This window comes from Lacerta agilis, chromosome 3, assembly GCF_009819535.1.
Source record: "Lacerta agilis isolate rLacAgi1 chromosome 3, rLacAgi1.pri, whole genome shotgun sequence".
NCBI lineage: Eukaryota > Metazoa > Chordata > Lepidosauria > Squamata > Lacertidae > Lacerta > Lacerta agilis.
The window spans coordinates 70,104,506-70,392,863 of NC_046314.1; the positions used below are offsets into that span (position 1 = coordinate 70,104,506).

The following is a 288,358-nucleotide window of genomic DNA, read 5'->3' on the forward strand; positions in this document are numbered from 1 at the left end:
AGCAACTGGACTGGCAGCTGAATCTTACTTCAATGCTGGCAACTTAAGGCAATTGCCTCATTTGACCTAATGGTAGGGCTGGCCCTGCAAAGCTGTTTTAGGTGAGAAGTGTGTTCCTTAGCTTCTCAGGTGAGCCAGATGTCTCCCTCCCTAGATAAGGAGGAGACCATCTTCAAAGAAGTATCAGGGATAACAGAAAAGCCAAACCTTTCGTGTCTAGTAGGCAGGATTTGATGGGCTGTTTTGCTTCTCTTCCCTCCCCCCACTTTTTTTTTTAACCTCTTCCTCTTCTCCATTAAAGTATCTGGCAAACCAACAGTATGTGCTCTTTCTGCCAGTTCTTTTGAATAAAGAGAGTCAGCTTGCATTTCGGTAAAGAATATTACAACTATAGAGATATATTATTTCCCATTGTGCTGCAATCCCCCTCCTGCATGTGTACCTTGGCATTCACTTCCCTCTTATTGTAACAGCCAGGGCCAAATGTATTTGAAGAGAAATTAAAAGTTAGAGAAAATGAAATAGGTAAAGCACCATAGTTATTTTCCCTAATGAGAGACAAAGGCAGCTGCAGCTTTATTTGTGCATCTTACATGAAATTATCAGCTCCAAATGCAGGTGCATATCCCCATTCACACCAGTAGATAACATCCATCAAGTTCAGTGGCGCTCAGAATAGGTATCACATGGCAAACAAACGTCTGCTGCCTGTATATTTCCCTTCTTGGGTCTTGGCAAGTGTCCCAAGAAAACTGCAGATGTTACACTGACTGTGGTGATGGCTACAACTTACCGGTAGGTCCATGGAGAGTAAGGCTTTCAATGCCTACTAGTTTATGATGGCTATAGGTTACCTTCAGAATCAGAGGCAGCATGCCTCAGTGGAGAAACAGCATAGAATCATAGAGTTGGAAGAGACCACAAGGGCCATCCAGTCCAACCCCCTGCCAAGCAGGAAACACCATCAAAGCATTCCTGACAGATGGCTGTCAAGCTTCCGCTTAAAGACCTCCAAAGAAGGAGACTCCACCACACTCCTTGGCAGCAAATTCCACTGTTGAACAGCTCTTACTGTCAGGAAGTTCTTCCTAATGTTTAGGTGGAACAGTTATGGGGAACAACGGTTGGAGAGGGTCATTGCCCTAATGTCCTGCTTGCGAGCTTCCAATAACCTGGTTCAGCACTGTGGAAAACAGGATGCTGGATTAAACTGGTCAGATCCAGCAGTGCAGAGTGTTTGTCATGGGCCAAGAGCCAGCTTCACCTGCTGAACAGCAGCCTGAAGGGGGAAAGGGGGAATGACTCCACCTGCAGCTGATCAGCCTTCAAGGAGACAGAGGAGAAGGTGCTGATGAGAACCAGCTGGCTTCAGCCTTCTTAAGCAGAGCTTCCAGCAACAGTCAAATGATTGACTGCCATCTGTCAGGAATGCTTTGATGGTGTTTTCTGCTTGGCAGGGGGTTGGACTGGATGGCCTTTGTGGTCTCTTCCAACTCTATGATTCTATGATTGAAACAATGCTTGTAGTTTCTGGCCCTACTTTGCTGTTGCCTGGTCATCTTGACACTTGATCATTGGATTCCCTGACCCCTAGACTGTCTGACCATGTGGATTGCTGTATGCCCACCCTTAGAACTGGACCTGACTTGGGACACCAAGCCTGCCTCCAGGCAAGTACAACTCAGAGGCTCTTCTGGTTGGCTGGTCTCTCACTCTGTTGAGCTCTGTGCTTTGCTGCTTAGCAATGAGACGACGACAGTGTTGGACTTTGTGACTCTCGGGGTCCCTTCCAACTCTACAGTTATCTTTTTACTTTCTTATGCTGTGTTCGTATGTTCTTAACTCAAAATGGGAAGGTAAACCCTGTTTACTTCCAATGAAATCTATATTCCACCATACTTGTACCTGCAAATTGGTTCTCAAGCTTCAGTATTAGAATTTGGGATTTGGTTGGTGTGTGTGTGTGTGTGGAATTTAAGGCTCGGCTTTTGTTGATTTCCCCAAATGTTTCTTTGAATGATGTTCATTTCCATGCTCCCATTAAAAATACAGCACAGAATGACAAACGCTATTTATGTTGCAAATGACTAAGAGCCTAGGTTGGCATTAGCTTCTTGGGCTCCTAGTTTATAGATCCTGCTTGACAAGAACCACCTAACCAGCATGAAAAAGAGAAACAGGTATTTTCTGCATGCCAAATATTGTCCAGACTACCCCAATGTTTACAGATGAGAATACAAAGGCTTGGCTCAAAAGAGCAGGAAGCTGAGAAGGAAGTCAAGACCTGCAGATATCAACAGATGGGAATGAGATCACTATTTCTAGGAAGATTGGACTGAATAGACTTCACATGAAAATAATCTATCTGAATAACACCCTCAGAATGTTCTGATATGCAGGGAAACAGAATGAAATGGTGCATTCAAAAATGGCATCAAAGTCTAAGAATGTTTTTCTAGCAGCAGGAGACTCCAAATCAAATTCATTTGTTGACTCTTTGCTAACATCCTTTGGCATGGTGGCCAAAATGGACACTGCTGCACAGAGTACATTTTTGGGCAGATAATGTATTGGATATTAGAAAACTTGGGCAAACATTTAAGGCACAGCTTGAATTCAGTTCAGATATATGCTTCCATTCAGAGTTTGAAAAAGGATTACTGGACCTAAACAGGATTCATTTGAGTAACACAGATGGTTCAAATATTGGCCTTGGATATATGGACTGCAGATTTGAATTCCACCCAGTACTGCCTGGGCTACTGTATTTTCCAGGGAAATACGGATTTCAGAATTTGAAACCAAATTTCAAAAATTTTAGTTGTGGAGTTCCACCCAAATAAAAAGTGTGTAGAATACTAGAATCTAGTCTTGGGTTCCAGTGAGTCACATTTTTTATCCTTTTACTGTGATAGTTGAAAGATGAATACTTTCCTAATGTGCAGTAGCACATGTATTGCTTCTTTTGGGGGTTTCTGTGTTTGCTAATATTGTATGCAATATTTTCCACTGAAAATGGTTCAAAGAGACTTGTGGCAACCTATCAGCTTTCATGAAACATAGGTCAAGGCTGCATTCAGTGTTCCTACCTGCTGTTTTTTTCTTCTTCTAAACATCAAATTATTCTGCTACAATAAATTAATGCAATGTGATGTTTGTATTTTTGTTAACCTAGGGATGGGGAAGTCTGTGGCCCTCCAGATGTTTTTGGACTAAGGGCAGAAGTGCTGCTTCCCCTCCCCATCCCTAGGTTAACAAAATTACAAACATGGCCGTGCATTAATTTATTGTACTTGTATAATGTGATGTTCAGTAAAAGGAGCAGGTAGGAACACTAAAGTACGATGATTCATGGTTCACAGAATAGCGTAACAAGAAGGCTTGGGCATGATGGGTTTGTGGGGAATTCAGTGCAATCCGTATGAGACAAAGGGCACTTTCATCGCACCCAATTTCTCCGACACACCCAGAGTGGCAAGATGAGCCAGTCTTTGGTTTAAGGAACACCCACCAACACTCCCCACTGTAATAGGATACAAAAACAACTTTGCCTGTGTTCACTTACTCTGCATACACATCATACATTTAAACCATGGCTTTCCTCCAAAAAAGTATTCTGGGAACTGTAGTTTACATCTCAGAGAACTACCATTCCATTCCAGGCACCCTTCACAAATTACAGTTCCCAGTAATGGGGTGGGGTGGGGGCTGCTTTAAATGTGTGTGGTGTGTATACAGCTTTAGAGCATTTCCTTCCACATAAACCAGCCAATAGGACAGAAGAGAATTATGTGTTCAACATTGGTGATTTCGGTAGAAGTGAATTAATATTTTGCATGCACTTAAAATTTGGGAAATCATGTGAATTCAAATGGGACATGCTACCCTGAGTTTTACTTCAATTCTGCTTACAATAGTGAGCATTAACTAGAAATAAACACCATAATTTCTCATATACCTTGTTCCCCATTAAGATCAATGACTCAAAATATTTCATGGGAATATTTCCCAAAGCTATTTTTTTAATGCAATCTAGACATTACTGCACAAGCACACACACAGAGCTAAAATCCACACAAATTATGAAAATTCCAGTCAAAATGTAAAAATGAAGTATTCATATCAAAACCCATCCCATTCCAGGGCCTGTGCTACCTTGAGGCACAGAAACAGTCTGCAGAAAACTTCTGGCAGAAACTAACCCCTTCTTCTTTGGCGATCACTCGTTGCCAAGTAAGATTGTCTTCCATAAACACAGTTGCGTGTAGAGGTCCCCAAACCACCCCTCAAGTAAAACACACTTCACACCAGATATAAGGTTTAGGTTTTTGGCATTAATTTGGCCACAACTTTATTGAATACAAATTAAGTGAGTGGTTGCTTAGGCATTGCTTAAGACTATCTGTCCCTCTGGGGACAGAACTGACATCCACCCGCCTGTGGAGTCAGTATAGGGGAAAACACTTTGGGGAGAGAATGTGCGCCCGTTCTCCCCAAATGCTCCCAGGGGCTCTTGCGTGGGCCCTGTCCCCCTACCGGGGGAAACGGACAAGCATGGTGAGCCCCTGGATTCCTTTAACGGAATTCCCCTCGCAGCAGCAGCAGCTTTGAAGGGGCAACCACAGCCAACCTGCCCCTTCGCAGCATAGGAGGGGCAACCACAGCCAACTCTGCCCCTCCTAAACCAATTTATAACCAATGCCTAACCGCCAACCTTACAAGTTGTGACTAATTGCTACGCAGTAGGCGAAAAACCAAATGGCAACAGCCAATCAGCCAAGTGGCAAAAATTCCTACCAGGCCCCTGCTCAACGCAGACAACCCCATGACAGGCATAGCAAGGTCAACACAGAGGCCTAATAACAGGGTGGGAGGGCGGGCGATCCGATGCACGAAGCCAGGAGGGCTCCGACGCTGAGTGCAGGGTCATTTATAGGCTCTGGGCTGTCCATCAACAAATTGCAACATATAAATCTCCCCAACGACAGCCAGAGCCCAATCGCAGTAGTGGCCATCCAAACAAACCCGCCCAGCAGCAGAGGGGTGACTTGTTAGCCCCCACCGCAACACGTGCTTTCCATGAAGGAGAACACGCTTTTTAATAATGAGTCCATAAGTGACTGTGGAGGCCAATTCTGGACCCACACGTCCTTCCACAGTGGGGACATTGGTTCTTGGGCAGGAGTTGATCACTGTGTGGATGTGCCAAGCATGCCTTCCTCTTAGCACATTTCTCCCTTGCATTCTGAGTTTGAGTGTCTTCAAAGTCCATGACACCTTTGGTAAAGGCTGTTCTCAAACTAGAGTGCTCGGCTCGCAGGCCAGTGATTTACAATATCCTGAAGAAATAGGGGAAGCCAAACTTCCTGAGATGAGTAGTTTTTGATGGACCTAGTTGTCTTCCAAAGTGGTGAAGGGTTTTTTGGGGTTTTTTTTTTTAACTGAAGGCTTTCATTTAATACGCTTCCAGTAGCCAGGAATAGGGTGAGGTGGAATTAAGCCAATATTTGGGAGTTTTGTAGTTTACAACCTACGCTGAGCTCTTGGGACAGGGTGAGATGTGAACTAAAGAAATACAGATTTAGAATATCAGCATTTCCTCTACTTTCCATGGTCAGAGGCAGTTATTTCTGATAAATAAATACTTGCTAGATACTACAAGACCATGAGAGTGCTTTTGTGTCAAGTTCTGCTTGTGGGCTTCCCAGAGGCATCTGATTCGCTTCTGTGGGAACAGGATGCAGGATCAGATGGGCCATTGGCCTCATCCAGCAGGCTCTTATTGTGTTCTTAATTATATGTTGTTGTTGTTCAGTCGTGTCCGACTCTTCATGACCCCATGGACCAGAGCACGCCAGGCACGCCTATCCTTCACTGCCTCCCGCAGTTTGGCCACACTCATGTTAGTAGCTTCGAGAACACTGTCCAACCACCTCATCCTCTGTCATCCCCTTCTCCTTGTGCCCTCCATCTTTCCCAACATCAGGGTCTTTTCCAGGGAGTCTTCTCTTCTCATGAGGTGGCCAAAGTACTGGAGCCTCAACTTCAGGATCTGTCCTTTCAGTGAGCACTCAGGGCCGATTTCCTTGAGAATGGATAGGTTTGATCTTCTTGCAGTCCATGGGACTCTTAATCATATAAGACCTGTTAAAAACAGCATCAGAAAATTACAAAGGAACAGAAACATGGTACAGTCGTAACTTGGAAGTCAAATGGAATCCGTTCCGGAAGTCTGTTCGACTTCCAAAACATTCGGAAACCAAAGTGCGGCTTCTGATTGGCTGCAGGAAGCTCTTGTAGCCAACAGGAAGCCGTGGAAGCCCTGTCGGACATTCAGTTTCCAAAAATAGTTTGCAGACCGGAAAAGTCACTTCCGGGTTTGCGGTGTTCGGGAGCCAAAACGTTCAAGAACTAAGGTGTTTGAAAACCAAGGTATGGCTGTACTAGTACAGTTTTGGAAAGCCTCACTAACTCTTGGCCATATTTAACTTGTTTATTATTTACCTTTATTGGTTGCCTCATGACATAAACTCTCTAGGTGGCATGAAAACATTAGATATAAAACAGGATTGAAAACTCCAACAAAACTACACTCAGTTCTGTTCCACAAAGCAACAAAGAAAACACTAAAACCGAGTGCCAGCTGCAGGTGAGCAGAATAATTTAATACATAGGAAGGGAGGAGGCACACATAAGAATAGTTAAAAAGCCAACTGGATTCAAAAAGAATTCGGGTTCACGGATGAGTAAGGTTTGTTTGATGTTTATTTTTCTGCATTTTGGAGCACTAAAGTATAACTCTGCTTCAGTTCATAGACCATTAACAATGACTGTATTTATTGTCATAGGAGTCTCTTGACAGCTCTCCTAATGATGCCAGAAAGTGATGTGCCTGTACATCATGAGGATTTTAGCTTACTGCCTTCACTCATAACCCTCTGTGTCAGGAAACTTTTCAGATTTGGCAGTCAGCTCCTCTGTTCAACTCTGCCTTTCATACATACAGAATGAGAACAGGTCAGACTTGATTTCTGGGAGACACTTAACTCCAAAACATAACACTGCTATCTTCCCCCTGGGAGTCTACCAGCAGAACAAAAATGTGAATAAAATTACTGGGTTGCAGTTATCCCTCCCCCCAATCTCTTTCCTGCCTGCTCAGAGAATGGATTTTATGTAGTTTGACTCCTTGGAATAGTTTTAATCAGAGTCTGTTATTGCGTGCAGTGACATGTGTAATTTGGGGTCACAGCCACGCCATACATTTAAAGCACTCTTATATCATTTTAATGATCATGTCTTCCCACCCCCACAAGAATCATGGGAACCAGTTTATTAAGGGTGCTGATCTACAATTCCCAGCACCCTTAACAAACTACAGGTCCCAGGATTCTTTGTGGGGAAGATGTGAGTGCTAAAGTAGAGTAAGAGTGCTTTGAATGTATGGTGTGGATGGGCTCCAAGTGATTTTCCTGATTCCCAGAACCACCACCAGTTGGGCTGGCTATTGGTGGTTCAGATAGGTTCAGCTCAAAATGGCAGCCAATGAATTAATTTGGACCTTGCACTCTTGAGTGAACATGTTCCTCAGTTAGAAGGTGTTAAGTTGTGGGTGGACACAGCAGACGACACAGTGATTTCCAAACAGCTCTTGTTTATTCTCAGGCTGGAACAGAAGTGAGTTGAAGGCCTCAGCAGCCTGCTTATATAGAACTCAGCTACAAAGCAACAGCAACAACTTTCTGTAGTTAACCAATCCCTGAACGTCACTTTACAATCCCTCTTTTGCATATGTGGACCTGAGTGAAAACTGCAGCAGAATGAACTATATACACACACCCCTAGTGGCCTAGGGTGAGAACTTCAATACATAACAGAAGGCATAAGGGAAAACAAAACTGTGTGTTCCAACTTAGTCATCTGACTCATCCCTGAACAAACTTCCATGATTCAAGGTGAATGAGCTAATTCATTCATTCATTCATTCATTCATTCAAGAAAGGGGCATTGCATTACATCTGCTGACTCCCCCCACCCCCGTATCAGAGGTGATTCATATTACACATGGGGTCTGATTCATAACAACCTGTGTGATAACTGATCACACAGTATGACCGTCACATCAACATTAGCTTTGCACAGGAACATTTTCCTTTTTCTCGGTTCTCATCTTGTGTTCAAATAAGCCACATAGGTAGCCTGGCGCTTCCCAGAAAATCTCATTGCTGTAATTTAATTGGTTAAAGGAGCATAGCCAGCCTATTCTTTGCAAGCTGCATTGACCAACCAATTACCTTCTGGGCCCAAATCAAGATACAGTACTGTGTTTGAAATGCAACGTCCACCATAGTCTAGGCCTGGCATATCTTCTGCATGAGCATAAACATTATTTTTCTCAGTTAAATCACCTTATCTGGTAGCTGCTTACAGCTGTTAGCCAATTGTTAGTTATTTAATTTACTATTGTATTTTTTTTTTTGCCAGGGAGAGGTGATTGTGGGATTTTCTGACTTGAGCCAGAATGACTTGGCTGACCCATATGCTTTGACATGGGCGGGGGGCATTTCTGCTCCACCTCAGGCGGCGAAATGTCTTGGGCTGTGCCTATGCAGCACTAGCACAAAGATCCATGCAAATTGGCCTCAGCGTTTGGAGAAAAACCACATACCTAGATTCATCAATCAATCCTTAACCCACTTTCATTAAGTCTCATTCATAATCAAGAGAGCAAAGATAACATGGCATCTGTGTTTGATGAAACCACTAAGAACTATGTTTATAAGAGGTTATGACAAATCTTTAGAAGACTTGTGGTAAATAAATGACTGTCCTACAGAGCTGTTGGCTCTTGCTTTCTCGTGCTCAGTTTCATTCTGGGTTGTTGTTTTTCCAGTCAATGCCTAATAATTACCTTCAGAATGATGATAAAATGTAAGTTACTATTTTAATTCCTTCATGGCAACACTTGTTATTTTTATCTAGTTTCACATGTACTGCAAACATCTTTCACAACTCTCAACCCAAATGTGTGACTTTGACTGACATTGCCAAAATATAGCAGAGAACATTTCTCCACAGAAAGCTGTCTAGGAAATTCTATTTCATTTATCAAAATGGTTCTCCTTTCCAGTTCTTATCACTCTTCTTTTGAAGGTGATGCCGTATTTCTCTTAGAAAAACTGAATTAAGAAGTGCAATTAAGATAAGCTAATTGGCTGTCCTATGGAACGAAGAGGCACACATATAAAAATACAGGCGTCCTCAGGGAGAAAATACTATTGCTTATGTAGGCACACACACCCTGCAAGAGGGAGATATCAGCAGGCTTTGGGGGACCTGGAGATTTGCAGAAGTACCAAAGCATCTTTAGAACCTCCCTCCCTGCAAATAAACGGACCAATGAGGGCTGTTTGCTCAGCAGCCTTGCCTATTGGGAATGGGATAGAAAACTGTCACCAGGGCAATGCAGTGGAGAGGTTGGAATCCCAAACAGGGAGCATGTGACACAGCAACATTTTGTTGTTGGTCCCACTTATACAGTTGGCGGTTGTGCAGATAACGTACGCAGAAATTGCAATTAAACTATCAACTAGCATTTGTAATGCACATCGAAAAAGGGCAGGCTTCCTTGAGCAGGTACCATGGTTTCTTTTCTATTGAAATCGCATCCCCCAAGGATGAACATGATGGATTTTACCGGCTGATCTATCCTGTCAGGAGCAGATTTTCTTTCCTCGGGCTTCTGCCTAATACTGTTCAGAATGATATGCTGCATGTGATGCCTTGTGGGACACCATATTGCCAAGTAATATTCCCTTACGAACTGATGCATATGAATGTGAAAATTAGCCCACAACCTTTAGGCTTACTAATGCATTTGCAAGTTATGGCAAAGTGACTAAGTAATGGATGCAAATAAGATCAGAGCCTTAATTTCCCATTGAACGCCAACCTTCCAACCCTTTTAGGTGGCCCACAGGCTTTTCATTATAAGCTTAAGAGCCTCACTTTAATAAATGATTGTGCGCCTCAAGCCTTAATGTTTTATGATGACCCAAGCCTTCATGCCTGGTCTGAAGAGAAATGAAGTCAGAAATCAAATTTAAGGATGCAAGAGCATCCCAAACATATGCTACCCACCCTGTCCTAAACAAATAGGATCAGGTTGCAGCATACTGTATATTCTTCATCTCTCTATAGGTCTGTAAGCAGTACTGTAGCTCGGGTGTGTGTATGTCCTACAGAACTCTAGCCCCCTCCAGGGATGATCTAGCCTTCTCCTTCCCAGAACTTTGAGCTTTCATCTCAAAAAGTGCCAGTTCTCCGTCACTTTGCCTACACTAGGGTTGGGAAACCTGTGGCTCTTCCAGCTGTTCCAGGACTACAACTCCCACCACCCCTGACCATTGGCCATGTTGACTGGGACTGATTGGTGCTGGAGCCCAGCATCATTTGGAGGGCGGCAGGTTCCCCACCCCTGACCTACAGAGAAACAATGGAAAACCATGCAAGCAGTATTCGACTCCTATAACTCAATAACCACTAACCTGTTCTCCCATTCCAAGATGATGAACAAGCACTTTTTTTAAAAAAAGGTGCTTAAATTGGACTTGCATGTATTAACATTATGTGTTTGTTTGTTTGTTTGTTTGGTGTGTGTATAACGTCTGACTCATTAACAAGGTTCTTTTTTTATTGGCTTCAAACAGATCAGGCTTCTTATACATAGGCATTTGCTGTTTCACATTGACATCCAATGGGCTTGCTTTGTATTATTTATCTTATTTTTCACTGTTGGGTCACCCACCTTAAAATGCTACCCTATGAGATAGGTTAGAGTGTTAATCTAAGAGATATTATTACTATTACTATTATTATCTCAATGAATGTTTCAGAAGCAAGAAACAGACTGAGTGGATGAATGGGAGCTAGAGGCAAGGAAGTGGTCTAGGCTAGCTAAGGTTAGGGAGAAAGGCCAACTCCTGCCATCTATAGGGGTGGGCTACCTGAAAAATTAGCACAGAGGAGCCTTCTGGGATGATTGCAAAAAACCTAACAAAACTAGGATCTGAGGTGCCCTTTTATGGGAAATCTTACCATACAACCTCACCCTCAAAAAAGCTTTCAATGAGAGTCTCCTATACTCTAAATCGCTGTATTTTCTTTCACATATTAATGGATGCAATGTGGTTGTTTTGCTGTTTTGACTGAGTTGCCAACTCAGCCACTTTTAGAAAAATACAGTTTTCCTTCATATTCCAATTCTGGTAAGTTTATGATTTGTGAAGGACGCCAGTATCCAGTTTCAGGTTTGAAAAGAAGAGCTTGGCAATGGTTCAAAATAGGACACACTCACCAGAGATTATAGGAGAGAATAAATCTTAGTTCCATTTCATCTCTCCCTCTTTCTGGGACAAGCATCACAACAATCCTCGAGGCCAAATTTCCCATAACATGTTGCCTGTGGTTTCTCCTACCTGGATCTGCTTCAAAGGAGACTCCTCCTACTTCTTCTTCAAAAAGGCATGAGCAAGTGACAACAAATGTTTATGATGAAATGCACCTTGCAACTTTAAATGGAAGTGCTGGTGTGCTGACAGCGGCGTTATTGTTGAATGCTTCTGAGATTTATAATAGAAACAAACTATTGCATGAATGTGAGTCACTGAATTTCAGCGCCAATCTCGGTACAGTTCATAGAAGGTTAAAAATACATACTGCTGAAGAGACCAGTGGGTCCTGACTCAGTGCTTTGTGAATCAGCGCTGTTGCTGTCAGAGGAATAGCCGGGTCAGCAACTAGTTGCTCAGACTGAGAGAGGGGCTGCAGTGGCTCTGGGAGCTTTATGGGAGACAACGCAACTGGAATCGCCTAATTCACAAGACCAGGAGGATTCTGAGCTGTTATGCTATCTCCCAAGCAGCCCTCATAAGAAATCATAGAATCATCTAGTCCATACCCCCTGCAGGAATCAGTGGCTAATCCACGTGGCTGATTTACCAAAGTGGCTAGGCCAAAGTCTGCGGTGTCTGATGCTGCTCTAGGTCATGGGTGGGGAACCTGTTGCCTTTCACATGTTGTTGGACTCCAACTCCCATCAACCCTAGCTGGTAAAAAAGGTAAAAAAGCTGAAGGACCCCTGGACAGTTCAGTCAAAGGCGACTATGGGGTTGCAGCACTCATCTCGCTTTCAGGCTGAGGGAGCTGGCGTTTGTCCAGAGTCAGCTTTCCGGGTCATGTGGCCAGCAGGACTAAACTGCTTCTGACACACCGGAACACTGTGATTGGAACCAGAGCGCACGGAAACGCTGTTTACCTTCCCGCTGCAGCGGTGCCTATTTATCTACTGCTAGGTTGGCAGGAGGTGGGACAGAGCAACGGGAGCTCACACCGTTGTGGGGATTTGAACCGCCGACATTTAGATCACAGCGCCACCTGTGGCCATTAGTCAGTGATGATGGAGTCCAATGACAAATGGAGAGAGACAGGTTCCCCACCTCTGCTCTAGGAAATCTTCAGTGTGGCATTTTAAGCCAGATTGTTTGTGGACCATTGATGGCTTTCTGGCTATTCCTCTCTCAGGCTCCATTCCTACTTGAAGAGTGAGATTATTAGACATTTGCTTCAAATGACTGTTGTAAGAAGGAATACTACAAGAGAATGTTGACACAGTGTGTGTGTTTGTGGGGGGGGGCGTTTCTGTGTAATATATGAAGCAGCAAAACTTTTTCTCATGAATGAGGCATGACAAGACCGTAAAACAAGCCTGACTCTATGGAACTCTGCCTTTCCTCTTTGAAAGCTTCCTTTGTGTTTTGTGCAGGAAATCACAAGAGTTCTTTGTTAGTACTGCCTGCAAAGTTTTCATAGGTGTGTCTTCTTGTCTCTCTTGGCAGCACAGTTTTAAACCTGCGCCACACTGGCTGTCTAATTCAGAAGAGTATTCTCTACAGAATTACTCGTCACTGTTCTGCGGCCTTGTCATGGAGGTTAGGCTGTTTTCACTGCTACCAGGAAGCAGCATGGTGTTAGGAACAGAATCCTTATCTTATAAGACTGTTTCATGCGGCAAGTGGTTCTTATGAACTAGCTCATCACACATCACTTCCGTCTTGCTGCATATTTGTATTGTTGCATGCTACCCTCAATCTGAGTGGTGTAGTATTCCCGGGGTTCTATGCGCTTACCCAGGGTGCAGATTTCTTGGAATGAGGGGCGGCGGAGACTGGTGTCTTTAAGATACATGGTTTATTTGCACATACATACAACCTGAGACTCCAGTGGAGGGCCTCCCCAAAAGATCTTGCTCCTCCCTTAGTCACAGCCTTGGATTCAAGCAGAAAGCAAACATGACTTCCACTCTCTGCCTCTTACCTGCTTCCAGCCCAGTTCAGAAACACAACTCTGTGGCTATTGTCCTCACTACCAGCCAGATGGAGGTGCCCCATCCATTTGCCCTCTGGTACAGAGCAGCTTTCTGTCTTACACTAACAACCTATGTTTAGGGGCCATTATGGCCCCTGCCTGGCTAAGTCAACAATGGTACCTTCTACTAGATTTTAATCCTTGCTAGATCTAGGACTTAGAAGTGGCTCACGCATCATACATCCTAACCTGCCTCCCAAACTCATTTATTCATTTATGAAATTGTTTATAGGCCACTCATTTGGGGCTCCTAAAAAAACAAATTAAAACAATCCTAAAGTGACAAAGGCTGAGCAATATTGACAGCTGTCTGAAAACAGATCAGTTCAAACAAATAATAAAAGACTTAACCAACTAGCAGAACAATGTTCTCTAATACAGCTCCTTGGAAACACTCTTATTTTTTTAAAAGGTATTGTGTGTGTGTGTGTGTGTGTAACACTTTAAAAATAGCTCCAGCAAATATGATACAAATATCAGGGACTGGGAATACTCTCCCTGGTGTGAGTCATTCCTTGTATGAACTTGGGTGTCATATGAAACTGCCTTGTACTGAGTCACGACTATTGGTCCATCCAGCAGAGTATTGGTTGCACTGACAACAGTGGCTCACCCAGATTTTATGCTGGAGTCTCTCTCAGCCTAGGTGGAGCTCTGGCAGCGTCGCAGAATTTGGGCTCTCAAATTTCAGCGGCGCTCTGCATAATGCTAAAATTCGGCATCACTCCACCTCTTGTGCTCCGTCCTACAGCATTGTTGTGGTGGTCCCTGCAACATGGCGTCCAGTGTGGCCGCACTGCTTGTACTACCCTAAAATCACCTCTGGCTCTGACCCTTGAATGAGTACGCTCCGCTCTCCCTTTGCCACATCTGTAATTTGAATTCTCTGTTGAGGTTGTCTGTGGAACATGTACAACCCTTTTTAAGATCTCTCTCCTGAGGGGGTTCTCTCATGTACCAACAGAGTTGCACTCCAAAATCTTTTACTCCCAGGCTTGTTTCCCTCCTCTTTTGAGGTTTATCAAGGGACAGTGAAAACGGCCGGAGAAGGCCGGTTCACACATACAGTGCAATGTAAGGGCCAGCTTCTCCATGTCTTCATTTCAAGCCACAAAAGACTGCTGTTTTGTAACATGTTTACGCCATGTACATGAATAAGGTTTCAGAGTATGAACTCTTAGAGGCTAATACTGGGTGGTTATACTTCTAAAAGACTAAGGCTTCTGTCATATTAAGACAGGGATGACTAACCTTTCGACTCCCAACTCTCATCATCCCTGATCACTGGCCACTCTGGCCGGAGCTGATAGTTAAGATTAACCACAGTATGTCCATGGTGTTCTGACATAATGAAAAGCTGCAGTCAGTCAAAGACAGGAGAAGTTGTTTCTGATCTCTTCCACATGGCCACGCCAGGCTCACTTAGATTAATTCCTGTAATGACAAACCATAGAAGCATGTGTATAGTGTTACTACCTTGACATTATCCCTTTAGGGTTTTTTTTTTAAAAAAAGTTTCATTTGATTGTTTCCAGCAACTGGTAATTAACATGTATATCTTTGATTGTTTGTCAGTCATGCTCTCTCCCCAGACTGTAGCCACTACAGTCTTTGGTATGGACAATCCAGGGCTGGCACAATGTTATGACTTAAACCACGTTCACAGTTCGATTGAAGTCCATAATGCTCTTTGAGGAAAATGACTCTTTTAGCTGGCCACTAGAATTTCTGAGCAGTAGGGCAGTTCTGTGCTGCTGCTCACGTTGCTACAAAAATGTTCATGGGAGCTCTGTGTAAATAAAAGTGAGGCATTCAGCCTGTGGCACACCTTGCACTCTTGAATACATTGCAAATCATTCCAAAGTTTGGAAGACATGCTTAGCCAGCTTCTCTGCTTTTACCGCTTGGTGTGAGATGCTAGCTAATTACGCCTAGATTATGATGTCGATGCATAAGTTAGATAAGAGAATAATTTGCTGCTACTTCCCCACCCAAGCCAGTATCCCAGACATTTCCCTTCAAGTTATGGCCTATTAAGCAGGCTTTATATCGAAATGTTAGCATTGGTTAATTCAGTGAGACAATGAAGAAGGGCTATTTGCATTTTGCTCTTTAAAAGATAGGAATGCATCTCTTTTGAGAAAAAGTTGTCTGGTTGGAATAGTGCCCGGGCTTTTCCTGCAGTAATGCTGGTGTACCTGCAGCAAACATGATTGTAAAGTGTTTATTGGAGTCGCTGACAGACATGTGCCCAAAAGCAGTGTCTGTCTCCATCTTGAAAGGGCAGGTGGAGGTCTGGTTTAATGAAAATGCAAGTCAGTCAGATTTTTGTTAGCTCCGATCAATATTTCCAATAAGTTGTGGGACTTCTCATCTCTAGCCAAGTGGCATACACTCAAGCAGGTGAGAAATTCTATCTCAGTGTGTAAACGCCCCCAAATAATTGCTGTGAAATATTTTCTCAGACTCCGTAGCTCTCCACAGAATAACACTGTAGTTCCAGAATATCCCTTCTAGGATACTAAATCAGTCATGGCTATGCTCACATTGTACCACACAAGTCACCAGTAACTTATAAAGTAACAAAGCAAGGGTTCCATTTGTGGCGCTAATGCTGCAATCCTATGAACTTTCTGGAAAGTAAGCCCCAATGAACAGAGACAGACTTTCTTCTGAGTACACATGCATAGGATCACGCTGTAAATTAAACCCAGAGAGTGATCATGAAAGTGGACTTTAGAAACAGGTGCTTGTACTGGGAGGGAATAAGTGCAGATGAGAAAATGACTGCATTTCATTAATAGGCAGGGATAACAACCTGTTCTCCTCCTTCTCCTCCAAGTTGGGGTGTGTTTCAAAAATAACTCATCACATCATCCATCAACATATTGGTGAAAGGTTTCATACCATTCCTCCCACATTATGACAGTGAAGAAAATGGAAAAGATGATATGACTACATGATTTGCAAGTTACACCCGAAGCTGTTCCAAGGTAAGTATGCTCTTTGGTTAATTATAGGAAGCCAATGAACAAGGCCCAGTGTCTAATGCCAGGACAGAAAGATGTTCCAACCACTTTATGAACACTGCTAACTTGTAGATCCCTTCCAGCATGTAACTGTGTCTGAGGAGGGAGGAAAAAAAGTAAAGATGAAAGCAAATACCAGTGAATCTCAGTTTTGGATACATTGATCCAATCTATCAAAAGAAATAAGTGGGCATCTTCACATTTCACCATCAAGCCTCTCTTGTACTCTGTGAATACTGTTAATGTGCAGAATACAGCTAATTTTATACTGAATGAAGAGCTTTTGCACTCAAATTGCAGAAGCAGAAAATGCAAAGAAAGTTGATTTAAGGGTCACTTAATGGGCCAAATTAAGCCTCTCTGACACAGAATGGAAACCCCCTGAACGATCGTATGATTAACTCAGAAGTTAACTCAGAGTTAACTCAGAAGAATGAAACATTTGCACAATCACAAGCAGTAATAAGGAATGTGGTGATGAGCGCTGAACAATGCTAAAATCATCCTGCAGACTACAGTACAGTAATCTAGCAGTTCTTTAATGAATAAAAAGTGGGAATGGCAAATGTTTTTAATTAATGAAAAGTCTGACTCTATTCTCTTTCAGGCAATGTGGTTGCTCATCGATCTGTTCCCATCCATTTTCTTAAAAGAATCACCCCCTCTTCCTTCTCATTTAATAATATTGATGAGACGACTGATAAATGTTGATTGGGGTGTGCCTGAATCTCAAGATTTCTCTTGTATCAGTTTTGGTTTTTGCTATTAAAAAATTTGGATCTATTTCTGAGTCACAGCTGTTTCTTGATCTAATCTTATATTTCCCCATTCCATTCAAGTGCATATTAAATCAGTGCATATTTCCAATGGAAAGAGATCGTTCTGGCAATTTTCTTGAAAAAAGACACATTCCCTTTTGAGAAATGCATTCTTGGCTCTAGTTTCTGGAAAGTTTATTAAGAGGCTTTATATATATATGATCTCCTCAATTTCTGACTTATCATCCCTAGTTTATTGCATACGTTGGTGAAAGAAGGGCACTTCTTTATGTGCATGTGAAAGGAATATATTACATGTGAGGAAATATAAAGCCTGACCTTTTAAAGGTCTTCAGTGAATCCATAAAACTGAAGAAAATGCATCCGAAGCCTAAGAGATCCAATTTGCACTCCCCATGCAAAGCTCAAATAAACATGGATTCTATATATATTGTAATAGGTCACTAGGTAAAGCCATTACTCTTTGCCCTCATCTGCTGCTTTATATAGGCCACACTGCTAGACAGAAAATAAAATTGTACCAAGAAGATCCAAACCTGCAGGACTAGGGTAGGGAATCCTATTAGGAAGCTACAGGAGTAAAAAAGAAAATAAAAACCCACAAGTGAAGGCCTCTCCTATATATCTTTCCTGAAAGTGAGGTGTCAGTGATGTTCTGATTCGCATAGGGTCATAATAATCTCTTGCCACAAATTACACTACAGTTTTAAGAATGAAAAGCTTAAGCCCCACCCCCACCCCCCTTCTGTCTTGTGTCTACAATAATAATAGAGTTTTATGTTTGGTGCCTTTTCAGAGCGGCAGATAATCACAAACAATAAGCAGGTTTTCGCTCGTTTAAGTAAACAGTAACAGAAAGCCAAACCTGAAGATTACACAAAGGCTGGAGGATAATAACGGGTTCTCTGATCTCAGCTAGACCATGGAAATCAAGCAGTTGGCAACAAGGCAGAAGGTAAATCTATTTAGCAAATAAGACTATGATCCCCCCCATTTACCTAGGTGCATTATTTTATAGCTGAGATCTCAGGTTTTGTTTCACTCATGTATGTGAAAGCAAACCCCACCTCCGAATCTTAGAAACTGTAGTTTTACGCTCACAGAGGTAAAATTCCCAGCACCCTTAACAAACTACAGTTCCCAGGATACTTTGGTGGTGGGCGGATGTGCTTTAAATGTACAGTGGTACCTTGACTTACGAGCAACTCGACTTCTGTATTTTTTGACTTCCGAATGACCTCCGGAAGCGAAAAAATGGCTGCTGCTTCCGAAATTTCCGATTTGCGAAGGGAAAGCGGCGGCACGATACCTCGACTTATGAAAATTTGAATGCGCTTTTTTCGACATCTGAATTCCCCCCCCCCCCCGTTCCGAGATGGCACCTTCGATTTACGAAGATTTCGACTTACGTGCGTGCCTTCGGAATGGATTAATTTCGTAAGTCGAGGTACCGCTGTACAGAGGTACCTTGGTTCTCAAAAGTTTTGGTACTCAAACAACATGGAACCCAAACCCGGCCAACCTGGAAGTGTTCCGGTTGCCAACTTTTTTTGGAAGCCAAACGTGTTCCGTTTTGATTGCCACACTTCCATTTTGAGTGTTATGCTGAGGTCTGTCTGTTTTTGCTATTTATCTTGTGTTTTTGTTTTTGTGGCTTTTTGTTTTTGTGACTGTGTGGAACTCAGTTCAGCTACTGATTGATTGATTGTGTGACTGCAGTACATTGTTTATTGCTTTCATTTTATGGATCAATAGTCTCGTTGGATACAGTCATACCTCTAGATACGATCGCTGCGGGTTGCATTCGTCACGGGATACGAACGCGCCGAACCTGGAAGTACCAGAACGGGTTACTTCTGGGTTCGGCGCTTTGCACATGCACAGAAGCGCCGAATCGCGTCGCGCACATGCGCAGACGCGGCACTTCAGGTTGCACGCTGCTCATGTTGTGAAAGGGGCTCTGGAATGGATCCCGTTCACAACCAGAGGGATGACTGTAGTAAAATTCATGTAAAATTCCTGTTTTAGGGGTTGGTTTTAAAAGTCTGGAACGGACAAATCCATTTTGCATTACTTTCTATGGGAAAGGGCGCCTTGGTTTTGGAACGCTTTGCTTTTAGAATGGACTTCTGGAACGGATTAAGTTTGAGAACCAAGGTACCACTGTATGGGGGTGTACACAGCCAAGATGCCAGTCTTATCTGGATATGGAAACAGTTCTACAAAATCTGTTGAAGGTAATTACACAGCAGGTAGGGGACACTTCACAAAGAGTGGAACGGTGTAGTGTTGGGAGGAAATTGGGTGGAGAGAGCACCACAGAAAGTAAAACTATAGATCAAAGAAGTAGAAAGCTCCAGAGCCTCATGGCATTCCTATTGGCCGCTTCAGCTTGGCAGGTCACAAGTTGTGCAGGCACGTGATAGATTATATATATCACCTAGGTTTTGAATATATCAAAATATGTTATAGCCTTTCTATCTGACGCACTAACACCAATATAAATACCAGTATCTTTCTCCAGATGTAAAAAAAATCCACATAACTTTAATAACCCTCCTCAATGTAATGGCTTATTCCAACAGTTATTGTAATATTGATCAAGAACAGTAATCCTTCTGGGTGTTTTCTGATTGTCCTTATTCAACTGATTGCCTTTTTTAAAAAAGCTGCTTTCCAGTGTTTTTTACTAATCGTCTCTGGCCCAAATAGCTTATTTGCCATGATTTCTTAACTAAAGCATATTATGGAAATATTTGTTTGAGTGAAACAGATTTGCAGTACATGTATGTTTACAAAATAGCTTGGCAGGGAAGGATCACACTTGCTCCTTCCATGTGGAAGGAATAGAGCTTGTCACCAGAATGTTCTAAGCACAGCTAACTGGAGGTTGTGCCATGCAGCAAAATTACACTTCATGGCTGGAGCAGCCCAAGGCTGCTTACAGATGGCCAGGTGTGGGTGGAACAGGAGATGTGAAGCAATGGCGGAACAGTCGGGTCATTTAGTATCCAGGATTAGACCTCCTCAAAGCTGAAGGTGCTTTTCTTGAACATCCCCCCCCCCCAGTTTCATTGTCCAGTCTAGTCCTTTCTGCCTGCTAGTCTGCCCTTCCCTCCTGCTTGCTGTCGGAAGGGCATGAAAATGCCTGCATATTCAGAGTGAGGGCAGGCAGCCTGAATTGGCTTTATTTGTCTTCAGTGATGCCTGTAGCTGTACCTAGCCAAATCTGGCTATGTTGCATCACTATGTGATCTCCAGTGAGCTCAATTAATCAAGGAAGAAGACAATGCATAATCACAAGGAAAAATGGTGCCAAATCAGCAGAAGAGAAGGAAAATAAGGACAGAAAAAAGGACTGGTTTAAAAAAAAAAAAATTACAGTCAGTCCTGAAATATTTCAGCTGCCCTGAAAGCACTATTTTTGACAGGAACATCCACAGAGAAAAATATTTGGAATCCTTTTTAAAATGAGGGAGAAAAATGTGCATGAAAACCACTGCACTCTATCAAATGCACATTGCTTGAAAACAAGCTGCCCCTAACTAGTTGTGAAATGTCAACAGGCAGCAACTTGTTGGTTATATACCATACATTTAATGCATATCTCCCTCCCCCCCCCAATCCTAGGTTCTATGGTTTACCTCTCACAGAGCTACAATTCCCAGTGCTCTTAATCCTCATTGGAGGACAGGATATGGACAAATGCAGTAGCCAATCGTAACAAGGCAACCAGGAATAAAGCTGTCAACCCCAATATAATGTAAGGTGCCAGAGGGCTCAGTTGGAGGCTAATGGTAAGGAAGGACTCAGCTGCCTTCCTTGCTGCATTGCCAAAGTAGGTTGCTGCTAGCCTGCTTTTCCTCTGCGCTTCAGATGACCAGAGGATGTCATTCCAGCTAGGGAGCCTACATTTCCTTATAAATTCTAACTCTGGCATGGTTATTCAGTATCAACTGTGTTCAAGCTGTCCATCATTGCTTGCCAGCTTGAGGGCATGATAGCCTCCCATTTTGGTTACCTTCGATGACAAGTTGCTCGCTGACACCCAGATTTCAACCTATGACATTCAGGAGCGTTCACAGCCAGGCAACAGGCTCATTCTAAAAGAAATGTAATAATGAAGTTCACATTTCAAGTCTTTGGTAATAGATGTGAACGTGCTAGAGATGCATTTAATTAAAGGAACATGAGAGATTTGAGGTGGAATCCTGCAGAGTTTGCAGTGGCAGAACATAATGTCCTCTTTAGCACTCTTTCTGCCCTAAAATGTCAGACAGTAAAGTCAAAATTGGATCCAATAATAATATAGTGGCTGGTACAAAATCTGATACATTTGAAATTCAGCTCCTTTAAGTGACATTCATTGACTCTGCACAAAGAGATTGCATAGGCTGTCAAACATCTTCAAGTAGGTCATCTTTTGGGGATTAGACTAAGTTGCTATCTGTTGACATTTCACAACTGACATCATAAGCTTCTTATAAATTGAATGAATTCTGCTTCTCTTTTCTTGGGGGCTAAAAGCAGATGATAGCTGGAATTTTGCCATGTAAAAGGGTGATTTGGTTTCTTTCTCAAAAGTAACTACTGTAGCAGTTTGGGGGAGCATCTCCCCACACAAATTTGCCACCCAGTAGGTATGAAGATCTACTTTGGAAATAGGATACACATTTCTTAAACAGAGAGGTGCTGCTGGCTTCTCACATGGTGATGTGTGGTTTGAAGTCCTGACCATTGACCTGTAAACCTTCCCCCCTAATCCCAGACTCATGGGGATCGTCTGGCCATGATTACACAGTAGCAAGGGAAAGGCATTCCTTTCTTATTACATCATTTTTCATGTCTGAGCCCTGAGATGAAAATAGGACGTGAATCCTGGGGAGCTATGGCTTAAAATATGCCCTAGGTCCTGATAGTCTCAAACACTACCTGTGACACCAACAAGCCACTCATAAACTTCAACCAAAGAGGTATAAGCGTGGAGTTTCAAAGGTGTTTAATTTTGACCTAAATCTGCTCATATGGCAACCTTTTGAAGGCAAAACGTGTACTCTGCCACTGAATTACAGGCCATAGTTCTTGGGTGTTTCAAATAAAAGGCAAATGTCTGGTTGTCCTTAATTTGGAAATCTTAAGAGTTCCAATCTGGTCTCTTACTATAGGCAGGGATCAAATGTAATCTTTTTTTTTTCTAAGGGCCATAACTACAACTTAAGTGTGGTTAGGGCAAACTGGATAATAGGTGGCAGGTGCAGAAATTAAGCAGATGGAAAAAGAGAGAGAGAAACAGACAGAAAGATGTCAGCAAAGTCAATAGATTTTGTTTATTAAGAGGATTTGTATCCCGCCCTTCCAGTTGCCCAGGACAGCTTACATAAAATAAAATAAAATAAAATAAAATAAGAACAACAGTATGGAACATATAACATTAAACAATATTTCTAGGTCACCCTATAGCACTGGGCTCAAAGAGGCTTACAAATATAAACCAATGAAGCAAATATAGGTGCAGCGAAAAATGACAAATTTTTGGTTGCTTGGTGCCAGTTCTCCTATGTGAACTGGCCCTATCTGAACATAATGGGTTACACATTCTGTTGATTTTGTGGATTATAACCATAGATGTCCAATTTATGTAATGGAAAACTTTCAGGCTTCTTTCGTGTATGCATGCCAACCGTATGCCAACTTTCTCATTGGTTATCCTATTTTGTCAAATAAGCAATAGCAACGATATATGGATGATGAATCTCAGGACTTCCGGCGGCGACGCCATTGCGGGAGGTCGTGGGCTGCCTCGGCTGCGAGGCGACCCAGTCCGTCCCGGGGGTTGGAGCCCCGCTACCGCAAAGCGGGGCTCCGGTGGGGTGCGGGAAGAGCGTCCCGCACCCTGGGATCCCCGGCTGTGCCCATTGTGGCTCCGAACCCTTCCCTCGCTCCCCCTGTAAAGGGGGAGTGGGGGTGAAGGGACGACGGAGCCGGGCTATAGGAGACATGCCCCAACCGGGATGCAAATGCGGCGACAAATCCTGTGATGTGCATCTAAGTTCTACCTGTCTTTAACGATCTGAAAGAACCCGGTGGTTGTGAGTATTTGATTGACTTTTATATCCTTGGAACGATCCGGGGGGAAGAGGAAAGGGAGCCTGCCTCCCTCCCTTTGGGAGAGAAAGAAAATAACCAGTTTAAGTGACTGCTGCTACAATAATGGATACAAAGTGTTTGAAATTTGAAGACTGAGACTGCTGAGATTTCCCTCTGGGGATTGAGTGGGCAGAAAATATCTCCGTTTAAAGTTTTGGTCTTTACGCTCTGGCTTCAGAAAAATGGCGTTGGAAAATTTGGACTGACGTGGGAAACAATTGAAACAAAGGAAGGAAGAGACAGGAACTGAAATTTGACACTCACCCTCTCCCCCAACATGCTGGACTTTATCTTTGAACTTGTTTTGAACTCTGGACTAACGGACGAAGAAATGCTTACTGTCTTGAGGCTGGAACTGCTTAATCGGAAATTGCAAGTCTTGAGTGGGATCATAAATAAAAAAAATTTACTTCCCACAGAGGAGGCTTTCCAAAAGTTTTATACAATGGAAGAAATCCTTGGCAGAGAGTTGGAAGGGATGCTTGAAGGATGGGCTGAAATGGCTGGGCGACTCCGGGAAAAAGAACCGTTCTTTGGGGGTGGCAGACCCGGAACGGTAAAATTTGCAATATCCAGACCCCGAGGTGGGAGCTCGGGGGCAAGGGACATGGAATTAAGATATCTACAAGAAGAAGAAGTATGGTACAAAGAAGCGGAGGAGCCCGGAAAAGAGGTGATGTGTATCCTGAAGCTCGATGCAAGGTTTGTTGCGAATGCAGCCTGGATCTGTGGACATTTGGGAAAAGAAGATAACTGGAAGATTGGTTCCGGCGAAAGACAGAGAAAGACAATGGACAGAGGGGGTGTGGGGTGAAGTATTAAATGTAAAATTTAAATGGTCTGCTATGGTATCTGAAATCGGAGGGTGAAGGTTGGTTAATTGTAAGTTTATCCTGAATAAGTAAGGAGATATTGAGATTTTAAGTTAAAAGCAGCATGATAAAGGACAGAAGAAATAAGTTTAGATTTTATAAGAATATTTTGTTAAGATTTATGATAGAATATGATGGTTAAGATAATTGCGTTATCTTTAATTGAAGTTAAATCCTTTTTTTTTAGAGAAAAGCTGTTAAGAAAGTAAAATATGGATCTAAAACCGAAGGTGAAAAGGCAGGGGAAGTCAAACGTCAAGATTTGGAAATAGAAATTTTTTCGTTAGGTATATAAACAAGAAGAAGAATCCTGGCAATATTTGTATTTGTAGTTGTTTTATGTTTGTAGGTGTGGGTTTGGGTGTGTATTGTGTTATGAAAATGCTAATAAATTCTTCATAAAAAAAAAAGCAACGATATATGGATGATGAATCTCCAATGAGATTATGAGAGCTGAACATATTTGTAACATCAGTGTAGCATTCTGATCTCCACTACATTTCAATCACATGTTTAGATTCCTCTAAATGAGGTACAGTGGTACCTCGTGTTAAGAACTTTATTCGTTGTGGAGATCCGTTCTTAACCCAAAACAGTTATTAACCTGAGGTACCACTTTAGCTAATGGGGCCTCCCACTGCTGCCACGTGATTTCTGTTCTCATCCTGAAGCAAAGTTCTTAACCTGAGGTACTATTTCTGGGTTAGCGGAGTCTGTAACCTGAAGCGTCTGTAACCTGAAGTGTCTGTAACTTGAGGTACCACTGTACTAACTAGTTTTCAAATCCTGCCTTTCATGATTATAGAGCATCCATAAGGGCAGAAATCCTTTAAATGCCATGCATATTTTTTCACCTTTAAAATATGTTCATAAGAACTGTCTTCACTGCTGTCACAACTTCAAAAAAAGAATAATCACAAAAATTCTTAAATCATAAAACATTTTAGTGCGCTGGCCTGTTAGAGCTAATGAGATGACCTTCAAGTCTCCCTCCTCCTGGAATACTTTAACTATTTGCCTCATTGTATGCAATTCTTCAAACACTCTCCTCCTTCTGAGAGGCTGCTAAGATCAGGTGCAGAATACTTGCCCACTGTTAATACTGTTCACTCTTATACCTAGCTCTTCATTGGTATTGATCAACTGAACATTCACTCTTACCATTTTTAACAGATGGTCTCCTCTCTGCCTTTAATTGATTGTTAATCCATCACCATTTACCTGTTGTCTCGTGCCATTTGCTGACTGTAATTAATTGCCTTTTCTACATTGCCATTAATTGTCATTTATCTACAGTGTATCTCTTTTTTATATTCAGCAGCAGGAAAAGTGAAAAAGATTGCCTATCTCTAACAGCACCTGCCCCTTCTGTTTTTGCTCATTGCAGCCTCTAGGACTGCTTCCTGTATTAGATTTAGGAGCATGGAAATGCCCCCATGTTTCACTCCTTTTTGAAATCTAGTTCACGCATGTGTAGTTTCACACTAGTCCTTTATTGTAGCAATTTCTATAACATAACCACTGCCCTTGTTTTCCAGAGGGTGCCATCATCTGCGGTACTGTCCATAAAGAATCATTTGCAATTGCAGATCCATGATTAGCAGTCTTCCCGGAACATATGGCTGAGTTTCATAAAATTCCTTCATAGTCAAATTGAAGGACATATTTTGTGTGAAATGGCCCTCCATCGGGTGCTCAAGTAGCTATGTAGCAAGAGGAAGGATGTTACAATCACATGCTGTTAAGGTTACCATTTTATGTCTTTGGGGGCCAAAAACAATTCTATGATTCCAGGTGCAGTTTTCTCTAACATTCGGAATGTTTAGTTTTGGCCTGTAAGTCTGCTATTAATGGTGAAAACCCTGCATGAAAAGGGGCTGCAATACTACAGGCTAAACCCAAACATCATCTACTGGGATTTGACAATCTTTAATCATTTAACAATGTGTATTTGGATGATGCAAGGGCAAGAAGATAAACATGTTTGGAAAAAGAGCAAAATGTTTAAAGAAAAACATTGGAAGAACAGTTCCAGGTAGGTAGCTGTGTTGGTCTGCCACAGTCAAAACAAAATAAAATAAAAAATTCCTTCCAGTATTGAAGTGAATTGTTTTCCTTTACTGCCATTATAAAGCCAATCAGGAGGATTATAGTACTTTGAAAATTCAGGATAAAATCCTATACTGTACACACGTACTTTGCAATAAATCCCACTGAACTCAACAGGATTTACTACTGAGTAAACATCCTGCCAACCTAGCAGTTCGAAAGCACGTCAAAGTGCAAGTAGATAAATAGGTACCGCTCCGTTCGGAAGGTAAACGCCGTTTCCGTGTGCTGCTCTGGTTCTCCAGAAGCAGCTTAGTCATGCTGGCCACATGACCCAGAAGCTGTACGCCGGCTCCCTCGGCCAGTAAAGCGAGATGAGTGCCCCAACCCCAGAGTCATCCACGATTGGACCTAATGGTCAGGGGTCCCTTTACCTTTACCATTAAACATGTATTGGATTGCATCATGAGCATGTTACCTATGTAAGTCTTATTTTATAACATTTGGGAAAATACAGGCCCCTATCCCAAGAAGCTTGCTATCTACAATTCAACACAGTGGAGACAAGAGAAAAATAAGAGAGATGGAGTCACAGAAGAAGGACACATTTATTTCATGCATCCACATTTTGTTGTTTAGTCGTGTCCGACTATTTGTGACCCCATGGACCAGAGCACGCCAGGCACTCCTGTCTTCCACTGCCTCCCGCAGTTTGGTCAGACTCATGCTGGTAGCTTCGAGAACACTGTCCAACCATCTCGTCCTCTGTCATCCCCTTCTCCTTCTGCCCTTCTCCTTCATCCACATACTTAGCCTTATTTACAGCAGGCACATGGTAGCCAATGTGGTGGTCTACAGATGTTGCTGATCTAATCTTTTTGTCATCCCTGGCAAATGATCATGCTGACTGAGGCTGATGGGAGTTATAGTCAAACAACATCTGGAGGGCACCAGGTACCCCTGCAGTACCATATGACTAAGGGGCTGGGCCAAAGGACTGTATCCAACACTGCTCTTCCACTTGTAGAGCAAACTCCAATTTACACAAGCGAACTTCTCCCTCACCTCCCCTGCATTCCCCCTTGCATCTTCAAAATCTGCTCCAGAAGGTTGGGGAACCCTCTGCATCAGATAGTGGGAGGTGGGGGTCTGAAGGAAGAAGAGAGGAAGGGGAACTCCCTATAGTGCGAAGGGAACTCTGCTTACACAGCTTTGGATGCAACCCATAGAGAAGAACTGGAAGGAAGATTTGAGGGAACATTCTTCTGAATATAATGTCTCTATCCCATATAATTTATCAATAAGACATGAAGCCACATAATTTTAAATGGTTAAGATGTAATACTCCAAAGGAGTCTATTTTTTGGCAGGAACACTATTTTGCACACATTGAGGCCACATGCTGCTTGAGCCTTAACCTTGCACCTGTTGTTTAAGAGCTAAACAACAGTTGAGCCATAACACAATGCTTTAAAGCACTTGTAGATATGATGCAAAAGGCCACAATGCTTCGGAAAAGTACTGAGATTGGGGTCAGGTGTCAAAATGCATCCAACATGAAAGTGCACCTGCAGCAATGTTGTGTGGACAGAAATGCCTCTGAGATTATGGCACTGCAGGAACTGATGCCAAAAAACCCAGTACATTATAAAAACAGGGAGGAATTAATTGTAAGCAGCAGGGACCCATTGGGTGGTGGTCCCATATTTATAGAACTCTTTCGCTAGTGAGAAAGATATGGGCTAGCTACTATTGGTGTAAAGGACTGCAGACTGAAATGGGTAAGGAATCAAAAACAAACCATAGCATTTACACTTTGGGAAACTGGGTTTTGAAAGCTGGAGCAATGTAATCCTAGTTTGGACATAGTTTTGTTGATTGTGGGTAAGACATGAGCCTAGAGTCACATGAAACATCATATCCCATTGTTATTGGATAAATCCATCCTTCCGTCTGCAAACATCTTTCTAAAAGTGTAAGTTGTCCAGCCGCCATGAAGGACACCTGTAAGTTACATAAATAGATTAAACAATATCTGTTGTTAGGAGTTAATTCTGGCCATAAAGTGCTCCAGGTGAACTGGAAGGGGGATATTGTAAATAGGTTTTGTGATGGCTACATTACACTTAAAGTACAAAATATCCAGGCAAATCCTGAATGATTTAGGTTACAATCCTATAAGCACATTTACCAGAAAAGTAAATCCTATTGAATGCAGTGAAATGTATTTCCATGTAACTATGTTTGAGATTGGTCTGTAAATCTGGATTAATACGGTGCAAGAGTGTTCTAAGAACAAGGTTAGATTGAGTGTGACCAAAAATTATGGCATTTTGGTTACACTAAGCAGAGTTTTCTGCAGGGAGTTTCATATATCCCATCTCTTAACTAAACTGAAGCTTTTTCTTTAGCAAATTGCCTGTCAGAAAGATAGGCTTTAGGTTCCCCAGTCCTGTAGTTATGAATAGCTGTCTATGCTACACACAGAGTGAATTGCAGTTTTGTGGGGTTCGCCAGCAATTCTGTGCTTACTTAATTAGTTTATGTCAGTGCATACTGTAGGTGAACAGCCTCCAAGCCTATTTCCCACCTGCTCCTTTTGCTAATTTCTTCATTAACAAAACTGTGAGAATTTATTTATTTATTTTAATTTGTATACCCGAGTTTTAATTTGTTATCTGAAGATCACAGGGTGGTTCACAACATAAAAATATAAAACGAGAACACAAAATACATAATAAAACAAAAGCAAACCAATAACTTAATGCACGCTATTGAATTAAGAACATTAAAAATTAAGAACATAAAAAAGTAAATATGATAGTTAAAAAACAAAGAGGTTTCGCATGTAACAAAAATTCAATAAAAAGTTGGGGGGACTCATAAGTAATAATCCACAAGACGTTTTTGTCTGGAACCTCTTGCTTTCTCACAAACGAGTAATGGGGCAAAAAGCTCTACACTGCAATATTAACCCACTGCAGTAGACAGGAAAGTGAAACTTCAGTTGGTTATTATCGTTTCCTGCTGTGGCTTTCACTTGTGCATTGATTTATTCTTGTCTGCAAATTTCGAAGGCAATCTGGATTGCTTACTTGACATTATCATTTACCTCTTCTTTTCGGTTGATTCAAAAGTGCTATAAACTAAATGGTTTTAATGGCAAATGGAAACAGAGACGATGTCATTCTCATTTAGTTATTCCTTATACACATGTGCACATATTACAATTCATAAACTTATTCTAATGGCATGATTGGGTAACCTTGCATTCCTTACTGTCAGAATTGCTGAAGACAGTAGTGGGCAAAGCTAAATTATTCTGCACTAAGAAAATAAATTTCTAAATCCACTTAATCTGCATTCTGACTCCTGTATAAACTGCAAATCTGCATGTATTTCCATATTTTGCATAATTTATACTCTGCCTATGAGAACACTTGAGTTATGCAGGTTACTGAAGCGCCACTTCTGAACACTCCATAACTTGCTCAACTTCCCATGCAAGGTTCAGAGATTCCATTGCCCATACACTCTCCCTCCAACCCTATGGGCTTGAAACAGATCTTTATAAAATGAAAGTGGATCTTTTTGGATGTTCAGTCCTGTGCCTGGAACCAAATTGTGTGATTGTGCTTACATTGAATACATGGCATCTTAATGGCAGAAGTTCCTGGGTGCTGAGGGCTCAGAGATTCTGCTACATCTGTGTAATTTTGTCCCATGTATCCAATACTCAAAGCAGAATGTGAAGATTTGGAGAAGTTCTTAAAATGCATGATTCATTAATCATGTTCATTTAGAATTTGGTTATTAAATAATTTTACATTGAAATTAGAAAGTTGATTTAAAATCCAAGAGCACATTTCTTAAGATTATCAATAATCTGTTTTAATACTGAAGGAACTGACTATACAAGAGATTCGTCAGCCACATATATTTGTATCTCATGCTAGCTTTATAGTCTGTCACGTTAATCCAGATGGCTAAATTCTGCTTCCTCAATGGTTCCTAGCAGATTTCAACACATTGTGAACTATTGGTTTTAGATATTTCAGATTTAGAAGAAAGTGGGAAGGAGGAACACATCTAGGGTGTCCTTATCAGGCTGCTGCTATTGCTACTGTGAAGCAAGCCTTGCAAAAGGAAGTCCACTAGATGCTAGGAAACTTGGGAATACAGTGGTACCTCGGGTTACAGATGCTTCAGGTTACAGACTCCACTAACCCAGAAATAGTACCTCGGGTTAAGAACTTTGCTTCAGGATGAGAACAGAAATCATGCGGCGGCAGCGGGAGGCCCCATTAGCTAAAGTGGTACCTCAGGTTAAGAACAGTTTGAGGTTAAGAACAAACTTCCAGAACGAATTAAGTTCTTAACCCGAGGTACCACTGTATATGTTTATTAGCACATAATCAAATAACTGCAGTCTATTCTGAAAGACAATCTATCCTTCTCGCATGACTTGAATATCCTTACTTAAAGACAATTGCCCAAACTGAAGAAACTATGGGTGGGTAGCCGTGTTGGTCTGCCATAGTCGAAACAAAATAGAAAATTCTTTCCAGTAGCACCTTAGAGACCAACTGAGTTTGTTCTTGGTATGAGCTTTCGTGTGCATGCACACTTCTTCAGATATCTGAAGAAGTGTGCATGCACACGAAAGCTCATACCAAGAACAAACTCAGTTGGTCTCTAAGGTGCTACTGGAAAGAATTTTCTATTTTGTTTTGAAGAAACTATGTACCAGCAACAATGGCCCACACAACAGGGATGCATATCTAGGCCCAGCAATTGCTCCTGTAATAAGGAGGTGGCGGCAGCGGGGGTAAGGATTGGGGATGGACAATTCTCTGTTCAGCCTCAAGTGCCAAAAACATCCTGGGCCAGCCCTGTATATGCCCACTTGAAGCTATCAGATTTAGGATCAGTAGAGACTAGGAGGAGCAAACTCAATATGGAAAGTAACTGTCCCTTGTTATTGTTTATATGTTAATCTGGGCTACCAGTTCAATACCAGTACTGAGTGATCAACTCTTCACATGTTCTGATCAGCGGCGGAGCATATGCCCTCACTGCCCAGGGTGGGCGCGCTTCCGAGGGGGGGTGGGGTGCTGAGGGTGTCCTCCCAGACGTAGGATAGCCGCTCAGGTGCATGGAGCGGTGCGCGTGCCTTGCAGCCATGGTGGAGCCAGCCACTGATTGCGGACACTCAGTGTGCCGCCCTCCCGTGACTCCCAAGCCTCCCCCAGCTGTCAAAATGAAGGGGGAGGAATGCCACCAGCAAAGCGGCACAGCTCCCCCCTTCCCCCAATAGCTTGGGGTAGGTTTGGGAGTTGCGGGCAGGCGGTGTGCCGAATGCCAACCCCCCCTTAGGGATGACACCCGGGGTGGACAACCCCCACCACACCCCCTTCCTCCACCACTGGCTCTGATTGGATCTTTTGCCTCCTGGCAGTCCTCCTCTGCCCAGTCTTCTGTCTAGACATGTATGCGTAAAATTTGCCAATTGACAACAGGCACGAAAGCTGATGCTGGAAATATATTTCTTTTAAAGGTTCCATTAAGCTCTTTACTGTATTAGTAAATAAACAAGAGTTATGGTTTTTAGCAACTAAAAAGGTCAACATTTAAACTGAATGTACACACATCCCCCCTTCAAAACTTTACAAATAAGCACATTAAAAAAATAACCGAACCTTATACATTGCATGTGCTTGAGACAAACAGCCTGGCTCCAAATTTCTAGATTTCAAAAAGGTGTACTTACAGGTCAGACTGCACAATGTGGTGAAGCATGATTTTATTTTATGCTGACATGGCAGGGACATCATAAAAGAATCACAACAGGATATGCTGAGGCAAAAGTCGGGAATTGAGATGCCACGGATTAATCCTGACATCAGCTTTTTTCAGGTGTTGTAAGCACTATGGTAGGTGATCGTCTCGCAAACTGATTTAGACTAGTGAACACCAACAAACCAAGCATTCAAGGGGAGAGATGGGGTTGATCTGTTTCAATGTGGACTACTAACAGGGTAACATAGGGCAGAGGGAATTAGGAGAGCAACTGCATCTAAACAGAAATGAACAGGGACTTGTTCAGTATTTTCTGTTTTAGACACTACTAGCTACTGCTGCTCCTAGTAGAAACGTTTGGAAGCTCCAGTGTCAAAAATTCTGTTCTATAACTTTGTTCCAGTGATGAACAATCTCAGCTGGCATTAGAATAGAGGTGCAAGAGTTAAGTACACTGATTTTAAGTGGCACTGTGATTCCCAGATTAAATGGTGGACTGCAAATTAATAGTGCCTGTGAAAGCCTTCTCACGAGTTGAATGTGTCATGCTGCCAGCAGGATACTGGCAACTTTGCAGCATAATGTGCTAAAGAGGTTTCACTTCTGGTCACAGGTTTGAACTGGCAGGTATGTTAGGATCATCCAAAAATCTACATCATGCCAAGATACTGGTGAGGTGCAAAATGAGGCCTTTAATGAACATGGCTACCAGATGTTTTACAAATGGGAGAAATCAAACAGAAAAACATATAGCTCTTTAGTTATGTCAATTCTTCATCTAGCTAACAATTTAACTTTGTTTTTTTAAAAAACCTTTTCTTTTAAAAGGAATTGCTTTTAACTGCAGAAACACATATTTCATGAACTACTCTGAAACTGATATTTTAAACAGCAAAAATCAATAAAACTTGGAAGCATGCACTAGCAACAAAATACTTTCTGGCTGTTTGCACTAATTGCCTAGTAAGGCATCCACACACTCTCATGGCTTGTCACCAGAAATAGACCTTACTATGCCTCAGTTGCTTTATAAAGGGGAGTGCAGGAAGAAGCAACATTTACATTTATCTGTCTCAGAGGGCTGCTGAGCCATAATTAATTAATCTTGGTGGGGGCTTTTCTTTCAAAAACCAGGTGCCTTACATATGCCTGCATATTTTGAAGACTTTCATATCAGCTAATTAGAACAGTGGGACGCATACTCTGCTACTGGTTCTAAATATCAACTTTTGATCATACATTACTGTCATTAAACTAAATGTTTAGCTTGAATCAATTTATAAATTATCCTACATTTGGTGAAATAAAATTACTTTGGGTAGAGTATTTACTTTTCTAATATCAGTATCATAGAAATCCCAAATGCTTATCTGCTTCTTTTGCAGGGTGCTTTATTTTTCAGCAGTTAATATACTTTTGAGTGAAGTGAAATGAGCTATTCACATATATCTGGGGTTGGTTCAACTAAATTGTTGCATGAGCAGAACAAGGTCCACTCACAAAACTGGCCTTTTTGTCCTGTCCTTCCCCCACGCCCCCTAAATCTGCTCTGGTGGGTTGAGGGAAAACCCAGAATAGGCGGGGTGGTGGTGTGGAGTCCTGCTGCATGAGCAGACCTATTTGCTCCTGTATACTCCATTGAACATTATGCTGAGTTCACCCCAGGAATATGCACAAGTAGCTTGATGAACTGAGGCCAAGGCTTGTGGGGAACATTTTGAAACCATAAAAACAGCATCTATGGCTGTGTACATATAACAGTGCTGTCTTAAAATGCAGCAAAGTTGTTCGTTTTTCTCAAAACACAGTATTTAATAAGAAAGAACAGGATACGGGGTAGATATGAATTGCGACTAACGTCATGGGTTCACCATTTCCCAAAGCAGTCATGGAAATACACTGGAGGCAAAGTAGTGTGTATTTTGAATCCCAGTTCACTTTTTTGGGGGGCGGGGGGGGGGCACTGGAAACTGACCTATACTGAGTCAGACTATTGGTCTGTCATCTTCAATTGCTATGTTATAATTTACCGTAGCTTTTTGCAGTTGGTAAATAAGTCTACTTGAATTAGGCTGGAATCCTAACTCCACTTAACTCAGAGTAAACTCCACTGGATGCAAAAGGACTTAATTCTGAGTATACAGTACATGGTTAGGATTGTGTTGTAAGTTGTGATTCTTTTGGCATACTATTATATAATTGTTTGCAACTCATGGGAATGGGAGTGAAATGAGAAATAACTAAATTTAAAACCCCAGGGCTTTATGATAGTTGGTCCATTAATTTCAACAGGCTTAGCCTGCAATCCCATACTCACTTAAGTGGGAGGATGCTCTCCTCAACTCAATGGCCCTTCTGATTATTCGTCAGTGACTGCCCTTTAGGCATCTAACTTTGCATAGGATTGATATGGCTCTTTTAAGCACATATATAGGGTCTCAATGCAACTGATATGAATTACATGTGTAGAGTTGGGAAGCTGAAGGCCATCAACTATGTTAATCATATAATTCTCATTGGTGTAATAAAGTCCACCCCCCTCATATTGGAAAACTGCATGTTAAATCAAATTAGCTGGCTTAAAGGATACTTTGATGCATGTAATCTACACAACAAATGAGGATGAGTTAATTTTGCAAGGGCAAGATTTTATTTCCTAGTTTGTGTTTATACTGTCCAAACATGTCATTCTAGTTCGGGAAAAGTATTTCACTTCAACAGGTGTTTTGCCACAGTACAGAGAGCAACAGCAGAATTAAATGTATTTTTCTCCCTTTCCTGAAAGATCTCTTTTAAACTGATTGAGGGGATGGAAAGGGGAAAGTTGACAGAAGCTGAGGAGTATCTGGTTAGGAACAAACTATCCCCCAGGTATGAGGATATTTTTTATGATTGACCAAATGAGGGAAGCAAAGACATTGGCACCAAAAGTGCAGGAGCACACCATAACAATTCCAAGTGGACAAAGCACTGAGGGTAAAAAATGACAGAGACATATGGAGAGAAATACAGTGGTACCTCGGGTTACATTCGCTTCAGGTTACAGACTCCGCTAACCCAGAAATAGTAGCTCGGGTTAAGAACTTTGCTTCAGGGTGAGAACAGAAATTGTGCGGTAGTGGCGCAGCGGCAGTGGGAGGCCCCATTAGCTAAAGTGGTATCTCAGGTTAAGAACAGTTTCAGGTTAAGAACAGACCTTTGGAATGAATTAAGTTCTTAACCCGAGGTACCACTGTACTGTACATAGATGTATATATGCTAGTATAGCAACATCTGAAGCAAGATAGACAACTGTTCTTAAAAAAAGTATATAGCAGGTACAACAGAAAACTGGTATAATTGAGAGAACTGTTATTTCTAGATACAAATGCTATGGGAAAAACAGGGAAGTTGTTGCTTCTTCATCCCAGAATCATTTCTGGAGGGATTTACTCAGTCTGCAATCTCCTTCTTGGAACTGTGTCTACAAGTTGACCTCATCAATACTGTATTTATGTAATACTGTTTTATGTAATATTTTGTCTGACGAGTTATGGAGAACTCAAAAGCTTGCCACGCTTTTGGTTGGTTCTAATAAAGATTATGTGGATTTTGGAGTTTTCTTCTTCTCGTGAACCAACATGACAACATTTGCTTTTTAGGTGCAGTGAGGACTATAGACATAGTGCCCCATCTTACCCATGTACTATGCTCCTAACTGCAAGGGAGATCACAGGAAATTGGCACAAAGCAAAACAGTAAGAGAGTTTGTAAGTTATTTCAGGTGTACTGCTGAATCTAATTCCAGAAAACCTGTTGAGTGAGTATCTATCTATCTATCTTTGAAAGGTACTTTCTGGCCTTTAAATTCAGTGACCCAGAAATCTGATCCTGATCCGAGTTCTGAAGTAATTTCATTGTACATGTTAACATTACAAATGTGCAACAATTATTCTGGTTGTAAGATTACTGAGAAATTATGCAGGCACTGAATAGCAGAGGGAAATTAGTTGTGACGACCAATAAGAGCCAGTATAAGTTGAAGCTCTATTACAGAATTATGGAAATGATTGGAAGTAGCTGACACATCCTCCAAGCGAGAGTAGGGTATGAGAAAATAGTTGAGGAGCAAAATTACTGAGAATGCTGCAGACCTAGTCACGTGTCTACTGAAGCTGTTAAGTTTCTGGATAAGTAGACAATAATTTTTTCAAGCTTATCTCTACAACAATGAGGACTAGGGTCTGACCTTTATATTTTGCACAAGATATTCTGTCACCACACCATGTACTAGAAAACAAGTTCCCGTACTGTATAGTGTTGGCAAAGGAATTCAATAAATTTTAGTTATGAGCCTACCTCAGCGAAGCTTAAGTGGATCCTTTTAGAGCACTGTGGCAGTTGTCTAAATGCATATATAAATAGTAAAAAAACTAAAAGGTCAGGCCCTCAACCCATCCTTTCCTTGATTTTATATTGGCTTTCAGATACTTCTGATTATTTGAACTATCCCTTCCAGCCATTATGGATTTTATGGTAATTTCTGCATATTTTAGAAATGAAATTCCTTAAAAAGAAAACAAGGTATAATTTTACAGATTATAATAGTGCAATAAAATCTACATAAGCCTTAGAGCAGTGGTGGGAACCTGTGGCCCTTCAGATGTTGCTGGACATCTTGTTATCCCTGGCCAATGGCCATACTGGCTGGGGATGAAATCCAGCAACATCTGCAGGGCTACAGGTTTTCCTACCATTGGCTTAGAGGTATCCTACAAACATGCAACTTCCTTGCATAAAAGTTAAAGAGAAGCTTTGGATCAGATTACAATTATCTCTTATAGGACTTCAGCAAGTAAGTGTAGGCTTTGGACTTTCTAACTACAGATGAATGCACATGGAACAGTGAATATAATAGGCTTTGTGCATGGCTTTAAGAATGCTAAGGGCTTTGTTTCTTTTTTTGCTGTTACCACATTTGCAAAGCTGTGATCTGAGTACACTTTCCCCACCTTATTTTAAAAAAGTAAATGAGAGAAAAATGTAACCAGAAAAGTACAAAGATAAGGTCCACCCAACTGTTCAGATAGCTCACAGCTGGAACAAGTAACTTGTACCAATGACAGTGTAGGTATCGTAGGAGGAAAATATAAAGCCCTGTGGACCACGTGTGGGGTAAATAACAAAAGAATCGGCTGGGCACCTGGATTCAAAACGTGGGGCTAAACAGTCTCCAGCAGGAGAGAACCCTTAGTAACAGAGTTTAAATTCACATAAGTCAAGCAGCAGTATAGTGTGGAAATGTAGGCTGTTAAATCTTTTTGTCCTGTTTAGTTCACTTGCAAAGTATTCCCCTCTTTCTATCCCTCTTGCAATGAACAGACTGAACACTTTTAAGTAAATTTAAAATGCTTTACAAAACGTTCAAAAGGTCAGATTCATGCATTTATCCAAGCAGCAGCAAGGAGAACACAGGCAAAATACCCTTGGCTAGAAAATACAAAAAGTTAGCTTTAAACATATGCTCTGAAGTTGCTGTTTGCTTAGATACGTCTTCCTTAATCAGTTACATGGCACGGAGAGAGATGGAAAAGGAAGAGAATACTTCACTTCCTCCCTCATCCGAGAAGGGGGCTGAGTCTAGAAATCCAGCTCTATTATCTTAACCCCTTCATGCACTAACTAGCACTCATGCATGGTTATGCTTGACTGCAATTTCCCAAAGGTATTACATGAGCTTGATACATTTGTGGTTTCTGATTCTTGACAAGCATATGAGAATGCTAGCTAAATACCTTCTTGTGGCCTCTTCAGAGGCACATGACCATATCCAAAGCTTTTGTGCAAAACTCTCATGGAAAGGGAGGCCTCCAACAACTGAATTATAAAGTTTATTAAAATAATTCTATTACGCCTTTTACATTGGCTGATGATACACATTTTAAAAATATTAAAACCCCATATTTCAACTAAAGCACTCAAGTAAACAAACAGAAATCCAATCATAACATGTACTGAATTATTAACTTTTGGATTTTCCTACCCCCCAAAAAAGAATGAATGGGTTATCTGCGGAAAAGGCCTGAATTTTCATTGTGCAAAGATATCCCTATAACAGAAACACAGCTTTAATAGAATACAAGAGAATAATGACCAAGAAAAGGAAGTAAAATTTATGTATTTTTACAGTTCAGTGATTGTTTAATAAAGCTACAAGAAACAGAATAAAAATAGTATTAGTGTTCCTGAAGAGTCAGTATTATTTTCCCCATTTTTAAAAACAAGGCTTTTCAAAGAGTTTCCTGGAATAACTACTTCATGTACCTGCAAAGAATGTACAACTAAAAGGGTTGGCATTGCAAGATAGATGAACAGAGAAAAACTAAGTGGCATAAAAAACCCACATATACCCCATCCCCTGACCCCCGCATTAAGAGGAGCACCAGTCACTAGAGGAAATTGGGTAAGCCTGGCTGCATGGAAGACAATGTTGGGGAACACACAGAGCTCACTGGATCCTGACCAGGGTTTTTTTTTAGGGACAGAAAACCCTCCTATACCCACAGCAGTTCTCTGCTAATCTTGACACTGGGGTCAAATAAAGCAATAGCTTTAAAAATGTCAAATTACTTGAGACATAAATGAGAGATAGTATGGATTGAACCCAAGAGGTTATGCACATGCTCTATTATGGAGTCCTTGATTAATGGAGGAATTTAAGTGACTAGAACTACAATCCTGTGGGAATACTCTTAGGGAAAGACCCACCATTAACAAACTGAGGGATACCTCTTATGTGAGTTGACAATCAATTATTTAATTTACTAATTCCCTCCTACCACTTTTATTATGCTTTATTTCCTAGGGCTCAGAGCAGCTCAACACTTAGAAACATGTTATCCAAACACTTAAATATACATGGACTAAAAGTTATCCTAAAAAAATCCTCTAATACCCAGCCACAAAATGCTTGCCCTGAACACTGAAGGCTTATGGTACTCCCTGAAAATTGGCAAGCTTAGCATTTTTCTGGTATCTGGGAAAGCAAGTTCCAAAACTGGAGAGCTTTATTATGAAACAAATGAGAATGGAGAGAATGTGTATGAAAACATTGCCTAAGGACAGATGAATATTGTACAATGAGCAGAGATCTATTCTCCCCCCTACTTTTATCTACTTCCCTTGCTCCAAGAGATGACTCATTCCCCAAACCGGTCTGATGGGCATGGCCTCTCTTGCTTTTTCTCCATATCAATCACAGGCTCTCAGCTGCTCTGTAAAGTCTCTACATGTTTATCTTGTTTGCATGCATGTGCCCATGTACACCTCCACTCAGTTCCCTGCTCCAAGACACCTGCTATTTCTCCCAGCCTCTCACCACCAGACTAGTGTAAGCCTAAAAGAGTAGTCCATGCCTCTGGATAAACTAATTTATTTCAGTCAGCTTAAAACATTTTTAGCTGTCCTCTGGGGAAATGGTAAAATCTTCAATTTTAGACAGAAGCCAGGCTTATTCATTCTCACAAGCACATAATGTGAACAGGAAACTGCATTTTACAATATCCTGATGCCAACCCTCCCACTTGTGTCACTCAACAGAGATTCTTACTGTGCAGTTTTTCATCCTAAGTGCTGTTGGCCGATTCTGCAAGGAAGCAACAACTTTGGCAGGGCCTACTTTGCCAGGGCTATGCCAGGTCCCTGGGCTAGAAGTACTATCATTCCTTGGGAAGTATTTCCTGTGGCACTTCCAGTCCTAGTGCAAGAGCTGCTGGAGGAAATTATGCAGCACAACCCACCTGTGATCAACGGGCCTTACGCCTAATAAGTGATCTTGAACACGGCAATACTCTGCCCATGTACGGAGAAGGCAGCCACGCCGATTTTCCATGGGACCAACTCCCAGATAAGCATGTACAGGATGACCTATTTCAACACTACCTTCTCAAACCTTACCTAGTCAAAACAAAACAAAACAAAACAAAATCCTTCCAGTAGCACCTTAGAGACCAACTAAGTTTGTTCTTGGTATGAGCTTTCATGTGGCAGACCAACATGGCTACCTACCTGTAACTTACCTAGTTAAATACTGTGGGTAACCCTACTCTCAAACTGCTGTCCTAAACACAATTTCTGGGGAGAAACCTCCCGTGCTTATTATAGTGGGGCTTACTTCCCGGCAAAAACTTACATAGCAATTCGCTGTGCATAGATTTTCCTATTATTCCCATTTTAAACATGAAGCATTGCAGGTGGGTGACCCGGACTTGCCAAAACTCTCGCAGGCAGAGAAGACAGGGTTTATTTCAGCAAGTCCCACCCTGCTTTTCTTTATTTACATTTTTTTTTTGTTGCAAAAAAAAAATGTAATTATATACATGCACACGCCTAGGAAAGCTGCAATCTTCCCTTCCGAGTCCCCAGAGAGCACCGTGGCTAAACAACAATTAATCCCTTCACGCGATTGCCATCCTCCCCAGCGCCTGCCTCCGCAGCCCGCCGCCGTCACGCACAAACCCAGCCCCCTTCAGCCGCCACCCTTCATTGTTCTTGCCGCCACGGCAGGCTACCGCGCGGCTCTCTACCCGTCGTCGCTTAGTTCAAACCAAAACGCCCTCAACTGCTAATTTCCCCCTCACACGGGGGGAGAGACAGAGAGAGAAGCGGGAGGAGGAGGAGGCGCGAGCACCGTGCGCTCGGCCCTCTTTCGGCGCGCGCGCTCGCCGGGCTGTTGACCTGACACCCGAGCATTAGAAGCACAGAGGAGGCACGCACGCGCACGCAAGGATGGGCGGGGGGAGGAAGAGAGCGGCGTTTGTGACGCGCTCGCGAAAGAACGGCTGAGCGGCCGCGCGCACGGAACGGTGTCTCTCCCTCTCTGTGTGTGTGAGAGAGAGAGAAAAGGCGGGGAGGGAGGAAAGGAGACAACCGGGGCGGGGAAGGAGGCGGCGGCGGCGGCTTTCCGCGAGGCGGAGGACTGAGAGACGCTACCGAACAGGAAGCGCTGCCACCGAGCCAGGAGCCGCTCCGCGCTTCCCTCAGCAAGCGAGAAGAGGGCAAAGTCTGGGCTGGTGAGAGCGAGGAGGGGCGGCACCAGCGACCGGATTCCTCCCTTCGGACCCCTCCGCCCCCTTACAAATCCGCCGGGAACTCCGCGCGGCCCTCCCGCCGTGTAGCTCCTGGCTCCGGGAGCCCCGGAGGGCTGCTGAGGAGGATGTCGGGCGGCGGCAGCGGCAGCCGGGAAGAGGAGCGGCGCAAGCTGGCCGACATCATCAACCACTGGAACGCGAACCGGCTGGACCTGTTCGAGATCAGCCCCCCCACCGAGGTGAGCGCCCGGCCGGTCGGCATTCTCCCCTTTCTCCCTCCCCGGAGCCGAAAGCGATCAACGTCTCCACACGCAGCCCCGCTTTCCTCCACACGGACACATCTCCCGGCCAGCTACTGCCGCCCCCCCCTTCCCTTCCTTTCCTTACGGAGGTGAGGCCGGCGGTGGCGGCGCTTCCTACAGACGCCTCCATCCTCGCGGAGGGGAGGCTCCGCCCCCTCCCGAGGTGAGGGACCCGGCAGCCCCCCGCTCGCCCCCCCCTCCGGGAAAAGCGATCCTTCACTACAGTATTGCCTTCCGACCTTACTCGTGCCCACTTCACTGGCATGATCACATGGAGGGAGATTATGTCCAGCGCCCCCTAAAATCCCCTTTGGATGCGGAGCTGGGAGGCAGGCAGGCAGGCAGGCCGACCTGCACGGGCCCTCATTTGCTCTGGGCGACGAGATAAGCCTCCCGTACCTGCACCCGCCGTGTCTCCTTTCTTTTGTAAAGACCGTATCCCTCCCCCCGCCCCAATCTGACTATATTTACACCCTGCGAGGAGGAGGCGCTGCTCTCGTTTTTCTCTTTGATATGAGCTCCCCCCCCCCCCGCTATGTCTTGCAGCTCCTACGATTGCACCCCCAGCCCGGCAAGGTACGGGGCTCGCCCACCCCGCCCCCTTCAGGACTTGGCTAAGCCTTTCTTTCTAGCGATTGCTAGTGTTTGCTGAACCCTCCCCGTCATCCTCTCTATCACTACTGGTCGTCGATTCCCCCCCCCCCTAAAGTACTCCTTTGATTCCAAGTGGTCTAAACAGGCTGCCCCATTTGCCGTGCCCTGAAACATCGTGGCTTAGTTTAGGAGGAAATGTCGCAGGGGATCGTTTGTTTGTTTCTCTGTGTGTGTGTGTTTGGCGGGGAAAACATTGGCGTGTATCGAATAAGAATAGGCTTGTTGTGTAGGAATCCAGGGTGAAAGGGGAGGGAGGGTTATCAGGGAATTACTCTTAATTGAAAGGGATGGTGTAGTGTAGAGATCAAGACATGGAAAAGAGATGTAATTATTATCATCTAACCGAATTAAAGGAGTACAAAAATCGTTAATTTATCCGAACCCGTTTTGGAAACTAACCTGTAAAGAGTGTTGCATATGTCCACAAATAATTTTCTTAAAATGAGCTGCTGAGCTTTAAAAAGGGGAGGGGACCTTTCCTTTGCTATGATATTAGCAGAATGGTTTTGAAAATGCTCATAAAACTAGTATTATGAGCAAGTTTCACAATTATGGGAACAAGTTCTACAGGAAAAACTTAGATTTCCTACTAAAACTTTTTTTTTAATGAAAAAGATTGGATACTTTTAAAAAATTTAATAAGTTAAAGCCACACCCCATCAGGTTGTTGTCAACATTCCTTTTGGCTGGTCAGTCTGTATGCTTGAGTTAAGTATGAAAGGTGCTGTGGGGGGAAGTTTTGATAGGTAGATTGTTCTCTGCTGGCAAAACAAGACTGTGCTCTCAGCTTATTGGGTGGAGGCTGATCATGTGCCTGTTCCCAAGGAAAAGGAAATTTACACTTCTTTTGGCTCCGGTTAGTCTTTAGTTGTTAACAAAAGCCCAGTGATGAATAATTGATTTATTTTCTTTTGTGTTAAATAGTTAACATCTAGAGAGAATGATTTCAGATTTATTTTATAAGATCTTGAACTCATTTTAGCTTTAAAGGAAATACCCTTATGTTCCCTTACACATTTGTGCAGTGTTTAAATTTACATTTTATGTAATATTGAGCCTTCCATGGTCTTCTGCTGAAATAAAAATGTGTGTGATCTATCTCCATTTTAAAAAGTGTTAGCATTAATATAGTTGGGAGTGGTTTGTTATTAGAGTTCTTTTTATACCTGATCATTTGGCTCTCCTCATTTTATGACAGCTTAGAGTTGTGCAGTCCCGTTGTTGATAGCTGCCAACATAGGAGCTTGAAGATCCAGTTGCCTTAGATCAGCTATTCAAATCTATTGTGATATTCCTGTTCAAATCTGTTTTAGATAATGGGACTGGTACAACTAGAAAAATGACCTGTCAAATTGGCCAGGGCTCAGTCATTTGTAGACTTATTTTGATGCTTATCTTACTACACATAATGCTAAAACATCTATGCTTCTGACTGGAGCATTGAGACCTACATGTTCCTCTGATGGCTTCTTAGTCTAATTTCATTATTTATTATTATGGAGCTTGTTTTAAGCTTCATCTTTAATGCAATATAATGCCTTTTTATCAACCTTCCATGTTTGAATGAACACACACACACACACACACACAATTCCAGGTGCAGGCAGAACTTTGTTGTGGTTGTTGGGTGTGCCATTAGATGAGTTCTGGTGAACCTGACTGCCTTTGTGCATGTTTGAACTATTTTAAAAAAGCTTTGCTTTGGCAATACAGAAATGTTTCTTGGATGAGTGTGCCCAGTAAGGCTTTCTTCCACCTGAGCCATGTTCTGACTTTCTTCTCATTTCCTCAAAACTGCCATTTACACACAAGCCTTGCACTTCCTCACAGTGGTTCCACCATCTCCTCCTGTCTGACTGTGGTGCAGGAGTGTCTCCATCACTGTGGTAACTGGACTGCTCATTGTGTATCCCCTCTACCTCCTTCCCCACAGCTCTCATTTATTTATGCTCTAGTACACTTTGATATGTCATGGGTGGTATAATTGCCGGTCTGCTATGGGCAAACATCATGTATCCAGTTAATTGGGCATAAGTTGTGAAAATGGGCGTGTTGTGAAAGCATAGTTTAGCTGAAATATCCCAGATAGGTGTCGGAAAGGTGTTTCAGAGAAGACTCCACAATTACATTCAGTGCTGAATTATTTTACAGAAACAACTAAGTTATAAACTGAAGTAGTAACAATTTAGTGATTAATACTGCATGCCACACTAAGGTCAGCCATGGTGAATTGTTTACTTTGGTTGCACCTAAGAGGTCAATTTAAATTCTTCCCTCTCCCCCTACCCCCCAGTGCTGGAGGAAGCAAACCATAATCCCTGGATTTGTGTTATGTCCGAAACAGGATGTGATGGCCTGGGATTCAGACTCGGATGCTGAACCTGAGGAATCCCAGCCTGCACAGGATTCCCCGCCTCCAGAACCAGGTGAGCCAGGGACAGGGCTTGAGCCTGAAGGGTCCTCACCTGTGCTGGATCCTCAGGTGCAGGCATCAGCGGAGTCTGCTCTGGCTTCTGATGGGGTGGAGGACCCATTGCCTGCAGGTGCTCCACACCCAGCCTTGTCAGAGGAAGCTGAGGTGGCCCCTGGGTCCGGTAGCCCACTGGCCTCTCCTGAGCTCCAGAGATTCAGGGCAGAGAGGCGAAGGGTACTGAGTGCTTGCAGGAGGAGTACTCACCTCCAGGCCAGAAGGAGAGGCGAGTCTCCAAAGGATCGGGGTCACCCTAAGCGTCAGGGCAGATAAAAGCCTTCCAGCCGCAGCCCCAAGTTGCGTGAGCAACATAGTTGCTAACACGCTTCTGACTGCAACCCTGTTCCTGCTTCTGCCCTGTTCCTTGCCCTGCTCCCTGCCTTGCTCCCTGCCGGACTGACCCCGTTGGACTCCTGGACTTAGGATTGGACTAGACCTTGCTTTATGGACAAACCCCTGGGGCCAGCACACAGGAATTCACTCACAAGAAACAATGATATGTAGCCAAGGTTTGTTATTGGCGTACTGTTTGCAGCTTGTTGGCATGAAATAAATCATGATCCCAGGTACAGACATGGCATGAAGCCAGGGAATCATGCCCTGTTTTCTCTGTATACTAGTAAGGAGTGAAAGAATATTCTTAGGTGTCATCACTATAAACTATTAACTCTGATGTGCAATCTGGGGCAGTGCTCTTCAACTTTTCAAAGTGTTTTACAAATACTACCTCAGTAATTCTTGCAACAGTCTGAAAAGCATAATTATCTGTATATTGCAGATGGGCTGAGACTGAAAGTGGCTTCCCTAATGCCTCTTAGTAAGTTCACAGCTGATGTATGGTTTGATGCTATTAGGAAGTACATTTGACTCACAATAATGACTACATAATGTAGCTAGATTCCTTTTATGGGAATCACTTCTGTAATACAGTCATACCTCTGGTTGCGTTTGCTGCGGGTTGCGTTCGACATGGGATATGAACGCGCCGAACTTGGAAGTACCGGAACGGGTTACTTCTGGGTTCGGCGCTTCGCGCATGCGCAGAGCATCAAATCGCGTGGCACACATGCTCAGATTCGGCGCTTCAGGTTGTGCTCTTTTCATGTTGCGAACGGGCCTCCGGAACGGATCCTGTTCGCAACCAGAGGTACCACTATATATAGTTCATAAGGGCCCAAATTCTGCATTGCTTTTTATGCTATCTTTTCATACATTCAGTTACAGCAGGTAGCTGTGTTGGTCTGCTGTAGTCAAAACAAAATAAAAAAAAATTGCTTCCAGTAGCACCTTAGAGACCAACTAAGTTTGTCATTGGTATGAGCTTTCGTGTGCATGCACACTTCTTCAGATACACTGAAACAGAAGTCACCAGACCCTTATATATAGTGAGAGGTATATATACAGTGGTGCCCCGCTAGATGAATGCCTCGCTAGACGAAAAACTCGCTAGACGAAAGGCATTCGCTAGCGGAAGGCTGCCCCGCAAGATGAATTTGTCAATGGGGCTGCCTCGCAAGACGAATTTTTTTTTCCATCTAGCGAAAACCGCTATTTGCATTGGTGCTTCGCTAGATGAAAAAATCGCTAGACGAAAATACTCGCAGAACGAATTATTTTCGTCTAGCGAGGCACCACTGTATAAGGGTCTGGTGACTTCCATTTCGGTGTATCTGAAGAACTGTGCATGCACACGAGAGCTCATACCAATAACCAACTTAGCTGGTCTCTAAGGTACTACTGGAAGGATTTTTATTTTTATTTTTTCCCATACATTCAGTGATTGACTTTCTTGTGAGAGTTACGGTATTACTTGACTGGAAAATGAAGTGTGTGGATCTGTATAAGTCAGGAGCAGAAAAATGACAATCCAAATTCAGAATGAACAGGGGTTTTGCCCTCAGAAAACATGAGAGGCAAAATACCGTAAGTAGAATTCCTTGAACGAACCCCAACGAGTGTCATATGTTGCTACAGTTTGCAACCTGCCCTGCCCTGCTTCTACTTTAGTACCTTTTTTCTTTGGCCAGTCTTTTTTCTACCCCTGAGTGATCCCAGACAATCAGGAATAGTTTGGGAGTGTGATAATGTCGTAAAGCGAAACAGATCTAGGCATGTAGTGATGTGCTCCCAGACCCAAAAAGGTTGTGGAGCCTGATATAAGCAAATATTATATAATTGAATAAAGATGTCTTCTGGGAGAATGCTGTTGTGCTCAGGTCTTGCTTGTGTGCTTCTTAGGGCATGTTGTTGACCACTATGAGAACAGGATACTAGACAATAGGTGCCTTTGGTCTGATCCAGCAAGACTCTTGTGTTCTTATGATATGAATACTTCCTTTATATGCCATAGGTAAAGGTAAAGGGACCCCTGACTGTTAGGTCCAGTCGTGGACGACTCTGGGGTTGCGGCGCTCATCTCGCTTTACTGGCTGAGGGAGCCGGCATACAGCTTCTGGGTCATGTGGCCAGCATGACTAAGCTGCTTCTGGCGAACCAGAGCAGCGCATGGAGACACAATTTACCTTCCCGCTGAAGTGGTACCTATTTATCTACTTGTACTTTGACGTGGTTTCGAACTGCTAGGTAGGCAGGAGCTGGGACCGAGCAACGGGAGCTCACCCCATCGCAGGGATTCAAACCGCTGACCTTCTGATTGGCAAGCCCTAGGCTCTGTGGTCTAACCCACAGCGCCACCCGGGTCCCTTTTCCACCCATGTCCTATCCTGCCTTTCCCTTTCTCTCATTTATTCTTCTGGGAAAATGTGCATGGCCACTCAAGAAGAGAATCCTGGTAGTGCTATCTGATTGTGAGAATGAGGTCTATAGAATTTTCACTATTGTGCTACATTACATTTTTGATGTGGGTATGCTTGATCAAATAGTTCAAGCATATAAATTGAAATTTTTTTGGGAGAGGGGAAATCACAAGTATATAGTTGCCTAAGGAGAAACAGCTTGTATTTCATAAATGTTATTCATTCATTTTATAACATTTATGTACCACTTAATGGTAAAAAAATTCCACAGGGTGGTTTACAAAAAGAACAAAACAATAAAATTATTGATAAAAGCTGTTCAAACAACTATTTGAAACCTTCAAAAAAATAAAACTCGCAATAAACTAAATCACACCCTCCCTGCTGTATTTAGGTCTGGCTTCTAATTATTTGAAAGATTCTTCTATGTGTATTTGGTCATATGGGCTGTACAATTTATTTGTCCTTCACGTGAAGGTTAATAGCGGTGGGGCTACTTTTTGTATGACCATAAAACTTGCACCTAAGTATTTTCAGGAGTTGTTGGCGACCTTTGTTTACTGGAAACTTTTTCACATTCCCAGAGCTCTGTGTGTGATTTCACTTTGCTCTGAGCAGTGAAGCCATTGAGGAACGCCCCTATGGTTCAAGCCAGGGCTGATTTAAGATGTAACAGCCATAATCAAGAGGTTACAATTGCCATAATTAGTTGCAGAACCCCAAGTCTTATCTAATGCAAGCTACAAGGGTACATTTGTAAGTTAGCCATGAATCAAACCACCCCTTGTGAAGGAATGGTGTCAGCTGGTAAGCATACCCCACCATAATTGAACTCACTACTCTTTTTGCACATCCTGAAAAGTCCAAGCTCACCACTCTTTTATCAAGAGCAAGACCACCTTATTAAAATAAGGTTTGAGGAGTGGAAATGCTCCTATGACGGCTTTTGCTGTGTGGCATAGCATGTAATTGATGTCACTTGGGATGTCTCAGAAACACTACTACATAGGTAATGATACTCTGGCCCAAACCAGAGGAAAGGCTGTAGTTCCATGGTAGAACATCTGCTTTTTATGCAGAAGGTCACAGTTCCAGTCCCTGGCATCTCCAGGGAAACCCTGGAGAGCTGCTGCCAGTCAGTGTAGGCAGTACTGAGCTATATGTACCAACAGTGATTCTTTCTAAAAGGTGGCTGCTTTTTATGTTGGATTTCTGTGAAAAGGCCTTTTTGAGAGTGAGGTAATATGATAGGTTTTTCCTATAACTAAGGGTGCACCACATCCTCATTTGTTTAGCTTTTTGGAACCATCCCTGAAGTCTTCTTTGTGCCATTCTTTCAAACAGTCTACACTACAGGAGTTGGCTTTTCTCTCTCATCTTGGTTCTACCCCTTCCTTCCTTGTCTCCACATCCCCTCCCAAATTCTTTGCTTCTGAAATATGTTCCTTGTTTTGCATCAGGAGTAGGCAGGACACTCACCAATATCTTTCTAAAAGGGGAGAAAATGTCCATTCTTGTGCTGCCACCCTTTGGACCTCTTGTGATCATGATGATCACAGGGTCTGGGTTGATGATCTTTAATATGATTAGCACTGATTTTAAATATACTTTTATCTGTTGCACCTGAATTGTTTTATGTTTTTGCTATTTAATGGGTTTTTAAAATAAATAAATATATATTGTAAGCTAGCCTGAGCAATGCAAATACATAGAAATAAATTGAAAGAATGGGGTATACATTCTATAAATAATAATAAGGTAAAGGGACCCCTGACCATTAGGTCCAGTTGTGTCCCACTCTGGGGTTGCGGCGCTCATCTCGCGTTACTGGATGAGGGAGCCAGAGTACAGCTTCCAGGTCATGTGGCTAGCATGACTAAGCCACTTCTGGTGAACCAGAGCAGCGCACGGAAACACCGTTTACCTTCCCGCTGGAGCGGTCCCTATTTATCTACTTGCACTTTTTGGGGTGCTTTCGAACTGCTAGGTGGGCAGGAGCTGGGACTGAGCAACGGGAGCTCACCCCGTCGCGGGGATTCGAACCGCCGATCTTCTGATCAGGAAGCCCTAGGCTCTGTGGTTTAACCCACAGCGCCACCCGCGTCCCTTAAATAATAATAAAGTCATCTCTAAAAGTAAATACTTGAGATTGTCCATGGCATTTGCATCATGTAAGTGCCATACCAAAGATTGAAAGAGGAATACTTTTTATTGTATTCCATATAATAAGCAGTACATTATACAAAAGAGTCCATCATTTAACAGTCTGATTATTTGAATCTATGATCTGCTTTTGAATATTGCATATGAAGTAAGAGGATGTCTTGTATCCCTTGTGCTAGATCTGAAAGTGTGCTGCGATTTTCTTAAACACCACAGTCCTATTTTCTGCTTTTGCCTCTTTCTATTGTGTCATTGTATAGGCTCCTTGGCCAAAGAGATGGGCACAAGACTGTTCTCACTAAAACTAATAAGTTTTTGGAGAAATGGGTTGATCCCTGCACCCCTCTGACCTGTTTTTCAGACATTGCTTTGCTGTTTACCTGCAGTAGCACCAGCTCATTCATAATTGTGCTGCTACATATTATGCCCCAAGATAACATTTCACTGCAAATATTATTAGTAACTAAGAAGTAATAGTTTGGTGCATTTGTTGATGCTTTAGTGGTCTGTATTGGATATATCACTCAGTTAATTCTAATATAGGGCAGTGTTTTTCAACCACTGTTCCGCGGCACACTAGTGTGCCACGAGATGTTGCCTGGTGTGCCATGGGAAAAATTGAAAAATTACTTTATATATAGTCAATATAGGCACAGAGTTAATTTTTTTAACATTTTCTAATGGTGGTGTGCCTCGTGATTTTTTTCATGAAACAAGTGTGCCTTTGCCCAAAAAAGGTTGAAAAACACTGATATAGGGGATGGTACTTTGGCCTTTTAAACATGATGGGGGGTGGATATTGGTTTTTTGTGTTATGTATATTGTGCTCTCATTTTGTTTTTTTATGTTGTGAACTGCCCTGTGATCTTCATATGAATTAAAATAAACAAGTAAGTAAGTTCTACTGAGTTTGGTGGGATTTGTTCTCTGAAATATGTGTGTAGGATACATCTGTGCAAGATTGCAACGTTAATCAAGTAATCATTTTAAATGTGAATATGAAGGAAACTTTAGCTCCTCTGAAGTAAAAAAGCACATTTGTAGCAGTCACCACAGGCATGAATGTCTCTTTTACGATGGTACTTGTCATTCATAGTGTTTATATGTAAGTCTAATACAGTAACAGCTTTTTAAAACAGGCAGCAGATGTTTATACATTGGGACACCCCTGCATATCAATCAGATGTTGCTGTTTTTAAAACTAGGCTAATCTAACTGATTAACCACTGCATACAGGGATAATGTGTGATTCAGATACCTATTGTTACTGGCAAGCAGAAACTTCTACAATTGCCTGACACTCCTGAAATTGTTGGGCAGAACAATCCTAATGGAGTGGGGAGGGGAAACCTGTCGCCAAGCAACTGCCAAATCTGACTTGTATTTGCTGGGTGGATGATGAGGGAGAGTGGCTAAAGAGAAAATGAGGGTCCCGTCTCCAGGGCTGGCATATTTTTCCTTCTATGTCAAGTGAATAGGAGCCCTCAGGTCCAAAGCCTCCCTAGATCTACTCCTGACGTACCCTTTTAATGTTGAGGAGGCGTCTGGAGGTGGACCTCCCTCTCTCCCTGTGGACAGGTAGATCTGCAATATCCTTTGGCAGCTACAAAGGGTCATAGGATTGTGTCCCGACTGATTTTTAGTAATTATTCATTGGAAGGATCACACTTTGTAAGTATTTATGGATTGATGCTAACTGATGCTTCTTTTTAAGTGAATTGGTAATCTATGAAAGGTAACATATGTTTTAGTGGTTGGAATATTAAAATTTTGGGGCTTAGAAATCAAGGAACTATTGCACTTATTTGTTTACAGTTTTCAGTGTGGAGATTTTTGGAACTGTATCAGAATCATTTGACCAGTGTGCATACCTTTTAAGGTATGGTATACTTCACTGATTAACTAAGAAGAATAAAATGGGAAACCTTAAGAGATAGTAAGATGCCAGTGTATCTGAAATGTTGTATGTGCTTTGCTGTAGTTTATCTATCAGAATAACCTTCCGTGCCATAATTTTGTTCACAATTTTAGTTGAGATAACTTAGGAAAAGACAGGTATCAACTGATTAAAAAATGTTTACCCAACCTTAAATTTTTCACTAGATATGGTGATTGCTAAGCTTTTGGAACGGAAACATTATGCTCGATTCTTGGAATATATCTTTAGCATCTCTACATAGTGATTGAAATCTTGGCTGTATATTGTATTTATATCATAGCCTGTTCTGACACTAGATCTTAGAACACAAGTAACAGCAATGTGAACAAGACAAAAGGATCCCTCATACTTCAGCACTGTGAAAATTCTTCAGCAGGTAGTACCTGCTCCACCTACCTGAGCTTGCTCCCACTTTGTTTTTTCTCATGCTGCTGCTAAGATGCATAACAATCATCTTGAAAAATATGCATTGGTTTTTGTACTAGTTTATTATATCAGTTAGAAAAAGCTTTCACAATTCAGTCTAATATAAACATGTTAAATTTCAAATTTATTAAACAAAATCCATGGTCCTCCTGTCAAACACTTTGAGTAAGACAGCTTTCTATGTAAAATAATAAACAATGGGGGAAATATCTGACTTCAGGATCAAGCAAAGTTGATTTATTAGTTCAAGGATGTGATGTGAACCATGGGCTGTACATCATCAAAGGTATTAAATAAGATCAAGATATGTCATCTTGGATCTCATTAGGGTCATCTGCTGACACCCCGCCCCCTGGTAATCTTTTACTCCTATTTTATGGCATCCAACTACCTGAGTTCTGTAGTATGTTGATTTCTCAAATTATAAATAAATATGGGTTAGTCACGGTATAGTATTACTGACATTTTCAATTAGTAAATGATCTTACTGCAGGGGTAGGGAATTTGTTCCAGCTCAGGGGCAAACTTCTCGGGGCCACATGCCAGAGGTGCTGGTTTTGCCAGAAGCAAAATGGGTGAAGCAACAAATAACAGGTTTTTAAAATCTTTGTACAGTAGGCTAGTTTCTCTCTCTGTCTCTATAAGAGGTGGAAGGGATAATTGTGGGGCAGCTTCAAAGAACAGTACAGTCATACCTCTGGTTGCGTTCACTGCAGGATATGAACGCGCCAAACCCGGAAGTACTGGAATGGTTTACTTTTGGGTTTCAGTACTTGCACATGCGCAGAAGCGCTACATCACGCTTTGCACATGCGCATAAGTGGTGAATCGCAACCTGCGCATGCGCAGGTGCAGCGCTGCAGGTTACGGATGCTGCGGGTTGCGAATGCGCCTTCCGCACAGATCGCGTTCGTAACCCGAGTGTCCACTGTACTGTGAGAAACAGTTTACTTTGAATGGAAATTGCTTTCCCAGCAATTAGACTAAAAATATGTTTTAGCTTTTTCAATGCTTTTTTGTCTTTTTGCAGGGTGGGGGAGTGGTCTTCAACAGGAGTGCTGCTGGGACAGGAAGGGTTGGACAGTTCTGGATCTAGCCCTTGGACTCAAAATGGTATCCCACCCCTGTTCTTATGCATGAATATTTTCTTGTGGCAAAATGCATCATAGCTGTTACCTTATTTTTTTGTTGAATATTTATGAAAGAAGAAAAACTTTTGAGAAAGTAGTTTTGTCCTGAATAACTTAATAGTTAGCTTCTCATTTGGGTTGATAATTTCAAAGTTTGCATTCTGTTTTGCCACAATAAACTGGCTTAGCAAATTCCCTATAGAAGGTGGCTTCTGTGGTCTCTGATCTGAAGGAAAACATAGACCCATTGAGTGTTATCTGTTTTAAATCTGAGCAGCTGTTTTGATTGTATTATAAAAGGAGGTAAGGTGATGACTCATACGACCCAGAGAGGTGTTGTGAAAAATAGTTTCTGGTTTGGCCTGTATAACAGAAGGTGGGGTAGGAAACAGTGTAATGAAGTACGTAATAACTTTGAGACTGGTATGCTGTGATGCTGTAGATCTAGAGAACTGAGAGACTGATGTATGGAGATGGTGTTAACTAGTTTTCATTATGATAATTTTAAGATTTCTTAACAGTAAAGCATTTTATGAGTAATGCTCAAATACACACTCTCCTTGATTCTTGAAAGTTTAATGTTTGCTACTTTTTGATTCATTGCTACCACCTCTTTCAAAATAAATTGAAGTGTTATTAATAGCATGCTGAGGATATCCATTTCATCTGAATAAGGAGAGGCAGTGCAGGTGCTGAACCAGTGTTTGGAGACAGTATTGCGTTGGTTGCCATTGGCATTTTTGACCTGGCTTAAGGTGCTCATGATGACATATAAACCCTACATGATTTAGGTCACCAATACCTGAAAAAACACCGCCTTCCCCTGTGCTTGCTTGCCTGTTAAAATCTGCAGAGGAGGCACTCTTCATGTCCCAACCCCCCCCCCCCCCGCATTGCAGAGGTGTGGAGGAAGGCTTTCTATTTTGTAACCTCTTTACCATTTTCAAGGGCAGCCCCTGATAGAATATATTACTGTAGTCTAGATTATCCTTCCTATTCTTGGTGAAGAAGCAGCTTTTGTTGTTGTTTAGTCGGGTCCGACTCTTTGTGACCCCATGGACCAGAGCACGCCAGGCACTCCTATCTTCCACTGCCTCCTGCAGTTTGGTCAGACTCATGTTGGTAGCTTCGAGAACACTGTCCAACCATCTCTTCCTCTGTCGTCCCCTTCTCCTTGTGCCCTCCATCTTTCCCAACATCAGGGTCTTTTCTAGGCAGTCTTCTCTTCTCATGAGGTGGCCAAAGTATTGGAGCCTCAACTTCAGGATCTGTCTTTCCAGTGAGCACTCAGGGCTGATTTCCTTAAGAATGGATAGGTTTGATCTTCTTGCAGTCCATGGGACTCTCAAGATTCTCCTCCAGCACCATAATTCAAAAGCATCAATTCTTCGGAGATCAGCCTTCTTTATGGTCCAGAATCAGCCTTAGTTGCCCTAATTTCTTGATTGAGGGTGAGACATGGGGAATGTTACTGTTCTTGATTTTTCTGTGGCTTTTGATACCATTGACCATTGCATCTTCCCAGACCCACTCTGTGAGTTTGCTATTGGAGACACTGTACTGTAGTGCAGTGTTTTTCAACCTTTTTTGGGCAAGGGCACACTTGTTTTATGAAAAAAATCACGAGGCACACCACCATTAGAAAATGTTAAAAAATTTAACTCTGTGCCTATATTGACTATATATAAAGTAATTCTCTTGAATAGGAATCAAATAAACACAATTTTTCCCACGGCACACCAGGCAACATCTCGCGGCACACTAGTGTGCCGCGGAACAGTGGTTGAAAAACACTGCTGTAGTGGTTGAGATCCTCTCTGTAGGGGCAAGTCTAGAGAGTAGCATTGGGAGAGTGCTTATTGCTTATTGGCTACTGAAGCCATATTGACTTGTAAGTGACAAATATGGTTCATGCAGCACCCACAAGCTACACGCCTGCTTATTTAGGTGAATGCAACATTATCTAGATCAGGCTGTTCCTTCAAGCCCCAGAGAAAGAGTTGAGTGTCACCATTGTACTGACATCACCCCAGGTTCTCTGATAACTACTCCTGGTGGTTTCATATAGATATTATATGAAGACATGGGAGACAAAATCAAACTCTCTGGGACAACACATGCGCTCCCATGGGACATAATATGAACAGGATGCAACTTTAAATGTGCAGTAGTTGAAGTTGTTGTTTTTTAAATGGGGTTCAGTAGGTTAGAAAGAATCACTCTCAGCCAGGATTTAATCTTGTATGTGTCCAATAGTAAGTAAACTTTCATAATCCTTATGAGCATTCTGTGGTTTTGTGGCCTGCCTTTGTATACCACTGCACTTGAATTAATGGTTGAATAACCTGTTACATTCAGCAGATAGTTGTATTGCTACTCCATGGAATTGCAGACATGTTATAGAACACGTCCAACTCCCAAGAGACTGCGATCTACTCCCAGTATTAAAAAAAAACTGGCAGTGATCTACCCATTGTCATTGGTGGGAGGAGGAGCGTGTGTGGGGTGGGTGGGTGGAAGGGGAGAATTGCCCAGAGTTTCTGAGCTTTTTTTAAGGGGGCGGGGAGGACACGCCAGACTTGTTCAGCTTTCTTTAGGGAGGAAAGGCTTACCATTAACTGCGACATTAACAAGCAAAACATAACAATAAAGACAACTTACATCAGCAGCAGACTAAAAAATAATGCCCTTTTGACAATACGTTGGGACAAAGCGAGGGGGGCTGGGGGTGGAAACATTCATTATACAGTACATTGCTTTTAATCCCAAGATCAGTTGGATCCCACGATCAACCACAATCACAAATCACGATCACGGTCGACCGGTTGGACATTGCTGTTATAGAACAATAGACGTCTGTTCAAGGCTGTAGAAATAAATCTGTGGCAAGCTTCAAAATGATGCTATTTGTGCTGTTTGTGGCCTTCTGGTCTGGAGTGGAAACAGGTGTAAGAGAGGCTTGTGTGATTGCCCATTAAGAAGTGGCAGGTAAAGGGAAAGGAAGGGAGGCTCCTCTCGCTTTAGCAGTTATGGGCAGATTTGGCCTTTGGCTTTCAGTCAGAATACCCTGACCTAGTGATCTGAAAATGAGATTGAAATTCTTTCACTGCATATTATTAGAATGGATGAAACATATTTAAGATAACCTGCATTATTACTGATATGTCATGGTATTTCTGCCTGTGGAATGTGGTATGGTAGAATGTTGTTCATTCAAATTTTATTTAAGGCAATGTGCTGATTCATCTGAGGCAAGTGACAGCATTTCCTTCTGAGTATGTACCAGAGCTGACCAGAGTTGCCACACAGGTTTTCTTGTCATACACAGGATATGCATATATATTTATTCAGAGAAGTGTTGGTGAGTGTTGAGAGAAAATGGCTTTTTCACCCCCTCATCCCTTCCTGAACCCCTAAATAGGATGGGATATATCACAACAGGAGAAAGGGGGAGATGGTCAAAATTTGGGCAGAAACACCTTCCATGAACAGGCCATGGTGGTATTAATTATATGTACCGGTAACTTAATTAGGTGAATCTTAATGTGCTAGCCATAGTCATGAACAAGTGTTTCCTTGAGAAAATCTTACTTTGGTTCATTAGTACATTAAAAATCATATCCATGCAAATTATGACAAGTTTGTTAGCTTGTACAACTGAATTACTGTCTAAGCAATGAAGTGCTCAGGGTGGTTTATGTATGTAATTCTCTTTGTACAGTTGATTGCTTTTCTTTTTAGTTTTATTTATTTAAAACCTGCTGCCTTTCAGTTTAAATATTTTTCAGGCTAACTTAATAAAATAAAAATTAAACAAATATAACAAGATTAAATAGCGAACTATGAACTCCAAAATACCATTACAGCAGTGATTTTTAAAGTTGTATTGTGGTGGTTTGCTTGTTTTTTGCAAGCCGCAATACAAATGGAACATGTTGTAGCCTGCAAATAATAAGCAAACAAAGCAGTATAGTAAGCATGAATATAAATATACAAAGGTGTGTTGATTTGCTCGAGCTCTGTCAGATAATCAGCGTGCATAAGAAGTTGACTTTGAATTCATGGGCTTTACAAGCACAATCCTGTTGTCATTCCCGCTGGCATCAATGTTCAGGTTGTGAGCGCAGTGTCTTGTGTAACCAACTTGACATAAAGGTGGATCAAAAGACAGTTGGGCACAGTGGGCTCTTGTTTCTCTTTCCTCTTGACCAGGGTTTCCCTAACTTTGGTCTCCAGCTGTTTTTGGACTGCAACTTGCATCATCCCTAGCTAGCATGACCAGTGGTCAGGAATGGTGGGAATTGTAATTCAAAAACAGCTGGAGACTCAAGTTTTGGAAACCCTGCTCTAGAAATACCACAAACTGTAACCAATATTTGTTTTGTGGTTTGCAGCTCATGGTTTGTTTGGAGAAGACAAAGCACAAACCTGGGTTTGGATAACATGCTTGGCCAAACCATGGCTTAGCTTGCAGCAGTGCAGGAGGAGGATTGGGCCAGGAATGCAACAGCTGCAGTCTCTCTGGGATCCCTTACTGTCATATCAAGCTGTTTCTTTCTTGCTCTTTTTTGTAATCAGATGGCAGAAATGTGTGTTCAAAGCAAACATGGATAAGCTTAGATTCTTGTGATCCTTAACACATTTGTAGGGCTTTCATAGCAACCAAAGCACTGAATATATTATTGGTTTATGGAATATTTCATTGGCACAGTTTCTCAACAATACTGGTTTTTTGTCTCTCTGCAGACTATTGTTGCTTTCACTTGAAATTCATTTTCAAATATTTTAACATTTATTGCTGTTAGCCTTTCTGTAACTAAATCTGTACATACATTAAACTTTTGGCATTTAATATTATGAATTTTATGTATGTCCAATTTTAAAATCTTAATGTTATAAAGTAATGTAGCTCAACATGTCTTTGCTTTCAGTTTGATTAATGGGAAGAAATGTAAGTTCTCACACATAATTCTGTTCTGGGACATTTTCGTGGAGTTTCCCATGTTGTGTCCTGTAATGATAAGAAATGCTTTTGTAAGAGATACCCACAGTCCTTTGCTTCCCCCTTTGTCTGTTTTTGTCATATTTTCAGTAGCATATATGTTGTAATTGTTACTCCTGTGTTCTGTTGGGCATAATATTAATATATGTTATTGTTTGATAGCAAGAAGAAAACAGAAACATTACCTTCTAGATCATGGGTATGCAAACTAAGGCCTGGGGGCTGGATGCGGCCCAATCGCCTTCTCAATCCGGCCCACGGATGGTCCGGGAATATGCATGTTTTTAATGGGTAGAATGTGTCCTTTTATTTAAAATGCATCTCTAGGTTATTTGTGGGGCATAGGAATTCGTTCATTTTTTTTCTTCCCAAATTATAGTCTCGCCCCCCACAAGGTCTGAGGGATAGTGGACTGGCCCCCTGCTGAAGAATTTTGCTGACCCCTGTTCTAGATGCTAGCATTTAGCAGGGGGGAAAGGTGGTCCAGTGATAAAATGGGATATAGTTAACCCAAGTTCTGAAGAAGGGTTAGGCAACAAGAAGATAAGTATCCCAGGAGAACTGTAGGCTATTTCTCTATTTAAAAGGTAGTTTTTATATACAGTGGTACCCCGGGTTACGTACTTAATCCGTTCCGGGTTACAGTACGTAACCCGAAAAGGACGTAACCCGAACAATTCGTTCTGTGCATGCGCAGACTGAAAAAACCTGCGAAAAACGCTCTGCGCATGTGCAAATTGTGTGCGCGTCAGGTTGTGCTTCCGGGTTAGCGGAGTTCGTAACCCGAAAAGTACGCAACCCGGAGCGTACGTACGTAACCTGAGGTACGACTGTAAGCCTGAATGTGAGGGCTTGTGTATCCTTTCATAAGGAAATGGTAGACCTGCTGACTCTGACAATTCATTCTTGTCTTAAGTCTATGTCAGACTACTTTTTAATGTATCAATACACTTTTATAGGCATTGGTAATGATTGTACTACTCACATTGCAACTGAATTGCCAACCACACTGTCAGTACTCATCTTGAAATTTGTGTTGAACAGAGTCTAATGTTATATGGGAGCCACAAATCTGGAGAAGGTGGAGAAGGACTCTGAACTCCAGATGGGACCTGTGAAGTTAGGGCTTGGCTCAGTTCTGTTTGTATCCTGTTTAACTCTGCTTGGTGGTGGTGACGGGTAGTAATTCTGGTAGTGGTGGAACACAGTTGAGAAGGTGCAAAAAACAATCCTTACCCCAAATAATGGGATTGGAAGTGGGAGGTAACAGACTCATGAAGTTTTCAATGTGTGACACTGTAAAGCGGATGAATGTGTTGTGATTAACCCCTCACTCTACCTGAGATGCATTCTTTGCATTATAGGGGTCCTTGTACAGCCCAGCTATCACAGTGTTAAGTCATTTTGCTTGTCTGTGTTTAATGGGAGATTAGACAACTTTATTGAAGACTAGTACTCAGTTAGCCTGTTAAATTAACGGGTGCTAGAACATATGTGGTCAAACATTTGTAAAAACAGAAAAAAGTGGACAACCATCCAGTCGGGCTTATCTCGTTTTTTTTTCCTACCGTAATAACGCGAGAGCCGCATGACATAGCCAGCTCTGCGCATAGCGTCCCTGTTGCCCTAGCAACATTGGGAACACGCGCAGAGCTGACCAAGCAGCTCTCGCTTGACATCGCTCACCCGCCACCACTTGTAACGGCCGCTGCTGCTTAGAAGTAAGTCCACGCGAGCGCGCACCCGCCGCGTGCCCGCGCACACCCGCCGCTTCAACAGTTTCGCCTGGCCGCCCGAAGTCTCTGCGCTCCAAGTCCCAATGGCTGTCCGTGGGGCACATACGCAGTAGCGCAATCCCACGGACTGGACGCAGAGACACTTGCACTTTATTATATTTGATAAAGCTATCAGTGACTACTAGGAACAAGTGGGAGAGGAATGTTGCCTTCATGTTCTGCTTTTGAGCTTCCCATGTGCATTTGGTTGGTCGCCGAGAGCAAAAGGGTGTTAGAGCAGAGAGTCTTTTTATGATCTACCATGGCTCTTCTTTATGTCTATCTACCCAATCTAAAAAACCAGTTCCCAACATTTCATTGCACTCTAGCATTACAAAAAAAATAGAATTCAGAATAGTGCTGTCTAAATAGAAACAGCCATTTTTTATTTTTTTTGTTATTGCTGTCCTTGGTGACCACTTCAGGTTTAGCCTCATGTACCCTTTCCCTTGCATGTCAATTAATGGCCGTCATACAATTTTATGATAAAGCGTTGTATTTAGGACTGGAAAATTTTGTGGCGAGAGCCCCTTCTTCCCAAGATTGGGTACTCAGCCTTCATTGACAGAGATTCCACAGGGGATCTTTCTGCGGAGGGCCCGAGTAGCCTTTACAATATGCAGAAGTTCTTTGTGTGTGCATGCAACTTAGCTATTGAAACAACAGGCATTTTGGGTAGTTCTTAAGACATTCAGATTGGAACCTTTGCTCATAACTCTGTATTGTATATATAAACATAAAACTTTATAACAGTGCTTCAGACAATTCCTAATGCCAATGGAGAAAATAGAACCATAATTTATGTGGAACTCCCTGCCAAAGGAGGTTAGGTTATCTCCTCCTTTGCTGGTGTTTAGTCAACTAGAAAGTTCTTTTATAAAAAAAAAGCTTTTGACTTTTGTGGTTTTAGGGGGTTTTATAGTCTGGCTCTCTTGTGTTCAGTTCTTGGATGTTTTGTTGTGGTGGCGATTTTTAAAAAAATGAAACATCATTGCTATGTTGTTGGTGTATTGTTTTAGCTGTTTGGGGCATCTCTATTCATAGAGGAAATGTGAGTTATAAATTATAAATGTTCAGCTTTTGCCACACCTTTTCTGTTGTGGAATGCTCTCCCCTGAGACTCTTATGTGCCTAGATCTATTCTTGCCTTTTAGAAAGTAGATGAAGACTAGGGCAGAGAGCCAATAAGTCTTCCTGCATTTGCGTATCTGAATTTGGTTTAGTGAATTGCAGGGAGAGAGATCAAGAGAAAGTATGTGCTTAGTTTCTGAAGAGCTGCTCACATGCCACCTCCTTTTCTCTCTGGCCCATGAAAAAATGTTGGCATTCATAACTTGAATGGAGTGGTGAGGACTAGTGGGAGGGACTGCTGTTAGTACTGCACTGTAAAACAGCACAGTGTAAATGATGATTTCTCTCTTTACTCCTGGAAGTATGTGGGGTATGTGGTAAGCAAATGGGGTAAGTTATGGAGTGAGCAAATTGGATGAGTAGATAGGAAGGTTCATTTCTTGATTATTATTTTTGCAAGGCTAACCAGTCTGTTTTTACATACAATTTATGAGTGAATCCCTTATTTATTTATTTAGTTCTCACTTTGACCCTCCAAGTTTCACAAGTCTCAGGAGGACTTCTGCCCCCTCCCCTCTTCTGTGCTCCTTCCCCTGGCTAGGGTACTACTCCTCGGTGGAAGGGGGCATATATGTGATTTATGTCTTGTTGCTGAGCTGCTGAGTTAGCACTTATGCATTAGTTTTATACTGTGGAGAAAATGTGGAGGTTTCCAGTGTACCATAGCAAGTAAGACCTAGAGATTCCTGTCATGACTTTTAGTACGTTCCTTGTTGCTTAGTGTTTGGATGTTCACAAGATACTTGTGGATTTAAGTAGGATATCATTATCCTAGTTACGATAAACATTCCTGTGAAACAATGACAGTCCTATGTTGTGCATGTATATGAACTATCTCGCATTCCCTTTATCAGATAATTCCCTAGAATTTCACATGGCAACTACTTCGATAACTTGAATTTAGGGCTCTAAAGGTTAAAGCTAGCACTTTGAATTGAGCCCTGAAGTGGACTGGGAGCCAGTGCAGATGATGAAGCACTGCCGTAATGGGATGATATTTATCGATCATGCTCAAATAATATGTCCACCTTAGTTTGGTCCAACTGAAGAGATTCTTGACTGTTTTCAGAGGCAGACCCACACATTATAGTAATCGAACTGGGAGGTTACAAGAACTGGGTGAACTCCAGCAAGCCTTTATTTGTCCATGTAGAGTCACAGTTGTTACATCAGCCCAAGTTGATAAATGCATAGTGCATTAATTTAAGAATGTACCGTAGCTATTGCAGAGCATATACCTTGGCTGTCTGAAGAAGATAGACTGCTTTGTGAGGGTAATGCTCCTTTAAGAGATGAGCTAGAAAGAACCACCTGAAATATACTAGAAGTGAAAGGATGTTGCCAGTAGCAGTCTGAGTGTGTGAGAGAACAACCCAGAAAGTTAACTAAGATGGATTGCTATTGTACTAAAGCATGTAACGAGTTTCCAGCATTGCTGAATAATGCAAGGATCTATTTTCATAACTACAATTTTTTTGTGGACATTCTAAATATTTTAGGATACATAATTTTGAAAATATAAAAAATAACCCTGCTGAAGTTTTTTCTCCTTTCTGTACTTACTCATGGTTTATGAAGCTTAGGATGATCATCATACAATTAACCAATTGTAATAAAACCTGAAGCAGTGGTGCAGTTAATACACTGTGTTTAAACACAGTCTATAAAGTCTATACTGTATACACCTTGTGTATTGTTTTCAAATAATTCAGATTTCATTCGTGAAATTTTACAGCATTGACTCCAGTTGAGTCTCCCTTGGGGGGTGGGGGTGGATTCCATAAGTGGGGATCATCACCAAGAAGGCTCTTTCTCTGATTGCCATCAGCTCATGTCACATGGGGAAACCTGAAAAAAGAGCCTGTGATGAAAATCTCAAGGTAAAGGCAGATAGATAGATATGGCAGAAGACGTAATTTGGAACTATTATGATACAGATCATCCAATTGTGGAGTCTTAATGTGATGCATTCACCATTAAAAATGTTGTTTATCAGTGAACATGCTCTTCATGAAAAGTGCTAAAATTTAAAACATTGCAGTAGTCAAGTTTCAAATGCAGCTCACTTGGAGTTATTTGTTTAAACTGTTTCTGATATAGAACTAAGCATATTTAAAATCAAAGCACTCCAATTTATATAGGTGTTTGGGTATGGCAAGAGTTATCTGCTATTGCAGTTAACTTGCTATTTCTAGTTGTAGGAAAAGTAAACATAAGAGACTATTTCCTCCTCTCATACACTCCCCCCCCCCCCTTAGAGTGTGTTGAATATGTAAGAATAACTTGGTGTGTTGGAGAGGCAAAATCATTGATAAATGTATAGAAATAAATTATTACATTAAAAAGCAAGTGAATTGACAAAATGTAATTGATTCTATTTTATTTCATTACAGGATCTGGAATTCCATGGAGTTATGAGATTTTATTTTCAAGACAAAGCAGCTGGAAATTTTGCAACAAAATGTATCCGTGTGTCTAGCACTGCTACAACTCAGGATGTGATAGAAACACTTGCGGAGAAATTTCGGCCGGATATGCGGATGTTATCATCCCCTAAATACTCACTTTATGAAGTGCACGTCAGTGGAGGTTAGTGTATTAAGTTTGGGACTACTCACAACTTAAAACTATAGCTATATTAATTGCAGAGAGCGAGGGAGTAAAATTTGGCTTAGAAGATTAAGTAATTTCCAATCACTGCTTGGCAGTTATGTTGCTTGGCAGTTTCCCTTGGCAGTTACATTGATTAGATACAACAACATTGTCAGTTAAAATGACATATTGAAAACTTGCAACATAAAAACATAACAAAGTCACACACACTCACAAATTACAATACAAGAAAATTGAGATTCAAAATGTAAGACCTCAAGATGTGGCCTCAGGAAAAAAAATCTCCCAATGCCTTAATGAAGAGGAAGATCTTGCATTGGTTTTTGAAGGCTTGTTCTGAGATAATTATTCTTTAAAGAAGCATGTCCACAATGCTGGGTTTACAGTAGTGTAGAAGGATTTTTCATTAACTGATGCCAGCTTTAGTCCACACAGTAATGATAATATCCTCAAGGATTAATTAATAGAATGCTTTTGAACATGGATTGTAAATTTCAGCTGCCTCAGAATGTGGTACCTCACCTCTTAAAGAGAGTTGGTATTAAGCAATATACACAACTACTTTCTTTCATTTGCACTGGCTACTGATTTCTCTCTAGGGCCCTGCTTGCTAGAAACAATGTGTAATCTTAATATAGTCATGCAGGAAAATAATTTCTACAGAAAGCTCAGAATTGCACATCTGAACAGAATAACCAATCATTCTTAGAAACAACAGTAGAATGAATGTTAAGCCAAACTCTGAAATACTGTAGTCCTTAATGCTCTCTTCCATTGACATATTTTTCTTCAGGCTGTAATATACCAAACAGTGCATGCACGTAAAGCGTACAGACATTGCCTTTAATAATTATTTTAAAGTATTTTACTCATTTGTGTATTTTTCTTTTGGAAATTATCCAAATTTTCTAGAAAAGAAAAACTGAAGTTTTTCTTCAGACTTCATGTCGGGATTTGATGCTAACATTGTATACCAGCTGATAGTTAGGAACTTCATTAGGTTTTCTGGGACTGCTTGTAATAGTGTTTTTTTGTGTGCACATCTGCTTTTCTGTGGGTTCTACTTACAGTGGTGCCCCGCTAGACGAATGCCTTGCTAGACGAAAAACTCGCTAGACGAAGGCATTCGTCTAGCGGAAGGCTGCCCCGCTAGACGAAAAACCCGCTAGACGAAAATTTTCGCAGAACGAATTATTTTCGTCTAGCGGGGCACCACTGTATTCTTGACTGGTTGGTACTGTTAAGTGTCTAGTGTTTCAGCTTTTAAGAAGTAACGTTGACATAAAATGCTTTAGTACTGTTTTTAATTTTTTTTATAATCTGTTAGATGTTGATGTCTAGATATCTGGAATTTGGTATCATCACTGTGTTTATGGCACTCCATTTTCTTACATTCTTGACTGGTTTAGGAATGTGAATATTGACTATGAACTAGTTTGTGTTTTGATTTGGTAGTGGATTGGATATGCCTTGGAAAACTGAAGCTGAATTGAGAGTCAGTATGGTCTAGGGAAAGTGCTGTTTTGTTTTATTGGTTTTAAAAACTGTTTCAGGCTTACAAATTTATCTTAATCTCTTACCTTAAAATTTTAAACCACATTCCCCACTTCTTTTAGAGATGTTCAAAAGTGTCTTACAAAATCTAACAGAACAGCCAGAATTTTAAAAAGCTATATTACATGTTCTTGAATTTAAATTGGATATTTACTAAATAGGATGCTTTTGTAACTACATATTGAGGGGACATATTGAGAAGAGAAGAATCCCTAGAAAAGACCCTGATGTTGGGAAAGATGGAGGGCACAAGGAGAAGGGGACGACAGAGGATGAGATGGTTGGACAGTGTTCTTGAAGCTACTAACATGAGTTTGGCCAAACTGCGAGAGGCAGTGAAGGATAGGCGTGCCTGGCGTACTCTGGTCCATGGGGTCACGAAGAGTCGGACACGACTGAACGACTGAACAACAACAACAACAACATTGAGGGGCTGCTTATTTTAATGTATTTTAATATTTGTTGGTAGCTGCTCAGAGTGGCTGGGGAGACCAGCCAGATGGGCGGGGTACAAATAATAAATTATTATTAGCAGAAGGATGACTTTAAAAATGAAGTAATGGCTAACTTGTCAGTTTCTAGCTTTGGCTGTGTGAGCAATATTATCTGAAATGGTAGTGAGGAAACGGCTTTAATAACTGTGTCGTTTAAAAAATAAAAATTACCGTGTTTCTCATAAAATAAGACACCGTCTTATATTTTTTTCCCCTCAACAAAACACAGTATGGCTTATTTTCAGGGGATGTCTTATTTTAACCGCGTTGCATCGGTACGCTGCATAGCCACGCCTCTCCAGGCTGTTTTAATGGGAGGTACCACATCACTATGGCTTATTTTCAGGGTATGGCTTATTTTTGGGGAACGGCTTATATTTCGCAAATGCATAGAAATCCTGCCATGGCTTATTTTATGGCCATGTCTTATTTTAGGAGAAACACGGTATCTGTAGAAGATCCCCTCCTTTCACTTATGGAAGCAACTTTGAATTGATTAAATATTAGTATTGTGTGAGTAGCCTGCTGGCACAGCTTGCCAGTGGTTCATATTCTGCTCTGATTTTAAAACAGGGCATCTAACCAGGTATCCTCCAAATGTTAAGGACTGCAACTCCCATCAGCTCCAGCCAGCATGACCAATGAATAGGAATGATGGGAGCTGACATCCACAACATCTGGAAGGTACCATGTCAGCTGCCACTGCTTTGAAAGATCTGATATGGTCTTCTGCTTCAGAAGTGCAATAAATTATTCTTATTCTTTGGCTAATAAGTTAACAGTCAATGTGCTGCAATTGTTGATCTTGAAATAGTAAGTAACCACTAGTTATGCTTTATTTCATATTTTGAAGAAGAAAGAAGATTGGATATAGACGAGAAACCTTTAGTTGTACAATTAAATTGGAACAAAGATGATCGAGAAGGAAGATTTGTACTCAAGAATGAAAATGATGCACTTCCTCCAAAGGTAAAAGAAAACAATATTACTGTATATTTTTGACACTATTATAAATGCATTTGAGTTTTCATAAGTTGCCTTTGGGCTTGCAACAACAAATCTGGCAATGTATTGTGGGTACATATGACAGAATTTTGGATAATCCTTCCCCATTATATTCACATCCTACAGCCTATTAGTGTGTGTCATCAGACAGTCTGCTCTGCCTTTGTTTTATTGATTAGTTTAGAAATTGTTTATTGTAAATGTTGAGTGGATTTCTGTTTAACTTTTATATGCTGATATTATTTTGCATTACTCTAATAATTGTTGAATGTTACTTTTTGATGTAGGTTGCTTATTTTAAAGTTTTGATTTATTGTCACATTTTTGTATTGCATTAGATGGTTATAAGATGTACATTTTTTGTTCTGCTTGTAAACCGCCTTGAGTATCGTAAGATAGAAAGGCGGTATACAAATAAAAAATTATTATTATTATTATTATTATTATTATTATTATTATTATTGTCACTGCTGGACAGCCAGCAGGAATCACATCTCTGCTAGCTACTGGACTGACTGATGAGTTGATTGCGAAATGGTTCTGGGGTATCTTCCATGGTCAACAAATTAAGTTAAAATATCATAGTATTGCTCACAGTCAATGAATTTTCAACCGACACTTGCTGAGGTGGCCAGTTGGTCACATTACTCCAGAGGTCCTGGTTGATGCAAATGATTTTAGCCTACCCTTAAAATTATTTGCAAAGAAATTACAGTGAGCCACCATCAGTTCTACCTATTGCTTTGGGCCAGGTTGTAAAAGAACCATGCTACGTGGAAAAGCTCTGCTGGACAACACACTGAGGCTGCATTGGAGGCAGCTAAGTATGTCTTTGCTGCTTTCACTGCCACTCAGTGGGCTTGATACTGAGCATTCAGCATTCCCTCCTCTTGCATTGAAGCTTGTGTTTATTGCCTTAAGCTCTGGTGTACACCAAGGAGCCAAACTGGTGCTATCAAGCAGATAGGGCACTCAGGGACACACATCAACAGCCTGGGCTATTTGCATATTCCACACTTCAGTCAGGGCTTCAATGGGAACACTAGTCATATCAGCCAGAAGATCACCCAAGCCTCCAGGAGACCAATTGGATCAATTGCCTCCAAGGGCAGACTATCCTGATACATTGCCTGACTCTGCATCAAGTTTCAAATAAGATGAAATAAGTTTTTATTTGGAAATTAATGTGGTTAGAGTTGTAGTAGATCATAATACTAAACACTGTTTGTTTCAGAAGGCTCAAAGCAATGGCCCTGAAAAACAAGAGAAAGAAGGAGTGATTCAGAACTTCAAACGGACTTTATCAAAAAAAGAAAAGAAGGAAAAAAAGAGGCGGGATAAAGAAGCATCACGGCAAGCTTTAGATGGTGATGGGCTGTTTCATGGGGATGATATGTGAGTATCGGTGCATCAAATAGTACAGTGTCTAATCTGTACATAGATGAATACTTTAACTTGGGGAGACAAGTCTCTTAAAATATATGAATAGTTTTTGTATTGTACTTCCTTCAGGGTTGGTGTATACAAGTTCTCATTCAATACTGTCACATAACTTAAGGGTTATAAATTGCATCCAAAGGTAGTTTACATAATCAGAGAGAATGAGTTAACTGTTCTCTTCCAGAGCTAGTGTGTGAGGGAAACGCAGATTGGCAGGCTAATGTGACCATTAATGCTTTTTTAAAAAAAAATGTGGCCAAACTACACACTACATTAGACATGCACAGGTAAACAATCAGGCTTAACCTGGTCACGTCTATTTTTGGGGAAAGCAGGCATATGGTTCCAATCCAGAATGTGTTCCTGATCCTGGCAGTGCTTTTTACTGTAGACACCAGTAAAAGCAAAAGCAGTCAAGAGAAAGTGATTTTCAGCAGAAACTGGTGTGGACTCCCAATCCAGACCAGACCACCACACCAGGATAAGCATGCTTGTTTCACTACATATGAATGGGCCTGAATAACACAGTTTTCAGATTCTCAGGAATGTCTCTTTTCATTTTGACAAAATTCCTTTATCTGGTTCTATAAATTGCTCATTGAATGTATGCATTTCATCTGGTCAAATATGACTTCTCCCAAATGGGGAGTTGTAGTTTAGTGTTACTTTTCTTCTGTTTAAAGCCTATACTTACAGCAACAAAGAGAAGATGATTCTATGTAGGTTCTTTTTTCGAGGTAGTATATGTATATTTGTGTGTGTGCACACGCATGGGCAAAAATGGAATTTGGGACACTATGGGAAATCCATCTCAAGCTTTCTGAAGGAGGTTGGGAATATTAAATCTCCTTGATTATAATCAGCAGAGATTTTTCCCCCTCTGTAGATGACAGGTGCCTAACACTGTAAGCATGACATCAATCCTCTGCTGGATAAAAAGCCTTCCTAGGATGGAAATAGCCCTTTTGTTCATGGAAGACTTAAGTTTGGCTCTACCCCAACATGTAGATGTTTACTACAGGGTATAGAATCGTTGGAGGTTGTGTTTTATGTTTCTTGTTATGTACCTTTTAAGTGATGTGCACTTGTATTCTTCAAGAGCAGGTTCATTGTTTAGGGTTGCCCCTGGACCCATCTTTGTTACTGGAGGCTTAGTTAGCCTTAACTAGGAGTACCTTTTACCAGCTACAGCTGGTATACCAACTATAGCTGTTTTGTGACAGGAAAAGCCTGACCACAGTGATTCATGTACTGGTCACGTCAAGACTCAATTATTGCAGTGCACTCTGTAGAGCAGGCATAGGCAAACTCTGGCCCTCCAGATGTTTGGGACTACAATTCCCATCATCCCTAGCTAATGGGACCAGTAGTCAGGGATGATGGGAATAGTAGTGCCAAACATCTGCAGGGCCAGAGTTTGCCTATGCCTGCTGTAGAGGAAGTTGCAAGCCTGTTCTGGAAGCACCAGCTTGTGCAAACAAACTATAGCTAGACTTTTGGTTCATACTGACCATATGCTGGTAGGTCAGATTCAAGGCTCTTGTTTTAATTTACATGTTTTAACAGCTTGGATCTGGGAAACCTTAAGGAGTGCCTGACTCCCTATATCCCTGACCAGTCACTGAGGCCTCAAGGGGGTCACTGTTAGTGGTCCCCCGTGGCTTGTATCCACAAGGAGTGTGCCTTCAGAGTTGTGGGCCCAACTCTGTGGAACTCCCTCCTAGCTGAGATTAGAGAAACCACCCTCCCCCTTTTGTTGAACTTGCAGCTCTTTAGTAAAGACCTTTTTATTTCAGCAGTCATTTTAAGTATGTTAGATTTAACTGAATAATATTTTTTGTACAGTAAGGTTATAAGGATACAGCCTGTCTTAGACTATGGTGTTAGGTGATATAAAAATTGCTGGAACAAATAAGCTATTTCATTATTACCTTATATTACTCTTGGCAGTGAGAATTCTCGCCTTGCAGCAGAGGTCTACAAAGATATGCCTGAGACCAGTTTCACACGAACAATATCTAATCCAGAGGTGGTAATGAAACGACGGAGACAACAAAAGCTAGAAAAGAGAATGCAAGAGTTCCGCAGCTCTGATGGCAGACCAGATTCAGGTGGTAATTTAGAGTAAATAATAACAAATATTCATTGGATGGGTGGAACTTACAGAATGTGTGCTGACTTCCATTAGTCTTCCTGGGGACACTTCATGGGCTTTTGAAGTATAAATACGCAAATACTAAGTTCCTTCTTTTTGCTGTTTTAGTGGATACTGAAAATCAATTCAAATGCTTAGGTTGTGTGACTTACATTTCATTATATTTTTAATTTAAGTTACAAATTATGTATTTTTCAGGTGGTACATTGAGGATTTATGCAGACAGTTTGAAACCAAATATACCATACAAGACAATCCTGCTATCTACCACAGATACAGCAGACTTTGCAGTTATTGAAGCACTGGAGAAGTATGGTCTCGAAAAGGAAAACCCCAAGGACTACTGTATTGCTCGTGTGAGTATATTGATTAAAGAAAATAGTTCTTGAAATAATCCTGTTGCTTGAGTTTTTTAAATGATGATGTTGTGGTGGGGAGATTCCCCATTCAGCTTATTTATAATTTATTGTCTGTATCAACATGATAAGTTGGTTCCTCAGGCTTTTCAGATCTTAGGGTTGGTATGGTTGGGCAGTAGTCTTTGTTTCAGTGTCATATAACTTTATTATCCTGTCAAGTGATTTTATCTGTTGAGTTCTTGGCTGTCTTGGTTGGCATCTTGCCCTGAAGAAAGCAAAAATTAGTGAAAGCTAACAGTGCTGAATAGTATTCTCCATCTGTTTTTAAAGCAAACTAAGGTTTTGACTAAAAGGCGTAAAGTTCCAATCAGAGGCCCACACAGCCTAAGACAGCTGTTATTGTTAGCACATGCTGACATTCAGCTGTAGTACCACGAGCAAAAGTGGTATATTCCTGTTTACTGGCATGGATAGACGTCTCTGTGGGCTTTATTTTGACGGTTGATTAAAGTTGTTGTTACCTAACTCATCGCAGTGTGGGCAAAAGCTAAAATGGGTGGTCAAGAGGAACTCTGGTTACAATCTGAGACAATTCTAAGAGTGAATCCTTGAAGTACCTTACATACTATGAACATAATTTATCAGACTTCCGAAAACATAGTACAAAAATTCCCAAGTATGGATTGACTTTTTTCAACACATCATTGGCAGATATCTCTAAAGGTTTGTGTATGTAGCCAATTATTTTTTACTGTCAGTACCATTTTTTTCTGAAGTTTCTGGTTTTCCCATCTAGTAAATGCTCTGAATTGTAGTAGAAGAGTCCTCTCTGTTAAAAGTTGCAAGGGCTGTTTCTTTCCTATAAGAAGCCTGAATTTAGGCCTGTAGGTACTAGAGCTAGGGTTTTCCTTGATATCGATCTTGACTATGGCAGGAAAGAGGCAGGTTTGCTGTCCAGCAACATTAGTATTGCCTTTACTAAGTGAAGGTGGAAGGAAGACAGGGTGCCTTTCGTGTAGCAGAAAGAAAATGCACATGTAAAAGCTAATTTCATTACACCCTTGTATAATCTGAAGTGAGGTGACCAGTGTTAGGGTCTTCTATATTGTGGTCACTTGAGTGCTGATTTCCTTTCTGTGTTAGCTAGTAAGATCTTTTTATTTATGGTTCGGTTTATTACTTGGTAGTAGAATTCATATACCATATATCTAGCCAAATCTTAGATTTGTGGAAGCATATTATTGTATTTGTGTGCATCTTTTTCTGGCATATTGAAGCAGAAGTTATAATATAAAGTTATTTTTGTCATTCCTAAATTGTCAGCTATAGTCTCTTCCCCCCGCACCTTCTTGATCACAATATACAACTTGGCAGATATTTCAGAGTTTGGTCTTGTTTAAATGTAAACATGAAACCATGGGCATTCAGTCCTTCTTGTGATAGGGAGGAAGGCATTGAGAGCTTTTGCGTTTAAATAAGTCACCCTTCCCATTACACCTGAAATTGGCAAACGATGATTAGTTAACATCAGATTATGGTTTGATAATCCTGGTTTGTTAACTAGCCACATTTATAACTGACTGCAGTTGATCAAATTAAGATGCAATCGGGAATGGTAATAGGCTAAAAAAAGGAAAACTTTCCATCTTCTTCTGTTGTACAAACGATCATGTGAGCCCAAGGTTTCTGCAGGCTTGTTCCCACAACAGAAAAACCATGATTTCCCATTATGGCTGAACAGAGCCACTGTTATACTATCCTACCAGCTGTGATGCAGGCATAAAATTTCCCTACCTTCTTTGTAATATCAGAGTCATAAAACTTGAAAGCATGCATTCTTGCTACCTTTTGGTTGAGCAGTGGGCATAGGTAACACATTGGACCAAAGAATATGACATGGTGTACTTTGTAGCAACAAAATTATGTACTGCTTACACTTTGAGAAAGGAAAAGAGAGGGTGGTTTGGCCTTTGAGTGTTTATCCTTGGCTAACTGCTCTGTTCAAACTCATAGTTTTATCTTTTCTGTAGGTCATGCTTCCTCCTGGTGCTCAACATTCTGATGATAAAGGTGCTAAAGAATCTATTCTTGATGATGATGAGTGCCCACTTCAGATATTCAGGGAATGGCCAAGTGACAAAGGTAATTTTAGTTGTTCATAATATGTAATAAAACCCTGTGGTCACATAATGGCAAGGCACTGTGAACAAGCCAGGAGGTTTAGCCTAAAACCTAAAACCTAGGTGCTTTGTTCCTCCCCTTGGACATGGATGAGTCCCTGTTGTCTGATCCTGTTATGGTTTGTCTCAGTGTCTGAATGATCAGGCTATTGTTTGTATGATCTTGTTAATCAGGATTTGAAATAAGCATTTGTTGACAGGCAGTCATCATGCACGAGGGGAAAAAGGAGTCATGAGCTCAAGGCTCCTCTAGGTACATTCATGAAGCACCAAACAACGGCTAATGGAAAATCATAACACTTGGCTTACATTGCACAAGTTAATTGCTTCCACTTTGCTCCTTTCTGCTCACCTGGGAGGAAACAAACCATGATCTCTGGCTTAGCATTACATTTGAACCAGGAGTTCATGGTTTGTTTTGCTCCAACAATCCATTCTTTGTACCTAAGGCTTTGTATCCAGTAGTGTTGCTCAGTGAATGGTGAGGCTTCAGTCAGCAGGATGCAAAGGAAAGCAGGGGTTTTTTCTGTGATCCTCTTTCCTGCCCCTGGGCTGCAAACACTTGTTATTGGCTTACTGATTGTGGTTTGTTTAGTATGAAAAAGGCTATCCATTTAAATATAAAATATGTTCTAATGTACTCTAGAGCACTGGATTGTGGAGAACAGTAATAAATTATGTTGAATAGACAATATTTTAGTTCTCTAATCCTCACATTTAATCCTAATTTTCAATTCTATAATTACTATATAGGAGAGCACAGTCAAATCAGTATAGTTAATAATGTACAATTTAATATGAATTTAATTTATTTATACCTTGAGGACAGGACAGACCTCACATGTTCTGTTTTTTGTTTAGGGATACTGGTCTTTCAGTTGAAAAGGCGACCACCAGATTATGTTCCAAAGAAGTTGAAGAAACAATTTGATGGAAAGCCATTAAAGGGGAAGGAAAGAGTTGACGGGTCTGGTTATGGCTCTTCCCTTCCTCCAGAGAAGCTACCTTATCTGGTTGAACTAAGTCCCGGTAAGAATTTCTTTTACAATAATGTTCATCCATTTTTTGAATCACTTGTTTTCAGGTCAGCCGTGATGGACTCTAATACTTTTGAGTTCACTATCATCTATTTATTGTGCTTTATAGAATAGAATTGGTAGGGCTGGGTTATTTTGATTGCAGTTTCCAATTTTAAGATTTCTGGATCTTTAGTCAAGGGTAATTTTGGATAGTTTGGATAAAACAGCTTCATCAGATAGTTTTTAAAGCAAGAAAAGGCTTTGTTTGATATAGTTATCCATGAAATCACTGAGGTAAAAACACACCACATAATAGTAAAGAAAATAACTGAGACTTACATTTCAATATTCCATTAGAATAAAACTTTATAGATTTTCATTTTTGAAGTGTTTCAAATTGTATACATAGATACTGCATTAAAGATAAATGTATATGAAGATAGATTTGCACCGTGGAAAAAATGGTTTGCACAAGGGTTCACATGGTGCTGTAATAAGTAGCTTCTATGTTGGATCTCAGGCTTCTGCTTCCGTAACAATATCTTTTGGCATTTGTTTCACATTTCTTACACAACACTTTAGTGTGTGGTATAAGATTTCTGGGAGAGGTTGAGATTTTGACTCTCATGTTTTTATTGCCTGCTTAATATGTTGTTGATGCTGTGCTTTTATTAATGTGGTATTTTATTATATACCATTTGTATTTTTATGAGTTTTTATGAGACCAGATGATAAAGGGTGGGGCGAAAATAAGATGAATAAGTTAAACAGAATATTCCTTCCCAGAGTGAGGTGCACCTTTTACATTAATTTGTATCTAAACAGTTGTTGTTTTTAGTAATGGGAGCATAGGAAGCTGCCTTGTGCAGTCCTACCTCGATTTAAGAACAGTCCTGTTTACGAACGATTCGGTTTACGAACTCTGCAAAAACGAAAGTAGCATTCTGGTTTGAGAACTTTACCTCGGTCCAAGAATGGAATCCGAATGGTGGAAGGGCACCGGTGGCGGGAGGCCTCATTAGGGAAAGCGCGCCTCAGTTTAAGAACGGGATCAGTTTAAGAACGGACTACCGGAACGGATTATGTACTTAGTCTGTCCAGTGGTCAATATAGCTCAGAAATGTCTCCGCTGACCGGCAGCAGCTCTGCAAGGTTTCGGATCAGGAATTTCCCCCCAGTCCTACCTGGAAATGCCAGGGATTGAACCTGGGACCCTCTGCATGCAAAGCAGGTGCTCAACCACTGGTGCTACAGTGCTTCCTATATATTACAGCCCTTCTTATAAGCTACTGTCCTCCTTATTTGTCTGTCTTATTTCTACCAGCTGCTCACACTGTTCTCACAGATGCTAATATCAGTCTGTGAAAGAAAATCTTCTCTAACCAGTATTTGGAAAAATAGCTTTTAACAGCATTTATAGGCAAATGCTTCATATTAAGGAATGTTGCAAGTTTTCCCCAGGTTTTTTAGGAATATGTGCAGCAAAAGCCAAGCTCCCCCACCTTTGCACTCTCTCACCTTTGCACCCCCACAAGGCCAAAAGCCACAAGAAGCATGGGGTTCCTTATGATCAAGGTATGACCTTGGAAATATAAAATTGGAAACAAATAAGTACAGAGGGCAGAAAAGTATATCTTACAAAGCTGATACTATTTGATTTAAGGATTTCCAAATTTAAAATTGGAGGCACAAATGCACTCTTAGATTTGTAAAGGTTTACTTTACAATAAAAAAAAAATCCTTCCAGTAGCACCTTAAAGACCAACTAAGTTTGTTCTTTGGTATGAGCTTTCGTGTGCATGCACACTTCTTCAGATACACGGAAACAGAAGTCACCAGACCCTTATATATAGTGAGAGGGTGGGGTGGTGGGAACGGGTATTGGCTGATAGGTGAGGTAAACCTGTTGATGACTGTTAACGACTGCAATTGGCCTTGCAGGAAAAAGCAAGGGGTGAGATGGCTAAAAATAGCTTTGTCATGTATAATGACATAAGAATTCAATGTCTATTCAGACCAGGTCTCTCCATGGTTTTAAGTTTGGTGATAAATTACAGGTAGGTAGTGGCTACCTACCTATAACTTACTTTTACAATGTGTAAGATAACTATTTGCCCTCAGAGGAGCTCACCTCTTATATTTTGTATTAGTAATAATTGCTTCTTAGAACAAGCCTTATTAGAAGGAGGGAAGCCCAGTACAGTGATTCATTCACAGTGTTAATGGACAACTGCTTCTAAAGGCAGATAGTTCTGTTGATCCAGCTGCACCAAATACACAGATGTGGCAGAATGACTTGCTGTGGTGGAGGGTGAATTGCAAGGAGGTAAAGCCAAAACAATGAATCCTGCAGGCATAGTGTTGACATACTTTTCTGTGGGTGAGTAGTTTAGGTTCATGTAATTTAATTAATTCCTGGTGACACAACACAGTAGTTGTTCTCTTGTGATTCACTAGTGTACAGCTTAGGGCTTATTGTTGCCTGAGAACCAGTGTTGCATCATGAATAGTGTTGTTGTTCGATCTGGGTTCACATCATTGTTCAGGCATAAGTTTCATTGGGTAAACCTTAGGTAAAGGTAAAGGGACCCCTGACTGTTAGGTCCAGTCTCAAATGACTCTGGGGTTGCAGCGCTCATCTCGCTTTACCGGCCGAGGGAGCTGGTGTTTGTTCACAGTCAGGTTTCTGGGTCATGTGGCCAGCACGACTAAGCCGCTTCTGGTGAACCAGAGCAGCGCATGGAAACGCCGTTTACCTTCCCGCTGGAGCGGTACCTATTTATCTACTTGCACTTTGACGTGCTTTTGAACTGCTGGGTTGGCAGGAGCAGGGACCAAACAACGAGAGCTCACACCATCCGTGCTAAAACCTTAGGCAGTGACTAATTTTTAACGATGCATGTTAAGTTAAAATGGTGCTATGTATGCTGCCCCAAGCTTGTTAACTGAGATTTCACTAAAATTATATTCCTAAACCAAGACTTTATTCAAATAGCTTTCATTGAATATGCTGACATACAGAGCACATAAACTGTTTAGTATATCAGTTTTTACTGCATGCTTGATTTCTGTTCTTTTAAAATAACACAAAATTTGGTGTAGCAGGGAAGCACAAAAAGAAAGCTTTTTTTTAATGAAATGCCAAGTTGTGTTCTGAAACTGTAGCTGCATGGTTGCTAATTGCTGTCACACAATGGAAATGCATTGTGCCAATGCTACGCAAACAACTGAACTGGCTCCTGGTTTGTTTCCTGGGGCCTGTTTCTAAACCCCTAAATATCTTGGGCCTGGGTACTTAGAGGATTACCTTCTCTGACTGTAGCCTGGTCTATACTCTTGAGATCATGTTCTGATGCCCCTCTTAAGGGGAGGGAAGGGGAGGTGGGTCGGTGAGTGCTATTCACTGGTGTCAACCTGCATGTGGAATGCTCTCCCTAGGGAGACTTGCCTGGTTCCTATTCTGATAATTTTTCAGCACTAGGCAAATATTTTTATTTCATTTTTAATTCTCAATCTTATCTGTACCATTTTATGCTGCTTTTACCTGCTGCTTTTTGCTGTTTTATCATGTGATTTATTTGTAAGCCAACCTGAAAATATTATTATTGAGGGTGGCATATAAATAAGCATGCCACTATATATAAACCACAGATGGAAAATATATTCTGGGTTTACAGTGTGGAAAACAAAGCACACAGAAATGTCTGCAGTGATGTGTCATGGTTTTTCAGTGTAGTAATTGTGACTTTTGGAGTCTCACCACCTATCAGCCATGTATGCAAATGTTCCATTGCAGAACTGGATTCAGGTTATGCTGAAGGATGTAATCAGAAAATATTGAAACCTGCCTCTTCATTGTAAACAGTTATGGTTTGGGGTTATAGATTGTAGCTTGAATTTTATGATAATATGAAATGTGATCTTTTTACTTGGAGTTATTTGTTATGTGGCTTTTGTGTCTTAAGTAGAACATGGTAAATGCAACAAAAGTAATAAGATGTTGGCCAAGAACTGTACCACTGTTCTAATCCTTTAAGAGTATGTGTCAAGTGTATTCTGATTTTCATATAGTTTGCGGTCCGCTTGGGAACATAGGGAGCAGTTCTTTATCCTTTGAAAAAAAGTTTTGCTCATCCTCCTGTCAGTGAATCTTATTATGCATATAGACTTCTTCCTAAAAGAGGATATTTTTTTCTTGTGATTCTTTCACTGTTATTCACTTTCATTTGTCTGAAATTAAGGTATGGGAGAGGAGGGTTGAGGCAGTCATAGTGTTTCCAACAAGAACTCTTCTTACCAGAAGGAATATGCAGTTTTGAATGTGCAAGATACTGAGGGCTGCTGCTTCATTTGCACTATCTTTCAAATGGGGATAATATGTGTGGAGGTTTTGTACAGCAACCTGTTATCATGTGGGGTGCTCAGTTCATATACTGGCAACAAAATAAAACTTAACCTCCAGCATATGTGATAGTGCACATGATTGTATTTGCACACAGATTGTCTGGATGTAGGGAAAATATCTCACATGACAACATTTTGGGAGACTGCTACTCTGCCATTTAATTCCAGCTTTACTTAATATTTGAAAGCAGAGTTGTGAGTGGACGTACCTTGGCATCATATTCTGTGCGCTTGTAATGGATATGATGGTACCCCAGTACATTCACCCATAGACAGTGAATGAATGGAAGACACAATATTTTCTAAATTAAAATGGAGGTCTTATATGAATTAAGGTTTTAGTTTGTATACAGCTAATGATGGCCTTTCCACTTTGCTTGGTGATTTTTCTGTGCTTTCTTCTAGCAGCTTGCTGCCAACTACTTAACAATCGTATTAATCCATCCACAACACCAATGTCTCTATATTCTGTGCAGTATTTAAAGTTGAAAGCGTTAAAAGCACTTCATCCTTTTAAATTGAGTAAGTGTTGTTGGCTTACAGTTTCACTCTTTCCTATCTTTTCTTTTCTCTGCCCTCCTCCGCATGTTCTGCATGGTATCTGTTCTGCTGATGCTGCCTTCACCTGGGTCCTGTGCATGTGTTTTCTAATCCCAGGGAGAAGGAATCACTTTGCCTACTTCAACTATCACACTTACGAAGGTAATGCTGTTATTTAATACTGTTCTTTCTCACTAGTCACTAAAATCTGTGCTAGCAAAAAAGGCTTTTCTCAGTTTTGAAAACAGATCTTGCATTTTTCTTAATGAACAGAAGCTCAGCTCTAACCCTTTCTAGTCTTTAGCTTCAGGTGTAGAGGAAAGGAATAATTCAAAATTAAACTTTTTTTAAAAAAAATCTCTAGTATGCTCTAAACAATATCATCTGGAGGCCACGTATATAAATATTAGTACTTTTGTAAAATTTGGGTACTCGTATATCTAGTAGGGTCTTGTGAGGGTTTGGGATCACACATCTCAGTTCAATTTCTACATGCACAATGTACCATCCGCTGAGATAACTGACAGTTATAATCTGGGACTGGATAGCATGGTCTGGATTCAGCTTCCAGGAAGCTGCCTTCTCCCAAATAGATGGATGAGCATTGTTAAAAATCCTCTGATCAAGGTTATACACATGTAGCTGCATATTCATGCAGTTGGATTGTGGCCAATAACTTGAACAATATGCTTTACATTTCTAATTGCAATTAGAAACCTCTTTCACAAATCAGAAGATGACATTGTTTTTCTTTGACTACCTAGAGTTTTAGTTTGAACAAGAGGCAGTGTATGTGTGTCTGTAGAGAATGAACACGATTTCTTTTGTAACAGTTGTTAATGAAAAATGTTTATGAATCCTTTGTTTCCCAGTTATGTTGGTAGCTAATCTGTTTTTTTGTTTTTTTTTTGCAAAACAGAAACAATGGTAATATACTTAGTTAAACATGGTGTTTGAAATATAGTAGTGTTGCTTCTTCTTCTGAAATATCACCCATTTCTGTATGTTGGCTGCCAGATGCAGTGTTTTCATAAACTTGTTCTGTGGGCGGGGAGAGAATGTATTTGCGTACCAGCAGAAAATGTAAACTCTTAGGCTTAATCTCAGTTAAAGCAACAGACTGTTTTCTTGCTGCTACTAAGGTATTCAATCCACTATGAAGAATATTTAATGCCTGTTCTGTCAATTCTTGCTTTTTTAAACCACTTTTAAAATAATGCATGAATCCTTTTTGGTGGTACAGGAAAAGCCCTAAAGCTCTTGAGTTCTCTTAAGTAGGTCACATAATTTTATATGCATCTTTATAATGTGGAATTGTCAAGAGTTGTCTGTAGTTTCCAAGATGTCATTGCATTGGCAGTTCTATTAAGCTTTAATTCATGAGTGGGCAATTTACGCCTCCCACCCCATATCGTTGGGGTCCCAGATCACATTGGCTCCAACCAGCATGTCACAAGTTTCCCCAGCACTTATTTAGGTCATCTGTTCATAAGTAAAAATAAGAAAGCTACTGATAGTTCTCAGTTATTGTTGAGCTAGTAAGAGCTTGCAGTAGATAATTCCTCTTCAGGCGGATGTCAGGGCTATAACAGTTGTTACTTCTGGAGACAAGGTCATTCTGGCTCAGCTTTTGTCCAGGAAGCAAGGCACCTGCTATTCCTTAGCCTCTGTCTGGGATCACAGCCTACTTTTCAAATTTGTTATAACAAATTTGTAGCCATTATATAAAGCCCTCAGGGAGGCTTACAATAAATAAGCAATAAAAAATTAAATGAAAAATAAAAGGAACTTGAATATAAGAAAAAAGAAACTCATCAGAACCCATATATCAGGTTCACCATATTGCGGTGAAATGAGGTTGTTGTTGTTTTGCCGGGGGGGGGGGGGCGGACACCCTGAAATTTCGCTTGAAACAATTTCACTGATTTTAAATTGATGGCGAGCCAATTTAGCATGCTTAATTTAGTACAAATAACTTTAATAATTAAAAGCCAAGTTAATATTTTGTGTCATTACATATCTGAAGAGTTTTCCCAATAGTTAAGAGTACCGTATTTTCCGGAGTATAAGACGACTGGGTGTATAAGACAACCCCCAACTTTTCCAGTTAAAATATAGTTTGAGATATACTCGGCCGCAGATTCTCCACCCGGCGTATAAGACGACCCCCGACTTTTGAGAAGATTTTCCTGGATTAAAAAGTAGTCTTATACGCCAGAATATACAGTAGTTTAGCTGTTAAGTTTAAACAAATGCAAAGCTTTGGTTGAATGTTATTTGTACTTGAATACTAGTAAATAATTTAGGCCTTTCAGTTCATTAGCATACTCTTCCCTTATGTTATTTACCTTTTTAAGGAAAAAAATGGAGGTCCAGAAAGCTGTTAACATACTAATCTTAACATACCTGAAGAGTTGTGTGCACGAATATATGCACTTCTTATAGAAAAAAAACTTTTAAAAAAAAGTTAATTGCAACCTTTTTTTTGTATTTGCGTAGCACTGTGTCAATCCCAGTTGGCAATTTGACTTGTGTTGTAATCATTCATTATGTTTTAATTAATTTTGTGCAGCAGTGCATTTCTAAAATTGGAGCATTACTGTGGCAAAATATAGCACTTCGCTGTTAGAAGCTTTTCTCCAAGAGTGTTGTGTAACAACACATCATAGAAATGGCTTTGTTTTCCTTACAGCATAATCTGGGGTAACCAACATGGTGCCCACCAGATATTGTTGGACTATGGTTCTCATCAAACCCAAGTCAGCATGTACCAGTGGTCAGGTGGAGGACACAATGTTAGCTACCACCTTTTGTAATCTTATGCCTGTCTGATCTGAAGCAAGTCCTACTATTTTCTATGGGAGTAAATATGTATTTGTTTATTTTTTGTAATAAATTTATACTCCGCCTTTCACAAAAAATTCCTCCCAAGGTGGCAAGTATATATAGACTGAGCAACATACAACTGCAACATATAACACATAATTTAAAAAACATTTACTGGTAAGTTAAAAACAACAAATAACATCACAATAGCCAGCACACTGAAGCAGCGATCAGCCCAGTAAGACCCTGCAATGCAGTATACAGTGGTACCTTGGTACTCGAATGGCTTGGCTCCCGAACAAATCGGCTCCTGAACACTGCAAACCTGGGAGTAAGTGTTCCGGTTTGCGAACGTTTTTCGGAAGCCGAATGTCCGACGCGGCTTCCACGGCTTCCGATTGAGTGCAGGAAGCTCCTGCAGCCAATCGGAAGCTGCGCCTTGGTTTTCAAACAGTTTTGGGAGTCAAACGGACTCCTGGAACGGATTAAGTTCAAGAACCAAGGTGCCACTGTAATAAGAATAAACGACCCTCTCTGCAACAGCGCCCTGTCTCTGGAATGCCCTCCCGCTTGGAGGTATGTCCAACACCAGTACTGCTTGCTTTTTGTCGCTGGGTGAAAGTCGCAGCTCTTTGCCCAGACCTTTGTTTGAGGGGTGAGAACTGTAATGAGCCACATAATATGCAGCTCATTTCACCTGCTGCTGGTTGATATTCAGCATTATAAGGGTGTTTTATGATGAATGACTTATTTTGTATTTTTGGTTATTGTTTTTCTGATGTCTTCCATGTTGTGTTGGGAACCCTCTGTAACATTGTGGCATTTGGTGCTGGGGCTCCAGTGGGAAGGTGGAATGTGAAATGTGCAAAACAACAACAACCCACCCTTTCTCCACTTAAATACACAGCTGGAAGAATGATTCACACACCCGACCGACAACTAACTAGGAACTGCCTATTGAGGGATGATGAGGACCATGGCATGAACAAACCCTTCTTCCCACTTAGGCTGTTTCTTCAGTGTAAATTGGCCTTCCCTCTCATTTGCCCCAGGAAAGTTAGCATGAGCACAAATAGCAGTTATGGGTGAGAAGTATGGAGAAAGGAGAGATAAACCTCCCTTTTTTCCTGTCCTGTGTCTCCAACCAGATCAGGTTGTTGTTCACTGCTGTTTTTAAACAACATTTTCTTATTACATTCTCTCCTTTTTAAAAATTTCCTGCCACCAGCTGTCTCTGTTCCAGCTCAGTTTGTTGTCATTTGGTTTGCTCTTCCTTCAAACAATTGCATGGCACACCACAAGTTGACAGCAGATAAAAGCTTATTATAGCCCAGCTAAATGTTTTAAAAATAATTTTTCCCATCTCTCATTTTCCTTCCTGTTTCTGTCATCCCTTCACCACCAAGAGCTTGTGCAATACATTTTGAAAGCCTGGCACGTGACCCTTGGTCTGAAAATTATAGGTAGTAGTGAACTACGTTTTACTCAGAGTAGACCTGTTGAAAGTACCAGACAAACTTACTCATGGACATTGATTTCAATGGGTCAGTTCTGAGTAAAACTTGGTTTAATATCACCCTTATACAGTAAGGGAGCAGGGTAGGTCTGGCATGTGCTACATGATAGCACAGTTATATTTGAAGCCTTTTAAAAAAGGAATTGTCTCCTTTGGTTCCCGCCCCTCATTTTTTCTTGTACTTGTGCATACCTTGGAATTGATCCAAGCATGCTGTTATTTCCCTCTTATTGCTCAGTGAGCCTATTTTGGCTATGATGATGTTGGTGCACTGGGACTGAGTAATTCAGCATTAGAAGGAACAATGCTCCCTAGTCTTGCTTTTGCTCTTATAAGTAAAAATCCTCACACACACAGACACAATGCTCTTCCTCCAAGTACCTAAAGTGTGGTGCTACATAAAATGATATGAATACCTTTCATATAATCAGTTAAATGTGTTTGTTTCTCTTAAGGGAAATTCAGCATTTTTTTATATAAACGTTCTGCTTTAATGTAGTTTTATCTGGGCAGATCTTGTGATCTCTCCAACTGCCTCCTGTGACTGCTTAATTAGTACATATTGTTGCTTTGCTTATGTATTGAATGCAGTGAGAGCAGAACTCTGCTTAGTAACTGAAACAAAGTCTCATGTTGAGGCAGCAATTTGTGTAAGTGCTGCAGCAAGAATAGATCAACATAAGGGCATCTTAATATCGGTCATACCTCGGGTTACAGCCGCTTCAGGTTGTGTGTTTTCAGGTTGTGCACCGTGCCGAACCAGGAAGTACCGGAACAGAAGCGTCGAATCACAACCCACGTGTGCGCAGACGCGGCGCTGCGGGTTGCGAAAGCTGCGGGTTGCAAACGTGCCTCCCGTATGGATCACGTTCGCAACCTGAGCGTCCACTGTACTTCCCTAAACTTCAGTGGAAGCCAATGAATGCTCAGTTGGGGAAAATGATTTAACATGTATGGAAAAATGCTACATCAGGGGTGGGGAACCTCTGGCCCACAGTAGCATTTGGAATGCCATGCTGTTATCACCCAACCATCGGCTTGGATCAATGATGGTGCTAGGCAGTGGGTGGGAGGACAGGATTTAATCTTGTATTGGCTGCACAGCATAGAGAGAATTAAAGCTTTTTTGCACAGCATATTTACCCCTTTTCCAAGGGCTTTCAGACACTGCCCCCCACCAGTTTGAGCTTCAAATGGGCATAGAAGGTGTTAAAAGCAGTGCCATGTGCAAACAATGGCTACTTGCGCACAGGCAATGCCTTCAAAAGACAGCTTTCTTTTGAAATCATTGCCTGCACATGGGATTTTAACTTTCACAAAGGGCTCTTCCCCCCCCCCCATGCACGTGCGCGCGTGTGCACACACACACACAAACACACACACACAGAGCTGTTTGAGCTCTGTCAAACAGGAGCATGGGGGCTGTTAGAAAGCCACTTGCAAACAGCAGCAGGGCTTTCAAATCTTGCTGCGCTAGCTTTGAAGTCCCAACAATCCTGATTTCAAAGCCCAATGTCAGTTGATTGCCCACCTGTCAAATTTGACCTGCCAGGGGGGTAAGGAGATAAGGATCTGGCCTGGCCTGTCGCTAGAAGCACCCCTCTGCTACATTTCTTTTCACCTGTACCAATAGCCTCAAAGTACTTCTGACAGTCTCTCAGGATAATTGATCCATGAATTAGACTTTTAGATATATGTACAATTCTCCCCAGCAGCCAGGTTCGGAGGTATGGTGCATATCACCACTACTCATATGCAGTTAGTGTGAGAACTGAGAAACCACGAACAGTAATATATTAAAATGTGAAGAACATTTTTTTTTAAAAAAATCTGCTAAATGGAATATTTTATTTGTTTATTTATGATATTTCTAACTTGCCCTTTATCCATAGATCCTAAGGAAGGGAAATATGTACATCAGCAGCTACTGAAAGATAAAATCAGGGATAATTTAGTGCACAAACCCAATGTTTCTTTTTTGGGCAGTGGGAGGCAGCACTTCTTAAAACATTTTGTTTGTACTCTTTAAATTGTATGTATGTACATTCTATACTGCCCTTCATTCAAAGATCACAAGGCGGTTTACAATACAGTGGTACCTTGAGTTAAGAACTTAATTCATTCTGGAGGTCTGTTCTTAACCTGAAACTGTTCTTAACCTGTGGTACCACTTTAGCTAATGGGGCCTCCTGCTGCTGCTGTGCGACCGCCGCACAATTTCTGTTCTCATCCTGAAGCAAAGTTCTTAACCCAAGGTACTATTTCTGGGTTAGCGGAGTCTGTAACCTGAAGTGTCTGTAACCTGAAGCATCTGTAACCTGAGGTACCACTGTATATACAATATATTGTATATACAAATTGGAAATTGTGGTAAGGAAAACAATTGGATTCTATCATACCAACTTATACTTAGGGTGGACACGTTGAAACCAACTGAAGTCCATTGATTTAAATGGTATACTCCAAGTATCACTTAATTCGATACAACCAGGTAATGATATCTAGTTCAGAGTTGTTGTTGTTGTTCAGTCGTTCAGTCGTGTCCGACTCTTCGTGACCCCATGGACCAGAGCACGCCAGGCACGCCTATCCTTCACTGCCTCTCGCAGTTTGGCCAAACTCATGTTAGTAGCTTCAAGAACACTGTCCAACCATCTCATCCTCTGTCGTCCCCTTCTCCTTGTGCCCTCCATCTTTCCCAACATCAGGGTCTTTTCTAGGGATTCTTCTCTTCTCATGAGGTGGCCAAAGTACTGGAGCCTCAACTTCAGGATCTGTCCTTCTAGTGAGTACTCAGGGCTGATTTCTTTGAGAATGGATAGGTTTGATCTTCTTGCAGTCCACGGGACTCTCAAGAGTCTCCTCCATCACCATAATTCAAAAGCATCAATTCCGCGATCATCCTTCTTCTGGTCCATACCCCCCCCCAAAGAGCCCCCCCTCCCCCCCCCACCCCCCCCCAGCTCTCACTTCCGTACATTACTACTGGGAAAACCATAGCTTTAACTATACGGACTTTTGTCGGCAAGGTGATGTCTTTGCTTTTTAAGATGCTGTCTAGGTTTGTCATTGCTTTTCTCCCAAGAAGCAGGCGTCTTCTGATTTCGTGACTGCTGTCACCATCTGCAGTGATCATGGAACCCAAGAAAGTGAAATCTCTCACTGCCTCCATTTCTTCCCCTTCTATTTGCCAGGAGGTGATGGGACCAGTGGCCATGATCTTAGTTTTTTTGATGTTGAGCTTCAGACCATATTTTGCGCTCTCTTCTTTCACCCTCATTAAAAGGTTCTTCAATTCTTCCTCACTTTCTGCCATCAAGGTAGTATCATCAGCATATCTGAGGTTGTTGATATTTTTTCCGGCAATCTTAATTCCAGTTGGGGATTCATCCAGTCCAGCCTTTCGCATGATGTATTCTGCATATAAGTTAAATAAGCAGGGAGACAATATACAGCCTTGTCGTACTCCTTTCCCAATTTTGAACCAATCAGTTGTTCCATATCCAGTTCTAACTGTAGCTTCTTGTCCCACATAGAGATTTCTCAGGAGGCAAATGAGGTGATCCGGCACTCCCAGAGTAGACCAGTTGAAATAAAGGGATTTAACTAACTTAACTCGATTGATTTCAATGTGTCTACTTTAAGTGTGGTACTTTGGCCACCTCATGAGAAGAGAAGACTCCCTAGAAAAGACCCTGATGTTGGGAAAGATGGAGGGCACAAGGAGAAGGGGACGACAGAGGATGAGATGGTTGGACAGTGTTCTCGAAGCTACTAACATGAGTTTGGCCAAACTGCGAGAGGCAGTAAAGGATAGGCGTGCCTGGCGTGCTCTGGTCCATGGGGTCACGAAGAGTCGGACACGACTGAACGACTGAACAACAACAACTTTAAGTGTGACTTAGTTGGATGTCATCCAGTATATTTAATGTTTCTTCCTATATTATCTCAAATTTCCCAGTGCTAGTATGTCTTTATATGTTTATAGTGTTATTTGAAGACCTCCTGGATTTATGTATAATAACATAAACATAATTACTGAAATAAATACTATTTTAAAGCTTAATTGAAATATGCTTTGGAATTCCAGCAATGGTATTTTGTTATGCAATGTCCTTGTGTATATTCATTTCTTTAAAAATTTACATGCTTTAATTACTTTTGCAAACAAAACAACTTGTTCTTACTTGCAGATGGCTCTGACTCAAGAGATAAACCAAAGCTCTATCGTCTGCAGTTAAGTGTGACAGAAGTTGGTACAGAAAAATTTGATGACAACTCCATACAGGTAGGAAACGTTTATTGAGTCAAGAAAGAGAGTTTGGTTTGTACATGCTGCAGTCTCCCATATTTGCACCAGACCAAAAAAAAAATGGTTTATTATTAAGAGCAACTTTAAACACCCCCCCTCTACGGGGGAGTGGGGGCACAATCCTAAAGACATTGGAACAATGAGCATAGCAAAGGGGAGCAATAAAAATCAATAAAAATCAATAAAAATACATAGCAAACTGAGGTTCTGCTCCCTCCCAAACAAAAGGCCTGCACCCCCTAATAAAAATCCTGGCTTTTCCCATGAATTTTCAACATGTTATCATTGCAACAACCCATCATTTGTTTTGACATTGAATTGTGCTGAAACCTTTGTGTGACCATGGGAAGAGTAATGATATACTTTCCAGACTTTCAGAACCTAGACAGTTAGTTGATCTGGGTGGTTGATTGTATCCAGTTGCTTGTATTCATAGTCCCACTCAAATTACATATAGGCAATGACCAATTTATGTGTAACGACCTGGAAGTAGCCAGAAAAGGAGGTGGACCAGGGGCAGAACTGGGTGGAGAGGGCCTATGCTCATTCTTCCAAAGCGCGGGTGTCAGGAACGTAACCGCAATACAATTGGCCGTTGCCTGTGCTCCCATTTAAATTATTGGACATGACTACCTTAGATTAGGGACATGGGTGGCACTGTGGGTTAAACCACAGAGCCTAGGGCTTGCTGATAAGAAGGTCGGCGGTTCGAATCCCCGCGACAGGGTGAGCTCCCGTTGCTCGGTCCCAGCTCCTGCCCACCTAGCAGTTCGAAACACGTCAAAGTGCAGGTAGATAAATAGGTACCGCTAAGGCAGGAAGGTAAATGGCGTTTCTGTGTGCTGCTCTGGTTCACCAGAAGTGGTTTAATCATGCTGGCCACATGACCCAGAAGCTGTATGCCGGCTCCCTCGGCCAATAAAGCAGTATGAATGCTGCAACCCCAGAGTTGTCCGTGACTGGACCTAATGGTCAGGGCTCCCTTTACCTTTACTTTGTTGTTGTTGTTCAGTCGTGTCCGACTCTTTGTGACCACATGGACCAGGCGCGCCTATCTTTCACTGCCTCCGGCAGTTTGGCCAAACTCATGCTAGTCGCTTCGAGAACACTGTCCAACCATCTCATCCTCTGTCGTCCCCTTCTCCTTGTGCCCTCCATCTTTCCCAACATCAGGCTCTTTCCTTTCCTTTCCTTTTACCTTAGATTGATTAATTTCAATGGGAACTGTTCTGAGCATATGTTACTTTTGATACAGCCCAATATTTTAAAATGCTACTGGTCAACCCTTTCTATCATAACCACTTAGCTTCATGTTCAGTTGTGTACTGAAAAACATTAATAAAGTGGGAACCAGGAAAAATAAAATAAAAAAGGCTTCAGTTTTGAAAGTTGTAAACGTATATGTGTGGACTAGCACAGATGCTAGATGGTATTGTATTTTTTACAAGATAACATAGTTACTACATCAATTAATGTTGCTATTACCCAATCATTATACTCCTCACCTTACATGCATTCACAGATGGCAGCTTTCGGTGGTTTCTGAAAGATATCTGATCCCATCACTCATGGTACATTTTGAGGAAATTGATGCTGAACTAATGCAATTAATATTGAAAAAAAGTACTTTGCTTATTTAAACCAAAATATATATGTACATATTAGCATGGGTTTTATTTTATTTTTATTTTTTATATTAAAAAACCTGATATCAGTTTTGCTGCTTCTAAATTTTGGTTATTTATTTTCAGTTGTTTGGTCCAGGAATTCAGCCTCATCATTGTGACCTCACTAATATGGATGGAGTTGTTACAGTTACCCCAAGAAGCATTGATGCCGAGACTTATGTAGAAGGTCAGCGGATCTCAGAGACCACTATGCTGCAAAGTGGTATGAAGGTTCAGTTTGGGACCTCTCATGTATTTAAATTTGTGGATCCCATTCAAGATCACATTCCTAAAGGACGTCTAGATGCAGGACACATGGTGAAAAGTTCACGACTCAAAGCCGGGTAAATCACCATTTTCAAGCATTAATCCCAAACTCAGGAAATTATTTAAAATGGTGATGGCATAGCAATGTTTCATTTTTCAAGTGGCAACCCTGAAAACAATAATACAATTATCTTCTTACTAATGTTTAATACTCTTGCTCCATCTTGTGAAATCTTTTGGAATTTCCAGTTGCTTAATTCATACTTAAAGCTAATGTTGTGCTGTAGAGTTCCACTAATAAAAGAGCAAAGTCAACATAGCTAAAGGCATCATGCTATACTATAATGATTTTATAGATGTTATAATTTTATAAAACCAAGGATACTTGGAAGAAAATGCTGCACACCTTTCATATTATATGCATTTAATTGTATTTTTTTATGCCATGAGGTTAGGCATGATGAAAATCACATTGGTCCCTGAACTGTAGTAGCATGAAGAAACAAGTGACGGACTATCTTTGTATTTGCATGAGAGAGAGAGAGAGAGAGAGAGAGAAAGAGAGAGTTTTGTTTACAACATTTCTGCTCTGCCTTTACATAAAATGACTATGAGAGCCAACAATAAGTACAACAAATAAAATAATGACAAGAATATCAATGAGCAGAACAGATTAAAAAGTGGAAGTTTTGAAGTAACTTCCTAAATTACTTTTAGTGACCTTTCTATAGTGTCATTCTTTGAAAATGAGATAAAATCTTTCTGTGTGTAAACATAATGTATATTTGCAGCTAGTAACAAATTCCAGAAGCAATTGGTCTAAACATTGTTGTGTTATGTTTCTGGATATTGTATGTTGCTAATAATCTAGTTCTTGAATGCATGTTGTCTTTTTAGAGCTGTACAGGAAACTACATTTGACTTGGAAGGAGATGTCCATAGTGGAACAGGATTGCCTGCAAGCAAGGTAACAAATTGTCACCAAGCCTAGAAATGTGCTAAGTCATTTTACAACCTATAATTTAAATAGGTTTTAGTAATATATACTGAAAATCTGGCCATGAAGTCAGTCAGTAAGCTTTCTTTAAAGAGTAAGTAATAAGCCTCTACTCTTTAAAAGAAAGCTTACTCACTGACTTCATGGCCATATTTTTAGTATATATTACTAAAACGTATTTAAGGCTTCATGTGTTATCATATGCACAAGCCTCAGCCGTTCATATTTCCTCCTTTTTCTTTCCTCTTCGGATGTATATATACAAGAGAAGGAGATTGAAAGCTTCTGATGGGATATTATGACACTTCCCTGTGACATCCAAACTTGGAACTGTGGTCAGTTTAAACTATGGCTAGTCAGAACTAGGCAGGATCAGAACAAGATTTCATAACGTTATTAATCATAGCTTACCAAACCACAATTCCCTAGGTTTAGCCCTCATAGGGAGTTGTACTTAATTTAAAGTATGGTTTCTCATTATATATGAACTTCACTAGGTCTTGTAAAACAAAGCAAATCAACCTTTTTAGATAGTTTTATCAAGGAATGTCTTTATTGAATTTCTGGTGGCGCTGTGGGTTAAACCACAGAGCCTAGGGCTTGCTGATCAGAAGGTTGGCAGTTCGAATCCCCACGATGGGGTGAGCCCCCGTTGCTTGGTCCCAGCTCCTGCCCACCTAGCAGTTCAAAAGCAGGTCAAAAGTGCAAGTAGATAAATAGGTACCACTCCGGTGGGAAGGTAAACGGCGTTTCCGTGCACTGCTCTGGTTCGCCAGAAGCGGCTTTGTCATGCTGGCCACATGACCCAGAAGCTGTACACCGGCTCCCTCGGCCAGTAACGCAAGATGAGCGCCGCAACCCCAGAGTCGGACACGACTGGACCTAATGGTCAGGGGTCCCTTTACCTTTACCTTTCAAAGTAGTATTGGACCACTGTCCTGGAGTGCACTATTGGAACTCACTTCTCACATGAATAGAGCGTACACCCTAAAATGTGTCCAACATTAACTTATAGTTGCAAAGAAAGGGTGGGGAAGGTAGATCTCTGATATGTTTTGTGATAAATGCTTCTAATCTTGTGTGGAACAGAGTACCAACAGATTGGACAGTGACAGAATGTCAGCATCCAGCACAGCTGAACGAGGCATGGTCAAGCCAATGATCAGAATAGAACAGCAGGATTACCACAGGCAGGATGGCAGGTACTAAATAACGTTTTTCAATTGCTAAGGTTGATAGGATGTAGATGTAAGATTTAGAATTGTGTGATATATTTTTTAATTGGCAAAATATTTGATTTCAAAGGATTCCATGGGTGTTGTTGTTTTTGTATAAAGCAAGACATGGTTCATTTCATTTTTAGCAAAAGAGCATTAAAATATGTATAAATATCAGGCTGTCTGGCAAATCTTTAGATGCAGGTGTGGTAATAGGACAGTAAAACTTTTCAGAAACAAGTGGGCCTTTTGCATTATTTGGATTGGGGAAAGCCTTTGCACTTTCAGAACTACATTTGCCATAGATAGCATGACACGTTTTGAATACTGTACTGTATTAGGTTTCAAACCACTTCAGGAATTTCTCATGTAAAAGAAATAGCAAAACACGGATCACAATTTCATAGTCCTGCCAATAGTCATGATTCAGATTGTGTTCAAGTTTACTGTGAAATCTGTCTGAGCAGAGGCAGTCATTATATTGCTTTAAAAGTGGGGGGGGGGGGAATTGTGCACTCAGACATATATTTAAGTGTAACTGGCAGCAGAATAGCTGGGAAGCCATTGCCATATTAATTATGGTCAAAGGGGGAATGAAGGCCGATCTAATTAACTGTTCCCAAGTACAAATTTAACTGAGTTGAAAGAGGTTAGTGAGCAGAGACCATGATGATAAATGACTTGCTGCATCTATTTTCAAATGGGCATTTTCAGGTTGTCAGTTTCTTATGCAATGTCAAGAGAAATATATGCTTATTTCCGATTTAAACCTCAGTACACATTTGAAATGGCTGGCAATAGCCTTGTGTTACTGGAGAAAATGGGGAAACCTTTACTGGTAATGGAGAAGTGTGACCACATAAGGTTTCAAGTTGCAGGGTTGGATTGATTTTTTTTTTAATACTAGCCTAATTTTTATTAGTTTTCAATTACAATTCAATAATAGCCTCATTATAACAATGCCAGTTTATAGTACAATTATTAATGCCAATCATTGAATACCGAATTATATATTTAGATAAAGTGGCCTCCCATGTGCAAGGATTGATGGCTTGATTATTTGCTTTATTTCTGTGTTCCAAAATCTTATTCATTTCCATTACATTCCAGTCATCTTAATAATCCCTTATACAACAACTGCAATATTAATAACTTCTGTTCGTGTGGATCTGTTGGATTGGTTTGGGGGGGGAAATGGCTTGTCCTCCAGTCAGTAGGCCATAGTAAATGTCACTTTTGTAATAGACACATACTTCATCTTGTAACCAGAGACTCTCTGGTTTACACATTTGAAAGTGATAACGGGCAGTTTAAAGTCTAAAACCACAGTTAATTTTTCCTGTCACTTTATGTCACATTAGTTCACATATTAAGTTATGTCATTCATTAAGTGACCCTACATGGATACGACCCAGCCTTCCAGGTCTCATAAAAACATAGTTTTGAAATGGTTGTATCTATTACATTGTAGTAGCACCTGTGGATTTAGTGTAGTGCTAGTAAGCTAACCTCTCATTCTTCTTTTATGTAGCCTCATGCAGGGGTCTGTGTGTGTAACATGAGCTGTTTACAGCAGCTGACAGGCTGCTTTGTGCTGTGCACTGCAAATTCATTAAAATTTCATATTCATCTATAATGCAGACCTTCAGTTCATGATCTATCTTGTTAATGATCAAGTAAAACTTGAGAGTGAATCTAACAAGAAGAGGGGAGAATCAATATTTTTCCCCCAGTACTGTATTTTTCAGTTCATGTGAACAAAATGGTTATAAAGTCCCAGAAGCAAAGCCTTTGGAGAAGTCTGTATCTTTTGATAGTGGAATTAATTTCACTCTTTAAACTGGACTTTTAAAGATCTGCTTTCTGTCTTTAGACCTCAGGACGCACATGGACCTGAATTGATATTACCTGCAAGCATTGAATTCAGGGAAAGCTGTAAGTATTAACATTTCAAACAAAATCTGGTTAGGTGTGACAATTTTTTTTTAAACTGTTTTTATTTCATTCTATAGATAACTTCAAATATGCAAGCTGTTTGAAAAGTTGCAGTGGTCACATTTTCCCCCTCAGTCCCAGTCATACTCCTTGCAAAAGCCAGTGAAATGCTACAAAATGTATAGTTGTTAAAGGTTAAAGCTATCAATCTTATGCCTTTCCCATGGGACCACAAAGTAGAAGTAAGAGATGAAGGCAGAAATAAAAGCAGCTCTCGCACTAAATAAAGGCACTGGTTTATTCAAGAATTGTAAACTACTCAGAAGTTTAACTACTTAGGTTTTACTAAGTAAACTTGTAAACTACTTAGTTTTACTAAAATCAAACTGGTATATAAATTTGGTTGAAAATAAAATATCTTTTTTTAAGAGAAAAAAATCCTGAAGTTGCATATTTGCAGAGCCATTTGCCGGAAGGTTCCTTTATGTACCTTCAAAATATTTCTACACCCTCCCCCAAAGGTTACAAGAATCACTCCCAGCTATTTTTCTTAGTTCAGATAAGTCACACTTTCTTTGGCATAAAGATCTCAACCTATTAAAAAGTTAACCTCATATGCAAATCAATATACTGTAGTGGTCCATTTTCTTCAGTAGCCTGCTCTGCAAATTACAGCAACATCTGGCCACTCTACACTTTGCAGTAGGCCAGTGTGTTCTATATGGACTGCCCTGCAAGACAATTTAAGATATTCAACTGGTCCAAAATATAGCAGCCAGATTACTGGTTGGGGTTCACAGAACCGCTGTTTTAAAATAGCTGCACTAGTTGCCAGTTTGTTTCCAAACCCAATTCAAGGTGTTCACATTGCAATTTAAAGTAATAAACAACTTAGGCCCCAGGTATCTGCAAAACCATCTTCAGGGGTCTTTGGATATGCAGAGAGAGCTCTCAGAACTTCTGCTACCCTTAGAAATGCAGGGTATGATGTCCCAGCAAAGGGCTTTCTCTGTAGCAGCCCCTGAACTGTGGACCTTCCTCCCCACAGAAATGTGTCCAGCATCTTCCTTGTATGCCTTTTGCTGTATGTTGAAGATGCACCTCTTTACCTTGGCCTTTGACAGTTAAGGCTGGTACTGGGGTCCAACCTCTTACGCTGAATCTATATTGTTCTGTCCCACTTGGAACAGCTTTATGTGTTTTATAATTGAAATGATTTCATCTGTGTATATAATTGTATATTCTGTGACCCATCCTGGGGCTTGGTGCTGAAGTGCGTGGAATAAACCTTGCTTATAAATAGAACAAGTTACGAATTCTTCTAATCTTGGTTTATCTTGTTTTTGCAGCTGAAGATTCCTTTTTGTCTGCTATTATAAATTACACCAATAGCTCAACAGTTCATTTTAAGCTGTCTCCTACATATGTTTTGTATATGGCATGTCGGTATGTATTGTCGAACCAGTACAGACCTGACATCAGTCCTGCTGAACGTACTCACAAAGTCATTGCAATAGTCAACAAGATGGTGAGCATGATGGAAGGAGTTATACAGGTGAGCTGCAGTTTTAAGAGAATTTCTGTGAATACATTTTCATAGCTTAACTTCCCCCCCCCCCAAAAAATCTTCACTTTTAGCAGGATTGTTTTAACTTGATAGCTGTGGCTGCAATCACATGGCCAATATTATAATGGATATCACAGGGCAGATATCACATTGGCTACATCCTTTTTTATGTGTTGAATCCAGAATTCTCGTGAGTGGAGCTCTGTTGGAGGAAGACACTTTTTATGAAATCCTCCTTCCCCTTGCAGCCTTGTGTATGCCTTGTAAACTACTGTGAAGAGTTAAGAAAACCTCAGTGTGGGAAGTGGCATGTGGATTGCAGGGGAGGCTCCTCTGGTTCACAATTACTTTCAGGAACAGAAAGAGTTCTGAACATGGAGGGGGAACTGGATCCAACCCATTGTCTCCTATATATGCTCATTTATGCCTTCATATTAAAAACAGTTTTGTTTTCTTTGAATGATTGGAAGTAATTATATTTAATCAGGCTTTCAATTGCAAATAGCTTGCTCATCACTCAATTTTTATTTTTGGTACACGTGTCAAAGGCAGCAGCAGCAGCATCACTCGGGGTTTTTATTTTTTTGTTTTTTGTGTCCAAGATTTAATTTTTCAATTAAAACATAATTGTCTGTTAAAGCAGTTCATTTATTATGGCTCCACTTGTATTTTCCTTTAAATGGTCCTATTTCTGTCTTCACCTGTCTCCCTGTTATGTTAGTAGTGTTACAGATTTGGAACGCAGTCCTGCCTATCCTACACTCTCTGAATAATATGGAGATCTATCCCATCGAAGCCAGTAGAACCTTCCTGGCAGCAGAAGTGATTGAGGGTTGTATGGGGCGGTAGCAGCACCTCCCAATGGTGGTGGTCTTGTGCACTGCTATGTGGCAGGGCAGTGGTGAGGTCGGGGGAGCTCTGGGTTGATGTCATCAGCATCTCACAGGTGCATGTACCTGCAAGACACTGATGTCAATCTGGAATGCCCTCAGTCCACCCCCATTGTGAGTGCAGTGCTGCTGGGAGGCAGGAATCCCTCTTCCAAGCAACATGCTACTGTTGCCTCCTGGCACTAGGCTGTCACTCTTCCAGACAGTGTATTGTGCCACACCCTGCATTTTGAGACAGACAATTCCACACCTTCCTTTACAAGATTGTAGCATCTAGATTTTTGGAATGGCAGTCCCTACCATCATGTAGCAATTTTGAGTGGATGTCTGCAAATCTCACAATAGATTGTGGAAGAGTTTGTGATAGATTGAATGTTATCAGTTTTGCTTTGATTGCAAAAATCTGATCAGTCCTTTATATAACAGAAATGTAATACATAACATGATTATTTTTAAGTACAAAAATATACATCTATCATATTCCCTTTCGCCTCTGTTAAATTTAGGCTGTAATTCTATATTCCTACATGGGAGTAAGCTCCAATGAATACAGTAGTAATTATTTGTGAGTAAACATGCATAGGATTGCACTGTATAGTTTTCAACCTGATCTTTGCGTGCAAATTCTATAGCTTCCATGGAGCTTGAGCCAAACTTTTATTATAATTATGTTTATGCTTCCCTTCAATCATATTTCCAGGGTGGTAGGCAAGAAAGCCAAATGTAAATCCATTCTTAAATATGAAGTAAAATAGAAGGAAGAACTTCAGAATTTCAGTTAATCACTGGAGTTCTGTTTGCAGAGACCCTCCTAGATAGTAATTAGACTCAAAGCATTTTTAAAATACCAGTAAGCTGTTGTACAAGCGGTATCTATCCCAGTGAAAATCCAGAAAAGATAGCCAATTTTACAGGTTTTTGTGGGTGATGCAATCAAACACATATTGAGGGTGTACATCTGTCCAAACTTAGAAAGGAAATTCATGATACAACACTCTGAGAGTCCATTAAGAAGCACTGTAAGATTATTTAACAAATTTTGTTTTTTAAAAAAGTGTAGGTATCAGCTGGATTAATTGTCACTGCACAAATTCTAGTGGTGAAATTACTGGAGATAAAACAGTTACCAACCATAGAAGAGTGCTCTTAAACTGTGGCATTTCTACTAGTTGTGTTTAATATATGAAAACTGAACTGACCTGGCTACAGTGCTACATATCTGGCAGTCTGGTGTGAAGCTGCCTTCTCATGAAAGGAAAAGCTCTGTTGTCTTCTGTGGAGCAGATCTCCATGTTAGTCTTTGCAGGATTGTGCAAAGTTTTTTCAGTTGTATCACATCTGGTGGTGAAATATTTTAATGTGACTGAGCATAAGTCTTGTGCCTTCATATTTAGTGTTTGATTTCGAAAACTACCATGAATGTTCACAAGTTTCTTTCTTCTGTTTGATTTCCTTCGTTTTTCTCCAGGAGGTAGACCAGGTTGATCAGGTAGGACATATTGCTGGGAACTGATCCTAGCTGTGTTGGCTTAGCTCAGTTTCTCATGCTGCTTCCATGTAAAAATACAATATTTCTACAGCTGGATTGAACAGTTCATAACCCTCATTCAGCAGCTGGAACATGCAGTACTAAAATCCTTTTTGACTGCGCAGCCTATCAGCATTCCATAATTTCTGCTTAACGCACTTCAGTATGGAGACATAATGACAAAAGTTCTTTTTCTTCCCTTTTTTGTTTTGTCTGTGGTTCTGTTCTTTGGATCTCATCTGAGGTTGCCTGGCCTAGCATTTGTGGTCGGGAAATGGTGAGATAGATCAGTACTGGATACTGAGTTGCTTGGTGTCAAAGCCAGTGGCTAGCAGTATCTGGGTGACAATGGGCATTAGTCAACATGTGCTTGCGCACATACAGATTACCAGATAATGCATACATCTAAGCTTTCCGCATTTCATGACAACATGCTAACTCCATTTCACAAATGGCATTTGGAATATTTAATAATTTATCATTAAAATATCACTTGTAATTTGAAGCAATTGCAAGATGTCCAGCATATATTTCTTACAGTTTCATAGAAATTCTTTGCAAATATCTGGTAACTGAGTTATATTTGGTAAATGGAGGGGGTACTGGTCTATCTAAACAGAGCCTTTTGATAATGAATGCAAGCTGAATTGCCAGAGGAAGACTTCCTTTTGATGTTTACACAACTTTTTGAAAAATATTTTCAGAAACAAAAGAATATTGCAGGGTCACTTGCTTTCTGGATGGCAAATGCATCTGAGCTGCTAAACTTCATTAAGCAGGATCGAGAGCTTAGCCGAATCACCTTAGATGCGCAAGATGTTTTGGCACACCTAGTTCAAATGGCATTCAAGTAAGATAATTGGATTTCTGTATATACCTGTAGTACGTTCATCGAGTTTTTCCTTATTCAGGAAAAGTTATACATTATTATTTCCAAATGTCTTTCAAGGCAGATATTGAGTGTTATCCAATGCTAGTCATACCCAGAGAAGGCTCATTGAAATCAGTGAAATTAAGTGCACTTATTTCAGTGGGCCTACTCAGAGTATAATTAATTGGCTATCACCAGTGTGTTCATTTTTTAAAAAAATTGAAGTTGGTTAATTCATTTGTTTATTATATCTGCTAGTTGCTCAATCTACTGGTGCAGTGTGCATCTCCTTACGCTCTAAGGGAGGAGGAGTTCATCCTCACACTTGGGCACAGTAAAAATTCTGAAGATTCTTTATTAGAATTAATTTATATTAAGAATGAAATGTACAAGTGACCTGAGTAATTAGAAGTAAAAAAATAAACTCCTTTTGGTGTTATTTTTCCAGTTTCAAGCAATCTGCATTGTGTAATAGAGCTAGTAGATTATATGTTAGGATTCCACTGGAATGGGGGTGGGGAATGTGACACCCCCCATCAAAACACACACACAACCCCCCCCCCACCTTTTTCCTTAACAGTTTTGGGTTGAATCCAGAGGAAGTCACATTTTAGTCCCACTGAAATCTGTGGGACAAGTTAGTCACCACTAGCTTAAATCTCATTGTAACTATTTCCAGTGTCAGTTGCAACAAAAACAAGTGCCACAAGACTGTTGTTTATCTCGGTTATTCTCCTAACATCCCCTGGGTACAATCCCATAAAAATCATAGTCAGTTTCAAAATATAACAGGAATTGACTTGGCACAGTTTGGTATTTTTAATTCAGTATTAGTGCAGCAATATTTCTTGGGAAATTGCTCCGGAAACTTTGTGAATAATAGATACTGAGGATGCAGTCCTAAGCACACTGAGGAGTAAGGCCTGGTAAACTCAGTGGGACACTGAGATATGTGCAGGATTGTGCTGAGAGTTGAATTGTTGAACTTAGGTAAATTCATTTTTTCCATGGCTGCAGTTTTCATCAGCCTAATTTCTATGTTAATGAATCTAAATATTCTTTAAATGGGTGGAAGCCTTAATATTTATACAAAATTTTATTTTTTCAGATATTTGGTTCATTGTCTTCAGTCAGAGCTTAACAACTACATGCCTGCATTTCTTGATGATCCAGAAGAAAATAATCCTCAAAGGCCTAAAATAGGTTAGATCACTTTATGATATAATGTACTAAGCATAAGGCCTACTGTCATGAGAGGAGCACGGTGGGAGACCTTATATATTGCAGGGAACTGCAATGTGTTTTTGCGTGTACAATAAGACATTCTGTACTTTGTGAGGAGTTCCTCATTAGCATGTTTCAGGGCAGCCATTGACATCTAACCCATCTTTCCTGATATTGTATGTTAGAATATAACCATGTGTATGGGTTTGTGTGTAATACTATATTAATTGTGTGAAATAATGCATGGCCTTTCCCTTTCGTTGAGGACTTTAAGCCATGTTCTGTGGCAGTGCCGAACAATATAAATATAATACTTGTGCAAAGGACATTACCAATTATGCATATCTATTGGACCCATTAACCATTTACAGTGGTACCTTGGTTGTCAAACTTAATCTGTTCCGGGATTCCATTCGAAACGCAAGGTGTGGCTTCCGATTGACTTCAGAAGCTTCCTGCATTCGATCAGAAGCCGCGTCGGATGTTCAGCTTCCGAAAAATGTTCACAAACTGGAACACTCACTTCCGGGTTTGCGGCGTTTGGGAGCCGATTTGTTCAGGAGCCAAGCCGTTTGACAACCAAGGTACCACTGTATAAAAATTCTAGGGGAAAAAAGTGCAGACAGGTAACCTTGAATTTATTGTAAATTTTCTATGTGCAGTCATGCTGCAAATAGGAAGAATGCTGCTGCTTCTATGCTTAAAGACTGGCTTGTCTGGAAGGAATCTGTGAAATAGCTGACATTATATAATACACTAATTATTATACCCCTTCCTGAACCTAAAAACAAGTCTATCCATCCTCACATTCTCTTAATTTATTGATGAAAATTGACTTTACCTCTGTTTCTCCTTTTTCTTTGGTTTTCTTATGACAGTTGCTGCCTTTTACTCCATGCATTGGGAAATTTTAATTTTTTTAAAAAAGGAGCACAAGTATTACTTTATTATGCAGATAAATACATCATTGTTATTAATGTCTTCCAGTCATAATGTAATATTTAACACTGAGTAACTTAACAGAGTAGCATAGCTGAGTAAACTTTTGTATTTTTTCTTCTAGATGATGTCTTGCATACGCTGACTGGAGCCATGTCCCTGCTGCGGCGATGTAGAGTGAACGCCGCACTGACCATACAGCTCTTTTCGCAGCTGTTCCACTTTATCAACATGTGGCTTTTTAACCGATTGGTTACTGATCCAGATTCAGGATTGTGTTCGCATTACTGGGGAGCCATCATCCGGCAGCAGCTGGGGCACATTGAAGCCTGGGCAGAAAAACAGGGCTTGGAGCTGGCTGCTGATTGTCATCTCAGTAGGATAGTACAAGTAGGTATTAGGTAGTAGTAGGAAAAATAAGTGCTTGCTTGCATGAACTTGGAAGATTTTCCTCTACTAATTTAACAATGGAATTATGGAAATTCAGACTTAGCCACCTGTATGAGGTCATATGAAACCAGTGTCTGCAAAGTAGGGTTTGGGGTGTTCAGTTGCTTAATTGCTTCAACGTTTTCCTCAGAAAAGTCTGTTTTCTTGCCATACTGAGGAGAGCTGTTTTGTACCAACTGCCTTGTTTTTTTAAAATGTATTTTCTAGATTAACCTGTGCTAAGAGTTTCAAACAGAAAATGTGTATTCATTCAAGAGCAGGGTTCCACTCCCCAGTTTGGTGTGTAGGGTCCACTGTCATGTTTCTTAATAAAATAAAAATGATTCTAATAATTGTGCTTCTTTTTCAGGCAACTACTTTACTTACTATGGATAAGTATTCACGTGAAGACATTCCAAATATCAACAGTACCTGCTTTAAACTCAATTCTCTACAACTGCATGCATTGCTACAAAATTATCATTGTGCCCCAGATGAGCCATTTATTCCAACAGTAAGTTAACCTTGGCTTTTATTTATTTATTGTGGGGAGGTTCTTATTAAGGCTATTAAACTTAATTTCCCTATAAATGTTTATATAGTGAATGTTACGGGGTAGCGTATAAAAAAATAATGCTAACTTTATGTAATAATTAAAAGTTTGAGGCACCTGAATCCTATTTTTTAAACAGTGATAGTAATTCTTAGCTTGAGTAGCCTTTTCCGTCTCACATAGAGAAGGAAGAAAATACAGCCCCCCCCCCCCGTTTTTCATGGGGGTTGTGTTCCAGGTCATTGTGTATGACAGCGCTCTGCCCCATTACACCCCCTTTTCCATCCATTTCCTGGTCACCGCAATGCTCTCATGCGCAATCACATATCAATTGGACGCACGTAAATCTGCTTCATTGTTTTCAGTATCAACAGATAGCTTAATGATGCATTTTCAGTGTTTTTGGACTTATTTGTGTTTCCAATTTTGGGAAACATTGCAGTATTCTAGTTATGAAACTTTCTTATTTTTCTTAGGAATATATCTAGGGAGTAGCTTGCTACAAGTTCTTGAATTGTAGGTGGGAGGGTGGGGAGAGCAAAAAAACTATTAGTGCTAAATAGTCAAACTGAAGGTTAAAAACCTAATGTCTCCCTTCATTATTTTTCCTGCTCTTCAAAATACAGATTTAATCAAATATGTAACATCCAGTATAAATTAGTTTCTTCCTATTGTAAAAATGAATGCCTGCAATTCTTGTTTTGGTATCAGTATAATAATCCTCTTTGTATTACTCATTGATCACAAATGTTTAATATATTTCCAATAATTTGAAGAATTTCATTTAAAGGGCACCTGTGGGTGGGGTGGGATGAAACTAAAGTTAAAGCTCGCAACTGCAGTTGAACGAAAGCTTTTGCCTCTTGTATCTGCTTCAGACAACATCAACCTAAACATATCACATACATCTTTAGCATTTGCTAATTTGGGGTGGCTAAAGTATAAAATGATAACTCTATATTATTGGATTCTCATGTACAGCATTGTTTGCTTTCTCTCTCTCTCGCCCGCCAAACTAGGAGTTAATAGAAAATGTTGTAGCGGTGGCAGAAAATACTGCAGATGAGCTGGCTCGAAGTGATGGTAGAGAAGTACAGTTAGAAGAGGACCCTGATCTACAGCTACCCTTTCTTTTGCCAGAAGATGGTTACTCATGTGATGTTGTCAGAAATATCCCAAATGGGCTGCAAGAATTTTTAGATCCACTTTGCCAAAGAGGTAAGTCCTTTTAGTCTTGTACTGGGACAGAAAATGCTTCCTCTGCTGTAGTCCAGCTAAGTAAAATTAATTTTGTCTTTAGATGTTTGGAAATCTCTTGTCATTTTTAATGCAGGATTTCAGCAACTTTTGTTGTCATGGAGCATCCCTTTATTTGGGCATCCCTTAAATCAAGAAAGGAGGTGGGTGGCACTGTGGTCTAAACCACAGAGCCTAGGGCTTGCCGATCAGAAGGTCGGTGGTTCGAATCCCTAAGATGGGCTGAGCTCCTGTTGTTCGTTTCCACCTCCTGCCCACCTAGCAGTTCGAAAGCATGTCAAAGTGCAAGTAGATAAATAGGTACCGCTCCTGTGGGAAGGTAAACGGCATTTCTGTGCACTGCTCTGGTTTGCCAGAAGCAGCTTAGTCATGCTGGCCACATGACCTGGAAGCTGTCTGCGGACAAACGCCGGCTCCCTCGGCCTATAGAGCGAGATGAGCGCCACAACCCCAGAGTCATCCGCAACTGGACCTAATGGTCAGGGGTACCTTTACCTTTTAAATCAAGAAAAGGAGTGCTTTAGATAAGATTTCTTTATTGTCATTGTACAAGTACAAGTGCAATGTTGTACAAGTGCAACAAAATTGAATGCCATCCCATAAAAACAAGACAAAAAACACATTTTCAGCCACACATGCACATACATACACACCCATCACAACTCTCCAAGGTTATATTATCTGGTTACAGCATTTAAGATGGTTATAGCTCCGGGGTAGAAACTATTTTTTAATCTATTTGTTCTTGCTTTAATTGTTCTATATCTCTTGCCTGAAGGCAGTGGTGCAATAAGACTGTATCCCGGATGAGATGGATCCTGTAAAATATTGTTTACTTTTTTAAGGCAGTGGGAACTGTATAGTTCTTCCAAAGATGGGAGAGGGTGACTAATAATATTTTGGGCTTCTTTCCAGATTTGTATTATCATGTGATGCACATTCTGTGTTGCCTCCTTCGTCTTTTAAAAGCATTTGTCACATTGATGATCAGCACTGTTTTTAGTAATGAACCATTTGTATGCATGGTATTTGTTTTTTGTGGACTCTCAAATTACCTAATACGAGACCTGGGAGAATGCATTCAGTTATACATTGTCTCCCTCACCCTACGCCTTCTAGGTTTCTGCAGATTGACACCTCATCCACGTTCACCAGGAACTTGGACAATATATTTTGAAGGTGCAGATTATGAAAGTCATCTGTTGCAAGATAATGCTGACCTGGCAAGTACTTATCTTTTGGACATTATGGTAGAGGACATAAACTGCAGTTTAGCCGCATGCAGAAACTAACCTGTTATTTAGGGTGGCACTAGAGAGTTAAAATGCAGGTGATTGGATTTACTATGTTTTTCCTGCGGCATTGCATATTAGTGCTTTACTTAAGCTATTCAAAGTGCTTCATTTTGCAACATAGAAGTAAGTTGTGAGCAGATTTACCTGTAGCTGTATTTAAGTACCCAGAATGAATTCTTAATGCTGTCCTCAGTGTCGTGGAATACAGAGTTTAATCTGTGCTTTGTTTCTGTAGGCTCATCCCTTAAGGAAGGAACCTGAGATAATCACTGTGACACTAAAGAAACAAAATGGGATGGGTCTGAGCATTGTGGCTGCTAAGGTATGAATATATAAATATACTAGAAAGCTCTGTCCTCCAGCTTGCTCCACTCCCCCCCCCCCCCCCCGCCGGCAAGGCACATTATTTACTGAATTGTCTGCCCTATCAATATGTTTTGTAGCCCTTTTTTCACCTTCACCCCTATGCCCATGCCTTCCCTCTGTAACCCTCCTTGCACACAGAACGCCCTCATCTTCCATCACACGTTGCAACCACTAAGCACCCCTTTCACCTTCCACTCAATTTTGAAGTTACTATCTCCTGTTTTGCAGCCCCTTTCGTGCCTTCACTTTCATATTCACTCCTATTTTCGTACCTCCTCCCCCCTCCTACTTCTGAAGATAAATGTTACTGTACCATTAAGAATAGAATTTTGAAGACTGCCTACTGGTTCAGTTAGGGAGGGTTAAGTGATGGATGTTGTACAAATATGGTGTTTGCTTGTTAATAAAATACTTGTACTAAATTACTGCATTGAATCTGGACACACATGGTACCATTTATCTCATACACGAGGTAGCTGAGGAATGAAAGAGGGAGATGAACAATGGAGAGACATGGGGGGGGCGGGAGTGGCGATTTAAAACAAGCCTTAAGTACTGTAAGAAGGAAGTTGAGAAAGGCTTTGTTGTGTTAGCTTTTTCATGTTGGCCTCTGTGTTGTACCCATTTCCACTATTTCTCCTTGTTCGCCCCCCCCCAAAAAAATCCTCAGTGTTCCTCCCTTCAAATATCCCCCATTGTCTTAAACCATCCCTTTCCCCCCTCCCAGTGTCCCTCTCTTCTCACTCACATGCCACTACTGTGGTGTAATATGCGTTGTCTTTTGGTCCCCCACGCCATCCTGTTTTCATGCAGATCTAGCGTTCTGATGAGGCACTCCAAAACCTTCAATGGGGGGGGGGGGTTGCACAGTGACAGAATAGTGAAAATATAGTATATAGAGATATATTTTCATGATCTCACGGCAAGAGCAAATCTAGACACTCAAGTTTTTCTTTTTGGAATATTAAGTGAATAATTGAAACAAAAACATTTATGCAATGTGTGATACATATTCTTTATATATGAGAATGACCTTGCTTACATTTTGCACACTTTACAAACCAGCATTTCCTCTTAATAAGTTGAATGTGACTCATTTTAAGAAGTTAGATTTGGGAGGGAGGGCATGCAGGGAAGATTTTCTCAAATGTTGAGGACAAAATGCAGGGGAGAGAATAATTTTGACTAAAAACACAGCAACTTCTCTAGTTATGAAAAGCTATAGATTATATTTACACCCATTAGTTTCCTCTTTGAAAGGAGTGATATATAAAGTGTGTGTGTGTTTGTGTGCGCACACGCACACACACACACACACACACACACACTCTTTGATTTTGTCCACAATAGCCATAAAGTGAGTAACTTAAGTGCACCTCATCCTATTGACTGAGGTATGGGGAGTGAACAGGCAGGAGAGAGGCTCACCCTGATTACTTTTCTGAAATGTTTAACGACCATAATACATTCTAATGTGAATTGTTGTGCCACCAGTCTCCAACCACCAGATGGTGCACTGTACCAGTATTGTAAAGCTGCCACATGTTTAACAAATTTAAAGAGCTAGTCAGTAGGTGGCAGTGTTCTAAAACAGCATTTATATTTCAGGGGAGAAATTTTTTAAGATCTGTACTGCTGAATTCAATAATGATCTTGCATCATTTAAGCCAGAAGCAAGTCATTCACTTTTGTGTTCTGCTATTAAGATACAAATGAACAGCTTGCTATGTCAGCACTGACCACTGTCTTACCTGTAAGTGACATTGCCTGGTTTGAAAGAGTCTCCAGTAGGAATACAGGTGTAGTAGCCTTCTCTGCCCCCTTCTGAAGTCATAATTCATCTTGAAAAGAACTAAACCTATTCAAGCTAGGTGGTTGCAAGAGGGAAATGACAGTTTTTAATGGGACTAATCTGTGACCTCAGTGACAGTGTTTTAAAGTCTCTTTAAATGTATAGTAGTGCATAGTTGCTCAATGATCATTTTTGACTATTAAGGACATGGTGGTTCTTGTTTCCAAAGTATTGTATCTTTGATTGGTTGCAGAAGGGAAGAAAGAACTGGCTCTTCTGAGTGGTTTATATGTATTGGGTGTAAAGGAATGAGAGTGATCTTCATAGCTTTATTATTAATCGTATTTTAGAAAATATGCAAATATCTGGCAATTTTTAATTGGTGACTACACAACTAAATGACTGAACAACAACAGCACTTCAGACTATTCTTATGCACATTTAGGGACATGGTTAGTTGCCCCAGAGTATGGGCAGGGCTGTTTCTGGCAGGTGCAGGGCACAGGGCAAATTTGCACACTAGGAATCTCTAGAGGGGAGACCTTCAACTTTTTAAGGGCTCTGGGCACATTTAGATTTTTGAGCAAGTGCTGTGGACATCACACCCTCTGACCACTTCTTTTCTACCTTCCCTGAATCAGGGAATCACACAGTCCACAATCTCTCTCTCTCCGGGGAGAGAGAGAGAGAGAGAGAGAGAGAGAGAGAGAGAGAGAGTGTGTGTGTGCATGCACACATTTCACTTTTTCAATGAATCTCTGCAAAAGTCATATTCAGTAGAATTAAGTCAGTAGAAAAACACTTAGAGCAGAAAGAGGAAGTGAGAAAATACACATTTTTTCTAACTTTCTCCTTCAGCTCTGTATACTTTTCAAGGGAGACAAAGAAAACCTACCTCATGGTGAAAGAGTTACTGAATGGGAGGAAGAGCTCAGAGGCTTGGTGAGCCCTAAGGGAAGACCTCAAGGGCACCACTGTGCCCATGGTCACAATTTTGGCTCCACTCAAGTGTTCCCTCTGGATGGTCATGGTTGCTACCACTGCCACTCCCATGCCTCTTCCTCACCTCAACTCCCAAATTGCTTTGCCATTTTAACACTGCAGCAGTGCTGGTGCACTTTCCTCCCCTTTATCTGAAGAAAGGGTTGCTTCCTCAGAAGCTAAGCAATTAGGGTAAGGTGGCCCAGGAAAGGGACTGTGTTGGTCATGTGTGCAGCCTCCCAAAGGATTGAGTTCCAGAGCAATTTGCTAGGGAGGTCCTGATTCCTATGCATGTCCAAATTACACTCACAAATTATCCCAGTAGGGATGCATTCTTAAGCCTGCTTCCACATAAAGCTTGCATTCTCTGGATCCAGGCAAATAGAAAAGTTCTGGTTACAGGTGGGTAGCCGTGTTGGTCTGCCATAGTCAAAACAAAATCGAAAATTCTTTCTAGTAGCACCTTAGAGACCAACTGAGTTTGTTCCTGGTATGAGCTTTCGTGTGCATGCACACTTCTTCAGATAGGTATCTGAAGAAGTGTGCATGCACACGAAAGCTCATACCAGGAACAAACTCAGAAAAGTTCTGGTCATCTCATGTGCAATGGAGAAAGCAAGAGCTCCAAATATAGACTTTTAAACTTGTATGAGTTTCAGTCTCACATTATTAATGTTTTTCATTTTTTTTGAGATGATAAAAATCTTATATTGTTGCTGTTAACATCTTATGGTGTTGTTAAATAGCCAGTTGTCTTATCAGTGGTAGTCTGGCCTCTTGACTAGAACGCTGGCTTGACAGATCCCTGGAGCCATGACCCAGAATTAGTTCTAGGCACAAGCAGAGGTAAATCATTATAAATTAGTTTCTAGAGGGATTTAGTTTTGCCCTAGGAACTTCAAATTATCTGATAGGCATTGTTCCAGAGGGCAAACACAAATCATTCACCCTATTGCCAAGAGGTCGGGACTTCCAGTTCAAATCTTCTCTGTGTTTTCCAGGAGGTGTAGTAATAATCCTTCTAGCTGTTAGCATGTAGTTAGGAACATGAGCTGTTCTCTGTGATAGTAGCAGTGAGCATAGCCACACTGGCTTGAAAGGGCAATAGCCACATTTCCAGTACCGCATTAGGAACAGAATAAATTGCCTACCATTGATGTAATGGTTTCCATTAGTGGCCTTGCTGGTGCTTCATTTCTGTTGCAGGACTTTTCTATAGCAGGAGTACTTTTTTGGTGGTAGTGGCTGGATTGCTCGGGGGTCAGGGGTGCAGTAATACTAAGAGACTAAGGGCAGAATTTAGTGCTCTAAGCCTGAAAGATGTTTCGATGTTAAATGCTGCCTGACTTCCAACCACACTGTGGTTACATTTTATGAAATCCAGATGATTTGGAAGCAGTGTGTGCATGCAGTTTACTTTAAAAATATATTACGGGGTGGGATGGGGAGTGAGGGGAGGGGTTAGCATACGACTTCTTCCCATCTGTGGGCCAGCACTTACTTCCTGTTTAATTTGGATTTTCTGTATCTTACTGAAAAGGCCGCCTTGATTTTTCTAGGCAGTGCCTATAGTTTAATAAAAGCTCTTAATGATAAACTAAAGGCAGAGTAGCATAGCTGATTGTGCGAAGAGTTGGAATATTGTATTGGTTGTCACTAGTGTTGATAAATGCTATGCTGTATCAGTGCCCAGTTCAAAGCTGTCTTGCTGGGTGTTTTGGAAAATCTGGCAGACTGATGTTTGGGTTGTAGTTGAAAGCTGAGAAAGGATTGAATAGTTGTATTTCTGGAGTTAAAATGTGGTTTTCTGTCGTTGGAAGAACAGAATCCTCGGTAAGTCTGTTCAAAAAGTGCTTTTCTATAAACATTTAAAGTTGTCGGTGACTACTTCATTTGGCACTACTTGTTGTTGCATGCAGTTAAGTGATGTTCTTTTTAAAAGTTAGCACAATACAATTTTACCTTAAGTCAGTTCCTTTTCTGTGCTTTTTAATGACAAACACAGTGAGAGGTTTCAATCTACTGTAGTCTGCCAAGTGAACTATTGCTTCATTTACTATTGAAAGATTATGAATAATGTAAGATGTGGGCTTTTCCTTCTATCTATAATCCAGAAATATCTTTATAAATCTTGTGATTTTGCTGTGTGAAGAATGTTAAAACATATTAAAATTGACATTCTCAACACTAAATAAGAATAAAATTAACTGACTTCAATATATATATTTCTGTAGAGGTTCCTTTAACTAATTTACTTGTCGTTTCAATTGCTGTAAGTATTGATACTGAACTACTTGATGGCATAGTTGACCTAAATACAATCATAGTTGAAACACACATTTTTCTCTCAGTGTCAGTCACCACTCTTCACAAGGAAAAGTCAAGACATTCGCTATAAAGTAGTGTTTTGTTTTTATGCCTGTACTTTGATATTGGAAAGGAAAACTCAATAACTCTTTCAAGTAATGATGGAGAAAATATCTATCATCAATGACAATAGTAGAAAGAAAATCATTGCACTAGGAAAGTGCAATACTGCATTAAACCACTGATTTATGTAAAAATGGATTTTTTTTCAACAAAGGGCTCTCATCTAACCTTTAATGTATTGTTGATACAGGTGCTACTGGAAGCATTTTTTTTAATTTATTTTTTGTTTTGTATTGTTGATGTTCACAGTCTAACAGTTCTGCATACTTACAAACAATCCTGTGTATGTTTACTTAAAAGTAGTAATGTAAAGTAATGATAGCTGCATTTAGGATTGCAGTCTCAAGCACCTAATTCTTTTATGAATTGTAACTAATATAGCTACAGTTATTCTGGATTCTGAAGCTTATGTTAAGATGGGATAAAAGAAGAACGAAGCTTGATCTTTCTTTTCTACACCTCTCTTAAAATTGTAGAGTTGGAAGGGACCCTGAGGATTATCTAGTCCAACCCCCTGCAGGAATATGCAGCTGTCCCATATGGGTATCGAACCTGCAACCTTGGTGTTATCAGCACCATGCTCTAACCAACTCCCGCTTCCACTACTTCAAATTTTCAAATAGGATTAGTGGCTGTTATTGTCACATCATACTGTTTAGCAGTTTCTTGAAGAAGAATGTACAGAAATAATGGGAAAAGCTTTATATCATTTTCACTTTCTGTTCTGCTATGTCTCAGAAACAAGCTTTTATGAGAGCTGCTATAGCCCAAATGGGAAAAGTAAATGGCCTGATTACAGTGTGAATTGAGTGCCTTTGATCCAGAGATCTATGAGCAACGTTACACTCACAGAACACTCCCACTCAAATAAGGAGTACAGAAGAGAGGTGGTTTTCCCCAGTTGCCCTTTCCCTCATGGACTGTGAACATTTGTTCTGGTGGATCGCAGTGAGACAGGGAATTTGCAAAAAATCACAAACCACTTCCATAAGTAGGAGCCTCCACTGAATTGCAACTTCTTTCCATGAATGGGAGGATTTGTAACATTTACAGAACATCAGATCAGGCTACTCTTCTCTGGCACTTGAGAGATCACTCAGAGTTCTATTTTCCACATGGAGATTTTAAAAATGGACAAAACATACAAGTGCCCCTCTGACAGTTACATGCACAGTCCTTTCTACCTTCTATGTAGACAAAAGTTATGCAGCAAATTGAGCATGCATATATAGCGTGGGAAGGTTCCTAGCTAAAGAAAGTCAATAGTCCAGTGGTTGAGCACATGCTTTGCATGCAAATAATCCCACATTCAATTCCCAGCATTTCCAGGTAGGGCTGTGATGGAGTCTGCCTGAAGCTCCACTGATAGATAGTTGGGTGTCTACAGTATTGTGCTAAAGAGACCAGTGGTCTGACTTATACCTATAGTACATATAGAACTATATGTATATGTATGCCTATACTTATACCACATGTATAAATGTATGTATGGAAGTAAATTTGTTACAGATGAGTTCTCTTGCTTTAGAATCTATTTTAATACTTACAAAGTGTAAAAAGTGTTCTGAGTGTTGTATAGATATTAAAGATAAGATTGGTATATTGAGGGTTGGGTAATAATAATAAATAATAATAATAATAATAAATAATAATAATAATAAATTTATTATTTATTTCCCCAGCCACTCTGGGCGGCTCCCAACCGATGTTAAAAACAAAATACAGCATTAAACATTAAAAACTTCCCTAAACAGGTCTGCCTTCAGATATCTTTAAAAGTAAGATAGTTGCTTATTTCCTTGACATCTGATGTGAGGGCGTTCCACAGGGTAGGCGCCACTACCAAGAAGGCCCTCTGCCTAGTTCCCTGTAATTTCACTTCTCGCAGTGAGGGAACCTTCATAACATACATTTTATTGAAATCACCTGATGTGGCTAAAGTCTATTTAGATAAGCAGACACCCATCTACTTGGCTGCCCTATCATCAACTCATATTGTGTCTTCTGGAAGAAGGGCAGCATTGGTGTCCTGTCATGATTTTACAACTTCTAAGAATTAGGTTTGACCAAGAATGCTATGCAAGATGCAACTAGTTCAAATCAAGGCGCTTTTTACCTAACCTTCCACAACCTCTTCCTTCTGCTTCACATTTCTTAACAAAGCCTTTGCTTCTGCCACACTTGTTGCAGTTTACAAAATCAAAGGTTCTGTTAAGGAATTTGAAGCAAAAGGAAGAAGCTGTGGAAAGTTGGGGTTAATACTCGTTGCAAATGTTAGCGCATACCATTCACGGAAGTATACTCTTTCAGCTTTAGAGGCCATTGAACAATACACATGCACTGTGTCAGGGAACCGCCACCTGGCCCGCTGAGGGGACTAGAGGCTCTGTTAGGATACAGAAAGCCTCGACGCCAATTGAGAAGCAGTACCTTGTCCAGCGCGGAAAGCTGCCACACCTCCAGTGGGGAGGAAAGGGAAGGGGCCAGCCCGGCGAGGAGAGGGCTTGGGGATGCCATGGAGAGCCCCAGCACCTCATCCAGCCAGGAGCGGCAAACAGGGAGTCTGGTGGGAACAGGGCTTGGGGAGGCTACAGAGCCCCTGCACTCACCTCGCCCGGCTGGTCAGGAGGGAGGCACGCCATTTCCGTCGCCCCATTTGCACAGAGGGGTGAAACGCAAAGGGGGTAGGATGAGACTTGGGGTGCCGAAGTTCTTATGCTGGGGAAAGAGCCGGAAGGGGCCACTCCCGGATTCTGCCAGTGACTGAGACAGACATGTACTTGGAAGCTCTGCACTGTAAATATTTTGCACAATAAACCTGTAAAAAGACAGGTTGGGCTCCTGCTTCGTTACTCATGAGGCACCAACACACGAACCTTACACAGTGCAACTCACATAAATTCAGCAGGGCTTCTGTTTAAGAAATTGCAAGCTAACGAAATAACCAGGGATATAGTATGATGTAGCTGTTGAAGAGTCTGAATTAAGAGTTGGCATTACTTGTTCACCTCACAGTTCAACTATGAACTTGCATTGTCTTGCCCTGGACCACCTAATATCTTCCCCTCAGTTCCTCTGCCCACCAGCCAGTCAGTAATATAAGTATTGTGATACTGGCTGCCCTTGCAGGGATGGCCATAGAGGTCGGTGAGATACTTATATCAAATAGTTTTATATTTTAGTTATCAGTGGGTAAATTGTTAAGCGAAACTGCAATATCATCACACTCCTATATTTCTATTTGTATAATAAAACAAAATGTAAAGAATGTCATCACACAGCCCCTGTTGGAGGATTTGTAGTGTTGTGTCCCAATCCTGAATGTGCATTAATTTGGGATAGGATAGGGGAGCAAATATGAAGTGGTGGTTTAAAGCAACAGACGTTTGAGTAAAGCAAGGTAGGAGGGAGCTGACAGGAAAATGGGGTTTTTATACAAGCAACCACTCATATGTGTGCAATATCAATCAACTGAACTTAACATTCTCCAGCTGACAGGCTTAAGATTCTGTTCATCTTAAAGGTACAGTAACATACATCATCATGGAGGAGGGGAAAATGCAAAGGGTTCTGTTTACTAGGAGGAGACATGGAAATGGGGTGATATATGTGCAAAGGAGAGTTGAAAAAAGGAGGAAGAGGGAGATAGGAAAAAGAAGATGAAGGTGAAAATGGGGGTGCAAAGAACTGCAAAAAGGGGAATGAGAGGTGTGCGAATGCAGGTGAAGATGAAAGCATTTGCATGAAAGGGCCTGTGGAATAAGGGTGGATGATGGCTTCATAATGGGGTGGAAGGTGAAAAGGGTGCTTAGTAGGAGGGGGAAGAGGAGGAGGCATGGATCTGGGAGTGAAGATGAAAATGGTTGCAAAGCAGGACTGCAGAACAGAAGAGAGAAGTGGCTTCAGAAGTGTGGTTGGGAAGGTGAAAAGCAAGCTTAGTAGTTGCATGCGGTGGGAAGGGGTTAATGTGGGAAGAATGGCAGGATTTGCTGCGCATCAAAAAAAAATGCAACCTTTATTGTGCATTTGTAATAAGAATTGTTTTATCTCTTTCTAGGGCGCTGGTCAAGATAAACTTGGAATCTATGTCAAGTCTGTGGTCAAAGGTGGTGCTGCAGATGTGGTTAGTAGTACCTTTAATTATTAAATTACTAAAATTTCAGTGATTAATTTTGAATAGTTACAAACTACATAGCATAGCTTTGCTAATCTCTGACTGTATAATGTACCTTTGTCTTATTAAACATTTAACCAGGATGGCCGACTGGCTGCAGGGGATCAGTTACTTAGTGTGGATGGACGCAGTTTGGTTGGACTATCCCAGGAGAGGTATGTCATGCTTTTATGTGTTTGTAGAAGAATAGTGTGGTTATAAATCACATAGGACTTTTCCTCTCATCTTTTGCACCCCTTGATTTGATTGACATATATTCCATTCTCAACCTCCTCTGTCTTTAATCACTGGTCATGCCATAGATGTTGAGACACATTTGCTCACCCAAACATGTGTAGTGCAGTGCTGTGACTTGCAATGGCTCTGGGATTTTTGAATTGTAGGAGGCATTTGGTTTGTCCTGAGAAAAGCGACTACACTTTTCATCTCTATGCTATCCGGTCTTCCAGACTGTTTCACAGACTTGTAGCACTTCTATTAGAGAGCCATACGGGGAAAATTGAGCCCTTTTGCCACAGTTGCAAAAGTGGGATTGCACAGATTGGCAACCCAGCCAGATGGTGGGGTATAAACAACAACATTAGTGTACCCTTTTCTGCTGCAGTACCACTGATAGTAGCTCAGAGTGCCTCATCAAAGAAAATTCTGATTCCCGAAGTCTGTGATTAAATCCTGTATTTGATTTAAAGCTTGCCGTCCTTGCAGTTTTAAAGACAGTCATTTGTGCCATTTCTACTTTAGTAAATAAACTGGCAATTTTTTGTGTGGTGTGTAGGGTTTTTTACTTAAAGAAAGTTTGGATGAGTTGTTTAGCGTGCAAGACATTAGATGAAATTTTATTCTACTCATGGTTCATAAAGAGGCCCTTACTCCAAATATTACTATTTTAAACAAATTAGTTTTTTTCTCTTTGATCTTTAGTACTATCTTGCTACTGTCAATTATAGTATTTTTTAATTAATTTTATTTAACTCTTACCACAGGGCAGCAGAGCTGATGACAAGAACAGGATCAGTAGTGACGCTAGAAGTAGCAAAACAAGGAGCAATTTATCATGGTTTAGCAACTTTGCTTAACCAGCCGTCTCCAATGATGCAAAGAGGTAAACAACTGAAATATTTTTGTCCGCATACATTTTTGAGTGAAAACCAATCTTAAATCTCCATGCTTTCTAGAAATTGTGTTTGAATAAACATAGTACAGCCTAATTCACTCATTATTCTTTCTCTGAAGGAGAGGCATATAGAATCCTTAAAAGTCTAGTACAATGTAGTCGTATGCATGTCTACTCAGAAAGTCTCACTAATGGGGCTTACTGTTGGACAAATTTACATAGGACTGCAGTGTTAAGTGTGTTGAGGGTTGTTTCCCAAAAGTAATGAGAGCACAGACTATTTCTTAATCTGTTTCCTTCTCTGTTAAATTTGAGAAATGATAATGACCTGTTGAAAGTACAAAATAGTCAAGATTGTCAAGCGTTTTGAAGATTAGATTAAAACATTTTCCACAGGTTGGTACTGTTTGGCAAAATTTGAGTTTGACCTCTGATCCATCTGGCCTAGTACTGCCTGCTCTGACTGGCAGCAACTCTGCAGATACCTGCTGTATAATATCCTTTTAGCTGGAGATGCTGGGGTTGAACATGGAACACAATGCATGCAACACCTGTGCTTATGCCCTGTCTATATGCTTCCCCAACTTGGATAGGAGTGAGAATACTGCATTTCATTTCTTTTGGCCCAGTAAATACAGATTGTGTGGCAGCTCTGTTCATTTGTTAATTTCACTGGCTTGGAAGGAGCTGTAATTCAAGTGATTCCTGATTCATCTCTCATTCAGAGGCCCCGGGCAAGCCACTTTCGTTTGGGTGAGATACTACCACCTCAGTATTAATTCACCTTAAGAGGGAAGCAGGAGGTGCTTCGTAGTTTAGCCTCTGTCTGAGCTTGTCTTCAAATAACCTTCCTCCTAGTACATAGAAAGGAGAGTGTCCAGTGACTAAAGCCCCATTTGACCAGCACACAGCAGGCAAATTCACAGTTAAGTCCAAATTCTCAATTTACTTCCCTTCACCAAATTTCATTCATCTGGGATTAGGGGAATGACTTTGAGATCATATACCAGGTTCAGGCAGCTTTGAATTCAAGCAGTAATCATATGAGAAGTTAAGCACAGATTGTTCTCATGCAACTTCTCTCTCTTTCTGGAGTTTCAGACCGCCGTGGCTCAGGTAAACCCCGACCAAAGAGTGAAGGATTTGAGCTATATAACAACTCCGCTCAGAATGGATCCCCTGAGAGCCCCCAGTTGCCTTGGACAGAATATAATGAACCAAAGAAATTGCCAGGGGATGACAGACTGATGAAAAATCGAGCTGATCACCGATCTAGTCCCAATGTAGCAAGTAAGCAGGAAATGGTTTAAATATGTTTATATGGACCATGTTTCTGTAGAGGACTGAAATGCTCTGAAAAGGAATGGAATAAAAATTTGATAGCTACAGGGGCTGAATTCTAAAGAAGAATGTAGGCCTCAACAGATGTTATGAAGCACCCAATGCATTACATCAGATTGTGGGTCCTCACAGGCCATCATTCAGCTTGTAAGTGCCTGGGACAAGAGGTGAGCCAAAGAAGAAGAAGAAGAAATCAGAGGCTTTCAGGAACCTGCTGTAGTGGGTATATGTATATGTAAAATTATGTACCGAGACCCCTAAGTACGTGCATATATCATTTGATTTGTATGTTGCCTTTCCATAGTTAAAACCATGCTCAAGGCAGTTTACAACATGAAGAAATACACATAATATAACAAAAATAGTCATAAATAGTTAGAGTAGGCTAGTTATTCCACCCTGAATAGCTAGCTGTGAAACAAATTATATGCAGTATACTATTTTTCTTACATTATTTAAGAGGAGCAAACAATTTTATCAGCCTTGTTATTTCTCTTAGTTTGAATTAGTTCTCTTGTGTAGCCTAACAAAGATTTTTTTAAAAAATTCCTCAACAGACCAGCCTCCAAGTCCTGGGACCAAGAATGCATATGCAGCTGGAACCACTAACAAGATAACATCAGTGTCTACGGGAAATCTTTGCACAGAGGTTAGAAGTAGCAAGCAAAAAAGCATTTACTTTCTATCTATCTATCTATTCATAAAACAGTGTGGTGTGTTTTAATAGGTACAAAAGTGTAAATGATCTTTCTATATTTATACAGGAACAGATACTACCACCCAGACCTGAAGCATATCCTATCCCAACACAAACTTACACCAGAGAATATTTCACATTCCCAGCCTCCAAATCCCAGGATCGAATGGGTCCTGCTCAGAATCAGTGGTCGAGTTATGAAGAGAAACCCCAAATTCCACCTGAAAGTAATCATTATATCAGTGTTGCAATGCAGGTTAGAAATTTGTTTTTATCAACTAAGTTAACTAAATGGTTTTGGTGTTGTGGTAAGGAATAATAAGATTATTGGTCCCCTAATATTTAGTACTTGTAAAAATATCTCTGGTTTGTTGCAGCTGGTATTTCTTATTTGGTTAGCTTTAAAATTAGAAATTAAAGGTTCACAGTGTATCTAAATTGCTAAGAAAGGGTTCCATACATACTGGCATCTTGTATGAAAGCTTGACAATATATATTTAGAGCTGATGTTTGAAACGTAGCAATAGTAAAAAATATTGGGAACATTTCTTTTCCCAAAGGTTTGTGTCTTAAGAGTGACTGTAAATGCAGTTTAGTATTCAAAGACTGCATTAACTATTGTGAAGCCATAAAATGCCTGTTTAAGTTGTGTTCGCTTTTAAATACCCAAGTCATTAGCAAGCTGCTAGTAGCGTTTTCACAGTGCATCTTACACAAGTTGCTTTGTGTTCAGTGCTTCTGGACTAATAGAGCATAAGAAATGCTTTCATTCCAAACAATGCATTCTTTCTAGGTCATGGTTAAGGTCATTGATGAGAAGCACCAAATAAGTTGCCTTTGTTCATAGTTTCTAACTACGATTCTTTTGCATCTGGTCAACTTTGTGCCTAAAATAAATCTTGGAAGGAACACTAAGGAATTTTGAATTAAAATTAAAATTTATAGATGGTTTCATTGGAGCTTCTAATGTATGTGGTGCCATATTATCAAATGATAATGCTGGAAAACTTCACCGTGATCTAATCCAAACGCAGCATATCTATGAAGATGGAATATTTTACCAGGGATTTAATGATCAGATGTTTTCCTATCCTATATAACTGTGAGGAGGAGTGGGGAAATACAGCAAAGTGAACAGATGGTTCCACTTCCTATGCTGCTCTTAGGGTTAATTGTGATTATAATAAAAGCTTGTCACAGCAGTTGGAGGCAGGACTAGATAAGTTACTGTGCTTCAGTTATTCTTGTAAACTGCTATCCCTACATCTTCTATGGGAACACGTTTCAGAGCTGGAAGTAGTTTCAGTTTGGCATTGTTGTGAGTTCTGTGTGAGAATGGGTATACAGCCTAAATTAGGTTGCTGTTCTTTCTCCTCCCAAAGTAATTTCGTAATCGTGTATCAAAGCTCACAGACCTCTAGAGCTTGCATAACTTGTTTGGAATGAAAGCCTGTATGCAGTACTTGGAACTGTTGCAACATGCTGTTTATGAAAGTGTTGATTTTACAGAAAAGTGAGTAAGCATTTCATCATCACTCTAGAATGCTATAAACTGTCATTCGGTAATTTTTTTCTGTATATGAATTCTAACATGTGAAAACTATTTTTTCTTCTTCTTCAAGCGTGTAACTCGTTCTCAGGAGGAACTACGAGATGATAAAGTTTATCAGCCAGAAAGGAGTCGACTAGAAGTTGCCATACGAAAAGATGTGGAATATATTGATCGCAAATCAGACAGTGATCCATGGATGAATTCTTCTGTGGATTCTAGCACATCAAGCCAAGAGCATCTAAACCAATCCTCTAAATCTATTCCCCCTGGTTCTTCTTTAACCAAAACTGGACCTGGTCGCTGGAAAACTCCTATTGTTTCTCAACCAGTATCACTAGTGACTTCCCAGTCCACCAGAACAGACCTTCCTCCCCCTCCCCCTCCCCCACCAGTGCACTATGCAACTGACTTTGATGGGCTGCAAATGGATTTGCCTCTTCCGCCACCGCCGCCACCTCCAAGCCAGTTGGGGCCACAGTCGTCATCTCAGGTTGCTGCTGCAGAACGCAAAAAGAGAGAAGAACATCAAAGGTGGTATGAAAAAGAGAAAGCCCGTTTAGAGGAAGAGCGAGACAGGAAGCGTCGGGAGCAGGAAAGAAAACTGGGGCAAATGCGTTCTCAGCCACTAATTCCTGCTCAGTCCCTACTTCCCCCAGTTTCAGTTCAGCAGGTGAAACCAGAAAAGCCTTCAACATTGCAGAGATCCCAGGAAACCGTCATTAGAGAATTGCAGCCCCAGCAGCAACCCCGAACCATTGAGCGAAGAGATCTGCAGTACATCACCATCAGCAAAGAAGAGTTGTCCTCTACTGATAGCTTATCTCCTGACCCTTGGAAACGAGATGCGAAGGAGAAGCTGGAGAAGCAGCAGCAGATGCACATTGCAGACATGCTGAGCAAAGAGATTCAGGATCTTCAAAATAAGCCCGATAGAACAGCTGAAGAGAATGACCGCCTGCGGAAGCTCATGCTGGAGTGGCAGTTCCAGAAACGACTCCAAGAGTCCAAGCAAAAAGATGATGATGAGGACGATGAAGAAGATGATGATATTGATACTATGCTGATTATGCAGCGACTGGAAGCTGAGAGAAGAGCAAGGGTAAAATGAGAGAAGCCTTTTAATAAGCTGTTGGTATTCTAAAATGTCTGTTAGCCTAAAAAAACACACCTTAGATATCACCACAGGATAAAGGAGGACTGGACTCTGTTATTGTCCCTGTCTTTCATAGTATATAATGAAGTATTGTCTAATCTATTTGGACTTTGTCCAAGTAAGTGGTGTATTATAAGCTACTAGCTGGAAAGCTTGAGCTGAAGATAGCTCTATTTCCAGTTCCCTCCCCACCCCCAGCCCCCCAAATAGCAAGGGAATGACAGGAAAATTAGACATCCTTTCTAATAAATAGATGATGATCCCTGTTTTGTTTAAGTCTAGTATATGATTGCATACATATATAGTTGTCCATAAGGGCAAAATGTGAAGGAATGTCACCTTTTTTTTAAAGTAAGCCTAGTTTTAATTCTGCTTGATTTTTGTACATTCATGAAGCCAATGCCACAACATATTTTATGTTCATGTTTCATCTGTCAAAATGCATAGCATGATTTGGATTTTTAATTCCACAAGAGTGATGATGTTTTTTCATTGGTGAAAACAAAAAACTACAGAGACTGATTAAAAACATACAGAAACTTTTTTTCATGCAGCAGCATATAAACGTAACTGAAGGATTGTATACTTGACAGTGATGAAAGTTATAAGTGGTGCAATTCTTTATTTAAAGATTTGTAAATAATTGGTCTATAAATTATGCTGCTTTTGCCACAGTGAAAAGCATTTGCTTTCCAAGGCAACCATTTTATGCATTTTCTCAATGAAAGCATTCCTTTATTTTTATTTTTATTTTTCTGTTGTTGCTCACTTTTCTACACTGCAACTTAAATCAGTTTCTTGAAGGCTAAGTGTGTCCTTGACAGATTCATTATACAATATCTTGTTGTTGCTTCCTCTTGTTTTGTCACACAGCTTTTTTAACTACATTAATATATAATTCAAAAACAAAATTCTTTATTCTGGGTTATCTAACACTTTAATCTTGCTCTTTTAAAATCTGCATTATAATTCTTTGTTAGGTGGTCATTTCTGTTGCATAACATCTGCTAAATCATTCCTTTCCACTAGGACTGATAAATTTACATTTTGTACATATTTTAGAAATATACTCCCCATCTCTAATAATCAAATATTTTTAAAATGAGGTAACTAATTGGCTGCTTTTTTGCAATAAAAATTGTATAGCTCTTTATCCATTTATAGATGGACTGTGTGTTCTATCTTAAAGGACACAGTTTACAGAAATAACTTGCTTTTTAAAACTATTTTCTACTGATTTATTTAGATATGTTCACCAATTCCACATTAGCTTATCAAACAGTGCTTTTCATTTTTCCTTTTATACAGCTGTAGTAACAAATCAAAGTGCTTTTGGCATAGTGCAAATCTAAATTTATCCTTATTTTCACTGAGCATCTTTCTTTTTCCTTCTCTTACTACCTGCAGCAGACTGCTATGCCAGCAATCTCTGTTCTAGATTTGGTATGTTCTTATTTCTTTCTCTTCAATGCCTTTTTCTTACTGCTTTTTATCTTTTTCTTTTGAATTAATAATGATCCAATATGCATTGGATATTGCTTTCTAAGTGCTTTTAAGGCAAGGTGTAATGTGTTAAACGGCTGTAAGCAAGCACGCAGCTGTTGCTTGAGGTATGTTCCTAGCTTTCCCCCCTTCTGCCTTTATTCTTTAAAAGTTGTGTTCTGTTTGCATCTTTGAATTGTTTGCAGCTGTGTCCGACCATTTATATGAATAATATATTTAACATTTTCCAAAAATAACCCTTAGCTTTGATAAACATATGTAGCTGGGACTGAATGGCTCCCTTCTTTTTTATTGTTGTTATTCCCTTGTCCCGCAAACCATAGATTTAATTAAATTTATTCTAACCATTTCAATATTCAACTTCTAAAGCATTTATCGTTTCTTGCTCCCATGATGGATTTACATTGTTTGGCATTCACAATAATTTCCTAGAAACTATTTGCTTTAGCACTTTGCTTCTTGGAATGCTACCTTGAAGTAAAAAAGTTTGGAACTCATTTATAGTTATTCTAAATATATAAAAATAACCCCTTAGCTGATCAGTAAGGGATATGCTGCTAGTAAGTAGCAATATTGTGTCAGAAGCTAACAACATTATAATATAGACAGAACTATGCATCTCAGCAGACTTTCCATGATATATAGCTGTTTTATGGTCATTTCTTACTTCTGTTTGCCCTGTGATACAGCTTGTGATCTGGCTGGCACATTATAGTCTTCTTTCACCAGCATTTTTTATTTTTATTTTTCCTCAAATAAAACCAATGTATAGATGTTAAAATAACCCTCAAGCTATAGAAAATTTTCTGTTTCTGGATTTTTGAACACAATCTAACCCGGGGTCGGCAAAGTTTCTGTGGCTTGGGCTGGTTCACGGTCCTGCAGACGCCATGGTGGGCCGGAGTGTGCACGTACGCAGGCGCAAACGCTTGTTTCGGCGCGGAGGAGGCGTGAGCAGCTTCTCATCGGCTGCAGGAGCTTCCTGCAGCCAGTGGGAAGCCGGCCAGCATTGTGGAAGGCGGTCCCCACTCTGCTCCACGCTATTTTAGCGCGGCGCACAGGAGCCTAGCGGGCGGCAGGGGTCCATGGGCCGGTTAAACGATCCCCATGGGCTGCTTGTCTCCCATGGGCCTTAGGTTGCCAACCCCTGAAACCTATGTCACTCCACATATTTAAAGGGAAGAGATTTAAGCACCTGTTTAACTGTCATACTGGAATCCGTAGAACTTAAAACTACCTAACATTGGTAGGCTCATGATGAAGTATATAAAATAGAATTATAGTTAAAAACTTGTCTCCCTATCCCATTTTATTTTATTTTATTTTGAAGCTTCTCTTTAGAGTAACACCACTATGACACTTTGGCATTCACAATTTGAGTCTCTTCAGCAGTATGGGACATAGTCCAGTAGTTCTCCTTTATTCTTTCATGACATTTTCTAACAAATTCTTAACTAGATAATATCCACATATCTCTTCAATGACACCTTCTGAAATCATTTTACTTCTGTAAAATCTTCCCAGTAATGTAAGATGATCTGTTTTGTAGAAATAGGCCCTCCGTGGACATGAGTGAATACTTTTGCACTTACTATGCACTTTATTCACGTGATTTTTTCCATGTTAAATGACTGCAAATGGTTCCTTCTCTGTGGAAATCCTTATGCAATGTTTAAATGAGGAGAACCAAAGATACTACTCTAAATAGCTATTCACTTGGGCATGCTGTCAAGGCCAGATTGATTCTAGTGCCATTTTTTAAAACTCAATGGACAAAGGGACCTGTACCTGGTGGACAAACATGTGTATGGTAATTCTTGTTTTTTAACAAGTTTTTTTTTCTAATTTACACTGTGAAGTACATAGCTGCTTCTTTAGTAGGATCAGTGCCATTTTCAAAAGCTGAGTAGAGCTAGAAGCAAACCTTCCTCCAACACTTTATGCCTGCTGACCCACAGACCAGTTGGAAGGGGAGGCAAGTGAGAGGAAAGAGATTAATTTACCAAAATATTGTACACCTCTACATTTACACTATAAATGCATTTCACTGCTCATTCAGTTAGCTCGTCAGCACTTTAGGAAAGGGGTGGCTAATCTGCTGTGCTCCAGATGTTGTTGAATTGCAGCTCCCATCATTTGTACCCATTGGCCATGCTAGCTGAGGCTGATGGAGTTGTAATCCAGCAACATCTGGTAGACCATAGTCTAGCGATCCCTGGTTTAAGATGAGGTGAAATGAGGGGATGAAAAAGTTGAGAGGAAAATTTTTGAATTATTATATATAATAAATAGAGAGAGAGAATGAACCTTTTCTGTGGTGGCTCCTCAATTAAGGAATGCTCTCTCCAGAGAGGCTTGCCTAATGCCATCATTACATGTTTTTAGACACCAGGCAAATTCCCCTTTACCCAGGTCTATGGCTAATAAATAATATGTGGCCTGTAAAAGTGTGGGGGAGAGGACTGTTAGTATTATGTTTATTTTACTAATAGGTATATGTCAGTATGCTTTTTACTATGTTTTACTATGTTTTTATCATTGGTGTTTTGTAATGTGTTTCCAATATTGTACACTGCCCCAAGATCTTTTGATAAAGGGTGGTATAGATATTGACATAATGATGATGATCATGATGTTCACTACAGCTTTGTGTGCCTTTTGAACCTTCCAAATCCACGTATTGATTTAAAAGTCCTATTTTTTCCCTGTCCTTACATTCTACTTTCAAGTGGACCAACAATTTCATAAAGAGATGTTGATTTCAAACTCAGATTAGCTCTGAGAATTTCACCATTACAAATGAGGAAAGAACAGCAAGTGCCCGGTTCTTCTTGTGTTTGTATCATTGTGCTCTCCAACATGGACCTTTGGTATCTTCTTTAGTGGGGAGCAGAAACTTGCCCCACATTAGATGTTTGTTTGGGTGGGGAGATGCTGCAAGCATCCAGTCATCACAGCAATGTAATGGTATAGAAAACAAGTGTAAGTCGCTTGCATTCCCTTCCCACAGATTTAGTCAAAGTGCTGTTCTCCAGATGCTGTTGGACTATAACTCCCATCATGCCTAATTGTGGCCATGCTGCCTGGGGTTGATGGCAGTTGTAGTGTAATAACATCCGAAGGGCATCACATTAACAACCTTCACAAATGACTGAAGTTAAACTGGAAAACAAACATGCATGTTCTTTCGGGGCAGGGGGAAGAAAAGAAATTCCTCTGCACATTTCTTTTCTCTCAGTAAAAAACAGTAGTAATTTTCCAGAGTTTTAAGAGGAAATACTGATCCTCATCACATGACCAAAATTTTCTGCTTTAGCAGTGACAAAATAATGCGTTTTTTTAAAAAATGAACAAACCAAGAGTTACTCTTCAGAATTTCTGTCCTGAGGATTCATTTGCCCTTATTTGGAAAAAAAAATTGAAGACAGATCTTTGTTAGCTACAGGATGAAGAGCGTAGACGGCAGCAACAGTTGGAAGAAATGCGTAAAAGGGAAGCAGAAGACAGGGCCAGGCAAGAAGAAGAGCGCCGGCGCCAAGAGGAGGAGCGGACAAAGCGAGAGGCTGAACAAAAGGTTATGATCCCCTTGAAAGAAGCAAAACATCTTTGTATGCTTGACTGCTAAGAATTCAATTTTTAATGAATGGTGGATGGACACCCTATTTTATGCTACTGTAGAACAGGTTGGCTCTGTGTGTACAAACCTTGAGAGTTACTGCATTGCTTGCTACTTTTATAGTGCTTAACAAGTATTGGATGCTGTATGCCAGCTAAAACCAGTAAGCAGACCCCATTGGCAGGCTTAATAAATGGCAAGATATATAGGACAAATGCAAAAACAAATATATTACAAGGTTGTTGAATATTTAGCACAATGAGAGAGATTCAAGATGAAACTCAGTCCAGGTGGTTAGAACAAAAGAATGAAAGTGGCAAAAAGGTTTAAAATGATTTAAAAATTAAGATAAATTTTTTAAAGCTTTTCAGAGGAGGGAAGGGCCATCAGGCAAAGTGTGAAGTTGTAGAATTCCATGCGAAGGGCACATAGGTGCTCTTTTCTTCACCGTTCACCTCCCTGTTGTGTACAAGTTCTCCATAACCACCCACTGCCAATATGAGTCAGAATCTTGTTGGGCCATTCTCACCATAGTTAGCAGGATCCTTAACCATGTAGCTTCACTGATTAAAAGTTTTGAGCTGTTAGCAACAATCTCATAAGGAGCAGTGCAGATGTAACAACCATGGTTTAGGCTTTAGAGAGTAGGCTGAATCTCTACTTACCGGTATATATGAACTCTTTCCCATCACAAAAAACGTTTAGCGCTGAATCAGCCTGTAGTTAACCATGGTTAGTAATGGACAGATGTACAATTGAACCATGGTTGAATAGCACTGCTTCAATGGCTCCCTTTACTGTTCCAAAGAATAAGATGGGGGATTTTTGTACAGTATTAGAAAGGAATGAAGGGGTATGGGCTCTTGCCAGGTCCTCAGTCCATTGTGTGGATTGTCTCTTGTGAGCATGCAGGTTACAAAGCTCATTAAGTATAAAACTTTTCACTATCAGTTGAATGGTAAACTGAATTGTAATGTTTGTTTTCATTGGTCTGGTACATATGTGTAAGTTAAAGTTTGGCGTTAACTTTCTATATTGAATATATGTTCGGTATGTTATTTGTCAATAGGTACAGGAAATACTACTTGCCTTCAGTATCAGCTTAAATAAGAGTACTATCTGTTCAATCATTTAAATTCAAAGAAGTTGTACTATATATACAGTGCTTCAGACACCTTAGAATACAGTGCAAGAAGCTCTATAGAATTGACAGGATAGAGGGATACCTAATTTCTAGGGCAGTATACTGTCAAAACAATGAATGCCAATATAATTTTAAAGTGATAACTTGAAGGTAAACTTTGGTGAGCTACTGGTTTTCTTCTCATTAAAAGCAAGGTAGAATTCTACATCAGTTGTACTCAGCCTTTAAACTCTATGCAGTGTTTGGTAATGTTTAAGTTTAATTTTCTCCATGAAAATATGTACCATGTCTAAGTGCAAAGATGACTCAACATTTGAAGAAGCTTGTAAATAATTTATAATAGTAAGCATTGCAAATTTGCTGGGTATAAGAGACGAAATTGTAACTTGAGCTTTGTTTTGTCGGTATAAAAGTTGCCTTCTCCGACGTTTGTTTGACCATTTGTTTCCTTTGTGCCCACAGAGGCGACAAGAAGAAGAATATTACAATCGCTTGGAAGCTGAAAGGCGCCGTCAGCATGATGAGGCAGAACGGAGATTGCTGGAGCCCGATGAGCCTGGTCTGTACAGACCTCCGCTTCCACGGGAATATGAATTCCCACCCTTGCCCCCTTCATCTAATGCTCCTCCTCCCCCACCTCAGCGAAACACCTCTTACCTCAAAACACAGGTCCTCTCCCCAGATACGCTTTATACTGCCAAGTTTGTTTCATACAATGATGAGGAGGAGGATTCCTGTCTAGCAGCAGGTCAGGATAAGTACTCCAGTACAAGAAAGTCTTATGGTGACCTTCCTCCTGCCAGCCTTAAGCCACAGCAGCCCTCACGCCAGCCACGCCCAGCCTCAGATGGCATATTTCTTTCCAACTCATTCCAGCCATCCTCGGTCAATGCCAACAGTACTGCTTTCAAAACGAGCCAGCCCCCTCCCCTACCAAACAAACCGAGTTTCATCAATCCCAGCAGCTCAAAAGGTAGACGCAAAATTTTAATTAAGAATCTTTTCTGTATGAAACTCTCTCCACATTTCCCGCTATGGTGTTCTGAACAAAATCACTTCATGATTATATCTCACTTGATCACTGTCCTAAGCATGGTGGTCCGACTTCAGTGCTGATGTGCTACTGTAAATCCTATTTTTAAATGTGTGTGGTCTTTCCATTTTCTTACCAAACTCTCTGTAATTCCTACTTTCATATAATGAAAGCAAAGTGATTTTTTTTATTGAAAAAAATCCCCATTCAACCAGCTAAAAGTACTGTTGGTTTTGGCTTTTGTTCTGTATCTCTTTTCAGCTACTGTTTCTTATTTTCACTGGGTCCATGGTGCTTTCACATTTCTGAGCCACATGTTTCTCATGATAATAGAACATGTGTGTCTGGTTTGTTAATAATGGGACGATGTTTTCCTTCTGCTTATTTGGCATGTATCTCATGTGCAAATGGCTTTAAGAGTATACTACCTAACAACAGTATTTGAAATGTTAGGTGTATATTTGAAGATTCGGTGGGGGGGAGGTTAATTAACTTACAAACAATAACAATAAGCATATATTGATGCTTCTAGCACTGGTTGCCTAGAGTTGAAGCAGAAGCCTATTTTTCCATTTCTAGTGCTTCCTCCCTAACTTTCTCCCATGTTACTTTTCCTGACTTTAATCTCATTAGCATAAATGAATAAACCTAATAACCTTGGCAGAAAATAGTTCCATTATCTGCAGAACACAACAATTCTAGTGTAAAAGAATTGGGGTGCCACACTGACAGAAGGTTGTGGTTGGTTTAGCTTTTGATAATTTGGGAGATGGAAACCAATTTATTAAAACTCTTACTTTTCTAAGTATTCTCCCAATTTAATTTTGGTAAGCGGGGCTCTTTGAATGTTTTGCCCTTTTAACCACCGTGTGTAGTGAGAAGCGAGAGGCCAGCAAGGCTTCTTCAGTTGCTCTTAATGTTATAATAGCAGTAACCCAAAATAGAAACACACACACTGATGTTATGTACTTCTTTTGAGTACCAATAGGAAACCTATTTTGAACCTCCAATTTATGTGAACTGGTGACTAGATTGTGTTGCTATGTAGCCACCACACATGTCTCTATTCATGTTACCCAGTGCTCACCTACTACATACAGTAAGAGTTAGTGCAAATTTAATGAACAAATAGATAGATATAATATTTGCCAAAATGACGGATACAGTATTCCAGCCCTAGTACCATTTAATAAAAAAGAATTAGTAAAGTAGTTTTTTCTGACTTCCTCTACTGATACTAATTTAACAGAACCTGAACACATCCACTGGGGTAATTTAATTCATGCAAATGATCAATTGTCAAGTTCCAGAATAAAACTTGTTTGAATATTATAGTGTACATATAAATACTGCGGGAGGCAGTGGAAGATAGGAGTGCCTGGCGTGCTCTGGTCCATGGGGTCACGAAGAGTCGGAAACGACTAAACAACAACAACAACAACAAAATACTTAATTTCAGCCTGAAAGTGGCCAGTTAGTGGCCATCTTTTTCTAATGGTTGACAGGGAGTCAGTGGAGCACAACATAATTAAACTGAGTTGTTCCAAAAATACTGCTAATCTTAATCCTTACCCAACCTTTTTCATATTTATGAGAGGCAGCTACATCCTCCAATAAACTACTAGCATCTCATTTTAAGATACAAATAAATGTGGGTACATTTCGGTAATATTGAGGAATGCTATGTAATATGATTCTTCACCTTCATTTCAGCACATTCTTAAAAGCCTATAAAACAGGTCACACATTTCTCTTAAATGTTCAGTCAATATTTAATACAAAGCTCTTTGCACAAATGCAGAATTCACTATACAGCTTGTCATCTCACCATCTCACTAACACATTTCTATCCTTTAATGAACACTACTAACATATGGCAAATTGTGCTTCTGCAAAACTCCAGTTCTTAAGCTCCTTCCACTGGATCAAACAAACATTGGTGGTCACAAATTTGGGAATAAAGCTTGATCAGCCTTGACTAAATATACAAATGTAGGTTAGCTGCATTTTTCTGCTATGCAGATCTTTCAATATTGAGAAAAAATGGTTTTTGGCTTTAAAATTTGGCAGAGGACATAATAATTGTTTGTTATAAATATTTAGTTAACATGCATGGTGGATTCTGTGCATTTTTATTCAGACTGCATTCTTAGTTGATTATTGGAGAATCTATAGAGTTGAATTAAAAATACTATTGGAAGGAGCATGCATTTGTTTTTGTGTAGATTAAGGCTCACAAGACACAACACAGTATCAAGAGACTAAAAATATCAGTGGAAAACGGACAAGGATTTGTGGTGACACTAGTGGTACAGACTGTTTTTCTTAACAGTACAAAAAGCAAAAGAGGGAGAACTTAAAATGTGGGCATGATGTTGATATTTCAAGTATAAATTATGTGTTTAGTCTTGTGGCCTTTGGAGAAGATCAGTCTACTTTGTGGGAATTTTATGTGTGAGAATTAAATATAAAGGTGCAGTGCTGTAAAACATACAGAAACTTAGAGAACGATATGACAAATTCCCCATCTCTGAGTATATTTTACAAAAATACTAAATTTTTGTAAAATAAAATAAAATTAGAATACCAGCCAGCCTTAGAATACCAGAAAAATGTCCACACCTTTACAATCCATATATTCTTATATATCATAAAGCTGGTCAGTGGGTAATATTTTAGCATGAAAAAGCAACAATTCCAGTTCTCTGCCTTCCCTTGAAACTGGAGAGATAACAATCTTGCACCACAGGCTGCTTAAAGTCATAAGCTTAATTGGGGTTTAAGCAGTCTAACTGCATACTGAATTTCCACATTTCAATAAGGGATTCTTAGTTGATTTTGTTGCTTTGTGATGATCATTCAAATGTGCATTTGATTTGATTTTATCACAATCATATTTAAAAAGTAAAGTCTTAAGGCAAAAGCATTTGACAATTATTTGTTTTAGTAGGATATGTCTTTCATTTTTGTAATCAAGACAGAAGCGTATGCTTTGAATCATCTTAAAGGATAGAAAGCACAGATTGAGCCATCTTACTCTATCTAAAAAGCACTGCAGCTTTGTGTGTGTTTGTGGTGGTGGGGAGTAATATTGCCTTGTGGCACTGAACAGATATTTCATTTGGCCTTGTACTTTTTCTTGCATAAGGCTCAAACTACACTGGATCTACTGGAGCAATTGCAGGCCCACTTGAAGCCTTCCGGGACCTGAGAGAGAAAAAAGCAAAAAGGTGAAATGAAAAATGCCTTAAATAATGTGAATGTATGTAAGCAGTTTATGTAATCTTGGTTTGAATATTAGATACTTGAAGTCTCAAAAGCGTTTGAACATAAACTTTGTAGTTGCATTGCCGTAAAACATAGAAGCCCCTGCAGCTAAGCTGGTATTGCTCTGCTTTGCTTTGGACCACATCAGCAAGGCCGAAAGGGGGGTTCTTGTCTTCTGGGCAGCCCAGGAACTCCATACACAGTGCCCAGGTTTGCATCCCAAATAGGTCATTTGGGTGCTGCATTGTTTCTCAAGACAGGCAGATGTCAACAACCATACATTTGTCGAAAGATAAGACAGCCTGTGCCGACAGCTTCACTACAAAAGGAAAAAGGAGGCCGTGGTAAAACAATTTCTCAAGAAACCTTCCCTAAATTCAGAAAATCTTTAAGTAATTACAGGCCAGTTGCCAGTCTCACCTTCTTGGGCCAAGGTTCTTGAATGGGATAGTCGCAGACCAGATGCAGGCACTTTTGGAGGAAACTTATTTTCTAGATCTATTTCATTTGGGGTTAAGGCCCGGTTTTGGTCGCCCTGTATGATGTTATCGGTTGGGAGAGTGACCTTTCAGCAGCTTTGGATGCCATTGATCATGTTATCTTTCTGTAGCAGCTATCCCAGTTAGGGGTGGGTGGCACCGCTTTGTGGTGGTTCTGGTCCTACTTGGACGGTCTCTTCCAGAGAGTGATGCTTGCGTAGTGCGCATCAGTCCTGTGGAGCCTTCAATGTGGGGTTTCTCAGGGTTCCATTTTAACCCCCATGCTGTTTAACATCTATATGAAGCCACTGATTGGGGACATCCGGAGCTTTGGAGTACATTGTCAGCAATATGCTGATGAAACATAGCCCTACTTTACTACATCTGCAGATGTGGCAGTGGGTGTGTTGGACCGTTGTCTTGCCTTGCCTTGACTGGATGAGAGCCAACAAACTGAAGCTCAATCCAGATAATACTGAGGCACTGTTCCTTGGCCAGATGGATGGGAGATCGCCTGCTCTTAAAGGGGTTATACTCCCTTTGAAGTAGCGAGTTTCACAGCTTGGGGGTTCCTCCTGATCCACTGCTGCCACTTGAGGCTCAGGTGGCCTCAGTGGTGCTGAGTTCCTTCCACCAGCTTCAGCTGGTGGCCCAGCTGTGCCCCTATCTAAACAGGGATATCTGTGGACTTTTAAACTCTGGAGAGGGTCTTTGTTTGTCACTATAGTATGTATTATTGTGTTTTTATATTATAAGCCACCCTGTGATCTTTGGATGAAGTGTGGTATAGAATTTTTAATAATAGTAACAATAACCCGAAGTATGAACTAATTCTGTATCAAACATTGTAGCAGTCTTTACAACAGCACTGACATTTGTACATAATCTGATACAACATGGACAAAATTTTCCATGCAAAAATAAAGACTAACAACCCAATCCTAATCTGGTTTACTTGGAAAGAGGCTTCTTTTATTTCTGTGGGATTTACAAATATGTATGCAAGTGATTGCAGACCCCAGCTAAAAGATAAGCAAAACATCTAGATTTCTGGCAATGTAATACTTCTGTAACACTGAGATATCTCTTTCTTTGCAGTCAAGATGCAGATTTACCTGGTGCACCAGAAAACTTGACTTTTCGGGAACGTCAGAGACTCTTTTCCCAGGGTCAGGATGTGTCCAACAAAGTTAAGGCATCTAGGAAATTAATGGAATTGGAAAATGAATTAAACACAAAATAGGATTAAAGGCACCTTATGAAATATAATCCGAAGAATATCTGTGGGACTAGGGAAGGGGCTGTTCAAGAAGGGAGAAGTGTCTTCTGACAATTGAGATGGAATCTCAACATCTGGATGGTTGAGATTTAGATATGTTGCAATAGCAAGAAAAACATTTCCCCCCCAAGAGCTTGTGTTTATACAATGAAAGCACTGTAAAATGTATTTTAATTATATGAATCAAGTGTCATTATGTCCTTTCTCCACACCCTTTCCTTTCTTTGAGGGTTTAACTACTTCTGCAAAGGTCCTGGATCACACTTACTGAAGAATTGTTGCTTCCTTGTCTTACAAAAAATACTTTGTTAGTTGCTAAACAGAAAAAGTGGCTATAGCTTGAACTGCCTAAACTAAACTCTGCACTGGCTTATTGCACTCTAGATTGTTTGATTCAAAGTATGAGGTGGTAAACAAACAGTATACTTGCATATCACTGAAAACTTGTGGTTAGATTCTGGATTTCCTTGGATATTCTCTTGCAGTAAAAACAGAATTGAATACTCTGAAACTAAAAGGGCTGTGTTAGCACATTTAATCCTTAGACACAGAGTGATACCTATATTCATACAGTTTTGGGGACATGAAATACTTGACTTGATTTATATTGGTGGCAGTCCAGTGATGTGATAAAACATGCACCCTGGGTTTTCCAGCTCTTCTTCCTTCATTCCTACACTTGAGCTGTAAACCACTTTTAAAACTTCAGTTGTGAAATCCTTGATAAGAGCTGAAGGAAGAGATTGGTAAAATATAGATGGACGCATAGGAATGGTGTGTGTGTGTGTGTGTGTGTGTGTGTACGTACGTGTAGATTGATAAAACAGTGTTTTAAAACTACGTAGAAATTCCAGACTTAAGCAATAGGGAATAAGTTTCTTCTGGTAGCTCCCATTGTAGCTAAGACAAAACCAAAGTTAAGATGTTAAAAGGACTAGAAGATTTCCAGTACTAATAGATAGCATATTAAGCACTACTTGCAGAGGGACATGGTTACTATGACTGTGATGAGAAACATGAAAGTATTGTCTGCCAAAAATAGTTTTACTGCAGTGGCCTGGCAGCACATCACTTGTCCTTCATGTTGAGAAGTGCTGGTCAAGCAGCCTTTGGTTTACTAGCATCCTGTTTCTATATATTGTAGAAAATATTGGCAGTTCAAGCTATCTTTCACACTAAATTGCAGCATTATTTAATTTTTAAGCAGTTGAAATCTTTTTTCCTCCCACTGTTCCTGTATGGCTGATGTTGAGAATAAGGAGCTCATTAGAGTTTGTTTCTCATTGTGTGATGTTTAAAACAATATATTATATTGTGATTCTAAGCAAATTTTCTATTTGATAAAGCCCTTAATTGGGTTTTAGATGATTTTTCTGTATAATATGTTATCTTATAAATATATATTTAGGGAATTATGCGCACTTCCAAATGCAGAGGGTAGACTTTCACTGCCTTAGAAATCACTTTTAATAAGAGTTGTATGATAAATAAATGCAAGTTAATGATATTAAAATTGGAGTGTAAATATTTTTTTTACATATTTCAGGTTTCTTATTTGAAAGTGTGCTTTTACCGTTCACCTGTTAAATATGAAGTAGGAGATTAAATTGGTTGAAAGTGTTAATGAAGGATTTGCATGCTTGCTATATCTGTTAATCAGGAAAAGCAAGCCTCCCCCAATTTATCTTGAGAACACTAGATATTCTGTGGCTGGAATACTGTTGCTGCTAGAACCTAAGCAAAGAAATATCACTTACCGTGGAGTGGATTTGACTGCTACTGGGCATTCAGGCCACATGTGAATATGAGTAAAAGTGCTTTTCATAACTGTCTGTGCATTATTATGAAAAAAAGAAACATCAAAACTGCTGTAGTTTCCCATTTCTACTGTATTTCACTTGCAACCTATTTTTAATAAACTTTGTATTGTATTTAACTTTGCACTGCATAATGTCTGTATCAAGAGTATTTGTTCAAATCACAAATGCCAATATCTAATTATTTTGTTACACATTTACCCAAAATACAATCAGACACACAAAGTGCATAATTGAACTTTAGCTTTTGATGACGCTATAGAATCTATAGCATAGTACAGATGAATGTCTGTTCAGTAAACTAGATTGGCAGTGAGCTGTTTTTGCCACTTAAGAACTTGTAAAATACCAAATTATTGGTTTACATATTAGAGCAAGGGTGGGGAACTGGGTAAAGCAAGTGGCCAGATGCTGGGTTCCTTAACTGTCAGCGGGCCATATTGGATGAGTGAGTTCTGCCCACCTGTCAATCCCTTGGTGTCATTGTCATTTTTTTCCCCATTTGTAGCATGACAAGCCGCACCACAAAGGAAAATCCAGGCCCAGCAAAGTGGGCTTAAAGTTACCACTGATAGGTACAGACTTCAAGCTCTACTTTCTGCTGGGGTTGGCTGAACTGCAGAGTTTCTCATGGTGAACTCCATAGTGCAGCCAATTTCAGCTAGCGGGTTCACAGTGCCAGTCAGCTAATTGGCAAGGGAGGTTTGCCAATCTCCACCTGCCCCATCACCTGACATCAGTGGTGGTGTAGGTGGCCACAGTTGGAGAAATTGGCCTCACAGACCAAATTGTGCGGGACCTAATAAGGCTCAGGGGCTAAAGGTTTCCCACCTAGAATCAGAGTTGGAAGAGACCACAAGGGCCATCCAGTCCAACCCCCTGCCAAGCAGGAAACACCATCAAAGCATTCCTGACAGATGGCTGTCAGAGGTGGGAAATTCTTATATACAGCATATTTGATTGCAGTTTGGCTATAAACCAGGGGTGGAGACCAGGGAGCCTCCAACCCACAGACCAAATTTGGCCTTTGAGGCCATTTTTCCTGGTGATATCAGCTGAGGTACTTTGTACTTCAAGCAAGCAAGGGACAAACAAGTGGAGAAAATATTAAAGGAGCCAGTACAGTATGCCTCGGTCTCTTTCTTTTCCCCCATCCAATGCCTGGTTCAAATAAGTATTTTAAGGAGGTCCGTGCTCAGAGGGGAGAGTGGGGAATGACTTAAAGCTAGCAGTGTTTGAGGCAATCTCTACCCACACATACACCTTAAAGGTGGCTCTGAACTGGAGGTTCTAAGAATTGGCATGGGGCATTCTTTGAAAGCAGGGGGGATTTGGGCAGGTGTGATTGACAGGTGGCTTGTTCACATCCACCTGTCCAAGTTACCGTAAGTCCACCACTGAAAAAATTCCTTTTGAAAAATAAGTGTGTGCACATCTTTGAGCAGAAAGTATAGTGGAAGCTATAGGGGATTGAGGGCAGTTATATCAAGTATTGGGAATTGCCAAGAAAGTTCTACTCCTAGTTATCTAGTCTCCATAGATTGGGAGGTCTCAAAGTCCTCAAGGATCTTAAGGCAGAAACAAACTCCCAAGATCCACATAAGCATAAAGTCATTTGCATGCACATTAAATAACCCAGCAGGCATAAAAAAGAAGCCTCTGGCAGTCTAAAATATGTGGATGATCTTAATCTCTGACTGGCTGTTTCATTCCTGGTTAGTTTTGTGATACAGATTAGTGCTTGCCTAACTACTATCTTGTTTTATGCATCAACCATCAACCTAACTATGAACCAATCTATGCAAGAAATACACTTTTTGGACACTACTATAAAAATACAGGATGGACACATAGACACCACCTTATACCGTAAACCAACTGACCGACAAACATATCTACATGCTTCTAGCTACCATCCCAAACATACCAAACAATCCATTGTATATAGCCAGGCCCTACGTTACAGCCGCATCTGTTCCAACTCTACAGACAGAGACTCTCACCTAAGAGATCTACAGCAAACCTTTTTAGAACTAAAATATCCACCTGATGAAGTTAAACAACAGATCGACAGAGCCAGACTGATACCCAGAGAGAACTTGCTGCAAGACAGACCCAAAAAAGAAAATAACAGAACACCACTAGTCACCACATACAGCTCCCAAGTTAAAACAGTACAACGCATCATCAGAGATCTACAACCTCTCCTAGACAATGACAGTTCTCTTTCTCAAGCTCTGGGAGGAAGACCCTTCATCGCATACAAACAGCCACCCAATCTCAAACAGCTCCTCACCCACAATAATACAAAAACAGGACTCAACATGGACACTGGTACCAGAGCCTGCAATAAACCCAGATGCCAACTTTGCTGCCACATAAACCCGGATAACACCATTACTGGTCCCAACAACATCAAACACACCATCTCAGGACTATTTAATTGCTCATCTTCCAACATTGTGTATGCAATCAAATGCCAACAGTGCCCTTCAGCTCTCTATATTGGACAAACAGGCCAAACCCTACGCCAAAGGATAAATGGACATAAATCTGATATCAGGAATCACAAGACAGAGAAACCAGTAGGAGAACACTTCAATCTCCCAGGACATTCTATAAAAGATCTCAAAGTAGCTGTCTTAATACAAAGAAATTTCAGAAATAGACTGGAAAGAGAAGTGGCTGAATTGCAACTAATCACCAAACTTAAAACCATGGAGGAACCTGGTTTGAACAAAGACATTGGATTCTTATCTCATTATACATAACAAAGCCATCTTTAGCCATCTCACCCCTTGCATTTCCCTGCAAGACTAACTGCAGCCGTTTAGAGTCGTCAACAGGTTTTCCACACTTATCAGCCTATCACCCATTCCCACCACCCTTCTGAGTAATACCCCTCCCCACTCCCCCACTATATTTAAGGATCTGGTGACTTCTGTTTCAGTGTATCTGAAGAAGTGTGCATGCACACGAAAGCTCATACCAGGAACAAACTCAGTTGGTCTCTAAGGTGCTACTAGAAAGAATTTTCGATTTTGTTTTATGCAGAACTCAATCCAAACTGTCTCATGCCTACCCAAGGTTCCTGATCTAGACTTTAGTAACAGATGTGGAACCAGCCCCTTGTGCCTCACATCCTACTTATTCCTCTGTCAACTTCCTGGCTGGTCTTAAGCTTTTGCCAGAAAGAGGGGGAACCCGAACTGAACAAGCGTGGAGAAGAATCCTCTTCTCATTGTCCTGCTACCTGCCCCACTGCCAGCTATTGCTCAAGGGGTTAAAGCAGGCATAGGCAAACTCGGCCCTCCAAATGTTTTGGGACTACAACTCCCATCATCCCTGACCACTGGTCCTGTCAGCTAGGGATGATGGGAGTTGTAGGCCAAAAAACATCTGGAAGGCCGAGTTTGCCTGTGCCTGGGTTAAAGGATTGAGAGCCTATTTTGCCTCGTTGAAATAAAGAGTAGTAAAATGCAGGAGGCAGAAGCTGCTTCCTCTCGCTTTGCAGGCACCACCCTCTTCATTATATTTTAAACACAAGTATTGACAATATCCTTGAAATGCAAACGCTGCTCCGGCGCGGCCGATGCCCCTCTGTGCCTAGTGGGAAAAAGGCCTCCGCTTGGAATCGCCAGCAGAGAAATCACAATCAGCTTCTTTAATTCCCCACTCGGCTGGGTCCCTCCCCTTTCTAAACCCGGCCAATCGCGACGCTCTCCCTTCCCGGAAGCGGAGACGGGTAACCGTGGCAACCGCGGCGAAGCTATGTCCTTGGCTGCAATTGGTCGATTCAAACGGGCTTGCCAGAAAGAGTGCGGCTGGGAGAAGAGGCTTTTCTCCCCCGCTCCTGGACAAACAAACTTGCAGGATGCGGCCCGGGGATGGGATAAGCCTGAGCTTTGCGTCGCAGCAGCGGATCTGGCAGCTGGAGCAGAAGCTGCGCGTGAGTCTCTGGGAAAGGGGTGCTTGGCAAGGGCGAAACTGTTCGGGTTTAGAGAGGGGCGGCTGCTGGAATGAGTCTGTTGGGTAAGGTGACGAGTGACCAACTTGTCCTTGTGGCTAATACACCTGCTGGGTTTAGCTCCCTCCCTCCCTCCCTTCTTCTTCTTCTTCTTTTACATAATAAATATCGCAGTGAGATGAGAGAGGGCAAGAACTCCTGCAGGAGCTCCCTGCCTGCATAATGCCGGATTTATGTATAAGCTAAACAAGCTATAGCTTAGGGCCCCACTCTGTTGGGGGCCCCTAAAAAAATTAAAGGGGAAAAAACTGGATGTACATTTCTAAAATATAAAAACAAACTTTTGTTATTGCCAAACGCCAATGTGTTTGCATTATTAAGTTATGAATAAAAAATCATTTTAAGTTAGAGATTAATAATTATTTCACTATTCATATACTTCTTTCTTAATTGTGTTTCAGTTCAACAATTACTTTGATAAAATACATGTTTTGTTATGTGCAAATAGCTTTAGATACCTATTAGGTCCATAAATTACCATATAGCATATATTCAACACAAAAATCAGCGACAATTTGTTGTTAACAAAAGACAGCTGGACATATAAAGGGCCCCATTACCTTCAGTAACTTTGGGCCTTATCAAACCTAAATCTGGCCCTGCCTGCATTTGCTCATATTGGGAGAGAAAATGAACCATAGCATGCTGATCTTTCATATGGAGAACTGAGTTCTGGATCCTGGTTAAAGCCAAAGTGTACCAAGGTTGTGTGTCAGAGAAACAGAGTTTATATTGAAGAGTTTTGCCTGCTTCATTTTAGTACACCAATTAGGACCTGTGACAAAATGTTGCAATGTGGAGCACTCCTGGTCAGCTTTCCAGCCTGCTATTCTTGCCCCATTCTAGGATATTCCATTCACACCCCTGCTGCCAACACAGATACATTTTGTGGCCACTGAACAGGCTCAGTCCTTATTGGGTTAATGCCGTGGGGTGCCTCCTTAAAGCCCCTCCCTAAATATTTTTTGTACCTCTGTCTCTTTGGGTCCCCTCTGGGCATTTTAATACTTTCTTCTTGCTTTCAAATGACCCTCTCTGGACTACACTGTTGCTGGCAGTCTCATAGAATCATAGTGCTGGGAGGTACCCTGAGGATCATCTAGTCCAACCCCCTGCAATGCAAGAATATGCAGCTGATCGAACTTTCAACCTTGGCATTGTCAGCACCACACTATCTAGTCAGTGGCTTAGTTCACAATTGGAAGAGGTAACACTTTGAAGGGGTTCGTGGTTCCTCTGGCTGTAGTTAGTGTGCTGCTCACACAACTGTTTCATATAACGTATTGAGTGGAGAGTGAACTTATTGGTAGCACCCTCTTCACACTGATCTGAGCAAAGCTCATGTTCATACAAGCTGTGTGTGCATAGTCTCTCCTTGTGTGATCTGCACCCTGCTTGATGAAGATATTCAATATCTGCAGGTCAGGAAGCTGGGCATCAGATGCATTCCTCTTCCATATGTTAAGGGTATGTGGTATTGCTGTGCAGAAAGGACTTGTGGAAAGCTGCAACAGGACCCCAGTATCATGCCAAACACTTTTGGAACAAGGACGCGCACATTTCAATGTGATTCTGACATCTTTTGGACAGAGACAATGAGGATGAACATACTTTTTCCTACCCCATCCATGTATGCTTTTGAAGTTGTTACATTTTAAATACACAAATGAATGGATATTTCCTCTTTGGAGTAGAAAAGAACAAATTGCTGGCAGTAATCTATTCCCTTTTGTAATTCCTACATATTTTATGGGGCTACCATTCTAGAATCCTAAAGGGCAATGCAATTACATAGATGGCATCCAATGAGGCTGTTTTCCACTCTTCCTTCTCCAACATGTTTGTACAGTTGACAGTGGCAGTTCAGAAATAATATTACTGAAAAAGAGGGGAAAGCACAAAGAGGTGGATGCAGTGATGGCACACACATTTTTATGAAGAAGGATTTTTAATGATGATTTAGAGCTCCTGTGATTTTTGTTATTAAAATGTTCTGAGAAAGTAGTGACTTAAATCAGTGCAGAATAATACTTGGCCCCTGTCTTAAATTGTTTCCATGTTACAGGTGTCAGTTAAAAAAAAACCCCACCAATACACCCCTCCCAAATTATGTGATAAGAGCTGAGCTTTAAACTACATATCAAATAGCTGATTCTTAGTGTATACCAAAGGGCTCCTCCCACAAATTGTCCCTGAGGCAAGGATGACCGAAGAGTTTGGTGTACTGTAATGTGTGGCTTGAGAAACAGATAGTTTGGGATTGGAGGAGTTGCTAGCAGTAAATTAAATTGGCTTCTTGAATAACTTACTTTATCCATTTAAGTTCAGGCTTACCATGTTTTCCCAGACAAAGCAAGAACGGATCATAGTGCTGGAAACAGAAAATGCCCTTCTGCATCTCAAGCTTGCAAAAGTAAGTACAATATAATGTACTCTTTCCCCATCTCACTGTAGTATACACCCCCAAGCTTTCAATTTCAACTTATTAATGGGTCAAACCTATGTAAATAAACACACTGATCCAGGAGGCATAGTGCCACAATCTGAGTTCACTTTACAAATGACTTCTGTTGACAAGAAAAATGTGCTTGCCAAAAGAGAGTTAAAACTAACAGGTTACTGGGGAATGCCCATATATCCAGGTAGGGCAGGGAGAGACCCCAGTCTGAAATTGTGGAAAGCTGCTGCCAGTTAGTGGAGACAATCCTGGGCTAGATGAATGAGTGGTTTGATTCAGCAATAAAGCACATTCTGATGTCCCCAGGTTTCTGAAAAATGTGTATCCTGCATCTGGTTCCTGATATTAGATTGGCTATCCAGCCGATGGGGACTGAATGTGCTACAACAGGTGATCTGACTGGTGCAGATCAGCATAATACAACTTGGATGGAGATGTATCCTCCTATCCATCTTGCAGCGTGTATTTGAAGGTATATTCTCATCTGTTCCCCTGGGTTGCTATGCATATTTGTGTGTATTTAGTATAAGCAGAGTAAAAGCCATCTGTCAACCTACAGGCACAACTGAAACATTAATTACTGTAATTACCACCTGACAGCTCTTCCTGAACAGTTGCTGCTACCTAGAATAGACAAGGGCCTAACACTCAAGTCTTTGGATTTATCTACGAACATTACAATACTGGCTGTTTTGTATTCAATCCTTTCCTTATTATCTCCAGTGTAGAATAGGCATTGTTTTTTCACTGCCAGTTTTGTGAGTTGTAACTTAAATCAATGCTTGTTGAGTGTCTTGGCAATCTGATCCAAATCAACCACCTTATTTTCAATGTTATGCTCCTTTTTCTTCTCATAAGGGCAAGACATTAAGTTTTTAAAGGAAGTGCTCCTGCCTTTTATAGATAGCTTCATTGAGCCTTCTCATTAACCATATTGGCATCCTCTTGAATTCGTTTGTATGTTTTCTTACCTGTGGAACACATTTTACCTGACATTCTATTAGAGAGAATTCAAGGCTACTGGAAATTATTTGGTATTTGATCCTTCCCTTTAATTAATACTGTCATTTTTAGGAAGTGCAACATTTCAGCATTTTCTGCTATGCTGGTACAAATGAAAATCACCGGATCTACATGTGGAGACACTATTAATGCAAACATTTTGCCATGTGGCGTAGCCTCTTTGCAGCTGTGTTTCAAGTGATTGCTTGCAAGAATGAGTAAATGATGGGCCACATGTTACAGAGTTTGCATGTACCCTCTTCTACCAGAAAACAAATGAGGCAGATTATACATGTTTATTTCACTATGGAAAAACAATTCGGCTATGAAAACACCTTGTAGAGCGTTGGTGCTAAGCATGGGTCTTTGCAGTAAAGTTTCTCTATGTTCATATGATGTAATAAATACCTGCTTACTAGGTTACCAGGTTCAGATTGCCTAACTATTATAATGGTAAATTATGCAGTAGTCCACTGATCTGAGGTAGTAATCTTAATTGTCTCATTCAACATACTATTTTTGTTGTTATTGTTAAGTGGAAGAGGAAGAACAGGTCTAGTGGAAACCACCAGTGCCTGAGAAACCTTTAAATGCACTGACAGAGGAAGCCGCCCGGGGCGGCAAACCTGGTGGCATGGTTTCGCTCCGCGGGGGCACATGTGCAGTGTTGCTGCGTACGACGCATGCGTCATGATGCGGATGCGCACTGCAGAGCAGCCCGCGGGTGGGGCGGCCTCACTCCGCTGCTTGCTCGGGGCTCGCCGGCGGCACGCGCCGCTGATGGGCAGGCCCCGGACGGGCTGCGGGGTGGGGCAGCTTCGCTCTGTGGCTTGCTCGGGGCCCACCAGCGCTGCGTGCTGCCCCGGCGCTGCAGAGCACCGCGCACTGCCTGTGGGCAGGCCGCGGGGTGGGGCAGCCTCGTTCCGCGACTTGCTCGGGGTTTGCTGGCAGCGCGCGCTGCTCCATGGTGGGCATGCGCAGCGTCACGACGCATGCGTTGTATGCAGCAATGCTGCGAGTGAGCGCTGCGGAGCGGCGGCTGCGGCAAACCCCGGGCAAGCCGTCAGCGTGCGCCTTTTACCGGGTGTCGGGGCTCAGCTTGGGCGTTGCGGGGCGGGGAGCACTGAGTGTTGCCCCCCTCCAGGGTGGAACACAGGGCACACTGCCCTCAACACCCCCACCTTGCTACGCCACTGTTTAAATGATGACAATAAGTTGCTTTATAGCTGCCTTAATTTAATTTTCAAGCAGTTGTTGAGCATAGTCGACGCTTATCCTTGCTGGCGGATTTTGCATCTTGCACTGCAACACTGCTAGAGATTTAGAAAACTTGGAACAGTTGGAGGCTGGGCCCGCATTAGGGCAGACTGCAGGGATTAGCGGTAATAGCAACTGTCAGCCAAGAGGTTCTAATCTAATGTGAGACTGTAAATTGCTGGGTGACCTCATGAAAGTCTCTTGCCCTTGTGGAGGCTTGGTTAACTCTTTATGGATAAAAACGGGGATCAACTGAAACAAAATAGAACTTGACTGAAAACCAGATGTTGCCTTTTGAGCTCCGCTTCCCTGCAAGTACTTACCAGAATAATATGGTGGAGAAATATGATGACTCCAGTGCTTCAAAGTCTTTACATGGATATCTTCAGGAACTTACAATTTTATCTCAGATGTGTGAAACCTGAAACCATTTGTGACATGGACTGCTTACATCTTGACACTTAGTTTGCAAGAGACAAGCATCAAAGGCAGGTAGCAGCTCTGGCACACACCAAAAAGACACTGACTGGCCTAGCCGGAAAAGGCTGGTGAGCAGCTGAAGAAATGACTTGGGCTTGTATCTGGATACTAAGAGGTTGCATTTAGCTGTCATGGCAATAGATCTACCGGTAGTTTATGTGGGTGTGGGTAATTTAAACCATAATTTTTCCACTGCTGCCTTCTCTCATTATAACCTCTTGTTTTAATGCATATGTTGTGTAACATAATACTTCCTTTCTGTCCCTTTTGAACCTGCTGTCAATCATTTTCACTCAATTGCCTACAGCGGTGGTTCCCAACTGGTGGTCCACAGACGGGAGGGGGTCTGTGACACCATTCACAAAGCAAAAACTACCATAGAGGTATCAGTGTTTTCAAAAGTAGGGGGTCCATGGCTTAGCTTTTTGAAAACGGGGGGTCTGCAATACTTAGCTAATTGGGAACTACTGGCCTACAGCATTTATTCTGGTTTTGATCATAGCCAGTCACCTTACTGAAAAAACAAACAAACACCAGAACCTCTTATTTGATCTTCAGCTGTAATCCACAGACCACTTCAGAAAAAGAACAATATCAGATCCGTTGGTCTTTTCAGCAGAAGGGTATGCAGGGGGTAGCAGAGACTTACTATGACTTACAGCTGTCATAAATGCCTGCATCTCCTCAGATTTGTTACATGAAACTTTAAAAGGAAATTGTCGGGGGATTGACACAGATGCACCTCACACAGGGCAAAGGAGCTGTGCAATGGAGACAATTTTGTGCGCAGCTGCATATGTCTTGATGGATATCTACCAGAAAGAAATAATGTATGTATTGAGCATGAGAGTTTCTACATAATGGAAAATATACCAACCTTCATTGTCCGTGATAATGTGGAGTAAAAAATTAAATGACAACAGACACTTGGAAGGTGGCAAGAATGTTAGGGTTAAATGAACTCATCTGCTCTCAAAATTGATTTTCATTTCCCCTCTCTTATGAATAGAAATGGGATTTCAGAACTTTTTAATATAAGAAGTCAAATGTTAATCAATTCATTGTGTCTTCAGCTATAATCTCCCACTGCTGACTTAAGTGGAAGACTGTCATTCATTCAAATAGGCAACCTTTTGTGAGAACCTAGTTAGAAGCTGAAGGCGATCAAATATTTCTTGCATAAAGGAAAATAGAAAAACCAGGGGTGGTAGAAAACCATTGCTTCATGTGAAAAAATTCGATTCTTCACATCCAGCCTTGGCATAAGTGAACTTTTGTGGGTTATAACACTTGACTTTCTGAATGTTTACGTTTTATGTTGTTGGGCTTCGTAGAAATCTATGATTGCCAGTCTATTTGTCTTTTTGAACTATCTGGGTTTTTTATTTTTGAACAGAATCAAGGAATTATTGGGGAAATCTCAGGTGAAGAAGCAAATGATAGCTTTCCTTATGACAAGCAGCAGAAGTGTCATGAAAGTGTCATATCCGTTATAATCCAGCTGCATGAAGCCATCCAGGTAAAAGCACTCAGACTGCAGTTCTAGCCCTACTTACAAGCAAGCTTGTTTTCTGCTGCTCCAGAGGGTAGGACCCGAACCAATGCATTCAAATTACAAGAAAGGAGATTCTGACTAAACATCAGAAAAAACTTTCTGGCAGTAGGAACTGTTCAACAGTGGAATGGACTTCCTCCGGAGGTGGTGGGTTTTCAGACAGAGGCTGGATGGCCATCTGTCATGGATGCTTTAATTGAGATTCCTACATTACAGAGGGTTGGACTAGATGACCCCCAGTGTCCCTTCCAACTCAACAATTCTATTGTACCTGGGAGTAAGCCCCATGGAATTCAGTAGAACTTACCTTCTGAGTACACATACAAATGCTGCACCATCAGAATTTGAAAGACTCTGTATGCAGAGAATGTTTCTAATGGAGCCTCTTATTATTTTGTTGTTTTTCTTCTTCTGTAAAGGTCTTGGGTTTGGGCGCAGGTGATTTAATTGATTGATTAGACATTTTTATACCACAAAGCAGTTTACATGAAAAATCAGTAAATTATTATTTAATCTGAAGGTAGACCAAAATGGGTCCAGATAATTCTGCTGGAAGAAGCCCAGTGTAAATAGTCCCCAGTGGGAAATCGTATTGCTTGTGAAACACCTGGACAGAGGATGGGTTACAGTTATAATAAATAATACATGCCCCCACAGCTTACCTTGGGAATTATTGGCATGCAGTTCCAATATATGCTCACACTGGGAATCCTGTTGCAGTGATATTCTGTGAAAGGTCATATAAATCCCATCTGAGTTAGTAGGAATTAAATTAGGGTAGAACTGCAGCCATAGGGAGGAATCAAAAGTTGCACCAAGGTAAGTGTTCTGTCAGTGCAGGAATTTCAGCTTGCCGGACAGAATGATCTCCCCTCTCCTCTCCATATGCTGTTCTGGGAGCGCTCCCACCCCATTCCCGTCTGAACTTCCTGGCCAAATCCAGTTCCCAATCCCTGCAACAAGGGGATATATATATGAAGCTGCTTCTTTGCTTTTTCTCCCCCAATACCCTAAAGACTGTTCATAGGTTTGTGGGTAGTACTGTGGTCTAAACCGCTGAGCCTCTTGCGCTTGCTGATCAGAAGGCTGGCGCTTTGAATCCCTGCAATGGAGTGAGTTCCTGTTGCTCTGTCCCAGCTCCTGCCAACCTAGCAGTACGAAAGCACACCAGTGCAATTAGATAAATAAGTACCACTCTGACGGGAAGGTAAACGGCGTTTCTGCGCGCTCTGGCTTTCGTCACGGTGTTCCGTTGTGCCAGAAGTGGTAGTCATGCTGGCCACATGACCCATAAAGCTGTCTGTGAACAAATGCTGGCTCCCTCAGCCTGAAGCCGAGATGAGCACCACAACCCCATAGTCGCCTTTGACTGGACTTAACTGTCTAGGGGTCCTTTACCTTAAAGACTGTTCTTTCTGTTTCTTAAATAGAAACTGAAGCAAGAAGTGAAGAATCTCCGTTCATCTGCCCTCGCATTCTCCAGAGATGTCCAGCATCAAGGCAAAACTTACCTTGGTCAGATTTTGGCCACTGTCCAAAGGCTTCAGATCCATAATGAGGCTATGCAAAGTAAGAGATGAGCACCAGCGAAAGCTTATCAGGCTGGCATCTAAGGTGCTTGAACCATATGAGCAATGCCACCATTGGTAGCAGCTCACAGAATTTGCAGTGAAGATTCTGGCTTTGGGTTGAGAGGCTACTTTTTACTGCTGCCAGGACTTTACACAAAGCAGATGTACTGCATCTCTGGTCCACTGAGAGAGTGGATGGGTTGTCTTCCTGTCCCCTTGGAATAAGAGTTGCAGGGGTCAGGCAAAAGCACCTAGCCATAACTGAAAGTAGTGATAAGGTTAAAGCTTACTGGGAAATGATATATAATGAAATGAAAAGGATGTTTAGAATAACCTTTGTAAAAAAACAAAAAAAAACCAGAAGCTTTTCTTTTGGGAATTATAGGGACAGAACTTCCTAAAATACAGTCATACCTCTAGATACGATCGCTGCGGGTTGCGTTCGTCACGGGATACAAACCCGCGCCAAACCCGGAAGTACCGGAACGGGTTACTTCCAGGTTCGGCGGTTCGCACATGTGCAGAAGCACCGAATCACGCTTTGCGCATGCGCAGAAGCGCCAAATCGCACACGTGCAGATGCAGCGCTTCAGGTTGCGTGCTGCTCATGTTGCAAATGGGGCTCTGGAACGGATCCCGTTCGCAACCAGAGGTGCCACTGTATATAGAAACTTATTCATGTATGCTACTACAACGGCAAGAATGTTACTTGCCCCAAAATGGAAAGAGGCAGAAGTCCCAGCAAAGGAAAAATGGATACAAAAACTTATGGAATATGCAGAAATGGCAAAACATAGCAGAAGAATAAGAAATCAAGATAACAATTTTTTTAAATATAAAATAATGGAAATGGTTTATTGAATACTTATAGATAAATTATATACAGGTAAAAACATTGGCAGGATTATGGTAATAACCTGCAGTTTCATAAGAGCATATATTTAAAGAAGGTGAATAAATGAGCAAATTAAGTTAAATAGGTAGAAGATATTAAAAACAAATTTAAAGAACCTCAGAAAGGGGGAAGGAAGTCAGGTTTTGGTTTTGAAATGCCAAAATGATTGTGAAATTATTGAAATGTATAAAATTAGTGAAATGTATAAACTTGAAAAGTATACATTTAAAAATTAATTTTTTTAATGAAAGTAGTGATGAGGTGGAACGTGTTTCTTTGGAAACTGAACAATGAAAACACAAGCACAGGTCTGGGCAGCCTGTGGTTTATTAAATGATGCTGGAGAACGCTATCTATGGCTACCAGCCACAATGGCAATGGTCTTCCTTCACTGTCAGAGGCAGTAGGCCTCTGAAAACCAGTTGCACAAGTTGTCACAAGTGAGGAGAGCACTGTTGCATTTACGTCCTGCTTATGGCCAGCTGCTGTGAGAACAGGATGCTAGCTAGATGGGCCTTTTTCCGGATTGAGCAGGGCTCTTTTTATGGCCTTCCATTGGACTCAAAATTCCCAGTTGCCCCAATCAGAATTGCCAATAGCCTAGGATGATGGGAGTTGTAGTCCAGTGTCATCTGAAGGACCACAGTTGCCCTACCTTTAATATAAACATTGTCCAGGTACTTCAGATCAAGGTCCATCTTGCCCAGCACTCTGTTCCCAGCAGCAACTGACTGAATGCCCCTGGACGCTCCCAAGCAAGGCACAAAACAGCAGCAAAGTGCAATTTGGGTGGAGCTATGGCATACCGCCGTGATGTACTCATGGCAGAGCTTCTCTACCCATGAACTATACAAATGTTTTTAGTGCAGAGAACAAAGTCTCAAAAGAGAGTGCTGGACTTGAAGAGGCTCTCTGTGATAATATTTGCATATTCCATTTTTAAATGGCTTCTTGTTTGGAGGCATCAGTGTGCAGATGCTCTCAGGCCCATGCCTGAGGGGGAAATAGCTTGACAGTTCTGTGAACATTTGTGAAAATGTCTTTTCAGCCTTTCAGACCAGAGCCTTTGAACTTGAGCAGTCCTTGCATGAAGTAAATGAGCGATACCAGAAAGAAAAACAAAGGAGAAAAGTACTTCATAACAGTTTAATTGTAAGTGTCCTGGTAATTGAGTCTGTAATGTCTTTTTAAAAGATCTACATAAATATCAGAGTTGCCAGTGTGCAACTTGAGATGACTTTCCAGTTCCTTTTTATCAGTTCCTATATCTGCATGGGAGGATGTGCTCACGGCTTCTCTTGTCTGCTCTTTCCAAGCCTGTTGCCTTCCCTTTATTCCCAGCTGCTGTGGGAGAAAATGGAACAGCCATGGCTGTATCCTCTTCAAACTGTGGGGCTTTTTAAAGAAACAGTAGGGTTGTGTGAATTGCAACCTTTTAAATTATGCCTTGACTTCATGTGCTGTGTAAGAATATTTACTTTCACTAATGTATCAGTCAGATTACAGTGGCTAAAAAGGGGGGGGGGGCAGACTAAGGAGATTAAGACCATCATCTTTCATCAAAATCCTGGTCTGGGGTAAAATCAACTTGGACACTTTTTCACTCTCTGTGATAATTTAATGAGGCAGAGCCACTGACAGAGGAAGAGGAGTGCGAGGGGAGCGCATCGCCCCCATCAGGTTGCCATCGCAGCTGCCCATGCTGGACGCGCAGTGCGCCCCATCCCAGGACACACGCCATGCCCCTGCAGGCGGCGCACCCCGCCCCAGGACGCACACCAGCCCCTCCCCCACCTGCTCTCCGCTCCACCACCGCAGAGCTTCAGTATTCATGAGGCAAGATAGCAACACCACAACTTTCTGTATTTTCTTACCGCATCTGATTCACACTATTTCACTATTTCATTCCTGAGTTTTTAAGACTGCTGACTATGTTTCTGCGTTGCATCCTCAGGAACTAAGGGGAAATATCAGAGTCCATTGCAGGATCCGCCCACTGTTACCATTTGATACACCTCCTGGAGAGTCAGACTTAAAAGACAGGTAATTTATTTCATGAATACAGGTATAGTTATGTTAACTGACACTAGTTCTGTTAACTGAGAGCCAGTGTGGTGTAGTGGTTAAGAGTGGTATACTCGTAATCTGGGGAACCGGGTTCCTGTCTCTGCTCCTCCACCTGCAGCTGCTGGGTGACCTTGGGCTAGTCACACTTCTTTGAAGTCTCTCAGCCCCACTCACCTCACAGAGTGTTTGTTGTGGGGGAGGAAGGGAAAGGAGAATGTTAGCCGCTTTGAGACTCCGCCGGGTAGTGAAAAGCGGGATATCAAATCCAAACTCTTCTTCTTCTCTTCTTCTTGGGTGTCTTTCCGGCGCCAGGAAAAGACCTTTTTATTTTCCTAGGCTTTTCAACTTTTGTTGGTCTGTGTTGCTTTTATAGAGTTGCTTTTTTTGGCTGAATTTATGGGTGTTAGATATTTACAGTATTGTAAGCCACACAGATAATGTGTTTGAAAGCTCGGGTACAAATCTGAATCATAAACAGTCTAATTGTTCCCCTTCTATTTGAAAATGTTGGTTAGATTCTGCATTTTTACATACTTTGGAAGACACTTCCACTTTACAAGTGGAATCTGCAACAAACTTCCATTTTATCCTCACACCCTAACAGGAATGTTCCTGTTTAGAATTCCAGCCAGTTAGATGTGTTCTCCTCCAAGGCAGTAGTGGGATCAAGCAAGCCAATTTACTCCTCTGTCTCCCAGTTGTCCATTTTTTTTCCAACCAACATTCAACATTCTTTAGCTCTTGAAAGACATTGAGCATGATGAATCCTCTTTTGGCTGAGGGGTTTTTTGGTGGGCGGAGGGGGATGTTGTCATGTCCCTTTTGGTTTTTAAAAAATGTTTTGTATTTTTCTGTGCTCACGGACTCATCTAGGCATGTTAATGGTTCCCTCTTGCTTCTCCAATTCTGTTGGCACTCAACCATCTGAATTCTCTGTTAGAGGAAATTAGGGTGATTTTTACTCATGTCTCCTTTTATAGCCTTCCAGCTTCTTAGATCTGGAGGATTCTGACATCACCATTGTCGGGTTCAGATTACAGGAGGTAACAACGTGCTTGGGCTCTGACATGCAAGCCCTGCCCCCAGCATCCCCATACGTGTGGCCCTCCCCACTCCATCCCCAACCTTCCTCGGGCTGAGCAAGGAAGAGCTGCAAGAGGGCTTTTATTTGCCTTTCCTTGGAATGCCATGCATGACTGGGGGACCTTGTTTCATGCCCCTGTCTCCATTCATTGATTCAACGTTTTGTCTTTATCTTCTGATTAGCTTTCATGAAGGTGGAAGCGCCTCTGAAACATCCTTTTGTATCCTCTGAGCTTGGCAGATCTTGTGCATAACTCAGTATGGAAGATGCTGTGAAGGCAGAAAAGAAAGCCGAGATGCTTTCTGCCTGGCTTATTCGCATAATCCTCCCCGTACTCCAAGCTTGGTGGGGCCCCAGGAAACAGTTTGGGGGGGCTGAACAAAGCCCTTTCCAGACTGCTAGTTATCCTTTTTCCTTTAAAGAAACTAATGGAACTTTTCTTCCAATGAACCTGTGAGTACACTATCAATACAGACAATGAAAGATGGAGCCACAAAAGTGATATTGAAAGTAGGCAATTCCCCTTCCTTATTGGATCTTCCAGGTGACCTGCTTGTTGAGCATGTATCCTGATGTACATGAAAGCTACATCATAACTGGTCTTTTGTTCTGATTTGTTTATGGGCTGGTTAGAGGACAGTGATCAATCATCCCGCATTCATCCTGATTTCCTTATAGGGTGCTTGTACATCTTCCCATTAATCATGTCTTCCTTTCACACGCCTTAATGCACATCCTTGTCACTTTGCAAAACTGTGAGAAGTTCCATTCTTTTCGAAAGTGGATCTCTTGGGTGACAGAGCACTTTAATAACTTTAATTGTGCAAACGTGAATCCCTCCTGCAAAACATTGACAGTCTGGAGGTGCCCAGAATCACTGTATTGAGTGTTTGTGTTTTTCTTACGTTGCTCACCAAACTGCCTTGCTGTTCAGGTTCCATTAACTCAGACACCCTTTTCCCATGTCACATCCCTCTCGAAGGCTGAAAGAACAGAAGGGATATGCTGATGTAGCAAGCCTATACTGCTACTTTATAATCTGTTGCTTTGTAATCAACCCTGATGTAGGGACATCAATCCCAGAAAGCCACAAGAAGTGTCCCTTTATGTTTGCTTGTATATGAGTTTAAGAAGGTTGTATTTATTTCTGTTTGCTAAGGTTCGGGAAGGGGGGGGAGGAATAAAATACTGCTGCAATTAGAAAAGCAATTACAGCTAAGAGGAGAGCTGTGTAATCTAGGATTATTATGGCTCCAAGGAACACGGTTGTTTTTCTGAGGCTCACCAAATAGCGGTACGTTTATCAGCAAAACTGCAGCGCAAAGCAGAGTGGTCATTGCTCCAGCACAGGTCTAAGCATCCTGTGTTTCTCCGCTCTCCCCATACATTTCTCAGCAAAACTTGCTTTTCTCCCAGCACTTACACAGGTAGACCAAGACAGCTGCAGCTGCAAACCCACACTTCCATTTCCTTTAATGTAGTGCTCTGATCTTCATGTTGTCCAAGTTGCTAGCGCTCACACTTTGTTAAGAGCTAAGGGTGGAATTCAGTGTAGCGCTAAGGGGTATGCATGTGAGGAACGAGGTCCGCTGGCACCACAGGATTGTCCCCTCTCCTCTCCCTGTGCCACCTAAACCTGTCCTGGGCATTCCCCCGCATCTTCTGGAGCAGATTTAGGGGGGAAGGGTGGGGGAGAGCGGACCTTGTTTTCCATACGCAACAATTAGTTGAATCCTGCCCGTAGTTTGAGCCTGCATATTTATAATTTTCATTTGGAAATAGCAGCTGGGGATGGGTGTTGATCAGAACTGGGATCATAGAGGGGATGGAAGGTTTTTAAAGCCATTTAAACCCACAAACTGTAGTCCTGACAAAGATCATCCCCACTTGCTGTTTGTTTCTTTCCAATAACTGTTCCCAACGGTAGAGGAGCTTCATGAGCAAATTTTGAGACGGTTGCTGATGACCAAAATGGGTTGGGTAACGTCTCTCTTCAAGTGGTGGCAGGAGAAAAGCATCTATACCCCATGCTTCAGCCTGAAAAGCTCTCAGGGTGGCTTGCATATCAACAAAAACAACACAGCCCCTGCCCTCTGTCTTAAAAGACACAGCACATAAGGAAAAAGGAATGGGGAAGGAAGAGGAAAACATGCATACTCCGGCACCAAATTCTTAATGTTGCAAGGTTCTTATAATGACTAGCTTGGATGGGAAGAGACTGCTTACAGTACAAAAGCAGGCCTTGGTGACCCCTGAGAAATACTCTTCCTGGAAGTGACTATAATGCTGGAAGTTGTTGACCTTATAAGGTGGGGTCTTCATTTGGCCTAGCTGGAATTGCTTTTTGTAAGTCGCATCATGACAGGGAGACTCATACTGGCCCAGCTGATGCCACCATTCTCAGAGGAGATGGTCCTCTCTTTCTCCTCAGAGGACAGTTGGACCTGATAGTCTCTGGGGGAAGCAGCAGTGAATGAAGGTGGCTGTTCTTGTTTGGATACCATCTGCGTATTTTATTACCAGGAATATGGCCTCTGCTTTCCTCTGTTCTGGTGAGGCAGTCACAGTATTCAGAGCTCTAGGGAATTTTATTATGTAAGGAACGGGGAAAGGTGGTGTTTGCACATGGTTTCACAACTATTTGGCAATTTCCACACCTGGGGTCCCAATCTGAGCTCAAGACCATTCCTGCAGCTTGCTTATCTTTGTGGTTATTCCTGCCCTGACTGTACCCCTGCCTCCTGGTTGTCAGGTTCACTCCAAGAGTGAGTAGCAGTCAATGTGAGCCTAGGAGAACAATCAGAAAACTCTTCCCCATCTAGCCAGAAGGCCAGCGTACGTTCTACAAGGAGAAGCAAGGGGCACACATTTTGCCACTAACCTGTGGCATATCATTGGGCCTTAGGCTCCTAGGTTTCTTGGGTATTTGTGCAATTGGCTGTTTTGTTAAAGTTTATGCAAATTGCTGGTTGTGTTCTTCTTGAATGTTTTGTAAGTTAATACATTTTGTTGTCAAAAAGGCAGAGAAACATCCCAGAAAATGTGGTGTGTGAAGCTGATGATGTGAGTATATTTAAGTTTCTATGGCTTTTAATGGTTTTGTTTTCTGCTTTTATTGCTGTAAACCACTTATCCCTTGTGGGATAAGAATGAGTGGGCTGTGATATCTTCACTTTCCAAGAGCTTTGCATCCTCCCATGCAGCATTCGCTTTATGACTGACTCCCCATCCCCCTCTGATATCCTGAAGGCTTGGAGTATTGATGTTACCCTCCCCATTTCTCCATCACACTGTACAGCCTCCTTTAGTGACTGTGGTTAGGAAGTTACCGGTATTTCTGGCACTGTGAAGTGAGTTCTGGCGGTCCCTTGTTAACCATTTCCTTCTAGCATATCAATGTGCAAAAGGCTTTGTTTGCCCTCACTGTAACTCTGCGTGTGCATCTGTGTAAGTGTAAGGGGTTACATTTGTACCTTGGAAGTCGAACGGAATCCATTCTGGAAGTCCGTCCGACTTCCAAAACGTTCAAAAACCAAAGCGCAGTTTCCGATTGGCTGCAGGAAGTTCCTGCAGCCAATCAGAAGCCACGGAAGCTCTGTCAGACGTTCGACTTCCAAAAATAGTTTGCAAAGCGGAACAGTCACTTCCGGGTTTGTGGCGTTCAGGAGCCAAAACGTTTGAGAACTAAGCTGTTCGAAAACCAAGGTACAACTGTATTCTTATTCCAGTTTTTCAGCTAGGCCAAGGCTGAGTGGGTTGCTTGTGATGACACAATGGTATGTGAGCATTCCCAGCATTCGAACCCAGTGCTTGGCCCACCGAATCACACGCCTGAGTTCTGTCGGTGGCACTTCAGCTCCAACAATAAAAGTTATTTCCCTCCTTAAACTACTTGTAGTTGCTTCACTGATGCCTTGCCAGAGGCTAGAAATACAGTGTCTAAAATGTGGCTGCCTACCAAGCGTTGCTTTCAAATGGATTAAAGGGAACCTGACTTAAATCCACCAAAGCAGGGGGCTTGAGAGCTGAGCTGCAAATCCAGATGGCATTCCAGTATTAATTAAGCCTGTTACCAAGAAATAACATTTGAAATGCATGGAGCTAAGATGGAGGTTTTGTGGTAATTTTCTCGACTATTAGGGCTTTCCATCAGATACTCTTCATTATTTACACTTCATGCAAGTGTGTAGCCAATTTTCCTTTTATGGTAGCATATAAAATGCAGCAAAAGAGCCCATGAACATATGTAGCTGTCTTATACGTATTTGCTCAGGTCTTCTGTCCACCTAGCCCAGTGCTGTCTGCCTGGCTTGGCAGCATCTGTTACAGGATTTCAGATTGCAATCTTTCCCATCATTTCTTTCTTCCTTTTGTGTAAGTGATGATGCTGGGGATTGATCTTGGGGTCATCTGCATGCAAAGCACCTTATCCACCATTGAGTTATGGTGCTTCCATGCATTAGATCTACTCTGTCCCCTATATGATCTAGGCATGTACAGTGGTGCCCCGCTAGACGAATGCCTCGCTAGACGAAAAACTCACTAGACGAAAGGCATTTGCTAGCGGAAGGCTGCCCCACAAGACGAAATTGTCAATGGGGCTGCCTCGCAAGACGGGGGGAAAAAAATTCGTCACGCGAAAACCGCTATTGCATTGGTGCTTCGCTAGACGAAAAAAGCGCTAGACGAAGATACTCGCAGAACGAATTATTTTCGTCTAGCGAGGCACCACTGTACTTGGATCCATTCAAACACAGATTTAATGGGCTGTTTTGGAGGAAGGTGTTCTCTTAGGTTTTTGTTGTTGTTTTTAAATAAAAATAATACTTTGCATACTTCTGCAAACCTAAGACTTTCCCGAAGCATGTTGATATTTCACGTCTGTCTCTCATTTTGACTCCACCCACCCCTGTTGACCCTCATCACCTGAATTTGCCATTTATCTTATGAAAATCATCTGGGCAAATGCTTGATTTTGAAGATTGCATTTTAGAATATGTGCTTTTGACACTGACCAAACGGAAGGTTCTGGGTTTTGATTCGCAGAGTTCAATTCATCTAGAGCAGCCTTTCTCAACCTCGGGTCCCCAGATATTTTTAGCCTACAACTCCCATCATCCCTAGGTAGAAGGACCAGTGGTCAGGGATGATGGGAGTTGTATTCCAAAAACATCAGGGGACCCAAGGTTGAGAAATCTAGACCAACTGCTGAAATCCTTGACTAAGGAAGGAGATTCTTCAGTTAGAGTCAGAAACTAGCATCACTGGGAAAACATCCAGAACTTTGTTAGTTACCATTTAGACTCCTAATGGCATTTGTATCTGAATCAGCAGAATGTAGATGAGGACTGGTTTGGTATAGTGGTTAGTATTTTGGACCTAGGTTCAAATCCTTACTTAGACATGACACTCATTGAGTGACTTTCGGCAAGTCACCCTTTCAGCCCAACCTACCTCCCAGCTTGTTGAGAAGATAAAATAGAGGGGGAACTATATCTTGAGCTCCATGGGTGGGGGGAAGATGCATAGCAGCTATAGCAACGGGACACAGCAAGCTGACCCTTTGGCTTGGCTTGCCCACCCACTCCTCTCCCTTAATGTGACCCTCCAACAAAGCTCATTGCTGTGTTCTCCAAGCTCCTAGAAAAGCATTATGAACCCATTGCTTCCAGTTTGTTTCCAGTTCTATCTTCTCTCTTTCTGGCACTTTCCTATATAACCCTCCAGTATCTCACTGCTGGGGCGCGGGTGGCGCTGTGGGTTAAACCACAGAGCCTAGGGCTTGCTGATCAGAAGGTCGGCGGTTTGAATCCCCGCGATGGGTGAGCTGCCATTGCTCGGTCCCTGCTCCTGCCCACCTAGCAGTTTGAAAGCATGTCAAAGTGCAAGTAGATAAATAGGTACTGCTCCAGCGGGAAGGTAAACGGCGTTTCTGTGCGCTGCTCTGGTTCACCAGAAGCGGTTTAGTCATGCTTCCCACATGACCCGGAAGCTGTACGCCAGCTCCCTCAACCAGTAACGCAAGATGAGTGCCACAAGCCCAGAGTCGGACACGACTGGACCTAATGGTCAGGGGTCCCTTTACCTTTACCTTTATCTCACTGCTACTTCAGTTGAAAGGCTCATGGAGTCTAGTACTTGAACCTTAACAAATATTATCGCTAATCCTGATGCTAACGCACCTCTGGCATTAGTGAACTGCCATTGTAATGGCAATTGATTTATTGCTGAAATCAGACTGGGTATATTCCAGTGGGATTTGTCAAGCATTTGTAGAACTGCAATTGCTGCATGATTTCAAATGGAATGTAATTTGAAAACGACAGCACTGGACCAAAATTACTTCAGATTTGGGGAGGCTTGAAAGCTGTTGAAAGACTGTGGTAAATAAAAAGTCTGTTTGTTTAGAGATTCTTGCCTTGAAATTTGCTAGAGGGGCAAGTGATCTCTTTTTTCGCCCCCTTTGAGTCTTGTAAATCTTGGCTTGAGAACTATCACTTCAGTTCCAAGGCCTAAAAAAGGTTTTAGGTTTTTATTGCAAGTAAAGCACAGTATTTCATTTCACCGTTTTGAGTTCCTTCGTCCTTATAAAGCCTTGGAATCTTTTTCATATGGATGATTTTGGCTACTGGCATTGGAGGTATGAGAGCGTGGTTATTGTCATGGCAACTGCTTGCTTTACTAATTGGTTTGAAATGTGAAATTGGTTTTATCAGTTTAAAAGAGCAGATGTTTGGCTTTCCTTTCCACTTTTTCTAGTTCATAACATTTACTTTGCAGTTCTACTTCTTGGTTTGCTAGTAACAGCCAACATATGTAGTTAATATTGCCACCTACCTGAGCCTTGAAGCAGATGGTGTGACTGCACTCATTATTTTCTGTAACCAAAATGTATCGTGTCAATCAAGCTTGGCATGGAAGAGGATATTGGCAGTCTACCAAGTTGACTCGGCATATGCAGAATAGGTCGGGAGATGTATAGAAGAAGAGTCTTCTACTGGTGGGTCAGGACACACTGCTGATCCACTACTGATTTACTGTTTGGGTAAAAGGTGGGTCATGCAGATTGAAGTCTACTGATCTAGCTCATTCCATATGAGAGAGCATCATTGTTCGTGGCAAGGATGGAAAAGAGCTGGTTTCATACTGATAGTAAACTGGAGGTCACAGAAACGTGTGTGTGTTCATGTGGTATTTACAGTGCAATCTCATGCATGTTTACTCAGACATAACTGAGACATAACTCAGCACTTTAACTGGTATGATGTGAATGTGACTCAATGGAAATTCTAAGAATATGATGCCCAAGTGGCAGCATGATGACTCAACGGCGATTACTTTGTTCAACATGCCAACCAGCTAACCTATTGCATAATAATCTAGAGTCAAACTTATTTGTTGTTGTTGTTCAGTCGTTCAGTCGTGTCCGACTCTTTGTGACCCCATGAACCAGAGCACGCCAGGCACGCCTATCCTTCACTGGTCAAACTTATACTGCACAATTAAAAAATGTAGTTGGACTGGTCACAACTCTGTTAAAACAGGGACTGCCCTATCGGGACTGGAACTACAGCAGCATAGGGAAAGTGAGTTCAACACTTTCCTCCTGTGCCATTTTCAGCAATTAAAGTTACTCCTCTGTGCATGGCTTCTGTTGGTTGAGATGCTATAAAATATAAGCAATAGGACAAATACTTCCCCGAACTGCAGGTTTAATTCCATAGAAGTGCCACGACAGCAATGCCTCTTCTTAATTGAGGGGGTGCTCTTGTTCCTTGTTGTTGTCATCCCCACAACAAGTAGAAACGTATTTTCAGGCTTTCCTCTATAATTGGGTTTCAAAAAAAAAAATACTTAGGATTGCATTTAAACTGCTAGATTCCACAACACAAATCCAAAGGTTTGGATGAAACCCCCTGTCCTTTCTGAGTGCTGAGAGAGCATACTAAGAAGAGCAGAATACAGGGCTTTGTGTCACTTCCTCTTCCTGTTCCTGAGTCAAATTCTTTGGATATGGGTATAGATATTGGGCTATCTATTCCTCTCGTTGCTATCTAGATTTCTGCTAGGTGGACCAACTGCATACAGCTGTGCGTGGCAACCCAAGTGCTCAGTTCACTGCACTCCCACCCCTCCAGCCTGTGGCATTGAGGAACCATGTATTAAAGGCAGGATATGGCTATGTGGTTTTTGCAGTTTGGAAGGTCTAAACGTCCCACTTTGTGGTGAACCTTTAAGCATACATTTTCTTTTCGTTTAGACTTATATGATGTATATGTTTTAATTGTTACCACCCTTGTTTTCTGTTAGGAAACCGTCTTTGTAAAATGCAACCGTCCCGGTCATGCTTTGATAAACAGGACGTTCCAGTATGAAAGGTGGGTGGTCTTGAGAACCATTGTGGCTTTGACTTAAATATATATGATTTTTAATATGAATCGATAATGGGACTCTGACTGTTCTGAAGACACCTTGCATTTGCTACTTCCTCATAAATCTTTTCAAGACTTACAACTGTGAAACAAAATGAAATTCTGAATTCTCTCTGAAGGAGGAAATGTTTTATTCTTCTATATTTGAAAAGTAGATTGTTATCACTAGGGTTAATCTGGTGCTCAGATGAAGTTTCCCTTCACATACATGCTGTTTCTCCATGATGTTTCCCCATGGAGCTATTACTATTGCAGTCACATAGGGGACAGTGATAATCTGAGTGGATTTAGGGAACAGTGTGGTTTAAAATATCAATAGATAGATGCATGGGGATAACAACCAAAGGCACACATATTTTGGTATCTCCCCTCAGTTAATGGGTTAGAAATAGTTGTCCTATTCTTGGTGATTTTTACTGAGGTAAAAGCTTCACACTCCTTTACCAGTAAATAAATGGCTTCACGCATTCTAAGTATCTCATTTTCTGAGAACAACTGAAAATTATTCCTATGTCAAGATTCAGTTGCCTTATATTCCTGTCATGGGCAGTGCCTCCCTGATCAGTTCATATGGATGAAGGACCCAGTTCTTTATATTTTAATACAGGAGACTGTGTTACCAGTTCAAAATATTGTTACACGACATTTCCGTGTGCTCTGGCACTCATCATGGTGTCCCATTGTGCCAGAAGTGGTTTAGTCATGCTGGCCACATGGCCCAGAAAGCTGTCTGGGGACAAACACCGGCTCCCTCAGCCTGAAAGCAAGATGAGTGCTGCACCCCATGGTCACCTTTGACTGGACTTAACCATCCAGTGGTCCTTTACCTTTTTACCCTTTTACCTTTACAGAACATGCCATATGTGCAGCATTTTGTGTTTAGTTCCTTCCCCACCACCTGCCAAAAAAGATGAAGGTTAGAATAGTAAATCCTTTCAAAGAATGTAGCTCTTGGAATTGTGTTTTTCAGTGTCCCCACGCAGCTTATTCTTATAAGCAGAAGAGCATATGGTTCTTATGAACTTCAAATGTCTATTTTTTTAGCAGCTTTTTAGTGGAACTAATAAATGTCAAAATGCTTGGTTCTATTTCAGCAGGAAAAAAAGATCTAGCTTTTCAGTATTTTATGGTTTTTTCAGATACTTTTATTAGTGGATAGTAAATAAAACAATAATGAAACAAACTAAAAACAAGGGTTTCAATGTTCAGGATCAAATCGACATTAAAGAGCATGCGGCTGGAAGATGGAGGTAGACCAATGTCATTTTGCACGAGCAGGTCGCTTGAGATTGCTTTGCGTTCATTAACCAGAGAGGAAAGCAGATCTGAATTGTTCATTGACACAAAATGAAGCTACTGTGCCTAATTACATCCCATTTAAACACCCATCAGACAGAACCTTAATGAAGCAAGTTCCATATCACCATGCAAGCATAACCCCTTAGAAAATGTCCTAGTATTTAAGAAAGTAAAGTTTTATCCTGTGAATACTCACACTTGTTTTGTGGGAAAAATTGCCCCCATTAAATATTGCACTAACCATAAAACACATACTGCTGCTGTGTCCTATTACTGTGAGTTTTAAGTGGCAATCGCTCATTTGAACCCGTGGCATTCCTAGCAGAGATCAGCTTTTGAAGACTATTTTGTCTTATTACCTTGGGCAGCTACCTAATAATGGCATGGTGTTAAATTACCATTTTGTCTTTAGGGATGGGTGGCTGTCAGTTTAGGTTTCTCTCAAGTTTCTTGTTTCTGCAGTCTTAAGTTCAGTTCTCCACATCAGTTTGTAAGGGTTTGGTTTTTTTTAATCCTCATGAATTTTCGTCAGCATTTTAGTACACATTTCTCCTAATATACACATTTTTGTAAGCACTTTTGCCTGATATATGCATTTTTGCAAAGCAGTTTTCCCTAATAAAATGCATTTTTTTTTTGTTTTAGCTTTGCTAGTAAATGCATTTCATGTACACTTTACCCTTTGTAAACATTTCTTGGCTGCAAAAGTCCATTGCAAAATTCAGAGGAGTGCCAATTTATAAAGTTGGCTGTGTTTCAGTTTGCTTAATGTTTGGAAAACTCTGGCATTAGAGAGGTTCACACTGAAATGCAAACTGAATTAAATTTCTCCCCCATTCCTATTTGTCCCACCTCATCATGAGCTCTGCAGCAAGCCTCTGATGTTGTGTTGGCCATAATCTGAATCCACATGGGTCTATTTCCAGTGTGGTGTGGCAACCATATGATATGAGGCAGCCGATAATCCACTTATTTCCCCACCATGGAAGGCAGGCTGGGTGTTGATCAGTACTGACTGATCCATATACATCATCTAGATTCTTGCAAAAGTACCAACTTGGTCATAACTATGGTACCCACCTAACTGTAGGCCTCTAAGGATTCCCCCTCCCCAATAGCCACAGAATTCCTTCCAAAATCTCAGCAAAGCCACCACAGCACAGATGTTAAAAATGAAGCTAGAATCCAAGTAACATGCTTCTGTGAGTAGACAGTAAAATAAAAAGGGGGGTTTGAAATTGAATGAAAACATATCACAGCCTAGTCTGTGTCTCTAGAAATAGCTAAGATTTGACAAGGTCCTCCTTGGCAATGTCCAGAACACTTTAGACTCCTTGCATCTGGCTACTGGAACAGAATTGTGGCTCAACTCTGTTTAATTTCCTGGTGTCTAAACCAGCTTAAGCGTAGGCGTGAGTATTCCCATCCATAGATCTTAGTGCTTCTGAAGAAATTGTTTCACAATATTGGAGATTTCAGTGAATAATGCTGCTCTGTTCTTTGTTCTTCTTTCTTCACTGCAAACATTCCCAGACCATTTTGCCACAATGACTGATTTTTATTTTACATCTACAGAGTTTACAGTGCTTCTGATTCTCAAGTGACAGTGTTTGCAGATGTAGCCCCTTTGCTAACATCTCTGTTGGATGGGTGAGTTGAAAAGGGAAGGGAAGTGCTTCTAATAGTGTAACAACAGTCTCAAAGATGGTCTGTTTCTTAGAGAGAGAACACAGAGGCGTAAACCCTACCAAGAAGTTAATGCACCTGCCACAAAAGTAGGGAGTTCTTCTTTTCTCCTGGACTTTGATATGGTACATTAAAAGTATGATGAACTAAAGACCATCAGAAGAAACAACACCACAGCAAATCTGGTGTCTTGCTATAGGGATCCATAAGATGGCAAAATTGCCTCTTTTGGGTCCATTTAGAAAACAACAACACCATGTCCTAGAAGGGAGGGGAGGAGGTGTTAAATGTTCTTTCCAAAATTCCTACTACCAGGTTTTCGGCTAACTCCAGTGCATTTGTTATGCACACAGATTAGGGAAGCATCTTGCCCCTTAAGCCTGTTTCTGTTTAAAAGAGGTTCCCTGAAACATGGCTTTTTTCCCTTTGCTTCTCCCCCCTTCAGCCATTCAGGAAATGTTCTGTTATTGGAAACAAAAGTACTTCGTGCCTTTTCAGGACACACCATTTAAACAAAAGCAGATTGTTTGTCTGGAAAAGATGAGCTCCCTCTACCAGCCATGTTTTTGATCAATATCCCATCTGTAAAATGCAGAACAGGCGCAGTGTTTTGACTTTGAGCTTGCTGCCCCTTCTGACCGTTTGTGGTATGAGCCATGAGTGATCTGTAACATCACCTTATGAGAAAGCTGGTGAACATTTCTGCACTAAAGGTGCAAGCGGGGGGTGGAGGGTGGAACTGTGGTTGATGCTGGATGTTTTAAATTTTGATAGTCACCTGGAACTAACCCGTTTGAAGTATAGTGGAATTGGAAGTAGTGGTTCTCTCCACATCTTGGATTAAATGCTGAATCCCTCTCTCTCAATAGGTTGTCATGATTCACAAACTGGTCCAAATAAACAACGGCGCATAAAAGGAGCCTACTATTTTTTTCTTCTTCAAGCAGTGCCTAGCCTTACTTTCAGAAAAGAGCTGGAATATGTGGATTCTGCTTCCTGAGTTCACAATGCTGGATCTGTAATACCTTGTACTGTAGATTCTTATCCCTTTCCCAGGACCAGATCCACACATTTCCTTTCCTCTGTACAATATACCAGCATCCTCCTCATCTCTCGTTTTAAGGGGCTAACTGGAACAATGCCAGGAGGTATCTTAAAAGGCAAAACTATCTAAATTAAATGCTCAGCTGGGTTTTGCAATCTGGGTCAAAACATTGGGAAAAGGTGGAATCTTATACTGGGGCAGGGATGGCCTGTTAAATCTTGTGAGCTGGACCTGATCTACAATGCAGTTCTAGCTGTGCCATAAATGTTTTGCTCACGATGTCTGTTTCATTTGAAATGGTAAAAAAAACTGGTTTCAAAAGTTTATGAGGGATTGAGCAATGTAATGTTATGCCCCCCCCCCTCTCTCTCTCACACACACACAAGCTATGTGAAAATCCTGGCTGCTAGGCATAGCTAACTTCAAATGTACTGCTACTAGGCTACCATTTAAAGAACAGAGAATGCTCCTAAGATTGCAGAGAGCTCTTGAAAAGTATCCCGTCCCAGCAACACTGATAATCTTAAACTGGCTCATATCACGAGCTGAAAGCATCCTTCCAGATGATTCTGCAGAGTTCTGTGGCTGCTAAATTGTATTCCACAACTTGCCTCCATGAAAAGTAAACCAAGGACTCTTGTTACAAAAGGAAACAGCCCCATTCTGGAGCAATTGTCTGTCCTTGCTTCTGCCCTCCCTTGCTTCCCTCACCCTGCTCCCATTTTCCTGTTTTCTCCACAGAAGGGAAGGGGGAAAGGGATTTTGCCCATCTATTCCAAGTGGATTTCTTCTCCCCACTGTGGAATTTCCAGGAGGGGTGGAGGGAGGGAGAGTATATTGGAGTGTTTTGGAATTAGCAAGTTCTATGAACTTTTGTGTGAAATTGTTAAAAAACTGGAAAATGAATTTTCTTCTCAACAGTTTCCAGCTTCGATCAATAGTAGCTGTTGGCTTTGAGAATCTTGCTTTTCTTCTTTGCAGGTACAATGTGTGCATTATGGCTTACGGACAGACTGGAAGCGGGAAAACACACACAATGTTGGGTCCACAGTCTGAGAGTAATTTCACTTTCTCCATGGAAGATGAACAAGACTTAGGAATTATTCCTAGAGCTAGTGAAGAAGTATTCAGGTATTGATGACAGCAGATGACAGTGTTATGTTTATTTCAACTGATTAGTTCATTTAGTATCTTCCTCTCAATTCAGAGTTTCTCAATGTGCAGTACAGGAGTTGCAGCCGGGGAGACGAGAAGCAGAAAAAAGCTAAATGCAGTCTTAATAGGTTCATCTCTCACACAGAGTGTTTCACAACTTCAGGGCCATTATGGAGGATTCCTGCTCTCCTGTGGTCACCAACCCAATGACTGATGATACTATTTATACCTTTTGAGTGCTGGATCTCAGCACTCTGAGTAATCCATGGAATGGAAAGATAAAAAGGGTGGGACTTCATTTCCTGTGGCTTTTAATTTTAAATAATTATGAAAGCCCATTTAGAAAATACCAGAGTAGACATTTAAACCAATCATCAATATGCACAGATAAATCACTCGACGGCAAATTCTTTCCATTTTCATTGTACAAAATTAATTACAATTCTTATTTCAGAGTACTTCTGCACAAGCCCATCTCTGTTGCAATGTCTGATATTTTCCCTCCTTCCTCATTGTCCTTTGTGGTTCTCAGTCAGGGCTTTGTGCATTTACTGTACATATGTTCTTCCTTCTCTTACAATTACGAGGCTGTTCTTTGAATTTTGGGGGCAGGCTTCTTTAAAAATTAAAAAAGCCAGATGTGCACACAGGAAGCCGCGCGCCCCTTCAGATATAGCCAGGAGCATGCAGGATTACTGGCAGTTAAAATGGAAATGAGTTTGTGTCACTGAGGCCTGGTGAATAACGGCATTTGTGCATAAATAGGCCGAAATGTATGTTGAAAAGATAATGAGTTGCATCCAGAGATCCACCAACAGAATAAATTTTGGTAGTTGTGCTGTGCTGTAAACTATTGCGCAAGAGCTAGTAGAAGACTTTGCACAACACAGACTTAGCTCAAGCACACAACTTGAGCTCTTGTGGAAGAGATTACACAATATCTGGTTCCACTTTACACTAGTACACACCTTGAGAAATTGTGCTTGAGTTTGTTCAATGCCTTGCGCTAGCAAGAGTTTTCACAGACGCATACTGCTGGATTCCACTTCTGTTTTCTCACACAGGGACTTTGTACTAAGTTGGGAAAACCCCTTCTGCTCAGGTAGGTAGTACTGTATATACTCGAGTGTAAACCGGCCCGAATATAAGCCGAGGCACCTAATTTTACCACAAAAAACTGGGAAAACTTATTGACTCAAGTATAAGCCTAGCGGCAAAGGAAGAGGAGGAGGAGGAGGGAGCATCCCAAAAGGGCTCCTTTCGGGCCGCTCGTCCCTCCGCCTCTGCTGCTCGCAAGAGCAGGCATAGGAGCTGCGGTTGGGAGAGGCGCAGTGCAGCACCTCTCCCAATCACGGTTCCTGTGCCTGCCCTTGCAAGAGGCGGGCGGCAGCGGGACCAGCGGCAAGAAAGGGCTCCTTTTGGGCCGCTCATCCCTCCACCGCCACCTCTGCCTCACTCGAGTATAAGCTGAGGGGGGCTTTTTTAGCATTAAAAATGTGCTGAAAATGTTGGCTTATACTCCAATATATACGGTATTTCACTTACAAAAGGGCACGTTTGGATCCAATCCAATATGTTCTGATCAAAGTGAAGGTAACTGGTATCAAAAATCAGATTAACTGGACAGATTACAGCAGATTACGTGGGCTACTGGTACTGTAAAATACCATGCAAAAAAATGGTTGAGAATGTAAACATTAAGGATCTTGCAGTCGTCGTTGGCCTTGCTAATTTCGTCAACAAATCTCTTTTCCTTTTCAAGTTCTACTTTTTGCACAGATATTGCAACTGTGGCGCCTGTGCAACTGAAGCGTATTGTCAACAGAATTGTTCCAGTATATCGCAGCCACAGCATAATGGGCTGGGTTTCTCAGAAGAGCGGTGCATGCTCATGGTTAGGAAGTTTGGGGTATTTAGATAAGCGCTTAAGTCAGGCTGTTAATAGTCCCCTGGATCACAAGCCTAGTTTATTCAGGGTTTTGTTTCAGTCACTAAAGCTCTCCCCACTCCCCTCTCCTTTTCCAGACTCCTTTCAGAAAAGCCACTAGGAAGCCATTGGGTTGAGGTTTCTGTCGTGGAAGTATATAATAATGAAGTCTTTGATCTTCTGGCCAAAGACAGCTGTGGAAGAACGAGTAGTGTCAAAAGGGACATAATCACAAATAAGGAAGGAAAAAGTGATATCCCACTTCTTACCCATGAGTGAGTACTCCTGTGCATCTGTGACCAAGAAGTCATGCAGCCTGTGTCGGTGACGAAAAATGCTAATCTGTATAACATTGTTAAGATCAACTTGCTTTTCATACTCATTTGTTACTCGTTAGCATCACTGCAATACGACTTTTTCCTGCCCACTGCCTTTTTATTTATTTGTGTGTGTGTGTTAAGAAATATTTTTCTGAAAGTTCCCCCACCTGGGGATCTCTTGCCAGCTAAAGTTTTTCAGGATTTGGAGTGTCTCAATCTTATTTGCTCTCTAGGCGGGGAGGGGAGGGGGACATATTGTAACTTTGCCTACACTTTGAAATTCATTATAGTAGAAAGCAGGAAAGGGTTTCAGGGTTTTGTTTTGTTTTTTTGCTTTGAAAACAGTTTCAGCTGGTAAAATTCCACAGAAAACCAAAACTGTTTTTATTTCCAGTGGAAATGTGATTCCGCCCCCCTTCTTAAACTCCTGTAGTCACAAATTCACAATACACAACACAAGCATTTATTATGCTGTTTTTTTAGGGGGGGGGGCTAGAAGGCAGACACAACAGACCCTTTATTTCCTTCATAAACTATAATATACTACACCCACAAAAGAGATAATTTAAGACAGTATTTTTGTCTGTGGGTTTCACTAACATAAGCAAACCACTCAAGCTTTGTTTATGTGGTTCTGTATTATTGCCAAAAATCCTTGATTAAAAATACGCCAAATGTGCTGGAGGGCTGAGCAGACATAATTCCCTCCGTTTTATATTCTGCATGAATTGATCACCCCACAGAAAATTGGGGACCACTGAGAAAAAAATTTTAATGGCTCTTTCTGCAATCAGGGATCTGAACGTTTCTGAAGTCTAATGTTCTTGTTCAGTGGATTTTCTTCATAATGTTTACACCTAAGGACAAAAAGTTTAGGATTCAGTGTAATAAAAACCAATTTTAAAACAATAAATTCATGATTTATTTGGAAGGAGAAAGGGGAAATCAGACTTTGTAGAGTTGGAAGGGACCTCAAGGTAACAGTTTAGCAGACCAAGTTAACACGATATTGAGAAAGCATTGCTGTTGTCATCAACTAACACCGTAATTTCTAGTGTCTGGTTACATGTTACATTTTTCCTTCTTGGTTTGCTCTGCCAAGAGATAAATCTTACATTTATTTCTTGTTGGCTGAAAGGGCCTGACTTGGTTTGGATGGTCATATTTTGGCTTATTAAACTGAGATCTGCTCAACCTTTTGCTTATACATGGAGCCCCTTCACTCAAGCCATGTTTAAACCAAGAACCCCCTAATCAACCAAAGCATGGCTACCTACTTTGGAAAAAGGCAGGCTATTACACCAACTTCAAGCTGTGGTTTGATATTTTAGTTTGTTCCGAAGCTGGGAACCATTATTTCCTAATTAATATGAAACAGGAAACTGGTTAATTAGAGACTTTCTGGTCTAATCTGGTTCCTGGCAAAGGGAATACGGTAGTTCAAAAGCTCCTCTTGCATATCTCAGCTAAATAAGCTAAGATATGGTCATCCAAACATGCTCAGTGGCTAAGCAGTGACTGCAGAATTCACTAAAATAATCTATATAGTGACTGCAGCGTATTTTTTGTGTATTATGAGGAAAGATGGCAGTTGCCATTTGATAAAACTAATTTACCAAAGTAATAGATTCCCAAAGTCTTATTTATCATCTTTCTCACCAAATTGACCTACCCCAGTTCCACACAGCCATAGGTCAGTTAACTAAAGTATTCAACTTCTGTGATCCTCCTACAACCCATTGCCCATGCTTTCTCTCCAAGAAATTTATGGCTTGTATTTGAAATCTTGAGGCCTGTAGTATCATTCTTGAGTCATTCCTGTCCTGCGATTTAGTGAGGGAGAAATATGCTGCATGCTGGAATATGTGTCATGTGGTAGAAAACTGGCAAGCCTAAGATCCCCCTTTTCTTCCCATTGTTTGGGAGGCTTTGCTTTTATTGCAGTTTTTTATTATGCAGTTTTTAGAAATTTCAGGGAAGAAAAAGCTCCTTTTATAGAAATGTTTATGTGTCCAAGACTAAATATATATATATATATATATATATATATATATATATATATATATATATATATATATACACACACACACACACACACACACACACACACACACACACACACACACCCCATCCTGCTAGATGTATAAAAAGTGTGTCTTAAATTCAATGCATTTAGGGAAAACCTTAATAAACACATAATATTAAGTATTTATACAAAAAAGCTGGAAAATGAAAGACAGATCAAAACAAAATAAGGGAACCATGGTGATTGGCCACCCTTACTCTAAAGAGTCGAAAATAAGTTATGGGGGTTTTGAGTAGTGTTTCATCTATAGCCAAGGAAGAATTGTTGTGCTTTTCCTTCAGAGACATTGCACGCTGGGAGTTTGTTCTTGAAACCTTCTGGCACATAGGCTACCATATTGGTTGCATTCTGCTAACCTGATTATAGAAATAGCATGTTGATATCCGGCGGGAACCAAAGGTGCTGTTTGGTTTTTTTGTACTTGGATGTACTTGGCTATGAAAAGCAGGTAGGTGCTTTTCTTTGAGTACGTTCCCTCTGAGCGAACATTTGCCACCATGGGGACAGGGAGCTGCCTTTGAAATAAGAGCCATTTCTTTCTTTTATAGATTGAGCAATCTGTAATACCCATCAATGGGTATTGAGTCCCATTTGACTCCAATGTGCACCCAGAATGTAACTCCTCGGAAACTAAACTTGCAGCCGTCTCCCACCCCATGTGGCAGATGCTTTTCACTGACAGCCAGTGTGGTGTAGTGGTTAAGAGCGGTGGACTCATAATCTGGTGTACCGGGTTCGCGTCTCCGCTCCTCCACATGCAGCTGCTGGGTGACCTTGGGCTAGTCACACTTCTCTGAAGTCTCTCAGCCCCACTCACCTCACAGAGTGTTTGTTGTGGGGGAGGAAGGGAAAGGAGAATGTTAGCCGCTTTGAGACTCCGCCGGGTAGTGATAAAGCGGGATATCAAATCCAAACTCTTCTTCTCTTCTTCTTCATGCTGTCTTCAAGCTGCTGGTTTTGCATGCAGGCAACCGTATGCAGCACCCAGTGCATGTTGACCTTGAACTTTGAATGCACAGCTCCAAGCCACCTTAAACTGAAGTGTCTGAGAGTTGAGGGGAGAGATGTTGCCTCCTCCAGAAATGAAAATGGGACACTGACTTTCTGGCCTCAAAGGAGGGTCTTCCTCCCATCCTCCTTCCCTTGAGAAAAATTGAAATTCTGTTAAAAACATAGAGTTTCCCTTTCTAAATGTTGGTGTGCTGTCAGTTTCTCAATGACATTTCTTCCTTCTTGGGTATTATTAGGTAGTAATTCAGCTGATATTTTGGACATATGAATAGCCAAGTCTCACTACATAGGAAAAATTAGTTTAGAAAACAAATCTAACTAGGGAGAAGTCAGAAAAAAGTGATGAGAAAAATCTGGCCAGTTTTATTTGGGTTGGCATCCATGTCAGAAGAGTGATGCTCTCTCCAGATTGAGATGCTGGTTTGTAGCTGGCAACACATCATACAATATTATCTTTTTTTAACAGCCGACAGTCTCCATATAATTAGGTTGATCCACAATTCCTGTTAAACCCTACATTTCAGTTGGAGGTGCTATGCATAATTCAAAGCAGGGAGGAAACAAGATGAACCATGCACTGCAATTGTTTTTGCACGTTTAGCGACGTCTGTTTCACTTTTAATCTCTCTCTGTGCCAGGTTCCCAGGACGAACAAAAATCCTGAAATTTCTTTTGAATACATTCATTCATTCATTCATTCATTCACCTTAGATGCAGAAATGGTTTTTTGCATGGCATGTGCTTCCTTTTGAGCTTCTCAAATCTGGATTTCCTCATCCTGATCCTGGTTAAATTAAATGAATACTGTTGCAGGAATGTGCTCAGAATTTGTGTTGCAAAAGATGGTTCCACTGTTATTACCGTAATCTAAATTACAGTTCTACAAAACTATAGTGTCTTGATGGACAATGAAAATATTCAAGATTGACACCTAAAACTGTCAAAATGTTATTCATAGTTACCCAGATGTTGTTTATCATTGACCGTGATTGTTACAATTTAAATCAAAGCATCAAGGTATAAAATTGACCCCTGCATCTTAATAAATTTTACAAATTTTACAAATGCACCATATAAAACATGCAGTTTTAGTACAGATGCTTTAGGTGGTGGTGGGGAAATGGAATTAATATTGAGAACAGGACAATATGAGACCCCTGGGAAAATGAGCAGATCTGTACTCATGCTTAAATTACAGCATTTTTTAAAATCCTGCTAAAATGTTTTGTTTTGTAAGGCCTGTTGAAGATGCTGTGGAGTTTTTGGAACTAGTTAATAAGGGCTTACAACTGAGAGTCAAACATCCGACACTTGTCCACGCTCATTCCTCTCGTTCTCATCTTGTGATAACCTTGACAGTAACCACAAAGGCTGACTCAGAGGATAACTTGGGTGAGTTGCCTGTTTCTAGAATACCTCTAGGATTGCCATGAAATCTACTACCCATGCAAAGTATTTATTTTGCTTTTACTTCCTAACCTTTAAACCAGATCAGAAATATAATTGGCTAGTCTGCTTCAATGCTGACAATGAATTCCAGGTTGAAACTCGCTGCAACCATTTCCTATTATTTAAATTCAAGCTGGAGAAAAACCTGACAGCCACTGGCTACGAGAAATTCTGGGACTAACATGTGGGTGCTCCTTCCGAGCTATACATCTCCTGTATAGTGTACATCTCCTGACACCTTCTTTTCCAGTTTTGAGTTAGGTTTATTAAATTTATGTCCCTCCTGTTCTAGTCAAAGACAGCTCATTTCTATAGACTTACATCATAAAAATGAAACTATAATAAAATAATATTATAAACTGTTATAATAAAATGCCACCCCCCCCAAAAAAAAAATACCTGAGTGTCATGGACTGGCTAGAGGCAGAGGAGTGGTGGGAGGTATCAGCTGGGGAACCCCCAGGGAGGTAAAGTTCAGATCCAGGGGATTGGTGATGTGATTGTGATGAGTGGTCAGAGGGAGACGAGGGGGAAGACTGGGAGGAAGAGGTGTCAGAAGCTGAAGAGGTAACAGGGTTTAGTGAGCAGGAAGAGGCTGGGGCAGAGAGCCATCCAGAATCAGAGGCAGGGAAAGGGGGAGGGGGGCAGAAAATAGAGAGCAGGCAGGCTGCTGAAGCCAAGGAGTCTCCCCCTCCTGCTGCAACCAGCTCCTCTCCTCCCCAGTCCCCCAGAACACATAGAGCAGGCACGTCCAACTGGTAGATCACTGAACATCTGGGGTAGATCATTGGTAGATCACTGGCTCCCCCCCAAAGAAGCTCAACAACTTTGCCCCCCCCTAAAAAAAGCTCAACATTTTAGCCCTGCATCCCCCCCAAAACAGGACCTTCCTTCCTAAAAAAAAAAAGAAGCCCAACAACTTTGACCTGAACCCCCCCCCCAAAGGGTGTAGATCACTGCTAGTTTTTAACTCTGTGAGTAGATCGCAGTCTCTTGGGAGTTGGCCACCCCGATATAGAGGAATGAACAACAAGAGACTAGACAAAGGATCCTGAGATTGCTTGGGAAGGACCCAGGAAAGGAGGAGTCTTAGGGAGCGGTGGGAAGATGGAGGCCTCCAGTCCTAGCAACTGTCTCATTGGGGCAAGACCTACTGGGAAAAGTTGCTGTGATCACTAGGCCTTCACAGTTTTGGTTTCTTTGAATAAAGAGTTAACTTCACTGGCACTGGTGTTTTTTTTTATTGCTGACCTACTCCTGACTCCGGATCCTGACACTGAGCGAAAGCTAGCAAAACTATCCATGTTACTAACAGACAAAGTACATAAAGACTGAAAAGTTGTTAAAGTTCTCATAACCTGTCAACATGGGCTCACCTGAGATGTTCACAATGGAGAAGGCTTTGATGCATTCTTCTCCATCAATGCTATATCCTACAGTAAGTGAATTCTTAAGCAAGGCTAATACTGCTGATGCTGGTTATGAGTCTTTCAATGCTGTGGGATTGCCATTATCTGGAGAAGAAGTCATAAAAATGAGCAATTGCATCTGGTTTTTTGAGTAGTGGATGCAATTCCCTACACATCCTTGATACATCTCTATGCTAGCAGAACAGTGTATAATCAGAGCCCAGCAACTGTGTAATAACCACTTGAAAATTATTTGATCCACCCTTAGTCTTAACCCAGAAACTGAACTAAACAGATTTCCCACTCCTCCTGCATGTCTTACTTCACTTCTGTGGGGTCAGAAATAATTTTTTCTCATTATTTTTTATTTCCTTCACCCAGCAACTCCCTGGGCAGGTGACCGTTCTAGTCCAAAGATGGGTAGAAAACATTTCCTCACTTCTCCTTGCTCAGTGAAAGATGACAAGCCCTCCTTTCCTTCTAGAGCTTCTTCTCCGATGCTGTTTTTCAATGAATCTACAGAAAAACTTAAGCGAATGAGAACAAAACTGCAGCTGGTGGATTTGGCTGGCAGTGAATGTGCTGGTAAAGTAACCTTTGGAACAAAACATATTCACGCTTGTGGAGGTGGAAACCCACTTTGGGATCGGTTTGCATTGAGTAAATTTAGCTAGTGCATGTAGAAGCTGTGGACATGTTCCGCTCCAAGGACCACATCAGAAATGGATCTGGTTAAACTGTTAATGTCAGGACCGTGTGCCTGTTGAGTGTGGACTGGTTACTTGAGATCCATAAAGTGCTTAGCCTGCAAAGAACAGCTACAGAGCTCCCAAGTGGGGCTCCTAAACTTTATTGACATACATTCAAGGTTTTATTTAGTTACAATATTTCTGATCTTTTGCTAAATTACCGTTGTGTTTTGATGCGTTGCTTATCACACCAGAGTCATCCATTTGCCTTTTAACTCCCCCTCTTCCATTTTTCCTAGAATCCACTGATGCATAGCAATGAAACACCTCTTTCCCAATCTTGAAAAGCTGCTCTGGGTAGAGGCCCTAGTACTAAATATTCCTCGAGTGCTCACCACCCTTCATAAATTGAGTATTTAGTAATTTACCAAATACTAGTGACGTGTTGCATGACAATTTGTAGCAGTTTCCATCTCTAGAGTCTAGAGGAAGTGTTTTGTATTCAAACCATGGAGGGGGAAATACTCCATTTTTAGGTGGATTCTGCCCTCTCCATGGACTTCAAAGCGTCTTTTGAAGCTTTGCCCCCAACACCAATAAGCAAATTGGCACTGAAATCACATATTCAGAAGATGTTGCTCTTGTTGTTGTTCAGTCGTTCAGTCGTGTCCGACTCTTCGTGACCCCATGGACCAGAGCACGCCAGGCACGCCTATCCTTCACTGCCTCTCGCAGTTTGGCCAAACTCATGTTAGTAGCTTCGAGAACACTGTCCAACCATCTCATCTTCTGTCGTCCCCTTCTCCTTGTGCCCTCCATCTTTCCCAGCATCAGGGTCTTTTCCAGGGAGTCTTCTCTTCTCATGAGGTGGCCAAAGTCCTGGAGCCTCAACTTCAGGATCTGTCCTTCTAGTGAGTACTCAGGGCTGATTTCTTTGAGAATGGATAGGTTTGATCTTCTTGTAGTCCATGGGACTCTCAAGAGTCTCCTCCAGCACCATAATTCAAAAGCATCAATTCTACGGCGATCAGCCTTCTTTATGGTCCAGCTCTCACTTCCGTACATTACTACTGGGAAAACCATAGCTTTAACTATACGGACCTTTGTCGGCAAGGTGATGTCTTTGCTTTTTAAGATGCTGTCTAGGTTTGTCATTGCTTTTCTCCCAAGAAGCAGGCGTCTTCTAATTTCGTGACTGCTGTCACCATCTGCAGTGATCATGGAACCCAAGAAAGTGAAATATCTCACTGCCTCCATTTCTTCTCCTTCTATTTGCCAGGAGGTGATGGGACCAGTGGCCATGATCTTAGTTTTTTTGATGTTGAGCTTCAGACCATATTTTGCGCTCAACTGACAGGTGTTAGTCACCTGGTATCATTATGGCATCAGGTGATGGGTGCAAGCACGCACCTGTCAAATTTGATCATCGGGGCAGATAAGTATCTGGGCCAAAGTCAGATTCCGTTCCCAACCCCTGCAATACAATGAGCTTTCTTGGTTAGTTTTGGAGCAAAGTGGCATTTACTTTGTCCATTAGCAATAATGTACACCATATACTGTAATACCAGCAGAGCTGTGGGCCACTCTTTGAATCGAGATTCTGCAGGCATCCTCACTTTTGACTTTCAGACATCTCTCAAAAACCTTTTAGTGCCAAGAGGCCCTAGCAGTTGTTGTTGTTGTTGTTGTTGTTTAAAAAAGAGTAGCCATTAATTTTAATTATTGATCTGTATTGCACTGTATTGTTGTTTTGCCTAAATTTAAGGCCTAGCTCCTGACCGTCACTGATCTTGGAGCATAAGCAAAGGGGGCACTCGGTACCATAGCTGTTAAGAGGGGCCTGAATTCCCCAGTTCCTCTCCTACCTTGATACAGAGTCACAGTTCAGCACCAAGTTTGTTCAGGCTGCTGCTTAATAGGTATTACCTTCCTGGTGCTAAACCACCTAGGAATGCCTGCAATTTAAAGCACACAAATGGTTTAAATACATCAAATATTTGTCCAGATCAACATAATTCAGTGTGGCTTCTTCAGCCTCCTTATGAAAAACAATACCAGGAGGGATGTTGATGCATCCTGTAAGTAATTTCCTGTTTTCTTTGGCTCCCCCCCCCCGTGCTTTCTTCCTCTTCAAACGCAGTCCTTTCAGAAACCTGATTATTTATTTCCTAAAGGACAAGCTTCCTTACCAAGAAAAGCCACTCAGTCAAATGCAACATTCCAGAAATAATGTTTTGAAAACTGAACCTATGTTATGAAAGAGCTCTTTACGTTGCTGCCAAGAGTTCTTTTCCCTGGTCACTGGTCACATTAAAAAAACAACAACCAACTATTAAAAGATACACATTTTATTTGTTGTGGGTGTTAAAGCTTTCTTCTACTCCCCCCCCCCCTTTAGCCAATATACAGTTGAGCAATCCTGTGATGTTTCCACTGCTTCTTGAGGGCAACCATTTGCTGGTCTGTTCTTTTGAAAGACCAGATCTCCAGGTGGCACCACTCAGCATCATTAGTGAACTGCAGTGATTATTGCCAATTTGTCTCAGCTAATGTTTTACATAACAAATAGGTTAACACCACAATCCTAAGCATGTTTATTCAAAATTAAATCCATCTGTGTTCAGTGGGACTCACTCCCAAGTATATGGGTTTAGAATTGTAGCCTAAACTCTAGTCAATTTCCGGAATGCATTGTTTTGCTTCGATAAAGTCAATTATACTACATCAGCTTTTCCATTTAGACTATTTAATTTTAATGTGTCATCGTCGTCAACTTGTGAGACTGGTATACAGTGGACGCTCAGGTTGCAAACGCGATCCGTGCGGGAGGCGCATTCGCAACCCGCACCGCTGCATCTGTACACACGCGTGACGCAGTTTGGTGCATGCGCAAAGCGCAATTTAGCGCTTCTGCACATGCTCGAACACCAAAACCCGGAAGTAACCCGTTCCGTTACTTCTGGGTTTGGTGCGGTGCGCAACCCGAAATCACACATCCTGAACCAGCCGTAACCCGAGGTATGACTGTATGTGTCTTATCAGAGTCAACATTGGCTTATTATTTATTTAAGATGTATACATGATGCTTTTCAGGTGAATATCACAAGGCGACTTATAAAAAGGGGTTTTAAAATATTAATTGAAACTGCATAGTAAAACAACAAAAAAATGCAATGACTACAAAAGCTTTTTTTAAAAAAGAAGAAGGGGAAGTTTATTAATTTGTGATGTATTTTTTGAAAGCTAGATCTCCTCCTTCAATGGGGGAGTGAAAGACCTCAGCAGAAACACTATAAGTTAGATGGTGAACTGCTCTCTAAGCTTGTCTGTCTTTTCTTTCCTCATCTGTAATTCCTCACTTCAGGGAAAATGGTCCTCAGGTATCCCTGTAGGTTGTGGGAGGGAGAGGTCAATTCAGCTGGAACAGGTTTTGTTTTATTTTAAGTCAGTTTGTCCCATGTCGTCATTGCCAACTTTCACCCCTTGTGAATGTATTAAAATAAAATAAAGCTGACCTGGTAGAATCACTTCAAAAAGTAATGAGAACTGAACCTCTGTATGAGAAGTGTACTGTATATCCAGGTGTCTGGAAGCATGGAGTTGTGTTTGTTCTCACTGCTCTGTTTTCTTTTCCTGTGCACTAGGCATGTCTGGTGTGACTGGGTCAGTCCTGAGAGAGACATCCTTCATTAACCGCAGCTTGTCTGCTTTGGCCGATGTGCTTGGAGCCATATCAGAACAGCGCTCTCATGTGCCATATCGAAACAGCAAACTTACCCATTTACTTCAGGATTCCATAGGTGAGGAGAGCCCTTGCTTTAATAACTTGTGCATTCATCCTTCCTTCCATTCAGTTTGGAATTCATCTGTGTGAGATATTTCTCACCTTGATCTTAAATTCGAGAAACCCAGATGGTGATAAAACAGGATGCTGAGTCAGAAGTCTTCTGGCTTTGGGGTGTGCTTTCCCCCCTGCTCAGGCATGACTCTTCAAACTTTGGCAGCTATTCACCGGGTAAAGATTTGTCTACCACTGCATTGCAATGATGAGAAAAGCTGCACCTGTTGAAGGTTTACCTGTTTGGTAGCTACTAAAGACATGGAAGCCTCTCCCCACATGCCAAAAATTAGCATAGGCATATATTATTTGGCTGTTTCTTTATCTTGTGCATAAGCCCTTAATTAGGCCAAATAACTTGATTCTGGCATTCAGAAACATTAAACAATATAGTATGAAGTGAGAAAAGGACTGAAGTAACTATACTCAGGTTGAAACAAGCCCAAAACAGTGCTTGTGTGAACTGAGATGTGCATTCATTACTAGGCATACATGTTTTTCTATTCTGCTCCTGGAAAATGTGAAATTATGAATAAATTTATAATTTCATGAGGTAAGAACACAATGAAAAGTGTCCTCTCAAATTTAAAATGTGATTATCAGGAAACCTGGGTTCACTCATACTTTCGAAAGAGTGTCGCCTTTGGCATGTTCCTTAAATCCAGCAAAGTTTTTCATTTAACTTTATACTTAAGCTGCTATTTCCCCTCCCCACACCATTTGTGGGACCAGCCTTATTAAAAGACACAACCCTGCAATTTCCACTAGGTCTACGGCTTCCATTACTAGGCCCCTGGAATTCAATCTTTGCACTCTGATTCTGAGGTGTACAATTTTCTCACAAACCTTACTACCTCTTCTACCAACATTCCCCCGCAGATGCAGAAAGCTACAAATACAGTCATATAGATATGAAAGAGCTGCCTTTATTTCTGCATACACTAATATTGTTCTGACCCTGAAATCTTCTTCCTCGAATGCAGTCATTTTCTGTGTATGCCATTGTGGCTGGACTGCTAGCCATTTCAGTCATCTTCCAGCTAGAAACACGGCTCTGCTGTCTATCTTTGGGGAAACTTGCACTCCTGCAAATTTTATGGAATGACCCCCCACATAAAAAGAAAAGGGTGGGTATACTTCTTACATTGGGATTCACATAGATAATCATGCCACAGTTAGATTATGGCCTTGCACAGCAGCTTATTTTAAAATATTGTTTATTTAGCCCTTCCAACCCTACCCTAAATAAATGCTTTGCCTTGTGAAATGGACAAGATCCACTCTGGTTTAAAAAGGTAAAGGACCTCTGACAGTTAAGTCCAGTTGCAGATGACTCTGGGGTTGCAGCGCTCATCTCGCTTTACAGGCCGAGGGAGCTGGTGTTTGTCCGCAGACAGTTTTTCCGGGTCATGTGGCCAGCATGACTAAGCTGCTTCTGGTGCAATGGAACACCGAAACCAGAGCAGCACACGGAAACAGTTTACCTTCCTGCTGGAGCGGTACCTATTTATCTACTTGCACTTTTGTGGCGTGCTTTCGAACTGCTAGGTTGGCAGCAGCTGGGACCAAGCAACAGGAGCTCACCCCATCATGGGGATTCAAACTGCCCACCTTCTGATCGGCAAGCCCTGCGCTCAGTGGTTTAGACCTTCCTCCCCCGGTCTGGTTAGCATTTTGTAATTTATTGAAAAAAATCTGTGAATATGTATGTCTTATTTGTTCTTCTTAGGGGGCGATGCAAAGTTGCTGGTGGTGCTGTGTGTCTCCCCCAGCCAAAAGTATATCACGGAGTCACTGCAAACCCTGGGGTTCGGATCTCGCGCACGGCAAGTTCAGAGAGGGCATGCAAAGAAAAGAAACCAACCAGCGCTGAGCAAGTCCAAATAAGAAACACAACTCCTGTGGATTGAAGCATTATTAATGAGTTCCTCAGACTGAAATGTATCTTGTTGTCATAAAGCTGAAAACTGCCAGTTAAAATAAGCACTCCATATTGGCAAGCCCTAAAATTGCTTGGCAGTGTGTCTTTGTTCCAAGAATAATTGCATGAATTAACAAACAGCTACCACTAAGGGTAGATGAGCATGTCTATCATTCCTTTTTTTGGGAGAACAGTGGGATGATAATGTTTTACAAGGCAAATCAATTTGGAATAGCAAAACAAGGGCAGACCCCCCCCCCAGCTGAAATCCCTGTTACTTAGTTCTGCTAGCTAACAAAGCAGAACGACAGGCAAATGCCAGACACATTGCGGTGCACAGTGGGTGGCATCTACCATGAAGAATTTAATCAAGCTAGCTGCTACAACCCCTAGATCTCTTTCCTGGTCAGTCACTTCCTGTTTGGACCCCAAATGTACAGTATATATGTGAAGTTAGGGTTTTTTGTCCCTGTGTACAACACTTGACAATTGCTTATGCTGAATCACACCTGCCATTCTAATTACAATTCACCCAGGTTGGAGATATCCTTTTGGAGCTCCTCACAATCTCTTTTTGTTTTAACCACCCCAAACAGTTTGATATTCTCAGCAAACTTGGCTACTTCACTGCTCCCTGCCAACCCAAGTAAGGAAATCTTGCCATGTACCGTATTTTCCGGCGTATAAGATGACTGGGCGTATAAGACGACCCCCAACTTTTCCAGTTAAAATATAGAGTTTGAGATATACTCGACCGCAGGTTCTCCACCCGGCGTATAAGACGACCCCCGACTTTTGAGAAGATTTTCCTGGATTAAAAAGTAGTCTTATACACCAGAATATACAGTAATTTCCATTGGCAGTGAGCACAAGGGAGTAAACATTTGCTTGGATATTTTTTTATTAAGGAGAAAACAGGTAATTAAAATTTAGCTTCAGAAGAGAGAATAATCCTGCTCAGAGCTTTACAACATATCAGGGTCTCAAGTGATATTTTTTTAAAAAAAATATTTTGGTCACAAAATAAATTGGCTGTAATTTCCTCATGTCTAATTTCCTTAATCTGATTTAAGGATACTATGAACTCTTGGATATTAAGGACATTGTTGCTGAGTTGCCACAAGGGATGAGGAAACTCAGGCCCCTCCAGACCTTGCTCTATGACCTCTGGGAGGCTTCCCAGGTCATGTTTTTTGTTTGTTTGCTTGCTTGCTTCCCTGCTTAAATTTCTATCCTGCCCTTCTTCCAATATAAAAACACAAAAATACATAACATAGTAGTCAGCAAAAACAGTAACACCCACACCACCTTTTAGTGGGTGGGTGGGTGCAGGGCCGTCTTAGAGGGATTGGCCGCCGTGGCGCGGCGATCCCTCGGTGCCCCCGGCGTGCCGTCTCTCCGCCCGCCTCCCTCCCGTGCTGGCTGCCCCTCAGGAGGGGGTTGGGCGAGCGAGGGATGAGGGGTGTGGCGATGGAGCGGCATGGGGCTTTGCGCGCCCTTCCAGCACTCCAGCTGGGGCTCCAGGAGGGAAGGGCGGCTGGTTTTCAGCCTGCCCGTGGGGCCAGGGGTGGGTTGGGGAGGGGGCGCCCGGTATGCCGGCGGGCTCGCGGGGCGCCACCAGCCCCTATGGACGAGACTGCCCTGGGTGGGTGTGCTTGTGTGTTTGCCTGTCTGAAACATGTCCTTGAACTCTTGCTTTTCTGTAAGAAAGATGGGAGTCTGTGCGTGGAAACCTCTGGCTGCTTTTGTGTAGCTGTAATGTAACCTGCTGTGCAAAGGTAAGAGTCACATCCATCGTTATGTCCACTTTTGCATCAGGCTCTTCCCATCACTGTTATGTGGTTCCATATCACATGCCATTTCTCTCCATATAAGGAGTCACGTGGACAAAAATAAATAACGTTGGCCACATATGACCACCTGATTCACAGGTTGCATTTGGCGACATGACAGTCGATGAGCCAAGGACTGTATCAGTAGCCGGAATGTATGAAATTAATCTTTCCGTAATCAGAATCGTCATGACACTTCATGAGGTTGGTAGGATGAAAGGTGGGGATTGGCCTAAGGCAGGTTTCACAGCTATATGTGCTTTCGTTCTCCCTGGTCCAAATCTGCCATTCAGTTCACACAGTGCTCAAGGTAGAACATGCAGAACATCACCTAATACCATTTTAACATTTCTGTAGCAAATCCCAGCAAGAGAACCACCAAATCCCTCTGTATGTTGGGTTGCACACTTGTGGCAAGGAGAGAATTGGCAGAAACAGGCAATAAGTTCTCCCTACTAAGTACTTTCTGCCTCCATCTTTGCTGCACATGGCGATTTAGAGCATGCGGACAATATGACGGCAGGGAAACAGTACTAAGCAACTTTAAAGATCAAGAGATTCGGTGGTATGTGGTGGGACTTTAATAACATCTCATTTGTTTTATGTTCTGTTTTAATGCTCTACGGAGGCCCATGATTCATTCTTTTAAAAAAAATATTTTAAAAACGCCTCAAGTGATCACAACTGCCTCCAGACTTGGGATAGAGGTCATTGGCGGGTCACTGCAAGGAGACTTAAATAGCAATTTGCCGACCCAGAAGACTGGAGCTTATAGCACTCCAAGTCTCTTAACCTTCTTGAGTATAAATATTTACCCAGAAATTTTATAGCGTGCTCCAATTGGAATTTCACCCTTCAACATGTACCAGCTGCTGCATTATGCAGGGAGCTGTATGTGGTATGGTCTCTGACCTTTCAGAGTGTTTGAATTGCGGTAACATGAATGTACACTGCAATGTAAGGAATGGCTGCCTACATTTGCCTTTTACCTCAAATACAAGTATACATGTAAGCATACCTGTAGTCTCAAGAAAGTGTGCAAGGGTTGCCATTTCCCCATAATTCCAATGAATGTAGCATACATAGCACTGAAGAGGAATAGTCAACATTTTGGCAGATTCTCTGGATCACAAATGAGCACATTTCGCTACCTAAGAGCTTTTATTTGGTGACAAATGGATAATATGTTTGACTTCTTTGTTATGCCCTGGGTCGAAAGCATTCCTCCTCCCCTCAGTCTATTTCTAGCCAGTAAGATATTTCAAGAGAAAAGTTTCAAAATATGGGCATTGGCTGCTTAAAACCCAGGAGCGTTATAACTCTCTCATTCACACTCTGGGCTGCTGAAATGCCCACTTTGCTTGTGGTTGCTCAAAGAGACGCAACAACCTTCTAGAGACCACGTGGCTGTCTCAGGCAGTCTTTGTGTGGCTTTGATGTCTTGGTGTGAATGGCCCAGCTAGGCGTGAGTGAGTGTTTTTTCTCTCCTCCTTTAGCCCTGCTGATGGTATACCTATTTTTATCCTGGGATGAAAGGCTTACTCTTTCTTCCATTAGATTATCACCTCCAACATCTGTTCTGCTTCACTTGCTTCTTCTTACAATGGGACTGACAACCGTCTGCTAGCACTCTGCTGTGTGCAAGATTTCTTCAGAGCGACAATGCAACTGCCATTTCTGCCTCTTCCCATCACCGATTCAGCCGTTTGCAAAGGAATGCAAAAGGCCAAAATGAGATGTTGGGGACAAAAATGTAGCATTTTGAGAAGTTTGAGCCTCTGTTAATAGCTCTTCTGAATGAAACTATGCAGGCTGTGCCTGATGGAACGTCAGAAGTGACAGGACTCCAGGGCTGGTTGGTACTATGCATCCCATAATATGCAAATGTGTTGATTTGCATACTATAGCTGCTTTACGCATAGAACATAAATTCCATGGGCATAGATTGTGCAGTGTGTTTATGTGTAGGGTATAAACTGACCTGAAGGCAGAACTCCAGAAACAGAAGGGCAGTAACATAGTATTTCACCAAGTGGCAGTTTCTACTTAAATTGTAGTGTACAAAAATCAGTGTATTTTAGGCTTGCTGTGAAATCTGAGCCAAGGTTGCATGGGGGGGACCCAGAAGTGATGGGATGTCTCCAGCGATTTCTGGAGTCAGTGTGGTGTCCTGGTCAGAGTGTTGGACTACTAGGACCTGGAAGGCCAACTCTCCACCCAGCTGTGAAGCTCACAGGGTGATACTTTCAGCCAAATTTACCTCACAGGGTTGTTGTGAGGACAAAGTAGGGAAGACAAGAAGTATGTATGCCACCTTGAGCTCCTTGGATGGACTATAGATGCAATTAATACATCATGACTTAACTAGTGGGCCAGTTTTGACGGCAGGAGCAAAGCAGACATATAGGACTCCCTATTTTCCACAGACTCCTGTTGAAGTTATGGGGTACATACTTGAGCAGAATCGCCTGCACTTGTGTCTTCAGTCCATAGAAGATTCCAGGGTGGACGGATGGCTGAATCTTAAGCAAAATGAGGTGGAACTCAAGTAGCGTAGATATGACTGAATGTTGGACACATACATAAAGTCAAAGACAAATGTCAGGGCAGAATTCTCTGGCTGTGTTGGAGTATAATCAGCATAAGTGATGTTGTCACATGCTATATATGGAAGGGGTCATATACCATGGCTCCCTGTTTATCCAATAGCACCCTGGAATTCTGATAAGGAAAATGGTTTTACCAACACCCTAAATGGGCTGGAGTTTTAAGGTGCTTGTAGGTGCTGCTCCAAACCGCTAATTCACATGGATGTGCTTCTATCGACTCTGTGCACATGTGTTGTCCATCTTTCCTCTCTTGGAAGGGGGTTCTAATCCTATGTTCATTCATACCAAGGTATCACTAGAGCACTGTACATCGACAAAAATTTGAAGAGTTGCTGTCACTCTGAATAGATTGCATCAGGTTTGATGGAATAATTGTCTGATTCCATGGGTCTATTTGGAACCTATTGTTTGGATTAAATTGTCTCTTGGTCCTTACATGTTTTTGTGTTCAGGAAACTACTACAGCTGTAGCAGGTTTTGTACACTATTTTACTGCCTTTGTCCTTCAGGCAGCATCTCCTTCCAACATCCCAGCTCTGAATTTACTGTCTTATTATTACGTGTCAGCTACTGCTAAACGGCTCGTGGTTTGACGAGCTTTACACCTCTTGCCTGTTTTCTGTTGCTCCTCTTTCCACCCTCCCATTCCTACTCTTTGTTCAGAGTTACTACCACTAAGAAAAAGAAAAAGCCCTTAGACATTGGAACTTGTGCCAGATGCTTTGAAGACGGAATGGAACAAGAAGTTAAAAGGAAGTTTCCTTTTCCCTTTTCAGAGAATATTTTTAAACGATCATAGGTCTTTCTGGTGGATTTCTTCACTAGGCAACACCGTGGCCTGACCCCAGAGTACAAGTGTCTGCAATTGTGATGTCGACAGTTGCCCTCCAGTCCACCCTACCATTACATATTAATTATGCCCCAGGCCTTCATTATGATCCTTCTGGATGCAGTAATCTGGCCTACACAATCTGCTTTGGGTGTGCTTCAAACTGCTCTAGTGGCTTTCATCTTTGCCTGCAATCCAATTGTCTGACAATGATGCTCCAAGCATTTGGTTGAGCAGAAGGCCGGCTGCCCTTGGGAAGATTCTCTGGGGGAGGGGAAACCCTACTTGAAAAGTAAGTCCTCTTTAGGGGGTGGTTAATGTACGTGAATGTATGTAGCAAAGTGTGCTGAGGGGCTCTCTGCCACTCTGTAAAATAATAAAAGGAAAAGCTAGAAACAGAATACTTTGCTAATGGACTTTGGAGTGATCTAGCTTTAAGAAGTGTTTTGTGTTCAAGAGAAGCATATTAAACTTGCATTTGTCTTCCATCAACATAGTAAGTGTTGGAATAAAAGCCCACTGATGTGTTTACAAATTCTGAGATTTTGAAACATTGGGGATTCTTTTTGTGTATTTTATACGAGCCTTTCAAATCAACCATAAACATATGTCATTATAGCTTTTCTCTACTTTCATGAGGGCTAGAGTCTTTGGAAGCATAAGCTGCATGTCTGATCTTTCCAACAGAAGCTTATCTGGCAGGCTTGTGACCACCCTTGTTGAGGGGATCGCATAAGCACTTCTAGGTGTTCAGTCAAGATCAAGACCGAGGAAACCGACCGGTTGGTGCTTAATGAACGCAGAGCCCTCTCTTCATGGGCCAGTAACAATACTTTATTTTTCAGCACTAATTTAGCTTCAGCTGTGGAAGTGGGTTGCTTTGAAGTAAATTAGAAAGAGCTGTTTTATGTACTGGGGATTATTTGTAGTGCAAATGTTTAAGCAAGATTGGATCCAGCTGCTGAAGCCACATTGCATTCTGCTGTTAATCAGAGGACACAGCAAAGCTGCCTCAATGAAAGCCAAGCGCATTGAGAAGCATCAACATAAGCAGAAAGTGATTCCCAAACACTCAAATGATATATTCAAGCAAAATATAGGCAAGACTGGCATCAGAAATGGATAGAGTTGTCACTCCCCCCCTTTTTTACTGGCTCTGCTGCAGGTGATGCTAGGAAAAGCACGGCCTGCTTCCCCCCCCCCAAGCTTTTGTGAAAGGCACAAGATTGGGGCAAATAAAAAAAATTGCAGTTAGCATGAAATAAGCTGTATTTCTGGAGTAACAACATCCAATGAAAACAAAATAGCCTTGATGAACTTACTAGCCATGAACTCGACTAGCCATGTCTATTTAGAAGTAAGTCCTGTTGAATTCATTGGGGTTAACTCTCAGATAAGTATGGTTAGGACAGCAATCTTAATGTTCGAATGCCAGACCTGAGTCCAAGAACCAGTGAATGAATTTATTTCCCTGACTACCTAGGATTAGAAAATAGGGCTTGGTACCCACACTGGCAAAAAAAAACCCGCTCCCAGCAGGACCATTAATTGATTGTCATAGCCAGTCACAAATTTTAGCTAATAGAGAAGTAAGCATGACCATAAGTAAAGATGAAAGTTTCTGCAGCCTGCCAACACAACTAGTCATGCCTCTCCTTTTTGGCCACTCAGTCAGAATGAAACGAAACCACCACATAAGAAAGTTCAATAACAAATTTGGAGGTGGTGGGGAGAGAAAACAAAAACCATTGGGGAAGCAGCAGCTCTGACTAAAAGCTTTAGGAGGAGTCACAGATCATTTGGAAAAAATGTACCCTTCTAGTTTAGAATAGGAAACATTTATGCATAGATAATAGAACACTTGGCTGCAGAGTCACAGAGGAACTCGGAAATTTGCCCTGGACATGAGGCAACAAGGGAATCCATCCAACATACAATCTTCCCTTCAAAAAATCCATTCAACCACTTTAACACTAGGAGGGATGAGGAAAGGGAAAGCTCACAGAGATGGTGTGTGATGACTGATCTCTCTGGTACAGATATTTTCAAAAGGGTAGCCCACAAATGCTCCTTCAGTGAGATTTGGGAGAATAAAGTTATGAGACTGTAAGTCTTGTACAAGCCAAATTAGCATTGCCTTGTCTTTCTCTTCTGCATATCAAAAACCCGATTTAAGATTTGTTTCAAGGTGAATTTTTCACCCAAGTGTTAAGCAGCAAGTGGCATGCACACAGCCCAATCGAGTCAAATTGCATACTGCTCAAGGCTGGCCAAGTTACATTGACACCTGAAGCCCAAAATCCAGCAAGTGCTTCCCTCTCCGTCAATAAAAACACAACAATGAATCAAATAACTAACAATTTGCTGGCCTGCCAATTATTACACTCAAACCGAGCCACCTTGTTCCTGACGCAGAGATGTACATTCTCTGGAATGTAGCAGACATTTGTGGAAGGTGACCTTACTGCATATAGGATGTATCTTAACTTCCATGGAAGAAACTGCAGTTTGGGGAGAAGGAGGAAGCATGTTCAGGCATGCGTCTGAACATGTGAATGTTGCATCCCTGGATGGGAGGCAATGGTTTGGCATGCAAGCCCCATCTCCCAACTCGCCCATCAGCATTGCCTCACATGTTCAGTCCCCAACCTTCACTGTGTGCTTATGGTAGGTTTGCAGTGGGTGGGTGTAATCACATTTGCTTGGATGTGAATAGACTTCGCTTTGTGACTGGGGATGCCAATAAGGAGGCTCTGCATGTGTTCAAATGAACACACAGACAAACCTCTTGCAGCTTGTGGAAAGCTGGCTCTTGCAGGCGCACCTCTGCCTCCTGTCTACAGACACAGAGTTCATGTGCAGAGGCCGACTTGGATGAAAATCCCACTCAACTCAGTGAGACACTTCTGAGTAATTCCACAGAGATTATAGGATGGTTCTCCACAGATTTAAAAATGATACAGATAAATTAAGATATAGAGATTAGGAACCGCATAGGGTTAGAAGGAAGTCCTCAAATTAATCAGGGTATCAAACCAGAAATCAGGTACAGAAAAGAAAGAGAGAAATGCGAGAGAGAGAGAAAAGAAAAAGACAAGGAAAAGACAAAGTGAGTTCTTACTGGAAATAAGTGTTTATAATATTATCGATGATGGTTTGTATTCCTTAAATAGTTGTTTGTACTGGACAAGGTTTTTTGTGAGTTTTTCTTTGTTTCTATTTTCTCTCTTTCTCTCTTTTTCTTTTTTCCTCTTTTTCCCATTTAGTTTTTTATTATTTATTATTTGTTCTGTTTTTCCATTTAGTTTTTTATTATTTATTATTTGTTCTGTTTTTTCTTTTTCTTTTCTTCTTTTGTAATAAGAATAATGTGTTTATTGCATCGATCAAATTGTAAATAAAGTTAAAAAAATAAAGAATACTTGCACCACAACACTTTTAATGGCACAACTCATTTCCATTGATTTTTCAGTGGGTTTTAGTCATAACTAGCCTTGTGTGGATCAGACCATCGTATGGCACATAGCAATGTTGTTATTACCGAGCTTCCAGCTCAAAGGCTATCACTCTTTCTGTTTTATAGGTTATATTGTTGTGTGATGCCTTGAGAGGACTTTGTCCACAAAGGTTGTCTTAAAACTGCTTAATAGAAATAAATAAATCTGTGCTGCCTTTTCTGAATCCCAGAATGCTCCCCGAACTTTTGTGACTGTTCATGTGCTCCTTGTGTAACCAGGAAAGCTCGTGAAGAAAGACAACCTTCCTTACCATGATGAGATAGAAGCTAATGGCAGATCATTTGCATTGCACCCGAGTGCCGGCAGTGAAAGGGTTACGTCACCACGGCTACCAATAAAAGACGCCATTTTTCCAAGGGACTTTCAGAGGTCAGCACTGGGGTGCTAGACTCTAAGAAGTTACAAGAGAAAGTTATTGGCACAGGAAGCAGACAGCATTAAACAATTTAAAGGCATTCTTGTGCCTCTGTGTTCTCTAATGAGGATTGATAACGGATGCCAGAAAGAGAGCCGTCTGTCTGTGTGAAGGGAGGACAAATACTGAAGTCAGCCCAAATCACAACTGAGAAACTGTCAGCATCGAGGGAGTCTGGCATTGCCTTCCAGAACATCTCAGAGATGAAAGGAGAGAACCATCTTTCCACTGGGAAACTTTTGATGTGGAATACAATATATTTCTAGGGTACAGGGTACTTTTTTTTTAAGGGATAGCCTTTTAAAAGTATATTAAATCATCTAAAATTACCATTATTTATTTGCTTTTTAAAAAAAATTGAACTCCCTTCCTTTAAAAAGGTCAGACAATGTTATTAACAGGGTCAGCTCAAAGATATTTTGCTTCCTAAAGTGAAGGATGAAATGCTGCTCCCCCTCCAGGTACAGAAAGTAGCCAGACTGGCAATTTAATCTTATTTCAGCACTAGCAGCTATGCAGCTGCCACAGCAGGAAAATAGCTTGGGCACAGAATAGGCTATACAAAATCTGTCTTTGCCAGAGCCAGCTGCCTGGGACAAAGGACAAAATGGTGCATGCCAAAACTAAGGTTGCCGTATTTGGTAAGAGGGTTTCCAAATCCATGTGGACATTAGATGGTCATAGCCTCAAGCAAGCACATAGATTTAAATACCTAGGGTTACTTACGGATGAAAAGCTTTCATGGAAACCCCACCTGGATGCAACCAAGCTATTATCTGCCTGCGCTACTGGACAGCTATTCAGGTTCTTCCATTTGAAAAAGGGGACGGGGAGGCAGTTAATCAATCCAGCCATCAAGATCCATCTGTCAAAGATCACTGCACAAATGCTTCTCTGGGGAAGCGGTGTCAAATCTGAAGTAGAAGCCCAACAAAACAAATTCATGTGGCAGATATTGGGGCTTCCACTGGGGATGCCGGCGGCCCACCTCAAGAGCTGAATTGGGTCTCCCCTCGATAAGAGCCAGAATCAATCAAGCCTACCTCAGATACTGGCACAGACTAAATGCCTCCGAGGACCACATTCCTACTCAGCTCTGCTGTTTAGAGTAACTAAGGACAGGTGGCTGGGTGCGAAGGTGTCATGATAGCCTTAGGGCCTTCAGTCTCCAAATGGAGACATATTTAGCCCTCAGTCCATGTGATCTAAGAAATTGGATATGTGATCAGGACGACAACCGAGATAGAGCATCCATTATGGCTGCCCGTTTTTTTCTGTTTGGTACCCCCAAATCAAGATCAACTTCTCAAGGCCCCATTACCTTGAGACACTGAGTTTCCCACACCTGCGTAGGGCGTTTGTTGAACTAAGGTTCCAACAGAAGTCCTCAGCATATTTAGAGGGGAGATAACTGGGAATTTCCCATATGGAACACAGGTGTATTTATGGATGCAATCAGGTTGAGGTTGTTGTGCATTATCTGCTGCTTTGCCTCTTATATTCAATGTCCAGAGAAATAAATCACCTGTTCTTTGCTGTCTCTCAGGCCGATCCCCCCAGGAGGTGACAGCTGAGTTCCTAGCTGATAATAATCTACAGATTACACAGCTGGTAGCCAAATTTGCTCTGACAGCTAAGAAGCTCCATTCTGGATATGTTACTGCTTTCTAATTTTAAAATTTTATGTTGTAAACCTTTTATGCTGTAAACTTTTTATAGGGTATGTCATGCGATTTCAGAGGAAAGCCTTGTCTTGCCATCTGCTATACATTGTAAAGGCCTCTGGCTATGCACAATAAATTGATTGATTGATTGACTGTCTGACTGACTGACAAAATGGTGCCACTGTGTAGATAACCCAACTGGACTGCAACTGAATCTTACTTTAGCACTGCCAGCAGCACAACATCCTCCATGGCACTTGAGGAGGGGGAAGCTAGCTTTGAGGGAGGGAAGCTAGCTTTGGAGGCACAGAGCAGACCACACGGCACCCTGAACAATGAAAAATCTGTCATTGCCAGAGCTAGTCCTTTGCATGAGGCAAAGGACTAAATAGCACACCCAGCCACCCAATTCTATGTAGAAAATTTAATGGAACTGCAATTTAATGTTATTTGGTGATGGGACAGCATCCTCTGTTCTTCCTGAGAGTACCAGGACCTTCTCGGTAGTGGCGCCCTCCCTGTGGAACTGCCTTCAGATGTCAGGGAAATAACCAACTATCTGATTTTTAGACGACATCTGAAGGCAGCCCTGTTTAGGGAAGTTTTTAATGTTTGATGTTTAATTATGTTTTTATTATTCTGCTGGGAGCTGCCCAGAGTGGCTGGGGAAACCCAGCCAGATGGGCAGGGTATATGTATGTATGTATGTATGTATGTATGTATGTATGTATGTATGTATGTATAAATAAATAAATAAATAAATAAATATTATTATTATTATTATTATTATTGTTATTATTATTATTATTAGGCTTAGCACAGACTAAATGGTAAACATCTCGGTGCCACTCCATGCCCCTCACTGCAAGGGTTGCCAGAGGTAGGTGCTTCATTCTGTCTAATGGCTGTGCACTTCTGATGGGATGAGCCCTCCCGTTGCTGTTCTGCATACACAGAAGAACCCCTAATCTTCATAGTCTTCCTTTATATTTGTATGTGTGAGTGAGGATGTGCAAAATCCACCAGCATCTGAATTTGGGGAGTGGGAAGGTGCTGCCTGCCTGAATTTATGTGTGGTGGGTGGGCATTGGCCATGCCTACTGCCAGCATGTGGCCCTCAGAGTGGCGGCTGTCAATCCAGCCCTCATTGCCCCTGCCCTGGGAATTTAATACATGGTTTAATACTGCATGGTTCCCTCCACCCACCCACCCAAGCCAAGGATAAAATCAGCTGCTGCAAAGAGCAGGTGCTCACCAAGAAAAATAGGGGGTCTCTTCCTTTAGAAAATAACTGCAGTACACACTGGGGTGCTGTTTTCAGTCACTAACTTGAATGAAGGTGATTTTAAATGGCCTTGATTAAAGCTAATGCACCATTAAAAACTATAGCTTAGCCGTCAGAATCGCTAGTAGAGAAAATATTTAAGATAAGATGGGGAGAATGGTCTAGACAGCTGTTATGCAATTCAAATATTCTGTACTGCACATGGTTTTTATAACAATGCTTTTGCTCTCTCACAAGGCTGTCTTCGATTACTTTTCAGACAGCCTAATTGCGTAACGCAAAGCTTTGGATGTAACTTAACATATTTCAGCTAGGGATGGCTAGATCAGTCTATTTGCAGTCCATGTGTTATTTTGTATAACTCTGTGACTGTTCATTTTTTAAAAAATAAAATAAAAAATAAAAAATTATTTCCAGTAGCATCTTAGAGACCAACTAAGTTTGTTCTTGGTATGAGCTTTTCGTGTGCATGCACACTTCTTCAGATAGCAAAAAAAGATACCACAAAATTAGGAGAAGTGCAAATTTACTAAGGGAAATCATTTTCCAATCCGCACATTAGTTTGGGAAGTGTGTGCCGGGATCTGTTTGTATCAGAATTCACACAGACTGAATTCCTCAAACACCCCAAATCTCATCTGAGAACCTTACTGCCCCTGGCAAGGTTCTGTTTGTGGAGAGGCTGCAGAGGATTTTCAAGATAAATGGGCACCACACTTTGGGAGCTGTTCTAAGCAAAAGCAATTGCCCTTTCAAGCGAGAGCTACGCTTGATTATGCTCAGTGATAAACAGACAATACCATAATGCAAGCAACCAGGAGTCAGCAAACTTTTTCAGCAGGGAGCCGGGTCCACTGTCCCTCAGACCTTGTGGGGGGCCAGAGTATATTTTGAAGGGGGAAAAAATGAATGAATTCCTATGCCCCACAAATAACCCAGAGATGCATTTTAAATAAAAGCACACATTCTAATGTAAAAACACGCTGATCCGTCTGCAGGCCGGATTTAGATTGGGCCAGATCCAGCCCCCGGGCCTTAGTTTGCCTACCCATGAACTACCAGTAATCTATAGCAGGCTCCCCAGTCTCACTCAAACAGCAGCCTGCCCCACAAGAATGATGAGCAAAAGCAGCCCTTCACTTGCCATCCCCCAGCTGAGGTCATACCTCAGGGGCAGAGAGCACATGCTTGCAGGTGTTGAGGTCCCTGGAGTCCTGCTTAAAGTTCTTGACCTGAGAAAGACCTCAGACTTCAGAGCATCACTGCCAGAGTAGACCATGTTCAGATACAAAAGGGACGGGGAACCTGTGGCTCTCCAGATTTTGTTGGACTCCAACTCCCATCAGCCCTCACCAGGATGGTCAATGGTGATGGGTGATGGGACTTTTAGCCCAACTAACATCACCCGAAGATGGTAGAAGGGCCATTGGGTTGAGCCAAGCTGCATTTCGAAGCAACACCAAATGATAGTTTAAGGCAAGAGCAGCCAATGTGAAGCCTCCCAGATGCTGTTGGACTCCAAAACGTCCATCATCAGCCCCTGCCAACATGGTCATTGGTCAAGGATGGGGGTTGCAAGACTTTTGCTACCCTGATCTTAGTGCTTACACATTCTCCCTTCCTCTCTTCTTATCTGAGGCAGCCTTGAGGTTGGAAGCAATTGCTTCTGTTTACAATGGACTTCGGTTTGCTATTCTGTCCAAGCAGGGACACATTGTGGTATGTTTTATATATTGTTTGTGCAGACTGTTATTTTTGAACCTATGCTGACTTGACTGGAGAAACCCAAGTTGAACCTATTGGCATTTCTGAGATTGGGCAGAAAGGCAAACTTTGGTTAGCTGAAGAAAAAAAAACAAGAGGATGTTCCCTGTCACCCCCTGAGAGCCATGCCAGACATGAAGACAGGGAGCAGGAGCAGTCTTGTGCAGGTAACCCTAAACTGTAGTTTAATATTACACCCAAACACATTCTAGGAATGCAGCGTAATGAGTAGAGGAGCTACAGAAGCTCAGAGGTTTTGCCCAAATTGTGAGGGAGATCGGTGATGAGCTGCAGCTGATACTTACAAGGGGGAGCAGTGGTGATAGCAAGTAGAGAGGGATGGGGTGGGGTGCCATCCCAGTTCTTTACAGGTGGACCAGTCTAGCCTAACCATTCCACTTTATTTTTCTCCCACTTTGGAACCATTCCGTGTTCTTCCAAGCTTAGGGAGCAAACCCCGTAGTACTAAATGGGGTTTACTTCTGAGTAAACATGCTTAGGATTGGTTGCACTGTTCATCAGCAAATGATCTGCTGCTCCTGTATATTTAAAATTCCGGTGACTGCAAAAGCAAAAGTCTAAGTGTCCCTGTTGAAATTTGCAGTGGGAAAGCAACTGCCTATGGAGACAGATATTCTGAATTAACTTTGGCTTATTGTGGCTGAAGTGTGTTAGCTGAGTTGAAATGAGCATCTACTTCACTCACTCCCTGTTGTTGTTTTTTCCCCCTCCTGCAGCTTCTGGTAATCTTGTTCCACATAAAATATAATGGTAAGTAGCTTCAATGGGGCAGGAGGGCAGGGGATGGCCCACTGTCATGAACTGGCAGGAAGACAGGGAGGAGGAAGAGGGGTGTAGCTTGGACTGGGACACACAGGGACAAGCAGGAGAAGGAAGTACTCACAGGGTGACAGAGGTGCACAGGAACCAGAGTAGCAGGACCCATCACTAGAGCCAGAGCGGCTCCTGTCTCCACAAACACGGCAGGCTCTGAGGCATAGGGAGCAGTAGGCAAGGCACTGAGGCAAGCAAGGGCCCACTGAGGCAAGCAAGGGCCCACAGCCCAGCTCCCCATCCGGCCAGGTGAGGCTCTGGGAGGAAGTTGTGATTCCTCAGCTGAAGTAGGCTTGGAACAGGTGAGGGTCATGTGCCTCATCAAGCCCAGGTGTTGCAATCAACATGCAAAATACAAAAGGGAAGCAGAGCTAAGGGGCTGTGTCTGCTCAACTGCCCATGTTGGTGGACCTCAGCTTGGATGCTCCTGGATCTGTGCTTTGGATTGTATCCTGACTGCTGGACTTCAGACTTGGCCTACTTGGATTGACCCTGCACTGTGTTTCCTGACCTCGGACTTTGGATTTGACCCCAGGTCTTTGGGCTTGACATACTGACTTGCTGCCAGGTAGGCCAGGGGTTCAGAACACCAAGTATAGATCTCTAGCTGATCACTTACATACCCAATAGCTACACTGTGAGCTCAGCAGATTCCAGCTCACCAGGACATTTGTTCCCTATGAAGTAGGAATCTGATTTTTAGTGTGATAGCACCTACCCTTTAGAAATCCTTCCCAATACGCTTTAGACAGGTGTGGTCATCGTTATCTTTTCAGCATCTATCAAAGACTATTCATCCCTTTGCGTGTCTCTCATAAGTGAATTGTCCCCGTTACTTTTATACGGCTGTGCAATTTACCATGACATGGAACAACGTAAGGAGAGGGGGAATGGTAGGATGAGCAAATACCCACATTAATGATGTGAGACGAAAAGTTACATGTACCACTGTGGGCGCAAATGTTTTGGCAGGGGTTGAACTGCTGCTGTGTGAAAATGGAGCTTGCTTTGTATTTGGGCAGCAGTTAAAAATGTGGCTGTTGGGAAACAAAAGGAGCCCAAATGGCATATCAACATTAGTGAGGTTTTGAGCAGCAACGCAGACGAGTCCTAAGTAAGTTGCCAAACAGCACTTGAGAGCTTTCACTACAGCCCAGAATGCTGTTTGGTTGTTTAGTTAGGCTTTTGGGGCCTTGCCAAGCGCTGTGGTTTGCCGGAGTGTGTGTGTGCGTCTCTGTGCAACTGCCACTAATCCATCCCTGTTGTCTGGGGAGATGACGAGGATGTCCCAAGATGTGTTGCTGTTCTTGGCGTGCCACTCACCCAGCTAAATGGAGTTGCTCTTAGCCACAGCAGTTCTTATCCTTGCAACAGGCTTGTGGCCGAGAGACTGATCTACGAACCAGAAAATCTCTGGTTCAAATTTCATTTCAGCCCTGGATCAACTGAGATGTCTTTCTCGATCTGGCCCGATGCCTCTTGGGAGTCAGACTCAGCGTGCACAGCCTATTCCAGCCTGACTCTGCCATCAAAGTGTACACGTGTACAGTTCAGCTCACAACGGTGGAAATTGTGGGCTTTGATGCACTACCTCATTGTAATGATATTTTTCTTCCTACGCTTGTTGAACTGTATGCGCATCAATGTCCCGTTTCTGTGCAAACATACAAGGCTGATGGAGGTGGGGCTGTGGGCTGCATGGATTTGGTTCACCTCACTGCTTCAGTCGGGACTGTTGAACTGTTGGGATGCCAACAGTAGCAATTTTGTCATAATAAAAGAGGAGCTGCATCTTTAAATGACTCCTCCTAGGCTGTGCATTGTCATTCTGTAAACTCTGAGCTGCACTTAGCGGAGAGCTGTGGGTTTTCAATGTTTGATTTTTATTTTTATTTATTTTGGTATTGTTGGAAGCCACCTAGAGTGGCTGGGGCACCCCAGTCAGATGGGCAGGGTATTAGAAATATATTAATATTATTATTTATTAGTCTTGCTACAAGTGTCTTTCCTCCTGCTTGTTCTTTGCATTTTCTGTCTTCAGATGAACTTAGTTCGAAACCTCCTGAAGTCTCCTATTGGAAACATCTTTTTTAACTCCCTGTGCTCCTGTGTGTTTTAACAGCGTTATGGAGCTTGGGGCTGGTGCAGCAGAATGATTCTGATGTTATGTTGCTGCAATTTTCACAGGAGTAACCGTGCACTGACATGGACTGCCAAAAAAGAAAGAAAAGAAAAAAAGATTTAAGGTAGATACTTCAAGTTGGTTTAGGTGTTAAGAAAGGTACCATGTCAGCTCTGTTATTTGAAGTACATTACTGCAACACAGCTTGATTTTCAGGGAGAAATGTTACAGTGAAGAGTAAGGGTTTGATCCTATGAGCTGCTCATGGTACCATGTTTCAGACTAGGTTTTCAACTTTTTTTTTCAATGAACAGAATTTCTGTGCCTTATTTTTTTTTAAGATGATGTGTACTCTCCTGCCCCTGTTACTGCTTCTCCATATTGAGAAAGGACCTGTGTCTATATTTCCGGCTGCTATTCATCTACTGAAGGTACAAAGCTTCATAAGAGCCTACGAAGGGCCCTGCTGGATCAGACCAAAGGCCCATCTCATCCAGTATCCTGTTTTCCACACTGGTCAACCGAATGCCTCTGTGGGGAAGCCCACATGCAGGGCTTGAAGGCAGCAGCTGTCTCCTGTTTTGAATCTCCAGCGATAATCTTCAATGGCTGGTGATAGCTGATAGGTTGCGTGCAAGCCCAGACCCTTCAAATGTCCTGATTTTCCTGGAACATTACTGGAATTACTGGAATTACAGAAGCCATCCTGGCTTCTGATTTGATTCCAGAATGTCTCGTTTTCCCCTCCAGAGCCACCGCCATCAAAATTAGGGAGGAGGGCAAGCCAGTGCTCTTGCCAACACTTGTGCTTGCAGTGTTGCCCCAAGGGTATGCTATAGTCCAGGCATGTCCAACAGGTAGATCGTGATCTACCAGTAGATCACTGGACGTCTGTGGTAGATCACCGGAAGATCAGTGGCTCCCCCCAAAGAAGCTAAAAAACTTTGGTTCCCCTAAAAAAAGCTCAACATCTTTGTCCTGCACCCCTAAAATGACCTGAACCACCAAAAATAGGGCTTTCCTTCCTAAAAAAAAAAAAAGCTCAATGTCGCTTTCCTCTTCCCCAAAGAAGCTCAGCAACTTTGACCTGAACCCCCCAAAAGGGGGTAGATCACTGCCAGTTTTTAACTCTGTGAGTAGATCGCAGTCTGTTGGAAGTTGGCCACCCCTGAGTAGACACCAGGGGGGCTTCTGGCGGTTCCCTCGCTGCGAGAGGTGAGATTGCAGGGAACCAGGCAGAGGGCCTTCTCGGTGGTGGCGCCCATTCTGTGGAATGTCCTCCCATCAGATATCAAGGAAATAAACAACTATCTGACTTTTAGAAGACATGTGAAGGCAGCCCTGTTTAGGGAAGTTTTTAATGTTTGATCTTTTATCGTGTTTTTAATGTTCTCTTGGGAGCTGCCCAGAGTGGCTAGGAAAACCCAGCCAGATGGGCAGGGCATAAATAAGTTGTTGTTGTTGTTGTAAGCAGGCCAAGGTGTGTGGTGGTGGCAAGCCAAGCCTGGACCTCTTCTCACCACCTTCTTGGGCCCATTCCCACTTGAAGCAGAACCTGGGGGGGGGGGAGAGGCAGTTTGCTGCTGCAGCAGAGGCAGCAGACACTCTTGCTGGCCCCTCTCTTCTGCTGCCGCCACTGTCATGGCGGCCTGAGGTGCAGCATGGGAGGAGAAAGTGAGTGAGGACTGAAGGGAGTGAGCGGCTGCCAGGTAGGGGCTGTGGCAGGTGAGGTGGCCAGCTGACTTGTGCCACAGCATGGCACCAAGAGACATGCCACTCAACTTTCATCTCAGGAATGTTGGGAGGGAATGCAAGCATAGGAGCCAACTCCTGGGGGCTGAGGTGGCTTCAGATTTGAGGGGGCCAGCCCCCCTGTCGATAGCCATTGCCATTCAAATGATGAGCTTATCTGGGGCCCCCAATAATTTATTCAAGTTGGCACCCCTGTATGCAAGCCATCATAACTAGTAGCTTTTGATAAGCCTCACCAGGGCCGTCTTAAGGATATCTGGCGCCGTAGTTCAAAGACCCCCCCCCCCGTTTCACCTTTTTACAGCGCTGCGAGTAGCTTTGTGGGGCTGGTGGAGGTGGGCAGCGGCTGGAGGGTGGCTCCTCTGGCGGGGAAGAGGCGGAGGCTCTGGGCGCGGTGCTGCTTCAGAGTGACGGGCGAGGGCGCTGCACCCAGCCTCCGCCTCTTCCCAGGCGCCCTCCAGAACTTGGCGCAAACTTGGAGCCCTGGCGTCCCGCGCCACTTGCCTCTATGGGCAAGATACCCCTGAGCCTCACACTTCATGAATTTGTCTTGTCCCATTTAAAAACCATCCGAGCCTTACAGGCAATCACTGCAACTTATGGCAGCAAGTGTCATAAACCAAGTATACCTAGTTGTCAAGAAATCCTCCCTTTTGTCTTCCACGAATCTAATTTGTTCTAGCGGACACCTCTAAAACATGTGCCAGTCCTATTTGAGATGCAAAGCATGGGGTGGGGTGAGAATCCTCAACCCCCTCTGGTGTGTCTTGCCTGCCTCCCACTTTGCTACGCATGTTAAGCAAATCCCTGTACCAGCAAGAAATGGTGCTATCATGCTGCACTGGTAAGGAGAGTTTCTGCACAGATGTGGCACAAGGGGAAATACTTCTGTGCATGTGTGCTGAGGGATATGCTGTGCCCCAAGGAATTTTTGGGTCCAGGACAGGCCCATAGTGGAATCTAGACAATTCTTGCAGCCCAGCCAGAACAACAGATTGTATTCTTGATGCTACAACCAAAAGGTCATTGTGGCAGTTAGGAAGGATACATACATTGTAATGGCAGATCACTCTCTCTCTGTGTGATTTTTTTTGAACAGAACTGTATGGCTCTACACCACTTTCCATGCTTACATTCTAACTGCAATTGTGCAAAACCTTTGTGCACTGTTGTTGTTGTTGTTGTTCAGTCGTTCAGTCGTGTCCGACTCTTCGTGACCCCATGGACCAGAGTACGCCAGGCACGCCTATCCTTCACTGCCTCTCGCAGTTTGGCCAAACTCATGTTAGTAGCTTCAAGAACACTGTCCAACCATCTCATCCTCTGTCGTCCCCTTCTCCTTGTGCCCTCCATCTTTCCCAACATCAGGGTCTTTTCTAGGGATTCTTCTCTTCTCATGAGGTGGCCAAAGTACTGGAGCCTCAACTTCAGGATCTGTCCTTCTAGTTAGTACTCAGGGCTGATTTCTTTGAGAATGGATAGGTTTGATCTTCTTGCAGTCCACGGGACTCTCAAGAGTCTCCTCCAGCACCATAATTCAAAAGCATCAATTCTACGGCGATCAGCCTTCTTTATGGTCCAGCTCTCACTTCCGTACATTACTACTGGGAAAACCATAGCTTTAACTATACGGACCTTTGTCGGCAAGGTGATGTCTTTGCTTTTTAAGATGCTGTCTAGGTTTGTCATTGCTTTTCTTCCAAGAAGCAGGCGTCTTCTGATTTCGTGACTGCTGTCACCATCTGCAGTGATCATGGAACCCAAGAAAGTGAAATCTCTCACTGCCTCCATTTCTTCCCCTTCTATTTGCCAGGAGGTGATGGGACCAGTGGCCATGATCTTAGTTTTTTTGATGTTGAGCTTCAGACCATATTTTGCGCTCTCTTCTTTCACCCTCATTAAAAGGTTCTTCAATTCCTCCTCACTTTCTGCCATCAAGGTAGTATCATCAGCATATCTGAGGTTGTTGATATTTTTTCCGGCAATCTTAATTCCGGTTGGGGATTCATCCAGTCCAGCCTTTCGCATGATGTATTCTGCATATAAGTTAAATAAGCAGGGAGACAATATACAGCCTTGTCGTACTCCTTTCCCAATTTTGAACCAATCAGTTGTTCCATATCCAGTTCTAACTGTAGCTTCTTGTCCCACATTGTGCACTGTAACTATGCCTAATTCCAAAGTTTAATTCCAGCTGCTAGTCTATCTGAAATGGCTAATAAGAAATAAAGGAATAAGCCCACAAACAAATAACCTTGGAAAACAATACTGGACAACTTGTCATGCTGATGCTCAGAACTGACAAATAAACAGATCCCCTATTTTGGCTGACAGGATGTGCTACAAAACTCCTCCAGTGCCCTCTACTGTCAAGAAAGGGCCATGCATCACACCCCTTGCAATGCAACTCGCTTTGGAAACAATTCCTGTAAATGTGTTGCACTCAAATACAACTTGAAGTCACTTCTGTGATCATGGCAGCGCCCATGTGTACTGTCAGGATTGTGGGAATTCCTGCAGATAATGCTGGGAATTGTAGTTCTGCGGGAGGTAAACTACGTCTCCCATCATTCTTTGGAGGAAGCCATATGCTTCAAATGCACAGCATGTGCTTTGCCACATTAAATAACTGAAACCATGTTACAGCTATTAATCCTATTAAAGGTCTAAAGACGGGGTGGAAATCAGCCAAACACTGTCCAGCTGCTGTGGCTCACCGGTTTTATGTTGTGATAATGGCTCTGAAATGGCTCATGGATTCTGGGTGATGGACTGAACATCAGAGGTTGAACACATGACTTGCTTGCAGTAGGTCCCCTGATTCAATCCCCACCATCTCCAGTTAAAAGATGGAAGCCAAAAACTTCAATAAAATGTGCAACGGCTCATTAACCTTTTAGGTCCTCAAAAGTTAGCAGGAAATGGATGTGCCAAAGAATAGCAAAGATGGTGAAGTGCTCTTCAAATGTACCCATAGGTCTTAAAAGGCTGGTGGCCACTGTAATAATGTATTGGGCTTGCACATGGAAAGCAGGTTCAGTTCAAACCCCCTACAGTGCACTGCCGGCCTTGGGCAAATAACTGCCACTCAGACACCAAACCCACAAGATTGTTGTGAAAATTATTATATTTTGGAAGACAAACGACGCAATGAATAAATTAACTATGCAACTTGCATATGTTCCAGGGAACTCTAGTCAAATCCTAGCTAACAAATGCATTAGTCACATGTGACAATGTAATCGTAATGGTGATCTTTTGTATAGAGGCAGGGGTTCTGTGGCCCTCTAGATGTTCAGGGATGATGTGAGTCATAGTCCAACATCTGAAGGACCACAGGTTCCCCACCCCAGCATAATGCTTCTAAGGGCTCAAAGCATTTCACATGCATGTTCAACTCGTACCTCTTACAACAACCTGCTAAGGGAAGGCAGTATAAAAATCTTCCCTATCACAGAGACTGAGAAATAGCAACTTGCCCCCCCTTTGTTTGAGCGAAAACAAAGGACAATAGTTAAGATAAAAAAACCTCCAGAATTTGAAGCATGGGAAGCCTTAAACAAAATTTAAATAATAACTCGGTTGATTTGGAACTTTTCTTGTTTTATTGATAATTGGATAAATAATTTGGAATGTAATTTGGAATGTTTCATGTGATTCTGTTGTATTGGAAACCCTAATATGATTTGGCAAAAAGAGAAATAGTAACTTGCTTAAGGTCACCTAGGGAGTGCATGACAGGGACAAAATTTGAACCCAAGGCTTCCAGATTCATAACTCAAGTTTCTTTTCAATGATGCTATCCCAGTTCACAAGTGCAATCCGCTGCTCCCTACACAAGCCTTTTCTGTTTGAGAGGACATTCAGTTAGCAGTTCTCTGTGCTAATGGACAAATGAGAGAGCCAACAGCATTCTGAGGAAAGGGTTATATTGGAAAAGGAGATGGTGATTGCTGACTGGCAGAGTTGGAAACTCCCGAGTCTTGGTTTTAAGAGTGGAAGAACATAAAACACTATACAGTCATACCTCTGGTTGCGTCCGCTATGGGTTGCGTTTTTGCGGATTGCGAACGGGGCAAGCCCGGAAGTGTTTACTTCCAGGTTTTGCTGCGCGCAGAAGCGCTCCATGTGGTCTGTGCATGCACAGAAGCATTCTGTGCAGTTCGCATATGCGCAGGCATGATATTGCCGCTCGGGATGCGGACTTTTCAGGGTACAAATGGCACCCCGGAATGGAAAGTGTCTGCAACCCGAGGTACCACTGTACCTGATCCTTCAAATTATGGCCACCTGGAGGTGCTCTAAGAATATTAAGGAAATAGGTAAAGGTCAAGGGTCCAGTTGCGAATGACTCTGGGGTGCAGCGCTCATCTTGCTTTATTGGCCGAGAGAGCCGGTGTACAGCTTCCGGGTCATGTGGCCAGCATGACTAAGCCGCTTCTGGCGAACCAGAGCAGCACACAGAAATGCTGTTTACCTTCCCGCTGGAGTGGTACCTATTCATCTACTTGCACTTTGATGTGCATTTGAACTGCTAGGTAGGCAGCAGCTGGGACGGAGCAACGGGAGCTCACCCCGTTGCGGGGATTCAAACCACCAACCTTCTGATCAGCAAGCCCTAGGCTCTGTGGTTTAGATCACAGCGCCACCCACATCCCATTAAGGAAATAAGGCGTCAACAATTAGGAGTGGGGTTGCATCAGAGGGCACGTTACCCAATTCTACATCCAACGTGCCACCAGCCCTGGTGAAGCAAGCACACATTCACTGGCTATTGAAAAGCATTTCCCTAATTAGAATAACTTGCAGTCTCCAAAACACTTCAGAAATACTTACCAGTAGTCTTCAAACATAAAGTCTCATTGCTGCCCAAAACTTACAAAGCTGTTCACTGGTTTTACGTATTCACACTGTGCCTTTGGGCCTGTCAAGAGTAGCTTATCTTGGCAATAGGAGTAGTGACATAAAAGTATGAGGAAGAATACAGTTGGCAAATACTTTAGTTTTCTCTCTCTGAACTTCATCTCTCTGAGGTGACCATCTTCACATTTCTCTTCCACACTCAAGTAGCACATGCTCAAGGCTTCTTTTCTAGCAAGCTTTTATTACACGTGTGCATATGTACGAGTGGGAATTATATGGATCCACCTGTGTGCAAGTTTCCACCCCCCCCATACAAAAGTTTTCCTTTCATGGAAAGGAGGAACATTGACCATTAAAAAAGAGAGAGGCTGCAACAAGTGATTTACAGCTGAACAAATATTGACAGCTGGTTTCCATATCTTCAGCAGATTAAAAGGCCCCTTTCTTTAATCGCATACCGCAGCTTAGCTAAACATGAAACAAAACCTCAAGATTAAAATCAATACATATCTATATATCTCAGAACTCATAAGTTTACATGAACCAAAAGGAAGCTGCGCAGCCATCATAGTGGCTGAAGAGACTTCAAGACAAGGGGAATGAAACACCCTTAGCCCTGGTTCTCATGTTACCTTTTCAGCAGATGGAAGAAAAAAAGGGGGCGCAATCCCCTCATAAGGTAAGAAGGGACCCAGCTGTGATCCTGCCCAGTTTAGGCACTTTCCATTCTATCGTTTCATGTTGGGCTCTCCCCATTTGAAATAATCAGTGGGCTTTAATGAGGGGAGTTAAACTATGATGCAATGGAGTGTGAAAGGGCTTAAATTTGGCAGCTGGTTCCCCATGAGAACTGGTCCTCACCCTGAACACAATTTGGGTATCCTTCATTTCCATCTCATCTATTTCAAGGAATCAAGACAAGATATATGAAAGTCTGCTGTTCCCTCCCCCATTTTTGCTCACTACAAATAAATATGACTATACAGACAGAAATACAAAGTAGAGAGAATCTATGAACATCTTAAGCAGTGGGCAATGGACAAATGGACTAATTCAAGGGATTGGCACCAATTCTTCATATGTGAACTATGGAAAGTTAACTTCTTCTTTTTTTTAAAGCAATAAAGCCTGCAATAATTTCTCAGTACAGTACCAACAATAAGTATTGCTGGTCTAAAAATGCCTACTGGGTGACTAATTGGCTCACTAGCGTCAGGAGATGTCAAACCAGTGGAAGGTGACAGAGGCCATCATCTACTGAGACATTGTCTTGCACAAACTCTACAGGAGAGCAGCTTCTATTCATTCCCATCAGGCTCCTGCAAGGGAACTTCTTACTGGGAAGTGTCTAGAATCTGCAACTGATTTCACACCTCTCCTGAAGAGGAAGTGCCCAGGAGAGTAGAAACTGCTATAGCAGCAGCCTTTCCATCTCTTCACTGCCCTCCCTATTCCTGATCGCTAAATGTATACAAAAGGATCAACAGCACTAGTCTTTCTAGCCCTATTTGTGTAAACTTTTTTTTTAACCTTTAGTTTCCTTTGCTGATAATACCTGGTCCAGAAAGAACCATTCCACAGAAATGGGGTGGGGAAATCCAATGTGCTCTCGCTAAACAGAAGGCAATTAGATTAATGCACATTGTCTTAATCACATCCCCCTGATTCTCACATTTGACAAAATGTAATGCTACCCTGAAACAGGCAAAAGTGAGCCTAGAAATATTCAGCACATGAGAATGAAAGAAAAACCTTGCCATCTAGTCCAGCAGTCAGTTCTCACAGATGCCTGTGGGAAGCCTGCAAGCAGGTTAAGTGCAGCAGAGCTCTTCCCACTTGTGATTCCCAGAAACCAGTAGTCAGAGGCATAGTGCCTCCAACAATGGATGTAGGTACACAGCCACCATGGCAAGTAGTTGCCTCATCCCCCTTTAAAGCCATGCAAGTTGGTGGCCAGCCCTAGTTGAACATAACTGTGTGTGCCTCCTTGGGTCTTCTCTAAATTTCCCAACATCCAGCTTCATTGGCCGGATTCTAGTTATTGAGACAGGGAGAAGAACGTCTCACACTCCACTTTTTCCACACCATGCAAAATTGTACCAGCCCCTCTTTTCACTTGACCGAGAAGGTCTTCATTACTCAGCACTTATTGGCACTCCATCAAATGGGCCAACTATTTCTTTCCTTTCATACAAAACCATCCAAAGTTTAAGCTGACCTATGTCTCATGGTCTGTGACCTGCATATGAACATGGAGCTGCATGAGAACTTCAACCATGCCTGTACAATCCTGGGAAATTCCTGTCCCTACAGAACTTACCGATCTATGGGCTCTATGCCATTTCCACAAATCGTGTGACATCTTGCCTCCATTTTTCACGCTGTTGTTTTGTGGCACAATTCAGCACCCTGTGAGCAATACTGTACCAATGCTACTTGTCCCCAAGAAGGATGCACAGTGGGCTAACCAGGCAGTTTCCAAGAAATGGTTGCAAAAGAAATAAGGAAAGGCATAGCCTCGAAGTGACATTACACCCTCCAAAAGATTTATTGGTGATATAAATATGTCCGATGGATGCGAGTAAATACACATGTTTGGGCAAAGAGCATTCACCTTGATCTAGCAAAGCTGCTATGGTCCTTTACTAGATGAAGGCATAAGAGGTTTTTTTTATCCAAACATGTTGGGCAAATTTACATTTTGAGGTAGTGCTTTGAGATTTTGCCTCTCCTCTCTGGCTGCCCCTCTCTTTCTGCAAGAAACAGTTGGAGGGGCATGTGTCACAGATATGTTTCAGATATGATATCTGACTCTTTCCAATACTGCTACTTGACAAGTGGCATGTCTGGGAGAGGAAAACTGCATTTAACAGAAGACAAGATTCTGCTCCTTGTGATGGCAAATGGCAGTAGAGGCTTCAGCATGGCAGACAGTTGATGGAGACACATTTTAGGAAAACAACATCCCTAAGGATTATACATACTGAAGCAGTGTGAAGAAAAAGTGGTGAAAATTGGACCAGAGTTTGGAAAACAGGAGGCAAATATTTCCGGGTCCTGAGAATATGTTCAGTTTTTTTTGCCCACTGCTGGTTTCATTTTTTGTTTTCAGTAAGAAAATTGTTCCTGAACAATTATCCTGAAGGGTTCCTCAGTTATCTAGTCTGGAATTATAGCATTTTAAATGCTATGCTTTAATTATTAACCTGCAGTTAATAATTAAACAACAACAATGACAAGCCAGAGAGGGCAACAATAAGGAAAGGATCCCACACAATGAGGTAAAATCAGTATCCATTTCCCACCAGAACAGCAGTCACTCCTTTTTTCTTTTTCTTTTTTTGTAGGTGACCTTTGGCAAGATGGTCCAAAAGCTTCTCCAGTCTGTCTACACCACAAATTCCTCTGGGAGCTGATCTTCCCCCAAGAGATCCAGAGACAGGCAGTTCATGGACCTCTTCCCATAGAGGGCAGACTTGGTTTTGCAGTCGGCTGTTGAATAAACACATCCATAGCTGGCCAGCTTATCCTCTAAGGCGCAACCAAACGTATAGCTGTGTGAGGTATCTGAAGATAACGTGGCACTTAGTGGAGGTTGAAGACACTTGTGAAGGCGGATGTCATCTAGACTATGGCTGTGCTGGTCCGGGCACTTCATAGCTTTGGGCTCTTCAAGCTGCCAGTTTAAGACAAGCATATATTAAAGCAAACAACTTTAAAACAAACAAGCAAGACAAAAGAAAAAGATTGCATGCGTGCAAGCTCCCATCTCGTCTCAAATTGTTAGCATTCCTCTCATTCTCTTTAAGGAAAATTGTCTTAATGAAGAAGCTGTGAAGCATTATGGAATTGTGAAGTCATTCAACTATTAACGCCTAGATTCTGAGCTTCAGAACACAGTGTCCCCCTGGCATGTACAATGAACTGAGTGTTGGAAGGGAAGAGTTTGGCTGAAACAACGGTGCCTGTCTAGGTTGGAAAAAAGGAGGGGAGAGCCAAGAGGGGTGTTGCTTCTTATAGTTAAAATGTTTGATCATGATAAGCGGAAGATTAATTTGTCTTCCTTTTAGAATCACTATATTTTGATTGGTCTTTCAATGTCAGCATGAGTTGAGGTTATCATGTCCTTGTGGAGATCTACTGAAAATTAAAGTTTCATGGGATGGACTTTACTGCATGAGAGGCCAGAGGGAGGGAGGGAAGGAAGGAAGGAAGGAAGGAAGGAAGGAAGGAAGGAAGGAAGGAAGATAAGCCACATGGAAGTGGTATAGGAGGAAGAACTCCAAAACTTATTAAGAACTTCAATTTCTGGCAAGTTCTTATCCCTGAGGATGTACTGAAATAGAAAGGCAATAGGAAGTTCCTTCCTGGGTCAGATGAAAGATCCCTCTTATCCAGTACTCTGTTATTTTCAGTGGTCAGTCAGAAGACCGAGGAGCCATTGTGGTGTTTTGATTACAGACTGTTGGACTAGGATGGCTGAGGAGATATGGGTTCAAATCCCCACTCAGCTCTGAAACTCAAAGGTTGACCTTTGGCCATTCATTCTCTCTCATTATAACCTACCTCACAGGATGTGAGGAGAAATGGGTTGGGGGGCATTTATGCTGCCCTATAAGAGGGGAAAGTGGGCGATATCTGGTATTCAAAGATAGGAAGCCTCTGAGTATAGAAGTTCCCTTTAGCTATTAAGGCTAAAAGTTGTGCTTATAGAATCCCTGTTAACCAAATTTTGGAAATTTCCTGAATGTTGTATGCATGATATGGGTGTGTATACTCTTGATTTAGTGCATTGGGAAACAGCCCATTTTGGACCAAGGGGGCTTCTAGGCTGCCCAAGCCAGCTTCATTTCTCTCCCTCGCCACTTCATTTCTCCCTCGCGCTCTCAGAAAAATCAAAGAACAGCAATAACTTTCCCTCCTTTTTGACAGAAGTGGATAAAATTACATACCTAAAATGGTATGTATGAAGGGGCATGGTATGAAAAAAAGGATGACTGCTACCATCAGCACAATGTATATTCAATTATACAGGAAGCAACGTGCTTCCCTTAACATTTTTTTAAATCAGCCCATGGACCACCTTGTAGCTTTTATTTGCTTTCCAATGGCTTATGCAGATATTTAAAGGATTTTCTGGAATTATCCTTAAAAAAATTGCACAGGAATAGGGAAGTCTTTAATCTGTCCCCATGCACAAATGTGATCATAGAATCATAGAGTTGGAAGAGACCACAAGGGCCATCCAGTCCAACAATATTTGTCGCTGCTCTTTTTTTCATAGCTGGTCTTTCTGCCTCCCTTCTGTGTGGACACATGTGAGTATGCGTATCTATTATATATACAATGCTTCATGCATTTAACTGAGGGCTCTGTGCCACAATAATTTTCATAGTCTTTACAGGTGTCACCAGACATTTCTTTGTTTCTACTACAACAGACTAGCATGACTACCTGTCTAGAACCTGTGTAGAGAACCTGTGCCTCTCCAAATGTTGTTGGGACTCTAACCCTGCCAACACAACCAATAGTCAGGAAAAGGGATGGGGAAGAGTTTCCATTCTGTTTGTCTTTAAAGGAAAATCTATCAAATTTACACTTTCTGAAACAACAGGAGATCCAAAGCACAGCCACCCTCCCAAAATTCATACTTGTCTGAATTTTGCAATATTTACAAAAAATGTATATATTCACAGGGAATGTGCATAAATCTAATGCATTAGTGAAAACAGCATACAAAATGCAGCATGTTTGTTAGAGAAATTTGCACTAAAATGTTGGTGAATTTTCATGGGCACTTTTAAGACTCCGCTTGCGAGGTATACCAACCTCATCTTATACACTGAATTCAGTAGGTTATACTTCCAAGCAAATGTTTTTAGTCTGCAGCCTTAATCACATGCTTAACTCTCCTGCTGAAATAAGAGAGACTTAAAAGTGCACAACTCTGGCTGGGTTGTGACCACTAGTTAATCAGAATCAGCCCTGCAGGCTGTCTCAGTTTTAGACGCATAAACCACCTTGTTGAGCACCCTGGATTATGGGGAAGTCTACAGAATTAATTCAAGCTAGGCTTCCTTTGGTGTTGTTGACAGAATGAGTCTGATTTTACTTTCAGATCTTTGCTGTTACGCTGTGCTGGCGAACGAAACGTTAGATACATTCTTAGCGGAGCAATTTATGCACTAACCACAGACCGAGAATAAACAGCGGTCCCACAATGCTGAAGTCTACAGTCAAGGGGTCTTTTCCCCCTTTCCTGACGATGGCAACCACATGTGGAACGTAGAAACATTAACATTAAAATGTAAAGATTGAAGTATTCTTTACAGACCAGAATGTGATTGCTTAAGAAACAGCATTTGATTACACTACTAGAAACAAAATCCATGAGCTAAACCCAACCTTGTGCATTCTTTATTTTGAGTTGGATCCAGTTTCCCAAGTGATTGATGCTATCTTTTAGGCTTAGAAATAGATGCTTCAAAAGAAAATGTCCTGGGAGTTTAAACCCAGAACTCATCCTAATGTGGCATATGATATTTACCAAATTTCTTATTACAGAGTGTAAATGGGACAAGAGTTTGGTACGGCTCATAGCAACATAGCAATCTGCCTTCTACTATTGATTCATACAGCTCATTATTTTGCCTATATTGATGGACAGTGGCTGTCTGTCCCCTACCAGGAGATGCTGCAGATTGAACCTGGGACCTTGCAGCTGCTCTGCCACTGAGCTACACCCTTCCCACACCAGCCAACATCTTACCTGGCGAAGCGATTCCACACTCTGGCCTCTGACCTTTATTAACGTGACTTGCACTACTGAAAGATGGTTCGGATTTGTGTCTGTTGTGGGGGTGGGGAGAGAGAGACAAAATCAAAACGATAAGATTCAAGCTGAAAACAAAAATGCGGATCAAAGCTTGTAGAGATATTGGTCATGTTCACGTGATCATATCTCAGCTTATTAAGCCATGATATATGCACCACGTCTTTTTCTCACACATGCCGCCTCTTTGCTCCTTCCTTGGATATGAGCTGCAATTAAACCAGGGAGGCTTTAATTACCCATGGTTTTCCATTTCATCTGAATTGGGAAACTACAGCTGCCAGTTTCAGAACAAAGCCTGGTTTGAAGTGGGTTTAATGCCCTGGCTTGTTCCTGGTTGCCATCATTTTCTATGGCATAAAACCATAAATTATGATTGACTAAAGATTTCCCGGTTTAAACGTGGCTAGTGGCCTGTAATTGAAAGGATTATCCAAGCTGGCTCCGTATATTGAGAAATGTAATATGGCAGAAGTGTCAGAAGGAGAATCCCCAGGTTACAAATTCCTTGAATTTGAAAGGCATTAATAGTGGGTATCTGTTGCTTCTTTCTTCCTCAAAATATTCCTTACTCCTGGCTTGTATTAAGATTCTGTATATAACACCAGGTCATATAGTGTTAAATTCACCAGTTACTGCACCCAGTCCTATCCATGGCCAACAGTTGAAATTGTCCACCTTTTGTACCAGCAGATGTTAATAGATTTTTCAAATTATTTTCTTAAGCAGGTTAGGGAGAGAGCAACAAGATGCAAGTTTAAGGATGACAATTCTATATATGACAGTAGGTTATCAATTCCACAGATATTTGGTTCAAACAAGTTCCTAGCTCTCAGTGTTACAAAAAAAAAGTTATTGTGGGGACATGTATATTTATCTAAAGCTTTACACAGGAAATTGGGAATTCCAGTGCTTGAAGGAACTCTGCTTATTTCACAATTCTTTGTGGCTTTCAGTCTCCACATTTTTGTGACCCTATGACTTTTTAAAATTATGATACCCTGAAATACTTTCCCATGTTCCACACACTCCTTTCACTCCACAAACAGATTTCTTCAAATTTAGTAAAAGAAATGTCACACTGGAATATTTTATGCAAGTCAGAAACTTAAAACACTGTGAAACAGGATGCAACACTGACAAATTTCAAAGAGTTGCGCAAATATCAGCTCACCCTGGCAGCAAACGCCATCATTTGCAAGCGAATCTACAGGTTTTCCATGTATGACATCCTCTGACTGAGGCTCATCCACAGGCACCTCTTCCGACTCGTCCACTGTCAATTCAACTTCTGGAAATTACGAGAGAGAAGGTGGCACAGTGATATATCTTTATCTAAAGTCACCTGCTCGCCCATTCATCCCACCCACCACTGCTCTTAATTTTGTTCCCACAGAAAAGAAATACCTGCTGGCCATTCCTTCCTAGCCTTACCATCATCCTGAGAGTCCTCTTCGGCTCTCTCTTTGCCACCGCTATCAATGCCAGAGCTCCCACAGCTGATGTTTGAGCTGCAGGACTTCTCCTTCCGACGAACCCGATCCATCCCAAAGGGCTCGTCCACCGACATCTCCACCGAAATTCGATGCCTTGAGTCGGCTTCAATGCCCGACGTGTGAGAGCTGCCATGGCTGTCGGTCGACTGTCGGGACAGACGGTTGTTCTTCTCACTTCCTCTGCTGCTTCCACTGCCGTGCGAATGCTTGTCGGATGGATCAAGGTCCATCTCCAACGTGTCGCTGATGTAGGATTCCCGATATCGTTTCTTCTCTGCAACAAGTGAGTAGGGTGGAAAGAAAAGTTTGGGAAAAGAGAAACTTAAGTCTCTTGCCACCTGTGTTGGCCTGATCACATGATGAGCACTGCATACAAATAGTGTTACATATATTTAATAATAATTATGGTGGTGGAAGGTACTTCACTGGTCATACATATATTTAATAATAATTATGGTGGAAGGAAGCACTTCACTGGTCAGACTAGCACATGTGGTGGGAGGCTCAACACCACCAGAGTCTCTGCATGGAGCAAGTGCTCTTGGAAGTGGCCCTCACAATCTATCCAACAACCATCACTCTTAACCAGAAGTGAAGCAAAAGGAAGGGCCATGGAGACAAAATGGCTATAGTGGCTTCTCGTTCATTAATCCACCCATTCATTACATTTCCATGTGGCCTGATTATAATAAAACTTTCAAAACCTCCAACACTGACCATTGGCCATTTTTAATTGACACACCTTATTGGTAGTTAAACAAGGATTTTTAATATTTCTTATTGAATTCTGAAATAATCTCTTTTATGACATTTAAAAACCTTGCTGAAATTTGGAATGATACAAGCTAGTTAAATAAACTTTTTTAATTGTCATGTTTAAAGGACTGGAAAGGTCCCAGGTGCCTTCATAAATAGGGGGTTAAGTTCTTCTGTAACAACTGAGGTTAGAATGCAAGGGAGACTGGACCCACATTCTCCTGGCATGCTGGATTTTAGCAAAAAGGCCATGCCTTCAAAGGGTGGCATGATATCAGTGCCAGGTTTTGGGGAACCCTACAGACCACATACATTACCTCCTCTTCTCCACCATAGCTGTCTTTGTCTTGAGTAAGCAGGCCACCAGTCACCAAACAGTTGCCAGCAGTTCCTCCTCCTCCACTCTCATCTGCTCACACATCACCTCTGGGCCAAAGAGTTGGCAATCAGCCCAGGGGTGCTGGTGAGTGGCAGCAACCAAGAGGCCTTCAGTGCCGGACCTCGTGCAGAGTGTGGGCCTTAGAAGGTGTCTGGTCATGCCAGCCACTGATGTTGGCCCTGCCTGCCTCACACCCTTTGAACCAGGGACTCAACACAACTTTCTGACCTTGCAAATATCTTTAAGCTTTTGTGGAAACCAATGTCTTTGCATCTGCCCTGTGTTTGCCAGAGGCCTTGGCCCTTCTCAGATACAAACCCTCACCCTCACTTACCTTCTGCATCTTCCAGCATCTGGATCTGCTTAAGTATGGGTTGGATGTTAAGAAACACACGGTGGCTGTTGCTGAGCAGCTGCAGCAAATGCCGAGACCGGAAAGGGCACCCTGTGTAGTAAACTAGCTTCCGGGCTGAAGGCAAACCATCAGGCTGGATTACAAACTTTTTCCCCTAAATTAACGAGAGGGGGAAAGGAAAGTGCTCTTGGTAAATAGGATTGCACATTATATTCTCTCTCTCTCTCTCTCTCTCTCTCTCTCTCTCTCTCTCTCTCTCTCTCTATATATATATATATATATATATATATATATATATATATAAAATCCCAAACCCTATTATGCATTTGCCAGCCCTGAGCCTTTAAGAAATCATGCGATTCAAACTGCAAGTAATCCAAATAACACTGTCACGTTCTGCAACACTCACCAGAAATGCTAGCTTGCCAATGTGTGACCAGGGGAAGTCATAGAGCAGCTGGCGAACATGGTTCACCTCCTACAACAATGCCAACAAATGGCAAAAAAGAAAAGAAAACAACATTGTGAGGTGCACAGGAACAATAATCAGATTTATAAAGTCTAGGAAGAAGTTGGAAGTGCTGGCAGAGGAGCTGTGTGTGAGAGAGATAAGAGAGTGGGGTGTTAATGCCAGATTTACATTCTTTGAACTTCTTACCTGATAGATGTGCATCCCTTTAAGAGTCAGACCCAAAATGATGGTTGGGCGATCCTCCTTCTTGTCCTGGGAAGACACAAAGGTGCAAGGTGAAAAGAAAGACTTTGCTTTGGTGATAGTCAAGGAGGCTAGTAGGCTACCAGAACAGGACTGCAGCCTGGACTACTCCTGAAACTGATGCTGCACCTAGATATACAATCTGTGACCAGGATCACTTGTATAAACTACACCCGTTTCTTGCATGAGATGGATCTTGCCACCCTCATGCATGCCTTTAGGCAGATCACCGAAACACCCTATGATATATTTGCAGGTCACACTAAGTCAAACCCATGGCCAAGTGTAGGGATTTGAAGGCCCAGAACCACCACCCTGCCCCAGGGGAAAATGAAAACATTTTCCCTCCTGCTTTTTCTCTGTCCGATTTTTCTGGTTTTTCCCTGGGCCTTCACACCTATGAGCAAGAGTACAAATCCAGTTCCAGACTTCTCTTTCCCTCAGCTACGTGGCCTTCAAAAACCTATTCATTTGTAAAGCGGTTGCTGTGGACATACATCTGAAGGGCCCCTGGTTGGCCACGCTTGCCCTACTACACAGAAATGGGTGCTGATAATAATCATAATTAATAATATAAAGTGGAAACAAAAAATAAATTCCCATCAGCATATGAAAAAACAAAACCACACACACACTCTCACACCAGTATTTCAGGTCAGACGGGAATTCAAGTATTAAAGTGGCTATTTCAGATCTTCTGCATCCCTAGGCACGAAGCGTGTCAGATCTTGCCCCATATATCCCTTCAAGCTTGTAGTTACGCAGTCTCAATCAGCAAACAGCTTAGACTGGAAGAAATTGCAGGAGTGGGCAAGTCTTATAAGTGGTAGGCACAACCAGGGCTTTCCTTTTTATATTTTCATTTATCTGCTTTTCTGATAACCTTCCACATCAACAAAGCATGAACCAAAATGATGCCACAAAGAAAAAACTTTCAAAGATTTCAAAGAATCGACAAAAAAATCAGAAAACATTCCTTGACTTACTATCATGGTTCCTTTTAACCCCTCTTTTCTTCATGTTTTCTAAGTTCACCCTATCTATTGCAACCACTTTTATATACAGTACTTTATTTATTTCTTATTCTGCTGAAATTTTTACCAACCTGCTAGGTAAAAATTGTTTGTGTATACTAATTTTCCATATATTCTATAAATAGTATCCAGTCCTCTTTATATCTTTCATCATTTTGGTTTCTTATTCTAGTGGTCATCCCTGCTAACTCTGAATATTCTAACAGTTTAATATGCCAATCTTCTTTGGTTGACACTTTATCTGTTTTCCATTTTTGCGCTAATAGTACACGAGTGGCCACTGTAACATATAGAAACAAATTTCTCTCTTTATTGGAAACTTCTGTTGTTATTAACCCCAGCAACAGTTTTTCTGGGTTTTTAGCAAAAGATTTTTAAACACTTTTCAGTATAAATCATTTCCCAGTAATTTTTAATTATGCTACATGACCACCACATGATGTAGAAGGTTCCTCCTGTTGTTTTACATTTCCAACAGTTACCCTTTATTGATTTTGACATTTTTGCTAATCTGTTGGGTGTCAGATACCACCTATGCTGCATCTTCAGGAAGTTTTCTCTTAACGTATAGCATGCCATAAATCTTATATTTACTTTCCACAGTTGTTCCCATAGTATAAAATCAATATTATGTCCAACGCCCCTAGCCCAACCTATCTTTGCAGATTTTACTGTTTCCTCCATCGTCTCCCACTCAAGTATTAAATTATACATTTTTTACAATATTTTGAGATTGGATATTGTGAGCTCTTTTCAGCAAATCTATTTTTGTCCAACTTAAATGTTGCACTCAACTGGTAGTAACTTAACTAATCTGTCATTTGGTCTTTTATCTCTTCATACTCTTTCAGTTTGTATTTCTTTGCAACAAGGTTTAGGAGGACTCTATATGTACTCCAATTTGTCTCTGTGTTATTTTTTTTTCTTGCCAGGGTTTCTTTTGGTGATAACCACATCAGTGTTTTTCTTTCTAATAGGTTTTTTATATTTTCCCCAAACCCTGTAAGGTTTTTTTCTGATTATATGGTTTGAGAAACTCTTATATACACAGGCCATCCGAATTTTAAATCATACCCTTCCAGATCTAATATGTGGCTGTTCTTTAATAAAACCCAATCTTTTAACCAGCATAAGCATGATGCTTCAAAATATATTTGTAGGTCAGGGAAAAACCACCTCTCTTTTTAGTATCAATCATAACCCTATGTTTTATCCTGGGTTTTCTCCCTTGCCAAATAAACTTATTCTTTCTGTCAATTCTTTAAATTTTGAATATCATTAATTATAGGTACTGTATGACATAGAAATAGAATCTTAGGGAGTATATACATTTTTATAACAGAAAATTTACCCAACAGTGACAACTGCATTTTACTCAAAATTTGCAAATCTTTTCTAATTTCTTTCCAAACCCTTGCATAATCATCATTAAAAATATTGTGGTTATTTGCAGTTAACCATACCCCTAGGTATTTTGTTTTATTTTCATTCTTTATACCACTAATTCTTTCTGCCTGGCAAGCGCCTTCCTCCCAACCATTATTTCCATTTGCTTGCTTGCTTGAGAAAAGAACTCAAAAGGCTTTCTGCATTACAAACACAGGATTTCAAAGCTTGAAGCAAGAATCTGCCCAGTTTCACCTTCTGCAGTCTGTAGAAGTGGACAGGCACATCTTCTAGCAAGCAGGACTCCTTGACGTACTTCAGAATGGCTTCCCTCGTAGACAGGCCTTGCTGTTCCCGGTGCATCTCTGGAGCATGCTTCAGGATATAGTCACTCCCTCGCCTTGCAATAATCTGCCATGGGGGAAGGAAAGAGACAACGTCAGCAGCTTCCTCAGTCTCTCTTAAATAGGTCTGCAAGACAAGATGGCTGAGATCCATGGCATGGTTCGTGAGACTCAAGTGAGGGTACTCCTCCCCCCCCCATGTAGGAAGCTCTTTGAATGGTGCACCATATAAATATTCTTAAAAAAGAAGAATCCTGCTATAAGCCACTAAGTGTTTACTAGGAAATTTCTCAGTGTGTTCCTCTTTAATTACAAGGCAACAACAAAGAGGGGGGAGACCCTAGTAATACTTGTGACAATTGTATTCATAACCTAAGAACATAAGAATAGGCCGGTGGATCAGGCCAAAGGGCCATCTCCTTCATCATCCTGTTCCCTCAGTGGACATGGAAACCTGCAAGCAAGACCCAAGGGCAAAACCACTTTCCCCTCCCCTCCTGTGGTTTCAAGCAACTGGTATTCAAAGGCAGTACTGCCTCCAACTGTGGAGGCAGAGCATAGCTTTCATGGCTGGTAGACATCAATAGCCTTGTTCTCCATGATCTTGACTAATTGTCTTTTAAAGCTTTCCAAGTTAGTGGCCATCACTGCCTTCTGTGGGAGCAAGTTCCAGTGTGGTCCTCAGCTAGGTTTACAAGATTCAATGCAGAACAGGGGAATTTCAGCTGTTGCAAATTTTCCCATCCTAGGCAGCATGAGAGAAGTCTAATCTTGCAAAATTATTGCTACACACCTACTAAAGGGTAAAGAGGAACACACTGTCATTTCTCTGTTTCCCCATCCAAGTGGTGCGAATCATTCCAAACCACTAGAGAAATAATTTTCACAGGGAATCAGTTTCTTCGGGTCAATATTGCAATATGCACCTGAAGTTAATAACCCAAATTAGGACAGGGTATCCATGTCTTTAATTGTGATAGGGAGCTCCTTCTTTCACAGTGCTACAGTGAGATAAGAAACTGCACTTCCATGCACAACTTTTAGAAAACATCTGAAGGCAGCCCTGGAAGTTTTTTTATGTTTGACATTTCATTATGTTTTTATATGTGCTGCAATCCACCCAGAGTGGCTGGGGAAACCCAGTCAGATGGGTGGGGTTTAAATAATAAGATTGTTGTTGTTGTTAAAGGTACGCCAGTATCATTCCAAGGCAAGCAGTAGCCCTTGTGAGCAAAGTGACCAGAGAAGATCGAAATAGTATGGCAATAGGGAAAACACAGTGACTTTCTCTTGCTTAGAAGAAAAAACACCAGGTGGGGTGAACAGGGGGGCCCACCAGGTGGCAGCGTTGAGAGAGGCTTGAAAAAGCAGCAAGTGACTGTAGCGGGTGTCAGAGCTGATACCTGCTACAGTCACCGGGAGACTTCTCACCATGCAAATTCTATGTGCAAGACTGATTGCTTGCCCAAGCAGGAGAAATTCCTTCCAGGCTTGATCTAAACTGTGTGTAGTAAGAGCTCATTGCAGTTTAGGTTGTATATCTTATTTCTCCCTTTCCTGAATATCACTCAACACTTAAGAGGCACTTAAACCAAGTCTTTACAAGGGAACAGTAAGCCCTCGAAGGGGATGTTCTTGCCTGAATGTCTTCTATTCCCTTAATTACAGGGAGGCTCCCTCAGGTCGCCATACCACATCTCCCTTTGTCAGAATTTAACATGACTTTAATCATCCTGCTGCCACGAAGCCTGATCTTTCTTAACTCCACTCTGCCTCATCAGCCAGGTGCCATGGGTCTCATAAGCAGACTCCAAAAACAAGGCTGCCCGCCTGCCAGCTCTTGCCAACATCCTTATCTCACCACGGTGCACGATGCAGCAATCCTGAGCTGTGGAACCGAACCAGAAGCATTTGATACATTATCTCGCTGCAGTGCCCTGGGGACAGGGAGAGACACATCCTACCGGGTGCCAGGTTCCATCTCTGGCAGCCAATTCTATCAACATGTTTACTTGCATATGTGAGCTACAGTTTGGACTTGGGTGCTGCGAGGTCACAAGCTTCAGCGCTTGCAGGGATAAGAAAACATCCAAGGCCCTTTTCCACCTACAAAACAACCCATGCCATACTCCTCACAGAGGCGCAATTCCATGAGTGATGAAAGTTTTGGCTGGGACTTTCTATGCCAAACAGAGAGCTTGTCAGTGTGTGGAGTCTCAACTTGCCCGACTTCTTAAAAGTTGCCTCTCTGATGCACACTGACTTCAGCTCTTCTTGTGGAGGGTGGGGAGGGAAAGCAATATTCATTCATTTCCCCTGCAGTCTGAAAATCTGCTCCAGAGGATTGGGTGGCCCCTTGGAACAACAGTGATAACCTCAGTGCTGCGGATTGCAAAGGGAGTTGATGCAAACTGCTCTCTCCAACAGCACCAGCTGAATGGTGTTTTCATTCATAGCACTCAGGATGATGGGTTGTACCTAATGTAGAGCCAGGTAAATTCTCACTGTGGCCCCATATCTGAAGGCAGTAGCTTTCTGAAGATCATTGGGATGGGTAAACTGCAATGAGATGGGGTGTCCTGCTTATGCAAGAGACCTCCACCTGATTTTCCCCCTCCCACTTTACATCCCAGACTTTTCCTGGGGGTCTCCTAACCCCCATGGGCTGCAGTGGTAAGTAGGGGGTAAGGAATTCTCCTTGAATGGATATCTTTACATTCATGCTTCACTGGATATAACCCCACATATTAAGAAAGAGCATGAGTTAGTAATAGGGTGAATTCAGATAACCTGCTAAGCCTTTCATGCAAAGTCAGGTACAGGAGGAATTTGGGGGCAGAGAAAGAAAGCTTAAAAAATAGAAAAGCTTCTTTACTTTTTGTTCAACTTGAAACTCCTTAGTGATTTTGCCTCCCTCTCATAACGCAAGACTTACCCACTGTGGGAAGTAAGTCTGAGGTTCAAAGTAGTTCCCTCGGTGGAAGTTCTCCTGGAAGTCCCCCACGTCAACCTGCAGGCCATAAGCAGCCAGCAGGAAGTAGACTTCTTCTTTGTCAGTGCACCGGGACCTCAACACTTGCTCCCGGAGATGGCAGTAGTAGTAATGCCGTGCTACCTTGTCACTGCAGGATAGGGAACAGCACTGGGTTAGAAAACAACAAGAACAGAAGCAGGAAAAGGAAGCACTGCAGACAGTTACCAGAGAATTATCATTCTGATAGAAAAGACTGTATGTCAGGCACATTATTTTTGTCACCATCAATCATTTTTTATGTAATGTTCTAGAGGACCCTTTCAGGCTGAGTAGGATTTGTTAGGAGGTACGTCTTATGCTCTCAGGTCTGAGTGGGGCGGGTGCCTCAGGCAGCTGATTTTGGGGGCCCTAAAAGGCTCATTATTGTACATTGACTGCCAGGGGTGTTTTGGAGAGCCACTTGTGGGATTTTACTTGATGTTATTTACTAAATGATTTATAAGCCACCTTCCAGGGCACAATTGTCCTCTTAAGGCATAGCACAAAACTCCGTAAGACATAAAACGCAGTATGCATCATAACGTTTTCTGTTGAAAGGGCTGTCAGAATACCTCAAACAGCCACAGAATACTTTAACTTCAGCAGGGCAGAGCATTTGTTGTTCTGCCTCAGGCAGCAAAATGTCTTGAGTCAGCCCTGCTGCTCCCTCCGAAGCACAAAATGGGCTGCTTTTAATGAAGGGAGGCAGAAATATTCATCTTGTGCTGACTAAGGTTTGAATGACATGTTGACAGGTGTGTTATAAAGGAGGACAAAGAGACTATCACAAAACCAAGCTGCTTTTCCAGGATTGTAGCTTGGATATATACTTTGCGGAGGGCTCGTAATTACATGGTTTTTGTTTTAATTTAGAAGTTTTAAAAAACAGCAAAAGGAAGGCAGAGGAAATAAAGAGTTCAGTGATCCAGGATCAATGAATGAACAAGTAATACAGTCCTGCCCAAGAACTGATGCTCCCCAAAACCTGTGTGGAAAAGATACTAGCTATCACACACAATTTCAGACAAGTGGATCAACTGATACTATACCAAAACCCCTTTCCAAGAGCTACTATAGAGTGGCAGTAAGCAGAAAGAGTACAAAAAGAGAAACATGTATAATTCTCAAAGAATTGGGCAACTTTACCTTATAACCCGTCCATTTTCAACATAGTACTGTACTCTGAAGAAAGCAACCAAAGGAGGGCTGAACTTCTCTGTTCCCTTCAAAAGAAAGATGGGAGGGAAAGGAGGGATTACACAATGCCCCCAAGCACATGTACACACAACATTAAAACATGCTTTAGCTTTACATGTGCGAGCCTCTGCTAATTCAGACAGGGTTTTAGGATTGGACATCCCCTGTTCCAACTCATAGCACAGCAGCTTCAAGGAAAGCACAACTTAAGTCACTCCAAAAGACGACAGTGGAGAACTCCAAATCATTTGCCCATGTACTTGCTCAAAAACCAGTAGATCTAGCTGAAAGGTAATACATGAGGATCTGTACCGATCATTGCAATGCATCCCTAATTATTATTATTGTATAATAATATTATTGTATAATCATGGAAGGGGTATGGCTGTGAGCGGGCATGGCTGTGACTACCATGAAGGGACATTGCACAACTTAGCCACAGACGTCCTCCTTGATTTATAAACTAACAACAATAACAACAACAACAACAATTTATTTATACCCCACCCATCTGACTGGGTTTTCCCAGCCACTCTGGGCGGCTCCCAACAAAATATTAAAAACATGACAAAACATTAAAAACTTCCCTAAACAGGGCTGCCTTCAGATGTCTTCTAAAAGTCAGATAGTTGCTTATTTCCTTGACATCTGATGGGAGGGCGTTCCACAGGGTGGGTGCCACTATTGAGAAGGCCTTCTACCTGGTTCCCTGTAATCTCACTTCTCGCAGGGAGGGAACCGCCAGAAGGCCCTTGGAGCTGGACCTCAGTGTCTGTGCTGAACGTTGGGGGTGGAGACGCTCTTTCAGGTATATTGTGCTGAGGCCGTTTAGGGCTTTAAAGGTCAGCACCAACACTTTGAATTGTGCTCGGAAACGTACTGGGAGCCAATGTAGGTCATTCAGGTGTTATATGGTCTCAGCGGCCACTCCCAGTCACCAGCCTAGCTGCTACATTCTGGATTAATTGTAGTTTCCGGGTCACCTTCAAAGGTAGCCCCACGCAGAGTGCATAGCAGTAGTCCAAGGCACGTTGACCCAAGAGCAAACCCCAATGAACACTGTGGGGTGTCCTTCTGAGTACATGTGCATTGCACTGCGCTGTCAGAATCTCAAATCTCCAAATACATTTGAAAGCAGGCGAAAACAATGGTATGGGCAACAAAACCAACATTGGGCTAAAAAAATGTCCAGTAGCTTCAGCTTCCCACAGGAGGAGCCTCACCACACAACCATGTCAAGAATTCAGTGTCAGGAATTTACACCGGTAGGACTCACTTTGCTTGCTTCTTTCTTCCACTCCTTTGGGAAATATTTGCAAAGCTTCTGCTCCAGGTCAATGAATACATATTCATTGTCTGAAAAGGAGACAGGAGAACTGGTAGTGAATAGGAGGCTTCAGGGACAAACTGTGACATTTTCAACAGTGTGACACACACTTCTAATGTTAGTAATTATATATAGGCATAAAATTAAATACGCAATTAAATCATTTAAATTTGAAACCTGTTCTTTCTCTTAAAAGAATTTTCCCACTTACCAAATCTTGGAAATCATGTCGACTGGGCAAAAATTTGAGGAGCTACTTCATCCAGGCCTCTGTTGCCTGAATACATGCAACCTCTATTATGTGGCAGAGAGAAACAAGGATTGTTTCTACACGGGGCCTCTTTACTCCCGAAGCATAGGGTTTTGGGCACAGAGTGGCAATTTCTCAAGGCACACTTCATATCCTGTAGCAGCACACTAGAATTAATATTCACACTTTTTATGAATGAAACATTTGGGAATCACTGCTCTAAACTATACTGCTAGCTGAGTTTAGTGGTGCCGTGCTCCTGCTGTTAGAGAACATAGATCGGGTCAACATATAGTTAAGCTCATAGTTATAATTCTGATTTTTTTGAAATTAAAAAACAGCAAGTAAAGACAAGGCTATAATTGAAGAGTACATTCTGAAAAGGGTCTAAAATGTCAGGCAAACGCTCTATATAAACACAAACTCCTAAAAGCGCTAGTTTTGTGCCATGAGCTTCTGTAGGCAAGAGCTTATGGCAGGGTTGGGAATCCTTATGGTTGGGGTCAAAGGTGGCCCTCTAAACCAGTGTTTTTCAACCTTTTTTGGGCAAAGGCACACTTGTTTCATGAAAAAAATCACGAGGCACACCACCATTAGAAAATGTTAAAAAAAAATAACTCTGTGCCTATATTGACTATATATAAAGTAATTTTTCAATTTTTCCCACGGCACACCAGGCAACATCTCGCGGCACACTAGTGTGCCGCGGAACAGTGGTTGAAAAACACTGCTCTAAACCTCTCTATCTGGCCCTTGAGACTTTCCCCAGTGCATGCCCTTCCTCAAGCCAGAGATGTAAAAATGTATGTGTGTGTGTGATTTTTGTGTGGTTAAATGTACAAGAGTAAAAATAACACCCATTGCTCCTCCCACTTTTCCCTCTGACCCTGCCCGCTAATGGAATGTGGCCCCTGGAAGGTTGTCCATGAGGGAATGTGGCCCTTAGACTGAAAAAGGTTTCCAGCCTATGGCCTCCAACACATGAAGGGGCCGATAAGTAAATGTTCTTCATAGGGGAAAGGGGAAGAGAAGTGTATGTGTATGGGGAAAGCCATATATAGAAGAGACCACACATTTGATGTTCTCTATCAACAAACCTCCCCCCCCCCCAGAAAACTCCCAAGAAATTAATAGTGTGATGTTCTGGCGCCAGCCGAAACCTTACTTATTTGCCCAGGCTTTTATTTAATGATGGCTGTGTTTTTCTGCTGGCTATGTGGTATTTTCCCCTGCCCATTTTGTCTTAATGTATATTATGTATTGGGTTTAAATATAATGCTGTTCAAGATTGCTTTGGCAATGAAGAGCGAGGAAAAAAGGTTTTGAATAAATAAATAAAATAACAAGTTACCCCGACAGCAGGCTGAGAATAATAGTGGTTACAGATAATCTATGACCATATGGAAAAGCAAATTTATACATATGTTTGCATAAAATTTGATGATCAATATTATTTGGGAAGGGGTTAGAGGCAAGGGAAGGTAGCGATCAGGAAAGCAGGATATCAAATTGTGGCATAAATTAATAACATAGACACACATAAGCCAAGCTGAAGACAGTTTTCTTGTTTCCAAGCCAAATTTCTGGTGTAGAGGTTAACCATAGGAGATGTTGATATGTATTATATGGCAAATCAGTATGGCTCACAGTCTTCCAGCTGTTCACTGGAATACGCCAAGCCATACTGATATATGGCCAGACTTAAATAACGTGCATGTTTTAAAAATGCAAATAGCATTAGCTGGTGGGGTGAAGCGGCTGACTCAGTTTCAGAATCACACCTCCCTTGCGTCTGTGGTGGGGAAATATTTTTGTCTGAAGTCAGAATTTGCATTGAGAGAAAAATCTCACATGGACCCCCTTTATGGGGAATTTCACCCCAGTTTCAGGAAAGGAATTTTACCTCAGGACCCAAGCAGGGAGAAGAAGGGGTTAAGCCCTCCTTCTAAGTCACTGTGGTAGCAATAATAAAAATGCTATTTTCATTTTTAACAACAACAACCCTGCAGTTCAATGCAAATGTCCACAGGCCCCTAAGAGTGAGTGAATGCTTCTCAGCTGCTCCAGTCTAGTCTGAGGCACCTTACTCCCGAGTAGAGCCAGCCTTGAGGACCATGCACACATTCTCTTCCTCAGCAGCACTAGGTGCTGGGCTTCGCTTTGTGAAGAACGAGCACAAGGCCCACTCACATGCTTCGCAACTTTGTGCATGAGCCCGTAGTGACGTTTGCAAAGTGTTATAGACTATTTGTACCCTGAAAAGCACATCACTTTATTATTGCTTCAGCAGCATTTCTGGGAAGGGGGACATAGAAACCAAGAATTATTTGTATATGGGGCTGGGGGGTGTGTGTGTGTGGCAAACCTACATGACTCGCTAAGCTGCTTTAGGATTTTATCAACAGTGCGTGATCTCCCTGCCTCCCTCAGCCAAGAAACAGCCCTTCTTTCTTTCCATATTCCCTCTCCTCAGACGCAGCCTGCAGTTGTGGCCGTCCTCCCATCATGTGCAGGAATGCAGCATTGCATTCCGACTCTAATGAGGTTAATATTGTCAAAATGCCAACCTGCAGTGTAATCCTTAAGCTACAAAAACAAAAAGCCTTTCCCACCCCTTCCAGCTTTCTCACATAAAAGCAGAGGGTCCGGTCTGCGCCTCCCCCCCCCCCCCCCGTTAAGTGGATTAAAGGTTAAGTTTACAGAGCCTTGTCATGTGTTCCGAGTTGCCTCTTTTTTGATTGCATGAAATTTGGGAACAATTTCAAGCTGATTACAGCGGAGGTGTCTGCGTGGGGGTGGGGGGGAGGACTTGGATAGGCACACAAATTGGCCGGTTTAAGTGTCGCTCGCAAAACACGCCAACGCAAAGGCCAAGTTTCACTGGTGCCGAGGCTCAGCCCCCAAACACTCATACTCAGTCTCAACAGCTCAGCTCCGGAATCGAAAGCAGCAACAAGAGTGTTTTTGAGAATGTACAGAGCGCATTTTCTGCTCCACTGAGTAAGCACAGCTGGGCAGCACGCATCTGACATTGGGGAGAAAGGCCGGTAACAGCATATGATCTCCAGGCTGACTTGAGTACTGACATTACGTATTTCAGGTTGCAATCCTATACCCACCTGGGAGAAAGTCCCATTGAAATCAATGATACTTACTCCTGAGTGAATGTGTGTGTGTATGACGTGCCTTTGCAGGTGTACCTATAAACATTCAGGATCACTGCTTGTGAGCTGTTTGCTTGATTTCTGTAGGGTGCCATGAAATATAGAGAGCCTTTGTGCATATGCAAATGAGGACCACGGAAGACAGGAGACGGTGGCAGGTCCAGTGGGCTAGATCCCAATTCTGCCCTCTATGTGTTCATTCCTACTTGGAATGATCACCAGCACAGGATTTGTGAATGCAAATTATGTCATCCAATTCGTGGTAATTATCTTGATTATAAAGATAGGGGGTGGATTTCATTTCTGCTTGCCAGATGGAAGGATCTCCCTTCTCCTCCCCCTGCATGCTGTTCTAGGGGTTCTCCTGACACCCCAGAGCCCATCTAGGATGGGGTTCAGGGGCCTCAGCAGAGGAGGAGAGGGGAAGAAAGCCCCATTGAGCTAATGGGACTTGTGGCTCTTGTCTCCTGTTAGTGAAAACTATTTAGTTCAAATGTGTCTCAAGGGGTCATACTCAGAGAAGACCCATTGATTAACCCAATTAGTCACATTCAATAGGTCTACTCTGAGTAGGACTAGCCATGAATACCACCCAAGGGGGCTAAATATGGGTGTGAGATGAGTTTTCTTCAGTATAAAGACAAGGAACCTGTGGTCCTCCAGATGTTAGGCTGCTGATATCACTTCACACAGTACATTTTAGGGGTAAACTAAGCTTTAAGGCAGGTTTGCCTCTGTCTAATGAGTGAAATGGCCCTAAGCAAAGGTGGACAGTGAAAACATCCTTTGTGTAAGGAGTGGTTGTTGATTCAGAGCAACACCTGTAAGTCTCCAAACGTGCTTATCCCCAATTGTGCAACACCTGGGAGAGTAGCATTAGCGTATTAAGGCAACCTTGTAGGGAGGACTGGGAAACCAAGACCAGTTTCTCCTCTCCCATTAGATCCTGGGGAACATCAACATAGTCAATGTTTGCTTTATCTAGTAGGTTTACCAAGTTCTGAGAGATTCCACTTGTGAGTCATATTATATACTGGTATCAAAGTGACCTGGATTATCTAAAAGAAAGCTCTGGCCTACTGGTATGCTTCTTCAGCCTTCTCTGTAGAATAATTTAATCAAGTTCAAACTCCTCCAAATGTCAGTAAAAACAACATTCCTCACAAATTATGGCTTTGAAAGCCACTGAATACATCCAGCCCCAGACTTTCTAGATATATTCTCTCATCATACAACCAATATTTTAGAATTCTATCTAATGGAAAGGGAGAGGGAGAGGGAGAGGGAGAGGGAGAGGGAGAGGGAGAGGGAGAGGGAGAGGGAGAGAGAATAGCTTTGGGGTGGGGTGGGGGGAATGAGACTAAAATTAAAAACTCAAACCCCTCCTTTTTCTAATAGACATGTTCACAAGCCAATGATCAAAGGGCTTTGACATGATGCTCCTGGCTAGTGACCACACTACACTGAATGTCTGAGACTCACATCCAATCCCATGGATACTTCTGAAACAATTCCTCTCTGTGCTTACTTTTTACAACACTGATGCCAAAGAAGTGAGGATCTTTAATTCTCAGTGCGTCACAAACTTGCTCGAAGAGTTCCTGTCCAGTGGCTTTTACCTACAAAGGAAAAGATAATGGTAAATAGTCTAGCGTTTGAACAAGATAGGATAGTTTCCCTTTGCCTGAGAAAACTTAACAGGTATTAGGACAATGAGGTAAAAAAACCATGAAGGAGCAAAGTCTGTGCCTGAGCAAACCTTCGTAGTGAGGGAATTTGCGCTGCCTCGTGGCTCCATGCTCCACTGCATCATTGCATCTGACAGCATGAACCGAACATACTGACATAAAGCACATTCACAGCTGGATGGAAACAATTAAGATTGCTCTAGAATCCAATCTCTATCGCTAACATGTATATTGCTTCACAGTCAGTGAACTTAAGCCAGCTTAATGCTGTGTTAGATAGACAGTGGCCAGTATTTTATAGTGATGAATTAGGGGCAATATTGTTACACAGGTAAAACAGTGCCATGTTGCATGATACCCTGTTGTGCTGTTTTGCACTGGAATCACAGGGCAATGGGAAATAGTAGACAGCATGATGAATCTGAATACTGGAGATCAAGGTGAAAACCTGCTGAGTCATATAAAATCATTGCATGGTTCCCCCCCTCCCCCCGTTAAGTGGATTAATGGTTAAGTTCTTCAGCAAGTCACAAGTTGGGATTTCAGACATAACATGATGCCATGGCTTGTTTATCACAACCTAACAACTTTCCCGGAAGCCATAAGCAACCAGGAATTCCATGCAGGCAAATGTGTGGGTTTGTGCCAGACCGTTTGGTGTTCCCATCAAGCTGCTTATGCTAGATGCTAGTACAGTGGTACCTCTGGTTACAAACTTAATTCGTTTTGGAGGTTTGTTCTTAACCTGAAACTGTTCTTAACCTGAGGTACCACTTTAGCTAATGGGGCCTCCCGCTGCCGCCACACGATTTCTGTTCTCATCCTGAAGCAAAGTTCTTAACCAGAGCTACTATTTCTGGGTTAGCGGAGTCTGTAACCTGAAGTGTTTGTAACCTGAGGTACCACTGTATTCTGTTTTTCCAAGCTGGCTACAGAAGAGCATTTTCCCTTCTCCTCTGCCAGACTGGGAACACACTCAGGAGGCCAGTAATAAAACAAAAGAACTACAGGCTAGTAACTTTTGTGGCCTGATTTTCAAGACTGGGCTAATACAACCAGGAGTGAGAAGCCACAGGCTCATTTGTTGTATGTGGCCCTTCCATCTTCGATATCTGGCCCTTGTCATTCTTAATTTATTATTATTGTATTTTTACTTCCAGGGAGAGCAACTTGAAGGATTTTCTGCCTGGCGTGTCAAAATAACCTGAACAGACTTGAGTACGCCCTCTCTTTATAAAGGTCATCCATCAAGGTGACCGAGGCTGAGTCAGTCCCAAACTCAGGCCTGAACCCAGACTGGCATGGATCCAGATAATCAGTCACATCCAGGAACGCCTGCGGTTGCTCTGTCACAGATGCTGCAAGAACCACTTTCAAGAACAAAATGAAATAGATATGTGGCACTGAGGGAGCACGAGAGAGGAAATTCAGATATTGGTTTCATCATTGGAGACCCTGTTGCAAATCTCTCAACACAGTGAGGCACACTTGGCAGTGGCCAAAGGGGCCAGTAAGATACAATCTAAATCAAATTCCTTATGAATACACAGTTGAAGTGAAAAATAGGTTTAAGGACTTAGATTTGGTGGATAGAGTGCCTGAAGAACTGTGGATGGAGGCTCGTAACATTATACAGGAGGCAGCAATGAAAACCATCCCAATGAAAAAGAAATGCAAGAAAGCAAAGTGGCTGTCCAATGAGGCCTTAAAAATAGCGGGGGAGAGAAGGCAAGCAAAATGCGAGGGAGATAGTGAAAGATACAGGAAATTGAATGCAGATTTCCAAAGAATAGCAAGGAGAGACAAGAGGGCCTTTCTAAACGAGCAATGCAAAGAAATAGAGGAAAATAACAGAATGGGAAAAACCAGAGATCTGTTCAAGAAAATTGGAGATATGAAAGGAACATTTCGTACAAAGATTACCACAATTAAGGACAAAAGTGGAAAGGACCTAACAGAAGCAGAAGACATCAAGAAGAGGTGGCAAGAATACACAGAGGAACTATACCAGAAAGATATAGAGGTCTCATACACCCCAGGTAGTGTGGTTGCTGACCTTGAGCCAGACATCCTGGAGAGTGAAGTCAAATGGGCCTTAGAAAGCCTTGCTAACAACAAGGCCAGTGGAAGTGATGATATTCCAGCTGAACTATTTAAAATCCTAAAAGAAGATGCTGTTAAGGTGCTACACTCAATATGCCAACAAGTTTGGAAAACTCAGCAGTGGCCAGAGGATTGGAGAAGATCAGTTTACATCCCAATCCCAAAGAAGGGCAGTGCCAAAGAATGCTCTAACTACCGCACAATTGCACTCATTTCACACGCTAGCAAGGTTATGCTTAAAATTCTACAAGGCAGGCTTAAGCAGTACGTGGACCGAGAACTCCCAGAAGTGCAAGCTGGATTTCGAAGGGGCAGAGGAACCAGAGACCAAATTGCAAACATGCGCTGGATTATGGAGAAAGCTAGAGAGTTCCAGAAAAACATCTACTTCTGCTTCATTGACTACGCAAAAGCATTTGACTGTGTCGACCACAGCAAACTATGGAAAGTTCTTAAAGAAATGGGAGTGCCTGATCACCTCATCCGTCTCCTGAGAAATCTGTATGTGGGACAAGAAGCTACAGTTAGAACTGGATATGGAATAACTGATTGGTTCAAAATTGGGAAAGGAGTACGACAAGGCTGTATATTGTCTCCCTGCTTATTTAACTTATATGCAGAATTCATCATGCGAAAGGCTGGGCTGGATGAATCCCAAACCGGAATTAAGATTGCCGGAAAAAATATCAACAACCTCAGATATGCTGATGATACAACCTTGATGGCAGAAAGTGAGGAGGAATTGAAGAACCTTTTAATGAGGGTGAAAGAGGATAGCGCAAAATATGGTCTGAAGCTCAACATCAAAAAAACTAAGATCATGGCCACTGGTCCCATCACCTCCTGGCAAATAGAAGGGGAAGAAATGGAGGCAGTGAGAGATTTCACCTTCTTGGGTTCCATGATCACTGCAGATGGTGACAGCAGTCACGAAATTAGAAGACGCCTGCTTCTTGGGAGAAAAGCAATGACAAACCTAGACAGCATCTTAAAAAGCAAAGACATCACCTTGCCAACAAAGGTCCGTATAGTTAAAGCTATGGTTTTCCCAGTAGTAATGTACGGAAGTGAGAGCTGGACCATCAAGAAGGCTGATCGCCGAAGAATTGATGCTTTTGAATTATGGTGCTGGAGGAGACTCTTGAGAGTCCCATGGACTGCAAGAAGATCAAACCTATCCATTCTCAAGGAAATCGGCCCTGAGTGCTCACTAGAAGGACAGATCCTGAAGTTGAGGCTCCAGTACTTTGGCCACCTCATGAGAAGAGAAGACTCCCTGGAAAAGACCCTGATGTTGGGAAAGATGGAGGGCACAAGGAGAAGGGGACGACAAAGGATGAGATGGTTGGACAGTATTCTCGAAGCTACTAGCATGAGTTTGGCCAAACTGCGGGAGGCGGTGAAGGATAGGCGTGCCTGGCGTGCTCTGGTCCATGGGGTCACGAAGAGTCGGACACGACTGAACGACTGAACAACAACAACAACAAAGGGGTGGGGTGGGGTGTCTGCAGTGGCACTCACCTTATGCCAGCGCTTTGTGCCAGGCAAGCTGGATCAGGCCCCCTCACTGTACTGTTTTTGATGGCCACAAATACATTGTTGTTTAAAAAGGGATTAGACTTAATCTCCCCCCATTTTGGCATTCAATTCTGATGACTCTTTTGTAGTTGTTATTGATTTCTTCATTTTCATACTGATATTTCGATTTAAAATTTGGTTGAATTGTGTAATGTTTTATATTTTATAAAAAGGGACGTGGGTGGCACTGTGGGTAAAACCACAGAGCCTAGGGCTTACTGATCAGAAGGTGGGCGGTTCGAATCCCCGTGACGGGGTGAGCTCCTGTTGCTAGGTCCCTGCTCCTGCCAACCTAGCAGTTCAAAAGCATGTCAAAGTGCAAGTAGATAAATAGGTACTGCTCCAGCGGGAAGGCAAAAGGCGTTTCCGTGCACTGCTCTGGTTTCACCAGAAGCGGCTTAGTCATGCTGGCCACATGACCCGGAAGCTGTACGCCGGCTCCCTCAGCCAATAAAGCGAGTTGAGCGCCGCAACCCCAGAGTCGTCTACGACTGGACCTAATGGTCAGGAGTCCCTTTATATTTTATATTATTGTTGGCTGCCTTGATATATGGGATATATACCTTTTAAAGAATTAAATAATTAAATAATTCCTTAAAAATACAGTGGAACCCTGGGTTACGCACACCCGGGGTTGTGGCCGTTCGAGTTAAGAATGCCCGCAACCCGGAAGCATTTCCGGAGCGTGCATGACACCCAGATGCGCAGAACGCTTCTGCACATTTCATGCATACACAGAAGCGCTCAAATCGCGCTACTTCTGGTTTTTCAGGGTTTTTTTGTGCGTTCAGGATATGCATGCCCGCGTTACGCACGGTGACCTGGAACGGATCGCGTGCGTAACCCGGGGTTCCACTGTATTTTAAAGCAGTCTCATGCTTGTGCAAGGAGGAAGGGAGTGTGGAGAAGCATATAGGTCTGAAAAATGCCGAGAGATGCACAGTTACTTGGATCTAAAGTCCACTGCATAAAGCCAAGTGACAGAATTTCAACTTCGTAGAATACATTCCCACAAAACCTCCTGCAACGTGAGGAAAGAGAATGGGAATATCCCACAAAGTCCCTTGCTTATCAAGATGTGGATCTATTCATGAGCTTCTTGCATCCTAGTCAGTTAACCTCCCTTCCAGGAATGCTGCAAGTATTAATATGGATCTTCACAGCACTCTGAAATGCGAAGTGTGGTGCAACTCCTGCTTCCTTATTCCTGAAGTAGAGGCAGAGCTAAGAACACAGCTCTGGACTCAACAAGCCTCTGAAAGAAGCACTTTCTATGTGTTGGGATGCATGGCAAAGCCTTCTTGGTCCTGCACGCTGACCCTTCCTAATTTTTATGGAGAAATAAACCATGCACAAAGTAGAGCCTTTTTTCCAGTCAGAACTTGTCAGAACTCAGTTCTGGCACCTCTCAGGTGGGTACCATTGCCATTCCAAGAGAATGAGGGAGGTGTTCATGATGAGTTCTGGCACCTCTTTTTCTAGAAAAATAGCATTGGCACAAAGTATTTTAATCCTTCCGGAGACACTAAACCAATTCTGTTCCATGGGAAGAGGGAGTTGAGGAGGGAATGAATCAGATAAAGAAAACGGTTTTATTTTAAGTGGTTTTTCAAAGGCCAAATTCAATGCTACAAAAATCGGGCATGCAGATAAAAGAACTCATTTGAGAAATCAAGACTACCTTCTTTACTGGGACACAGATAATCAACCAGGGACTTATTTAACGAAAGTTCTGGTTCCAGTACTAGTAACTCGTGTGCATAATAACCAGGACGTACACAGCTACTGCCACAAGGAGAAATGTTCAAACCACTTCTTATCGTGGCTGCGTCTCTGCCACAAACTGTGATGCGTGCAGCAACTCACAATAAAGAACGAGAGTGGCTTTCACCATACTATGGCTACCTCCCTCACAAAAGAACATAGAAAGCTCTCTTATCCAGAGTCAGACCTTTGCTGTCAACAGCAGCCTTTCCCACCTGGTACACCTTCCAGATGTTGCTGGTCCCATTCTCAGAAGCTGTAATGCTTCCGAATACCAGTTGCTAGAAACCACAGATGGGGAGAGGGCACTAGTGCTCAAATCCTGCTGGAGGGTTTCCCACAGGCAACTGGGTGGCCATTGTGAGAATAGGATGCTGGACTGCATGGCCCACTGGCCTGATCCAGCAGGCTCTCCTATGTTCTCATTAACTCCCATCATTCTATCTACTGGCCAAGCTGGCTGGGGCTGATGGGAATTGCAGCCTAAAACATCAGGAGAGCACCAGGCTGAGCCATACGGATTGGCAGTGGCTCTCCAGGGTTTCAGACTTTCCTAGCCTTCCCTGGTGATGCGAGGGATCGGACCTGCAAACTTATACACACCTCATATATGAAGCCCATGATCAGCTGCTGACCATGAACGGCTAACTGCAGGAAGACCACTGACACGGCCAGCAGGCAGATGAGAGTGGTCTCTCCCTGCCATTTTGCACGTACCACACCTGATCAAAATTGCCAACAACCGACGGAATTCAAGCCCATTTGAGCTGCTGATATTACATAAGCTCTTAGCAGCATGGTCTGGGCCATTGGTATGCCCATTACGTAACAGACCGTTCTGAAATATTATAGACCATTGTGTTGATGCCAGAAAACCAGAGCATCCTAATTCACCACTCACTACTCCAAACTGGATTGTCTTGTTTTAAGGAAGACACTTGGCAGCAATATTTTGGTAACAACATATGTTATTGGAAAAAAATGGCACTCTACAGGGGAAAACAGTAGGGTTGCCATATTTCCAAAACTGAAAACCCAGACAGAGGTGCATTTACCCCCTCCTCTGAAACTTGCCTGTTCCCTCACTGCCTTTGCCCTCATCTTCACTGCTGCCCCTCCACCTCACCTCACAAAATCTTCCCTCCAATATCACACGCAAGATTTCTCCCTCCCTCCCTCCGGTCTACCTGGCCTGTCCCCTGCTTCCTCCAGCCTCGTGGAGCCACCACCCTCCTCATGGAAGCAGTGCCTGCACACTCCATGCTCGCCCCACTCTTGCCCGCAAACCACTACCACTGCCTTTTCGCTTTCTTAGCGCAGGCTTGCCAGTCCATGGGGGGGCACCCTAGGTCTTCCCCCGGATGCCCGGGCCTCTGGGCGACAGCATGCAGCTGGCCTCAGTGTTGATGGGGGGGCTGCTGGCAATGTATTCCACCCCCGTTGCCATACATCCTGGTTTCCCCACACATTTTGCCAGTTCCGAAAATTTCCCCCCAAACGCCATTTTTAAGGGCAGAATCCCAGATTTGACCAGGAAACCCTGGATGTATGGCAGCCCTAGGAAAGAGAAGAACCTAAAATAAGCCCTTAAGTCCCAGCAGATGAATGAAACAGACTCATCCAAGGGACAGGTTATTATACCTTTCCAGTCTTTCTATACTGAGTTCCATTTTTAAAAGACTGCCCTTTGGCAAAGTGTCATCTGTATACCAAGTGACTCTCCCACCGCTTAGATCTTTGGATGGAGAGCTGTACTTGCTAGGTATAATCCTCTCTGCAGTATGTCAGTCTGTGAGCAAGTTCAGGGTCATCCCCTTCCTATTGCTCATGGAATCTTTCAAGAGCTCAGAAAGCTCCTGCTCTTTAATCTGAAATAGGTTGTTTTGACAAAGTGCCCAACCGTCAAGCAAGTATAAGCTTAAAAGTTTAAATCGTAGAGTGTTCTTCCAATTAATGGGTTTCTTCAAGCTACTGCCACAGCAGCGTGGGAACCATATTTCTTGAACTCTGTGGGTGCCATTTAATCTTGGGGGGGGCGGTGGGGAGGGGCACCGCCAGGCCCTCTCAAGGTCAGCCGCACTGTGGTGCTTACCGGGAGGGGTGCAGAGGGGGATAAGTTGGAACGGTTCGGTGCTGTGGCAAGAGTCAGCCTGCCATTGTTCCCACCCCACACCAGCCTCCTTGCTACCTTGCCTCTTCCAGTAAGCAGAGAAATGTGACTGACAGCAGAGCAGGTGCATGGTACCACCGCTCCCTGCTTAAAACCTTCTCCTAGTCACATGGGGGAGCAAATCCCCAAGTGGCTTGCAAACTGTGCTGGGCATGGTCAGTTATATTTGCCTTTATCATGGGTTTAGCATCCTTGATGGGAAGAGATACTGAGTCCACGGCAAAGACCCACTTGATCAACCCTGCCAACATGGTTGGGTCATTTAAATTTTACCCCAGCCCCATAGGATCTGCTCCTGCAGAAATTGCTCATATCGATTAGGGGCTTGTCCATACTTCTGCTTTTACCATGCCTAGAAAACATGGCTCCGAGTGGTTTCCCCCTTGCCCCACTCCTTTCCCAGGGTAAACCTGCTCTTTAGCTTTGAATTGGAACAAATGGCAATCTGTGGAGAAGCTGTTTGCTGTTTACTCTGAATGAGCACTAAAGAGTAGTTTCCCCCAAGGGACAAGAGGAAGTATGGATAAGCCCTAGGAGAACATTTAAAGAATGCTGGGTGTAAGATTGTTTGTGTGAGTGTCACACACACACAAGGACTGCCCAGTTAGAAATAGGAAGTTGCCTACCACCTGACTGCCACTGACAATTCAGGACCTGATCCTTTTAACTGGGGATGCCAGGGACCTTCTGCATGAAAAACATGTGCTCTACCACGGAGCTATGGTCCCTCATCTTGAAGTAGACTGGCCCCAACCAGGGCAGTTCCAGAGCACAGATGCTTACTGCATCAGTACTGGATCTCACCATGGAGAAACAATTCCTATGCTGCTAAAGTGAGGTGTAAAGGTGGATCAAAACATCCATGGAAGCGGATGAAACCAGCTCATGGTTAAATTGATCTGTTGCAGGCAAAAAAGAGATTATTGTGGTAGTTCTTATGACTAATAAAGAAGAATGCCCCTGTGGTGCATCCCTCAGCCTGCTCGCTAATAGGTTTCAAACTGTACACTGAAGGGCAATATAGTCATGCACATTTAACTGATGCACATGGACTTTGAGGCTGCCTACACATGACTACTTTCCATGTGATCATTGCAGCATGTATGACAGAACAGATGAGCTATCCCAGTAGCTATCCTAGACAGATCCCTTCAGAAATAATGGAAGCTGAATTGCAAGGAGAGTCTTACATAATGCCTGTCACATCAGAGGATTGCAGGAATCCACCCCATTCTGTTAATCCACAGTTAATCCCCCTGTTAGTTCACTATTGGGGTCCACATGGTACCTGGTCTGCTGTTCGTACACTACAGCCAAACAAAGCTCAGGGGCTGAAATATTTGCTGAATCCATTCAAGACTGTGGCTGCATACACACCAGACAGTTAAAACACATTTAAAGCTTTTTTTTCTTCCCAAAGAACTGTAGTTTACCCATCAGAGAACTTCAGTTCCCAGGATTCTTTGGGAGGGGAGCGAATGTGCTCTAAATAAGCTTTAAATTTATGGCATGCATGCAGCTTGCCTTTCCCCCCTATTTCAGATGTTCAGGCTGTGCATGCCATTACTGATGTATGCAGAACAGCCTACCCATGCACAAGAAAGGGGCATCAGCAGGCTTGGCGGGAATCCTGAGGTTTGCAGAAGTACCCCCCCCCCCAAAAAAAAAAAAACTTTAGCAGCGCGAAAACACCTAGCTAAAGTGTTGGGGGAATAGTCCCATGGGAACTGTGTGCTCTCGGTGGGCATGGAATTCTGGGTGAGTGTGGCTGAAATTCTGGACAGGAGCACTGCAGGGTGTTGTTGCATTTCCAGTGTGCATTCCTTGGGCCTGAAACCAGATGAGTGAGTGCTGCACCCCATAGTTGCCTTTGACTGGACTTAACGGTCCAGGGGTCCTTTACCTTTACTTTTTTTTAACTATTCCAATGTGTTACTATTCCTAAAGATCGCCTATGCTAGACTGGGCAGAAGGCATACTGAGACCTACTAGCAGGTCTCTGGGTGATTTGATCAGCAAGGATTTCTGACCCTCTGTTACCTATCACAAGCAACTCCCCCACCCCTGGAAAACAGGACAACATCCAAATAATACCCCTTTAAAGGGCCATGTTACTGAAAAACTGAGTGGGATAACACAGAATAACCCCTTTGATCATTTGCTTTGAACATATACTGTTCTATTTCCCTCCAGAGGGGACTTGAAAGTGATGGAAACTTTACACCTATCATCAACAACAAAAGGCTTTTTAATAAGCTTTCTCTTCTTCATAGGTTGTTGTCACTGTTGTTATTACTGGAAGCCCGGTTTTATTGGCCAAACACATGAAAAGGAAAACAGGCAGTTCTATGCATGGAAATAAATAGCTGTCCTTTTCAAAGACTGACCCCCACTAAACAGGTGCACGTTGCATCAAAAATGTGAATCTTGAAATAAATCTGAGGCTAGTAACAAGACTACTTTTTGTTCATTGATACATGGATTGTGAAAATCAAGAAACTGCCTTTCCCCCTTTCTTAAAACAGATAAATAACGGAGCCCTGAAACTAATTCCCATTAACATTTTTAGTGTATAAAAGCTACCACAAGCATATCATTCTTTACCTTAATTATTGGGGATAATAATTAACATTTAATAGTCACATTTCTGTAAGGGTCTGCTTTAGGGAGACTTTGCATAATATAGCCCCACTTATATTTTGCCCCATATTATACTAGGAGACAATACTATGCAAAATATGTTTCCTAAATGTCTTTTGTGTTGGAAAAACCAACACAAATGCCTGAGTTAGCAGACAGATGTGTGTCTTGACTCATATGCAAGTGGACCTTTGGTTTTCAAATGCTGTAAAACCATTAGGGAAGATGAAAAAGAATTTAAGAAAAAACAGTCTCTGGTCATCAAATGTAACAGAGTTCCTAAATCCACAGAAACAGATCTTTCAGCTAGTCTGGTCCTCTTCTTTTGGGAGGTAGGTACCGACTGGGGTAAATGGGATGGTCTTTATAGATAGCTTCTTGTTGGTAAGCTTTCTGTAAACAAAAGACTTCTGAGGCTCTGTTTTACCACTCTCACATGCTACTCAAATACATTCTCTTGCGTCATTCATGCTGGGCTCTCAGAAGGCGGCAAGAATCGACTTACCCCAACCATCACATTGAGCTGGTCTCGGTTTGGCAGGAGGACGCACATGTTTCTAAACTCCGGTGGCATCTTGTTTTGCAGAGCTTGCTTGCTCATTGCAGAACCGGTTGCAAACTTCTCATACCCACTCCGCTACGTAACGATGCAGCAGCCAGAGTCTCAGGAACCAAGCCAACTCCTCTCGCTCTATCCTCCGAACCTGAGAAACACAAATCCTTAAGAGTTTTTTTTGTTCAGGAAAATAAAGGTGGACGTCTCGAGCGGCAAGAAGCCGATATGTTAAAGCGATCTCTTGAGCTTCATTCTAATAACCAGCGCTAACAGCCAACCGTCTCCCAAGGCTGCATTCACTGGGGCACAGTCATAAGTAATTCCAGCATTAGTCAGCTCTTTCGATAATTAACGGCTGGTTACATTGGACTCGGGAGAGTGGCACACATTCCCTTCCCCTGAGTCATTATCCTTGTCCCCCTCATGCCAAGTATCACAGTCCAGGGTTTTGTTTTGCTTTGTGGATTTGTCTCACCTACGTGGGCAATCAGCCCTCAAAAGCACATTCTCCCTCATCTGAGTCACTGGGAAGTAATGCAAAGAGCAAGAAAGAATGGGGAGAGGGGATCCGTAAAACACCAGGCGCAAGATTATGAAGTCAACAGTAAACAGCACCACAGGATGGGCAGCTTTCCAAAAGGTGAATCAGGGGGGAGGAAACCCACAGTCATGTGCCTTGGTGAGTTAAGGTGTATTAGTAAAAGTATGTGGGGAGGAATTTATTTTTTAAAAAATGACAGCACAGAATGATTGGAGATGACACTGGATCTCTGTGGAAGTGAGACACAGAGAAGGTATACACCATGCTGTCTAATAAGCCATTGCTGCATTAGTGTCTCCTTGAACACAAGATGCCAAAGGGGCCATTAAGTGGAGAAGAGCCCTATCTGTGAAGGACTGTCCGGTCCAAGCCCAGTCTAAAGATACAAAGAACCCTGAGAAAGGAGAGCAGGAGAAATCCTGAAGTTGCCCACCAGCTGTTAGCATTGGACAGCAGATTGAGCAGCCCTACAGGTCAGCCTTTCTCACTCCAGTGTGATGTACTGTATTCAATTTAAGGTAACTGTTTCAAAATTTGCATCTATACATTACCATTAGCATACGCTCCTTTAATTTATTCATTTATGTTGAATAAGAGTCCACACCACCTTTCAGGAATGAAACCCTTCTCCAGGCAGTTGGCATAACACCGGGGTAGCCAGCGTGGTGCTCTCCAAATGTTTTGGACCTCAGCTCCCATCACTCCTGGCTATTGCACAGGCTGGAGCAGGTAGGAGTTGTGGTCCACAATGTATGAAGACCACCACATGGGCTAGCACTGGTAGAATATCTCAAAGTGCAATAGATATTACATGAAAACATTCCATATTATTAAAGCTAGTGACCAACAGCAGCCCAGCATTAGAAAACACAACAAAATACACCACTATGCTAGCAAATCCCCACACATAAGTCTGTTCATGTAAGCCAAGGGAAAAGGTACATGTTAAGGGCTAGCCACAACAGTTAAGGGAAGAATGAAAGTAGGAATAATGTAATTTAGTAGGGCATGAAAAATGGAATTATAACTCACCAATGTTCCTAGACTTCTCTTACAGAGAATCAAATTATAGGGCTATTAAATATATGGAAATCATATTCCTACAGCTTTCATGAATAATAAAATCTCGTTGAGGTTGAATTGTGAGGATTCTCACTAAAATCAGCAGGGCATTCTAGATGAGCATCATCTAGAGACCACTACAAAGAGCTGAGGTGTCTCAAAGTTGTTTATCCAGACTACAATGGAAAGAGGCCAACGGCCTTTTTTGTTATTCCTAGTGCTATTTTTCTAGAAAAGTAGTGCCTCTCGTTCTCTTACAATGGCAATGACGCCCACCTGAGAGGTGCCAGCAGGGGTGGAGCAATGGGGTGGGGGTGGGGTGGGGGTGTGCCACCCTGGGTACCGCCCTGGGGGGTGACACTCGTGGCGGAGCCCCCGCCCCCGCGATCGGCGGAAAGCCGAGCCTAAACATTGCTCGGCGTGCAGCGGCAGCTGGCTTGCTTTCTTGGCCGGCTGCTGGCACCTGCTTTCCCTTTTTTCTTTTTAAAGGGCTTTTTTAGTGCTCAGCTGCTGCGGCCGCTTGCTTGCTCGGCCGGCGGCTACTTTCCTTTCCTGTTTTTTCCTTTTCAAGGGCTTTTTCCTGCGCTCGGCTGGATGGAGCCGCACCGTACGGAGTGCGCATGCGCAGAATTCCACACATATGCACTCCGTACCAGGTGCTGTACAGGTGCCGCCCCAGGTCCCGGGGGTGACAAAAAAATTGTCGCCCCCGGTACCCTTTGGGCTTGCTACGCCTCTGGGTGCCAGAACTGAGTTCTGGCTGAAAAAACCGTGGTTATCCCTTATTCCAAAGCATTACAATCCTCCAACTCCTAAAGAACATCAGAATGGACATCAGATTCCATTGTTGTGAAATGTCTCCTATTTCTGTAAGGTGGCTCTGGTAACAGTGTGTGTGTGTGTGTGTGTGTGTGTGTAGCATTGATTTATCAATTTGACAAAAATTATACACCACTTGATTGTATCAAAACCTCTAAGTGGTTTACAAAAACTGATCAGGGAACCTTGTTCCCACCCTCCATCAAGCTGAATGGCGCTAGTAGCAACAGTCATTCTGCCAATATAGAAACTCTAAAATAGGTGGGCAGGGTAGGGGGGGGTGCCACTTCTGCTGGGCTCTTTTGTCCCTGCTGGTTCTTGTAATGAGTGTGACTTTACTGCATCTTGAGTTTCCAGGGTGACAGCAATCAGTTTCAAAGAAGACGGGGAAGGGGAGCCCAATAAGGAGGTAAAAGAGAAAGGAAGCTTCTCATGTCCCATTATAAACTGAAGGAAGCAACCACAGCAGTTACTGGACTGTATGTGCACCTTGATGGTAGCTATTCCTGCGATTAAAAGAGAATTTCACAGTATTGATGCAATACCATAGCGTAGCTAATTCATGTTAGTAAATGTAAAGGGACCCCTGACCATTAGGTCCAGTCTTGGACGACTCTGGGGTTGCGGCGCTCATCTCGCTTAATTGGCCAAGGGAGCTGGCGTACAGCTTCCGGGTCATGTGGCCAGCATGACTAAGCCGCTTCTGGCAAACCAGAGCAGCGCACGGAAACGGCATTTACCTTCCCACCGGAGCGGTACCTATTTATCTACTTGCACTTTGATGTGCTTTCAAACTGCTAGGTTGGCAGGAGCAGGGACCAAGCAACAGGAGGTCACTCCGTTGCGGGGATTTGAACCGCCGACCTTCTGATCAGCAAGCCCTAGGCTCTGTGGTTTAACCCACAGCGCCATAGAGATTAAGGTTCTCAGTGTTCTCAGATCTGATGGTGTAGCTGTACCATATAGTTATAGTGTGGGTGTGTCATGTAAAGTGTATACTATGCCATAGTGGAGCTGAGGCACATTGGTCATGGACAAATATCTCCATGTGAACATGAAGGTGATCTATGTTCTTAGATCCTGGGGAGATCAGAGACCCTGGTCCCCTCCAAAACTTCCCCATGTTGTCTACTTCCAAAGGGGAGGCATCAGAGAAGATGGGGGTGGAGGAGACAGATAGTAGCTCCAATCCCCCCCCCCATCAGCTATTTTATGTTCTGCCAGAGCTCCAAGAAAGTAGAGAGTAGGGAGATCTCTCTAGTTCCCCTTTCCTATGGGATTGTCTTAGAAGAGTGACAGGTTGGGAACGTGCAGCACAGAAGCTGCCTTATACCAAGTCAGAGCATTGATCCTGCTAGCTCAGTACTGTGGCTTGGCAGCAGCTCCCCAGGATTTCAAAGAAGGGTTTACCCCAGCCCTACCTGGAGATGCTGAGGATTGATCCAGGATGTTGTGCATGCAAAGCAGGTGCTCAGAACCTGGCCTCCATGCTTCTGACTTTGATGAAGCTCTGAAGATAAACAATGGAGGGGACGTAACACTGCATTTATTTTACCCTTCCTCTAATCCACTTGGATGAAAAATTTAGAATCACGTTCCCCTATGCAATCAACACCCCCCGCTTCCTCCAAGGAGATGAAACTCTTGATGAAGTGGTTTATAAATCTCCCCCCCCCCAAAAAATGATATAAATTCTAAACAGGTGTGTGCAAATGAAATTGCACCCCTGTGCTTTCCTCTACCAAATTGGAATGCAACTTTGTATGTCAGGTGTCTGTGTCCAATTTGGAGCAATTTCCTCTTCCTGCTGCAGCCACCCCTGTCCATCCCATGTTATTCTGGATGGTGCCCCAATCTTCCAGAGTAACTTTTGGGGTGTGCAAAGGGACAGGGAATCTCCATTCTGGAAAACCTCCTTCTTGGGATCCAGTACATTACCTTGCAGCCTAACGTACCTCCGAGGGTTGCTATCAAATGGGATAATTCCATATGCACCACTGTGGGATCATGTGCTGGATACAGACATAAAGTAACAAAAAAATGGGTTGCTGGATTAACTGATGTGATGCAGTGCATTAAAGAGGCTAATACAGGGGTGGGGAAACTGGCCCTCCAGAAGCTGTCCCATCTGTCTCAGCCAGCGTGGTCCATGGTCAGGAATGATGGAAGTCATAGTGCAACAATATTTGAGGGCCAAAGGTTCCTCATCCCTGTGCTAAGAGAAGACACAAATATCCTTCTCTCTTAGCATGGTATACAATATAATCTACCGTATATAGTTAATTAAAAGCAAATATCTAAGTTAACACCACAGTATGATGAAGTGCAGGCAACCAAAGAGCAGTGCAGGTTTGCACAAATGGATTGTGAACCTGGAGACAAAGCACACATACTTATTATATGCAGATGGTGTTAAGACTGTCCATATGCCATGCTTTTGTTTATCACCGATTCTGACCTCTAAACCTCAATTAAACTGCAAAAGCCCAGTGAATGCATTGCAGAAGAATTAAGAAAAGCTGAAGCCAGTCATGAGTCTCTTAGGCTGTTACTTTGCCTGTGTTTTAAAAATGGCTTGGTGTTTTAAATTCCATGAAAGTGTGTGTTAAAAATATAATTGCTCCAACTGGGACCAATTTAAATTTCCTCAGAAGGAGAAAGAATCACCCCGCCACACACTTTTTTGGTGTTTCTTAGATTTAACCATAGTTAAAGCTATAGTTTTCCCAGTAGTAATGTATGGAAGTGAGAGCTGGACCATAAAGAAGGCTGACCGCCGGAGAATTGATGCTTTTGAATTATGGTGCTGGAGGAGACTCTTGAGAGTCCCATGGACTGCAAGAAGATCAAACCTATCCATTCTGAAGGAAATCCACCCTCAGTGCTCACTGGAAGGACAGATCCTGAAGTTGAGGCTCCAGTACTTTGGCCACCTCATGAGAAGAGAAGACTCCCTATAAAAGACCCTGATGTTGGGAAAGATGGAGGGCACAAGGAGAAGGGGATGACAGAGGACGAGATGGTTGGACAGTGTTCTCGCTAAGCTACCAACATGAGTCTGACCAAACTGCGGGAGGCAGTGGAAGACAGGAGTGCCTGGCGTGCTCTGGTCCATAGGGTCATGAAGAGTCGGACACGACTAAACGACTAAACAACAACAGAGATTGGTCAACTGCCTTTAGATAGAAGTCGATACTATATGGTAAACATATCATAGGACAATCCTATTTATTAGGACTCAGAAGCAAGTCCCACAGTTATTTAAAGCATGAAGGGTGCAAGTCATCCTTGTGCTGTTCCTGTCCGTCTGCACAAGCATTTCAGCTGGTTGGATGGAACGATTCCCCGCTCTCCTCCCACAGAGTTGTGCTGCTCTGGTGATTCTCCTGAGCCCCTCAGAGCCAATTTTGCGGGGCACACAGGTGAAGGAGGGCAGGGGAAAGTGCAGTTGCACAAGTGGAAGTCTTTGCACAGAACATACACTGACAGGGTGAGTTAGGCAGAAGATTTCTTTTTATATATATATATATAATTTTTATTATTTTACACTAAAATACTACAAAAATCCTTAACAAACATTTTCATATATTTTCCATTTGGCTACCAAGCCGTGACTTCCGTCAGTCCCTTCAAGTGGTTTTCTAATTTTTAACTTGATATTATACTTCTTTAATCAACCATTGCTTACATTTTCAAAAAAAAAGAATTTCCCTTACTTTACTATCCTACTTACAATAATAGTTCTACACATTCACTACAAAACTTCTTGAAATCCTATTAACGTATTCAAATGTAAATTGTCTTTCAAATAGTTCGTAAACTTTAACCAGTCTTTGATGAATTTCTGGTCCCGCTGCTCTCGGATTCTTCCCGTTAGTTTGTCCATTTCTGCGTATTCAGTCAGTTTCACTGTCCATTCCTCTTTCGTCGGTAATTCTTCTTGTTTCCATTTTTGTGCTAGAAGGATTCTAGCTGCCGCCGTTGCGTATTGGAAAAGTCTAATGTCCTTTTTTTCAATGTCTGTACCTACAATACCTAACAAAAATGCTTCGGGTTTCTTAACAAAATTATATCTCAACATTTTCCTTAACTCATGATATATCATATCCCAATACACTCTCACCTTTTTACAATCCCACCACATGTGAAAAAAGGTGCCGACATTTTGTTTACATTTCCAACACTTATTATCTGACTTATACATCTTAGCTAGTTTAACTGGGGTAATATGCCATCTATACATCATTTTCAATAAATTTTCTTTTATTGACGTACATGCCGTAAATTTCATTCCTTCCCTCCAAAGTTTTTCCCAGTCTTCTAGCATAATGTTATGTCCAATATCTTTTGCCCAATGAATCATCACCGATTTCACTTCTTCATCTTTTAAGTTCCATTCCAACAGCATTTTGTACATCTTAGCAAGTACTTTAAAGTCATTGTTAAGTACTTCAACTTCAAACTTTGATTTTGTCTCGCTAAATCCCGTCTTTTTCATATCGCTTTTAAACATTTCATTAATTTGATGGTACTGCAACCAATTATTAACGTGTTCTTTCACTTCCTCATATGGTTTTAATTTCCATTTATTACCTTCTTTCTTAAGCAGTGTCTCATAAGTTATCCATTTCTGACTCATATTTGTCTTTTTCAAACTAATTATTTCAATTGGGGATAACCACCATGGTGTTTTCCTTTCCAACAGGTTTTTATATCTGTCCCATACTTCATAGAGCGACTTCCGGAAAATGTGGTTTCCAAAACTTCTGTGTACCTTTATCTTTTCTTGCCAAAGGTATGCGTGCCATCCGAATCTGTTATCATGTCCTTCCAGGTCTAAAAGATCTGGTTTCTTCAAATTTATCCATTCCTTTATCCAACATAGACAAGCTGCTTCATAGTATAGCTTCAAATCCGGTAAGGAAAAACCTCCTCTTTCCTTACTATCTGTCAATAATTTAAATCTTATTCGGGGTTTTTTCCCCTGCCAGATAAATCTTGAAAGTTTCTTTTGCCATTCTCTGAAAACAGCTTTCCCTTTTATTATTGGTATTGTTTGAAACAAGAATAACATTCTCGGTAGCACGCTCATTTTTACCGCTGAAATTCTTCCCAATAAAGAAAGTTTCATCCTTTCCCACACTTCCAGGTCTCTCTTAATTTTATTCCATGTTAATTCATAATTGTCTTGATACAGATTAATGCTCTTTGGTGTTATCCATATTCCCAAATATTTAACTTTCTTTGCCACTTCAATTTGTATTTTTTGTTGCAGTTCCTGTGATTCTCCATTTTTCATATTCTTAACCAAGATTTTAGTCTTTTTCCTGTTAAGTTTAAATCCTGCGAATTGACCAAATTCTTCCATCTCCTCTAATACTGCGTTTGCGCTTTCTAAAGGTTCTTCAACTGTCAGTACCAAGTCGTCGGCATAGGCTTTCACTTTATGTTGAGTCTTTCCAATTGTAACTCCTTTTATTCTTTCTGATTGCCTTATCGTCTTCAAAAGGACTTCCAGGACCGAGATGAATAATAACGGTGAGAGTGGACATCCTTGTCTTGTTCCCTTCTCAATTTCTATACTTTCAGTTAGCGTATTATTTACAATTATTTTTGCTCTTTGCTGTGAATATATTGCCTTGATACTTCTTATAAATTTTTCTCCCATATCCATTGCTTCAAAATTCTTTACCATAAAGTCCCACGAAATATTATCAAAGGCCTTTTCCGCATCCACAAAAATCATAGCGGCTTGCTTCTCATTCCTGACAGTCAGATATTCAATGATATTAATTATATTTCTTACATTGTCTTTTAACTGTCTGCCTGGTAGGAAGCCCGCCTGGTCTTCATGAATTATTTCTTTCAGTATATTCTTCATTCTGTTTGCTAATATACTAGCAAAAATCTTATAATCATTGTTCAATAGCGAAATTGGCCTATAATTCTTGATTTGGAGCAAATCTGAGTCAGGTTTTGGTATCAATGTTATGTACGCATCCTTCCAGGTGTCTGGTATTTCCGCTTTCTCTAAAATATTATTCATCACTTCCTTGAAGGGTTCAAGTAGAATGTCTCTAAATTTTTTGTAGTATCTTGCCGTAAATCCATCCGGTCCCGGAGCCTTCCCACTTTTCAAATTTTTAATTGCTTTGGTAATCTCCTCTTTTTCAATTTTTTGATTTAGTCGGTTCTTCATTTCTGTCGTTATCTTTCGCACCTCTTTTCCTTTCAGATATTTCACAATTTTGTTAATATCCTGATTTCCAGATTTTTTATATAATTGTCTATAATATTTTGCGAAACCCTTTCTTATCTCTGATGGACTTTCAACTTCTTTTTCCTCGATTTGTATTTTGTTTATTGTATTTTGTTCTTTTCTCTTCTTAATTTGCCAAGCTAGCCACTTTCCTGGTTTATTTGCATGTTCAAAGGATCTCTGTTTCATCCATTTTATTTTCCATTCCACTTCCTGATTTACAATCATCGAGAATTGGTTTTGTAATATCTTAATATTTTGATTTGCTTTTATATCATTTGGTTTTACTGCCAATTTTTTCTCATTTTCCATAATTTGTTTTAATATTTCTTCTTTTTTCTTTTCTCTGTTCTTCTTTTTAATACTATTTTGTTGAATGAAGAAACCCCTCATCACCGCTTTTGATGCATCCCATGCGACGCTATCCTTTGTTTCTTTTTTCCAATTCAGTTCAAAATAATCTTTTAATTTCTTCTTTGCTTTTTCCTCTAAATCTTCATCATCTAGCAAGGTTTCATTCAATCTCCATCTGAATGATTTTTCTTCTTTCTTCTTGATTTCGCAGAATATTGAATTATGGTCTGAAAATGTTCTGGGTTGAATCTCAATTTTTTCAACTCTCGGTACTATTTCTCTGGATATCATGATATAGTCAATTCTTGCATTTGATTGATTTGGTTCTGAGAAATGTGTATATTGTCGTTCCAATGGGTGTCTCAGTCTCCAAATATCAATTAAATTACAATTTTCCGCCAGTGAGAAGAACGTCTTAGGTAACTTCCCTTCCTTTGATTCCGTCTTCTTCCTTCTTCTATCCATCTCCAATGAGATCACACCGTTCATATCTCCCAAAATTATAATCTTCTGATCCAAATATTCATGTAGCATTTCTTCCAAACCTTTATAAAATTCTGATTTGTTACCATTTGGTGCGTAGATTCCGACAAAAATAAATTTTTCGCCCTGTGTCGTGACTTGTACTGCAATTACTCTTCCTTCTTCATCTTTGAACAGCTGTTTCGATTCAAGATTTTGTTTTGAGTTAGGCAGAAGATTTCTACTCCCCACCTCCTGTTCCAAAAGAAATTTAAAGTGGCCTACAACAACAACATCAAAACCGAATCCACAAAATGCATTAAACCACCACCAGAACATACTGACATCACTAGGGTGATGTCAGTAGAAGAATGGTTGACAGCAGGGTGGAGACCGAGCAAGTGATGGGCAGAGAGTATGGGTTGGAAAATGGTGGGTGGAGTGGAAGGAGAGTGATTGTGAAGGCGAGAGAAAAAGGGAGAATGAGATGAAACATATAATGGAGTTAGGATTGTTATTAGGACAGCAAGCATATCATTAAAACACATTCTAAAAGCCACTCAAAACATTTAAAAAACATTTTAAAATGGTCACATCCTTTCAGCCAACTGTTTCAAGGTTGTCAGGAACAGTATCTTTCAGCCATCAAATGCCTGAGTAAACAGGAATGTTTTATAATTGCTCCTGAAAATCAATAATGAGGGAGAATGATGCACCTCATCGGGGAGGGCATTCTACAAATGGGCAACCACCACTAAGAAGGCCCTGTCATGGTAACCGGACAACCCGCAGTGGCAGCACCACCAACACAGCCTTTCACTTGCTAATCACACAGCTGGTTAATCTCAACAAAGAGGGCATTCCACAAGATGGGTGTCATAACCAAAACAGTCATTTGTTGTTCACTAAGCCTCAGATGACTGAGGAATATTGAGCAGGGCCTCAGATGCTGAAGACAGCATGCAAGGAAAAACATATGGGAAAAGCTGTCCTTGCAAAACCACTCATGGAACTTGCTCCCAAGTGTGTATAGTACTGCAACATTACTGTAAACTTGTTTCACAACACATAGTATAGGGCTATTGTCTGGGACTGCGCAAACAGAGCATATTACTTCAGTTCTTTTGGACTCACATTTGCCTATCCATTTGCGAGACCAATTTAGAATGCTGCTTCTTACCTTTAAAGTTCTAGATTTAGTATTAGGCAGACACCATCACTGTGCTGTTTTTGAGAACTCCTAAAAAAAAGCCTTTTGTTTAGCTATACCTACTTAGACATTTTATTATGTTTGGTTTTTTAAAAAAACTGGTGGTTTTAGGCTAAGACCTGGGAGACCAGGGTTCAAATCCCCATTCAGTCATGAAGACCACTGGGTAGTCACTCACTCTCTGCTTTACCTACCTCACAGGGTTGTTGTGAGGATAAAATGGGGATAATGATGTTTACTACCTTGAGCTCCTTAGAGGAAAGGTGGGATATAAAAATAAATTATACCTACACGTTTGAAAAGTTTGGTTTCACTGGCATTTTCTTATGAATATTTTATATTATTTAATGCAAATGGTGGTCTAAACCACTGAGCCTAAGGCTTGCTGATCAGAAGGTTGGTGGTTCGAATCCCCACGATGGGGTGAGCTCCCGCAGTTCGGTCCCAGCTCCTGCCCACCTAGCAGTTCGAAAGCACGTCAAAGTGCAAGTAGATAAATAGGTACCACTCCAGCGGGAAGATAAACGGTGTTTCTGTGCGCTGCTCTGGTTCGCCAGAAGCGGCTTAGTCATGCTGGCCACATGACCCGGAAGCTGCCTGTGGACAAATGCCATCTCCCTTGGCCTACAGAGCGAGATGAGCACCGCAACCCGAGACGTCCGTGACTGGACTTAACTGTCATGGGTACCTTTACCTTACTTTTTTTAAAAAAGAGGGTTATACTGTACAGTCATACATTGGAAGTTGAACGGAATCCGTTCCGGAAGTCCATTCGACTTCCAGAACGTTCAGAAACCAAAGCGTGGCTTCTGATTGGCTGCCGGAAAGTCCTGCAGCCAATCAGAAGCTGCGGGACCCACATTGGACATTTGGGTTCCATAAGAATGTTCGAAAACCAGAACACTCACTTCTGGGTTTCAATTGCTCGGGAGCCAATTTGTTTGGAAGCCAAGGCATTTGAGATCCAAGGTACAACTCTATAAATCTTGTTAAATTAAAAACAAACTTAATAGATGGTGTGGGAACTGGCTCCCTTACGGGCTGCCTTCTGCCACATGTGCCCCCTCACACATTCTGCTGGAACACCTGAGGTACAGCTCCAAGTTGCCCTGTCAGCTGAGGTTTTCAGCAAGATGGGCAGCAGAGGCAGGGCCAATACTTTGGATTGCCCTCATTACTATTTGCTTTCCAGCAGTAGATGAGAACCTGGCTCTTTCAAGAGGCCTTTGATGGAAGCTGAAGCAATCATTTGCGCTGACTGCTTACTTTTATTACTGTATTTTATTGTATTGTTTCCACTGCCTTGATCATTTTGTATTCCTGTGCTGTTAGCTCTTTTGAGCTCCCTAGCGGAGGAAAAGCTGGGCAGAATTTTTCCTGATGTGAAATAACAAACAATACCAACAAATTGCCTCCTGTTTTCATCAATAAAAGATGTTGGCTACAATTCACTTTCAGTAGCTTTACGTGCATTATTTAAAATGTACAATATTTCACGATAATCCTCAAGGTAATGCTTCACTCTGTGCAATAATATTTGGCTCCTGGAGCTAAAGAGTATCACATCCAAATGTCACGCTCCCAGAAATTTATGTCAAGGTTTGCCCTCGCATGGGCAGAAAAGCAATTTCCCTTTCCACAGCGAATCTAACTTGCCACTGACTGTGAACTGTTTCAGGCGTATACCCATGAACCAGGGAACAGCTCAAAGTAGACACGTACAGAATTGAACAGTTAATGGGTTTTTTTCTGCTGAAATGTTCAATACTTTCTGCTTTGGTTCAAGAAAATGCTCTTTTTATAAAGCAGTAAATTGTGCTAAAATTGAGATTTGGTTCATGGACTTGGTGGCTAAACAACTGCCTTATGAGAGTGGTATTCAGCTATGGTTTGTGCAGAGCGGACCCACTGAAACTAATGGAGCTAACTTAGCAATGTGTATTAATTTCAATGGGTCTACTCTGAGGAAGACCTAGTTGAATACCAGTTTCAGGTTATACAGAGGGGCTTTGGAATTTCTCTTCAGTAACTTGATAAGTAAGGCACTCCCCAAACTCCCAGGAATTTTGGAAACGGCTTTGATGTGGTGCAAAGGTCAGTAATGGTGATGGGTGGGGGGAGGAGAGAAGCATGGGAGCTCACCTAAGGGGAACTTTAAGTAACCTCACTGAGGCCTGAGGGACAAAGACTACTATTGCACTTTAAACACCTCTGGTTTAAAGTATTTAGAGGACCACCTTCTCCCACCATAAGCAAGTTGTACAATTATCCCTCATAGGTCTCATCCAGGTCTTATCAGCCCTGAGTGCTCACTGGAAGGACAGATCCTGAAGCTGAGGCTCCAATACTTTGGCCACCTCATGAGAAGAGAAGACTCCCTGGAAAAGACCCTGATGTTGGGAAAGATGGAGGGCACAAGGAGAAGGGGATGACAGAGGAAGAGATGGTTGGACAGTGTTCTCGAAGCTACCAACATGAGTTTGACCAAACTGCAGGAGGCAGTGGAAGACAGGAGTGCCTGGCGTGCTCTGGTCCATGGGGTCATGAAGAGTCGTAAACAACAACAACAATGGTCTTATCCATGCAAATATTCTGACATGCACAGACATTCCTAGTATCTATATGAACAGCTGCATGGATTTTTGAGGGCCACTATTTATCTGGATGCTAGAAACCAGAGCAGTAGCTGGGGGGGAGCGAGCCAGGTTTTTGCCCCAGGTGAAGGGGGGGTTGTCAAACTGGGTCTTTGACCCAGGTGAAATAAAGCCTACTTGTGCCCATGTAGAAAGCTAGATGCAGGAGAGCAAGCTGTGACAATGCAGATTTCTCTGGAACCGTGTTACTCTTAGGAGAATTCTTTCGCTAAGGGCAGAGGGATCACACTATCGGTAGTCTAGCAGCTGGCAACCCTAAGCTTTGTGCATTAAGTCTACCCATCCCATTTTGTGATGTCATAGTACCAAGGAATGAGGATTATTTTTTTAGATCTCAGAGCAGTTCACAAGGTGCAACATACATAGTAGGCTGAGAGACAGAACGCCATGTTTCAGCATGTGAACGGCTGCTGCATGACTAAGTGGTCTTTTGCCAACTATGCACTGAACTGCCCTAAGGCCTACAAAGCAATCGGTCTTAAATGTCAATTCAAAGCAGGCTACTAAATCTTCTGCACAGGGAAATGCGGCAATTTAACGATGGTCCCAGAGGGAAATAACTTATTAGGCATTCCTGCTTCATGAAGCGTCTTTAACTTTAGGGCTGCACATTCTTCAGGACAACAAAGCTCTGTTCCGGGGTGCACTCTTTGAAGAAATAGTGGGACAAAAATTAAGATGGCTTCCTGGATGCTTTTTGACAAATTGCTTTTAGCCTTGTAAATTGAAGTTCAGGGGGTAGACACTCCCACTTCACTCAGCTGAGCCCCATATTTCTTCCCCTGGTCATTTTTCAACAAGTTTTAAAGGAAATTATTAGTAAGTATGGGAGAAAGGTCCATAATAATACATTTTCGCTGCTGAGCAAGCCTGGGAGAGGAAATACTCCTCCCACTTAAAGACATCTCAAAAAGGTACAATTAAAACCTAAGGGAAAATACCAGCATTTCTGGATTTCATTTCTGACAGGCCTGCACATTGCTAACACAGGAAGAGCACATGTTTTATTGTTTATTCTAGAAATTGTGTAGTGACCAAGAACTTTCATTAAAACAATGACTGACAGGAAATGAATGGGCAGCACATGACACAGGCAAAGCATGTTAGATGTTAAGGTTGCAATCCTATACACCAGGCATAGGCAAACCTGGCCCTCCAGATGTTTTGGGACTACAACTCCCATCATCCCTGACCACTATTCTTGTTAGCTAGGGATGATAGGAGTTGTAGTCCCAAAACATCTGGAGGGCCAAGTTTGCCTATGCCTGCTATACACCCTTACTAGGAGGGAAGAACTACTGAATACAGTGGGGCTTACATATAAGAAAACAGGTATGGGATTGCACCATTCAGTGGGTCAGACCCACATCTAGCCTTGCTTGGAGTAGACCCACTGAGATCAACGGGACTCAAGCTAGATCCAGACAAAGGCTGAACACCTAACCACGTCTACTCATAAGTAAGTTCGATTGAATCCAGTGACTAAGTCTGCTTCAGTTAAAAACCTTCAGCCCAGAAATATTGTGTGCTTCAGCATTTCACAAGTGGGATACCAAATGTGCTGCCAAAAGTTCATTTTAGCAAAGTGCCCAATGACAAATGACTCATCACCATCATCAACAAAAGGAACACATTCCTGGCCACCCCACAACAGGTATGCCTTTTTTCTGGAGGAAAGTCAGCAGAAATACAGGACTGGAAAATGATAGGTAAAATATTATGTATGAAGCTGCCTTGGGTCCATCCAGCTCCACATTGACCGGGAGGGACCCTCCAGCATTTTAAGGCAGGAGTCTTATACTAGTGCTGCGGATCGATCCCAAGTCCTTCTGCATACAAAACAGATGCTCTGCACAATTCAAAGTGTTGGTGCTGACCTTTAAAGCCCTAAACAGCCTCAAGGAGCGTCTCCACCTCCATCATTCAGCCCAGACACTGAGATCCAGCACCGAGGGCCTTCTGGGGGTTCCCTCCCTGCGACAAGCCAAGTTACAGGGAACCAGACAGAGGACCTTCTCAGTAGTGGCACCCACCCTGTGGAACACCCTCCCATCAGATGTCAAGGAAATGAGTACCGGTAAGCAGCCCTGTGTAGGAAAGCATTCATGTTTTATTATGTTTTTATATATGTTGGAAGCCGCTCAGAGTGGCTGGGGGAACCCAGTCAGATGGGCAGGGATAACAACAACAACATATTTTTCCATGTATAAGCTCAACAAATCTGGGCAAACTCCCCCCCCTTTTGTGGTCCAAAAAAATAGGGGTTGTCTTATACATGGGGGTGTGTTATACATGGAAAAATATGGTATATAATAATAATAATAATAATAATAATAATAATAATAATAATAATAATAATAATATAGCTACAGCTCTTTGCTATGGCTGATTGTTTCCCATGTGTGAGCTCCTCCAACCCTCATTCCTGATGTAGATCTTTATTTCACCCTTGTTGCTGGTGTAGATCTTCATTCATCCCTTCTTCTCTGGCTGTGGCAGGGCGCCATTTTGTTTTTACCTCAGGTCCTGTATCCAGGCATTCTAACTTGAGATTTCAGTTATTCTAATGATTTTTAGTTTTGTTTTTTTTATTGTTGTAGCGATACACGACTTTGAAATCCTAAAAAGGATGAAGGGTGGTATATGAATGCTATATATATATATATAACAAGCAAAAATAATCGTGGCAGGGAGAGAGTGGTGTAAGATTTTAATGTATAAAAATCACTTGCTAAAAGATCCTTCGGGGGGGGGACTTAATAAAAAGAAAGGGGGAAAATGACACTTTGAAATGCTGACATAGCATACCAGAACTGGAGTAGAAAAATTAATTAAGAAAATGTTCAGAGGGAGGCACCAAATGTAAACAAAGTCCAGATTTTTTTTAATTTGTTACTGAGCTACTGAGTTAATTTATCATTGGCATTGTTAAGGAAATACCATTTAATGTTAGATTCTTGGCTTTATAACTTTTTGGATTTCAGTTGTGCTCTAACATACCGTATGATACCTTTTTACAAAAGTATTTTCATTAAGTATTTTGAGCAATACAATGTAACAGACATGTACAAACATTTAGAAATTAAAATCAAACTGCTCTGCTCTCGAATATGGAGTGAATTGTTACACTTTATTTAAGCAAGTCGACTTGGCTACAGTAGCACATATTTAAGATTACTTGAATAATTATTTAAAACCAGGCTTTCTTTTGTTACTGATTTATGTTTTTTGTTTTGTTTTGTTACTAGTTTCTTCCTTTTATTATGACTTTGTTAATAAAATTTAAAAGGCAGCAAAAAGGCAGAGCCTATTGTCTTTTATTCCAACAGCTCTACAAGACACAATTGTTGCTTCTTCTTGACTCTGTAGCCTCAGAAGTATGATTTATTGTTAAATAATGATTTGGATAATCCTACTTTTAAAAGATATATAAACAAATCCTAAGCATTTTTAATTGGAACTACGTCTGACTTTCTTGTGCTGTGTAATCCTATGCATGTTTACTCAAACCTGGAACTTACTCTCAGGTAAGTGTGCTTAAGGAATGTTACCTATATATCTGGATATGTTCAAAGACACCACAATTGCTTACTGCAAAGTAAAGCTACAATCACAACAACTTGCATTAATGCTCAATCTGGTACAACTTTATTGCTGTCAATAAGTTTTAATTTTATTGATAAAAATCAAACTATCTCCATTCTTCCTCCTTCACAGTCTTCCACTGGACATTTCATTTTAACTCAATGCCTCAAAGCACTGCCGGTGAAAACAAATGACACACAACTGGCGCCACACCTGAGATAGAAATAGGAAATGTCATTTCCATCATGGCTTCCGAAACAGTCAATTCCTACCCAGAATATAATGTTACCAGTGGATAGTTTCCCACATACTCCAACTCTGTTAAGTGTCCAGATTAAAGCACGGAACAACATGAGAAGTCAGTGTTATACCGAAAGGTGATCAGAACACTCATAATTTGCCACCAATGGCTGATTATAATTCTCCATGTACCGTATTGGCCCAAATATAAGCCGCACCTTTAAAATTCATGGGGAGGGGGGAGACAATACCCGAATATAAGCTGTTCCCTTAAAATTCAGCAGGTACAAACAAAGTAACAACAAAATAAGTAGATAAGTAACATAATACTGTATATTCTGGCTTATAAAACTACTTTTTAATCCAGGAAAATCTTCTCAAAAGTCAGGGGTCTTCTTATACGCCAGGTGGAGAATCTGCGGTCGAGTATATCTCAAACTCTATATTTTAACTGGAAAAGTTGGGGGTTGTCTTATACGCCCAGCCGTCTTATACACCGGAAAATACGGTTTTTATTTTCTCTTTAGTTTATACATACATGCTAAACCTTGGAATGTTCATTGTGTCCAATTGTTTATTGTGAATATTGACATGTATGAAAAGGATGGCTGTAAACCAATTGAAAAACCAATAAAGATGTCTATTTAAAAAATTCAGCAGGCACTCACACCCGCTCCGTTTTACCATATGTCTGTTTCAGCAGCGATATTGTAAAGGCCAATTTTTGTAAGGTCATGAATATTTCAGCCACACTTTAACTTTTCACGGTCAGAATTTGGGGGTGGGGGAGTGTGGCTTTATGTTTGGGCCAATACGGTATATATGGGGCATAAGATGTTTGCCATGGGAACAAAACCCCAGACTTGGCCATGACTGTGACCACCATTTTATCTGGATTGGTCTTTACAGTAGTTGGTGAAGTTTCATGCACTGCTTCCCCAGTTCAGACACTGTTTCACAGATAAGCCAACAATATTAATCATTGCATTTCAATTCTGCTTGTCCCTTCCACCTTTAGATTACATTCAACTAGTTCTGTAGAATTCGAAGAATGGAAGAACAGCAGCACTTGCAGTTGAGACCATTTCTCAAAATATGTCAATCGTGCTTTTTTTTTTTTACAAAAAGAAAATGTGCGGGTGACCAGCAAATGACCCTTGAGCACACCTAATCTTCTACCAACCGCCTGCTGGACCTTCCCTACCAGTGTGCAGGTCAGGTCAGGTCAGAGAGCAGAGATAATGTTGAAGGGTGCCACTAGGTTTCCAGATACATAAAGGGTATCCACGATTGCTAACCCAAACCTGCCTGCATTACAACAGTGAATCCCAAATGATGGATTAGAATGTCTGTGCTGGGCAGTCTCTGGAATGGCAACTAGTAATCAGCACAGTCAATCCAAAGAGGTGGGTAATTTCAGGGTCAGAGTTTGGCACTTGCAGATCTGTTCTGAACAGACTCAAACCCACTGCCACTCCTCAAAGGGCATGGGATTGTCTTTAGGAAAATATCTAGAGCCAGGGCGTTATTAGAAATTTCATTTCAGAAGAGGCAGGGATTTGAGAGAAATGTTTTAGGTGCTTTCCCATTTTACTTTTTTGGATGCCATCAGGAAATAGAAATAGGCAGTGGACGTTCTGGCTCTGGTATTTTGCATAAAAGGACAAGAAGAGCCTTGCTGGACCAGACAAAACACCTATCTAGTACAGTATCTCTTTTCTCAGTGACCAGTCTATGGGACGCCAACGGAACCCATGACAAATGATGAGTTTACTACTGGTATATATGATTCATCTACAAAGAGCTTGGAGGCTAAATGCTGCTGCCACTGTACTTACCTACAGGCTTTTGTTGGAATCCTGAGATTCCCAGCCATCTTTGCTCTTTTTTGAAAGGACATTTCTATCTTCAGACATACACTTAAAAAATATGACGACAGTATGTATTAAAACGGTCCAGCACCAAAAGATAAGTAAGTATGGCATTCCTGTTAACACAAATAAGACACAAATTGTTTCATTTGCCTTGGACTACAATAGAAGATTCATTTCAGGTTCCTATCGTCTATGGTCTGTTTCCATTACAGTCCATTGTGCAATAAGCCAAACATCCTTACTTTTAAGTACTGCCTGGCAAATACTTGCCACGGCAGCATTGATTAAAAAGCTTTAGAGAAGATGAAGGCTAAAACTCCAGGACATATCTTTCTAGAAAAATTCTGCCTTGCTTAACTCTCATTACTATACATATTTACCTATGGAACAATGGACCGATTGCCTCACCTCCTGCTTTGACCTTCTGGCTGCAATTCACTTTGTTGCATAATGAACTGGATTCCTCACATGGCAATAGATCCCCAGTAAAATTCATTGGTTTGTTTCTGTGAGGCACCTGGATGTCACTGCTAGCCAATAAATATAGATCATGAACATCAGTATGATCTATAAGGTCGCATGTACCTACCATAAGAAGCTGTCTTATCCTGAGCCAGAAAATTGGTTCATCTAGGTCAGTATTGCCCATTTTGACTAGCAACAACTCTCCCAGGATTCAGACAGGAATCTTTCCCTGGAGATCCCAAGGATTTAACCTGGGACCATTTGGATGCAAAGTATGCATGCCACAACACTGCACTGTGCTCCCTTCTTATTCATCTGAAGCTACTGCAGCTGTAACAGTGGTTGCCAACACAGCAGCTATGGGTTCAATAGCACCCTTAAGGTCTTCCCTGATACCTATGAATTCTCTGAGCCTCCCCATGCACTGCCCCTTTGATCTTGAGTTGGTGAGAGTGGTTACCCCCTTCTTCCATGAAAAGTACATGGAGCTGAAAGAGGAAGCTGAAAGAATGACACTCTTTCCCACTTCCTCTTCCAACTCTATGGATTTTTCAAGACTCAGGTCGATTCTACTGGATCTGTCTTTTAACCAGAGGTACTTGGGAAAAGCAAAGTGTGTGTGCATGCACATTCTATTTTTCCAGGGAGGAGAGATAAAAGTAACAAGAGGGATGGCATCCATAGAACTTACTCAAAAATCATCTGCTCACGGTCGTAAAAAGACTTGAGATTGCTGAGCTGTAAGAATTGACCAGTTCCAGCAGGGAATTATCTGGCACAGAAAGTGATCGCCTATAGTATGGAAGAAGTGGAATGTGAAGCCTCTCCTTTCCTGTCTCACTGTTCTGTATAATCATATCTTACCTGTAAGCAGCCAGCTTAAGTCTGTTTGGCAGACCACTTTGCTAATATAGGTGAGTGCAATGTAATTTAAAAGCACTTGAGCGCAATGCAGCCAAGCACTTCCAAAAGTAACAAAGACCCATGGTGGCATCGGAAGTCCAGAAATAAATGATCAGGTGACAAGAATGGTAAAAAAAGGAGATGGTACCAATCATGCAGAAACCCTAAATAGATAGCTTCCAATTCTAAACTATGTTGAGTAGCTGTGGTATTTTAAAAGCAAAGGGTTAAGGATTACAGTACTTCTTGAAAATTTGAGCATTTAATCAAGTGCAATAATTGTGAATAATCCCTTTGTTATGACAAAGACTCTTTGTTTCGGTGCTTTGGATTTCAAAAGTCATGAGATCTGCTGAAGAGAAGCAGACAGAACAGAGGTAAAAGGTGGATAGTACAGTCATTTCAATACTTATAACTTGCTCTAGCAGCGGACCAGGAGGCGATAACCATACTGCTTCCACATTCTTGGGCAATCTTTGTGGAAAATACAATGGCAGGAAATTTTCCCTGCTTCAGACCATTGGTTCACATAGCTCAGTACTGCCCACAGTGACTAGCAGCCTGTCTCCAGCTGTTTACCAGATGCCAGGGACTGAAACCAAGAAATTCTACACAAGAGATAAAGAATGTAGTATCCTCTGGAAGTTGTGGACTAGAACTCCCATCAGCCCCAGTCAAGAGTCAATGGTGAGTTAAGATCAAAACTGTGGTCCACAACATCTGGAGCGGAAGGTACCATTTTTGCTACATGAAAAGTCCTTCCACTGTGCCATTGCACAGGTGGCTCATTTGGGAACAGCTTGGTTCTTCCTCAGCTCCCCACAAAGACATCGCAAGCAAGCATTCTTTGCTAAAGTCTGTGAAAAGCTGAAGAATACCTGGTGCTCCTGTCAAAACACAATAGTGACTTGGGGTGTGTGTGGCTGCCACAGAGAGGGAACTTCCACACAATTCATCTGCTCAGCTAAGAGCACAGGCATTAATGTCAACTAGTTTTGGAAAAAGAAAGGGTACTGTGACCCAGCAGATCTTCCTGCTTGTTTGCTCAGATAACCTGCATCCACAATAGGATTGAGCAAGGGGAGAGGGGAAGAAATTAAACCTTCCAAATGTTGGCAGGCTTCAGCTAAGCCACTTCTCAGCTCAGTTTCCTGGTTTTACTGTACTGTCTAATCACAAGGATAAAAATGACAAGGAATACTGGTATTTGGCCTGAGCCTAACGAATAGGCAATGCTAGATACATAAGCTAGAAAGCTAGCAAGTCAGGGAGAAAGTCAGGCTACAACCTCTCCTCCTCATGCTTGCATTCCACGTGCAAGCTTTTTTTTTTTTAATGTGATGGCAAATAGCCTTCCTAACCTGCATGCCAATACTGTGTATCTTTTCCAGAATATTTTGACTTCGCTCTTATGACTGAGGTATGTCTGAATGTGTCATGAAGGGTAGAAAAGGGGAAACTCAACAATGTGTGGGAAAGGTTGAATTTTAGAGAGGGAGAGAGGAAGTGGAAATGATGTATAGAGGGGCCTTTGCCAGCTTGGTGCCCTCCAGAGGTTTTGGGTTGAAACTCCCATCAGTCCCAGCACAAGGCTGATGGGAGTTGTTGTCCAAAACTCCTGGAAAGCACTAGGTTAGTAAAAGCTGGCCTAGATTCACTCAGTGTTGGAAATGTGCTTTTTGGCTATGCTGAATTCCACCCCCTTTTCCTCCTCTGCCCCCCTTAAGCGCTAGCACAGCAGGGAGAAAAAGCAATGCAGATTATAATCAAGTGGTTCAATTGACCAATAAAAATTGGTAGGAAGACCAATAACAGGCCCAATGAACAGATGCTAACCTATAATCCATTTTACTTAAGATGCTCTGGACATACAGTGGCAGCAGCATTTGTACTCAGAAAACTTGGCTTTCGAAGAGGCTGAAAAATGTTTTCAGAAGATTGCTCAGCATCCCTTTATGAATGCCAAGGAACAAAATTATTACACCCCAGCCAGACCAAGCTTTCCAAATGCAAAAAAGAAAAGAAAAAGAAAGAAAGCTTAAAGCTACTTAGTAAAGAAGGCAATCTCTAGAATTATCTTGGACAAATGCCAGTCTCTGGGGGACAATACTAGTTAGAGGGATGAGATTGGCCACTTTGGAGAAACAAAATGCTGAACTAGATGGACATTCAGTCTGATCCAGCAGGGCTCCTCTTATGCTTTTGTGTTGCCTTTCACAGAAATCATTGAGTCTTCATCCCCAACCGTAATAAAGGCTACATACATTCATCCTTTGTTACCCTTGCCCCCCACCCACCCCACTTTCTTGTGCCCTCATCCTCCTGGCCTATGTCTAAATTTGAAATGTACATGCTTCACACCAGGGGACCACCTTTTACTTATGTTATTTTGCAGAACAAGAAAGGTATATGAATGAAACGTCAACAGCAACAGGGCCTACAGACCTTCTGAGCTCTAAGCTGGTGTTGCTCAGCGATTAAGATCATAAGCTATGATAGAGGCACAGGCACCCCTAGTTTAAACCCAGGTTCAACCATGAACTCACAAAGGCATACCCTTATGTCAACAAAAGGTGAAGAGTGAGGTAAACCTCAAACAAGTGCCAAGAGGGAAAAATAATGAATTGCCCACAGCGTTCCAATTAAAACTTTATCAGGGTGACAACTACAAAATGGAAGATTTTATCAAAACACCTTGAGCAACTCTGTAAATTCTTCTCTGTTACTGTCCTCTCTTTGCTCCTCTGTGAGTTCAGTCACGATTGTCTCCTGCGCTTTAGAGAAGTCGCTTTGTCTCCTCAGCCCTTTCCATGCCTTTATTTTCATGTGAGGCAATTGTGGGTTGACTGGGAAGCAGCCCCACCTGCAACTTCACATCCACTTCCTGGAAGAGTCACACACCGTGAGTTGTCGTCTGTATGAAACACACAACAAGTAAGCTTCTGCTGCATGTAAGGGCATCACACATTCAGGATACCTGCACAATCGGGTGTCCCAATTGTGTAGAGCCCCTATGTGTCAGCAGGAATTTGTGGCTTGAGGTTTTTATTACAGAGAAGCAGGTGTGGTGTTGGGAGCAGGGCTAAATGTGCAGTCTCACTTTTCGGTCAACACACAATTGCCCTACACCAGCCTTTCTCAAACTTGGGTCCACATATGTTAGGTCCGCATCATCCCTGACCACTGGTCCTGGTAGCTAGGGATTATGGGAGTTCTAGGTTACAAGGAACCAGGCAGAGGGCCTTCTCGGTAGTGGCGCCCGCCCTGTGGAACACCCTCCCATCAGATGTCAAGGAAATAAACAACTATCTGACTTTTAGAAGACATCTGAAGGCAGCCCTGTTTTGGGAAGTTTTTAATGTTTGATGTTTTATCGTGTTTTTAATAGAGTGGTGCCCCGCTAGACGAAAATAATTCGTTCTATGAGTGTCTTTGTAGAGCGAATTTTTCGTCTAGCGAAGTGGCAATGCAGCGCGGAGGTTTTCGCGCCGAAAAAAAATTGTCTTGCGAGGCAGCCCCATTGACTTCTCCGTCTTGCGGGGCAGCCTTCCGCTAGCGAATGCCGTTCGTCTAGCGAGTTTTTCGTCTAGCGAGGCATTCGTCTAGCGGGGCACCACTGTATACTGTTGGGAGCTGCCCAGAGTGGCTGGGGAAACCCAACCAGATGGACAGGGTATGTACCAGTAAGTATGTATGTACGTATGCATAAATAAATAAATAAAATTATCTAGTCCAACAACATCTGGGCACCCAACACACAAGGCTGCCCTACACACAAGTAACACATGAATGGGGCTTTAATTTTCAACCAGCTTTCCCACCCATCGAATACATGGGGGCAATAATACCGGCCTACCTCACAAGGTGTTAGAAGGATAATTGAGTTATTATATGTGATGCACTTTGAGCTGGTGGGGCAAGGGCTTCAATCTGGGAAGCATGCACTAGTAGAACTTGGAATGCCCAGAAGATTCTGGTGCTCAGCAGGACAATGGACACCTCCCTTCCTATCAAGCTACGATTCACCATTCCCTGGGGTAGCTCATTTGGTACAGCAGGAGACTCTTAACCTCAGGGTTGTGGGTTTGAGCCCCACGTTGGGCAAAAGATTCCTGCATTGCAATGGGTTGGACTAGATGACCCTCATGGTACCTTCCAACTTTACAGTTCTATAGTTCCATGATTCTCAGGGCCCCAACAGGTGTGTTGGGAAGGACCTTCACCCAACCCCAGAAAAATAGGAGTAACAGGCGGGCAGCCACCCAAGCTGTCTGGTTGGGTACAGAAGGGGGTTTCCCTATTCACCAAGCCCAAATCCCCTTCCTCCACTGTCACACTTTCCCCCCTTTGACTTTGCTGCTAGTCTCACAGGCAAAATGCAAATCTCTGTCAACATTTGGATGAGAACTGAAGAAGAATGTGCCGCATGTGCAGTTCAGCTTATCTGCCTCGAGAGAAATGTATTTTAGCACAGATAAAAGTGTCGTTGAAAATACTGTAAGAAAACTGAGACTGATCACCAGACAGATTATGCCAAGGATGAGACTAAACACAGTCTGTCAGCTTCTCTGCAGGTATCTGGAGCCAGATCCCAAGGGAAGGTTCCAAGTCTTTGGTTGTTGTTGTTTTTTTTTTAATGAGATAAAATTATGGTGAAGATTATCTCTCTTTTGCATAGCTGCAGATGAGTTTCCTAAACTGTGTGAGGGAGCAAACCAAGAAATTTTTGCATCACTAGAAATGAAGCACGGTTACATGTGCACCCCTGCCCTCTTCTACACTTTGGCATTTGTGAGCTCGGTGCAACAAGACCAGCCCCAGGTACAGTACTGGAGTTGCCAGGAGGCTGGGGAAGAGCACTCACCATCTTTGCCCTCCCCTGCACTCACCTTCACCTGAGGGTAGTTGAGAGAGCCAATTGTAAATCATCTAGCCTGGTGAGAAGACCCCCCCCCACTCCCTCAGCACTGTATGACTTTCATTTTGCTCCGTATTTATATATTAAACTCAGATTATATCCTGGTAATATTGGTTTATTCTATATTCATTATATTCATTGATTTGGCTGTATTTGAATTTATTGCTGTTTTGTATACTGGTCTCTCTCTCTCTCTCTCTCTCTCTCTCTCACACACACACACTTTTTCATTTTGATAACTGGATGTTAGTTGCAGATCACTTTGGGCACAGCTTACTGTACTGTGAAAAAGCAGAATATAAAAAAACCACTAAACTAATGACTTGTTGAGATAGTGGATTACTGGGCCATACCAGGTGGGGATATCATTTCTGAATGCTCTCCTTTGCAAAACAACAACAACAACAACAACAACAACAACAACAACAACAACAACAAATAGTAAACCAAAAATTCAGGAAAAGTTTTTCGTAGCCCTATCCAGAGCTTTATAAAGAAAACAAGGGTCAATGTTCGAGAGAATGACACCCCACCTGAAGTCTAAAATAGTATAGTCCAGAATCCCATCACCTCTGTCTCCCTACCACCTCATTTGGCATAATGGGTACAGTCATTAATAAGAATAGCAAACTCATTCTCAATAGTGCTGATCTGTATAAGGCAAAAAGGGGACCATCCATGCACAAGTGGAGGGGGGATCAGCTGAGGAACCCCAACTTTTTCAGGAAGTACAAAAAAACTTTAGAGTGGGAATGAGGGGGGTGAGAACCAAAAACAGCCCAATCACCACTGAACATACTTGACACTCAGTCAATGCTGATTGGCTGATGTGGGAGAACACAAACACAGTAGGATGGAATGGAGTGCCCTACAAGAGGGCATGGCTGGCTGGAATCTAGAACTAGAGAACTTCCTGTTGCAACATTTTGTTTCAAGTTTCCATTGTGGCCCTTATTTCAGACTGTCCAAACCTCTGTCGGTGATATTAGTGATGGAAGAATAGTTGAGCAGATGAGTCAGAACTATTTCATATCACAATCAATATTTTTCCTGTTACAGGTGGGTAGCCGTGTTGGTCTGCCATAGTCAAATCAAAATAGAAAATTCTTTCCAGTAGCACCTTAGAGACCAACTGAGTTTGTTCTTGGTATGAGCTTTCGTGTGCATGCACACTTCTTCAGATAGTGTATCTGAAGAAGTGTGCATGCACACGAAAGCTCATACCAAGAACAAACTCAGTTGGTCTCTAAGGTGCTACTGGAAAGAATTTTCTATTTTGTTTCGAATATTTTTCCTACATGGGTCAAGGCGGAAAATGCACACACCTTTGTGTGTTAATATCATTCCACTGTTTACTGTGCTACCTGGATGTGTTAGGAAGATGCCGCTTCCAGGAAGGCAAAACAATATGGCAAAACAAGCACTCCTCACATACCATTGCCCCATATCATGTAGGAAAGAGGTGTGCAATGCAGTCTGCAAATACAGGCCCTGACAGTTTCTGAACTGCAAAGAGGACCTCTGTTAAAAACACCTGTCTTTGGTATGAAACGAATTCCCTTGAAAAGCATGATTTCCTGGAACATGTGAAATTCTAAACAGTTTTTTTCTTTCATTAAAAAAGTCACTTCTTATATTGATCTGGACAAGTGAGGAAATTATAATTAAAGCATAATTAAAAAGTTTAAATATTTAGGTGGAACCAAAATGAACAGACAAGAAGGGCTGAAAGAGTGTTGTCCAAAGTGACCTATATTCGACCACACACACACACACACACACACGAGACAGAAAAACAGAGAGTGGGGGGGGAGAAGGGGGAGGAATTACTCCAAGGCTGTGTTCGAAATTCATTCATTCACATTAGTGATACAGTCGACATCTAAATTAATTGGATCAGAACGCTCAGGCGGATTCATTAAGCCTAGAAATCAGATCAAAGTCTGCACGCGAAATTAAACAATACTCTTCGGAAAGGGAGCCCGAAGGGACTCTCTCCTACCCAGCTGATCTTTCCGTGTGTGCAGAGCTAAGGAGTGCTAGGAAAGCTTCATCTGTAGGAAAGGCAATAATGATTCTAGGGTGCGCAGCGGGGGTATCCAAGAAGTGAAAATGCAAGACTACTCCTATGGAGTCCGGCGCCTGTTAAACCTGTTGCTCGTTACGCCGCTCTGAAAATTAGCACCGCGCAAAAAACATCTGGGGACACAAAACGAAGCAAATGCAAGAGAAGGCTCCAAAATAGCAGATAAATAGATCAATCGCGTAAGCAAATTAATGATCCATCACAACAACATAACTCCAGCCTGTCGCCATCGGCGGATAAGGAAACTTGTGTCAGATGTGGAGGTGGTGGGGAGAGGTTAGATGTGCAGGTTGGGGATCCGATATAACAAGAAGTACTTCAGATTTTATTGGTCAACCAAATACAGTTTATCGCCAAGTAGTACTTACAGCCAGATTCTGCCTGCAGCAAGCAGCAAACGTTGAGGAGGAAAGACTGTTGGGTCCGGATCGTGACAAGTGCAGCGCGGCTCCTTCACAGCTCAGTCAGATTCACCAGCTTCCCTCCACCACCACGCCAGAAAGAGGCGCCTAACAGAAGACGGAAATTAGGAACCCGGAGGTTGCCTTTCGAATAACTCGCCCCCTGGGAAGAAGGGGCAGCGGGGCAGCCGAGCCCTGCCTTGCGAAGAGCCCGCCAATCCCGAGCGCCTCCTCCCACGATCCCGCCCCCTGAGGTCGCTTTCGGATCCTTCCCAGCGCGGCTGCTTGTAAACACTGCAAGAGAGACGCTTTGTCGCCTTCTCAATGGAAGCCCACGTGGAGAGGCGGGGCGCCGAGCGCGTAGGAGGAACCCGGCGGGCGGAGGGGCGGTGGAAACGGAGCAGCCTCCCATTTCCCATCGCTGCGATGCGATTGGCCGAGCCAGGAGACGCCTTTTCACTGATCGGTGGCACGCTCAGGCAGTGCTCCTTCACTGGGGCGGTGCCCCTATGGCTATCCCACTTGATATCCAAGTTGGTGACCAGCACTGCCTCTTATGGGAGCAAATTCCATACTTTAACCACAGCCACTTTGTTAAGATACATTATTTTGCCTGTCCTGAATCTTCCAACATTGAGCACCGTTGGACAACCATGAGTTACGGCAGAGGGAGAAAAACACTGCCCCGTCTGCTTTCTCCATGCTTTGCACCTCTTACTCACCTATTCTTGAAACAAAAAAAGCATCAAATGTTGTTACTTTGTCTCCTGGTGCCTCAAGACAAGTGGTCATGGATAATGGGAGCTGTAGTCCAAAAACAGCTGGAGACCAAAGTTTGGGAAACACTGCTGTACTTCTTCCAAGCACTGGAAAGTTTTGCTTGATGCAATGTTATATAACCTCCCTGCACAGGAATCATAATGAATGCTCAGTAGATAGCCAATGTCATCTAGGCTGCCTGTAATCTTTGTGCCAACGTATCAGCTCGAGCAACAGGTTGTATGGCAGTGGCCTAAGAATTCGTTGTGATATCGCTTGCAGAAAGTTTTTGGGGAGGCCTTATGACATCCCATCAATCAATTGTTAATCTGGAATTGGTGCTCTTACACAATAAACCTGCTAGACACAGAACATCGAAATACGACGGGCAGTGGACAGTACTTTTCCAAACCAGACAAACTGGGAATTGGTAGCATGAAACGCTTTGGGAGATGCAATGGATCCTGGCTTTCCTGGATTATAGAGATTAAAAAGAGTTTGTATCATGAGCTTGAAATGCTATAAATTCAAGGAGTCACACAATGCTCATCTGTAATTTATGCCTGTTTAGATCTGGTGGACCTCAGTCATTTTCTTCCAAAGGCTCATTTTCTACATTAACTGTGTTTAGCAACCAGAGGATATAATTTATTTCCTGTGGCATCCAGGAATTTCATAAATGAATCATGTGTTAATCTAACCACACCTTGGGAAAGAGGTGTGGTCTAGCTTACTATAGTGACAACTGTCTTCTTAGGAGATCTGTAGGCCCTATTGTAATATATGGGCTTTTAGGAACGCAGGTGGTGCTGTGGTCTAAACCACCGAGCCTCTTGGGCTTGCCAATCATAAATTCGGCAGTTCTAATCCACGCGATGAAATGCCGGCTCCCTCAAACTGAAAGTGGAGCTGAGTGCCACACCCCACGGTGGAATTCGAATGGACTTAACCATCCAGGAGTCCTTTGTTGTTGTTCAGTCGTGTCTGACTCTTCGTGACCCCATGGACCAGAGCACGCCAGGCACCCCTATCCTCCACTGCCTCCCACAGTTTGGCCAAACTCATGCTAGTCGCTTCGAGAACACTGTCCAACCATCTCATCCTCTGTCGTCCCCTTCTCCTTGTGCCCGCCATCTTTCCCAACATCAGGGTCTTTTCTAGGAAGTCTTCTCTTCTCACGAGGTGGCCAAAGTACTGGAGCCTCAACTTCAGGATCTGTCCTTTACCTTTACCTTTTACATATGCTCTCTTAGCAATGGACACCAATTTTTCTATGGCTTGCCATTTCATCAGCTGTATATTAGAGATGACTACGTCTCAGTTGAAGACAGGAGTGCCTGGTGTGCTCTGGTCCATGGGGTCACGAAGAGTCTGACATGACTAAACAACTAAACAACAAACATTGGAAGATATTATTACAGGTGTCATTCAAGGGCTAGCCATTGTGAAATTGCAATTAAAACAAACTGTAATTAAAGCACTGATGGAAAAAGTCGTCATATTGAACAGTGTTGCCAGTTAGCCTGAATTACATAGGCAATTTTGGTCTTCTATACTTTTGAAAAACATGGCCACTATCGCCTATGGGGTCATACAATGAATTATAACCATATTTCAACAAGTGTGATTTATCATGGAATCATGCCCTACAGACATCCAGCATGGTTATTGTCTTGAACAGCTCCCGTTCATTTCAACAGAGCTTATGCAGGAGAACATCCAAGTGGATGGTGCTGTTTGGGTCAGATCTGTCTGCCTCCTATTTTGTGGTGCTCCAAATCTACTTCATCTCATGTGATGATAAGTGAGATTAAAGAAGTATATATTGTATTTGTATTATTATTTAGAGAAGTACATTATCATTATCATCATCAGATTCAAACAAAAAAATATTTACATGTTTTTGGCATTGAAAGACAATGGTGCGGGCCTCTGAAGGTGAAATCAAACAGCTATGCTAGCAGCACCAAAGTGACTTCCCGGGGCACAAGCCTGGGCAGTGTGTATGGAGATCATGGGCTGCCCAGACGCCTCGCTGGTGTGGACCAAAGGGAAGCAGAGCAATACGTTTGGCACCAGCTTGGCTGCAGGAGTTGCTGGAAGGAGGCATACAAGGCACCATCCAACCGTCTTAGGGACTCCACTCTGGATTGGTGTAGGGTTTACTCCATAGCCTTTTCTTCTCCCCAAGAAGAAATTGTACTTGCAGAACAGATTATTGGTGCAGGGGTGGAGGCAAGATCGAGTAAGGTAACTTCAGAACAGGGGCTAAGTTTAAAAAGTTTGAGCAACATGGCCAGGGACGTCTTAGCCATTGAGGCTACTGGCGCAAGGTGCCACGGCCTGAGGAGGGTGCCTGCGCCCTCCAGCCCCACCGGCAACGCCGCTCTCGCCCACCTCTTCTCGGGCTGTGGACACGGGGAGGCTGTTGGCGAGCCTCCCGTCGGCGCCGCAGCCAGGGCTCCCTGGACAGCAGCGCCGCGCCGACGCTTTGGCCGAGCAGACGGAGGTGGAGGCGAAGATGGAGCACAGCTGGCAGCGTCCCCACCCGCCCCTCCGTGCCCTCTGGCTGCCCACTGGCCCTGCCCAGCGGAGCGCGAGGGGCGGCGGAGGGATCTTTGCGCCAGGGCGCCGGATTTACTTAAGACGGTCCTGAACATGGCACTATGCTGAAAGAGATACAAAAAGGAAGCCCTGCTTCTTTTCATGCTGAATTAGCTGCACATCAGACAGATGGTGGCGAGCACAGCTCTATAGCTCTGGATATTAAAAGCATACACACATTAAAAACTCATGACTTCCCCCCCAAGAATCCTGGGCACTGTAGTTTGTTAAGGATGCTGGAAATGGTAGCTCTGTGAGGGGGAAATTACAGATCTCAGGAATTTTTTTTGGGGGGGGGAGTCCTTTGCTTTGAATATGTGCTGAATATGCTTTAAATCAGTCTTCCTCAACCTCGGCCCTCCAGATGTTTTTGGCCTACAACTCCCATGATCCCTAGCTAGCAGGATCAGTGGTCAGGGATGATGGGAATTGTAGTTTCAAAACATCTGGAGAGCCGAGTTTGAGGAAGCCTGCTTTAAATGTATAGTGTGAATCTTTATCAGAAGTGGTACACCTCTGAATTCCTGTTGCTGAGGATCACATGCAGGAGTGCTACTGCTCTCATGGCCTGCTTGTGGGTTTCCCATAGGCATCTGGTTGGCACTGTGAGAACAGAACAGTGGCCTAGGTGGGATTTTTGTCTGATACAGCAGGGCTGTCCTTAAAAAGCAACCCCTGTGCCCATTGCTGTAAATTACTCCTTTGTGCCTACCACCCTCACTGTCTACATACCCTCCAACATTTATCCAATGAAAACAGGGACGTCCCATGTGGCGATCACACAGGGTCCCCGGACGTTTCACTGTCTATTGATCCCTGTGCCACCACTGTATTTCTCGCTGCCACCAACCAGGCCCTACCTGGTAAAATACTGAGTCCAGTCAGGGTTAAATTATAACATAAAACTTCTGTTTATTTTACAGGTGGGTAGCCGTGTTGGTCTGCCATAGTCAAAACAAAATCGAAAATTCTTTCTAGTAGCACCTTAGAGACCAACTGAGTTTGTTCCTGGTATGAGCTTTCGTGTGCATGCACACAAGTGTGCATGCACACGAAAGCTCATACCAGGAACAAACTCAGTTGGTCTCTAAGGTGCTACTAGAAAGAATTTTCGATTTTGTTTTGACTTCTGTTTATTTATTGTAGTTTAACAAGCGTGTGGTTTCATAAACGATCTCAGTCAATTACAATCATGGGGTCCCTATCCAGACCTATAACTTCCTCTCCCTGCTCTCACTCCCTAAACCACCTCTTCGCTTTTAACTTGTCTTCTTAGCTCCTAACTGTTCCTGACTCAGCTTATTCTGCTACACTAACTCAACCTACTCACAGACTCTCTCCCAATTCACTCCCACTCCAACCAACCACCCAACCTGCCAACGAACTCCTCTCTCGCCTCTCCCAGAGCTGGTTTTATAGTCCCTCTGACTCCACCCCCCGGGTTCTGATTGGGTAACCTGTTTAACTATTTCACCTCCAGCGCTCTCATATGTTAACGTCACATCCCATTCCATAATTCTACTATTTATACCCCCACACATCTTACCGGTTTGCCCCAGGCACTCTGAGCACTTCCAACACATTTAAAAACATAACTAAACATTAAACATTAAAACAAAACTTCCTCATAGAGGATTACCTTCGGACAGCTCGGGGATCAGATAACTCCATACTCTCCAACATTTACCCAATGAAAATAGGGATGTCCTAAGGAAAAGTGGGACATTCCGGGATCAAATCAGAAACTGGGATGGCTTCTCTAATTCAGGGGTGTCCCTGGAAAATAGGGACACTTGGAGGGTCTGTGTCTACCAACCATGGCTGTTTAAAGATACATAGAAAGTTTTCGTTTCTAAAATAGAACTACTCCTGGTGATGGCAGACTTCTCCCTTGATGGTGTCACAGCCCATAAAATAGCATCCTAACTATAATCTTTTGCCAACTGCTAACACTTATTCAGTAGAAACAATGATAATTTCCCTGCTGAGGTTTCTGAAAGCTCTGGCCTGTTCCAGCCAAGACAGGATGACTCAGAAGTAAAAAATCTTGGGTATTTGTCCTCCACAAATTTTGTAAACAGAGGACCAACAGGAGGTATGCCGTGGGAATCAATAGGAAAAAATAACTCAAAAGGAATAATAGGTCATTCATTCAAGAAACTTTTAATCTTGATAGTGATAGAAAAGGGCACAGACAGCACAACCCTGTACATGCTTACTCAGAAGAAAGTCTCATTGCTTTCAATGGGTCTTACTCCCAGGTAAGTTTGCACAGGATAGTGTGTAGCCTTAATAGCTGACATGGCTGAAAATAATTTCCCAATTAAAAATATTATTCACTGGTTATATGGACTATCATTACTATCAAACTGCATGATGGTGCTCAAAATTGGAAAAGAATTTCACCTAGTGGGATTCAACTTTTCCACAGAGCTGACCTAATGAAATTAATTTACTTAACATAGTCATATTCATCAATTTCAATGGGTCTGACCTAGGTTAATAATAAAAATAATAAGTTCTCTTGGTAAGTTTAAAACAGATGAATAATTTATTCTTGTAAAGTACATCAGCAATGAATTTTGTTAATCAAAATAAGTAAATAGTGTGTTTACAGAAATGCCATAAGCAATGAAAGCAATTTACAGTAGGCAAAGCTTATTTAAAAAATCTGTATTTTAAATTTGAGACTAAGGACACGTCTAGGCAGTTGCTATTTTACAGTGGGATTCAATCATATACTCACAAATTTAGGTTGTGCAATTACAGTTGATTTGGAGTTCTTCTGGAACAAACCCACTTCTTCCCAAAGTTGAACTTTTTGGAATAAGGAAAACAATGGCAAAATCCACTGGAAAGTGTGGGATAACATTTATTTTGACACAGATTTACCGGTATCTAACCTGCCTGCAAACAAATCAGAATGAATGCTCACTGGGGAGTGACCTAGTGATGTTCTGGTTGCAGTGATTAATGAATGAATACTTACTGTCTTATTTTTTGATAGCGGGATCCTGCAATTAAATCAGCGGTCCCCAAACAAGACGTATGAGCAATAGTTGAGAGAGCTAGGTATGGTTAGCCTGGAGAAGAGAAGACTGAAAGCAGGGGCGAAGCAAGGGCGGGGCGTTGCGGGTGGTCCGCCCTGGGTTCCATGACCGGCCGAGCCCTGCCGCCCGGCAAACACCTCGCTTGGCGCCGTGGCTGGCTTGCTTGCTCTCTTCTCATCCCTTCCTGCTGGGCCCTGGTTGGGCGGAGCTGTGGGGGCGAGGGGTGGGCCAGCAAGGAGCATCATGCATGTAGCTTTCGTGATGCCCCTCGCTGGCCCGCCCCTCACCCCCATGGCTCCACCCAACCTGGGCCCAGCAGGAAGGGAGGAGAAGAAAAGTGTGCGCCGGCCAAGCAGCAGGCAGCCCACGCTTCACTCCGAAGCGTGGCTGCCTTATGCTCGGCCGGTGTGCGCTTTTCTTCTCCTCCCTCCCTTCCTGCTGGGCCCTGGTTGGGCGGAGCCGCGGGGGCGGGCCAGCGTGGGGCATCATGCTTGTAGCTTTCATGACGCCCCTCACTGGCCCGTCCCTCGCCCCTGCGGCTCCACCCAACCTGAGCCCAGCAGGAAGGGAGGAGAAGAAAAGAGTGCGCTGGCCCACCAGCACAGACAGACTGCGCATGTGCAGCATCCCGCACATGTGCCGTTTGTCCTGACGCGTGCACCGTGCGTCATGACGTCACAACGCACGATGCACGCATAAAGACGCATGCGTGCTGCGGAGCGACACCCTGCCCCCCGGGGGGTGCCTACGCATTTGCTGCCCCGGGCAGCCAAGTGGCTCTGTTCGCCACTGACTGAAAGCCATTTTCAAATATCTGAAACGATGTCACATGGAAGATGGAGTTGTTGTCTTCTGCTTGCTAAGGTAGGACCCAAACCAGTGTGTGTGTGTGTGTGTGTGTTTGCTGTTGTTAGGTTTTTTCCTCCTATTTGTCTGACATTCTTTTATGACTGAGATCTGTTTTGAACTTTTTTCTGGAAGAAAAGTAGAAGGGAAAAAAGCATGTTAAATTAAAACAATGAATAACAATTCTAGGCTGTATGCCATCAAAGCCCCTATCCATCAATTACAATTTACATGTGAAATTCATGGAAAAGGAATGCAGAAGAGGTTAGCTATACAGTGGTGCCCCGCTAGACGAATGCCTCGCTGGACGAAAAACTCGCTAGACGAATGGCATTCGCTAGCGGAAGGCTGCCCCACAAGACGAAAATGTCAATGGGGCTGCCTCGCAAAACGAAAAAAAAATTTTTTAGCGCGGAAACCTCCGTGCTCCATTGCCGCTTCGCTAGACGAAAAATTCGTTCTACGAAGACACTCGTAGAATGAATTATTTTCGTCTAGCAAGGCACCACTGTATTGAATTAAAATATTCAAGTTAAACATGACCTCTTTTTGTGTCCTGTGACTTGTTTACAGAGCATGGCCTTGAGTAGTGGCCAAATTGCCTATTACTGCTTTGTGACTGACACTGCAGTAATGAGCTGGAAGGCACCAAAATACCTCTCTCAGACTAAAAGAGTTTTAAATATAGAACAATATATGGAATTATACTGGTGTTCTTCTGAAATCATGCTGAAATTATGGCTTTGGTTCATAGGAAACACCTCCTGGATGTCTTAGCATAAGGTAACATGAGGTAAAGGTAAAGGGACACCTGAACATTAGGTCTAGTCGTGTCCGACTCTGGGGTTGCGGCGCTCATCTCACTTTACTGGCCGAGGGAACCGGCATACAGCTTCCAGGTCATGTGGCCAGCATGACTAAGCCGCTTCTGGCAAACCAGAGCAGTGCATGGAAACCCCATTTACCTTCCCGCCGGAGCGGTAACTATTTATCTACTTGCACTTTGACATGCTTTCAAACTGCTAGGTTGGCAGGAGCATGGACTGAGCAACGGAAACTCACCCCATTGCGTGGATTCAAACTGCTGACCTTCTGATCGACAAGCCCTAGGCTCTGTGGTTTAACCCACAGTGCCACCCGCGTCTGAAAACATGCCGAAATTATGGCTTCAGTTTATAGGGAACGCCTCCTGGGTGTGTTGGTATAAACTCAGAGCTAATTCACATTCCCACTTTTTGGAATGCCATCCACTTGCTTCATTTCAGCCCAAATTCAACAATTCATGAAATAAATACAGTCATCTAAATACCAGTTTGTCATGCGCAAAAACCAGATTTTTAGTCACGCCACTGCAAATCTCCTTAATGTGATTTGAACAGACATAATACTACAATTCTCTCTATGCTTGTGATATTTGAGTCACATGGCTTGAACAGTCTAATCTGAGGGTATGCTGAGTATGTTAGTGTTAAAACACTAACAGGAGCTGAACTGAATAATGAATTCCCACTAAAGGGAGGGGTGACCAGGTGTTAAAATTTCTAACACCAGGTGTTAAAATTTAGATACAAAAGGTGTTTTCCAGGTGGCCGTTGTCCTTGGGAGCGTCCATTAACGACTGACAGGATTTTATTTTGTGTGCGCATTTCTACAGCTTTATTTGCTTAATAAAGATCCCTTCTCCTGACTTGGGTGGGTTTGTGTGTTCCTAATGAAAACACGTTGGAGGACCAGTGGGCGAGGATACAGAGAGTCACAAAACGTTTAACACACAGTTTGTGATACAAAGGTTACAAAGGAGAAAGGGGGAGGGCTGTGGGGGTGCAGACACAGTCGTGTTTCTCAGGAACGAGTGCATTTCTTCCATTAATAAGCACCCCCCCCAACAACAGTCATGCTGGCCACATGACCTGGAAAGCTGTCTGCGGACAAACACCGGCTCCCTTGGCCTGAAAGCACGATGAGCGGCGCAGCCCCATAGTCGCCTTTGACTGGACTTAACCGTCCAGGGGTCCTTTACCTTTTACCTTGATTAAAGCAGGATTTGAAGAAGCCCTACATTCTTGATTTAGTAAAAGCATTTCAATTTGTTGCCCTCGATTGCCTGCTCTTCCCACTCCCACCCAGCAGAATTTATTCAGATTTGCATTCTGGGAGCAGAATAGAATAGAGGCTCTGGAAGATACAATCTTGGGAAGCAGCCTTGCCTATGGCACTAGTCCCTTGCCTATTTAAACTGAAAGAAGAGAGTCGGTGCTCAGAGCTGAGGAATTGAGAGAGCACCTCAGGAGGCAGACGTGACTAAAACCAGCTCTACATGGGCAAATCCTAGAAACAAAAGCAATTGGCTGGAAGCAATTGTCTCAGCAGAAACTGCCATTTACAAATTCCTCTTCATTTCTCTGTTTCTCAGCAAGCCAAAGTGAGATGGGATCAAGTTTTCAGGTCCCAGCCTTTTCAAAAAATGTTGCTTAGAGGCAAATGACATGAAAGTTTTCTTCCTGAAAAGCAAGGGGAGGGGGGTACTTCACACAACAGAGAAAGATTCTTGAAAACAACAAAAACAGCATCACAATTTGGCATTTTCCCACCGTATAAAAATGTAATTAATACAAAAACTGCATGCATTTGCATAAATCCTTCCCAAGGATCATTCCACAATGCTGGGGAGTTGACTTTAATTACAGAAGGGATGCATTTTGTTCCCTGTGTAAAACCCACCAGCCCAATTAAGAATGTTTTATAGGTACTGATGTCTGATTCTGCCTGCTTCATTGCTCGCTGGAGTCCATCAATGGGAAATGAAATAAAAATGAAGTGTGAAACAGTTTGGTCCTGTGCCCAGAAGAATTTTATGGTGAGACTGAGAGCTGATTCTCAAGCTATGATTTAACATCCCTTTTCCAGTTTGCCAGACTAGAAATGCAACAAATGGGAAGTTGTTGTGCTGTGTGTGTGTGTGTGTGTAAGACCCATAAGATCCTCTGCTTTGGATGCAGCATGTTTTCTCCAGAACTCAAACTATTCTACATTTAGTTACATTTTTCATTTGCATTGTCATAGATCTGGGGTACCAGAGTCTTTTAATGAGTGGCAGAAATTAATACATGGTAGTATTTAGATAATATTTGGAATAGGAAGGGAAAATACAAGCTGCAAAACTGGCCCGGCCAAGAAATTCCTGGGTTAGTTTGTGCAAACCAGCCTGGCTAGGCTAGCTAAGTGCAAAGCCATTAAGGAACAATGGGGAGTCAGGTACTGGGCCAGTAAAGCCAATTTCCAATGCAAAAAGCTATTCTCCCCTGCTCAAGTTGACAGGAGATTTGGAAGGTTGCCAAGGTGATGGAGGAGCATGATGTCACAGGAAAAATGTGTCCTTTTTGAAATCTAAAGGTGTTCTGGGTACAAGGCAGAACTCCATGTGGTGTTGGCTGGAGGAGGCTGCCCCGAGAGACCAGGAGCCATAACGGATTGCTACTTTGGATCCAAGCTTGCTAAATAAGAGGAGCAAAGGGGACACTCTTGAGGTGTAATGTTCTATGCTCCCTTCATTGAAAGCTTTAGCTGTAAATATCTGTAAAATAAACCGTATTTCTTAAAGACATTAGCTTCCACCGTACCTCAATTTTTGCAATAGCACAACCCAGGGTGAGCGCCTGGAACCCCCTGGAATCTCGCTAATGCTCAGCAGAGATCGGGAGTGGTGAGCAACTTTCATAACAGTATTTTATCCTTCCGCCAAGGAACCCAGAGCAGTGTTTTAGCTTCAAAGCAACTATGTCGGGGTAGGTTAGGCTGACAGTGACTTCAACAAGGCCCCACAGCCTTGCGACTGACTGGGGATTTGGACCCGGGTTTTCAGCACTGAAACCCATGAAGCCAAACACTCTGCTCAGGCCAATCGTGCGTAGTTGCTAGTGGAGTCAAGTGGTTCTTTGCCTGATCAAGAGAGCCATTGAAATAGTGTGTGGTTTCTTGACTGACAAGGAACACAAGAATTCTCAACCCCTCCCTGTTTGTACCATACTGTGACCTAAACATCATTAGTCAGGATGGAAGAAGAAGAGTTTGGATGAAGAAGAAGAGTTTGGATTTGACATCCCGCTTTATCACTACCTGAAGGAGTCTCAAAGCGGCTAACATTCTCCTTCCCCTTCCTCCCCCACAACAAACACTCTGTGAGGTGAGTGAGGCTGAGAGACTTCAGAGAAGTGTGACTAGCCCAAGGTCACCCAGCAGCTGCATGTGGAGAAGCGGAGACGCGAACACGGTTCACCAGATTACAAGTCTACCGCTCTTAACCACTACACCACACTGGCTCTGGAAGAAGGAAGTTCTGGGGGAGGGAAAGCTGCCTGGTTCCAAGGCAAAGGTAGGAGAAATTCCTGGTTAATTTCATTTTTGGCAGCAAGCCTTTGCATTTGTAGTTGAGATTTGCATCTAGGTTGGAGGGCTGTCACACAGATGATGGGGCTCAGTGGTGAACCTGAAACAACAGGTTCAGATTACACAGAAGGGGGCAACTAAACAATAGGAAGAAGTTCCTGATGGCACGAGCTGCTCAACAGTGGAACAAGCTGCCTCAGGAAGTGGTGGATTCTCCGTTAGAAGTTTTAAAATAGAGGGTGGGTAGCCACCTATGGATGCTGTAAACATGGCTTTCCATCAACAAAGGGTTAGACTAGAAAACCAACAAGTCCCTTCCAACTCTCCAATTCCACGATACTCATGAAAAGATTTCTCCATACTTTGCCTTCAAATTCAGCAAATCTTCTGTTTTGCTGTCTAAACAGTCTCTCTGCTACCCCACTGACTGCTACTGTTTGCCACCCTCCTCTTTTGCCGTCTTCTCCTCCAGCTGGAAAAAATGAGAGGCTGGCCTTGAGCTGCTGTCCTGGTTGCCACCTAGGAATAGGAATAATTTTATTGGGCAAGTATCAATCATATTTGGAATTTTGCTTCGACTAGTAGACTGGAACCTTTTCTATTTATGCACCTGGGATGCTTGAGCAGGTGGGAGGTGTTTTTATTTTTGTGTGTGGAGCAGACAGGAGGGAGAAATTAAAGCTCTGGTGGGTGCAGGCCTGATCTAGTGTGCTTTTCTTTGTTGATCTTCACGTGGTTGATTTTCTGTGGTGTTATTGTTTTGTTCTAAATGTTCTACCCTTGTGTATTTTATTAGGAAAGTGGGATTTTTAATTGCAAACAAGTTAAAAGCTGCCTCTAGACAGATTGCTCCTAGTGCTAATACTCATTGCTCTTCCTGCAGCAAGAAGAAAGAACAAGACAATGACAAAACAAGACAATGACAAAAATCTACCGACAGCATACAAATCAATATGGCTAACCTGATCCAAAACACCCACCAACCCCACTCACACAGAAAACCAAAGATCACCACAGCCAACCACAAATGAACAATCACACCCTACGCCAATCCTGACCTCTCTCATCGCCAAAGAAACACAAGCGAACAACAGAGAACCTACACAATCAATGCTGACACCAAACCCTACATATATTAAGGAAAATAGAAACATTGTCACCCCACCTCACCCACCCCCCATCCCACCCATCTCTTTTCCCCTTTCTCTCCCTACTGTCTCAACAACAAAATCTGATTTGTAAAAATGTTACATGGGGGGGGGGGAATACGAGAGAGACATTGCACTCACTTTTGTAAATCAATAAAATCTTTAATAAAAAACAAAAAAACTAAGAATTTGATAGATTTGCCTTTAAATGTGAGATGAAACACATTTCTCCCCCAACTCAAGCTCTCATTGAGCATGTAGATCATGTACCCGCATTGGTTTGATTGTTTCTGTCTCCCATTAACACTTTGTAGTGCTTCTGAAAATGGTGTTGGAAGACCATATTCTGTGTGGATCTTACCAGGATGCAATAGTACAAATGATTGCACAGTGGAGGAAAATAGGTTGTGTGAATCTACCCCTAATTGCCTTAATTAGAACTGAGCTGTCAAGGCAAAGGGTCACCCTGTTCCCAGCCTGCAACTCACTGCTTCAGTGTGTTGACATATCAGCTAGTGGTGCTTTTCACTTTAAAGGGTTTCAGAGGATTAACTCACCTTGTTAAGTTATAAAATTTTATGTCTGCTTGTAAAGGGAGAAAAATAATGATGGCAGTTATTTTTTAAACACCAAAAATTGGACTGGACCACCAATACTCTTGCAAATTAGGAATGTGGCTCTAAAATTCTAATCTCTGCAGGGGATCAACTTGTAGCCTTTCATCTCCAAAATGGAACGAAGCACATCCGTCTCATCCAGCCCAGAAAAGTGCAGGCAGGGCAACAAGAAAGCTTTGTGTAATAAAATGTGAACTTGCGTGCTTAAGTATTTGGCAGTGGTTGAGTGTTTCAAACTGTCTTCACTACAACATAAATAATCCCATCAATTTTGAAGGGAATGCAAGGTTAACTCTCTTGCCACCTTGTAATTTATCATACTGATATATCAGACAGAGCTCAGTTAGGGTCACCAAAGTTGTATCAACAGGTTATTTTTCAGGATCCCTTAAGCAATCAAAGAAGATTTTCCTACTACTTTTTTCATCCTTTAGCCTAACACTGAACTGATTCTCCAAGTGTGGATCCTTATGCAGCCAAAATGGCACTATCCATGGACAAGAAAGAGGTACCAGTAGGCTTGAGGGAACCCCAAGGTTTGCAGAAGCAGGAAAAAAACAAAGGCAGAGGACTCAGAACAGTGCGTTTAGACCAGCCTGCCAAGTGTGTTATGTTATGAGGTGGTCATCTGTCTTCTTTATTAAAACCCAGCTCTGTTTCCTTATTTCCCTTGCCTCCCTCAGGATTGCTGGTTGTCTGTAGCACCACCTGTAGGAATTTATGGGGAGTTTAATTATTAACAGCATGACTCTCTGAGAGGAAATGGGAAGCCCATCCACCACAAAGAAGATGACTAGTTTTCTGAAAGAAATTGCACAAAAGTGGGGAGGGGGAGGAGGAACGGGGCCATTTGGCAGATCTTTGTTGTGTAGCTTCTCTCCCCCACCCCAATACAGTGAGTGTCCAATTTAAAGTTGCCGGAGTGGAACACCTTGCAGGCACACTTTTCAGACAACCCAGCCTATGCTTGTTTATTTGGAAATATTTTTATTTTAGCTATTTATTTATACAGTCTATCACATCCACATATTGACCAGAACTTCAGCAAAGCTACTGCACAAGGTGTCTTAAACTGAAACCATGCCCAGAGAATCAAGTCCCAGTGAGATCGAAGAGGCTTGCTCCTGAGTAAGTACACACAGGACCACAGCCCAAGAAGATGAGCACCAGAAGTCCGGTAGGCGGTCTCAGACTGATCAGTCAGTCTTCCTTGCCCATTTTGTGTAGGTTAAGATGATGGGATTTCGAGAGTCTCTCCTTTGCTTGCAAGTTCAGTGCCTGACACCTCCAGTTAAAGATCAGGTTAGCAGGTGATGTCTCCGTCTGAGGCCCTGAACAACCACTGCCAGTCAGAGTTGATGTTTATGGGTTAGACTGTGTTCCTAAGAATTATTGAAATAATGTACAAAACTAGCTCTGAACCCCACCCCCAAATGGTGCCGTATAACTATCAAGTGTCATGATGACATTTCAAAGCTCTTTTAGAATAAACAGTTCTAACAGTACAGTGGTACCTCGGGTTACAGACTCTTCAGGTCACAGATGCTTGAGGTTACAGACACTTCAGGTTACAGACTCCACATACTCAGAAATAACGCTTCAGGTTAAGAACTTTGCTTCAGCATAAGAACAGAAATCGTGCTTTGGCGGTGCAGTGGCAGTGGGAGGCCCCGTTAGCTAAAGTGGTGCTTCAGGTTAAGAACAGTTTCAGGTTAAGAATGGACCTCCAGAATGAATTAAGTTCTTAACCTGAGGTACTACTGTAGGTTGTGTGTGTTCCATGGGGGCAGGAGTGGGATTTTTCTGACTTTGGTGACTTTCAGGGGAATTTGGGACTGCATTCTACAAACTCACGGCACTCCCTATACGTAAACTGAACTCCCAATGTCTTTATAAGTAAAATCCACACCTGTGAGTGCCTTTCTTGGTAATCTTCCCTGGCAACAGCTACAGGCATGTGTGCATGTTTCTGCGACAGGTTTTTGAAATATTCCCAAACCAGTTCCCTATGCTAACATTCCCTTGGCTCCACAAGCCACATCGTCAAGTATAAAACTGGCATGTGACAAGAAACTCAAAGTCTGGATGTTTCTCAAAAGAAATCTGCCTGCATCCTTTGTTTATTGTACTCGCCTCCCTTTCACCTTGCTCTTTCTATTGTCTCCCCACTGTTTACATTTAGATTGTACCGGTAAATCCCACTGAAGAGGGGCTTTTGCTTATGCCACTCAGTAAGCAATTTATCACATGTTTGGTTGAGGGAAAACAGAAGAGAAGTCATCTAGGCCAGGAAAGCATATAACCACCAGCTTCAGAAGGGGCCTGAGAGACATGTTGGGGGCAACCACTCCCCTGCACCTTCCCAGGGTCTACTTAAAACCTGTTTGCCCCGAGGGAAGTGTGGAAAGTCAGGGAGTGTGTGCCCTCAGCTCATGCCCTCAGTTTCTGAGAAGAAGCCCATCAGTCACCTGAGAGTATCTGAAGGAGTGTGTATGCACACGAAAGCTCATACCAGTAACAAACTTGTTGTTGTTCAGTCATTCAGTCATGTCCGACTCTTTGTGACCCTATGGACCAGAGCACACCAGGCATGCCTGTCTTTCACTGCCTCCCGCAGTTTGGTCAGACTCATGTTGGTAGCCTCAAGAACACCATCCAACCATCTCGTCTTCTGCCGTCCCCTTCTCCTTGTGCCCTCAATCTTTCCTAGCATCAGGGTCTTTTCCAGGGAGTCTTCTCTTCTCATGAGGTGGCCAAAGTATTGGAGCCTCAGCTTCAGGATCAGTCCTTCCAGTGAGCACTCAGGGTTGATTTCCTTCAGAATGGATAGGTTTGATCTTGCAGTCCATGGGACTCTCAAGAGTCTCCTCCAGCACCATAATTCAAAAGCATCAATTCTTCGGCGACCAGCCTTCTTTATGGTCCAGCTCTCACTTCCATACATCACTACTGGGAAAACCATGGCTTTAACTATACGGACCTTTGTTGGCAAGGTGATGTCTCTGCTTTTTAAGATGCTGTCTGGGTTTGTCACTGCTTTTCTCCCAAGAAGCAGGAGTCTTCTAATTTCATGACCGCTGTCACCATCTGCAGTGATCATGAAACCCAAGAAAGTAAAATCTCTCACTGCCTCCATTTCTTCCCCTTCTATTTGCCAGGAGGTGATGGGACCAGTGGCCATGATCTTAGTTTCTTTGATGTTGAGCTTCAGACCATATTTTGCGCTCTCCTCTTTCACCCTCATTAAAAGGTTCTTTAATTCCTCCTCACTTTCTGCCATCAAGGTTGTGTCATCAGCATATCTGAGGTTGTTGATATTTCTTCCAGCAATCTTAATTCCGGTTTGGGATTCATCCAGTCCAGCCTTTCGCATGATGAATTCTGCATACAAGTTAAATAAGCAGGGAGACAATATACAGCCTTGTCGTACTCCTTTCCCAATTTTGAACCAATCAGTTATTCCATATCCAGTTCTAACTGTAGCTTCTTGTCCCACATAGAGATTTCTCAGGAGACAGATTTCAGGGGTGGCCAACTCCCAAGAGACTGCAATCTACTCACAGAGTTAAAAACTGGCAGTGATCTACCCCCTTTTTTTGGTTCAGATCAAAGTTGTTGAGCTTTCTTTAGGAAGGAGGAATGGCCATTTTGGGGGGCTCAGGTCAAAGTTGTTGAGTTTTTTCAGGGAGGAGGTAAAATGTTGAGCTTTTTTTTAGGGGAGCCACAGTTGTTCAGCTTCTTTGGAGGGAGCCAATGATCTACCAGTGATCTACCGCAGACGTCCAGTGATCTACTGGTAGATCATGATCTACCTGTTGGACCTGCCTGGATTAGGTGATCAGGCACTCCCATTTCTTTAAGAACTTGCCATAGTTTGCTGTGGTCAACACAGTCAAATGCTTTTGCGTAGTCAATGAAGCAGAAGTAGATGTTTTTCTGGAACTCTCTAGCTTTCTCCATAATCCAGCGTATGTTTGCAATTTGGTCTCTGGTTCCTCTGCCCCTTCGAAATCCAGCTTGCACTTCTGGGAGTTATCGGTCCACATACTGCTGAAGCCTGCCTTGTAGAATTTTAAGCATAACCTTGCTAGCATGTGAAATGAGCGCAATTGTGCGGTAGTTGGAGCATTCTTTGGCACTGCACTTCTTTGGGATTGGGATGTAGACTGATCTTCTCCAATCCTCTGGCTACTGCTGAGTTTTCCAAACTTGCTGGCATATTGAGTGTAGTCCTTAACAGCATCATTTTTTAAAATTTTAAATAGTTCAGCTGGAATATCATCACTTCCACTGGACTTGTTATTAGCAGTGCTTTCTAAGGCCCATTTGACTTCACTCTCCAGGATGTCTGGCTCAAGGTCAGCAACCACACTACCTGGGGTGTACAAGACCTCCATATCTTTCTGGTATAATTCCTCTGTGTATACTTGCCACCTTTTCTTGATGTCTTCTGCTTCTGTTAGGTCCTTTCCACTTTTGTCCTTTATTATGGTAATCTTTGTACCAAATGTTCCTTTCATATCCTTTCAGCTAACAAACTTAGTTGGCCTCTAAGGTGCTACTGGAATGAATTTTTTAATTTTTAATTTTGTTTCGAGTATTCTGCTCTTTAGACCAGCTGTTTCTTTTAGTATTGTAAAATCGTAAACCACCTTGAGTGCCTTGGTAGAGAGGCAGTATAAAAGTATCATTATCATTAAATAAACAAATTGCACCATCAATAGAGGTCACACTAGACTGATAACAACCATGTTACATGCTCCACAGTTCTTCAAGTGAGGAAAAATTCCAGGGGTGGCATACCTTGCTTTTAACTTTCTTTTGGGTGAAAGAGCACTAGAGATTTTGTGTGTGTGTGTGTGTGTGTGTGTGTGTGTGTGTGTGTCTTAAATAGTAATATGTGGTTTATCTGAAAATATAGAAGTAGAAGCAAGAAGTGTGTGTGATCTTACCATGCAACAGATCTGCTTTCAAACATCAGATCTTCAGACACAGATATGGCATCTCCAAGGTGACTTCAGCTGACAGCTAATGTTCTCCTCCTCCTAGGACCTAGGCTATCTCCTTTACAGAGGAGATTGCCCAGTCATTGTAACAACCATGACCACACTGTTGACCTGTATCTGAGGTAGGACAAAATCTTTTTCATACTCTGTGTTTATTAATGCACCTTTTAGAACAAATATCAGTATCATATTATTATTTTTAATGCTGAGGTACATTCCAACATCATGTATGAATCATTCCCAGGGCATATGCTTCAGGAGAAATGAAAAGCTGATTGGCTAAATACCTTATGAGCTGGGGTGTGGGTGTATGTGTGTATGCGTATGTGGGTGGGGACTGAGGCAAAAGTTGTGCTGGAATAGTTTCCAGGGAAGACTATAGAGAGCCAGCCAGACAGAACAATTTATTTAACAAAATTCATATGACAACTTGATTGTAGAAAAACCTAAGCAATTTCCAAGAAATACTAAAATTATAAATAAAACCAGTTAAAAACAATCACAAACATTTAAAGATAACAGTAATTAGCATTATATATATAAAAATTTAAAAATCTGAGCACCTGCATGTCTGATCCACCTGCTCAGGACCCACCCACATGGTATTTTACAGCTCACTTTTTCCAGTGTAATCTTGTGCTAAAATTCTCACCCTTCTTACCACCAGGAATGATGGCTGATTTCTAGAAAACACACACATCTCCACAAACCCCCTCCATGCTTTGGTAGCTATTGCCTCCCCACTCAAGGCTATTGTTGTGAGCCACCCACAGCCCCTTGCTCAAAGTCACTGAACAATTTCCAAGTGCCATTTGAGCCCCTCACTTAGTTTGCATACATGGCATTACATCACCTCACAAAGCATCTATCACTCAAGCTCCACACAATGGGAAGGGGTTGTCCGTTCTCAATTTGGGGTTAATAGTTGCCAAGGGAATGCTTCATTCCAGCGTCAGCTGCTTATGCCCGGAGCATGCTGTTCGGAGCGGGCCAGGAGCAGGCCATGGGAAAATTCATGCATACTTTAGGAGACTAAAAGCAAGCCTGCTTTCTTCAAAACAACACACAGTGCACAATAGGGCCTCTGCAAAAGTGCCAGGCCTTCAAGTTGCGGAGAGGAGGGCCAAAGATGACAGGGTTCCCCTCCTGCTATTTCAGCCCCTGCAACATTTCAATACAATGTGCTATTTTTGGTATCTATGCAAAACATGAACACAGACAGAAGTGGGTTAGAACAGTTGTTCTTGAATGTCGTTCTGACCAGTGCTCAAAGACAGCTGTCACTGAAAGCACCTTTGTAGAACGGTTAATACTTAACAAACACCTGAGATGAGCAAAGCTTTGAAACCCTTCAGAATGGGAACTATGAGGTCTTTTTCTCCTTCCTCTCCTGTCTCTGTGGGCAGCTCAGCATCTTAACTAGGAATAGCACAGTATCCTCTGGCTTAGAAGGCCTCGTTTCACTCTAAACCCATCTATTTACCGACAGAGTAGACGCAGAACATATCGCATATCTTAAGCAACACTTGCTGTTGTGGAAAACTGGTTGTATTTAAAAACAAACAAACAAACAAACAAACCGATACCAGGCAGCAATGTGAGCATGTGTGCATATGCATGTGTCCTCCAGCTTTTGGCTCTTCACACAAACAGACAAAACAGACAAACTGGGGAAATAGCTAGGTTCCACCCACCCATTTGCTATTGTTTGCTTCAGTTCAAGAAAAAAGAGGAAGAGAGCCTAACCTTTAGTTAAAGAGAGTGTGAGACAGTAAATAGTAACCCTGCAAGCCAAGAGGTCTTCAAAGGCCAGAATCAAGACAATGACACTTTGAAATTCATGGGATTTGTTGTGGGGAACACCTCCATTCATATCCTTCATATCTTGATCTCAAGTGTATTGTTCTTGTTAACAGCAGGCAGTATACTCTGTGAGCTTTCCATTTCAGATGTCCAGACTGTGGCAGGTTAGCCATGTTCTCTACTTTGCAGAAGACAGCTCTCTATTCAACAGTGTCCTCTTCTAAGTGGCTGCTGCTGCCCATTGGGGCTGGAGTGGTAGAATCGGAGCTTGAAAGGAGGTGAATCTGTAGCCAATGAAAGTGTTGCAGATTTCCGTTATCAAAAGGCAGAGCCAAATAATTTCCCCTTTGTCACCATCCAGGCAGAAATGGTTTTAAGTAAGGAGGTAGGCAAATGAGGGCTGGTTGCGGTTGGTGGGGCAGTGACCCTGTAACCCTAATGGACCACCCTCCATTGCAATTTCCGCCCTCCCTTCCCTACAGGTGGGTGGGGTTTGCGGCACCGAGTGGAGGCTCACCTGGACGGGTGCCTCCCACCTGCTTGGGTTGGCCTTTGACTTGTCCTTGGCCAGGGAGGACAATGGACCACAGACAGGGTTTAGCGTGTGTGCCTGCAAACCAAGCGTTTCTACCCTGGCTCCAATCTGGCATTACAGTTGCTGCTGTCTCCATTGAAGAGGCATCGCCACCCTGGCAGAAGCTTGGAGCCGGGAGGTTTCCCCATAGACCTATCCCCACATGCTGCAGACTGCATGCATACAACTGCACCTGAGAATCAAGGAACATGTGGAAAGGTCGAGTCAGAACAGTTGTAGAAAGGGATACACAGTTAAACCGGAGGCCACAAATCCAAAACCACAACAGGATATTAACTTCTGTGCTGCAGTAATTGTATGTCTTGCCTGCAGCCACAGGGTGTGGCTGGAGTCGGGAGAAATGCTTGGACAAGATGGGGGTTGAATGGCTAAGAGGCACAATTCAGATCTGTGCCTGTCAAACAAGGAGGGACATAAAAATACATGTAAGGGTTAAGCCAAGCTCTAAATACCGGTGTCGGGTTGAAATTAAAGTGCATTCCTTTTGGGGATGTAAAGCTGGCTGAACTTCCATGGCCACACTATTAAAAATAGAAGGAGGAACTGTAATTTCTAAACCACTAAATGATCTTGGCTCTGGAAGGACAGGAGTACAGGAGGACAGCTACATATTGGTTTGTTGTGCACTAAAAAGATGGAGATTGCAATGTCAGTATTGTTAGTATTTGCATTGTTTAAACAGAGGTGCAGCAGGATAAGACAGGCAGGATAATGATTGCTGAGACTCAGGGGCAGGTTGATATTTTTGTCCTAGTCTATATTCTTGTGAGTCCACAGGGCTCCTCTGCCATTGAGTGAATGGGCTTCATTTTGTTATAGGATTGGAGTGTCAAACCCATTGCTTTGTTAATATAATGGTGCTAGCCAAACCTGATAAGCATCCTTTTTTATTAAAGATTGACTAAGGAGAAGAGGATGACAGAGGATGAGATGGTTGGACAGTGTTCTCGAAGCTACTAACATGAGTTTGGCCAAACTGCGAGAGGCAGTGAAGGATAGGCGTGCCTGGCGTGCTCTGGTCCATGGGGTCACGAAGAGTCGGACACGACTGAACAACAACAACAAGGAGTTGACTGCATTGTCATAGAAACAAGTAGCTAGTGATGCTTCCAGAAGGAAGGGGCAGGCTTTCCTTCCCTCACCTAACTGCAGGTAACGTCTTCCTAAGTGTGGGAGAATAGTAGGCCAGGGGTCAGTCTTTGCCCAATCTCATCCAGAGCTGGGTAGAGTCTTCACCTCTATGCGGAACCCAAAGCTATGACTTTAGGACTCCCCTCCACGCAAAAGCTTAACTGAAGAGTTTTGTTGCAGTATTAGTGCTGTGATTCCAAGCTCAGCTTGTGTGTGTGTGTGTGTGTGTGTGTGTGTGTGTGTGTGTGTGTAAATAAAACTATATATCTAAACAACAACAGAGTCCCCAGTAACCTTCATTCCAAGGAAACCAAACATGAGGTGGTATCACCACCACCATCATCGCCAGCTGTCCTTCACTAGAAGGTGCTAGGGAGAGTTACACCAATATAAAATATAGCATTAAGAGGAGTTGCAAACAAATTATAATCACAACTAGAGTGGGTCCTTAAAATGTCTCTCTTGGGTGTGTAAGGTGATGGTAAAGAGGTGCTTCTTCAGCATATGGTGAAAGCTGTACAATGAAGGTGCCAGATGTACAATGCTGTACAATGAAGGTGCCTACGTGAGGAGGGAATTTAGAGGCTGCCATGGGAAATGCCCTCTTCTGGGTCACCTCCCCCTGAGCTTCTGAGAGTGGTGGAACTACCAGGGAAAGTCTGTTTGCTCATCCTAACACCTGAGGAGATCTGTAGGGATGCCGCTATGGTCACTGATCCCAACTGGCTCAACAGCACTTACACCTGTTGCCAGGTCCTGGGTGCCACTTAATATTAGGTCAAGGGTTGCCACCCCTCTAGTCAGTTCCATGACTAACTGTTCAGGGGAGCAGTTGTTTAAGGCATCTAGAAACTCAGCAGTGGCCAGAGGATTGGAGAAGATCAGTCTACATCCCAATCCCAAAGAAGGGCAGTGCCAAAGAATGCTCCAACTACCGCACAATTGCACTCATTTCACACGCTAGCAAGGTTATGCTTAAAATTCTACGAGGCAGGCTTAAGCAGTATGTGGACCAAGAACTCCCAGAAGTGCAAGCTGGATTTCGAAGGGGCAGAGGAACCAGAGACCAAATTGCAAACATGCGCTGGATTATGGAGAAAGCTAGAGAGTTCCAGAAAAACATTTACTTCTGCTTCATTGACTATGCAAAAGCATTTGACTGTGTCGACCACAGCAAACTATGGCAAGTGCTTAAAGAAATGGGAGTGCCTGATCACCTCACCTGTCTCCTGAGAAATCTCTATGTGGGACAAGAAGCTACAGTTAGAACTGGATATGGAATAACTGATTGGTTCAAAATTGGGAAAGGAGTACGACAAGGCTGTATATTGTCTCCCTGCTTATTTAACTTATATGCAGAATTCATCATGCGAAAGGCTGGGCTGGATGAATCCCAAACTGGAATTAAGATTGCCGGAAGAAATATCAACAATCTCAGATATGCTGATGACACAACCTTGATGGCAGAATGTGAGGAGGAATTAAAAAACCTTTTAATGAGGGTGAAGGAGGAGAGCGCAAAATATGGTCTGAAGATCAACATCAAAAAAACTAAGAAGAAGAAGAAGAGTTTGGATTTGATATCCCGCTTTTCACTACCCGAAGGAGTCTCAAAGCGGCTAACATTCTCCTTTCCCTCCTTCCCCCACAACAAATACTCTGTGAGGTGAGTGGGGCTGAGAGACTTCAGAGAAGTGTGACTAGCCCAAGGTCACCCAGCAGCTGTATGTGGAGGAGTGGGATATCAAACCCGGTTCCCCAGATTACTAGTCTACCGCTGGGGAAGAAATGGAGGCAGTGAGAGATTTCACTTTCTTGGGTTCCATGATCACTGCAGATGGTGGCAGCAGTCACAAAATTAGAAGACGCCTGCTTCTTGGGAGAAAAGCAATGACAAACCTAGACAGCATCTTAAAAAGCAAAGACATCACCTTGCCGACAAAGGTCCGTATAGTTAAAGCTATGATTTTCCCAGT

General features: G+C 42.1%; 3 protein-coding genes and 1 long non-coding RNA gene across 25 annotated transcripts; 2 read left to right on the plus strand and 2 right to left on the minus strand.

Annotated features, from left to right (window-relative positions):
• Positions 1-40,953: 40,953 nt before the first annotated feature.
• Positions 40,954-133,838, plus strand: AFDN (afadin, adherens junction formation factor). Of its 20 annotated transcripts, none has more exons than XM_033144179.1 (35): positions 40,954-41,407; positions 63,310-63,505; positions 66,431-66,546; positions 67,817-67,977; positions 69,973-70,133; positions 70,376-70,533; positions 72,567-72,678; positions 73,578-73,745; positions 78,797-78,841; positions 87,215-87,309; positions 89,085-89,344; positions 90,165-90,234; positions 91,354-91,466; positions 93,355-93,416; positions 94,766-94,971; positions 97,342-97,362; positions 98,106-98,251; positions 99,381-99,475; positions 100,560-100,825; positions 101,235-101,378; positions 102,437-102,635; positions 103,794-103,897; positions 104,205-104,291; positions 113,596-113,661; positions 113,794-113,867; positions 114,696-114,814; positions 115,922-116,116; positions 116,725-116,816; positions 116,932-117,120; positions 118,487-119,515; positions 120,977-121,012; positions 124,512-124,646; positions 126,295-126,805; positions 130,014-130,095; positions 131,710-133,838. In XM_033144179.1, the coding sequence occupies exons 1-35, from the start codon at positions 41,294-41,296 to the stop codon at positions 131,852-131,854; spliced, it is 5,772 nt and encodes a 1,923-aa protein (XP_033000070.1). In that variant the 5' UTR covers positions 40,954-41,293; the 3' UTR covers positions 131,855-133,838. The 20 variants fall into 20 exon arrangements, with proteins under 20 accessions (XP_033000070.1, XP_033000073.1, XP_033000072.1 ...); XM_033144182.1 differs by having other exon boundaries at positions 115,928-116,116; XM_033144181.1 differs by having other exon boundaries at positions 67,820-67,977.
• A 3,694-nt stretch (positions 133,839-137,532) lies between these two features.
• KIF25 (kinesin family member 25) lies at positions 137,533-178,458 on the plus strand. 3 transcript variants are annotated; one of them, XM_033144201.1, is made up of 15 exons: positions 137,534-137,656; positions 140,082-140,147; positions 144,328-144,450; positions 145,917-146,055; positions 148,001-148,104; positions 148,907-148,995; positions 153,124-153,166; positions 158,414-158,481; positions 161,410-161,484; positions 163,547-163,696; positions 165,746-165,922; positions 170,302-170,456; positions 172,304-172,507; positions 176,256-176,411; positions 178,179-178,458. In XM_033144201.1, the coding sequence occupies exons 1-15, from the start codon at positions 137,582-137,584 to the stop codon at positions 178,334-178,336; spliced, it is 1,782 nt and encodes a 593-aa protein (XP_033000092.1). In that variant the 5' UTR covers positions 137,534-137,581; the 3' UTR covers positions 178,337-178,458. The 3 variants fall into 3 exon arrangements, with proteins under 3 accessions (XP_033000094.1, XP_033000092.1, XP_033000093.1); XM_033144203.1 differs by lacking the exon at positions 165,746-165,922 and having other exon boundaries at positions 137,533-137,656; XM_033144202.1 differs by lacking the exon at positions 140,082-140,147 and having other exon boundaries at positions 137,545-137,656.
• A 26,735-nt stretch (positions 178,459-205,193) lies between these two features.
• FRMD1 (FERM domain containing 1) lies at positions 205,194-236,752 on the minus strand. Its single transcript, XM_033144204.1, has 13 exons — positions 236,554-236,752; positions 225,634-225,724; positions 220,641-220,720; positions 219,314-219,390; positions 218,090-218,276; positions 215,066-215,221; positions 212,334-212,399; positions 212,085-212,153; positions 211,655-211,829; positions 210,124-210,459; positions 209,864-209,980; positions 208,627-208,706; positions 205,194-205,533 (listed from the first exon to the last, which is right to left on the minus strand). Exons 1-13 carry the CDS (start codon positions 236,647-236,649, stop codon positions 205,246-205,248), a joined length of 1,818 nt encoding a protein of 605 aa, XP_033000095.1. The 5' UTR covers positions 236,650-236,752; the 3' UTR covers positions 205,194-205,245.
• A 16,683-nt stretch (positions 236,753-253,435) lies between these two features.
• LOC117044715 lies at positions 253,436-261,068 on the minus strand. Its single transcript, XR_004426315.1, has 3 exons — positions 260,889-261,068; positions 255,629-255,777; positions 253,436-253,763 (listed from the first exon to the last, which is right to left on the minus strand). It is a non-coding gene; the product is annotated as an uncharacterized LOC117044715 (long non-coding RNA).
• Positions 261,069-288,358: the final 27,290 nt, after the last annotated feature.

What these genes read in the sequence shown, in the direction of transcription:
- AFDN (XM_033144179.1), top strand. Translation starts at nt 41,294, where the DNA reads ATGTCGGGCGGCGGCAGCGGCAGCCGGGAAGAGGAGCGGCGCAAGCTG. An exon ending in GGAATGGCCAAGTGACAAAG is followed by an intron (nt 72,679 to 73,577) that starts GTAATTTTAGTT and finishes TTTTTTGTTTAG; the next exon opens with GGATACTGGTCTTTCAGTTG. An exon ending in TCTGGTTGAACTAAGTCCCG is followed by an intron (nt 73,746 to 78,796) that starts GTAAGAATTTCT and finishes TTCTAATCCCAG; the next exon opens with GGAGAAGGAATCACTTTGCC.
- KIF25 (XM_033144201.1), top strand. Translation starts at nt 137,582, where the DNA reads ATGCGGCCCGGGGATGGGATAAGCCTGAGCTTTGCGTCGCAGCAGCGG. An exon ending in TGGTGTGTGAAGCTGATGAT is followed by an intron (nt 153,167 to 158,413) that starts GTGAGTATATTT and finishes GTTTTCTGTTAG; the next exon opens with GAAACCGTCTTTGTAAAATG. An exon ending in GCTAGTGAAGAAGTATTCAG is followed by an intron (nt 163,697 to 165,745) that starts GTATTGATGACA and finishes CTCCTTTTCCAG; the next exon opens with ACTCCTTTCAGAAAAGCCAC.
- FRMD1 (XM_033144204.1), bottom strand. Translation starts at nt 236,649, where the DNA reads ATGAGCAAGCAAGCTCTGCAAAACAAGATGCCACCGGAGTTTAGAAAC. An exon ending in TGGCATCAGTGTTGTAAAAA is followed by an intron (nt 220,721 to 225,633) that starts GTAAGCACAGAG and finishes TCTCCTTTTCAG; the next exon opens with ACAATGAATATGTATTCATT. An exon ending in GAAAATGGACGGGTTATAAG is followed by an intron (nt 218,277 to 219,313) that starts GTAAAGTTGCCC and finishes CCTATCCTGCAG; the next exon opens with TGACAAGGTAGCACGGCATT.